The 233315-nt window shown below is 47.6% G+C and overlaps 5 protein-coding genes across 9 annotated transcripts; 3 read left to right on the top strand and 2 right to left on the bottom strand.

Annotated features, from left to right (window-relative positions):
* Nucleotides 1-41838: 41838 nt before the first annotated feature.
* PPRC1 (PPARG related coactivator 1) lies at nt 41839-52066 on the bottom strand. Its single transcript, XM_059477574.1, is given in 14 exon segments — nt 41839-42170; nt 42473-42624; nt 42760-42881; nt 43097-43160; nt 43327-43500; nt 45551-46349; nt 46516-46601; nt 46951-47011; nt 47391-47444; nt 47856-50592; nt 50960-51073; nt 51470-51625; nt 51744-52036; nt 52039-52066. Coding segments are annotated over 14 exon segments (4944 nt in total). The 3' UTR covers nt 41839-42066.
* Nucleotides 52067-59368: 7302 nt separating this feature from the next.
* Nucleotides 59369-83970, top strand: LDB1 (LIM domain binding 1). 2 transcript variants are annotated; one of them, XM_059477325.1, is made up of 11 exons: nt 59369-59508; nt 78709-78811; nt 79407-79451; nt 79662-79737; nt 79968-80070; nt 80249-80421; nt 80652-80774; nt 80945-81028; nt 81342-81465; nt 81875-82017; nt 82387-83970. In XM_059477325.1, the coding sequence occupies exons 1-11, from the start codon at nt 59484-59486 to the stop codon at nt 82615-82617; spliced, it is 1230 nt and encodes a 409-aa protein (XP_059333308.1). In that variant the 5' UTR covers nt 59369-59483; the 3' UTR covers nt 82618-83970. The 2 variants fall into 2 exon arrangements, with proteins under 2 accessions (XP_059333308.1, XP_059333307.1); XM_059477324.1 differs by having other exon boundaries at nt 81875-82023.
* A 3152-nt stretch (nt 83971-87122) lies between these two features.
* LOC132076288 (prominin-1-A-like) lies at nt 87123-97664 on the top strand. Its single transcript, XM_059477294.1, is given in 27 exon segments — nt 87123-87325; nt 87358-87388; nt 87492-87565; nt 87765-87967; nt 88986-89041; nt 89271-89476; nt 89877-89997; nt 90143-90206; nt 90620-90709; nt 90955-91145; nt 91224-91298; nt 91600-91663; nt 91934-92093; nt 92349-92501; nt 92972-93095; nt 93247-93338; nt 93561-93645; nt 93979-94122; nt 94368-94439; nt 94571-94660; nt 94772-94825; nt 95185-95265; nt 95537-95605; nt 95702-95791; nt 96060-96172; nt 97098-97115; nt 97476-97664. Coding segments are annotated over 27 exon segments (2775 nt in total). The 3' UTR covers nt 97528-97664.
* Nucleotides 97665-99813: 2149 nt separating this feature from the next.
* Nucleotides 99814-103963, bottom strand: HPS6 (HPS6 biogenesis of lysosomal organelles complex 2 subunit 3). 2 transcript variants are annotated; one of them, XM_059476930.1, is made up of 2 exons: nt 103883-103963; nt 99814-103390 (listed from the first exon to the last, which is right to left on the bottom strand). In XM_059476930.1, the coding sequence occupies exon 2, from the start codon at nt 103387-103389 to the stop codon at nt 100942-100944; it is 2448 nt and encodes an 815-aa protein (XP_059332913.1). In that variant the 5' UTR covers nt 103390; nt 103883-103963; the 3' UTR covers nt 99814-100941. The 2 variants fall into 2 exon arrangements, with proteins under 2 accessions (XP_059332913.1, XP_059332912.1); XM_059476929.1 differs by having other exon boundaries at nt 103667-103891.
* On the top strand, nt 103860-226628 carry ARMH3 (armadillo like helical domain containing 3). Of its 3 annotated transcripts, none has more exons than XM_059476931.1 (26): nt 103860-104052; nt 110850-110961; nt 111429-111485; nt 111611-111757; nt 113534-113641; nt 114473-114565; nt 115437-115511; nt 116156-116242; nt 119477-119533; nt 120510-120553; nt 122092-122152; nt 123103-123149; nt 123815-123890; nt 126500-126593; nt 131391-131492; nt 135920-135978; nt 137289-137354; nt 138439-138508; nt 139976-140036; nt 142608-142696; nt 155407-155489; nt 155986-156112; nt 158754-158829; nt 192768-192846; nt 218455-218571; nt 224265-226628. In XM_059476931.1, exons 2-26 carry the CDS (start codon nt 110860-110862, stop codon nt 224355-224357), a joined length of 2070 nt encoding a protein of 689 aa, XP_059332914.1. In that variant the 5' UTR covers nt 103860-104052; nt 110850-110859; the 3' UTR covers nt 224358-226628. The 3 variants fall into 3 exon arrangements, with proteins under 3 accessions (XP_059332914.1, XP_059332917.1, XP_059332915.1); XM_059476932.1 differs by lacking the exon at nt 103860-104052 and adding an exon at nt 106934-107052; XM_059476934.1 differs by lacking the exon at nt 218455-218571.
* The last annotated feature ends 6687 nt before the right edge of the window (nt 226629-233315 follow it).

Genomic DNA, 233315 nt, shown 5'->3' with positions numbered 1-233315 from the left:
CAACTTCAAAAAGCTGGAAATTTAGTCAAGTCACTCAAGACATTAGTGGGCTATATATTTTGTATAAATTTATGAACCATCTAAGAACATATGAGAAACCATCAAACCCATGGGGGAGAAAACCTGACCTGCTAAATGGGGGAAAAAAATTTAAAAAACAACAAAACCCAAACCCAAGTGACTAGAAGTAAAAGCACAAAGAGGAGACAAACAGTTGGATGATGGACAGGAAGACTCAGAGCAGAGAAGTTAAATCAAAACTCAGAAATGTTGCAAAAGTCAGAGAGGAGATGCAAACAGCTTTAAAGTAAGCAAAGATAAAATCAAAATCAAGGCACATATACATTGGAATTTTTAGATAAAATATGTAGGAGTATGGGAGTATATTACAAAATGTTCAATAGAATGCCAATAATTCCACAAAATCTATCAAGGTGGTGTTACTAACATTTGTAAGTTAATTGTTTTAATATTCAATGGACATGTGCTGGGTTTTTTTCTGAGTTACTCAGAGTATTTGCAGCAGTGTTTAATTCCAAAAAGTCCTGAAATATTGTGGAAGTCCCAATGGGCTCAAAAAAAAGAAAAAAAAATCACTTTGAAATGTCACAACATTAAACAAGTTAGTACCAGGGTCTCAAACTGGTAAAGGGTTTCAAAACCAATGAATAGTTCTCAGGAATTGATAGTAAAAATGGTGTCAATCAACATGGGCTTACAGAAATTCTTATTAGAGTCTTACAAAATTAAAATTTTAATTAACAATGGGTTTGATATAATATTTTTAGACTTTTGGGCTGGCATGACACATCTTGACTAAAGCCACATATTTAAAAAAAAAACAACCCAAAATTAAAAAACCACCAAAACCCTAAGGCAAACAAGGGAAAAAAAAATCAGTTAAATAAATACAAAACACTAAAAATCAATTAAGTGACAGCTCTTAAAATATTGGTGGCAGTGAGAAACTACTGGCAATGAGGTACATCAGGTACTGGTTCCTGGCCCTGTGCCATTTGCCATTTCAGTCCTAGCCAGTGACTTGGAAGAAAGCAGTCACTAAATTTGCTGGAGCTACAAAGACAGGAAGAGCAGCAATTAACAAAAGGCCCAGGTCACAGAAGCTGCTTACGAAAGCAAATGCAATTAAACACTACTTGGAAAGGGGGGTAGGGGGAATGGAGAAAGCCACAAATCACACATCTAGGAACAGGAAAAACAGCTTCTCAAAGACATACCCAGATCCAGCAGCTGGAACTGGAAGCTGATCAAACTCAGCCAGACATTAGACACTCTTTAATTTTACAAGGGTCCAACTGAAGACACAAGACACGCACCCAAAGACTGGATCATTGTTTTCCCTACTCTAGGACTCTGAAGGTGTTATTTAGGAAAGCACAGGCTGCTTGCTGAGATCTATTTCCCTTTCATTCTCTCCCAGCACTTGGATTCATCATGCTAGGAGTCTCATTAGTTTGAACCAAGAGCCACCATCACATCAGGTTTTTACTGGATTTCTTGTGCCTACATTTTCTGGTCAAGATTGGTTATATTTATCCACAGCTATGGGATTTGAAGCAGGAATTAATTCAGAAAAATCCTACACTCTATGTGTAACACGGGAATTCTGTCTCTTTCAGGACAAAAATCTATTAAACTTGAATGTTTCAGTCACAGGCATCTTAATAGAAAAGCAAGACCCAGCAACAAGGGAGGTGGAAAAAAGTCACAGGACAGTTATTAATACACACTAAGTCTCATGACATGCACATAATTATAAGTTGTGAATATTCTTTTATTCATGCAACAAAATATAAGAAACTCCCATCTACCTATGATGAGAGATCTCGTTATCTGCATGGAGACCAATTAAGGACTCCAAGTACAAGGTAAATCAACTTTGCTTTAGCTTCTTGGGGAACAAAGTAAAAGCTGAACATCTCAACCAATTTTTCAAATTTCATGCTTCCCCATTCTTGTTAATGAAACTGCACTGTTCAGGGACTTACTGCACACATTCCTGCTCCAGAGGATTATGAGGACCTTAAATATCAACCTGGTTCTTTAAGAGCAATATAGCCACATGCATACAAAAGAAAAGAACTAAGGATGTTAAGACAGGTACTGTTTAAAAGGACAGATATATCCAAGCTCTGTATGGCAATACACAGCTCTTCTGTAGCTTTCTGCACCAAAACACCTTCCGTTCTCAAGACAGAATACAGAATAATGTGCTGAAGTCCCTAAACAGGAACTTGGAGCTCAAGAGAAAAAGAATTTTGGCTTTAGAGTAATGCTTTATTCACTGTAGAAGAGCATCTCCAGTAAAGAAGCTTCATTTGAAGCAATCAAGAAGCGAACAAGGCGCATGTTCTGCCAAACAGCCACTACATCACTGTTACAGTAACTTACTGCAGCAGTAAGCTGAGACTCAAGAAAACAGCAAAAAACCACAAGAACTGTTGATAGAAGTGCTTCTGACTGACCATCAATCCTGCAGGATTTAATTAAAATTCCACTACTAGTTTGTAATTTTTATAAAAAAACTGCAGCAGACCATCCTCACTCTGCTCTCCAAACATCCCTCTAAACCAAGCTATTCCTTTTCCTCTGAGAGCTAAGTCTAAGAACATTTTCTCTGATGCAATCCTAAACTCACAGCAAGGCATTTAAAATTTAATGAGCTAAATATAACAGCTACATATCAGAACTACAGAGCTGCAATCCACTTGCCTTCACAGCAGAAAAGTGCCTTGCCAAACAAACACCCTAGAACAAGGGAGATCTCTCTGCTCTACAAGGAAGAGCAGAGAAGCAAAGCAAGTTACCAGCTTGTGTCACAGTACAAGAAATGGAAACAGGAGACTTTCCATCCAATGTTAGCACTCTAACTGGCAGGTTATCTCACTGATTACAACTGAAAATTCAACCCCAAAAAACCAGAAGTGACAAGTTATAAAGCTTGTTGCCTGAGTGCAGAGTATAGCAAAATATGGATCATCTCCTGCTTCCCTCCCACGAGGAGTATTTTTGTGTGAGCGATCTGATATCAAGAAGAGAATTACACAAAGGCATGCAAACTTCTTATTTCCAATCAAAAGTCTCAAGCAGAATTCAAGAAAAGCTAAGGACATTGCAATGGCTGTCTCAAGATCCCCTCAAGATGCACCAATTTTTCTGGCAGGCTGAGTTGCAATTTTCATATGGATTTACAGGGGTGAAAGGATCCTCAAATTTATAGATACTGCACCACTAATCTGGCTAGTTGCTCAAGTCAGGGGTTGTGGATTTCTGGTTTACATTTAACTCAAAATCAGGAGATTTATTGTACGACGATCTGGTTTCCTTCACAGTCAGTCACCACTAATGCAGGACCTAACTGGAATCTTCTCATGTAAATACTTGCATTTTATTACCTTAGAAAATAAACCAGAAAATACAGGCAGCACAAAATTACAAAGAATTACAACAGAGGAGTTTCAGTAACTACCAACTTTCTATGCATCCTTAAAAATATAAAGGTTTTCCTTAATGGTAGAAGAGGACCTAAATTTTTTTAAAAAGAACTTAACTAAAGGAAAATCCAAGCATATGAATTTTTTAAATAAAAATTGAAGTGGGATTTGCTTTTCAGTATCTCAGTTCAAAGACAGTGCTCTTATTTGTTCAACCTCCAGGTATGGAGTTCCAACAGGCAACCAGGTACAACTTTCACTGATGAGAAACTGTAAGAACTAGCTAGGAAGTTTACAGATTAGAAAAGTCAAATAGGTCAAGAATGACAATGCACACTAGCACAAATCAGCATGGACCAAAATACAGAGACCCAAACATTTATCAAACTTGAGGCTATTTTTTTTTATTTTTAACCGTATTGCATTACATATTGCAGCAAAATAAAAACCTTGAAACTTTTTCCCCATTGGAGACAATCCATTAATGCTTCACTCCCAAGCAAAGGTAAGGTGGCATTCATTAACTACCACTATTTATCCCCATGTGCCATGCTCCTAAGGCACAAACTTAAGAATAGCCTTGCAGTAGATGAAATTGATCTCCCTGGAAAATGCCTCCCACAGAAAAGATAGGATTTCCAGCAGCATCAATTCTCTGCTCCACTTTATTTCGTGGCCACAGTAATGCTCGTGTCACAGACCAGGCCAGGTGTGCTATCAGGAACAACCTGCCACAAGCAGGTACAGCAGAGGGCCGAGCCAGCCTGAAGCACAGAAGAACCCCCCTGTCCCACAGCAGCTGTCTGTGTGGAAGCACAGGACACCAGTGACCTGCAGCCCAGCCTCAAGAGATACTGGCACAGTGCAGAAGCATTAGAGGATGAGTTAACTGGCTGAGATAGGAACTATATTTTATACTCCACAACTGTCCTGTTTGAAGAGGGCTGCCTCCCTCAGCAACCCAGTCTTGCCTGACTTTGTTCCCTGTCTGCAACACATTCACCTACTGAAACCACATTAATTGAAATAATTCAAAGCTAAAAATCAGCCCAGAAATGGTAGGTACAAGCTGCTGAATCCACTTAAACAAGAACTGCCAGCAGAAAAAGCATCTACCAAACCACAGCTGTGATCTAGAAAACTCCTGCAGTGTGACTCAGTTTCAACTTCTTTACCACAAGAGGTCATTTATATCATGATTCATTACTGAATTAACTCAATATATTATTCTTTTCCTTCAGCTCTCAAGTTGTAGATATCCCTTTCACCATCTCTACAGAGATTTTTCAGATCTATTCAAGTAATCAGTAAATGGGAATGAAAACATGATTCTCTTTAGGAAACTAAACATAATCCCATCACCAATCATTGAACATCTGATGACCTTCAATGAACAGACCCATGAAAACAATTGAACATTTCTGAGTTGAGAGGTGAATATACTGAGTTTACCTGTAAGGTAAAAATTGCCAAGAGCATTTTTACTCTGTTTTTTGTGACTGTAAGTCTGTCTGGTATAATATAAACCTTCTCAATAAGCCATTACATAATTGCCTCAATGAACAGTACACCTTGACTCCATCTAGCTCACAGCATCCTGAAAAATCTTATGGTATACAAAGATACAACACTATTAAGTCAAGTGATTATTTCACCACATCGGTGAGTATCTAAATTCTGATTAAGAAGCTTAACAAAAGCAAAGAAAGCTCTAGATCATGGTAAGAAAGCTGAATAATGACTACAGTGAATATGAAGCACATGTGATGTTTTGAGAAGGCTTTCCAGAAATGCTAGAAAAGTGTCCTTAGCCTTTTCAGATGGACAGCTCATTTCTGCCTCAATAGGAAGAATGATCTAGATGAAATCAGAAGGTGATACAGGCAGCTACACAAAAATGAAAGGGTAAATGAAAGCAAGGCAGGGAGTTACAAGTTATATACCTTAAACAAAAACCCTGAAAACAAATCAACACACACAGAGGAGTATCTTAACACTGAAAGACACAGAATTCACACCAGCTACAGGGCAGGTTATAGTGACTAATTGTCATCACTGAAGTCACACTTGCAAGTATACATCAAGACCATGAGTCTACAACACAAGGTGCAAACCCAAAGGAAGCAAAACTAAGCCTAACAATCCTCTCCAGATTTATGGTTGTTTGCACAGCAGTAGTATTAAGAACACAAAGGTACAAAGTAAGCACATGACTACCCTTGCATACAGCAAGGAAGATACAGCTGTATTACTGTTGTTATTCTTGTGTCAACAGAACCAAATACTAACAGAAATATTCTTAAGCTATCCGGCAGTCACACCTCAGGTTATGCCGATGCACTGAAGAAGTTGCAAGCCCTGATGTTCCTCTGGAAACAGAAAAGCATCAGCACAGCTGCTGACAACTTTGTAACAAAATATTACAGCAGAAAAACAATTTGGTGCTGAAATTAACTGCGGGAACTGAAATTGCCAGATGTGATGGAACATTACTCAGTGTAGATGAGGACCAGTAAACCTTTTCTAAAAAAATAACTACAATCAGATGCCAGAGACCCACAGTAAATAGCTGTAAAAAAGCCTGACCTTTGGAGTTTAGTGAAATTTTCCCAAAGAGCAAGTGACTGATAAATCTCTCTCTCACTTTTGATGTCACATAATGTCTACCATCATCTCATGTCACAACTCTTGGAGTCTTGCCTCAGACACACATCACCAATTCTGTAAGCTGAGCTCAGACTGCTTGACTATCAGCATTTCTAATCACACTTTTTACTGGCAATATAAATTACTACATAAGAACATACAGAAGATTTTAAAAAATAATCATTTTTGCTTGACTTCTTTCTAGATGGTAACAATTTCCTGGCTTAGTCCAGTTACATCAGCAGGAACAAGTGGCAGGACCAGGGAGGAAAACCTTAGACAAGACTGCAGAAATCAAGATCTGTCCAATTTAGTGTTTTGCTCTCTCAGACTGCGTTTCCCTTATTCAGATTAAAGACAGATATCTGATATAAATACTGCATCAGAAGTAAAGATCATAGCCAGGAAAGATCCCTTGGAATTTGGTTGATGCAAAAGTAACATGATAGAGAACACAGATTTCATGATGGCCATCCAGGATTTCAAAATTATTCCCAAGTACCTTTCCTGGATAGCTACAGTGAATTTGGTGTTTAATGGTATATTTAACAGCTTATAGTGCACTTAACTGAGTTATATACATAGTAATTTCAGTTCCTATCATCATCTTTAAGTGTTCCTCAAACCAAGTAGTTATGTGCAGCTTTCTGACACTGATGTCTTCTCCATCTTATTTATTCCAGACCTTCTGGAATTCCTGAAATACAGCATATATTATTGGCCTTCTTTAGTCAAATGTTTAATCCACTGTACTTTGGTTGAGGCCACCCTATACCCTCATACATTTGCTTTCATTCTAGTTGAAGTTCTTGCTTCAAAGCATCATTTGTGATGTGAACTTGAGAGAAGACAGCAGTCCCATACTTTCTGCACACTAAGTTTCTCAATGTCACTGTGTTGCAGCAGAATCTCAGCATATGCTAACAGTTAAACAAATTACAGGTTTCTAGTCAAGAACATCAAACTGTTACAAAGACAGAACATCTGAAGATAAGACTTCTGCAACAGCCAGTCTTGCTGTTTACAGTTTTTATTTTACAGTTAGTATCTCAATAAAAAGGTCTTAGTAAACCTGCTAAACCTCCCTCAGATCTTTTCAGAGAATGAAGTCACTATCATCACTAGGAAGATCATAAGATCTGAAACCAATTCTTTCATGCTAAGTGAAGAAACACTGGGGGAGCACTCAGCCTTCCAAATCAGAAGTTAGTTCTTTGTTCCAAATCAGAATTCAATTTTCCAGGTAACCTATATACAAATCTTCTCAAGCTTGCCCACTCTGTTGTACTGCTAAATTCACCAGAAACTGAAGTATCTGGTACAACCTATACAAGAAGAAACAATAGAAACCCTTTCCAATTTTGAGTGCTGCTTTGCTAGAAGATTCAACTTTTAAGATCAGTATCACTGTGCCCTTATAATCAAAGCAGCTCTTCTTGTAACTTCTTAATTGTTCTTTCAGAGCAAAATCTCAGAAATGGATTTCCTAATGCACAGCTAGGAACTGCCAGCAGCACAGCCATATAAACAGCAAAGAAATTTGATGCAAACTGAGTTTCTGCAGGCTACACCCTAATTATCTGATCCTAAGGGATTAAAAGTCTACAGTAGCACTAACAACTATTCAGTTTGTTGATATCTAAGACACTTTGTAAATATCTTCCCCTAAGGTAATTTTTTTTCCCCTACAGAATTCCTCATAAGTTTCTCCCTTTTCTAAAAGAAAAAGACTATCATGCACACGTAATGAACAAAGAATGGCATAAAGAGGGAACAGTAAATTACTGATGACTGTGTGTGCAAGAAGCATTAATAACTACCTCACGTGAGGGCCCTGCTCCCCACTACCATCAATTTTATATCTTAAGTACTTTGGAAATTATTTCAAATATAGCCAATTTAAAAAAAAATTATCTTTGACACCAGAAATATTTCCAAGTTCAAGGAATATTAGACTTCTAGAACACATTGTGGTGACCATAACACACTTTTCTATAAAACCACAGCAATAGTACCAGAGGTATGAGTGAAGGAAATCAGACACTAAAACAAAATGCAGTGGGATACTAGAACAAGTGTTGCAGAACAACTTGCACCAGTTTTTCTTTTGTCAAAGTAGCCAAGCTAAAGAAAAACTGCAATTTTACTGGATTTATTACCCATGTACAAAGCTGAACAGTATCAATTAAAATCCAAGTAGAGAAACTATACCTAATCACTGTAAAATCACAGGCAAGAAGGTCAGCAGCAGTTTAACAAAAGAAATTCAAATCTCATGAAGAGAAGGTTCCTTTCATTTACAGGGGAAAAACAACAGAAGCACACTGGAAAACTAAGGCTGGAAAGGAACCTGCAAAATCCACAGCTCCACAATGAACCCTGTATTCAGTATCCTAGTCACCTCAGTATTTTAAATACTTGCTTGCCTAGTGTTCAATAAGTAATTCAATTACATACAGTAGTATTTGAACACATGGAACAGAGTAGCCAAGTCAAAAAACCAACATTTTTCAAAACAGCACATATTTTAATGCTGACTTTGTCTTTGCATTGCTAATTACTTCCATACAATTACTTGCATAACAGAAAACATGCAATACCTCATTTTGCAGTAGTGATATGATCACAAAACACATTTTTAAGGGAACTGCATTATCAAATCTGCAAAAATAGTTTAGCATAGGGTTTACTCTTTCAGACAACTGGCTCCTTATGAGACCCAGAATAACAACATGACCTGCAATGCAGGGAATCAGGAAGACTTCAGTGTGCAATTCTGGGTTTTGCTAATGCTTATTTGATGCAAGTATTTCTATAGATATTTGACTATTTCAGGTATTTAAAAATCTCTCTTCATGCATTCATAAGTCTGAAACGGTCTTTCATAACTATCTTGAACATAGTCTAAAGATTTTATATGTTCATGGATTAACCTGTAGTTAATCTTATTACACAAAGAGCCAACACTTTCAAGAATGAGTGTTAAAGCTGTAACACTAAATAAGCTCATTAAAAAAGCAACCCTGAAATTCTTTTTACTCCTGCACCCTTTTTAAAGTCACCAATAAGCACTAGTCAGACTGCAGAATGTTTTTACCAGCAAGCTTCTGAATATGCATAATGCCAATAAAGTTAATTACATTTAAGAAATAATACTCTATGTGCAATTAAGATACTGGCAACATTTTAATGCAAAAAAAATGTTTAAATATACTAACATCCTAGTCTTGGGATATCCAGTCAAGCTACGCAAAGAGTTGTGTTTGTCCCTTGCATACTCCCAAATGTGGAAGTAGGATCAGAAACTGGATCTGGAAGAAAGGGTAAACAGCACGTTAGTTAAATTCACAGAGGATACTATGTTCGGAGATGTTGCAAACATTAGTGAAGACAAATACATAAATGACCCAGAGAAAAAATAAAATTACTTTGGAAACAAAAACACCTCATGAAAAATAACTCCAAACACTCAATGTAGAAGAACCACAAGGATAGTGGAATAAAACATAAAATGAAAGGAACCTAGAAGCAGCAACAGTGGACAGTCAGCTAAATACGTGCATTGAAAGACAGTCTGGAGTTGCAGAGGCACCAAACAGAGCAGGGAAATTAAAGTTCTTTCTACAGTCTTTGAGGCAATAACAATAGCCATCTCTCTGCACAATTGCCAGGGACTGAAAAATTCCCCTTCATGCCCAGCAAGTGGAAAGCTCTTCTCAATGGCAAATCAAGTTCTGCAGGAGGTAGGGTTTAATTTTTTTTTAAGCAAAGTTAACATACGGTTAGCATAAGCCTACGCAGCAGGCTCTTCCAGTACTTCTGCTGCTTGTGGCTTTGTGCAGAACAGGAGGAAGCTAAGAAAACGAATCCACTTTTACAGGTGCAACTCAACCTTGCATTGTTCAGATTTATTCCTGTGGTCCTTGAGAAAATAAACCAAAACTGTCAGTTCAACTACTAATAAGAAAGAAGAATTAAAAAAAAAAATCCTTCACCATTTATTTTTTACCTTATATTTACTTTTCCCAAGAATGACATCCACTCATCCATCAAGGCAGATGTCAGCACAATTCAGCTTTAATAGCAAAGATAACAGGAGGAAAGCATGGACTCTGTCTTCAGAAAGACAAGAGACTCCTCACCCAGGGCAGACAAACGCAAATGTAAAAGTTACAGTAACCAGCATACATCTCCAAGGATTGTCAAGTCTTTGTTTCTAAGAAATATTTCTAGACACAAACTAAGAACAGTTTTTTCTGATTCATTCCCAAATTAACAAACTAGGCTAATTTTACAGAATTTGTTTTCCTCGGTAACAAGGGTTCCATGAGGCAATTATGTAGATGGTTCGTACTCATGGCAGTCCACAGACAAAAAAAGACAAAAAACAAAACAAAATAAAAAATCAAAATCCCAAACCAACAGGTTCAACATTTTACCAGAAGCCATCTTTCTGCCTATCATGTTGCTGAACATTAGGAGAAGCTCCAGCATGGAGACTCCTGCTCCAGTTTATGCATCCCATCACAAGCAAATAGGAGACTGAAGGTTTTCCTTCCCCTTGACAACTATGTGATTTCTGAAATAAATCATCCTGTGCACATCTTCAGCTGCTGCTCGTGGTGTGATGGCAAGAACAAAATAGCTCCTACCAGTCTGCTTCATCTTTGACAGAAACTGGTTAGCCCTGCACATTTCACTGGAGATTTAAACAACATGTTGCCAGGTATCCCTCAAGCCAAAGGCACATGAAACACAGCATGGGTATTAAATTAGTTCAAACTATAAAGACAGTACAGAACCAAGAACCACATAATCTCATTGAAGAACTCAGTGTATTTCAGGAAGATGCATGGCTTCAGATGTAACAAAAATTAATCTCTGATTTTGCACCAGAGGACACTAGCAAAGTATCTCTGCAATCTTTTGCCCCTTTTAAAAGATCGGTGCTGGCATGAGGCAAGATTCATAGAGGCAAAGTCCAATCACCTCACAGATTCAAAGTAGTCTCTGGAGCAGTAGCAACAGCAGGTTTTGCAGCCCTTTCCTTCTCTACTCCATCACTCATTCCTACTCCTACACTGCATCAGTTACACTGCTAGAAGTTCATGAGACTGCAGAAAGGATAAGTGATTTTGCACACACACCCCTCACTTCTCTCTTTTTTAAGCAGTAACTTCTGTAAGTTCACCTTGTATGAGAACGGGTGTTCAGGGTTAAGACAAAGGTTTACCTAGCCCAGAATCCCAATTCCAATAAGGGCAAAAGTGTAAGTGGCAATACAAGGAGATGACTTAACCAATGCCATCATGAAAAGCACAGCCAGCACATCACAGAAAACCTCTTTTCAGAAGGAGAAGCATAGCTGCTGCTTAGAAGTCTGTTAAAGAACAGCATGCAATTACTCCAGTTTGTCAGGTGTGTAACTGCACTGGACTCCTTGCAAATGAAATCCATGAGAGATGCATGTTACAGTAAAGATGCTAGAAAATCAAATCAAAGCAAAGAAAATCAAAGAAAGGAGAGAGAGTCAACAACATTCCATGGTGCATAGGTTTTGGCACAGTGTGCTGCAGAGAACAGGTGAGACACAGAGGAGCAGGACAGAGCCACGCTCCTGTAGGAGAGGCCAGCACAGATCACAGAGCCCTTATGGAAGGCAGTGGGACCCTGCTGAATGAGCAGAGGTGTTAGCAGGGAGTGGTGCTCACTCCAGCTCTCTCTCATGAACGCAGAGCTGGTCTGACACAGCCCTGGCACACTCCTTGGTCAGCCAGCAGGAGATGCTGGCTGATGATCTCAGATGAACTCAGCACAAGTGCTAACTGCCCTTAGCTCTACCTGCTTTTTCTCCCTAATGACTCTGGTTTGGAAGCAAGCCCTATGGCAGTTGTAAACTTTGTCTTAACACAAAATCCCTAAAAACCAGCAGTTGTGCTGAATATGCATTCTCACTGGCTGACCACATAAAAAGTCCAGTCCAAACCTATGTATCCCTCTGTAGTAGGGACTGTTTTCACTGGAAATGGAAGATACTGCACTAGACCAACAATGCTCTGAAGTCTGGTGTAATGAGGGGTTGAGGTCCAGGAGGTTCTAGAGGTTAGAAACCCACTGCCCCTGCTCTTTGGGAGAACACTGACCCCAAACAAGCTGTTTCAGCACTGGCCCATCTTCCCAGTTGGCAACACAAACCTAAGGTGTAAGGTACCCCAGCAGAGATTGTTGTCATTTTGTTAAAGCCCAAAAACACAGATTACCCAACGAGAGAATGGTAGTCTAAAGGAGAATTTAGACTACCACTATGTCAAAGGAACCAGAGCAAGGAAATACCTATGAGAATGACTATAAAGATAGATTCAGCTGGTTTCATCCCTGAAAATAATTTTTTGCTAACTAGTGATGACCCTAATGTCCCCATTGCAGCATCAGTTAACCTCCTGTTAATTTTATGAAAAACAAACATATTGGATAAAGATCTTTATCTACTCAAGACTTACTGCAACTTAAGGCACATTGACTAATAAGGCAGCATCAGGAGTAAAATGAGGCTTGCCTGACTCAAGTGCATTAAAGGAGGGTGATAAAAATTAAACAGCACTGTGTAAAAATGCATGTGTATGCAAAATGTATGACTGCAAAATATACTGTGCAAAAATTGTTAGCTATGAGAAGCAGAGTAAGAAAACACAAAATTCCACAATTCACTTATCCCAAGTCACTAGAAGACAGATTACTGCAAACTGAAGGTTACTGTACCAGGGAAGTTCATTCTGCAGCATGTTTCAATGTTTTGAAGCTATGATTACTGATCACCTGGCACTTTAATCCGTGATAAATCCACCTCTCCACTGAAAGAGCTGATCCCACTCATCCTCCCCACCCCCCAGATGCTCACTCATCTCGCATTTGCACAGTAACACGACAAGATGGTTCAGGGATCAGTTTCCTGATCCAACCCAGCATGCATTTACACAAAGTGAGGGCAGTGGCACAAAGGGGGTGGTATGATCACCCTTCTCCTGCAGCATTTTAAATCTACATGAGAGTAAAAACTGCTGTGCAACCATGAACTCTGGTTTTATACAGAAATTCACTTCTACTGCTGTGCATCCCTTGGACACGTATTCTGTTTACCTGTGGTGGAACCAAAATCTTTCCTGAATAATCTTATAAACTGGTGAGCATTAAACAATTGTATCTCCCATACTGCTCATTTAGGTTAAGAGACATACAATTGTGATTTCTCAGAAATTATGGTAGGAGTTACTGCCTGAACCTGTACCTACTCTAAATATAACACTAAGTTGCAGTTTGGCAAGATCCGAAATTTGGACTTGCAGTTTCTTCAAAAACAGGGTGAAATGCTTTATTACAGCTGCTCTAGCATGACCTCTCCTTTATTTTAAAAAGGAATAAAGTCTACTTAATGTTTCCTAGAGCACCTTCTACAAACACTGAACATCACTTTTAGGGTATATAAACGATAATCAATACATTTCAATATTTTTCACCAAAACAGTAATATTGCAAAGAATGTAATTTCATGCCTTTTCAGAAATCTGACCATCTAGAAACTTGCCTAACGTCATGCAAGACAGTTTAAAAAACAGCATAATGTTTAACTTAATTGTGGACAAAGAATAACTCATGGCTCAAAAGCCAACAGTAATTTCATTAGATATTCTTGAGGACCATTTTCTGTTAATTTCCTTTAAAAAAAGATTCAGAGAACCTATCTAAGCACATCCCTCTGCCATCCTAACATTTAACTGGAAATAGTATGTTTTTAGAATAGCTTTTTCATGGAGACTTCAACTTGACTTTTTAAGCTTAAAACAACAAAAGCAAAACCAAATGCAAACCAAAAAACAAACAAACAAACAAACAAAAAACCAAAACAAACCCACCAGAACCTGGCTGCCTTCTCCCACCAGTGCCTCCCCAAATGCTGCCCCCTCAGTTTCGCATTAGAACTTTAATAAGCAAAGGCTTCAGATGAATACACTTTTCTCTGTGATGGGAAGATCCCTGATCCCTGATCCTACCTTAGTTAGTTACCTGAAACTCTTTTTTTCCTCTGAAGTGGGAAATATTTTGATTTCCCAAAAATGCTTCAAGAGGTATTTGGAAGAGTTTAGTCTTTCCACAGCTATTAAAGCTCATTATCTCCTTTTCTAAAAGCATTCTTTGTGAAGCATCCTCATTTATGCTAAATCTGGATTTTCAACAGACCTAGTTTTGAAGAAATATTCATTTTCCTTCACTGGTTCTAAGAAGAAAAACTCTTGGGATATTCCAAGGCTATGATGTCCTGGTAGTTAATTTCCACCTCTACCTCTCCTCAAAAGGAACTAGCAGGGAGAAACCATCTGAGTTAAACAATGCCTCACCAAGGAGTTTGAAAGCCCACAGACAAGGATATTACAGGTCATTTTGAAAACAAGAGTAAGTTTATGACCTTCTGTGAGGTCATCTGAAGCAAGAGATCAATTTCCTAAGAGCAGCAGACCCAAGCTGCTTTAGACCCCAGCCCTACACGCGTGTGGACTGACAGCAGGGGTGAGGCAGTTCCTGCACTCCAGCCAAAGCACATTTCCACACTGGCTGCCACGCTGACAGAAAGCGGGAATGAGTCCTCAGGAGAGCTCACTTGTCACACACAACCACAAGGTGCTCCTGCAGGCACTGGTGTCCTTTCACTGCCTCTGAGAACAGACGGTTCCCAGCTCAGAGGCAAGGACATCCCTGACAGGGATTCCTCCACACACCCACATCCATGGCTCTCGTTCTGGCCCACTCACAGCCAAGGTCCCACAGCCTCTGTTCACACCAGCCTGTGACTTCTCATTACAGTCAAGGCTGATTAAACCTTGACTTCACAACCCAGCTTAAACACAGACCAAATAGAGCTACACCAGCAACACTACGGGGCAGCAAACCAGTGTTCAGAGCATGATTTATTTATTTATTAAAAAAAATTTTGACACCTCCAACAGAATCTCAAAACTGCACAATAAATTCAGCACTCTTAACCCTTCAAGTCTCCTAGTACAAACCAACTCAGAAATCAGCTCTGTTTGCTGCTTACCAGCACAATCATGAAGACCCCCCTAGGCAGCACCATGGCAAGATGAGATCAGAGGATTGCTTATCTCTTTCCTCCAGTTGAATAGGAAATAACTATTCTTCTTCCCTACAACAAGGGAAATCCCTCCAACTTTCAGACACTAGAAAGACAAGAAGGAACATCAATAGGGTTGGGATGCTGAAATGCCCACAAACACGATAAGCAGAAGGTGTCGATTTCTTGGGAAAAAGTGCTCTTGCATAGACTTTTTTTTTAAGTAGGTTTAGTAGTTTTAGTCCTGAGGGGAAAAAAGTTTCCAAAAATAACTGCTTACTTTCTGAAGTTTGTGAGGTGTCATCACAAGCGCATTTAGGTGCTAAAGTTCATCACCATGCCAGTAAGTATAGACCAAAGCAGCTGTGATCGACTTCTTGCCTTCCTCTCAAGCACCTCCCCTCATATACCAAGCTGTGTAAGGCATTTCCGACCCTAGGGCCAGGAGCAGTCCTTGGGCTACAAGGAGCCGAAGAAATGTAAAGCCCTGACTGCTGCTCTTATTTGGAGCACAGAATTCACTTCAAAGTACAAGCAGCAGAAAGATACAAATTCAAGATTAGTCACAGGCAAACAGATGATTTAAGAACAAGAACCAATCTGTTCTAGGAAAGGAGAGCAGCCTCCATGGCAAAGTCAACTACAGTTCTGCAGCATCTTTAACTTACCAAGTCAAATTTTAATCTATTTTAAAACTGAGTAACTTGTTGAGCAGAGTAACCTCTGAACTCTATTCAATTTTGTACTTCTAGCATGCTCAAACTGTGACCTCAGCTATGGTTCTAGCAAAAAAAGTCAGGTGGACAGTGGCCAGGATGGAGACTATTTGGGTTCTGAAACCCAGAACAGCAGTACACCAAGGGATTAGCAAACAGCTAATCCATCCCATACTTCAAATGCCTTCTAGTCATTAAAATAAATAAATCCATGTCCTCCTGAGACCTGAAAGGTGGTTTACCTGCTGGTTCAGGGCATCTGCCAATGCACTGCATGGAGAATACCTCAGTTTACGCTCAAGCCTGCACATTTAAAGTTCTTTCACAATCCTGTGAGGGAGGAATGCAATGAAATCTTCACATCTAAACCAGCTAGCAGGAGTTTGGCCTTCATAGCAAGATTCTTGGAAGGGAAAATACAGAAGCTCTACATTCACAGAGTGCAGTTCTGTAAACAGACCTACTTAACACCACTCTAACCTTTTTTCAGAAGTCAGCTTTCAAACTGAAGTTTTCCAGACTTAGTATCCACCATGATATCCATTTTTGGATAAAATATACTTTTAAATAGCAAAGTATGAGAAGAGGAAGGAAAGATAAAAATCGGTCCTATTCTAATGGATCACTAAGTATCAGCTCATACTCCTTAAACCTACAGCCACTTTGGAAAGGAAAAATAGCCCTCATTTACAAATAATTTAGAACAGTAATTTTCAAGTTGTGGAATCCTGAAAAGCATAAAATGCCACACAATTTAAACTATTGGCAGTAGCCTTGTTTTTCCACAATTGCTTCTTGCCAACTTCAGATTGAAAAACACTGTTTTAAGAGAGCTCTGGCAAAACACAGTTCTCTCAATGGTTTAGGCTTGTTCAAGAAATAAATGCAGCATCCCTGCTGAATTCAAAAGATCATATGCAAAATGGATCTCTGCATGGCCTACGCCAACTGAGCATTAAAGCCATTCATTCCCAAATGACTGTACATCACTCAAGGAAAACTGCAGAGGCAAGACCAAGGCACTAGATTTTGTGAGGAGTTTACAAAAATACTCCTGTAAGATAGAAAAACTAGGTTCTCACAGCATCTTACCATACAGTTACAGATGATTACGTTTTTCTTATTTTGTATGAATGCACGGGACTGACAAGGATGACAGAAAAGTATAAAAAACCAAGAGAAATGTGTGGGCAGTAGTTAGGCATTTAACCAGAAATACCAAATTTAGTGTTATACTTGATACAATTTTGCCATGAAGTATAAGTTAGAATAAACTAAACATTCATGGGAAATATTTCAGGGAAAAAACTACTTTTTCCCCCTCCAAGAGACTTTGACACTTCGTTTTGACAAAGACTCAGTGCACTTGTCTTACACAACACATTCTGCAATATGTTCCCTTACATGTCTTCATCCTTTTCCTAATCTTGTAATATTTTGAAAGATAGTAAGGTACAGCATGCAGATAAAGAATAACCACTAAGGTAACTGAAACTTTCAATTTCTAGTTGAATAAGAGCACAACTTTTCCAAAGGACATTTAAAACCAGCAAGGAACACTCCTCTTACTTACCAAAGAGGACAATTAGATCAAGAAATGATCACTGACAAGAAAGTGCAGTAATTTTTTTTTAAGAAAAGTTTTTTCACTGCTCATTTGGAAGTGATCACTGTGAGATGGTTTTTTTCCTCATAAGATAAAAGTAAGACCCTTGAGAGAAAAACCCAGAAGAGAGATTCTGGTATCATATAAACTTAAGTTTCACTAATGACTTTAAAATAGAAGAGAAAGCTAGGGATAAATAGCAGTGCTCCTCCTATTCTGAAGGATGTAAATGGAATCACTGCTTTTAGAAGATTGCTTTTAAGTTTGTTTAGATCAGAAAAAGAAATTACCTCCATGCTTTCCTATTCTCTTGCTTTTGCAGAATGAAATGGAAGTTAAGCATCCACTTGTGCAAAAATTTTCTTTATGCATGTTCTCAGAAACACATCTTAAAGCCATGATAAAGCATCACCTACACAGCAGCTCCCATCATTTTTGTCACAATGACAGACCTTAACCCAGGAGATGACCGAAACTTCAGACAAGGGTCTACTCTAACACTAGCTTATCTTCAACTTGTTCACACTGAGGACCAGATAACTCCCAAAGAAGGTAAGAAGTAAGCCAGGTTGCTGTTAAAACCAAAGTTGATCCATTTAATCAATTCAAATATATAAAAATATTTCTTCAGAAACCTAAGACTACAGGACACAAGGCACAGGCTGAGAGGAGTCATCTGATCACAAGACTCTCCATCTGAAGTGCACAGGCACAGAACTCCATTACTCTGACTAACCTGCGACAAAGTTTCAAAACTGACCCGTGAGTTAGCCAGCACATGGAGCACAAGCACACCACCAAAGTGCTTTGTGTACATGAATCTCCGTGGAGAATGAATCTCTGTGGAAAGTTTAACAGCTGCAGGACTATCCTGTCCTTGCAAGGCTGCAGGCTGAACTCAGGAGTTTATTACACAGGTAACACAGCAAGCTGCCTCCTGTCACACAAACACAGCAGCAAAGGGAGCCAAACAGCACATTGCTACAGACTCACTGCAGACACTACAACAAGCACAGGAGCCTCAGTGCTGAGAACCAGCCTCGAAGTACTATAAGAGCAGGGAACTACAGGCTGTGGGCTGAAGCTTTCACATCCTTTTGTTAGGGCAACCAACAAAAAAAGAAATAAAGAAATGAAGAACTGTGACTCTTGAGTACCTGTTCCTCTTCCTACTCTGGCAGTTAATCCATTTTCAAAACGACCACCACCCCTGCAGCAGCAGAGGGCAAAGGACATCAGATGGACTCACCTCTCCAGTTACACACTGAAATACCTGTACTATAGGTGTATGCAAAAAGCAATCAAACACAACCAGGAAAGTTTTCATTAGTAAACTCAGCTCAAGAGTTAAGATTGTCTGGTGGCCTCTGATGTCTTTCCACGCTGCTGGATTCAGCTTCTGAAAGCTTCCTTTGTTAATGAATACTAGGCTCTTGTCCAGTCCTCTTTTCTCCCCCTCTCCTCCCTCCCATAAAATATCATGGTCCTCAGGGCATAAGGAACATCCTTTGTCTTCTTGCAAGTCTTCCCTGTGCAGCCACTTTGCCACCCCTCCTAGAAAATGCAAGAGGAGTGCCATCCTTTCTCTTCTCTGTAAGAACAGTGGAAAAAACCAGATGGAGACATCATCTAGCAGCAATTTTACCACAGAGGAACTGGCATCCTGCAGAAATGTCACAAAACCATAACCTCTACTTCATCTTTCATGTGTCAGCAGCTTTGATGTGTAACTCAAATGTCCTACGTAGCTTTGAGAGTTCAATTTTTTGACAACTCACCATAAAGAGCATGTGATACTACACACAACACACAAGGTGAACTAAATCTGAGGAAAACAGTAAATGACTTAAAGATATCCAGAGAAATAACAGTAAGGCATTCTTCAAGAGAAAAAGAAAGAAGCTGAAGCTCTCATTTCCCAAAATGGCCATGCAGATTTATCAGAGAGAAATGAGAAACCCCAGAGGCCTGCAGAGATACAAGGAGAGGAGGTATAAAGCTGCAACTTTATTAAAGAGAAACTGGTTAGGAAAGCAAAGCCCACAGTTCATTATCAGGGAGAGAGCATGAAGAGGGAGATTGCTTCAATCTTCCTACTTCTGCAATGAACATGAAGCACACAAAAACTAACACCTACTCAGTTAAAGATGTATTTCTGCATGTGTGACAATACCAGTTGAATAGTCTCAGCTCCTCACCAACTCCTACTCTCTGCACCTCTTCTTCCTCTGCAGATGTTGTAGCCAAAAAAAAAAAAAAAAAAAGATTGTTTAGATTGTTTTCCAGTCAGGTCTAGTCAGGGAACTGATCCACCCAGCTGCTACACATAGCTGTGCTTGAACAGAGGGGACTATTTAAGCCAGTTTAGACAGCACTACTGTCAGACATAACCACAGTCTGTAGCATGGCTATAAGAAACAAGACACAAACTAGAAGACTCTGTGTCTTTGGAACAGACTATTCTACCCACTTCCCTTCCCCCACAGATGTGACCCCATCAGCGTTTCAGATGAGCTCTCCTGATCATCTCATTCCCACCTAGGATGACTCAGGGTACTGCACATCACCAGAAGATGAGCTGCTTTTGCAGACTTCTGTCAGTTTAGTAAAAATAAACACCAATGCCCCTCTTAGCCAGAGGCAGACCCTAAATTGGCTCAGCCCATCCCATCCAACCCTGCTCTCAGAAAATCCCAAAAGCTTTGTATTTCTCAGAGATTTATAAATATCCATCCCAGCAAACTTTGAGAACCAAAGCCTCATCTCCTTAAAAGTGAAAACACGTATACATAGAAGGGTGAGGAAGAGGATTGGAAAGTCTCCTGTAAAATACTGCAGTAGTGTTTGCTCTGCCCCAACCTGTAAGACAGGGCTAATTTTCTTTAACCCTATTAAATGCTTGTTTTTCCTCAAACCTTGCCTAAACTGATTTCTAAGAAGTATCCTCGTTGTGATTTTAACATAACATAAGTTCTCAGACAAAAACAAAGCAAACAAAAACAAGCAAACCCCCCCAAACCCTGTAAGGACACATGCCAGTACTTGCCTGGATGTACACTAGCCTAAGATGGCAGACTGTTGAGTCACTAAAGTACCATGCAATGAGGATTTGGACAACTGAGCACAGAAATTGGGATTCTTTTATCACCCATTATTCATTAAAGTGCAGTTACTGGACTTCCATACATAACAGCATCTGGACTATCATCAACATATGGCACAAACTGTCAAGAAATGGCTTAAAAATTTGGAACAGTCCTTCAGGTACTCTTTTAAAATGGTACTGTACCACAAAGCTGTAAATCTGTAATATCTACATCCCAACATAAATGCTAAATAGATTTTAGCTAGGTGGATTTTTACTATTTTCTACATGCATGGAATGGATTACTGTAATTAATTCTGTAAGTTCTATTAGAGTGGATGAATTCTGAATGTCATTATTTCTTAGTTAAAAAGTCCAAATGCCTATACTTGCTGCAGGACAAACATATCCCAAGAAGGAAACATCCCACCTTGCAATGATTGTTATTACCTCACACAAATTAAAATACGTTTTTGTTGAAATGTGAAAGAAACCCAAATTATTAGGCCTAGTGTGAAATTTCATGTCACAGGCATCAGAAGAATATCTCAAGATGGTATCACTCAAAGTGATTATCAATAATTTTTTGAGTATGCTTTTGATTGGTTGACATCATCCCTAAAAGAACAGAAAATATTTTTCATGTGCAAGCAGGGAAAAAAGGGCAAATCCAGAGTGATTTGTAGTGAATTCAAAGAATTTGAATTTGAAACTGTTCAAGATTCATCCACTGCAGTTCAACTTCTCCTGCTCTTCAGATACATACCAGCCTTCCATGCACATTTAAAGTAAAACTAAAAATCCCACTGTAAATTTTACTCCTTCCAATGAAAGATTTTCATTTTTAAATGATAGTTGCCTCAATCTTTTCCTGGCATAACTTTGTAATAAAAGGGTAATTCTCCTTCCCTCTACTCAAACTGCCAACAAGCAGAAACGTTGGAGCATAGAACAGATATTCTTGAACAAGCCTTCAGCTACTAAATTGTAAAATTGCTGTACAATGGATTTACATTAATAAAAGAAGCCACAATCTGCAGCTACGTTGCAAGCAGGTTGAGATAAGGCAAACAGTACCACTCATATTTGCTGAGGACAAGGCTGGGGGTGTATCTAAAACAAACACTAGGATAGAACAGCCCTACATTTAAACTTTAACTTGCTTTTTATTATTATTTTTCATCAACACCACAGCTATAATAAGCTTTCTCATTTTGGAACAAAGAAATACAATCTGACCTTTGAACTAGAACCACGTTAAACACTCGAAGACTCGAGCCTACTTCCAAAACAAGGTAACACAGCTAACTGTGGAAGCAGCAGCTAATTCATATCACACACAGGCTGGAGCTATACAGGAGCCATAATCAAGATAAGGAAAGTAATAAAGATTTCAGAATTATTCAACTGCTATACACCTTCTCTTGATTATTATTGTATTCTAACACTTCCTGATGTATCATATTTCTTCCTCAGAATCCACACTTTAGTCCTAAGTATCCAAGGTCACAGAAGACCACCAGCATACAATGAACTAAACAGAAAGAGATCAGGTACTTAAGTTGCAGTATTTAATCAGCAGCAATAACTTTAACAGCTAAGCAGCATCTCAATGAAACACTGGCAGAGCTCAAGATGATTGGAAATCTGATGAGAATGTGACAGATTTTCCCTTGAAATCCTCATTTTGCTCCCAAAACTAGGATCACTTCTGAAGGGTAGTGAACCATTCTCTCCCTGCCCCCACACCCCCACCACAGAGCATAAATCAGTCAGAGACTCTCCAAGAGTACAGCTAATATTTAACAAAGGGCCAAGCATCACCAGCTAGAAGAAATGCATGCGATCACCTCACACTACTGCAGTGATCACAGCACTGCCATGCTGTTAACTGCCTGCAGCAAAGGTGGCAGGAGGGTTCCAGAGATCTCTGGGTTATTTCATTCCTCAAACTCCCCATTCCTTAGCAGATCCAATCTCATCAACCGTTTCAAATTCAGTAAGTGCCTGAACACAAGATGATTAGAGGCTGGGAGAAGGAAAAATAAATTGAAATCACCACATGCCTTTATGTCTAGGTATCTGCTTTTGACCACTGAAAAAGACACTAGCACTCAAGACTGGTACAGAGAACACGAATGGCAGCATCAAATAGCTGTGACCTGGCAGACTGTGTCCCTACAAAGTGCCACCAGGGCACACAATCCATGCACCAGTCCCAGCTATCCCTGCCCTGTGGCTCACAGTCCCATTACAACTCACTGCTAAGAGAGCTTAGACACCCCTTCTGCACACTCCCTTCACCTCCAGGCCATGGCATGCTGCTCCCTCACCTTCAGCACTGATAACAGAACTGCCCACAGACCTGTGTGAGCTGCACCAGCCTCACCATCTCCCTCCTCACAGAAAGGGGATGAAATGCATGACAGTGAAGGAAGGTTTCAGCCAGATCAGTTCCTGAGCTATCTCCCACAAAAGGCCACACTGGGACAACCAACGATGCAACTCTATGGCAGTTCAAGTTTATCTGTATCTCTGCTGCCTTGTTGTCACTCTTATTTTCCACCAGCTTTGCATTCTCACACTCTTCCTCGTGCTAGTGCTGGTATTTGCTTGACCTTCTAGACCAGAATAAAATTATTTTACTCCCTCCAAAATATGTTTTCTGCTAGGACAGCTCCCCTGAATTGGCTCCTTGTGGGCAGGTGGTCTGTCAGTCCCTCTGTGGTTTTGCTCCCTTAAGAGCACAAGCTTAGTTTGACAAATTGTCATGAACCCACAGTCCAAAGGAACAGACAATTGCAGAAGCAAGAAACCAGAGGGGAAAGTGAATTACTTAAGCCATATTTATTGCCAAATGCACTAGTTCAAACCACAGGTATATTTTTCTGAATGCCACATGGTGTGGTATTAGAATGACTTTTCAGGGAATGATATTAACACAGAAAATCCCACACACCTCATTTATTTTCAGAACTAAATATGAATGAGTATGTCTGATTACTACAAGAAAGATTTTCACATCCTGGTGCATAAATACTGGAAAGTAGAGTGTTTATTACAGGAAAAAAATCTCAAAGACTTCTACAAACAGCCAAGGTGAAACAGAAGACTACATCATTTAACAGTCTACTTCCAAATCTCAGGGAATATTATCAAAATTCACTTAAAAAGATGACAGAGGTATATATTTAGAACAAGGGGTTATGATCACAACATAATTTCAGCTGGAGATTGTGGGCAAGTGCAATAAATCCTTTATAATTTTATAAAAATATGAAAACAAAAAAGGTAACAATTAACACATTTACATGACCCAACAATTTATGCAAGATTCATAGTAGGAACGAGGCAGGTCCTGAAACCTCATAAAACTGATCAATTTGAAGCTGAAACTATTTACGACACACTGCCATCAAGATAAAAGTCACAGAGCACTGTTACACTTTGGACTTTCTTTTTTTAAAATGGTTTTGTACTTTACCTCCAAAAAACCCCATTCAATTCTGTGCTTAAAAGGTTTCTCAGTACCCTTTGTTACACACACAGAGGGACTTTCAGAGAGAGAAATCTTTTGGAAGAAGAAAACATATCAAGTTTAGGTATGAGGAAGAGATATGCAAGAGACGAGGGGAGGAAGCAACTTCACCAGAAGCTGGCAATTTAAATGGCTTTAGGGAAATGGAACAGGGTGTGTATTAATGGGGGTGGAGGTGGGGTGTTTGTTTTAAGTTTTAGCACTTAGGGTTGCTAAGAACTTCAATCATGTAGTGTTTTCCTTGAGTCTGTAGACAGAAACTTCTCTTTCTGCCCAGGATTTTCCCGAAGAGCAGCACAATGAATAGAGACAATTCCTGCATTTCATCCCAACACAGTATCTTCAACAGCAGCTTTGAAACTTCCTTTTTGGTTCTTTTCTTCCCTCCAAATTTACTCCTCACAGCTATGTTAAACTCTGAGCAGTAGGACAGCTCCACTGGAGCCAGTGCTAGAGCAGCAGGGACTCAGAGGAAGATAAGATGCCATGCTGCAAATAGAGAGTTTAGAAAGGACCAGAACAGCTGAACCCCAGCAGCCTGAGGTAAGAGGAATTGAGAAAAAGAGATAGAAGTAAAATAAATCTGGTTCAAGCAGACATGGAATAAAATGTAGCAGAGATAGAATCAAAATAAAATCCCACAAACTGAGTTTAGAAATATCAATTATTCATTGGAAAGAAAACCCAACACTTTTATGTAGTAGGAGTTTCTCAGTAATATATTGCCCTTCAGTTGCTTCATATATAAAACAAATTAATTGCTTGAATTAATCTGAAATTAACAAGCATCTAGAGCACACTTTTGTATTACAGAAATTTAAACATCTAGATGAAGCCAGAAATATACACAGCAGTTACACATCCTGGTGTAACCAAAAATGGTGTTTCAAATCCCTGATAATGAACTGGGATGCTGAGCTAACTGACAATAAGAGGTTTAACTGTGCACACAAGGAACTAAAGTGAATCTATGACTGTTATTACAGATTACCTATGCTGAGCAGTCACTGGCAGATTATGGCCATATTTGCATATTTAAAAATAAAACGAGGATATGTGCTCAATTAGAAACAGAAGGCCAAACAAGATGAAACATACCAATGCTCCAGACAGGGATTTTTACGATTGCTCTGTAAGTTCACAGTCTACTGTTCTCAAACCTTTTTTCTTTGGAGACACTGAATTACTGGCCTAGAGCTGACATTTATGTGAATGTTGGGTCCCACTGAAAAGGTTTCAATTTCTAAGCAGGGAATGATAAGAGGACAAAATCTGTATTTTGAATGGAAAAAGTTACTCGAGATGAAAGGGACTTCCTTTTCAAAACCCCAAACATTCGATTGCAGGGAGCCTACTCAACAAGAAACGCGCAAAGAGGAGGAGGGGAGGGAAAAAAAGGAGGTGGAGGGAGAACAGAAAAGCAATCACACATCCTTTTAACCCCGCGGCCCCGCTCCGGATTCAGGCGTCAATCCGGCACCGCGATCCACAACTTTCCGCCTCCCCCGCCGCTCCTCCCGCCGGTTCCGCGGCCTCGCTCCCTCCCGCCTCGCCGGGCCGGGGGCAGGCGGGCCGGCCCCCGCTCGCCCCCGGGCAGTGACAGGCGGGCCGCTCGCCGCCGCCGGGCGCGGCCCCGCCGTAAACAAGTTTGAAGGGGCCGCGGCCGGGCCGGGCCGTGCCGAGCGGGGAGGAGCGGGCGCGGCGCTGACAGGGGCCGCACAAAAGGGCAGGGCAGGACCCCCTCCCGGCTCCCCCCCTTCGGCGCAGGGCGGGGCCCGGCCCGGCGCGGCGCCTCACGGCGGCAGACGGGGAGGGGGAGCGGGGCGGGCCCGCAGGCCGCGGCGCCGCTCGCCTCACGGCCCCCGCTCCGGCGGAGCCTCCCGCCGCCGCGGGGCCCGGCCCGGCCTCCCCGCCGCGCCGCCGTCCCTCACCTACACAGTGAATGAGCTTGTGTCGCCACGAATCGAGCTGGTGGCGGACGCCGCGCCTCTGGATGGAGCACTGCTGCCGCCCGCACGGGCTCGCCATCTTCTGGGCGGGGGCGGGGCGGGGGCGGTGGCGGCCGGCGGGGCGGGGGGGAGGGAGGGAGGAGGGCCGCGCGCGCCGCGCTCTGGCACGCCCACTCGCGCTCGGCGCTCTCCCCGCCCCGCGCATGCGCCGCCTGTCCCCCAGCGGCTCGCACGTGCGGCCGCGCGGCACCCGTGCGCTAGGGGGCGCTGTGCAACCCCGGAGCCTCTCGTGAGGGCGCGGGAACGCCCTGAGGGGTCAGCGTGCTCTGAGAGGTCATCGTGTCCTGAGGGGACGTGCCACCCGTGAGGGGTCACTGTGTCCTGAGGGGACACTGTGTCCTGAGGGGACGTGCCACCCGTGAGGGGTCACTGTGTCCTGAGGGGACACTGTGCCCTGAGGGGACGTGCCACCTGTGAGGGGTCACCGTGTCCTGTGGGGTCACCATGTCCTGAGGGGACGTGCCACCCATGAGAGGACACTGTGTCCTGAGGGGACAGCCCACTCCTGAGGGTTCACTGTGCCCAGAGCTGCAATCCTTCCTTGAGGGGCCATTTCAGATCACATCAGGAAAAGATGAAATCTCATCTGCTCCACCGTGTAGTTATAAAACCACCAGTTCTGTTGGTGGCCATGATGCAAAGGGAAGGCACATGTGCCTGCAGTGGCCGGGAGGTCCTGCAGAGACAGCTCCACGACTTGTCCACCTCCTGTGCTACAGCCTTGCACCACAAGCACAAGGCCTTCCCTCCAGGTGAGCTCAGATGTTGTACGGGCACTGGTGATGTAGTAACAATGATGACAGCAAGCAGAGAATACACTGACAGTCTAGGGAAAGCATGGCACTGCCTTGTGCCTGTGCAGGAGGACAAGAACACCAGTACCAACTTCTTTCAAGCTCAGGGGATTAGACTGAAAAGTGAAATCTCTTACAACAAACCTTGCCATAAGGCCAGAGATTAAGGTGTATGAGCCTTTATTTCCCTATCCTAACCACTAAAGCCATTACCCTCATCTTGCCTAGCCACACATGATTAGGGAGTTAAAAAGGCATGGAGCTCAAAGTTGGCTGTGCAAAGATGGCTGGTCAAATGCAGCTGCAGTATTAGGATGTCCTAGATAAAGTATTTCCTGGACAGAAAGTACTGTTTGAGCTACTGTTCAGCTGCTGTTGTAGCTGCAGTAAGCCTCCTGTCCTGTTCAAAGGAAACACCAAGAGGCACTTGGTGTAGGCAGGTAGGAGAGCAATGAACCTGTCCTACAAAACGAGATCAGGACAGCTCCGTTTGGCTAGTCCAGCAAAGGGAATGCAAACCCAAGGTGTACTTACCCTGCCAATCTACCAGGGAAGCTGCAGTGGGAAAAGATGGACAGAGCTATCTGAAGGCCAATGGCAGTATAAGCAAGGATTATTGGTTGTCTCTCAGTACTCTCCTGGAGGAAGTCAGAGGATGATTTCTTACTGCGGGAGGTGGAACTTGCCAGAGCAGACAGCAACCAGAGTAGCAAGAGGCAAAAGCCCATTTCAAGATGCAGCTTCCATGTGAGGGCAAGGTGAAGCTTGTTTTCATGAGCAGACCTGACAGGTTTAGGGAATCCCAGTCCTGGTTTGAAAGCCATTAACAGTGAAAACAAGGAAAGCATGACCTATGGAGAATTTCTATACCACAAAGAGCAGGAAAGCTCTTTGGGCACCCCTGCTCATGAATGATCCCCTTAGCTGCATCTCATTCCAATTGTTGATGATATCCTGGTCTTTGTTCCACCCTCTTTTCAGTGTGATCAGCCATTGTGGCCTACATGTCTTCACATCCAGAAGTGGGGAATCTCCATTCAACTCAAAGTCCGGGCATGTCTTTCACTAAAGCTTGAGTTCCTAAGTCTATTAGGCACTGTATTAATCACAGAAGTGTGCATTTCCTGAGAGGTAGATAACCTAAACAAAGGGATTACAACATGAATGGTCTAAACTCCAGAAGGTAACTTCTATCTGAAGTCTGCATGGCAGCTAGAACAGTGGGTGAACTCCCAGCACTAATTATTAGAGAGTTCTAGTTTTGGGTTTTTTTGCAATCCTCTGTTCTTAGACTGATGTTTAGACAGCAAACTCTTTGAGACAGCCCCACGGTTCTACCCTGTGCAGGTATTGAACCTACCATAAAGCTTCTAATACCTGACTGGGACCCATATAAAAATTAATTAATTTTCTATAATGTGTTGCCCTCCCCAGGGCTAACCACTGACTGGTAGCATGATAACTACCAATAATTTGGATTTCTTACCCACCACGAAAACAGGGAGGAAGAGGATGAGGAAAGCATGAACCAGAAGATCCAGTACATAAAGCAGGAGGTGTTTGAGGGCTAGAGAAAGGCAAGAGTCCTGTAATCTAAAAAATGGTTTAATACCCCAGGCCTCCTGTGAGGAGGGGCAAACAAAGGGCCAAGGTCCACTTTATAAAAGAGCAGCATCTTCTACAATCACAAGCTAAAACTTTTGTGTTCAGGGAAATGGAGAAAAAGGGTATAAAGAGCAGTGGGACTGGCCTCAAGAGTCTCATCAAGAGTGACAGCTAAGTAATCATGAAACTACCAAGGCAACAGGCAGATCTGACTTGATCCTAGAGTTAGGCTGGAGCAAGTTTGATAAACCAGAGCTTGCACCATGCTGCCACCAACACGGTCAGGCAGGTTTGTTAAACCAAAGCAGATCCACCATTTTCCTGGCCAGGACCATCAGCAGGCCCCAGCAGCCACTCCTGTCCTTGCTCCTATAAACGTCTCAGCAGAAGCTCTCTAGCTGGGACACAGCTTTGGCCTCCCCCCATTTCCCATGAGCCATGGGATTTGCTACATTTGAAATGTTGTTTTCCCCCTGTTTCACAGTGGCTCCCCTTTGATGTTAATTGTTTGCAGACAAAGCTTAGTGGAGAGCGTAGCTGTGCTCTGGCCTGTCCGCTGGTTACCACCGAGCTGCCCAGCCCAGTGGAGAAAATGCTTTGATGTTAATGAGCTGCAGACAATTTCACTTAACCCCGAGCAGGGCCTGGCATCTCAGAGGTAAGACTTTCAGGGCAGATCCTACAGCAGGTCTCTCCAACATCTGTTTTGCCATAAGAACAGAAAATACTCAGGAAGACATATGAGCAGAAACCTCTCTTCTCACAGTCTTGCACCACACCCAATATCATGACAGTCCCAGAGATGCCAGAGGTGGGGAAACAGTGAGAGTTAAAAATGGCCCTATAGAATCACATGACCTTTATGGGACTCAGTACAAACATGATTTACCCTCTTGTCCCATTAATTGCCCCCTTCTGTGGTCCTGCAGAAGGAATACACCAGAATGGGAGAAGGGGATAGACTAAATTGCTGTTTTGCCTGATTCTTGTGTGGCCAGTGTTCAAGGCAACGCCATTCAGAACATGGCATCTTCTCCGTCAGCACAGCAGATGTCTGAATGAAAGGGGCCAGCTGCAGGAAAGTGAGACTTGCACAAGCAGCCTTGGACTATCCTCATTCTTAAGTGAGTATTTCAGCAAAACCTTTTCTGTGCATCTGCTCCAGGCAGCAGCATGTGGCCAAGTGCATGCAAACCTACAAGTCAGTGATTGATCCCTTAGAGACAGGGTACAAAATAGTCTGTGGATGTGTGGTAGCTTTCTTGGCTTCAGTCAGCCCTTGTTGTGGGTCCCAGACCAGGAGGCTGGAATTTCTCCCTGGGGTAATACCTCACATACTGGAGAGGGCCCAGATTAGGCAGAACTCCTGCTGTGGAGAGATAGTGTGGGAAGCAAAGAACTGTGAGAAAGATATCTGTCTTGTGTAAGTGTGAAGTACCACAGTCTCAGGAAGGAAGCACTGAACCATAAGTATGAACAAAGACAAGCGAGAAAAAGGCACAAATTCAATTTTGTAACCCTCTCCCCATTATCAGCAAAGTATATTTATCATATCACACAAAACTCTGCTTCTATCCAGACTCTGCAAGCTTTTGGATGGAGTGACCTAGTCCTCTGAGAAGCCCCAGACAAGCAGAAGCAAACACAAACTACATCCCTTCAAGTGGAGCAACAAATGAGACCTCACTGAAAGTTAGGGGGAAACATGCCTTCTTCTGAGGAATGTGGGATGCTTCCAATATATCACCTTTGTTAAATGATTTATAGCAATGAGAGAGAGATACTAACTCTTCATTTTCTTGCCAGAACAGGATTATTCCCTGCAGCAAACTGGATTACACAGTTAAAATAATGCAAGCCAAGTCCAAGTGCTTGTGCCATGCCCACTGCAGGGAGGAGCTCATACAAAAGTGTGTCAGCCTACACTGAAATAAATCCTAACGAGGTAGAAAGTGACATCATGGAGGAGGCCATGACTGATCACAGGCTAAGGAGACTCAGTGTCCACCAAAAGGAACACTGCACTTTGGAAAGTCTACCCAAGTCAGTGAGAAGAGACACAAAATTAACTTTTGACAACATATTTAGCATTTGTTCAGTGCTCAAAGTCACTCCATCCAAGCAAAGTTTGTGTGCCAGGTTTTGACACGAGTACAATCATACATCCTGCAAGAGATGAGTCTGGAAGACAAGAGGGCATTAACAGCACGGAGCAACATATACAATGATCCACAAATAATAGTAAGGGAAACACTGACTTACACTGCTGGGCAGGAACCTGAGAAACACTATGGAGTGTGTGCAGGATGGATGAAGAGGGAAGCAATTTGATCCCTTTTTCAAAGGAATTTATTGTCGCATGCAATAGCAGCTTCACTGGAGATGGACAGACTATCAGTGTGAAAGCAGAGAGATTATCATTAAGTTTAGGATGGATTTCGGGGCACAAGACAATGTGTTGTCAGAAATTATAATATAAATATAAATAGAAAGCAACAGATCTGTAAGGTCGATGGGAATAATCTGGGATTTACAGCAGGGAGTTTATCCCCATTAAAGGAGCAGGAAAGCTGGACAGTTGAATAAATGGACTATAAAAGATCATCTTTGTAATAAAAGGAAGGGTGACGCACCCTGAATCAAGGTGAACACTAGGTCAGCTTGTAACTGTTTCTGGGGGATGAGGAAACATTTACCTGAAACCAGGGTAGAGCTGGAACTGGAACAGTCAAGTTGTCCACAGCATGTTTGACTTGAGACTGCAGCATGACTTGAGTCAGTTCTCATGCTCTGAATGCCTGCAGAAAAGGAGACTCAGGATGACCTTATCACTCTCTACAACTTCCAGAGAGGTGGTTGTAGTCAGGTGGGGGTTGGTCTCTTTCACCAGGCAGCAGCTGACAGAACCAGAGGACACAGTCTCAAGCTGCACCAAGGGAAATATAGATTGGATATTAGGAAAAAGTTTTTCATGGGATGAGTGATAAAGTTCTGGAATGACCTGCCCAGGGAGGTGGTGGGGTCACCATCCCTGGATGTGTTTAAAAAAAGACTGGCTGTGGCACTTGGTGCCATGGTTTAGTTGAGCTGGTAGGGCATGGGTTGGACTCGATCCTGAGGGTCTCTTCCAACCTGGTCATTCTGTGAATCTGTGAATGCTTGCTCCAGGGCCACTATGATTAGCAGACAACAGCATCTTTGTGTGTGTCAGCTCATTAAGGAGCTTGGCCAAAACTATAAATGCTGTAGAAGCAACAAAACAATTCAACCAAACGTGCAGGTAACTCCAAGGAAGGCTTGGTGCATCCTAAGAGACAGGCAAGTGGATCAAGCAGTTGCACCTTACAAGTTTTCCACACCAGCAACTCGACAGGTGCAGTGTCTCCAAAATAAAGTGTGCAAAGAGTTTGAAAATTTAAAGTTGCTCATCATAAAACCTCTCTCTCTATATATATAGACTACAAGAATGAAGGCAGCACTCAAAATGGCTTCAGATGTTCATGTTCTGCAGTCAACAGCCACACTCAAAACTCTGCTCAATGTTAAACAGGTTTGTGGTCACTGTGAAAGCATGAGGGAGGTGCTGGAGGCTCAATGACAAGTGACTAATCAAGAACTTCAAATCCCTTCAGATATGAAACCACTGATTTACTTGATGCAGTGTACTATGTTCTGCTTAAGCTGGTTCTCATAATCAAGAAGTGAAAAGTGCAAATGCTCTGCAGTTTCTGAATGGAGATCGAGGAAATTAGGGAATGGTCACCATACCCATTACCCTAGGAAGAGCAGTGTGGGTGTGGGTATAAAAAAAGCTGTCTTCCTACACAGTAAGCTAATTTTTATGAGCAATGACCATAAAATGCTTCTTGCATTACAGAAGAGGAGGGGGCTGCAGGCAGATAGAAAATATCTCCGCCCTTCTCCAAGGTGATAAAAGTTTTCTTTCAAGTTACAAATGTACATTCAGCAAACTGAAAAAACAGCTGGTGAAAGAAGACATTTTCATGGAGCAAAGTCCAGAGCTAGAAATCAGACATGAATTTTATTTTAAAAAAGGAACAACAACAAAAGAAACAAAACAAAAAACCCACCCAGGCCAATGTAAGGTTTTGTCTCATTCCAGTAGGAAAATTAATGCCAGAGAAGCAGCTCAAGATATGAAGCCATAGAAAATTATTCAGGCTAGTAGCAGAATGTTCATCCAGGAAAGGAAAAGGAAAAGGAAAAGGAAAAGGAAAAGGAAAAGGAAAAGGAAAAGGAAAAGGAAAAGGAAAAGGAAAAGGAAAAGGAAAAGGAAAAGGAAAAGGAAAAGGAAAAGGAAAAGGAAAAGGAAAAGGAAAAGGAAAAGGAAAAGGAAAAGGATGGGGAAAACAGGGAGAAAAAAGCACACCTGGGATGTTGTTTAAACTACTAGAGAACAATTTAGCATTGACATGTGCCTAAGCGATCCTGAGTATAAACTATTGACCACCTGATTAGAATAGTGGAATAAAAAGCATCTGAAGGACTTGAGAGGTTGTCAGGGGAGAAAACATAATGATAATGGGAGACATTAATTTCCCCCATGCAGACTGGGTAGACTCCATGTCAAAGAATGATGCAAAGACTGCATTTTTAGCCCTCATAAGTGGATATTTCTTAGAATGACCACTCAGAGGAACCAAGCAGAGGATGAACTCTTGATTTAGTCACGAGTAGTACATGGGAGGGAGTTTGAAATGTAATAATGAAGAGTCACCTTGTCTTTATGAACACACTCTGCTCAAATCCAGTATTATAGCCAGGGAGGAAAAAGCAACAGAAAAGTACACTGCAGTGCAATGTAATTTAAAAAGGAGATGAGTATATTCTCCTTCCAAAGGGAATAAGTGTAGAAGTCAGCAGAGTAATTAAGAAGAATTTTTAGGTAGCTAATGAATGGACAAATGCTTGCAATGATATTGAGACCCTTCATTTAAAGCTTTAAATTGGCATCACTCAAAGTAGAACAGTAGAACAAAGATGATATTTAGAAGGAGAAAAAAAAAAAAAAAAAAAAGTATGACCAAAGAAGAAATACAGAAAACCCCAAAGCCTGCCAAGTTAAATAAATAAATAAATAATGACACCCCACAACCCAACACATTTAAGCCAGCCAAATTAATTTTCAAAGAGCAGCTTTTTAAAAACATGAAGATTACTAATAAAGACATGTTTACACAGTAGGGGGAAGCCTACAGGGACTCAGGGGCCCAACAGAGAGCTTTAAGGGAAGAACAGTGCAGAAAAATTACCTTGACTACAGACTACTGTCGCCAAGCACAGTAGTGGACATCCAAACATTTTTTAGCTGTGGTTTAAAAGCAATGGATATATGTAAAATTTCTATCAAGTTTGGGTCCAGCCTTGTAATTGCCTCACTCCAACATGTGGCTTGCAGCATGTTGAGGGAGATATTGTTGAAGTAATAAGGTGGTGGCTGAGGGTCCCAGATCAGGTTTTAGTCCCTGTTAACTTACATTTCATTAATAGATAGCTCTGAAGTGAATCATCAAATGGGAAGCACCGAGGTCTGAGGAATTAGCTACTAGTCAAAGCACCAGGAGAGAGAGAATACAAAGACAAAACTGAGCCCAGCTTGTGGATCTGGGAGGGGTTATGGATTCACCAGCCTTGCTGTCGCATGGAAATGTTTAGAGATGTTGATAGAGATAGGGATTAAGAGAACACCTGTCCATAGCAGTAAGTGGTGTTGGCTGCTGTCCCCTCTTTCCCTGGTTGCTATTGGCACTCCAGAGATCCTGTCCTGCTCTGACCTATTCCTTTTATCTGGGCCATTAATAGCATTGCCTTCTCTGAAGTCTGCTTCCACCAGCATCTGGAGGAGTCTGATTTATTCATTTTCCTCCAGTGGCAGCTACAATTCATGAGCAGATACATCCTGCAGGTCTTTTTACTCACATGAGATTGTAAGTAGAACTCATTCTCGTCCACTGGTGAAAATGGACCACAGTGAGGTCTAACTGCCCCTTAGCCAGACTTCAAAGCCTATAAAAACACAAATTTAGCCTGAAGTAGTTTCTCATTCATTGTACCAGGTGTTTCCCCAAACATTATGATCATCTCTTATTCACTTAATTTTTATAACAAATTAAGTGCTTTGCCTACAGGCTAAGTGAAATCCCAAGTCTTGGAAGTTCTGATACACAGATATTGCCTAGTCTCCACATCTTCATTGCACCACACGGTCAGTGTTTTTTGTGCCCTTCATGAGTCCTTTGATAAGTGATAGACATCGTGCTCCAGGCCACCTGAATTACGCCCTCAGTCATGTCTGCTCTGGGTCACATGGCTGGAGCTCGTAAAGTCCTGCTTCCTGAGCTTATGCAGCATTGCTCTAGTGAATGAGTGGGATGCAGGAGTCACTTTACCCCCAGGTACTTGAAGGAGAGCTGCTTTACTTAGGGACAAGCTCCAACTGTCTCTTGGTAACTGAAGAAGTGTATTTTCTGCTACTTCTTTACATACTTCCTGCCTCTAAAAATATGCTATTTGAAGGTGCAGTTTCTAATACCAGTTCACCTGAGAACAGTGCTTGTATGCTATATTGATATCGTACACAATTTCACAACCTTGTAACTCACCCATCAACTAAGCCTTCCAGTCACACTCAATTTACCTTGTTTAGCATTTTCACACGGACTTGTGGGTCTCCCTTGGATTAAGCTGAGAGGTGTTAAGCCATTTGTCCAACCAGCCTTATCACCTAAGGCTCTGTCATCCCATAACCAGAATCTTTTGAGGTTAAACTGGAAACACCATGTCCTTTATCTCAGTCATCCATTCCTCATACAAGTTTTTTCTCCTTCTCAGATTTTGTCACAGCCTGTGCTACTGATTTTGTAGGCTTCTGCCCAAGTTTTGTCATTTGCTGTGGCCACATCAGGCAAGCCAGAGTGCTGGCATACTGGAAAGGTGTTGAGCCAGAGGATGGTGCATCCCAGCATGCGTTGGAATGCTTGGCACGGGCAGAGTGTGCCACCTGGAACAAAGCCGCAGAGATAAGCGGGAGGAGAAGCTGTCTGGCAGCACCTGGTCGGTAGGAGGAGAGCAGGAAGTCGTGAAGCACTGCTAGTAAATCAGGTCATTGTAAGGACATAAAAGGGAATTATGGATAAGATACATCCTGAGGAGGTGTGTGAAAGGGTGGCACAGGGTCCTTATTCTCAGGGGCTGGCTACTTATACACCAGACACAGCCTTGAGAATAAACTGTGCTGTCTTCAAGGCTACAAGATGGATAAAGAGTAGAAACTGTGCAATTATAGGAGTCTTTAATTTCACAGTGAATGCCAGGCTGTGCCAGAATAGCAGTGCTCAGATATCCTCTGACAAGACAGAAAGCAAATTTCCATATCGATTCAGTATAACATAAACCACAACATCATTTCAGACACAGCTTCACTGAGTGATAAGCCTACTCCATCAGTCAGGGAACAGACCTGTAAGGAGGAGCAGACACCAAATGTACCCCTGCAGGGAGAGAGGTGAGGGGAGAGGAGACATGAACCAGCTGCAATCAAACCCCAAAAGTGGGTTTAACTCTGTTTCAGTAAAGGTGATGAAGGGAACATGGGGAGTGAGGAGATACCTAGTGAAACAGGAACAGCACAACGGAAATAATCCCTTAGATGGGGCTGCCAGTTTCTTAGACTGAGGCACTCAATTCAAAGTAAAGGATGGTGCACTACAAATCAGAAGAAACTGCTGCTAAAGGTGAAGATCAGTCCCAGGGTTGGAGAGGAGATACACAAGAAACTGGCCAGGCTGCATCAGACACAAGCATGACCAGGCTGCAGGACAGAACCACAGATTCTGAGAATAAATTCAGGCTAGTAAATCCATTGGTAATTTCAGAAGAGCCATGTGCAAACTCCCAAAATGCAGAGGGAGCAGACGGTTGGGAGGTATTGCAAGTGCTGAGAGTAATATTTCCTCATAGGGGAAGAAGGGGATCTTGACCTTGTCAAGGGATGAGGGAAGCAGGGTGAAATTTAATGGCAGAAAGGGCAGATTAAACACTTGGGGACCAGCAGCAAGGGCATTTGCTACAAACTGATGAAATGAACACTCCGAAGGAATAAAAAGACCTTACTGCACTGAAGGATGAATATGAAGCAGCAGCATGATGCTTCTGTGGAAAAGGAATGGCACTATGCTAGAATGCATCAGACAAGTTATTTTTAGCAGAGACAGAAACATTATTGCCATTGCGCAAGGCATTGTGAGACTTCTTCCAGAATATCCTCGCAGCTCTACATCCAGGAAGGATAAATTTTCACTGCACAGAGAGAAACAATTTGGATGCTGAGACAAACAAACACCAGCTGATTAAAAATCTACTAAAAGAGTTTGGTTTCTTCTGGCCAGACAGGCTGAGAGGGGACAGATATATTTCTGAAGAACCACCAAAAGAAAATTATAAATAAAATTGTTATGAAAATATGCAAGATGTACAATAATGGCAAAAAATATTTAATAAGTTTAGATGGTGAATTAGAGAGCTTATACCCCTGCCAGGATTAATGTTCTGGACCAGCCTTCTGAGAAGGGTAATGAGGCAGAAAAGCCTGCATCATTTTAACATACACTTTGTTAGAATTCCCTCCGTTAATTTATAAGTGAAGGAACCCTGGAAATGGGTGGCTCAGCCTGGGATACAGATCCAGGTTGGCCAAGGGGTCAGCAGTACAAAGGGTATTTGGAGGAGATGTTGCTTTACCCCAGGCTTCTGGGTTTCTGCTGGGCATTGTGATGATGAAGAATATAATTTCCCTCTTAATTTGCTACTAAAGGTACTGAGGTTTTCCTTCCTTTGGGAAACTAAAGGCAAACTCTAGGTTTCATGCATTGGTGCTCCTAGCATTACAGTCCCAGAGGTCTGCTCACACATCAGGCTTAATGCTATTGCCAGATTAGGGTCAGGAGGGAATTTTCCTAGATTGACAGAAAAATTGCGGTTGCATTTTTTGTGTGTGTGTGGTTTTGATTGGGGCCTTTTTGTTTTGTTTTGTTTTGGGTTTTTACTTCCCCAAGTTCACATCTATTTTCTAGACCTTATGTAATTTTTTTTCATTAATTCTCTGCTATTGCCAAGCTGCAGACCAATGGTCCCCTAATCTTCCTGCCTGCTTCCTGTAGCACGTTACAGCTGCAGGTCTTTTTCTGAGAGGAGTCAGAAAGCACTTGTAGCACCTGGTTGGTGAGGTGAGAGGAGCAGGTGTCCAGACTAGAAGCACCAACAGGATGTTCACTGCATGTTTACTCCCAGCTGCAGACACTGGACTACAGGGTGACCCTGGAGGACTTCCCAATGTGAACACAAGCACACACAGTAACTGCAGCAGCGGCTGTGAGAGGAAACAGGGGCATTAACCCAGGCTCTCAGCTCTACAAGCACAGATTTAAAGGACACACAACCACTGGCTGACCTCCAGGGCTTATTTACAAGCAGGCAGGCAGGGATTTAGGATGAGGAATGTGTAAGAGAGCAGAGAAAGTGTGGTGAGTGAGGGAGCCCCAAATCTGAGGGTGCTACAGGCAAAAGTGGGGTGAGCACCTCTCCCAGCCCTCTGGGGCTCCTCTGAGCCCACCTGCATCGATCCCAGCACCAGACTGCCATGGCCATTCTCAGCAGGCACCCTGGAGCTGGGTACCCCTGTGAGGCTCCTGGTGAAGGGAACCCAGGTTGGGGAGGCACAGATGTGCCACAGCAGCAACCTCTGCTTTGGGTCAGGAGCTCTGAGCCCTTGGGTGCATTGAGTAAGTCTGAGTCGCAAGGACTGGTGGTCTCAGGGTCTGAAATGGGTGTCAACAGCAAGAACCATAGCCAGGTTCCTGCCTGGCACCTCTGCCCACAGGGGTCCCTGTCAACTTTCAGGATGAGTATGCTGAACTTCTAAGTGTGAATATCCTAAGTGTGAGAAAGAACACCCACCTCACAGAAATGTGAGTACTCCACACGTGGCAGCAGCCAACTCCATGGACCCGGAATAAACTTTCCTGAGGATATGGGACTGTGCTGTTGCTGAGAAAATGTTGAGCTCTGCAAAGAAATGAAGACAAGGGCTGTGCAGTCTTCAGCCCTGGGCAGAGATGTGCAAGGAGTGCTGCTGTCAGACTCTTCTGCTGCCCCACTGCCTTCTGCACGTGGGCTCCAAAACAGCTTATGCACAGAACACAAGTCCCTCATCTTGTGGGTTTTACCCACTATGAACGATCAATTTGGATGCCCTTCTAGCTGCTTTCTAGCTTGGAAATCATGTTCAGAACATACTAATGCAAGAGAGAATTAAAATGGAAAGGGAGAAAGAAGATATGATATCAGCATCAATCCCTTAGAGATTTGGTCCAGAAGAAGACTGTAGATAACAGGGCCTGGTGCAGAAAGGGACAGCTGCTGGAGATTAGAGTCTGTAGCAGGAACAGAAAGGGAAAAGCTGAGAGTGCTTTGAAGAGAAATAGAGTGAAAACCTCAGCTCCTGCTTAGTGACCTCTCATAAAACACCCTCTGTGTGGTTCCCAGCCATGGGCTGCAGCACCTCGGGGCAGAGCCACTCACACAGGCAGCAAAGGGTGCTGCTGCTTGCAGGAGGAAGGTTGGCTATCCTATGGTGAAGCAGATTTGTTTCCAACAGAGCTGGGGTTCCTACAAAACCTCATCTTTGCTCCTCACCTCTGGCTTGCCTGCCAGGGTGAAGCATATGCTCCAAGTGCTGCTCCTTGCCACTGTCCCCAGTTTTCTCCAGACAGCTTCCACCAGCACCCCTGCTTCCAGAGAGCTGCTGTGCACTGCTTTCCATGCTCCTGCCTCCTCTTTGCAACAGTGCCTTTGCCACTGGCTGGACAGCAGGAAAACACCTTTCTGCAACTCTCACACCCTCCACAACAAACGTTAAATCAATAACCAAGAACACAGGGGCAGGTTATTGCTAACGGAAACCATTAAACTGTAACACAGGGGAATAAAGCCAGCCTCTAACACTCAGAAGATTTATAGGGCACAACAGCAGGGTGTTAATTCTTTTGGCAACACAAATGCTTTTGTACCCCCTGCCTTTCGTCACCCAGAGGAGCAGTGGGAGGAGAGGGGACCATGTGCAGCCCAGCTGTAGTAACACAAGCACACAGCCTTGCTCATGCAAGAGTCAGCAGCACACATATTTGGGGTGATGCCATGCTCACAGGGCTGCCCAAATGCATGGAATACCATATGCCATGGGGTTCCCAGGGTTGCTGACAGCAGACATCCCCTATGTCCAACTCCACTTTGCCTATAACACTACCCGCTCCTGCCTGCCTCTTCAGATGCACCACAGTTTCAAGGAAAGGCTGTAAAGAAACTTTCAGATCACCTAAAGTATTTGTAGGAACAAGCCCAGCTCTAAGGCATACAAGAGTTTCCTCAGGTCTGAATCACCCAACAGCTAGAGAGTGTTTTCAAAGCTGATTTAAGAGATGGTCTCCCTGTAATGCTTGGATCCACATCTGCCACTCCTGTGGCAGCTCTGAGACCAGGGAGATGCTGGTCAGCACCACCATCAGCCCAGCACCTCTGGGCAGGAAAGGGGCTGCAGGTGTGCTGCAGCCACAGGACTTTGCATGAACTCACAGAAAGGGACACACATCCTCCCCACAAGACCCCACTGGGCCTTGGCTGTCATTCCCTCCTTCAATGTCCCTGGAAGAACTGCATTGCTGATTAACAGCCCCCATCCTGCCTCCCTCTATCCCACTCACATCCTTGCCTGCAGCTGCCTCCTTGGACCCTCCCTTGTGCAAAGTCCAGGGCCAGGAGGAGAGAACAGGGTGGGAGCTTACTCAAGGCCCACCTGCAGGCAGCCTGACTGTACCCCACATCCCTGGGTACTGCAGAGGCCTCCCTGGGCTGAGCAGTGCAGCAGCACAAGTCCCCAGTGTGCAGGCAGGAGCAGCAGCACCTCGCTCCACCTAGGAGAGCACCAGGGAAGAGGTGAGCTCCAGCCACAGTGCCAGTCCATAAGAGTGCTGCAATACACCTAGGCACAGCCACAAAGGGCTCAAAGCCTTGAACATGATCCAAGTGGCAACATCAGCATCAACTTGGCTGAACTCCCCCACCCAGGGTTTATTCCCTATTCCCCTCCCTGATCTCAAACTATTGGAGTGGGTGCTGCCTCCACCAAGTAAGGGATCTGAAGGGACTTTGACCAGCCCCTGCCTACCCTAAACACCATGAAAAACCCTGGGATGGCATGGGGGTCCATCCCCTTCCCATCACTTCCCTCCACACTTCCCAGCTCTGCACTGTCCAGCTGGGCAGCTGCAGACTTTCCTAACCCAGGGTGTGCCAAGAGAGGGCTCAAACACTGCACCCCACCCCAAGCCTGTCCCAGTCCTGAAGCCAGGGTACTCAATGCCATCTCAGCATTCCCAGTCAGGACTGCCACCTGCAAGGGATGCCCAAGCTTGTCCCAGCCCAGAAGCAGTCCAAGGCACAGCTTTTCTCTGACTGCCAGCACAAGAGCAGGGAGCAGAAAAGATGTTGGCAGCAGGCCCAAGCCTGCTCCCTTGGGGGCTCCCTGCGATCACTCCTCTCCTCCATGAGCTGCAGTGCACTGAGAGGGCCCAGACAGGCACCATCCATCCATCCCTGCCACTGGCCATCCTCTCCTGCCAAGCACCATGCCCCTGCAGACAGCTGTAAACTCTGCAGTCACACAGACACCTCTCCCTCAGGGGAAACCCAGAGATGAGATGTCTCCCCTCTCTTTCCGGCGAGCCGGAGCAATACCAAGAAGCAGGCTCGAAGGGCAGTGGGCTCGGAGCGAGCAGAGCCGTGCCCGAGCTCTGGCCAAGGGCTGAGCCGGTTCCCAGCCCGCTGCTGGCAGCGGCGGTGGAGCATCTTACACTGCCCCCCCGTGGCCATTGCGGGAGGTGCAGGTGGCCCCAAAACTGCTGGGAGCCTCGGGGTGCCAAGTCCTGCAGCCAGCAGAGCCCAAGAGACTGTCAGAGGGGTCCTCAGAGAGGCATTCACTCCGTGCCAGGCCATGGTGACAGTCACACACTCGGTGACCTCAATCCTGCCCCACTCTCCCCAAACATCCCACTCCTGTGCCCAGTCCATGACCTGCACAACAGTTGATGGGGCCATACACAGGCAAAGTCCCTGGGGTCTTGAGGGGGGCACAGCCTAAGCCCACACCTGGGAATAGCCCATGCAAAAGAGGAAACAAGGCAGTGCTGCTGTTTGGGCATCCATATTTATTATATGTCTGGGGCAAGCCTAGGGCTGCCACTTGCCGGGACTGCCCCAGTTGAAGGCCAATGACCCATCCTCCTTAAATATTGGTTATAAAACAAATTTTTTTCCTTTTTCATTTTATTAAAAATCTCATCTCTCTCTCCATTCTTTTTTTGCCTTTTGTATTTGAGTATAAAAGTGGGGGCGGGTTCTCCGCCTTGCCTGCCGCTACCTCCGCAGGCTGCGCTGTGCCTGCCGCAGCAGAGTGTCAAAGTCCAGGGAGTCAAACTTGCTCTTGACGGGAGCTGGGTCAAAATCCTCACGGTTTGAATCTGGAAGAGATGGGGAGAGGCTGTCTTGAGCTCGTGGAAACAATGGCACAGTTCTGGCCATTCCCACAGCAAATTTCTTATCTTTTTTCACCTGCCAGCCTCTAGACCCAGAGTTGGGCCGGCCTCCAACACAGTGCTGGAGAGACAGGGAGCCCCCATTCAATCCTTCAGGGCAGGACAGTTCCTGGATGCAGCTCTGCTGCCAACCCTGACTGATCCCAAGGATGGGGACTCCTATGCCTCTGGAAAGAAGAGAAGGACCCAGGGAGGGCAACCCTCAACTTGGAGGTTGTGCAACTCACCCAAGTCAGCATAGTTCCTCCTGCAGAACTGCCTGCGGCCACCAAAGCACAGGTCGAAGGGCTGCTCGTCTGGGCGCCGCAGCTTGTGCCCACTCTCAATGGCAGCAAAGGCTTCCTCAGCATACCGGTAGGTGACAAAGCCATAGTTATCCCTGACATTGGAGGAGATCAGCAGCAACAGTTATGTTTGTCCCCCCTTGGTCTGCAACATCCCCTTGAGTAATGGGAAAAGGGCCAAGAGGAGTCATCCCTGAGAAGGGACTGACCCATCTCCCCACAGCTCTTACCCCTCGGAGCGGAAATGCAGGGTACACTCCTCAATGTCCCCAAACACAGAGAAGCGGTGCCGCAGCTCTGACCGTGTCATCCTGCTGGGGATCTTGCCGATAAACACAACTCGCCGCTCCTCCTGCGGACAGGGATGGCCCATCCGTGAGCAGGACCTCTCACACAGAACACCCTCCCTGCATGGCCTCCCACCACACTGTGCCTTGCCCAGGGCCTCCCAGCAATGCTGCTGGCAAGGCTCACCCCCCTGCAGAAACACCCTCTGTTTCTGAAGTGACATGGGGGCTATGAACCCCCAAATTTCCAGTCCCAGATTCCCAGCCCTCCATCACTCACTATTGCACGTTCCTTCTGGAGGATCCTCTGCCTTTGGTAGTGGTCCTGTGCATCATAGCTGTATCTGTCAGGGCAGAAACCAGACACATGAGCTACGGAATCATGGGGGTGTCATAAGAGTGATTCCAAACACAAGGGAGATCTTGAAGGAGTGGGTCCATCCCTCCTCCACAGAAGGCTGGGAGATGGGTTGGGGAGAGTTCACATCCCTGCAGGATGGCCACGCTCACCTTCTCCACCTGCTACTCCTCCCGCGGGGCGAGGGGGAGCGGGACTGGCTGCGGGATGTGGACCTGGATGAGTAGGAGGATGTTGATGATGAGGATGAGGACCTGTCCCGGGACCTGCCACATGACCCACAGCTGGAGCGAGAGGAGGAGCTGTGGGAACATCTTGAGCGGTACCTGGGGGAAGGAGAGATACAGCTGAGCCCTCCCTTTGTCCAGCATCATAAGGCTCCAAAGCAGGAAAAGATATCCATTGTCCCCATGGTATTCAGCATCCCACTTGGACAGGACCCATCCCCAGCACGATTGCCAGGGCAGCAAGACTACAGAAATGCTGCTCCATTTGGCTCCCAATGCCACAGAGAAAAGGGAGCAGGCTCACAGGAAGCACAGCTTCCAAAGAACAAGAAATAGTCATGGGGGAACTGTGAAGCACAGGGCTGTGCCTGGGAGGGCTCAGAAAGGGCTGGGACTTCAGTGCTGAGCCCCACACGATGCACAAGACAACATTATATCCATGTTGTGCTCAACAGCCATGTGAACAGAGACTGCAAGAGCTTCTCCAGCAGGGCGAGGGAAACCTTAAGGACAGCATGACCAAAACACAGCTGGGATTAAGCTGTGCTGCCTCCAGCCAGGAGCACAGTCCCTCTCCAGACATGCTGGCCATAGGTGGTCCCTGCCATGGGCAAACCCCAGCAGGGCATGCTGCCTGACTCTGCCACATATTCCTATGCCACATTCTCCTGGAAGACAGCAAGTCAGGGTGGCACAGTACACGGGGACATTTTCCAGCAAAAGGCCAGCTGATTTGCTGGAAAGCCAAGCCAGATGTGTTGCTTCACAATCCCCAAGCTGCACAACCACAAAACACGGCACTTTTATACCTGGTCTTTCCAGCTCCAGCCTCTGCATTTACTGGCTATCAATGAAGGGGTCTTGGCTGGACAGGCCCCTCATGCCCAGGGATGTTTCCAGAACTGGCTGAACGCCAAGAGAACTACAGGAGAAACCCTTCACTACCTCCAGTGCCTCCCAGCCCAGCTGGGACAGGCTGCACATCACTCAGATGCACAAGGGCTCCAAAAGGAATCCCACAGAGTGCAAGTTGTCCCACTTTCCTACACAGCCACCTGCATAAAGAGAACAGGGAGCCCCTGAGGCAGCCAAGCCAGACAGGTTTTTCTCTGCTTGCCTCCAGCAGCTCCCTGGAGAGCTCCACTGTGGCTCCTCTCACTTCTATACCAAGGGCTGCAACAGTCCCACAGCACAACTATGAACACCTGCTGTAATACTCCAGAAAAAGCATCCAAAAGCAAAGATGCAGCCAAGGACTTGTAACATGGTTTGGATGTTTCTGAAGGAGTAAGGAAGTCTGGCTCACTGGAGGCTTTGCAGGCATATGGGCCCAGATGGAGGCTTCAGCCACAACTGGATGGGCAGGGTGCAGCTTCCCCACCCTCTGTGAGCCAAACATCTCTTCAGAAGGTCCACAAGGACAAAAGCATCAAATCCAGCCATCTAAGCAGGACCATAAAGATGTGTCTGGGCTCTTGCAAAAGACCAGCCACTGGACAACTGCCTGTTTTAGGTTGCAATGAAAGATGTAACCTGAAATACTACAGGTATTCTACCACCACCTGTTGAAACCAGGGGGAGCAGTGTTCTTTATCTCCTCCATGACCCATCCTCCATCCAGGGAAATATCTCCAGTTAATGGGCCATTGACTCGCTGCATAAAATTACATCATCCCATTGTGAGATGCTCCACCCAGGGGGAGGAGCCAAGCATTCCTACCCAAAGAAAAATCTGTTATTTGGAAACCCAGGGGACCCTTTTTCCACAGGATTCCCAGAGGAAGACCAGGCCCATCTACACCACCACTGGACCTTCAGAGGAAAACTACATCCTTCTACAGGATCACTGCTTCAACAGAACCACACCTGTCATTCCAGGAGGACAGCAGCCACCATCTAATCAGGTTGTATTCTGACTCTGTCAGTGTTTTTTTGTATTACTGCAATTTTATTTTAATTTTCCTAGTAAAGAACTGTTATTCCTATTCCCATATCTTTGCCTGAGAGCCCCTTAATTTCAAAATTATAATAATTTGGAGGGAGGGGGTTTACATTTTCCATTTCAAGAGAGGCTCCTGCCCTCCTTACCAGACACCTGTCTTTTCAAACCAAGACACTCCCCAAGAGCAAGCAACAATGCACTGCTTACCTTCGCCACCGCTTGGGAGGTGGGGAGAGCGACCGTGAGCGGGACCGGGAGGACGAGGATGAAGATGAAGATGAAGACTCGCTAGCTCCATCCGAACTGGAGCTGAAAGAACGGCTGGCACGGCTCCGGCCAGCCCTCCAGCTGTCGGCAGAGGGGCTGGGTGAGTCCTGGGGTCTCCGGTAGCAGCGCAGGGACCTCTTGGCAGCAGCATGGCTGGGCTGGGCACTGGCAGTCCGCACCTCCTGCTCCCGGCAGGGGGATGCAGCTGGAGACAGGAGCACTGAGGTGGGGGGACTGCTGCACCCAGTGCTGCCATTGCTGGGGATGGTAGTCCGATAATCCAGGGGAGCTGGGCAGGCCATCCCCAGGGGCTCCGGGCTGTGCCCCACGGTGGTGTCGGGGGCTGGAGGGGTGGGCTCAGGTGGGTCCAGCGTCCGTTTGGTTAAGGAGGAGATGGGTTTGATAGTGATGTCCCGGTGGTGTTTGACATTCCAGCGGGAGCCTCCCTCGGCAGGGGGCTGCGTGCCAGGGCCATGGCTGCTCTCGGGCTGCGGTGCACCCAGGAGGCAGTAGTCGTGGTCTCCCGAGCAGACGTGGCTGGGGGCTGTGCTGGCAGGGGCTGGCACCATGCTCTTCACCTGGATCTTGTTTGGGAGCAGTGGCTTGGCTTTCATCAGCTTGGTTGACTTCTGGGGCCCTTCCTGGGGCATGGATCCAGGTGACTTGGTCTTGGCCAGCAGTGAGACAGCAGGCAAAGGCTTCCAGAGCTGGTGAGGAGGTGTTGCTGGGGGCGTGAGGCCTGGGAGAGCACCAGAATGCTTACAACAGCAGCCCTTTGCCGCAACCCACCCAGCTGGGGCTCCCTCACATCCCAGGCCCCTCACCCCCCAAGGTGTCCCCTCAGACACATAACAGCCCTGCTACGACATAGCACACTACCCTCCCTTGTCCCAAATATTCTTTACCTGCCACATTGGCCAGCTCAGAGGCCTGCAGCCCATCTGTGGGCTTCCTGTCCTGCTGGGTTGATGCTTCCTGCTGGATCTCAGGTCTGAGAATGGGAAAAGAGCTTTGTCAAACACAGCAAGCAAAGCCCAACCCCACTCCCCAAGCCTGGGGCACCCACTCAATCTGCCCTACCGGCCAGTTCACGAGGACAGAGGATCCAAGTGAGCTGCTAGGATAAAACTTGCACAGCCTTGTCATGCCCATCACTGCTTGTCCCAGTTTTTCCCCCTAAGTGCCAGCTCTGTCCCAGGCCAGCAACAAGCTCAGCCCCTCCTGGGCCAATGGACACAGCACCACCACACTTCAAATCCTGCCAGGACTGAAAGCTGCTCTGTGCCCTTGCTCTGCTGGGCTCCATGCTGGGCACCAGCTGCCAAGGTTTTGATACTCACCCAGAGCTCCCTGTCAGCTGCCTTTCCTCAGGGGGCTGTACAGGAGTTTCCTCTTTCTTGGCTGAAAAGAGAACAGGTAGGTGAGAGGGGCAACATGTAGGGCTGAAGGACAGGGTCAACAAAGCACCCCAGGAACAGCTTGGAAGAGCACAGCTCCTGAAACCCAGCTCCCTCAAGATAGGAGCTGCACATCCTTTTTCCTTCACAGACTCTTCACCACCCCTTTGGTTGCCATGGGGACCCCCAGATATTTCCACAGGCCAAGGAGATGGAGGCAGAGACAGCTGCAGGACAAAACACCTGGGCAGGGTAACATGAGCCCACAAGCAGCAGCATCACAGCCTTCCCACTACCACCCTGACGCAGGGAGCATGGACAGCCCAGGGAGGCCAGCGTGGCACGGAGGGAGCCCTGCAGGGGATGGCATGCCAGATCCGCACCTTCAGACTTCTCAAACTGCTCCAGCAGGCTGGACAGGTCGGTGGCTTCAATCCCTGAGCCAGGGAGAAAGCACAGCAAGTCAGATCAGCTAGAATTCCCCCAGCACCACAGTGATGCACCCCAACCCCATTCTCCCCCCCATCAGCCTCCCTGGATGGTGGGACAAGCACTGGGGAGGAAAAGCAGTAACAGAGCCTGCAGCAGCTCTGCAGTCCCAGAAGGACAGCAGCAGCCAGCTCTGCAGTCCCAGAAGGAAGTAGTTTCAAGACAGCCAGCCCAGACCATCCATTGCAGGCAACATCCCAGCAGAGCACTGGGAAGAGACTGCAAGCCTGTGGGCATGGCTTTGCCACCCTCACCCCCAGAAATGCCAGGAACCGGTCCTGCTACCCAGGCTGCCGGCAGCACTGCAGCCTTGCTGGCTGCTGACACTCAGCCCAGCGTCCTGCAGCCCTCCCACTCACCAATCTCACTGATGAAGGCTTGCACAATGTCCTTGCTGCTGTCTCTGGGCTGGGCTGGGCTGAGGAGTGGCTGGTGCCTCCATGGCCGCACAGTGGGTGCCTTGGTGGGAAGGCTGCTCTCTCGACCTGCTTTCCGTGGTGGTGCCACAGCCTGGGAGGTGGATTTTTGGCCAGGCACCTCCTGCCCGGCAGCTACCTTGGGCTCCAATGGGGCTTTCTCTGCTGCCTCCTTCCCTGGCTCTACAGCCTTCTCCGTGGCTTGGGTGCCAGGGGACTCCCCAACAGGGGCAGGAGACACCTCTGCTGGGCAGCAGATGGCAGCTGGGGGGACCTTTGGGAGCTGGCTGGGAGTTGCAGCTTGGGACTCCTCTGGAGGCTGGGTGGGGACAGCCTGGGGGACTGGCACTGCAGGAGGGACCCTGCTGGGCTGGGCAGTGGCAGCTGAGGGGGCTGGCAGGGGCTGGGCTGGGGCCACAGGGGCCTTGGGGAGGGAGCTCTCTCCTGCCAGCCTTGCCTGCCTCCTGGGATCTGACACCCTGCCAGCCGCCGGCCTGGCCGGGCCACCTGCAGGCCCCATCTCACTGCTCGGGGCAGCAGGTGACTGGGCAGGGAAGGCTGGTGGCTCCGGGCAGCTGAGCATAGGGGCAGCAGGAGACTGCCCATGCAGAGGGGCTGTGCCAGGGTGGCTGCCAGCTGGGAAGGCAGCGGTGGCCTGCACTGCTGCTCCAGGGTCCCTGTACGCAAGGGAAGGCACCGGAGGCGGCACGGGGATTCCAGGCCAGTAGGATGGTGGTGCCCACCCAACCGGGGCATAGGGGCCACCTGGGCCAAATGGAGGCGGGGGTGGCAAAGGTGGCGGGGGCCAGGCCATGGATGGAGGTGGGAGGCCAGGCACCATGTGAAAAGCACTGGAGGAGCTGGCACTGGGTGGTGGGGGCAAACCATGGCAGCCCATGGGCTGCGGGCTGAAGCAGGGCCAGGAAGGCACTGGTGGGTAAAGGGCATAAGCACCGACAGAGGCTGGTGGCATCCCAGTGGGGGCCACCCCAGCAGCTGGGGGCACGTTTGGTGCGACAAAAGGCATTGGTGCTGATGGCGGTGGTGGAGCTGCGGCAGGTGCTGGGGCTGAAGTCAGAGCAGTGGGAGCTTTGCTGGCAGGAGAAGGGACAGCAGCAGGGCTGGTGGGTTTGTCCGGTCCCTTCTGAGCACTGTCCGCCTCGGTGGCAGAGAGCATGGGTGACACCAGGCAGGGGATCTCCGCCAGCTCTGTCGGAGGCTCAGGGACACTGGGCCACTTGCTGGCCACTTGCTTCTTGCCCTCCTGGCTGTCACCCGCGCTGGGCTGACGGTGCAGCATGCGGATGCGGTACTCACGCAGGCTCAGGGCCTTGGGTTTGGCTTCCTTAGACAGGCCCCCACTTGGCTCTGCTGCTGGCACCCTCTGGGCAGGCTCCAGCCCAGCACCTTGCTCTGGGAGCTGAGAGGCAGCCTCTGAGACCCCACTGCTCTGTCCGGCAGATGGCTGCGCATCTGCCTGGCCCTCAGCCTGGTCTGTCGGGCTGGGACATGCAGCTGCTGGCTGCCTCTCCACGCTTGGTGCAGTCTTCTCCAGGGACACCAGAGTCTTGTTCTTCTCCAGGGTCGCATTCACGGTTTCTGGTGCCGGCTCCTTCTGTAGCTCCTGCTTCACCTTCTTGGGCAGCAAAGCCGCTGCTGTGCTATGAGGCCTGCCCCGGGGCCGAGGTGCCCGCTCAGCATGCAGCTCCATCTGCCCCTCCTTCCGGGCTCTCTCCAGCTGCTGTGCCAGGAAGTCTGAGACCTGAACAGAGGGACACTCTGCCCGCTGCCTGCTGATGGCTAGCTGGGCATGGGGCTGTCCAGAGCCAACGGAACGGAGCCGGTGGGCTACACAGTCCCTGCCAGGCCGGTCCTGCTTGCTTTGGTCCTCTGCTGCTTTCTTTTTCCGACTCTTCCTTGATCTCTCACGGCCCCGTCCCTTCTCAGAGCATTCACGTTTTCCACCTGCTGGGGCTTCTGTGCTGTGCCAGGAGCTCTTGCTGGGACCTGAGGCTCCAGGTGCTGCTGTCTCCACTGGGGAGGTGGCCTCTGCAGTACTGCATGAAGGCTCCTTCCCAGGCAGTTTTTCCTCCTTCTCCTCTTCCAACCTATTTTCCTGGGTTGGAGCTCCTGGCAGCTCCCCACGATCTTCTGGGATTGACTCGCCGGTAGTTTCCTCTACTCGCAGGAGTTGGGGCTCCAGGTCAGGGGAGTTGGGAGTCAAGGGCTGCAGAACCACAGGGATCTCCACACTCTCTCCCTCTCCAGGCACAATTTCCAGCAAGACAGGACTGCTCAGAAGCTCCTTGGCCACAGGCTCCGTGTCAGGGTCCAGGCACACAGTGAAGGTGGGCAGGCAGTAGGGGTGCATGGACTTCACCAGCTCGCTCAGGGATACGTCACCTGTGTTGATGATGCAGGGGTCTTCATGCTCCTCCAGCGCCACCCCTGCCTCGCTCACACAGAAATTCACAGCTTCCATGCTTCTGTCTATCTCCAGGTTCAAGACAGCCTCTTCCTCTTCTTCCTCCCCATCACTGCGCTGTGGCAGGGGCTGCTCTCGGGCTCGGTGCCAGCCCACCTTCCTCTCCACTCTCGGGGTACTGCAGACTTGCTTCTTTGGCAGCACTGGGTCCTCGAGGCCATGAGTAGCACGGTCCCAGGCCACATCTGTGTCAGTCTGGGAAAGGGGACCACAGCAAACATCAGTTCCTGGGCTTTTAGCAGCACTCCCCCAGGACAGTCAACTGGGTCTGCTGCAACTCTACAGCAAAGCCCCACGGCTGACAAAAAGCTGGGACACATCTGACCTGCCCAGTAAAACACAACAGAGCTGGAAATCTGATGCTCCTATGGGAGCATCCCCAGTCCCTGGCACCCACCACGTGAGGCAGACCCTGCTCCCACTGCCACTGGTACCTTGCAAAAGCATTGTCTCAAGGAAAGGATTCCCATGCCAGGAGGGAAGGCTGGGGGCTGCAGCAGAGGCAATTATCCCAGCACCACCCCAACACTGCTGCTTCAGCTTGCCCTGCTCAGCTGCTCACCTTCCCAGCCACGGAGACACTGCTGCTGCTGAGAGGTCTGAGAGCCTTAGGCTGCTCCAGGGTAGGGCTCTCACACTCCAGCAATGGGCGGGATAAGGTGAGAAACTTCTGAAACTGGAAAGATGGACAGAAGATGAGACAGTGGCAGGTCTACGCTGCTGGAGGGGACAGGCGACCCCCAGCCCCACAATGCCCACACACTTCACCCCACAAAGCCCAAGAGCAAACAGCCTTGTTTCACCCACACTGCACACAGCTCCCACTGGGGACATGCTGCTCCCCAAAGCCTCTGGCACATCTCTGGCTCTTTATAAAGACTCAAGGGGGAGGCATGGCCCTCCAAAGCACTTCTCTCACATTGGAACTGTCATGAGAGTTCATCTCAGCGTACTGGAGGCCAGGGTCCTACTGGCCTACTTCAGGGTACCCTCATGCTAGGACCTAGCAGAGCCCTGCCAGAGCATCTTCCCATGGGCTCTGGGGTCAGGCTGCATCTGCCCCCCAACTTACCGAGGTATTCTCCCACTCACGAGGTGAGGTCAGCAGCTCTGCATCCATGATGGTGTCAAAGGGGGACAAGGTCTCATCATCTGTGCTGTCCAGGATCTCTGTGATGGCAGTCAGCAGGGACAGCTCATTCTGAGCATCCAGGCAGGCCTTGCTCTGCTGTAAGGGTAGGGACGGTCTCAGAGGGCAATGGGACACAGCCCTAAGACCTGGACACTGAGGACACTGCCATCACCCCCACCCATGCCACACCCCACATCTGTGTGTAAGCTCCCACCTCACTCAGAGAAAGATCCTCAATGATGGAGATCACAGAGGAGTCAAGATAGTTCTGCATTGTGCCCAGGATCTCTTCAGCCTCTAAGACGGTTTCTGCATCCAACGATGTTAAGTTCAGGTCATCATCCTCAAGGGAAAAGCACTGTTGAGGAGCACGGGGAGCCAGGTAAACACTTTGCACAGCTCCCCTACCAGCACTGATTTCCTCACAGTACACACAGGCTCTGAACAGCCTGTGCTGCAAACTGTGGCAGGGCACCCCCAGCACCCTGACCACGCAGGGGAAGCAGGGGGATGCAGCTGCAGGTCAGAAGGTGGCATAGGGGACCTTCCCCCTTGCTTTCAGGAGGGTCCACTGCACAAAGGCCTGTGCTGCTCTCAGCCCGAGACCCTTCCAATTACCCAGGATGTCTCCACACCGAAAATTTCTGCCTGATTCACTCTGCAGCTGCATGACTGGGAAAGATGAACGGATAAAACACCAGGCTCTACCCAACACCACACATGGTCCTGCAGGACAGGGAGGAGACAAGCCAGCTCCAGCCACCTCATGGACTGTCACGCGCTCCTCCAATTCCGGCTGTTGGTGCTTCAGATAAGCCCAAAACCATTACGAAACTCATAACAAAAGTGCAGGAATCAGCAACAGGGGTGCAGCCAGCTGCCACTGCTGGAGCCATACCCCAGTACCTCTGCTGCAGGCTACAAGAGGACATGGTCTGTGCTTGCAATCCAGGACCAAACCAGCTTTGTCACTCTTCCTCCTCCAAATTCCCAACCCCACATCCTTTCCAGTCCCCCAGCCACCTCCAGGGATGCTTGGGTAACTTCAAAAAAGTATTTGCACTGTACTCCAGGGTGTCACACAGCCATGCTGCAGGACAGCCAGGAAAAGCCAGATGCTGGGCAAGGGAAGGGGCTGCAGCCCCCACTTGAGCAGAGCCACAGGACACACAGAGCAGAGCAGCAGCACAGGCGTGCCACCGGCATGAGACAGGATGCGAATTCCTGTTTGTAGATGGGCTTATGCAGAGAGATAATGGAGGCTGGGAAGATAAGGGCACCAAGGACAGAGCCCTGGGAGAGTACACCTCCCTCCCAAAGCTAGCCAGGAGCAGGCTGTGACCCATCTTCCTGCCCTTGGAGCAGCACCAGCACTGTGAGAATACAGCCAAACCTTGGGGGATGCACATATGATGCAGTTAACCTCTGTTTCATGTAGGTACCGGAGCCTGCATGAGCCTGTGCCCATGCAGAACAAACTGTACCTTGTCCCTAGAGAGAAGCTGCTAATACTTTGAAATCCTCTTCTAGCAAGCAGTAAACAGCACCGGAGAGACAGCAGGCATTTCACAAAATAGATGTTTCTAAAATACAACAGCACCAAAGCCACGTGCCCAAACCCCTGGTCCCTGGGGCTCTTCAGAGACTTCCTCTGATAAGACTAAACAGGCACCACTGGCCACAGCACAGCCAGGAGCCCCGTGCAACCCCAGAACACAGGCACTCCAATACCAGGCTGGGAATCAAAGCCAGGACACTCACAGCAATGCCTCGAAGCTACCCATCCCAAATTCCCCCAGTCTGTGACATGACAGCCCTAAGGACCAGGAGTCTACAGTAGTTTGGGGCTCAGCAGACATGCTGCCAGCCCAGACCAGCCTGTTCCAGGGCCCTCTGCCTGGAAGTGGAGCCCACCAGTGACAGCAGGGCACCCCTCCACCCCACCATGCAGATCAGGCTATGAAGCAGTTTTAGAGCAGTTTTCCTGCTCAGCATCCCCAGTCCCCTCCCTTGCCGGTGCTGGCTGCCGGTCAGAGCACAGCGCAGAGCCTGCTGGCGGCCCTCTAGGCGCAGCCTGGCTGCAATTCCCGACCAATCCTCACGCAGATACGCAGACATCCAGGCTCACACGCCCAGCCCCGAGTGCAACCCTGAGTCAGCGGTGACCGGCAGGCAGAGGTACCCGGGCCACCGAAGGAGCCAGCAGGAGGGAGCATCAGGGACGCAGGGACCATCTGAACCCTGCCTGTAGATGGCAAAGGGATCCGAAGGACACCCCGGGCTGCACAGCCCTGCTCATCTGGCCACAGGGCGGCTCTCCCCAAAGAAAACATGTAATAAAAGGTTTCCAGCTGTGATCAGCGCTGGACATTAGGAGGGAGGGAAGTAAAACCCTCCCACTCAAATGGCCTCTTCCTGTGGCTCCTGCCCGCAGCCCGGGAGGGAGGGCGGGCAATCTCCCATGCCTTCCTCGAGTCCCTTGACTCAGCGCCTTGCAACAAGGAGTCTCACAGCCGTGAGTCACCGGCCTGGGCTGTGTTCCCCCAGGATTCCCTTTGATCCACCTGGGGACGGGCACCTCCTGCAGCCCTCATCACTCGAGCATCGCTTGTGCGTCGGGGCGGGGGTACGAACCAGCCCAGCCTGCTCCAGCGTCCCTGCCCGCGCTCCTCCCTGCCAGAGACCCCTGTCACTCCTAGCCCGGAGGGAAGGGGGGAACCCGCCGTGCCTTCTTGCACAGCTCCCCGTGCTTGCTTTAAGCAGCGCTGCAGGGAAAGAGGGTCACGGGAATGTTCAAGGACAGGCTTCGGCTCTGACCACGCTGTGCCCAAGCAACCAGCACTGCCGGGGAGAAGGGAGGATGCCCACAGCCCCAGAGCGGGTACCGGGACTGGAGCTGACTGCTTGCAATGGACACAGTCTAAGCGAGGCCACCAGCTCCTCCGGCACCCACCCGGCGCAGGGTACACTGCGCTCGCTGCTCTGCTCCCCGGAAGGGACAACGGAGGCCCCCGCAGGCCGCTGCTGACACGTGTGCCCGGCGTGCTGCGGCTACGCCCCGAGCACAGGGCGGCCATGGTCCCCGGCTGGCTGCCAAGGCTGCTCCTACAGCGCCGGAGCTGCCGGCAAGGGCGCGGGGTAAGCCCGGGAGCCGGGGGGCTCCGCCCGGCCAGCGCAGCACAGCCAGAGGATGCTCCCTGCATTCCTCCGCTGCTTTCGGAAAGCATCAGGCGGGAACACACCTCTCTTCCCCCACACGCAGCCCACTCTGCTCGCGTCGGGGAGGGGCGAGGCGGGCTTGGCGTCCTCCAGCCCGGGGTCGGGATAGGGGTGTCTCCCCCGCAGCCCCTCAGCCACGCAGGAGAACCCTGACGGAGGCAGAAGCCTAGGGCTTTCCCAAAAAAATCCCGGCAAAAGCACAACGCAGGTGCCCCCGCGTCCCCTCCCGGGGTGCTGCATCCCCGCGCTCCCCGTCAGACAGCAGGGGACCCGCACCCAGCCCGGCCCTGGCAGGCGCCCACCGGGGCCGGTGACAGCGGCAGCGCCGCGCCCCACACCTGCCCGGCGCGGGAACCTCTTGCTGGGGATAAAGCCCCGCTTCCCGTGGATCAGCTCTCGGTACGGCTGGGGGAACCCCTCCCGGCCCGGGCCACGCTGTGCAAACAGAGCTCCTGCCACCGAAACCGGCGGGTGTCCCAAACCGCGCCAGCCCCAGCTCCCCGCGGCCGCAGGTGGCAGAGAGCGGCGCCGGGATGGAGGGACCGCGGGGGAATGACACGAGCGGCATCCCCCTGTCCCCCACTACCCAAGGCCGGGGTGTCATCTCCCGCAGGGGACACCAAGCCACCCGTCTCGCCGGGTCCCGTGGCCGTGCTCCGGCCCCTCTAACGCCGTAATCTCCCCGCGCCGACGCCCCACGCCGGCGGGAGAGCTGCGGGCACCCCATTCCCCCACCCAAAGAAAGGGCGCCCCACTCCGGGACCAGCGGAGGCGGCGCCGGCCCGTGCTGCGACCCCCGCCCGCCGCCGGTGCGGCGGGCCCGCTCCGGCACACGTGGTGCAGCGGCCGCGGGAGCCGCGCCCGGCCTCCACGTGTCACGGCGCGGCCCGCCGCGCCCCGCCGCCCCTTACCTGCAGGGGGCTGCCGGCGCGGAAAGGCGGCTCGCGCAGGGCTCCGCCGCTCGCCAGGCCCCGCGGAGCGGCCGCGGCGGCAGCGCCACCGGCCCCGGCCCCGTTGGCGGCGGGCACCGCTCCGCCCCGCCGCGCCGCCATCTTGGCGCCTCTGCTCCCAGCGCGGCCACTGCCGAGAGCGCCACGTGACCGCCGCCCGCCCCGCACTACAGCTCCCGGCAACCCCCGCGCCGCCCCTCCGCGCGCGGCACGCCGGGAGCGCACCCTTTCGCCGCTGGCCGCGCGCCGAGAGGCGGGCAGCAGCCTGAGGGGGCGCCCGGCCCCGGCAGCGCGGGCGGCCATCTTGAGAGCGGGCAGACCCTCGGGCTTCGCCGCCATCGTAGCGGCGGGCGGCGGCGAGGAGGGTCGGCCCGGCCCCGCGACGCGCGGTTGGAGGGGCGGCGCGGGCGGGACTGGCGGGAAGCGCCCCCTGGGGGCGGGGCAGGCGCGCATTTTCCCGCGGCGCCGCGGGCCCGCCCCGCCGGCTCTGGCGCGCACGTGTGCGCGCCAGAGCCGCGTGTCCCCGTGCTTCCCGGAAAGCAGCGGCAGAGCTGCTGTGGGCTCGCCGTCTCCAGGCTGTGAGCAGCGTTCCCTCTGCCTGAGGTGCCTGTGCCATGGTGCTCCATTGAGCCCCACCTCGTGTGGGGCTGGTGGAGGTGAGACGCAGTGTGGTGGGCACAGGGCGGATGAAAGAAGCTATCGGGTATGAGAGGAGGGATGGGCACCGTGAGCTGCCGTGCACCCTCTTGGCATGGCAACCGGGCAGGATACCCAAGTCACTGCTTCTGCTTAGGCTTTTGCTGTTCTCCAAAGCTGGCACACAGAAGATCACCTGGAAAATGTGAGGGAGCCAAACTGGGCTCACTGGACACAGTTGCTATCCAGCCTGGCTCCCCAAGAAGGCAAGGGATGCTGGTGTGCACAGGTGCTTGGCCTGGCCCTGCTTGGTGCCCTCTGTTCAGGAAGCCCAGAGTCCCTTTGGGGACTCTTTGTCACTTCCTATGGCTCTTCTGTCTTCCAGACTGACAGTAGGATCATCTCATGAAGTTCAGGGATGTGCTTACAGCAGCACAGGCGCAGTGTGGACATGTCACTGGAGCCCTGAAGTGCACGTTTTACCTGGCGGGGAGCAATTTTCCCTTTCTCTACATCAGTCCCTGGAGCACAGGCCTGCCCCAGCCAGATTCCCTTGGGGATCCACGGGATAGAGCTGCTTTTCTCGGCCCTGTGTGCCTGGTCATTGGACTGAACTATGTCAGACACATGGAGCCTCATCCTGTTCTCCTTCCTTCCACTCCTGCCACAAGGGACTTTAAATGTGATCACTCGTCACTTCCTGCCTCGCAGGGGCTGTGACAAGTGTGGCCCTCCCTAGCCACAAACAGGCTCTCTGTCCAGGGAGCTGCTCCCCTCCACCTCCTCGTCCAAGGAACCCATAGCACTTCTCACCAACACTTGTATCTGGCAAAATGCTGTCTGAGCAGCAGGCAGGTGGCTGTGTCCTTCTCCAGGGCTATGGATCCATGTCTGAGAGCTGCAGAGCACACCTGTTGCAATGGGTGAATGTGAGCACACTGCTGGGGTGTGGGGGATTTTGCTGAATGTAACTGGCTCCTCAGGCCAGCACCTGCTTCTGGCACTGCAGAGGAGGCTGGGAAAGTGTTCCAGGTTCTCTGCAGCCCAGATGTGGTTAAGGAACAAGTCACTTTTCAAATGTCAACGTTTCTGTCCACTGGCCTGAGGAGAAGCTGTCTATAACCTGGCACCCAGAGAGCTGCTGACAGGGATGTGGAGAAAGGTTCCCCTTGGAGCCCTGCAGCTTTCCTTATCCTGGGCCACACCCTCCTTTGCTGTCATGTCCTCTCCTCTGGGCACATCCAGGGCATACACTGACCTGCCTAATCCCTCTGTCCCTGCGTGTGCCAGGACCCTGCGGCACAACAAGGCTGATCTCTGACAGAGCAAGCCTGGCCTGGTGTGCATCCTGTAAAGTGGAACCATATTCCTTGCACATAGGGTCCCTGGAGTGTCACCATAGGGAGTCCCACCTGCAGTTATCTCCCTCCCCCAGTACAATCCCCAGCAGGGATGCACTCCTGGCACAGGGCAACACCAGGCATTCCTGCCGGTTTACAAGAAAAACAAACAACAAGCCAGAAAGGAATATGCGCATTCTACATCCCTGGCTCCCCTCCCTTCCTTCTCTGTGTTGTGACCACTCCCTGGCCAGGCACAGCCAGATGCTGCTCAGCGCCATCCAGTTTCAGCCTGTGCATCACCCAGGGTGGGCAGTTTGCTCAGGGCTAATAGGCACAGCGTGAAAAGGAGAGCCCCAAAACCATGTAATGCTTAAAGGACACTCCACTCAGTAAAGAGGAATGTGTGTCCCAACCAGGCAGGAGCAGATGGCTGAAGTTGGCCCTTCAGAGAGAAGAGAAGGCTTTGGCTCCCTGGGGCAGTTTGCTCAGCCCAGGGTGCCACTCCCATCGTGGGGCTGGGGCTGCATCTTGGCAGGGCAGTAGAGGGCCAATGCTTGCCTCTGCAAAATGGGCTCTGTCCCTACAGCTGGTGTGCAGGAGCAGAACTGCGTGGGGCTGGGCCAGGATCCCTGGTGAGGTCCTCTTGGTGGGTGTCCCCCTGAGAGACCCTGTCCGTACGGCACTCTGCTCCTGCCCTGGCATCTCTCTGGTCCCCAGCCTCACCCGGGATGCTAGCACATCTCTCCAACATAGGGTGCAGCACAGACCAGAGCAGCTCCCAGACTCCTGTCCAGCAGCCTCTGCCATCCCCTGCTGCACAAGGCACAGCAATCGCAGCTCACACTCTGACTGTGCAAAGCGCTGCTGCGAACCCCCTTCTTTCCTGCCCTCCGGCCCTCTCTGCCCCCTTCCTTCCCACCCACAACCTCCACAGCGCCGTATCTTTCCCGTGCCCCGGGGCGGGGGACTGGCAAGGTCCCAAAAAGCACAATCCTTCAGCAGGCTCCTCCATGCGGAACAGCCGCGGCGTCCTCTACTCGTCCCCACGGCCTCCCAGGTGGAAACCCCAACAAGCTGCCCTGAGACACCCGGGGTGCTCATCGGCCACCCCGGGCGTGAGTCCCTGAGCACTCGTCCCTCCGCTTGAGTCCCCCTCAGGCCCTGGGAAGAGCAGCCCCGGCCGGGGGGGACGGAAGCCTCAGCCCTGCGCTGCCCTGAGAACCCTCACCCACACACGGGGCTCTGGGGAGAGCGCTACCCCCGCTCCGACGGCCGCAAACCCCAGGGGGCAGCGCCGAGAGCCTCCTCAGAGCGGAGGGGGGAGCCTTCGTCCTTCCCTTCGTGTCCTCCCTCACGGACCCCCCGGTCACACACCGGGATCCCCCCGCCCCTCACAGCGAGGGGGAAATGGAGGGGGGGGGCGCGTGCGTGCGAGCGGGACAGCCGCGGCAGCGACGAGCCGGGGGGGGCGCGCACGCACGCAACACGCACGCGCTCGCGGCGGGGGGGAAACGGGGCGCCCCGCGCACGCGCAGAGGCGCCCCCACCCGCCCGCCGCCGGCGCAGCCGCCCCCGCCCCCGCTCCCGCTCCACCGCCGCGGCCCCCGCCCCGACCGCCCCCGCCGCCGCTGCTCCTGCTGCCGCTGCCGCCGCTGCTCCGCCGATTCGCGGCGCGCCCGCCCGCCAGCCTCTGGCTGCGGCGCTACCCGTCGCCCGCCGCGCCGGAGCCCGCGGCGCGCCGCCCATGCGAGACCCCCGCGGCCCGGGCAGCGCGCAGCGACCCCCGGCCGGGCCAGGCATGTGAAGATGTCAGTGGGCTGTGCATGCCCTGGTGAGTGCGCGGCGGCGGGGCGGGGGCTGCCCCTCGGGCTGGGGTCCCCGCGGCATCGGGCTGGGTGGGGAGCTGGGGGCCACCTACGGGGTGGGGGCCCCAGTGGTGTTGGGGTCTGGCTGTGGGGCTGGGGTCCCCTAAGAATGGGCGCTGGTGTCCGGCTGTGGGGCTGGGGTCCCCACTGCATTGATGTTGCTGTCCTGCTTTGGGGCTGAGATCTCCAGCTACGGGACTGGGGTCTCTATGGCGTTGGTGTTGTGGTCTCCGTGTCATTGGTGTTGGGGTCTCCGTGGCATTAATGCTGGGATCTCTGAAGGCATTGGTGGTGGAGTCCAGCTATGGGGATGGTCTCTCTATGGTATTGGTCCCTGATACTGCATGGCATTGGTGCTGGGATCTCGCTGTGGGGCTGAGGTCTTCACAGTATCGGTGCTGGGTCTCCATGGCATTGGTGCTGGCATCTGCCACTGGTGCTGGGGTCTCTGTGGCATTGGTGCTGGGGTTTGGTTATGGGGCTGGGTTCCTGGGGCATGGCTGCTGGGAGCTGACTACAACACAGGGGCCTTTTCAGTGTAGATGCTGAGGTTTGGTCATAGTGCTGGTGCTGGGGATAAGCTATGGGTGTCAGCAAGGTGTGGACACTGGAGTCCTAGTCACTATGGTGTGGCTATTGGGTCCAGCCATGGGGGTGAGGTCCCCATGGTACGGGCTGTTGGAATCCAGCTGAAGGTCTGGAGTCCCTAGAGCGTGGACACTTGGGTCTGACTGTGGGATTGGAGCCCGATGGTCATGGGTGCTACGATGTGGTTGTGAGGCTAGGACTCTATGGCATAGGTGCTGGGGTTCCTATGGCATGGATCCTGAGATCTGTTGGACTAAGAGATCTGGGACCCAAGAGCACATGGGTGCTGGTACCAGCCTGGAAATGGGACCCCACTGGCAGAGTGCTGCAGGGGCATTGGGCAGTCATGCAGGTGGCACTGTGAAGAGTGACCCCAAAGTACCCCTGTGGCCAGAGCAATAGGTCTGTGGGGTGCCACAGCTCCCCGTGTAGGTGTGAGGCACAGTGTCCCTGCAGAGGCTTGCCAGTGCTGCTGGTGGACGTGGATGCTGTACGGCCCCCCACCATGGCCATTGTGGGGTGTCTGCTGGAGAGCTTGTTCCTAATTCTGGAGCCTGCGGGCTGGCAAGGCTGCAGGACTACATAGGAGGTGTGATGAGTTGGTGAGGTCTCAGCACCTGGGAGGGTGCTGCCGCAGGGATACTCATCTGCACGCCTGGGCTTGGGGGCAGGTTTGGGGCAGCTGGCCTGGCTGCATCGCTTGCTGCTGCGTGCCGAACGTTGCTGTGTCAGGAACAAGGCAGGGCAGGGGTCCCGGAGGGCTGCTGGAACCTTGTCCAGCGCCAGGTCCCTGTAGCGCTGGCCAGCAGACAGGGAGCCAAGTTTGGGGGACCCTGGGGAGAAGGTTCTGCCATTTCCCTGGGCATCTGGCACATGGGGTCCCTGTGCGGGAACAGCAGGGATGCTCCTCAGTTCCCGTGGCAGCATCCCTGTGGTCCCGAGAGAGCCTCCTGCTAGGCCAGGAGCCCATGCTGGGGGGCTGCTGGAGGCAGTGGGGCGCTGTGACAGCACACGGTCCCCGTGCCTCCCCCGGCGCCGCCTCTGCCCAGGGGTCTGCAGCTGGATGAGCGGGGTGGGGAAGGGGTGCCCCTGCGCGGCGGCCCCCCGCCCCTGCGCTGCCTGCGCCTCGCCGCCGTGTTTCTATGAAGCCAGGCGGCCCCTTCCCCCATCCTCCATCCTCCTCCTCCTCCTCCATCTCCCACTGGAAGCTGCCAGAGCGCTGCTTCCTCAAGCAGAAAGTCACGTGAACCTCCCTGCGAGCCAGGCCGAGCAGCCACAGCACCCGCCCCGCAGGCACCCCGCACCGGGGCACGGCACCCTCCGACACCCGCAGCCTTGGCGGGGCTCCCGCCGCGGCGGGGCAAAGGCCGTGCGACGGCCGACGGGGGGCCCTTCGTATTCCCCGGGAGCTGGCCCCACGCCACTGGGAATGTCATCGGCATGTTGGTGGATGCAAAGAGGGGGGTCCTCCCTCGGTGCGGTGATGGGGAGCCGTGGGGTCAGCCCTCACCTGGGAGTATCCCTGTGGATGGCTTCATGTGTTGTGTCCCCCCCATGCCGCCCCTGCCCGCTGCCCCAGGGCAGGGAGGACACGAGGCTGCTGTGCGGTGTTGCCGTGCAGTGTACATGTGCCCCCCGCGTCTTCCCCCGCTGGGGCTGGGTGGCACGCCGAGAGCCTGCGCCCCCCTCCCCCTTCCCCTCCCCGGACTGTTTATCGGAATATAGAAAAAACAAGCTCTGCCGCTGGCCTCCCGCCAGCCAGAAACATTTAATGAGCCGCTCTGCCCAGGCTGCTCTTCAGGGCTGCATTAACTTGGAGGAGTTTCCTGCTTGGGAGCTGCTGCCGGGGGGGGGGGTGGTTTGGCTGCCCCCCTTCCAAGTTGTGCCCTCCCAGAGGGATAATGTACTCCTTGCTATCCCTGGGGGTGCCTCCTGCCCCACTGCAGCTCCTCTTGCACCCCTCCGGAGATGTTTCCCTGCTCCTTTCTTCCCCTTTGCAAGAGCTTTGGAGCAGGGAGGCTGCTCAGCTGGGAGGCTGGTGCACTCTTGTCCCCGAGGATAGCGGGGAGCTGCTGGGGCAAGTGGAGGCCTGAGGGGGGCTTTGCCCCCCACCTCACATATGGAGAGGTGAGCAGCAAGAGCGTAATGGGCTCAGAGAGGAGGTGGCAGCGGCTGGGGCAGCAGCTGGCTGGTGCTGGTGCCGGTGGTGCTGTGCCCAGGGCTGCTTGGAGCAGGGCCGGCAGACAGGTCTTGGCATCCAGACCCCAGCGGGGCCCTGACCCCTGGGGGCACCTCTCACTCTCCCAGCATGCTCTGCACTTTCCTCCTTAATTATTTTTATTATTATCATTGTTTTTCCCCCTGTAGTGATGGTGTCAGTGCAGGGGGGGAGGAGGGAAGCGAAGCAGAGTAGAGCTGTTCTCCCTCCCTGCGGGGCTGGCTCCAGCTTCATGGCAGGGATGGCAACTTTCCCAAGGTCAGCACCTTCCCTGGGACACCTTGCAGAGAACTAGCCTGTGCACGCCTATGGCTGGAGGGAGAGCTTCCCAGGGCACATGCTTTGGGTCCCGGCATGGACACGTCCAGCCAGGGCACAGCCCGTTGCCGTATCCCTCCCTTCTGCCGAGCTGGCGCCGTGCATCCCCCACTGTCACGAGGCCGAGCTGTGCCACATGCCTTCTGCGACAGATGCGCTGGGAAAGGGATGGCAGCGAGCGGGCTGAGTGCCGCGGCGGGGGGGCAGGCAGCCCTGACCTCTGTGCGCTCTGGCTCCCAAACAGCCCCGGGGTGCCTGGCACCTTGGGGTGCCCCGGGCCTGCTGGGGAGGAGGGGAGCAGTAGGGGTCCCGAGGCCTCGTTGTGCATATTGGTGCGCTCTAGTCCAGGCTTTCTTCACGTTACCAGTGATGTTTGGATGAAACGTGTTACTTGCCCTGTCCCCCTCAGCAGCACAGTGCCTGGCACTGATACCGTGTGTGCTGCATTGCCTGCACACTTCTGGCATGCTGTAGCAAAGTTGTGATGGGTTTGTGGCTGTCTGGTGCTCAGTGAGGGGATTCCTCAGGGGTCCTGTTGTTGGTGTGAGGCACCATCACACTCCTTGGGGCCATTGTGAGCTCACCCAGGATTTGCCTGGAGAATCCTGCGTGGGTTAGTTCCACACCAATGCCAGCCGGTTCTGCACTGTGTGTTTGCACTGGGCCCCAGGTTTATTCCAGGAATGTTATTACCTGCTCGGCACAAACTGCTGTGAAAGCTGCTCCCCTGGGAGTGAGGGGATGCCCCTGGGGATTGGGGCCTCCAGGGCAGGGAGGTACCTTGTGACCAGGTGGCTGTGTGCCCCCGGCAGGGCAGGAGCCAAAGCAGCTCAAGTGTCCCCTGCCCATCCCTTTTGGGTCAGATCACTCGATTTCATGCCACCCTCTCCTCCCCTAATCTGCTCTGAGATTCTCCCGCCATATCCATGTTGCTAGAACACGCGAGGCATGAGTCTGCTCTGCATGGTGTGCCAGGAGCATGCTGGGACACTTGGGAGCATGGTGCCCATGCACAACAACTGTTGGTGTGTCCTGGTGCCCCAGCTGCACTATCAGCGAGAGCTCCCAGCTCTGTGCAGGGTGACACTGGGCCCTGGGGCTGCTGTTGTGCACAGTGTGGGTGCACCTCTGGGCCTGGGAGCAGTGGGTGTGGGGACAGCTCCCCGGCTGGTGGGTGCAGGCAGGATGGGGCTGGGTGACCGTTATCAGCTGCCCGCAGGCTGCGGCTGTGGTTTCCTGCCAGTGCTGGGGGGAGGGTGCTGGGGAGCAGGCAGGGCTGCCAGGGGGCTCCTGTGCCCCACCTGGAGCGGGGATACTGGCAGTAGTCTGCCCTTCTCCCAGGATCTCTGCTGGGCACAGTTGGGGTGGCTGCAGCAGGGGTGATGCTTTGCAGGTTTTTGGGAGGTTCACTGCTGCGTGCTCATGGGAGTGTGGGAAAGTGGGCTGTGCACCATTGTTGGATGTCTCTTTTGAGCAGGAGTGCTGGTGGAGCTCAGGAGTCTCTAAAGCTGTCAGACCAGCCTCCCAGTGCAGCCCACCCCCTTCTCTCCTGGGCAGGTCATGGATGGGAATGAACGTTAAACCCGAGGTGCAATCTCCGCTGTGGCAGGCGCTGGCCCCTGTCCAGCCCTGACCCGCCCTGCCCGCAGGGCGACTGATAACACCCTGCCCACACCCCTCTGCTGCCACTTCCTTTGGGGGGCCCTGTGGCATGTAGCTTTAGCCCCGCTTTTGCAGGGTGTCTCTCTGCCCCAGCTTTGTAGAACCCACAAGGTAGCAGAGCTTACCCTGCACCAAGGTGACGGTGCCTGTGCCCCAGGATGGACCTGTGGCTGAGAGGGTGGCACGCAGGGGGTGGGAGGGCCCCTGCTTTCTGCAGGAGAAGCAGCCTCAGGCCCTCTACTACGCACCAAGGGACAGGTGTTGTGTATGCAGCCAGGTTTCTGCAGTACAGCTCAGGTGTCTGTACATAGTGATTGCAGCTCAAGCCAAGCTGGGACATTGGTGGTGTTGGCTGGACCATTCTACACCAGCCACTTGTACCAAACTCTGCTCTGCTATGTGCATTCTCCTCCAACCAAGGTCTTGTGCAGCCTGGGGGTCTGCCCTCCAGGGCAGAGGTTGCCCCTGCATGCTCTGAATAGCTGCAGGGTGGTGGGTGCCAGCTTGTGCCTACACCAGCTCTTGCCTCTCTACTAGGAGCCCATGGCAGCTCATGGCGTTGCACGCATGCAACTCTGCTGGGCATGGGGCAGGTCCAGGCACCCCGACCTGCCTGCTTCAACTGGCCCAGGGCGGGCCCGGGGTGAGCCCGGGGCAGCTGCGGGCAGGGGCAGGCCAGAGCACGGCAGTGGGAGCTCTCTCCCTGCTGGGGATGGCAACACAGAGCTGCTGGAGGAGCTGATGTGGTGCGGCATTGCATGGAGCTGGGAATGGGGGTGCTGCATGGGTACGGGGAGTGCCAGGCTGCCAGAAGTCCTTGCAGAGGGGCATTTCCCTGCTGAGGCTGGGGAGATGTCCTTATGCTCCTCCCAGCTTGGTGCCCCTGCCAAATCCTTTGGGCAGCCACGGCATGCTGTCGTCGCTGCCAGCGCGTGCGCAGCGGGAGGCTTGGACGGTGGCAGGGTTCCCCCCCAGAACCCCAGGCTGCCCCCGGGTGGCATAGATGGGGCTCTGTGTCAATCCCTACAGGAACTGGACCTGGAGCTGTGGGAGCTGCCATCACCATCCCACCGTGGCTGTGTCCCTGCTTGGCCTAGCTGGTGGGGAGGAGGCAGCTGCTAACAGGAAGGACACGCATGTTAGCAACAAAAACACGGCAGTGAGAGGAAGCAGAAGCAATGCATTATTGATGGAGCTATTTGATGCTGCTATATTCGGAGAGCTGCTCCGGAGTGTTCAGCAGCACGGTGTAGGGGGGTGGCAGGGGGTGGGCTTAGCTGCTGGAGTTACCTGCTTCGAGTGAACCATGTACAGCCATGGCCCTGTAAGATGTCCCTTACCTTCTCCCAGGGGAGCTTCTAGTGTGGGAGGGCACAGTGACATGTGTGTACCAGGAGGGATGGCAGCCTTAGTTGGGGGGGTTTGGTGGGTGGCAGCTCCTGGCTGTGTAAATCTCTTATGGATGCCAAGGGTCCTCTGTGGCTTGGGAGACAAGACTGGAGGAAATGCAGGGGGAACAGTGGGACAGAGACCAGGATGCTCTCTGACCAGGGCTGAGTTCCTGTAGTTGCAGGGCTGGGTGTTGAGGATTCTGCTTTGGTTGTCTTTGAAGCAGCAGTGCCTGTCCCTTGTTGGTCTTCTTGAGGGACAGAGGGCAGGCACAAGATGCTGAAGCTGTGCAGCCATGCTGCAAGTCACCCCTCCCTGCTGTGGGTTCCCAGGCCAGGAAAGGGGCTGTAAAACGAGCCATTCTTGTAACATGAGAGAATCCACCTGGAGGCTCTGGAGGAGCCTTAAAACCCTGCAGCTCTGGCGGGCTGGCCTCGGGCTTCTGCAGAGGAACTGGGGCTCACTGCTGTGGGTGGCTATGCTGGGGCTGAGGTCTTGCAGGACGTGCATTGCAATGTCTCAGGGATGGTGCAGGAACACTGTGGGGCATTTCTCTGTGCTGGTGCCATGGGGAAACCCCATTCTAGCAGGATGTGCCAAAGCTTGCTTGTGGACTGCACCTTCCCCTTGGAGCCTTTGGGCAGCCCAGTGGTGCTGAGGGTGACCCATGACACCAGAACCAGGTGTGATGTGAGGGTGGACACCCCATGTGAACCTCATGCACTCTGGGGTTCTGCACCCCTCTCTAACCTTTCTCCACATCCTCTTGTTTTGGAGAGGATAGTGCATGCACTCGGTTGCTGCTTGTCCACTGCTCACATATTCAGATTGATTTCTCTGTCCCATGCAGGATGCTCAAGATGTGGCCCTGTAACTTCTCATCCTGCTCTGGCAGCTTTTTCCCAGCCCCTTGGCTTTATTTCTGTCTCTGGGTGTCTGGAAGTGGTTCTGCCTTCGAAGGGTTAATCCCAGGAGCCCCCAGGATCTGCTGCCTGCCTGGCATGACTCACCATGTAGTTTCCAGCCTCCCCCAAACCTCCTCTGGAGAGATGGATCTGTGGCTTCTCCAGCCAAAAACAGGGGCCCCTCCTGCTCCAGAACTCCCTTTTTATCTGGTCATGCATAGCTTTAGGGAGGAAAGAAGCCCCTCCTTGAGAAACAGGGAAACAAAGCATATTTCTGTTTGAAGGATGGTAGGATTTGCAGGGTTGGCTCTTGTGTTCTGGAAAGGGGGGGCTCCAGGATGCATGCTGTGCTGCAGGCTGCATCTGCATGCATGCGATGGTGCCCAGGTCTGGCTGCTCTTTGGACAAGTCTGTGAGGTTTGGAAGTGCCTGGCCAGTGCATCTCCCGGTGCAGGCTGTGCTGTTTGCAGAGCTAGCAGATTTTTATTATTATTTTTTATGTAAGCGCGTGCCCACATCCCTGCTCTAGGCCTGCTCTTGCCAGGGCCCTGGCCGGGAGTCAGTGTGAGCATGCCCTGCCTCCTGCCCTGCTCGCCTGGGATCCCTCAGGCACACTGCAGGCACACTGAGCCATGGCCACAGGGATCAGAGACACCTGGGCATCCCCTGGCTACCCCGGTCCCCACCGGGCTCTTCCCATCCGTTTCCCTGGGAGGAATCCCTGTGCTCACTCCTGCTCTCGCGCTGCTGCCAGCTCCCTGGGCTGAGACCTGTACCAGGTGTTGGGTCAGGGCTGCACTCTGGAGAGACCAGGCAGGCATGGGGCCCTTGCTAGGGGGAGAGTGGAGGCTGTGATCTGGGGGATGTAGTGCCCTAGCACAAAAACTGGGTAGCCCTGTGCTCCCCTCACATGAGTGCTTGGTGAGAAGGGGCCCCCCCCCACACCGTTGCTGCCACACACGCTTCCCAGCTGCATCCCAGCCCTTCTGCTCTCCATCCAGCGTCTATTTAATTATTAACTCGGCTATAACCATAAACAGCTGGGGCTGCTGCAGCCACGTGGACCAGTCCAGCGCTGTCGTCAGAGCTGAGCAGGGACACGTGAGCAGTCCCGGAGGGCTGCTGAGCCCCGGGATAAATTGCTCCAGGCATGTTTGCTGTGGATGCACGGGGCCTGGGGATGAATGGGGGCTGCTCTCTGATCCCCTGGCCACGGCACTGGTGCCAGGAGTCTCTAATGTGGGGACAAAATGACCCTTTTTTCACTGTTTTGCAGTATTTTGCAGTAGCAGCGTGGTGTTCAGTGCTGGTGGGTGGTTGTGCCTTGTGTGTCTTTGTGCCTGGAGTGGGAATGGGGTGCGGGTGGACTGCGTTTAATGGCAGTCTTGGCCAGGAGAGCTGTGCCATCCCGTAGCTGTCACCAACATTACAGCCAGAACTTTTTTTGGCCTAATGATGGTGGGGGTCAGCATGCTGCAGCCCCATCTCACCCAGTGCCACAAGATTGGGGCTGGCAGGAGGACACGGCAGTGAAGGGCCGGCATGCTGGGGCACTCACAGCATCCCTATGTCCAGTTATCAAGGCACTGAGAGCATGGGTACCTCCAGCTGCATGTGCCTTTCACAGAGTAGGGTGTCACAGAGGTTTTTAGGTTTACAGTGAATTGTTTTCTCTGTAAATCTGGGGTTTACAAAGAGTTTTAGTCTATTTAGCCATGTGGCTGTGGAAAATGATGCTTCCAGGGTAGCCTGCAAGCGGAAGGGGAAATCATGGTGGTGCAATGTGGAGCAGGACAAGGTTGGAGCCTACTCAGCCGATGAGTGTCGGGGACAGGAGTGAGGGATGCTGCCTGTCCCTCTGCAGTGCTGGTCCCAGACAGCCACATCCTTGGGGAGCAGGGGGCTGCCCCCACTCTTCAGGTGCCGGGCTTTGGGTGTGCACAAGCACGGAGGGGAGGAAGCCCCCAAAACCTCATGGATGAGGATTTGCACCAGCCCTTTCTGCTCTGTTCGTGTGAGGGGGGAAGCGAGTGTGCTTGGCAGGATCCAACTGGTTGTACCTGCATTACCCCAGGGCTCGGGGAGGGGATGAGGAGCGGGCCCGGCCCTGCAAGCAGGGGGATGTGGGAGGGTGTGCATGCCCCAGGCACGGGTGCACACCCGGCCGGGCTGTGCCCGGAGGCCTTTGGGAAGGCATGCGAGTGCATGCCAGCCCATCGGCCTGAACAGCAGTGCATGTGTGCAGGGTGAGCTGTACCAGCACACACGTGTGTGTGTGTGTGTGTGTGTGTGTGTGCGTGCACTGAGCCCCTGGGCTTGCCGGCTGGCAGCAAAGGTCTGTGCCAGTCTGACTTGCCAGGGCAGGAGAAGCTGCAAGGGGCAGATGTGGGGCAGAAGGGGAACGGGGAAAATGGATATTTTTAATAACGGAAATTTTCATAATGGATTTTTTTCTAAAATCTTCTAACTGGAAGAGGTTGCAGTTTTATCAAGGAAGGGGGACCCTGGGGGTATGATGGCAATTGCAAACTGGAGCATTTTATTTTTCATCCCCCCTCCCAAACAAACCGGTTGTATTTTTCTTTTCTCGTCTGAAACTGAGAGAAAGGGAAACAAGTTTCAAAAAGAAAAAAAAATCCTGAAAAAACTTCAGACACCCCGAAACCAAGCTAGGGAGATGGTCTATTTTTATTCAAACTTTCGCAGTAGGGAAAGAATCCCTGCCCCGGCTGGTGCCGGGCTCCTCAGCGGGACGCGGCTCCCTGATCCCCATCCCGGGGAGTGCCTGTACCGGCACCGGGCGGGGGCAGACAGCTCTCCGGGGACCCCCTTTCGGGCGTCACCCCTGGCCCGTGGGCCCCCGGGCGGCGCGGGGCGGGGGAGCCGGTGCGGGGGGAGCGGGCCCCGCTGCCGCCGCCGCCGCAGCCATTGTGGTCCCGGCCGCGGCGCAGACAAAGGAAGCGCCCCCGCCCCGCCCCGCGCCCCGCCCGCCCCGCCCCGCGGCGGCCCCGCGCCGCCCGCCCGCCGCCGCCGCGCCGCCGCCGGACCCCCGCCCGCCGCCGCGCCGTGAGTCACCCCGCCCCCCCCGCGCCCCCCTGCCCCCCCGCGGAAGTTTCCCGGTCCCCCCCACCCCGGTGGCGGCCCCGCTCGGGCGGCGGAGGTGAGGGCCGGGGTCCTGCCTGCGCCGCCCCCGCGTCTGCGAAGTTGTGCGCGGCCGCACCGCGCCGCCGCTCCCCACCGGGGCCCCGTACGGCCCGGGGTCCCCGCGGCAGCCCCCTGCCCGCTCTCTGTTCCCCCTGTTCCTCGGCTCTCCCTGTCCTCAGCTGCTCTCTCCTTCCTCGGTTTCCCTCTCCATCCTTACCCGGTTCTCCCGTTCCTCATCCCTCCCCAGCTGCTCAGTGCATCCTTGGCCCCTCAGCTCGTTCCCTCCTCTCTAGCTCCCATGTGTGGCCTCCCCTTCGCTGCCTGTGGTGTTCCTCCCCTCCCCTGGCTCCCCTTTCTTTCCACCACGTATTGGCTTTTGGAGCGGCACCCCCAGCCTGGTGGGGTGCTGCCAGCGGCCCCCATGCCCTGCCGTGCCCTGCTCCATTCCAGCCCGCATCTCCCTTTGTTCTTCTCCGGGTTCCTTCCCCTTCCGAAGCCCCTTGACAGCTGCCCCACGCCCTCCTGCTCCTCCTGCCTTTGCTGTCACGGGGTTCACGGGGCCAGTGCCCGGCGCTTGGGGCTGCTCACCTGCCGCACCTCACTGCTTGCTGCAACTTCATCCTTGCTCGCAGCTCAAAGGGTCCCGCCAGCCTCCCACGGGTGCAAAGGGAATAAAAGGTCCAAGAGGTGCAAACACATGAGGGCCACACATTTTTCAGAAGCTGCCTTGCTGGGTGTCCAGGCTCAGGGGGCCGTGGGCATAGGGGGCTCATTCTCCCTGGCAGACAAAGCACTGGCTTTACCTGGGCCAGCCAGAAGTGGGGACCAAGCTGAGGGTGAGCACAGCATCCTCGGGAGTGGGGAAGCCTCATCAGCTCCAGTTTAGGAGTCAGCATGCATGCCAGAACTGTGGAGGGGTGTCTTAGCTTGGCGGGTGTTTTCCTGGAGCCCCTTTGGTAGAGCCTGCTGTGGTAGGCTGCCCTGATCTCGGGTGTCTGGCCTGGTAGTCCCTGCCAGCCCGCCCGCTAGCGATGGGTGATAAGCGCTCCTGGGGCTCCCTTGGCTTGGGCAGTCCAAATCCCATCCCTGCAGCCTTAGCTGGCAGGCACCAAGGCAGGAACCTGCTGAGCAACTCCTGTCCCTAGCCAAAGCCAGTGCCGCAGCAGGAGCCAAAACCAGAGGTGTCACCTGCTCTCAGGGTGAGGTGTGAGTAAAGGGGTGCAAGGCTGTGGGGTCTGACAGGGAGTCACCTTCTGGGGGCACACAGTGTGCACCTAGCCCACACTGCAAACTGTCACCTGCTTTCTTCTCACCAGGAGAAGGAAGTGAGCCTGCTCGAGGCTGGGCCAGGCACGTGTGAGAGCAAACACCCCTTCCCAGGGGCTTCCCAGTTGTTCTCCAACGTGCTTTCGGTAGCACCTTCTCTGAGCAGTTTTGCAGCGACTCCTCCAGTGCTGGTCAGGTATCAACTCTTACTGCTTCTGTTGCAAGTATGAGTAAATATCAGTGTCCTTGTTCCTTTAGGTATTGGAGTGTTCTCATTGTGGGGGAAGTTAAGGTTTGAACTGAATATGGTCTTTCCACTCCCTGTAGAAATCCCAGGTTTGTGATCTCAGAACCCCTTAAAGAGTGAGTACTGCTGAGCAGAATGACATAAAGTTGTGTTGCCTCAAAGTGGAAAACTTGTGATCCAAGGGGGACAGGCTGGTGCTGGAAGGTTTGGTGGCACAAAGGTTTTGCTGCCTTTTGGTGACTTTTCTCCTCACCAGGAGCAGGTCGCAATCCATGTAAGATAGGAAAAGGGCAGTGAAAAGCCACGGAAGTTCATTTGAGGCAAAGGTCCCCCAGTCTGGGGACCTGGAACCTCTTTCAGCTTCTTTTCAGAGAGCAGCGATAGCTGCAGGCCCTGAGCTTGCCCAGCTCCTCAGGATGCAGGAGCAGAGGATGATATGGACCAGTCCAGCCCCAGGACTCCATTCCTGTTCCATGGCTGGTAGGGTGGCAGCAGTGCTTGGTCCAGAGTGGTCTCTATCAGTGTGCCCTCTTTCATGTGCTTACAGCTCTGCACTGGTGTGAGCTTGACATGTCCATTAACAAGACAAACCTGAAGTGCTCTGTGGTGGCAGAGCAAGACAGCGCTTCTCGTGGTCCTCTCCCTTGGAAAAACTCCCATCCTCTGGGTGATCTGGGGACTGAGTGCTGCTGCTGTTGTTTGCTCTGTGTGTGTGTTTGTGGGTTGTCACGCTTGCTGCAGTGAGGTTTTGCTGCCCCGTGGATTGCTGTTGTGTTGGGTGGAGTTGTAACCAGGGATGCCGGGGTAAGAGGGTTTCCCTGGGGCTGGGTTCCTCCTGCCTTCAGGACCACTGGGCAAGTGTGCTTGACCGTACTGTGTCCTTTTGCTTCCTGGGGTTTTGGCCCTGTCCTGCGCTGGTTGTCCAAAGGCCTGACACCAGTGGCAGCACTTGCGGCCTGTTCAGAGGTGGGAGTCCTGCAACCACTGCATTTGCCCTGTCCCCAGTGCTACCGGCAGCCTGCCTGTCCCTTGTTCAGCAACTCCCATGTTGCCTTTGAACCAAGCACTGAGAAGAGAGAAGTTCTGCCTGAGCAGGAGGGCAGAGACTTGCCCTGGCAGCTCGAAGAAGCAATGGAGGTGCTTTGTGAGCTGCACTGAGAAGGTTCCTGCCATGCTCGCACTGTCCCCTCCTCTCCATGGGCATCTGTGAGCGCTCCAGACCTTGTGGCAGGCACCGCACACCAGCGCCATGGTTTGTCCCCGGGCGCACGCTGCCCCAGCGAGGCCAGCTGGATCCCCGCCGCGGGAGTTATCCAGCTTTTTTCCCCCTTCCGGCGCGGGCGTCTGGCCGGCTGCCAGGGCTGCGGGGCTCCACCTAGGAGGCAACATGGAGCGAGGCGGCCGGCGGCGGCAGGGCCGCGTCTCCGGAGACTACGCGTCCCAGCGTGCAGCTCTCGGCGCCTGGCAGCGCAGGGAGCGAGGGGAGCGGTGCATCCCGGGATCGCGGGTCTCCATGCGCCACGTGGGGCTGACAGCCTCCTGCGCTCCGAGGCGGCGGCGCCGGGGGTCCTGCCGGCCGGGGCATCGCTGCGCGTCCCCCGCTCTCGGTGTACGCACAGACCTCGGCCTCTTGCTGTCACTTCCCTGCAGCGTGGCTCTCGGCTCCAGCTCTCCTGGGAAAATCTTGTCTCTGTGGAGGGCTGCCCTGAGCAGCAAGCTCACAATGACATGCAGAGCTGTTTAGTTTTGCTCCACCATGTGCGTGGCAGGCAGCTGTGAGCAGGGATGTTGGCTTCATGTTCTGCAGAGCCATCGGCATGGTTAGCTATAACTGAATTATTCTGTGTTGCCGCAGAGCCTGGAAAACCTTTGATGATGAAAATCCTAGTTTGTCAGGAGGCTTTTATTCTAGGTATGCTGACAGGGTTTTTTTTCCAGCCCCATGGTTCCCACACGACATTGTTTGCCAGTGCTGCACCGATGCGTGCTGCAGGTGGGATGTGAGAGTGGCAGGGCCCCTGGGTGAAGGGGTCTGGGAGACAGGGAAAGTGTCTGAAAATTTGAAAGGTGCATTTCTGAGGCTGAAACCGACAGTGTTTGATTATGGATCATCTTTGAGACAGTGAACTGAAAGGAGTAATTAGGGACAGTGGGATATTTCCCTGAGAGTTGCAGGAAATGACTGCCTCGTGGTAAGTTGATAGTAGTGGAGCTGAAACTGGGTTATCTGTGGGATTGCATCTGGGGCTTGCAGCCGTGAACGTGATTCAATTTTCTGGCTGTTTTACAATTGGCAGGGTGTGCTTTTCTCCCTTTTTCCCTCCTGGAGAATTCCCTGTCTACGTGTCTGAATCATCTGAGGAAGAAAATTGGAAAGGGGAGACTCCTCCTGTCCCTAGACATTGCAGGAGACCCTGAACCCTGGCAGAGCTGGGGCTGTGGGACTGCGCTGAGCCCTGACCTGTAAATCCACATCCCGGGCAGGTTCTCCTCACCTGATGCTTTCAGATAACACTGCTTTGCTGCCTACATCAGGATTGTCACTTTGTAATAGTTAGCTGCACGTAATTGTCCCTTCTCTGACTGTCCCCCTAAATTTGTGACCCTTTGCGCAGAGAAGAGCACCCTTGGGTTCAGATGCTTTGTGTGCTCCCGTGGGGGACTTTTGCACTAATATTGCAGGATTTGACCTGGGGCTGGGACACCATGCACGTGGTTTGGTGTGCGCAGGGAGGCAGCTTGTGGTCCAGATAAGCTCTGTGGATGGCTTGGATGTGCAGCATGGGAAAAGAGAGAGAGCAATCCCTTGCATGCAGGTGGCGATGCAGGTTTTGCCTTGGGACAGGTCAGGGCCAGGCAGTGTCCTGGCTGGGGTCAGCCTCTGGATGCCACTGAGTCCGTGGCACATGGTCTCCTCCAAAAGTGGTATCTCCTCTTCCCTGGAAAGCCCAGCCTCGTGAGAGCTTCAGCTTCACCGGTTGTGCATTTTTAAAGCAAATGGGGTTTCTGCAAATTGATATTGTCACTGATAATGTCTCAGGCCATGTCTTGGTGGGTTCCACCTGGGCTTCTGTGGGCTTAACAATAGCGTTGAGTTTGCAACTGGCCTCTCCCAGTCCCCTCTATTCCAAAGAAAAGAAGAAGAGGTGAAGGCAAGCTTGTGGGGGCAGACCATGGTCTGCTCCATGTGCCTCTGCCTGTCTGAGTCACTCTGAATACTTCGTGTTTGCCTCCCAGCCCTGCCAACTTCCCGGACAGCAGGCACTGTCACTGGGCAAAACCACGTGAATTCTTTGAGATGCTGCCTTGCACCCAGTCCCAGATACCACCCTCATGCCAGCGGTACTGGCCTGGGAAGATGTATTCCTTCCCCTATCAGGGCGCCCACACCCCATCGAGGCAGCCGTGTGAAACAATGCCGCTATTTACACTTTAAAGCCTCGTTCGGCAGCACGGAAGCAGGCACGGAGCATTCCGGGAAGCACCAGCCCGGCTGGCCTCTTCTTCCCGGGCTGCTGGGAGGAACAGGACACTCCCCGGCTGAGCTGTAACCCTGCAGCCCCTTTCAAGCCCCACTTCTTCATTTTTTTTCATAATTTATGTTTTTAGCCTCTGCCTTCCTGGTGAGCTTTGCTGCTTACACAGAGAGCACACTGGCTGCCCAGGCAGGGGTGGCTCCTGTCTGGTGGGGGGCACTGATTCCTGCCAGCAGTCACAGGTATAGGAGGAGCAAGATGATGCTGCTTTGCCTTCGTCCTCAGCAGTTCTTTGCTCTTTGATGCTGAACTGCAGTTATGGGAGTTCAGGCAGGGCTTTTCTTCCTGCTTTCCATGTCCCCTGCCCAGGCAGGTAGCTCCAAGGTGCTGGTCTTGGCTCACAGTACCCTGCTGTCTCCTGGCTGTGTTGGCTCTGTGAGGTGTCCACTGTGCTTTTGGTGCCTTGGGAAATCTGATGTTCCCCAGCTCTGTGAGCTTGGCTAGGATGTGAATCATTCCTGCTCCAGCAAACCCACCGGACAGTGCACCAGAAGGGCTGCTAGTTCACACGCAGGAGCAGCAGAGGAGAAGGCATGTGGAGGGTTGGGCAGTGCTGGGCTGTACGTGAGTCACGGGCAGAGCACCTGCCTTCTGTTCCCTGGGCGGGTGCCCACCTGGAGCTGTTGACTTGCCCACGCTTTTGTGGCAGGTCTGTGGACCTGGACTCGGCCAAGGATGCTGAGCTGTGAGATCCCTTCCCGGGGCTCCCTTCTGCACCTCCATGCTGAGAAGGAGCCATGGAGCCTCCCTCCCACCTGGCCACGAGCACTGTGCTGTTTGCCCAGACCTGCCTGGGCCGGTAGCTCACCAGCTGCAGCGTCAGCCTGATTTTTTCCCTTGCTGAATGTTTTTGTGTCGCTGGGCCAGCCCCTGTGAGCAGCCACAGGAAGCATCTCCTGTTGCCTCATGTTCCACACGGGCATTGCGTGCTCAGCCACCAGGCAGCATCCCTGTTTGCACCAAGCCTGCCTGCATCACCAAGCCTGCCCAGGTCCTGTGCTCAGAGCAGGAGCAGGCAGAAACAGCAACTTGGACCAGGTGCTTGGGACGGGCCACATCTGCGTTTCTGTGTCACTGCACCTGGCTGGACAGGGCTGGCAGGCAGCTGGGGCAGTGTGAACAAAATAGGTGGTGATGAAAGGATGTCCTGGACCAGGCAGCATGGCCTATGTGTGGGTAAAAGTTGGTGTTCCTGCTGCTGTAAAGTAATTGTGTTACTTCATGTAATGTGTGTAGTGTGTCTATAGTGAATGTAGAATTTGGACAGCTTGTATCAAATCCTAAGGCTGTTAGTGTTATTTCAAACCACTGAATCCAGTGACATATTTTATGCTGCAGTAAAAATAATACTTAGTCAGGATGCCAGTCTTGCTGAGATCACATAACAGGCTTCTCTCTGCTCCTGTAGATCTGGCACAGGTCACTCAGAGCTCCAAAAGCAGGGTGTTTCCATATTAACCTGCTGGGAAAGGCCCAGGATGGAAATGGAGGCTTGGGTAGAAGTGATGGCTTGGCTTGTCTTCTGTCCCATCTCCAGCAGCAGGGAGCTAGGGAAGAGCATGAGAAGCACATTGGATGGAGAGTGATGAGTCTCCCTGGTCTCACCACCCCAGGAGACCTTCCTGCACCCTGAAAAACAAGATAGGGACTGAGGATAGCAAAAAGCCTTGGGAATTTAGTTTTCCCATGTCTCATCAGTGAATGAAAACAAAGACTTGAAGGATGAGACCTGCTGGGTCTGATTTTTTTCTGCCCTTCAGGACATGATGACCAGAAACAAGCAGTGCATCAGCCGCTGCTGTCTCTGCCTAATGAATTGGTTTGTTTTCAACAGAAGTTTGGGAGTTTTGGGAAGTTTCCTATGTGCTGAACATGCTTCAGCATCATGTTGTATAAAAACAGAATGGAGGAAATAGAAAAGCTGTGTTTCTAGTACAGTTTGGGGTGAATTATTGTATGTTAGGCACAAATTGATGTAGATAAAGCAGAAAGCAAAAATTCCTCTGCAGCAGCAACTGACTAGCACTGAACTCCCTATTAAAAATTGTTTTATCTACGAAAACATTCAGTAAGAGCAAGGGGCCGACATTGTTAGCAGCCATATGAGAAATTGTGTCATGTCCCACTTATCCTCACTGCAGGCGGGCAGGAGTGGGAACAGTGAGCCACGGCTGAGTGGCTGGGCTGGCTCCAGCCCCACAGCACTGGTAGATCCTGGTGAGTGCTGGAGAGAGGCTGGCTTCAGCTGCTGTGGGAAACGTGGTGAAAAGGCCCCAAGAAAATCAAGAAGTAAAACACCTATTTCCCCCGTTGCAAGTTGGATTTAATGCTCGGGAGGTGACCCCTTCCATTTTTGACCAGCCCTTGCTCAGCAGTGTGTGCAATCCCTGTGACTGCTGACTTGGGGTCCCAGATGGCTGGGCAGGGGCGAAGGTGATGCCTTGGTTATTCACCTCTGTTGGCTAATGAGCTCTTTGTTGCAACAAGCTGGACATCTTGAGTCCTTGTGCTGGTGGCACTGCTTTCCTTGACTCTGGTGCTTTTTACTCCCCTGCCGTATCCATTACAGTCGAGCTGCTGCTCCGATGCTGTCCCAGCACCCTTCTGCACAGCGTGGCCGTGGAGCCCAGGGGGGCAGTGGTGGCATCTCTGGGGCGCCGGGTTGGCTTTCTGCAGTCCTGGCGGCTGGTGGGCGTTGGGAAGTGCCTGTCGCAGGGCTGTGAGCGGGCGGGAACCGATGGGGATCCCGCCTTGGCCCCGGCTGCCGCGGTAGCCCGGCCCGGCACGGCACGGCCGGCTCCGGGGCCGCGCCTGCGGCGGGACGGGGCAGACGTGTCTGTGCTCGGCAGGGCCGGCTGAGCCGGTGGAGCCGGAGCTGCCTGGCAGCTCGCCCACTGCTGCGCCCCATCCAGGTCAGCCCGTCTGCCCGCCTGCCTGCCGGCAGGGAGGGAGCCGCGTGCCTCAGCAGCGTCCTGGCGCGGCGTGCCGGGTCCTGCCGGCCCCGCGGGGCTCGGGAGTGCTGCTGGCAGCCGCTGCTGCCGGGAACTGCCCTTGTGTGCCAGTGGGCTGGGGAGTGTGGGAGCCCCTGACTGCCCCTAAGGAGTCTGGATGGGGCTGGCTCTGCCCACCATACCTAGTGTCTCCTATTGGCAGGTCTGGGCGCCCCCAGGTTGCTTTCAGGATGTGTGCTGGTTTCACACATCCTGTGCTCTGTTGCAGACCCCATCACACCCCATGCCCCTCTCTGGGCTCTTTGTCCTTTGCCCTGGTGGGCAGTGAGGCTTTGGGGTGGTTTGATCACAGCTGGGGGCTGGCGTGTGGGATCTGTCTGTCCGCCTGGATCCGGGTGGCCACTGGCCTGCCTGAGCGGCAGATGGTGGCTGCCTGGGGACCCGCCATCCATCCCTCTGGGCAATTATTCACCCGTCACCATGACGATAGAAAGGTCAGCAGAAAGATCCTGTGTGATTCCCGGGTGGGTCGGTCAGTGGGATTAGGAGCAGTGTGGGAGGGAGGGCTATGGCCCAGCCCCTCTTCAGGCTCACCAGCTGGAGTGTCCCCCTCGGGCACATCCCCAGAGCCCAGCCAGCTGAGAACTGACAAACTTTGGGTACTGGTGAGAAACCCTTGGGATGTGGTTGGGCCCCTCTGGCTGCTGATCCTGAGAGCTCAGCCTTGACCCTGTAAGTTCCATCCTGCACAGGGGAGGCCTGGAGCTGTGTGTGGGATGAAGGGAGTAGGCTGACATCTGGGGGGAAGCAGAGGAGGGATGGGGCTGTGCTGATGGAGTGCATCCTTCTGCCTCCTCCTCCTCCTCTTCCTCCTCGCAGCAGCAGTGTGTCTCTCCTCGCAGGGTGCCCCGACTGACCCATGTCCCCTCTCTCTCTCTCCAGGCTGTTCCTCTAAGTCATTCAAGCTGTACTCGCCAAAGGAGCCCCCGAACGGCAACGCCTTCCCCCCCTTCCACCCAGGCACCATGCTGGATCGAGATGTGGGGTGAGCTGGGGCCCAGGGAGGGGTCTGCAACGTTGAGGACACTGCAGTTTGCACCCCAGGGTCTGTCTCTGTGTTGTGCTTCCCAGCAGCAGACAGAGACTGCAGTGCATGGAGTTCAGTTAGCACAAGAGCAGAGGGAATTGGAGCAGGCACAGGTGTTAGTGGTTGAGAATGAGTGCTATTTGGAATGAAGGAAGCCTCCAGGTCTTGAGCTCTGTCAGGCCAAGCCCATTGCCTGACCAAGCCCCTGGAGTGACAGGGAGCCCTCCCAGCTCCTGCCAAAACAGTCCCTTCTTCAATGTCTGTCTTGCCTGGCACTAGTCAGTACTGCAGAGGAGCTGGGTATGTCCCCAAGGAGCAGTTGGCTAGGTCTCAGGGGTGGAGGAGCCAATGCTGTGGGATCAGAGCCCAGTTTTGGGCTACAGCTCGCCCCATGGGGCTATCAAATATTGGCAGCCAGAGTACAGTCTGCACTGTGGGGAGTCACTCAGCTCCAGTGAGTCTGACTGCCTGCTGTAGCCAGGGAAGTAAGAGCTGTGGTGAGCAGGGAGATCCCTGCTAGCACTGACATGCCTGCATCTCTTTCCACTGCTAGACCTACTCCTATGTACCCACCAACGTACCTGGAGCCTGGAATCGGGTAAGCATGGGGGCTGGTGTGGACCCTGCCTGGGGGGAGCTCATGCCTGTGGTGGGGGTGCCAGCATGCTGTCTGGCTGGGGCTTTTGGGAGGATTGCTCAGACTCTGCCAGCCCTGGAGGGGCTCTATGTGTTCCCCCTGTGGGCCTAGGGCCCCTCCACAGCCTGTGGCTGCCTTCCCCTCTGATGGCTTGCTGTGCTCTCTGGGCAGGAGGCACACGCCGTACGGGAACCAGACCGACTACAGGATATTTGAGCTCAACAAGCGGCTGCAGAACTGGACAGAGGTAGGCAGCTGGGAGGGTGAGGGTTGGCCAGGGCAGTATTTCAGCAGTGGGGACCCCCACCACCTTCTGCCACATGTGGCCATGGGACAGGGCTTGTCACCCCCGTCTCCAAGCACTCAGCTTGGTGCACAGTCTTCCCTGGGTTGAGCACATGGCTGCTGTGCCAGGCAGCCAGTGTCTGTCTGTCTCTCTCTCCTCCCTATAATTTAGCATCTCTCTGCTATCCCCAGGAATGTGACAATCTGTGGTGGGATGCCTTTACCACAGAGTTCTTTGAGGATGACGCCATGTTAACAATCACTTTCTGCTTGGAGGATGGACCAAAGAGATACAGTGAGTACCAGCTTGAGCCCTCCTTCCTAGGGGCATTGCCCTTCAGCAGGAGACAGTGTGTGCTATGGGGGATGTGGGTAGCATGTCAGAGCTTAGCTATTTCCAGCTAGAAGGTATGGGGGGACCCTCTTCATGTACATTCCTTACTGACCTTATTTTCCTCTTTCTCCTGCTGCAGCGATTGGCCGGACTCTGATTCCCCGTTACTTCCGCAGCATCTTTGAAGGGGGAGCCACAGAGCTGTACTACGTGCTCAAGCACCCCAAGGAATCCTTCCACAACAATTTTGTCTCGCTGGACTGTGACCAGTGCACCATGGTCACCCAGCACGGCAAGCCCATGTTCACCCAGGTACTGCCAGCACCCGCAGCTTCTGCTGCCCTCCTGCCTTGGTTTTTTGTGCCCTCTTGGTGGCTGCAGTCCCATGGGGCTGTGCATTTTGGGCTCATGGGAATGGATTCTGCGAGAGGCAGAGGCGAGCCACTGTGAGTGTGCTCCAATGTGCAGCAGGGGTTCCCAGGGGCTCTGGGCTGGGGGAAGCTGGGGCAGCCTGTGCCTGACCCTGTGCCCTGCCTGCCCAGGTGTGTGTGGAGGGGCGGCTCTACCTGGAGTTCATGTTTGATGACATGATGAGGATAAAGACGTGGCATTTCAGCATCCGCCAGCATCGAGAACTTATTCCCCGCAGCATCCTTGCCATGCATGTGAGTACAGCTCCAGGAGCTCCCCTGGGCATGGGCAACACGGGGCTGTGAGCTCCTCAGGCTGCCCTGCAGGTGGGGGATCTCAACCCAGTCCTGCATTACGGGCCAGGGCACGGGAGGGCTGTTCCCAGCCTGGAGGCAGCTGAGTCTTCTGTCCCTCTCATTCCTAGGCACAGGATCCCCAGATGCTGGACCAGTTATCCAAGAACATCACACGCTGTGGGCTCTCAAACTCCACACTCAACTACCTCCGAGTAAGTGTGCGAGAAGAGGGGGATTGCAGCTCTGCAGTTCTGCCACATCTTGTACTCTCAGCTGCCTGATGCCTTGCTGCCCTGGGGTGTGTGGGTAGGCTGCAAGGCTGGCTTTGCAAAAGGGATCTTGCAGAGGCTCTGTAGAGAGCTATGAGGCAGTGGGTCTGCCAAATCCCAAAAACCCACGGCGTGGCTTGGGTGATTGCAGCACAGACGTCTGCCTGTAGAGGTGTAGGGTTAGGGTTATGGGGTCTCCATTTGGCTGAGGCTCAGAGCATTGCAATCTAACCCAGAGTCTGTCTGCTCTCTGCAGCTCTGTGTAATCCTAGAACCAATGCAGGAGCTCATGTCACGGCACAAGACCTACAGCCTCAGTCCCCGGGACTGCCTCAAGACTTGCCTCTTCCAGAAGTGGCAGCGGATGGTCGCTCCTCCCGGTGAGTCTCACACTGTCTGCTGGGACTGCCTGTCAGTGCAGGCTTCTCCCAGCCCCAGAGCTGTTCTTGACTTTGTTTCATAAGGCTGGGGGTGGTGAACCAGGCATTTGGCTTCTTTCTATGCTGGTCTGCCTTCCCAGTGGGGCAGAGCAGGGCTGCAGGCAGCCAGTACTCCCTGCCTTGAGGCTGCCAGCTGCTTGTGGAAAGCAAAGCAGGGGTGGAATTGTTCCTGCCCCCTCACCTGTCCTCTGGTCTAGGAGGACAGCAGAGCTGTGGAGGTGAGGAGGGTGGTGATATTCCCTGGAGGGCGAATGTGTTCCTTGAAGAAGTAGGGTTTGCATAAAAGGGCCTGGGGGGCACCAGCTTCCTCTTGCTGGCACTGACCATGTATGTCTCCATCCTTCACCAGCCGAGCCAGCACGGCAGCAGCCCAGCAAGCGCCGGAAAAGGAAGATGTCAGGGGGCAGCACCATGAGCTCTGGTGGGGGAAACACCAACAACAGCAACAGCAAGAAGAAGAGCCCAGCCAGCACCTTTGCCCTGTCCAGTCAGGTACCTGTAAGCATCCCGTTTCCATTCTCTCTTCCTGCTCTGGGGTGGAGGGGAGGGTTCCCTGCCCCTGCCCCTGGGAGCTGCTAGGGGGAGGCCCCCAGGGACTGCGTATCTGAGCCACCCCAGTTCTTCCCATGTGGTGGAGAAAAGAAGGAGGGGGTGTCCCAGCTGCCTTCCCCGAGTCCCTTTGCTCTCCTGCCAGGGAGTGAGGATGTGTTTGCCCCACTCAGTGCCCAAGCTCAGGTTCTGCAGTGGAGATGAGGAAGTGGCACTACAGCTGGGGAGAGGGGGCTGCGCTGATGAGAGGGGGGTCTAGTGGCCCAGGCTCCCCCCACCTCGATTATGTTTCGGGACCGTCTCCCCTTTCAGGATGTGATGGTGGTAGGCGAGCCCACGCTGATGGGGGGGGAGTTTGGGGACGAGGACGAGCGCCTCATCACCCGGCTGGAGAACACGCAGTTTGACGCCGCCAACGGCATCGACGACGAGGACAGCTTCAACAACTCGCCGGCGCTGGGGGCCAACAGCCCCTGGAACAGCAAACCGCCCTCCAGCCAGGAGAGCAAGTCAGAGAACCCCACGTCGCAGGCGTCGCAGTAACGGCCCCCCCGCCGCCCCGTGGACTCAGTCCCAACCAATCTACCTGTACATTTGCAACGGAGAGTGACTGGGAAGCGGCGAGGTACCGGGGGCGGATCAGCGCCACGTGAACGATGGGGCGCACACCGGGCAGGCAGCCCCCAGCGTCACCCCCGCCGCCTCCCCGCACCCCACGCCCGCCTCCCCGACGGACCCCAGGGCAGGGTGGGTTTCCGGGGCCGTAGCTTCATTACTCCCCGTCCGCTCTTCTTTTCTGCTTCTTGCCCAGAGAGCTTCTCATCCCTGTCCCAACATGCCCAACCCCTCCCTGCCGAGCGAGGGGGAATTAGTGGGGAGGTGTTGGCAGCGGCTGGCGTTACCAGATGCCATGTGTTGGGGTCTGGCACAGCGCAGAGACCCTCCTCCTCCCTGGGCCCTGTGGTTGGTGTTTGCTGAGCAGCCACTTGCAGTGGGGTTGCACATCCCCTGTCCAAGGTGGGGCTGGTTGGGAGGGGCAGTGATGGAAAGCCTTCCCTGTGCCTCGGGCTCTGCCACGGAGCTTCCTCGTGCCAGGGTCAGATCCTGCAGTGCTGGGATGGTGTTGAGGATAGGGCCCTGTCGCATTTTCCCACTCTCCTGCACCTTCCCCTTCCCCTCGCTCCCCAGAGCGAGGGCGCAGCACAGCCATGGGGGGACTCTTGTATATAGGAAGTGCGTGGTGGGGGGCTGGGGGGCACAGAGGACCCGCGGCTCTGCTGGAGCAGCCGGTGCCCTTGTTCCCTGCCTGCAGCCCCTGTGTTCCCCTCCACCCTGCGTGAGTCTGCCTGGGGCCCCTTTGCAACCCCTGGCTCCTGGTACCTCCTACTTTTGTCTTTTTTTAAGAAAAAAAAAAATTAATATTATTAAATTGTAAGTTTAAAAAAGAGAAAGAAAAAAAAAATGGAAAAATACCCCCTCAGCCCCCTTGCCCATTCCCCCCTCCTGTCCTGAACCCTTTTACCCTGTCCTGACTTTTGTACAGGCTTCTTCTCTTGGAAGTCTCATTTTATATCCAGTTCGGAGAGCTTCAAACCAAGGAGAGACTTTGCAGACTTCCTTTCTAATCCCTCCAGAGGCCCGGGGGGCAGCCCCCCCCACCTCTCTTCTCAATGTAAATCTTGTGTGCTGTTGTCCCTGCTCCCCCCTCGGGTTCGTGTACCTCGTGCTTGTACATTTCCGCGCTGTAGACAGTGTGTACGATACTGTTCTTTCAATGTGTTATCACTAGAGCAGGTGCCTCCATTGATGTTAGGGGAAATGATGAGAAAAATAATAATTTTTGGGGTTTTTTTTTTTGGTTTTAAAAAAAAAAAAAAAAAAAGAGAAAAAAAATAATCCCTTCCAAGGCTTTTTCCAAGGAGAAGATGGGAGGTGCCAGGGGAGGGTGTTTGTGCTAACTAACCAGTTCACCCCAGCAGCCTTGGAGTGGGGTTTTGGGGGAAGGTGGGAGTCTGGGCTGCCTGTGGGAACACCCTGGCATGCCCCATGGTGGGGTTGCAGCAAATGCTGTTGTGGGAGGGGACTGCCCGAGTGGGGGTATAAGTGTATGTAAGAGTGTGTGTGCGAGAGGTCTGTGTGTCTGTCTGCGTGCGTAAGGGAGCCTGGGGCAGGCAGAGCAGCCCTGAAGTTTGGGGGAGTGAGGGGTGCACTCCATTCTCTCTGTCAGACACCCCCAGTTCCCTGCTGGGGATCCCACAGTCTGTGTCCCACTGCTCCATGGGGCTTGGGGCTGGCAGGTGTCACTGAGGGCCTGCCTGTGCCAGGGCTCTGGCTGCTGCAGGGGTGCTACTAGCACTCACTCCATGCTTTGCCCACTCCTGGGTGAGACTGCAGGAGGTTGCTGAGGTGGGGTGGGGGTCACCCTGTGTGTCCTTTCCTTCTGCTGTCCATGTGGTTGGGCAGGGAGACAGAGCCTTGAGTCAGCCCTGGCGTGATCTCAAGCTGAAGATCCCTGGAGAGATGCCTGTGTTGGCTCCTGGGCCCCTCCATGGGCAGGCTGGAGCTGGAGGGTTCAGCCCCTCAGACCCCCAGGCACAGGGGTCCCCACAGCCCCTTTACAGGCAGGAGTGGGAGCCCAGTGTGGCAGGGAGGGGGGCTCTGCATCACAGTTAAGGTACGATTCTCCATGCCATGCTGCACGGCTGCTGTGGAGGGTGCAGAGCCCTCACTGCCATGGGCACACTGTAATGCCTTTTTGTTTCCTTTTTTTTTTTTTTTTTTTTTTTTCCCTTCCTCCCCTCCATAGTTTGTGCCATTTATGAGTCATGTATGGTACCAATAAAATGACTTTTCGGTTTGAAGCTGTCCTGATCACTTACATCTGAGCATGGGACCAGGCTGACGTGGGCAAGGCAGAGGGGAGTTGTCCCCTCATGTCCCTGGTACCCTGGCAGGGAGTGTGGGCACAGGGCTCACTGTGTTCCCTGGATGATGCTGGCCTGCCTCTGCCTGCTGGTTCCCAGGCACGCCACAGCCATGGCTGGCTCCCTGCCATGCCATGGATAGCAGAAATCCCAGCAAGGGTAAGGTGCTGGGTTGCTGGGAAATGGCCCCAGTCCCCCAGGCAGAGCAAACAAGCAGCTCGAGGCCTGCCAGGACACCAAGGTGATGGGCACGTTCCCTGGGGAGCAGTGGGGGCCCTGTAATCCTGCCTGGGAGCAGGGCAGGAGCAGCTCAGCACCATGGAGGTGTCCTGGGGGGAGCAAAGGAGGGACAGGGGGCTATAACAACCTCCTTACAGAAGCTGGGGTGCCCTGTGCCAGCTTTATTATGGATAGGGGGGGAAACCATGCTTGTAGAACAGGGCTGATGCAGCAGAGGGTGAGAGCAGGAAGGGCCTCTATCTTCAAAGCAGGAGCAGGGGTTGGGTTGACATCTGCAGTGAGGGATGTCACCAGGCTGTGACAGGGCTGAGGCTGGGCTGCTGCAGGACACAGGGGCTGTGGTAGGAGCTCATGGCTGGGCAGGAGAGGGCAGGGTGGCCCCGGTGAGCCCATGGTGTGGCACCCAGAGCTGAGGCATCAATAAATACCCTCGTTTCTGACATGCCCAAGCTCTGGCAGGCCTCAATGGGATGCCCTGGATGGGAAGGGAGTGATGCCCTGCAGGATCAGATCCTGCCATCTGTGATGGATCCTCCATATGCCTGGCTGGATCCTGCACATGCCCCCAAGAGCTGCTGGAGGGCCCCAAGGCAACACTTGGGGCCTGAGGTCGTAGCTGGAAAGCCCAAGGGTACCTGTGAAGCTCCCAAACCTCCTTCCCCCACATCAGCTCCAGTGCTGCGGGAAACTCACTAGTTGTTGGGGTGTTTTTTCCCCTTTTTTTGTTGGGATATATCTGTGCCCTCTGCTGCTCTGCCCAGTGCCAGTGCTGTGCCAGAGGGTCCCACATGACACTGGCACGCAGCATGGGCCAGCCCAGGAAGAAAACCTGAAGCAGGGCTGCCCTCCTCCCTGGGCCACCTTCACCTAAGGTCATGGAGTGCGGTGGTGCCTGCTTGTGCCAAGGAAAGTTAAGCAGTAACTGGAGGTGGCCATGAGCAAGCCGTGGGTGCTGGAGAGGCAGGGAGCCCCCCAATGCAAAGGTCGTGCAGGTACAGCTCACTCAGAGTCCCTGCTGGTCCTGTCCAAAAGCCCGGGGACACATGCAGGGGCACAGGGCAGGGGCCAAGCACCGTGCTGGGGGCTCCACTACTTTGGGGCAGGAGGTGAGAGGTACAGGGCACAGCAGAGGGCTGCCATAGGGGCAAGGTGGGCAGCGGGTCGGGCTCTCGGCCAGGGTGCTATGGCAGGGGGGGCTGCCGGAGGGGCCAGCAGTGGCTCTGGCAGTGTGGGGTGAGTGCTGCTTCTCTTGGACAAGGAGAGAGCATCCCCAGGTAGAGGGCGGCCGGCTCTCTCATGCGGGACAGGGCAGGGGCCGGGGTCTCTGGGGCAGATGCAGGATGCCAGGATGGGCTGGGACAGGAGCAGGGCTGCCCCTCGGGTGAAGGAGGGCTGCCAGGGTGCAGCGGGGCAGGGGTGGGCAGAGGGCTTCCCCTCGGCAGAAGCGGGGGCCTGCGCGGCCGGACAGACCCCGGCGGGCCGGGGCGGAAGGGGCGGCTCTGTCCGGCCCTCCCGCACCTCCCGGAGCCACCCGCGCCGCGGGCTCGGTGCGGAGCCGTGCCCAGCTGGGGAGCTCCGCCTGCCGGGACGGGACCCCCGGGCCACCGGGATCCGCCGGGTGCGTCCGCGGCACAACCGGGAGCGACCTCCGGCCCCTCCCGCCCCTGCCTCCGGCTGCGGTTCCCGGAGCTCCGGGCGGGGTGGGAACGGAGCCGCGCGGCGTGGGAAAGCTCCGCGGGGAGCGGGGATGGAGCCCAGCGGGGGCCCAGCCTTTGGGAAAAATCCTGTCTGGAGATTCCTGGGGCTGTTCCCCGCTTGGGGGGACCGGGACGTGAGTGGAAAATGCCGGATTTGCCGCAGTGCCCCATTTCGGAAGGTTTTTAGATGCAAAACCCGCTTCTGTGGCTACAGCTTGTTTGTGTTGAAACTCTGAACGGCTCCACGCACCCCATCCCGAAAGGATGCAGATGGTGTGGGGCGGAGCGGGCGGGACGGCTGCCCTCGGGATCACCCCGGGCCACCCAGTTCCTGGGCTGGGGCAGGAGGAAACCAGCACGGGCAGGGGAGCTTAGCGGAGAGGGAGGAGAGGGACATGCCTGCGTCGGGACAGGTCGGTGGTGACCCTGAGCCCGGTACAGGGAGGCGGCCGGGTGCCAAGAGCCGTAAGGGGCAGGGTGGGGCGATCCCCGTATCACCGCCTGCCCCTGCAAACAGCTTGTCAGCAATCACCCCTGAAACTTAAATAAACCGCAGACCTGGGCGCTGGCACACTGCGGCCGGACCCTGCCGCAGCGGTGGGTGCGCAGAGGTGTCAGAGGACTGGGTGAGTGCTCTGGATCCGCTTCGCCCCCCACAGCCCCCGGTCCCTCGTGGGTACCTCCTGCCTGGCTTCCCACCCCGCTGCTGACAGGGGTGGGGATGGGTGCACCCATCCTTCCTCGGTGCTCTCCCGCAGCTCGGTCCTTCCGGGCAGGAGCGGGCAGGTGCCTGATATTTTTTCTCTCTGCATTTCCTGGTCGGAGGCAGGAGGCAGGACAGGTGAGCCCCGACGACGCCGACAGCTCCTCTCGGTGCCCGGGTGTCCACAGGAGCTGCTGCGATGGAGCTGGGGGATGTCTGGAAGCCCACGTACGGCCCTGGCCCCGAGGCGCCGGGGAGCAGCACGCCGGGGCTGGTGGCGATGGCGCACGGCTTCCTGCGGCTGGTGCAGCCCAACGCCCTGCCCACAGGTGGGTGCTGGCAGAGGGGGCTGGTACGGCTGGGGTCATCGGGAATGGGATCCAAGGATTGCCAGCCGTGTCCTGCTCATGCCCCATAACAACTGTGGGGCTGTCTTAGCTGGGCCCCGGGACACGTGTTAGAGGTAGTGCCGCCTTGCAGAGTCCTGCCCCATCCTCCCTCTAGGTATCTTAATCCTAAGCCCCCAAAAATGTGCAGAGCAAACCCCACTCTGCCTGCAGGCTCTTTGCCTGTCTTGCAGCCCTCTGTGTTTGCTGGCCACCAAAAGCAGTGGGTCCTGGTGTCAGCATGCTCTCCCTGTGCACTGCCCTGCCTGCCAGCACTTGCCCTTGCTCCTGTCGCTGTCACAGCTCTGTCCTGAAGCAGCTGCAAGTTTGCACAGGTGATACCTGGACCCTGCAGCTGCTCCATATTCATGGGGCAAGTGCTGCCCACCTGGAGGGAAATGCCACTCTGGGTACTGCCATTGTGAGTCCTCCTTCACTGACTTCAACCCCTGCTCACCATCAACATGCTGGAAAAGGTGTGGCTGGCAGCACAGGACCTGTGTCACATAGACACCAGGGTACAATCAATGTCCCCAGGTGCCAGCAAGGCTTGTAACGAGGGCATGTGGCACAGGCAGGGAGAGCCCTGGGAATGAAAGAGGCAGCATAGCAGTGGGCCTTTGCCCCTGTACTCAGTCCTGACTGGCAGTGCCCTTGGACTTCTCTGCAGGAGGGCAGCCCCAGGGCAGTGTCCCTTATGCCCACAGTGGTGAGGAACTCCCTTGTTCTGTGAACCCCTGAGAGCCTGGGAGCTGGCAGCACTTTTCCTAGGTGCAAAAATGCTGCATGATGTGATGGCTGGGGAGGGCAGCTGCAAGGGAGAAAAATGCCATACTCAGAGCTGGTCTGAGCTGCAGGTGATGCCTTGGGCTGGGAGGGGTGAGCAGGGTCTGGGACCCTCTTGGAGAGCTCCACAGGGCCCAGCACCTGCTCACAGCCCTCTGTGCTTCTTGTCTCCCAGAGCTGATTAATTTTGAGCAGTCCCAGAGTGGGTTCAGCCGAGATGACATCAATGAGGTGAGCAGGCAGCTGGGGTGGGGAGCTGGCAGCCCCAGAGCACCGTGGACTGGGGGATACTGGTGGGTGCTGCTCTGAGACTGAGCCTTGGTTGCCAAGCAGCAGCAAGGGGACGTGTTCTGCTCCCTGGGGGACCCATTTTGTCTGTTTGGGCCTGGACACGGTGCGCAGAGCTGAGGGACCTTTGGGGACACCAATGTTACGCTGCTTCTCATTCTTCCTATCCCAGCTGCTGCTCTACGAACTGGGTTTCCTGGTCTGCGCGGCCATTGGAGTCCTCCTCATCATCCTAGTGCCGCTGGTGGGATTCTGCTTCTGCTGCTGCCGCTGCTGCGGGCACTGCGGGGGCCGCATGTACCAGAAGCAGCGCCGGCGGATGCGCTGCCGGCGCCGGGCGCTCTGGGCCTCCGTGCTGCTGCTCTCCGCCTTGCTCCTGTGAGTGCGCGGCCCGGGAGGCTCCGGATGGAGCCCAGGGTGGCTGGAAATGCCGGCGCTCGGCGGCCGTGCCAGGAAGCTGCCATTGTTCACGAGTAGATCGCGGCACGGCGGGACAAAGGGGAGGAAGCGGCGGCGGTGGGGGGCTGGCCCCGGGGGGCTGCGGACTGCAAACCGTGCAGCCCTTTCCCCGCAGCTTCCCCACGGCTGCCGGGCTCTGCCCTGACCCAGTTCCCTGCGTCACTCCTCTCTGGTCCCTCGGGGCAGGGCACGGGCTGGGATGCACTGGGAGCAGGAGTCACTGGTGTGCTCCAGACCCTGCAGGCTGGGGTCTGTGTGGGTGGATTTGGAGGGTGCTGGGGGGAGCGTTGGGACTGACCTTGCCACCCTTGCCTTGTAGGGCTGGTGGTGTCTGTGCCCTCATCAGCAACAGCCGCTTCTCCCAGGCTGTGAAGAGCACCTTCCCCAATGTGAACAACACTCTGGACAACGTCCACACCTACCTGGCCTCCATCCCCCAGGCACGCACGGGCCCCCTGCCATGGCTTGGGGGCAAGGGGCCAGGCGGGAGGAGCAGCCCAAATAGCCCCGGGGGAAGGGCCGCAGAGGGGCTGGCAGCAGAGAAAGCTCCCCACCCTCACTGACACCACATCTCTGTCCCTGCAGCAAGTTGATTTTGTCATCGACAAGAGCGATGTCCCACTGAGCTATGCCAACCGCAGCCTGCAGGGTGAGGGTGTGCGACGGGAGGGGCTGGAACATCCCCAGGGCCCTGTGGGAGCTGCCCCAGGGCTGGGGGTTCTTGGGCAGTGGGAGTGTTGTGTGGGTTTACCTTTCTGCCCTGTGGGTGGTTGCTGACCCTGCAGGCCACTGGGCTTGTTCTTATGGGGATGTCTAAAGGATCTGGGTCTGCAGGCTCTTCCAAGCTCCAGCTCTGCTCCAGTTTCTGCTTTTCCCTATTCAGGCTCCTCTTTGGGAAGGGTGATGTGGGTGGTGGGAGACTGGGGATATTCCCATTGCCCCCCACCTGGAGGGTGGGTGAGGGAGGAGTGCTGGTGGTGTCAGAGTTTTCACCAGCTCTCCTGCAAGCCCCAGGACCTTGCAGGGAACCTGTTATTGACACCACCTCTCCCATCTCTGCAGACATTGGGCCCAAACTGGGCAGCATGATCACCTCCCGCATCAGGAACAGCACGGATGGGGCTCTGGGATCTCTCCAGATCCTCTTGAAAGGTACTGGCCCTATCCCTGGGAGACTGGCAAGGGACTCAGGGGGATCAAGAGAGGGGTGGGTGCATTTTTGGGTAAGAATCCCATGGAGGTGGGTCCCTTTGGCCTCCCAACCACACCCTGGGGCAAGTGCCATGACTTTGGGGGTGCCCCTATGTTGCCTTTTTTCATGAGTTCCCAAGGTTCAGCTGGATGAGAAGGAGTCCCTGCCACAGTGACAGGATGTGAGCTCCCTGCTCTCTCCCCAGGGATGGAGACACTGAATGACACCTTTGCCAAGATTGCCATCCGCTGCTCAGACCTCGAGGAGCTGCAGAGCAGCTACAGCCAGGGGCTGGTCAGCCTGAGGGACAGGCTCAATGGCACCCTGCAGAAATGTGGCCTCCCCTGCCGCCGAGTGTCCCTGGAGGGGCTCGCCTTCAGTGCCAACTTCAGCATGGTGAGGAGGGCAGGGGGTGGGTGAGGGGCCCCCTGCCCCAGCCCCCACAGCTCCCTCACCCCAGGCTCTTCCCCACAGATCCCAGGTGTGGAGCAGCAGCTGCAGGCACTGCGTGAGGTGTCTGAGTCAAACATAAAGTCTGATTTAGAGGAGGTAAGGGGTGTCTCCTTCACCCAGGCACAAAGCTGGGTGCTCTTGCAGCTGCTGAGGCTGTGCTGACAGGCTGTGGGTGGGGAAGAGCTCTGTCAGGAGTTCAGTGTGTCACACGGAGGGAAGGGCTGGCCAGAGGTCTGCTCGCTGTCCCAGCCATCCCTGCACACTGATAGGGTGGACTGGGTGCTGTGGGGAGCCTGGCTGTTGTGTGTTACTAGGATCTGGGTTCAAGGGGATGTGCTGCTCAGCCCTGGATTGCAGGCAGGGATGTGAGTTTCATGCTGTGCTTCCCTGGATGCAGGTTAACACAACGCTGGGCATGACCCCTGATAAGGTGCAAGAGCAGTCCCAAGAGGTGGTGGCAAGTAAGCAGGGCTTTGTGTGCTGACTTCTCCCTCTTCTAGGATTCCCTCCAGGGCTTTGTGTGCTGACTCCTCCCTCTTCTAGGATTCCCTCCTCTCTTCTCAAGCCATTTTTTCCTGGAGGCCTTCCCTGCAGCCCTGGCTGTCCCCAGGTCCATCATGCCAATGTCATCCTTGGCCATGACTGCCCCTTTCCTATCCTTTCTGAGTCCCCTCTGCCCTGCAGGACTTGGGCAGCAGCTCAGAATGTCAGCGTGCCCCCATTCCTTGCAGAGAGCCAGGACCAGCTGCTCCTCATCAGGCAGGAGATCAGGAACTTGCAGGGAAGGTTGCCACTCCTGGATGTGGAGCAGAAAATTGGCGCCTTTGTGAACAATGCCACATCCATGCTGGAGAAGTACAGGGAGCCGATCGTGGCCTGGGATGGGCTCAGGTGGGAGAGGGGCTGGACCCCATTGTCTGGGGGGTTTTAGGGCTCCTGCTTCTCCCATTGCTGGAGGTGGGGCTTTACTGGGTGGTGGGGTTGTGGGTGCAGGGTACTCAGAGCTGTGCCTTGCAGACACATGCCCCTTCCCTGCTGTGCTGTCTGGGACCTTTTTCCTCCCCATGAAGGCAGCCGGTGGGCTGCAGGGTGCTGCTGAGGGTCCCAGGTTCTGCTGCCTGACTCCCGCCCTTTGTCTTGCCCCAGGTTGATCCTGTGTGCCCTCCTGTGCTGCACGGTGCTGCTGGTGGTCCTCTGCAATGTTTTTGGGCTGCTGCTGGGGCCCCTGGGGCTGAAGGAAGGTGTGCTGCCCACACAGCGCAGCAGCCTCTCCAATGCTGGCGGGAACTTCTTCATGGCGTGAGGCTCAGCTGGCTGCCAAGGCCATGTGTGGGAGTGGTGGGATGGGTGGGCAGGGCTGCCCTGGGAACACACAAGTTCCTAAATCATCATTTTGCTGCAGTTTAATGGCTGCCCCATGGTGACTCCCCGTGCAGGTGGGAAATTGAGGGTCAATCATGGTGCTGGTGAGAGGCGTTTGAGGGGAGCCCGTTTGGCCCATGATGGCAGCGAGGCCTGGCAGTGTGAGCGTGGGCCCTGCAGCTCTGCGGGGCAGTGCCAGCTTCCAGAGCTGTTATGGAGTCCAAGCTCCAGGGCAGAGCCTGGTTGTGCTCTGGGGTCTGAAGGCAGAACAGAGACAAGCTTGTTGGAAGGGTGGTGTTCCCACAACTGTGGGGGTGAGGGGTGTGCAGCCCCTGGGCTCCGCAAGCTGGGGCAATGTCAGCATCAGTGCTGGGCTGCTGGTGGTGACGGCATTTCTGTCCCGGCAGAGGGGTTGGCTTCAGTTTCATCTTCTACTGGCTGCTCATGCTGCTGGTGATGATCATCTTCGTGCTGGGGGGGAACATTTACATGCTCCTCTGTGAGTCCTGGCACAACCAGCAGCTCTTCCAGGTAAGCTTGCTGTGGGGAAACTGCCTGGAGATACTGCTTCCTAATGAGGGCTGCTGGTGGGGCAGAGGCAGCACTAGCCATTTGAGATGCTCTTCCAAGGTGTCCTGTCCTGCACTATGTCTAGTTTCTCCATCTCTTTCCTTGCTCTTAGCTCCTGGACACCCCTGGCAAGATCCCTAACTTCAATCTCTCAGAGCTGCTGGGCCTGAAGGGTGACACAACAAACTTCTCAGAGATATACAGGTGGGTCCCAGCCCTGACACTGTGTCCTTGGTGGGGTAGAGCTTCTCAATGCCCTCAGATAATCTCCAGGAGCAGGGCAGCTTGCCCTGCCTTCCCAGGCTGTGGGTAGGCACTGATCACAGGGAAGGAGCAAGGTGCAGCCTACCTGCACAGGTGAGGACATGCTCCTGGGAGAAGGTGGCCTCACCTGCCCTGTTCTAAACCCCATGGCCCATCCTGCAGGCAGTGCCAGCACGACGCGTCCCTGTGGCAAACTCTGCACTTGGACCAGAGCGTGTCCCTGGACGAGCTCCTGAATATCAGCCAGGTGAGCATGGGGGTGCCGGGGTCTTGAGGGCACACTACTCACACTCACACTCTTGCACACTACTCACACTATTCACACGAACACTTGCACACTACTCACACTCTCACCCTTGCACACTGCTCACACTACTCACACTCACACTCTTGCACACTACTCTCACTACTCACACTCTTGCACAGTCATTCACACTCTTGCACAGTCATTCACACTCTTGCACATTACTCACACTCTTGCACACTACTCACACTGCTCACACTCACACTCTTGCACAAGGGCTGAGGGTACAGTGAGGGGCCAGCACATGTCCCGTCATGGCCCCCTTTGCTCTGGCAGTACGCAGGAGACATCTCCACAGCTTTTGAGAAGATGGACATCACCCTAAGCCCCATCTACCTGCTCAACCAGAGCCAGAAGGACCTGCTGCTGAGGGCCAGTCAGGCTGCACAGCCTCCCAACTTCACCCTCACCCTGGAGCAGGTGTGCTGGGTGTAGCCTGGTCTTGGGATTGGGGTGGGGGGATTGGATGTGGGTTGAGGAGCTTCTATTGCACTCTCCTTTTTGCTGCTAGGAGAGTCCTCTGCCATCTGTGCACCCTGTTAGGGTAACAAGGCACATCCTCTGCCTAGAGGGCCCTGGCTCCACTCTGTCCCACAAAGAAGGGGTTTAGCTCCCCTTGTGAACCTCATTCCTCATTCTCATGGCTCTGTCTCTGCCTTTTCCAGCTGGATCAGAATATGACTCAAGGAAGCCTCCTGGATCTGGCTGCAGAGTTGGAGCAGCTGGCAGAAAACCTGGTGAGAGACCATGAGACCCCAGGGCCATAGCCAGCCTGTCCCCAAAGCCACTGGTTACTGGGCTCCTCTGTGCCTGCCTGGGTGTTGAGGGGAGGCCCAGAGCTGGGCACTGCTGACTGCAGCACTTCCAGGGCACAGACGTGAAGAAGGACCTGGAAGATAATGCTCGTGAACTGAGGGATCTGGAAAAGGAGATGCAGGGGAACTTCTCTGGGCCACTGGTGAGCAACGCTGGGGCACGTCCTGGGGATGCTGGGCTGGGTTTCCCTAGAGCTCAGAGCCTGCTGGCAGGGTCTGGGGCTGCACCTCTGATCCCCCTTCTCTGTCCCCAGCAAAGTCTGAAGGAGAACATCCACTCAGTGCAGAGTGGGGCTGCCCAGCTGGAGGTAAGCTGCACAAGGGGAGTGCATGCCAGTCCTGGGCACCCTGCAAAGCACCCTCGAGGTCCTGCAGTGGAGGTGGTGGGGCTGACCTGCAGTCTGGGGGCTGCTGTGGCACTCTTCATGTGCTGCAGGGGCTGTTCATGGAGGCCATGAAGGTGGAGGGAGGCCATGGACCCTGCCAGGCACAGGCTCCCTCCACCTGAGGTACCTGGCACTACCAATGTGTACCTGGCACTAGCAGTGTGTCACTGCTGGGAGCACCACAGCTCTGAGAGGCTCTGCCCCAGGGAGTGCTGCTTGCAGGGCTGGTGAAGAGCAGAGACCCCTCTTAGATCACAGTGCTGAGAGCACCTTTCACTCAGGAACAGACAACAGCTGCACTGGACAAAGCCAGCAAAACCCAGGAGTTCCTGGAGAGGGAGATGCCAAACATCATCAAGAACGTGAGCTTGCCTTGCCCTGCTGTCAGGTCACACCAGACCCCCTCACCAAGACCTCCCTCTATACAGGGAAGCCAAACCTTGTCTGGCTGCTCATCCTGCCTTCCCTGAGTGTCTCTTGCATCTCTGGGTGCCCCCTTCCCTCATGGCATCCCAGGGTGGGGTGAAGCATTCAGCCCTGTTGCTGCTGGGCTGAGGTGGTCTGAGAGCCCCCTGATCCTGACATGGAGGGGGCTGGTGGTGCAACATCTCCACTCTGTGCTTGCCCCTCCAGGAGACATTGGCCTTCCTGGAGCAGCTGTTGGATTTCTTTGAGACCTACATTTCATGGGCCAAGAGCAGGGTAAGCTGAGCCTTCCTCAGTGAAGTGGAGAGAAAGGGAGAATGAGCTGCAAGGCTTGGTGGATGCTGACATATGCTGTCCCCACCATGTCCCCAGGTGACAAAAGATGTGGCACGTTGCAAGCCCATAGCTCAGTCCTTGGATGATGTGGAGATCATTGGCTGTGACTATATCATGGACTCTGTGGTGAGTGGGGCAGCGGTGTGTAGAGTGACACACACCTGCGGGGTGGCACTGAGGTCCTCTTGTCCTCCTCATGCACAGGATAAGGGATGCAGGGAAGGATCAGGGATGCACAGGAAGCAGTGCTCAGCTCCTGCCCAGCAAAGTGCTGCGGCTAAGAGGAAGGGCTAGGCTCTGAGAAGGAGTGGGTGGTCATTGGGGAGCACTGGGAGCAGAAGAGATGCTCCCAGTCACTCTCTGGACCTCATGGCTCTTCCTGCACCCTATGCAGAATGCCTTCTGGTTCAGCCTGGGCTGGTGCACCTTGTTCCTGCTGCCCAGCATCGTCCTGTCTGTCAGACTTGCCAAGTTTTACCGCCGTATGGATACTGCTGATGTGTACAGGTGAGGAGCAGCCCCGCCCCTGGGACCACACTGCGTCTGGGGTCCCCCTGCCACCTGCTCCTTCATGTCCTGTGGTAGCCTGTGGGGCTCATGCTAAAGCAATGTGGGCTGGGGAGAACCTGAGAGGTGACTTGGGGCCCTCAGCTTCTGAGGATGGGCATGTTCTGGAGCTTTTCTCTGCCTGCTCTGAACCTCCTGGTAGGGAGGGCAGACTAAGGTGCATTCCCTTTGGAGGAAGGAGCCTGGCAGGGCTGCAGCCACAGCCTGGCTCAAGTCCACCACCTGACTCACTGTGTTTTGCACCATTTTTGTGCTGGAGCTCTGGCATGGGAGCCCAGGGATGCTGTGCAGAATGCAGTGTGCTGTGTGGTTGGTGGCATTGCCACGAGGGTGCAGTGCTTGCTCACATGCCTGTGGCCACCAGTGTCCTGGGGCTGTCCCCCAGCCCTCTGGGACACTCTGCCTGGCAGCTCCACCACCAGCACAGGCACTGACCCCTGGGGATAGTGAGCAATTTCTAGCTGGATTTCTGACTCCTGAGGGCTACATCGTGGCCCTGTGGTGCAGCTGCTGTGCTGGGGGTTCCCCAGCTCCTGCCACCCCTCTGAGCTGGCTGGAGACATGGGCTCAGCTGCCCAGGAACCTCAGGGAGCTCAAGCTGAGGCACAGGGAGCTGGTGCTGCTGAGCGTGGGGCCCTGCTCTGCCTGCCTGGGGAAGGGGCACTGATGATCTGGGGGCCTGTAAGAGCCACTGCTCTCTGATCAGATCAGACAGCCAGGACGGAGGGGACCACAACACCCTGAAGCTCATTTGCTCTCCTTTTGTGACCCATGGGAGACTGTGTCCTACCATGAGCTGTTGTCCTGTCCCACAAGGCATCTTCTTGCCCCACTAACACTGTCCCCTCTTTTTTCTCCCCTCTAGGAATGAAGACTTTGAGATGTAAGCTACTTACAGGTCCCTTTGTGGGGTGGGGGGCAGCCCCTGTAGGTACAGGGGGGTCAGGGGACAGAGGGAGGGGGTGGGGACCAAGGAGTGTGCTGGTACCAGGGGATGGCTGTGAAGGTGGGACTTGTGTAGTGCATGCAATTGTGGTGTCCCCTATCATCTTCCCACACTCCCAAGACTGGAGGTGCTGCTGGTCCCACTCTCCCAAGCTGGTGGGTTTGGGAAAGGTGTCTCCGTACCCTATTTCCTGTGGGGCTAGGTGATAGGAGTGGGATGATATTTAACCATCCCAGTGCATCCTGAGCTGTCCCTTACCCCCCTCTGTGGCTGACATATGTGACCTTGGTTTTGCAGGCCACCAACATTCAACTCCTACAAAATCCCCAGGCCTTCCACAAGGCATTAGCTCCCATCACCCACAGATGGAGGAAATGGACAGACCCCCCCACTTGAAAAATGTGATTATTTATTTTTGCAGGGAACCTGCCTCTTTCCAGGGCTGTAATTTTTGGTGTCAAATAATAAATGGTGTGTTTGTGTGCACTGTGGGATGTGACTGTGCTCCTCAGGTCTAGCAGTGATGAAAGTAAGCAGGGCTAGGGGCTGGAAGGTTCCCCACAGGCTGAGGCTGTGCCTGGGACCACAGGGCTCTTTCTGGTGTTCCCAAGTGTGCTCTGCCCACATCCAGCCTATGGGTTGATACAGGATCACTGCTCAGTGTCACCAAGACTGGGTGATGTCCCCTCACTGGGCAGCCCTTTGCTCCTCTGACTGGGTGAGTGCCAGGTCCCTCCCTGGGATAAGGTGCACAAAGAGCCTCCTGTCTATGAAGTGCCACCCCAAGCTGTCCCCAGCACTTAAACCCTTCCCTCTGGCAACCCTAGCATGTATCATGTGTGGATTTCCAGTGAGTTTACAGGGTGCTTGCAGCCTACACCTTCTCTCTGCAAGATATGGTGCCATGGGTACTTTCTGTGCTCACCCCTGCACACATTGTGCTCTGCACAGATAAATCAAGGGTGATTTGGTCTGGAGCCTTGGGCTGAGTTCAGGTATTGCTTTGTGCTGCTCCTTGGTGAAAGTGCAGGGCCCATCCCGAAAGCTGTGTCAGGCACAGGGGATATACGTGAGCAGCTTGACTCATTTCCTTTGTGGCAAAGTCCAAGTTTCTCTGGAGCAGAATGAGGGCCAGGCCAGCTCTCCCTCCACTAGGTGCATCTCTTACTGCTTTTTCCACTTGCCTTCAGATCCAACTGCTAGTTTTTCCTTCGGCCTTTATCTGAGGCTGCACCAGCCTTACCTCCTGCTGTCTCCTCCCAGCAGAATCTGACTGCAGAGAGAGCCCTGGGCTTGCCTGTAAGTCAGCTCAATCTGTCCTTCAGGTTGCTTTGGCCCCTGCTTCCCCCAAGGATGCTCATGCTTCCTGGTTCTTGGTGTGAGCTATCCAGCAACCCCTTGGGAAGCACTCAGCTCAGTTTTCTGCCCTGGACCCTCAGCCTCCGGAATTCTGTTTGTCTGGGGCCCATACATGGAGGCTTCTGCCCCCAGGCCCCAGGCTGTCCCTACTGTGTCATGCTCCCACTTCCTCTTCCCTTGCTGTGCCTCGGGGATGCTGTGTCTCACACAGCACTGCTGCTGGCTTTGTGGGCATTGCTTCTTCCCTGCTCTGTTTTCTGCAGAGCCAGTGCTGGAAGGCAGGGAGCTTCAGCCTCATTTACTGCGTCACTGTGGCTACCTGCACCCAAACCCAGCCCTGGCAATGAAGATATCCCCCCAAATGACTGCACAGCCTTTGCTAAGGTGTGGGGCTTGCTCTCAGCAGCTCCCCATTCAGTGCAGCTCCAGGGCAGTGTTCCAATCTCTGGAGCCATGGCTCTAAGAGGTGCTGGGTTCCATCCATCATCCTCCTCCCAAACAGCCCTGGGAGGGGGCTGAGACCAGAGTCAGGCAAGGCCACCAGCTGCCTGGAGAGGAGGCAAGGACAGCTTGTTACAGAATGCCCACAGTGGATGCCACCAGCTCTCCTTTCAGGCCCCACTCCCTCCGCTCACGTGTGGCAGCTGCCAGAGTGAGAGGGAAACTCACGGTGCCCCATGGCCACAGCACAAGGACCCCTCCAAGGAAGGTCTCATCAATAACCAGCCAGTCTCTAGGGAACCATTGCAGCAGTTTCTCTTCCTCTTTGCCAGGCCTTTTTCCACCATGGGGACTTTCCACAGCCAAGCCTTTCTCTGGGGCAGACCCTGCCACATCTTTACAGTGGTTTCACAAACAATAATCTCTCCAACGGCAGCTCTGACACTGCAGGATTTTGCTGGGCCAGCCAGGTACTCTCTGTTGCTCGTTTTCCTAAAAAATAGAGAATTTGCAGCGCTTGAGAAAAAAATCCTCCCTTCCTCAACTCTGTTGGGCCCAGCCACAGCTGTGCATGGCCTGATGGCCCTTCCCTGTGGCACAGAGCTGCAGCCTGCCTGTGCAGACTCTGTCTCCGTGGCTTCACAGTGGTGAGCAGCTGAGTACCACAGATGGAATGAGCTGTCTGGGCAAGCTGTTTGAGCCCAGCTCTACCAGTTGTTAGCCATGCTGGGCAGCACCAGGGAGATGAGCCTGGCCACTTTTCACCAGAGGCAAAACAAGACTGCCCTCCTCCTGAGGGTGTGTACCCTCATAACATCCACCACCACCTCAGCAGTGCTTTAGGAACCTTTATTTTTAAAAGGAGTCTGTCTTCCACGCTTAAGACCACTCTCAAGAGGATTAATGCAGGTGAATCTCCCGCAGCCCAACAAGGCACCAGACAGCTCCTTTACATCAGAGCCCAGAATGCAGGGGCAAAGCCACAGTGAGGGTCTCCCTCTGGGTGGAAGGGACCAGGCACCTGAGAGAGGCTGGAACCTGGATCTTCCTGCACAAACTGCTCTCAAGTTACATCGATTTTGCAAACAGAGGCACAATATGAGCCAGACAACCCTGACAAAGCCCCTTTGTATGCAAAGGGCAAAGGTAGAGGAGATGGGAACAGAGGGCTCGGGTGTCCTGCAGCATAATCTAAGCTTCCACAAAGGAAAGGGAAAGGCAGGGCCAGCCCCAAGCTCTCATAGCCTGCTGCAAGCTTCTCAGCTCAGCAGAGAGTTTGGGTACTGTCTGAGACAGAGAGATAAGGGAATTAGGCTGCTCTTTTCAGCTAAGTAGCTGCAATCAGTCACAGCTACAGGACTGATCCCAGAGGAGCTGTGGCCAGACAATGTGTGGAGTGCTGCAACTGCCAGCGTGTGTGCTGGGATCCCCAGTGCCATGGAGCTGTGCCACACTGGCCTTTAGCATCTGACTGAGCCCAAAGCAGCAGCACTCAGTGACCCAGCTGCAGGAAACATGCCCTGTTTCTCACAGGCAGAGTTTGGAGGTACCACCCAGTTCACTGAGGGGTTCAATGGGGGGGAAAGACTGTGTACTGCCTACCACTCCACCACCAGTACCAGAGCATCAGGAAAGTAGAAGTGGAGCTAGAAAGGAGCCAAACAAACTGAAAACAAAGTGCTTTGGGCAGGGAGCAGTTCTGTAGTTTTGTAGTGCAGCCAGCATTTTCATCTGCAAATGCACCTGGCATTTGCTCCTCCACTGGCACACACACAATTGCACTTGCTAGGAATAACCAGAAAGCCTGCCCTGCCTCAGAGATCCCCCAACCTCAGCCACCAACAGGCTCTTCGAGATGCTGCAGGGATGCTTCGGAAAGGAGCAGGCTTCTGTACTGCCAACACAGGTAGGATTTCCCTTCCTTGTGCACCCAGGGCTTGGGATGACATTGTCCTTCCCCCCTTCACACACTGTCATCTTGTAGCAGTGCTGAGGGTGAGGAAGTCCTTGCCATAGATGGCTGAGGAACATCATCAGCCGCTGCTTTGGAGGGGATTTTGTGCTCTCGGGGTGGGGTGGGAGGGGGGAAGGTGCTGCTCTGCAGGGCATCAGAGTACATCTCGTCCTGGACACTGGGACGCTGCACAACCCTTTGCAGCAGTGGCTTAAGCAAGCCCACAGTCAGCTGGTTCCCCTCGCTGGAGAAGGGCACTGGCTCCTCCTGGGAATGAGGGAGGTGCTGCAGGACCGTGGTGAGGATGTCTGAGGCGGTGAGCTCAGCAGGGCACAGCGGCCACAGCCTGTCCACGTAAGGGTCCAGCTCCCGGTGCTGGGCAAACTCAGCCAGCAGTGTGATGAATATCTCCTTGTTGAGCAAGGGGCTGAGTTTGGAGAACTTCTCTGCCACCTCCACCACCCGCTGCCACCGCTTCAGATGGATGAGAAGGTGCAGAGCTTGCAGCACAGCCTTAGGCCTCTTGCTGCAGAGCAGCAGTTCCAGCTCCATCTCCTCATCTGCCTCGCCCTGTTTGTTCTTTCGGGCCAGCACTCCCAGTGCTCTCTTGTACAGTGGCACCCGGCCCTCTGGGCCCTCCTTGCTGCCGTATGACCAAGAGCTGCTAACGTACTGCTGGGTCAGCTCCACAAAGCTGGGCAGCCACTTGGGTTTGAACCTCAGGAAGGAGGCACAAATGAGCTCAAAGAACGGGACCATCCCATTCTGACCCACCTCCTCCAGCTGCGGCTGACACAGGACCTTCTTCCATACCTCTGGGGTGGCCCTGGCTACCAAGAGGCCATCTCCATTCTGCTGCAGCTGCAAGCAGCTCCTTGTGGCCTTCCAGGCAGCCTTGGGGAAGGAGGCAAAGACAGAGTTCAGATAGGCCAAGTTGTCTTTGTCCATGTCAGACTGCAGAATGCGGCTGACCTCCTGCTCCACCAGCTCCTTGCAGTAGCTTTCCACCTCACTCTCTGGGGCGCACACCACGCAAGTCTTGAGGAGCTCCAGGCTCATGTAGCTCTGCAGCTCCAGGCTCACTGTGCTCAACAGCTTGGCGTAAGAGTCTTGTAGGCTTCGGGCTGGCTTCTGCTTCTGTTGGAGGCTGTGCTGCAGGATGGCAGCAAGGACTACAGGAGCCTGGAACGTACCACCCTTCTTTAACTTCTCCACCGTCAGCTTGGAGCTGCTGAGGCTCCTCCTCTGATAATATCTGCAGGCCTCCTCAAACACCATCTCCACCAGGCATGGCTCAGGCCTGCTGTTGTCTTCAGGTTTGGAAAAGCTAAAGCTGTAGATGCCACTCTGACTGAGGAGCTGGATACTATCCTCCTCTCCCTGGCACTCCAGGAAATGCACCTCTTTCATGCTCAGGACTTCCTTTTCTACAAGCCTTCCACTGTTCTGGTCGACAAGGTACAGTACTCCAGCCAGCACACAGGCCAGGATGCTGCCAAAAGTCTTCAGCTGGACAGGACTCCTGTGGGCCAGGGGGCTGCCCTCCAGGTCAAAGATATGCCTCTGTGTCCCATCTGGCTCCACGACACTCACAGAACCCTTTGTGCTCACCAGCAGCAGACCCCCAGTGTTGGACACAGTGGAGGTGTGAATGTCCAGAGGCGCAAAACCTGAGAGAAGGCCCACAGAACCCAGCAGGAGCTTCTTGAAGTCTGACTCGCTGCTGGAGCGCAGCACCTTGCTGTGGATGAAGCCTGCAGAGGGGGCTGTGATGGTGAACTCTGCTTTCTCTGGATGCCAGATGAGGAGGAATTTGGAAGTGGTGGCGAGGCCGGCAGCAGCAGGCACTAGGAAGACATGCTGGGGAGAGGCCAGGACCTGGTACTCGGGGCTGTTGTGCAGGACTATCCTCGCAGTGCCCAGCCGCACGCCCTGCTCCCCCAGCTCCAGAGCACGGGCACAGACACAGAACCTGAAGGCACACTTGCTCACGTCCGAGTGAGCGCCCAGTGGCGGCCTCTCCTCACACCACACCAGGCTGGCTCCCTGGCTGCACACGGACACCACTCGTGCCCGGGCACCCTGGCACAGCTCCAGCGTCTGCAGCAGCTGCCAGCCCACGGCCACCACGAAGTGCCACACCTCGGTCCGGCCGTGTTCCCACACCACGGCCAACACCCACGAGTCCGGTACCACAGGGCTCTGCAGGAAGAGCAGTCCCACAGGGGCTGGCTGGGGCGGCTGCCAGCTCCTCTCCAGGTCGGCTCCAGCGATGCTGTGGCGCTGGAAGGCCACCACCCGCGGCAGGGCGGGCGGCCGGCTCTTCTGCAGAAGCAGGACATGCTGCCCGTCGGGGCTGGACTGGACGTGGCTGGGCTCTTCTCCGCGGCACAGCAACTCCCGCAGCCAGTGGCCTCGGCTGAAGTCACTCAAGTCGGAGACCTGCCGCAGCTTCATCCTGTCAGCGACAGCGTGCAGCAGGGCGAGCTGGGGCACGGAGCCACAGCCAGCACTCAGCCCCTCCCGGCGCCCCGCCACACCCTGCTCCCGGCACCCGGCTCCCTCGGCTCTCTAGGAGGCCCCCACGGGCATCTTCCCCCCGCGGTGAGCCGGTTCAGCGGCAGCGACTCCCAGAGACCGGCCGCGCCCGGAGCTCGCCGCACACCCAGCGCCGCCCGGGAGAACTCCGGGCTGCCTCGGGCACACGCCGGGTCCCCCTCCCGCCGGGACCCACCTGCCGCGGCGGCGACTGACGGCCGGGCCCGGGCCGGGCCAGCGGCAGCTCCGCTCAGCGCTGCGCAGTCACGGGGCCGCGGGTTTCCGGGCGGAGCCGCTCCGCGCCGCCGCGGGCCGGCCCGCTCCTACTTCCGCCGCCGGTGCGGAGCGGGCTGCGGGGCCGCGTCCCGAGGGCGACCCGCGGGTCCCCGCAGACGGCGGGGCCATTTCTTACCGGCGTGCGTGTGTACGTGCGTGTGTCAGTGCCCGCGGGGCGAGCCGAGCTCCGGCCGGCCCGGGGAGGAGCCTCCCCGCCCGCCCCGCCTGCGGGAGCCGCGGCCGCGCGGGGAACCGGCGGGCGCACGCGCGGCGCCTGCGCGGTGTGCGGGGAGCGGCTGCCCGCAGGTGAGTGCGGGAGCGGCGGGGGGGACGCGGGACCCCGCCCGCGGGGCCGGGCGCCGCCCGCTGCCCCTCCGGCACCGGGGGCTCCGCCGCGCCGGGGGCTCCGCGGGGCGGGTGCGCTCCCCGCCGCGAGGGGCCTCGCCGGGTACCGGCGCTCCGTTCCAGGGCCGCTCGCTGTCCACCCCGGTTAGCTGCGGGAGCGCCCGCACGCAGCCCGTGCAGCGGGAGGCGCTTCTCATGGCCCGCCGGTAACGGCGCGGTGCCCCGGTGCGTGCCCGGGTGCCGCCCCGAGGAGGCCTCGGGGCCTGCCGCAGCCCAGCCCTTCGGTGCTCGTGGGCCGCACCGACCCCGGCTGCCTGCCGGTGCTTGGGGTTCGAGATAACTCCTGGGGAAAGAACGAACGTTCGCTGATCATTCCAGTTGTGTGGTTTACCTCGCCCTTCTCCCAACACTTGTGCGGGCAAAGCAAAGGGGAACAGCAGCAGGGGCAAAGCAGTGGGAGCTTGCTGCAGGAGCAAGCTGCGGCCTCGGTCAAACCCTGTTGCGTATGTCACTGTAGCAAAGTTTGTTCATCAGCAGAGACTGTAACCCGAATGTATGGTGAGAGCCAGTTAGGGGGAGCGGGTGGGTGGAATATGCAAAGCAACGAGATGATTTGAGTCACTGCCATACGTGGTGGCTGCAGTTCACCAGCTGTTTGAGCTCTAGTAGGAAATGTGACAAAAATGTACAAGAGGAATTTCAAGGGGAGGAAAGGACAACAGTTTGGCTTTCCAGTGATAATAGGTTGATCCACAGTGTCATTTATAGCACTTTGGCTCTGTGCAAAGAGATACTGTGGGCAGGGTACATACAGTGTAAAAAAGTTAAACAGTTATTGGCTAGCATGCACAAAAGGAACAGTGAGGCTTTAATGGGCTGCTGGCCTAAGCATTCATCTGCTCCCTCCCCCAGCTAACACACCAGGCAGCCATGCAGACATCCCTTAGGAGGGGAAGGGTCAGCCTCTGCTGCTCAGAGTTGTTGAGTTGCTGTATTCTGGCTCCCTATTTTTTTTTTTTTTTTGAACTTACACCTTTTCATGTTTGCATTTTAACTCCTGAGTACTTGTGTTGCTGATGGTCTGTATCTCAAAAATGCTGCCCACTCTGCAACTCCACTTTTCTTATCTTGGCATGACTTTACTATGCAGCTTCTTAGAACATAGCAGCTACCTCAGAAGTCAGAGCTGAGGTCATGCAGCTGCACTGTGTTCAGCATGGGCCTTGGATCCACACCACCAGCTGAAGCCATGGGAAAAGGGCAGGGGAAGGTTACAGGGAGAGTGTTTTTCTTCAGAAGGAAGGCACTTGAAAAAGTCTGCAGGTGACATGAGCTTTTAGGTGGGAGTGTAAAGGCAGTGCAGAATATTTCATGATAAACTATGTGGGATGGATTCTAAAGGGCTTGAAAAGTGAAAACCCAAAGTAATTTTCTGACCTGAGAGAGCTGGTCATGGTAGCCAGGAATACAGAGAAAAAGTGTGGTGAAATGAAAAAAATTACCTTGTATGAAAATGGTGTGAACAGATGCTGGTGGAAACATGCAATGCTTGTCTGGATGGACTTGACAGGAGAAAGCATAGCTAATTGGTAGTGTGAAGTTGATGGATTGGGTGTTATTTTAACTGGACATATAGAAATTAATGCAGTTATGCATGAAGTGTTAAAATTGTAGCTCAAATGTTACTCTTTTATGTCATTGCTAAAGCAGGTGCAATGGGAGAGGTAGCATGTGGCTGTATTCGCATTAGGAAGGTAATTTTCTAATTTTTTGAGAGGTAAAAAATAGGTCATAAATAATAAAACTAGATTGTACTATGTAGAAGCACATACACTGCTCTGAGTGGGATAGAAGGAATTTCTAGTAAAATATGTATATATATACACTGTGGCTGTGCTGGGGGTTGTTGCTTTGTACTGCAGAAAAAATAGGATCTCTATGGGTTTTTTTGTCATCAGCACGCCTTCAGAATATGTTTCTCATTGTGTACTGCCTGAAGGCACCTGGAAATTCTGCAGCATGGCTCCAAAGCTGGCATGCTGTGTTACTGCTTCCCTTGTTGGTGGGTTGAGCACCTTACAGTTGTAGAGGAAAGCACAGTTTGAGCAGTTTTTATTCCAATGGCCAATATACAAATGAAGTTGTAAACAATGGATGGAATATAAAAGCAGTGTGGATGTACTTGCACAATCTGTAACTGCCAATGCAAGAGTTTGTGGGGAATAAGCTGCACAAAGGCTGATGGCAGAAATTTGGCCATGATGGTTTCTAAAGCTTTGAAAAAAGCTCTATGTGTTCTTGCTCTGTTTGTTTTCAATAGTGGGCTGCTGATGGGTGGTCCTGGGGTTTTAACAGAGGAGCTGGAACTGGGTCCATGCACTCCCTGTGCCTTGGGATTCATAAATTCTTGTGCTGGGTGCAGGTTGTCTGTTGCTTCCAGCGATGGGTGGGCTCTGGGACCTGTGTTGTAACTGCCTGTTGTTCAGGTCCAGTATTCACTCTGCACATTCATCACATGGATGAAGTGCAAGTTTTTCCTGGTACTTCACTGAGGTATGAGTGCTTGGCTTGTAGCACATTGCTTTAGAAGCTGTGAGTTAACTTTTAGACAGGGGTTTTTCCCCACCTCTTGCATGATGGAGGCAGTTTTTGAACAACTTTCCTTTAATTCTGAGTGATGTACCTGCAGAGCACCTTGAAAGCAAAGCACGATCACACTGAGTCCCAGGTGCATACACTCAGGGAGAGAGGAGGCAATTACTGCCTTTGAAATGTTTGAACAGGTGAGTCCAATCTCAGTAGCTCTGGCAAGTCAAGGGACCTTGGATTCTAGAAGCAGAAGTATCTAAGTTCTTATTCAGAGTCCTTATGAAATTGATTGAGGTTCACTGCTTTGACATTAACAAACTAATCACTTCATTTGTACAGCCTCTTCCAGGTAGTGAATAAATGGTTTGCCAAGTAAGTCTTATGTGAAAATACAATGTTGCATCATCTGTAATTCTTTTTGTCTAGCCGAGAAGTGTTGCAGTATATTTTGTAAGGGGTCCACACTGGAAAAAATACACTTACTCATGTTTGGTTGTATTTGGGGGTTGTGTATGTGCATTTATAATCTTGGAAACTTTCAGGTTTGTTAGCCAAAGCAATTGAATGCAAAGTGCTGTGCTTGATGGGCTGCATGCAAGATTACACAAGTTACAAGTTTTGTATCCTGATGTCATTATGGTGTAGATGTGCATTCGTGTTATTCTCTTGACAGTATTTTTGCTGTTAAAAGGCAGTCTATGGAATACTAATAAGTCTGTGCAGGAGCTGAGTGACAATATGAAGCATAGTGCAGCAGTTCTCAGTGTGCACAAGTCTGAGTAAATCTCAGACTCAAAATACCAGGTTCATTTTCCCTGTGGCTACTCTAACAAAAAGCTAACAGAGCTGTGTTCATTGGAATGTCATATGTTTGGTTGGAATCTCTGTTACGAGTTTTGGAGTGAAACAGAAAGGAGGTGCATGGTTGGATGTGCTCATCTCTTCCTGACTGGATCAGCTGATCCTGGGGTTGATGAGAGATAAAGCAAGAGTCTGCCTGAACTTGTGTCTTTTATCTTGCTGCCTTTGAGCTGCCAAGACTCATGCTCTGTCAAGTTTTCTTTTAGTTCCAGATGAAGCATCTTGGATTTTCTGCTGCACAGCAAAGTGTTTGTTTTTCTAAAAATCCCCATGCGTGTGCTTCTCGTGGCCCTGAGGGGCAGTTCTCCTGTGCAGTCACTGAATACAGCAGGATTCACTTAGCAGCATGTGTTAATGGGAATGACCTATTGACAGAATAAATTATCCATTTGAACGTAAAATGTGGAAAATGCACTGATGTCTTTTAAATGTGGTGTTTAAAGGAAAATTGTTAATTATCATCAGTGTTGTTGTTTTCATAAGCTGTCAAGGCATCACGATAATTTGACACCTCTGCAACTTATTTATAAATGTTTTGTGCATTTAACTGTTGTTTTCTGCAGCTGAGTAGAAGGTCTCCATTAGCAAGATGCAGTTTTCTGTTTGTCTTTATGACATCTAGAAAATGTAATTGCATAAAGTGAAAAGAAAAAACCATTTATATGACCTGATCATCATAGGTCACGAAACAAACACGGCCTAATAAAGCGTTGGCATGAGAGGCATGGTTTATGTTTCTCTCCTTGCTCCTCCATATGCTCATTTGTAGAATAGCAAATTATAAACAAGAACATTATTTAATCCTAGCCTCTAGCAGTTGTCTTTGTATGTGCTCTGTGCAGCTTTGATTGAGAGAATGTGAATCCTAAGACCCATTTTGACAGAGACTAGAATTTTCACATGATCATGTGATCCTTCTGGTGCTCACCCTTTGTATCTTGATGTATTTCAATTTTTCTGTCTTTCTGGAAATGTAGGAGAAGGGTTAAAATACAGCTCTGAAATCCAGGGACTAAGCAGAGCTTATTGATCCCCTCCCATTCACGTACACATTTGATGTGAGAACGCTGACCCAGAAGCACTGAGAGTTAGTTTATTAGTTTTGACACTGGGATTCGTTAGCTCTAATTCAATTAGAAGCACACTGATGGATGTGTTTGTGTGCTGGGGCTGACAGCTGTTTTAGGTTCAGAAACTTACAGTTCTAGTAGGAAAATTGTTTTGTGCAATCTTATCCAAGATTTGTATTCCTAGGCTAAAAGTGACATCGCTCTTGATTTGGTTTTTAATAGATTTCTCAGTGTTTCCAGTTATGCTTCTAATTAGAATAATGTCTTATTTCCCTCGACAGTTTAAAAATAATGCAAAGTCTTTAAAAGAGAAGCTATCAAGATGATTGAATAATGTTTTATTTTTTAATTGTTAGTTGGAAACCTTCTTCTATCTTACTTTGATACATAGACTTACTAGGCTATGGGAATAATTTTGGTTTTTACAGAAGGTTATGGTGTAATTGTTGCTAAGCTTTCTTCTGTCAGGGTGTCTTAGAGCTCTTTCCATTCTCACCCCAGCCCATAACCAGCCAGCTGGTTCCTTTCCAGTGGGAAGACAACACCTCTCTCCTTATGTAAATGTTAGCTTTTCAGGTGTGAGATCTGCTGCTCTCTGTCCTTTCCCATCCCGGCAAAGCTCCTTCCCTTTGCACCTGGGGCAGGGTCTTTTGCAGCAGAATTCTTTTTCCAGGCCTGAGAATGTTTTTCTGCCCCTTAGAACCAAGATTTGTGGCTAAAGGGATGGATGTTTGAATAACTGTGTCTGGAAGCCTGAGAGTCCTAGTTGAGAACAGAGTTGTAAGTCAGCTAAAAATTGTCTGCAGTGGAAAGAATGTAAGGGAGAAATGGAACTGGTATTCAGTAGTTGGTAGAACTTGGTCTTTGAGGGAAAGACAGATCTAATCCTGTGGCAGGGGGTTCAGGCAGTCTGAGATTGAGGCTACATCCAAAGCTGCCTCCACAGCTGCCAGCTCAGAGAGCTCTGGGGCCCTGACTGGAGCAGTGAACTTACCTCTCTGTCCACGGCTCGTCATGGCTGAGTGCAACTACCACAGGAGCCTGCCCGTGCTTTCCTGGAGCGTGACTTCAGTCAAGCCTCTGTGTGTGGGATGCTGTTGCCATGTGTGTAATTACCTTGGAGGTATGGGAGAAAGTCTGGGAGCTCAGGGGCATGAGGAGGGATGGCATTCTCTTTCTGCTGAGTACTTGTGACATGCTGCAGTGATGGAGGAGGTTAGAACAGTGCTAAAGCTGTGATGCTTGCCAGGAAAATCTGTGACTGCAGATAAATGTGTATTTGCAAGGTCAGAGTAGTGCTGCGCTTGGTAGCATCACACATGAGGTTGAGAATATGTGGCAAGTTGTGTGTTCTGACTCAGCCCCTCGAGTGGGTTGTCTCTCACAGAAGGCTTAGGACCACATTACTTTGTGTAATGGCTTATTCTGTAATAAGGATACTCCTTTTTTTTTTAATAGTATAATCAGTAAGACACCAATTAATGATAGTAAAACTTTGTGGTTTTAGAAAAACTTTTGCTGTCAAATGGATAATTAAATTAATTTAGTTTAAAAAAATCCCTGTAAAGCTTGTCCTCTGTCTTGCATCCTCCTCTCAAAACTGAACCGTGAACATGGGATGCTTTTGGGGTTGGGCTTCCTGTCTAGCTTAATTTGCAGAGCAGCTGGCCCAGATAAGGATGCTAAAGGTGCAGAGGGAGACTTTCCTTATGTTGGATGCCACTTCAGAGTACAAAAAGCAGAATTTGAAGTGCTTTATAGGCAGCAAATTAATCAGAAAAGAGGAGACTTTCAAATAGTTTCAGGAGCTTCATGTCACCAGATGCTTTTGAGGCTTGACCAGCATAAAAAAAGACTGGGTACCTATTTGTTATCAAGTATCACAATTCCTCCAGTGAGATTAAAAAATACATACTTTTCTAAATGTAAACTGCATTGGTCTGGATAATGAATCAGTTTCTAATAGAGAAGAATTAAAATTTATCCATAAGGAGCTTATTCTGATTCTGCCTGTGTGTGGACTTCTGCATGTCTTTGAAATGGGATGTAGAGCTAGATAGGTCCTTTGATCTGATTTCTTATCTGGTATAGTTATAAATGCTCCTACTTAGAGCTTGTGAGAGACTGTTAGTATTTCAGTGCAGTGAAAAAAAAAATCTTTGATGGTTGAGGCAGGCCAGATATGCCTTGAAGAAAAGTTCAAGTTTTCTGAGCTTTTTTGTCTGTTCTTCCCTTCAGGGTATACAGCATGGCCCAAACAGAGAAGAAAGGTGGGCTGCTCCGGAAATCTTCAGCCTCCAAGAAGCCTTTGAAAGAGAAAGTGGTGTTGATGTATGATGAAATTTTCACAGTAAGCAGCTGAGCATCTCTTTTTTCTAAAGGGTTGTGTTACATTTTCTTGGTTTAGTTTGTCCTGAGGGTTTTTTTCCAGTGGATTTCTTTCCTTAAGGTAAGGCCTGCACAGTGTAGGCACATGCTACAGGCTCTCCTGCTGTCATGCAGAACTCTGTATTCTGCTCTCTTCCAAAATGTCTCTGTGTCCTGTTGCCTACCAGAACCTACCATCTATGGGAAGTCATGGCTTTCCCAGCATTTTTCAAATAACAATTCAGAAAATAATCAGAGGCATCCCAATTGAGAGCTGCTTCTCTTGGTCCTTCTTTTTTTCTGGGAATCTCTGTAACCAGAATTCTGCACTTTGAGATCTCTTGGTCATCTGGCAGATGATGCTGACTCTGAGCTACCTATGATAAAGACTTTCTTTAAGTTCTGCCTGAATGATTTCTTTGCCCTCATGCTTGTTCCTTTTCCTTACAGACAGAGGACCCCAGTAAATGCAACCCTAGGTTTTGGGAGGAGCTATTTCTCATGAAGGTAACAGGCCTTGAACATCCTGTTGCTGTTCTGCCTACAAAGTGGCAGTCAGTCAGTGCAAGGACTTCTGTTTCTAAGGTGTTGGTGATGGTATAATGTGCCTGAACTGCTTCTTAACCTGACAGGTCAACCTGGAGTATCTAGAAGGCAAGCTGGAGGCTCTGGATGGGGAAGAATTAATGAAGATAAAAGACAACATCAACTGCTTGTTTCAGCACTGCATCCAGGCCCTGGGTGAGGAGCACCCAATCAGAGTGGTGAATGCATTACAGGTACCACGCTGGGGGACAGGGAACACTGTCTTTCTACTTCAGATGCTGGTATCAAACACCTTGTGCTTGTTTCTTGTTACTGGGAAGTGATGTCTACATGGCAGCTGTTACTTGTTGTCTGTGGAGGTTCCAAACATTCCTAGTCTCTGTTCTTGGCACAGCAATAGATGCTTTCAGAATTCATGAGGATCTGGTGATGGAGGATGAAGTGGATGGCAGTGAAGAATCAAAGGAGCTTGTTCACATTGCAGGCTGTTGGTTTGGGGTCTCAAAAGTACTTAGGCTCTGTAGTTGTGTTTTACTTTCACCTCTTCTACCTTATTTCATCTGCCTTTTCAATTTCCATTTGGGTCAAAAAAGAAATAAAGCTCTGGAGAAGTTAGTGTGAAATTTACGCAGGAAATTGCCTCAGCTGGACACTTCCTAATTGGAAGCTGTGAAGAATTATCACTCAGAACTCATAGCCATTTTTGTGCAGGTTGTTCCTTACCAAAGCTCTGCTGCTCCATATCTTGTGTGGGAGACTCCCCTCCTCAGTTTTGATATTTGATGTTAATAGTTCACAAGCTGATTCTCACAGTTTGGTGAATGTATTTGTTTTAGGAGTATGCAGAATGCATTTCAGTTTTAGGAGTGCAGGATAGGAAATTCAGGTCTGAAGAAGTCATCTGTAGGAGACTTTGGACCAGCAGTGATCTGGGAAAAAATGGTTTAAAACAGAATATTACATCTCTGTACAATCTTGCATTGTTTTATTGTTATTTTTAGAATTACTTTGAAAGGGTGCTACTAAAATAACAGTTATAGCTACATAGACAGCTTAGACCAACCCCAAATTCTTAAACTTATGTCCATACTCTTGGAATAATGTAGGGCAGGTCACAAGAATCCTGCTGTGTGCATGTAAATAGGAACCAGGTAACACATCCTGAGCTCAAACTGGGAGAGTGTTCCCTTAACCAGACTATGTTAATGTGGAAAGTGATCCTGAAGCCAAAACTTACTTAAGCAATCCTTTTTTTTGAGAATCAGCATGGTGACCAAAGGTTTGTTTAGCCCAGTATCTGTTTCTGACAGTAACCAAGAAAAGAATGTCTACCTTACCTTTTTGCTTTTGTGTGGTTCTAGAGGTCTGCTAATTCCATCAGGTCTGTTTTGTCTCCAGCTTTACATGTGAAACTAATTACCTCTCACTGGTGAATTTAAGCTGGAATCTGAAACTGCAGTGGTTGTATTCCTGATCATTCCCCTCTTCATGGGCCTGAGATGTGCTTGATGACAAAAGTCACCCCAGACATCTTTGTCTCTTCGGACAAATGAGTAATTTGCTGCCTATAAATTTTCCAGAGAGTCTGCTGATAGTGTGCTGATACCTGTGTATCTTCAAGAACTTGGAATGAAGCAGTAATTAAGCTGCCTAATAGACTTGGAACCTTTTTTGTTTTTTGTGGGAAGATTGGTTCCTCTTGTTGACAAAGACACAGTTTATTGGTCCAACTTGGTATAGCAATGTGGTAACCAAACAGAAATTTGTGCTCAAACAAAAAAAAAATACGGACAAATCTATTCTTCTCCAATTTTTACGAATTTTCAGCATCCAAGATATGTTTTTAGAAATGCCAGAGCTGGAGGAGAGGTTAGACAAAATGTATGGCCTCCAGGCTGGTGGTATTAATTTCAGTATCTGCCAGTGCTAGGAGAGGATCATGCAGTGGGTTTTGCTGTTGAGTTGGAGGTGTTGCCTTACATCTCACCTTCTGTTTTTTCCCTTTGCAGACTTTGTGTGCATTGATCCGGGGTGTCCATCAGAAGAACAAATCCACTTCTGGGTTTGACATCATCAACATGCTTGTGGGTTTTGACAAGGCAGAGCTGTGTATGAAGGTGAGGCCCTGGCAGTGCAGAGAAGTAGTTTTGCACAGCAGCTGTGTTGTTGCAAGGGCAGTGAGTGTACATGGGTGTGTCTACCAGGCAGCAGCTTTTGGGGGAAATACTTGAGCCACTTACTAAAAATAGCTGAATCTGTCAGTAGCACAGACATTTGGGGTCCCTGGATTGGTTAGTAATATAACAAAGCATGTTCTTTTTCTTTAGTTCCACACTGTGTAGTTGCTGTTAAAGCCAGGAAAGGCTGTCACAGGTTATTGAACCTAATATTGAACCTCACATCTTTTTCTTTATCTGAGAGTCATACCCTCTGTTCTCACACTCCATCAGCGCACGTACTGTTTTAAACCTACTTGATGCTCTTCACTGTAAAGATGTTGAGTTTAGGAAATGACAAAGTAACCAGTGATAAAGCTGAATTCTTGTTGTATCTTTCATCTCTCTACAAGAGTAGCAATTTTTCTTCTCTATACAAACTGTAGTATATTTGGGGAAAACATTAAGTGTAGTTTGCCTATCAGATTTTTAATCATAACTTATGTATGTATTGTGAATTGGAGCTGTGCTGCTGCATCTGGAGAAAACTCATGGAAAAGGATAATGATGTTCTACCAGTAGTCATTAAGTTGTAGTTAACACAAATAGTGTTGAGAAGCAATAGTATGAATATGGCCTGGGTAGCAGTAGTAATGGCTCAGTTATTGATTCTGGAATAACATGGCTTTAAATTGGTGCTCTGCTGCTTGAATCTTCCAGAAGGTTTTATATAAAAAACATTTCAAATAATTTAAAATACTACTTTTAAATAATGTGACTGTTGTTCTTTAGAATCTGATGGAGAGTTTGGACTCCCTCCTCTGTGCAGAAGGTTCTGAAAGCCTCAAAAGCTTGTGTCTGAAGCTACTTCTCTGCTTGGTGACAGTAAGTAATTAACAGCTGTATAATAACTTAAGGGCTTATATGGGCCACATCTGAGGGATGGAGCTGTTTCAAAACTTGAGCAGAATGCTGCAGTGTGAAGCTTAAGAAGGAGAAAGAAATGGTGAATGAGAGCCAGTGTCAGTCCAGAATGTGCATGATGGCTCCAACCATGATGCCAGTGCAGACTAGCAGACACTTTTCATCCTGTTAGATAGGTGCCAGCTAGGGCTAAAAGGGAGAGGCAGGAGGAAGTATCAGTTGGATTCACAGGTGTGGGTTTTTTAAAGGAAAAAATACTTAAGAAGTTTCAGATGAATGGAAAGGAAGGGAGAAGGGTTGAGGTAAGACAGAAGGTGTGGAAAACCAGAGTGGTGAGGATGTGAAGAATGAGGACGTTGTAATAAATTGCCACTCATCAGCTTTTGGAGATGGTCAGCTGTGAACTATTTTGACTGTGATAAGAGATAAGTGAGAGTGGTGGAGCTCTTCATTGCCCTCTTCACGATGGGAAGCTTCTCAGTGCAGCATACGTGCCCTGTTTTTCATTCTCTGCCTCCTGTGTGGAGCCTGCAGCAGCTGATGGCTGTTGTCATTCATGCAGCTGTGTAAAATACCGACGTGTGGAGGAGTGGGGGAGCTCTTAGTCCGTGGGTGGTGCTTCTTGGCAGAGAAAGGGCTGGCAGGCAGGACAGATTTCTTTTACTTCATGTCTAGCTCTATTGCTAGTCACACCTTGACTTGCTAAGTGTGAGATTCTGGATAAATGTGTCCATCTGGAAGCAGAACTCTCCGGTTCCCAATGTGTGCCAGAGGCAGCTACAGCATTGGTGGAGATTTTGGATGAGCTTTTAAAACTTGTGTTTGTACTCAGGTGACAGATAACATTAGCCAGAACACCATCCTGGAGTATGTGATGATTAACAGCATATTTGAAGCCATTTTACAGGTAAGGGTTCTTCCTTCTACTGTGGAGGCTCTTCCATAGTGAGAACTTTCAGAATGTGTTTGCCTTTCAGCATTTTCAGTGCAATGTAGTTCACTGGTACTGTTGCTGCATCCATTCATAGCTCAGTCATACATATATTTTGTAATGTTCTCTCCCCTTTAGTCTGCTGTTTTTAGTCACTACTGACTATTTAAAGTATTTTCACTTGAGACATTTCTGCACAGTTAGAATCTGAACAGATTTCTGGGCTAATTTCACACAGAATTTCTTTACTGGAGAAACTGTTTTTCAAAAGGTAGTGTGGATATATTTTTTTCTGCTCTTGGATAAATTACACTTTTTTCAGTGGAACTGAGCCTTGGAGAAACGCAGAACACTTTCACAGTTTATGATGAGATACTATACAATGCTGTTGTGAAATATATGTGCTCTTTATGCCCTGAAAGCCTGTGTGCATCCTGTCTGTGATAAATGAGCTTCTCTGTGTGCAGAACTTCCTTGAGGCACTGACACTCCCTTCACCCAAATATCTTCTTTCAGATAGGACATAATTTGCTCTTGCACATACATTTCATGGCTGTGCTCTGAGTCACTTCAAGCTTCCTGCAGGAGGCCTGACAGAACAGTGTGGTTGTTTGTTCCAGATCCTGTCCAGCCCTCTCAGTCGCAGGGAGCATGGGTATGATGCTGTTGTCCTTCTGGCCTTGCTGGTCAACTACAGAAAGTATGAGGTAGGTGTAGAAACATCACTTCTCTCTGCTTTATTGATTTAGAGTGGCCTCTGGATTATGAAGGCAGCACACAGTGCAGTTTTTAGCAGAGCACACTGTAGCATCAGGGCATCAGAGTGGAGCAGGAGAAGCTTTGCAAGGCAGCCCTGTTATGTCCCTGTGTCTGTCTCTGACGTATGTGTACAATCAAATGTGTGTGATACTCCTACAGCTCCTCTGTGCCAGCATGAAAGAAACTACCTAGGGAATTTGCATTGTCTTTGTGGAAATATTCTGAGGAAGGTCCTTTTGGAAGAGTTGCTGTTGTGCCAAACCACACGTCTGCCTCTGTGTGTGTGTGTGTGGTTATACATAATCTCCAAAGTAAAATGAGCTGTCAGTCATCCTGGGCTTCAGACTGAATTTGTGATTCAGGACCTGACTAGCTGAGTGAAAGAGCACAGATTCCCAGAAGAGATGGTGAAGCTGTGGCCAAAGAATGAACTGAAACATCACAGGTAGTAGTTCCAAGAGAAGTCTCTCTCTCTCTCTCTTTGGTGGATTCCTCTTTGAGGAACTTTATTCATCATCCTTTTTATGTTTATGGTATATTCCCATTTTTTTCTGTTATTCATCAGCTTGAAAAAAAACCATCTCAGATGTCAGAACAACACCTAATTTTGGCTTTTCTTTGTATGAGGCATAATGCTTTCATGATCAGGGGTTTTTTTCTTCATAAATAGGAATATCTTAATATACTTCATTAGGCAGCAAATAGGAAAGTTCTGGAATAACCTGCTCTTCAACAGAATTACTAGGAGGGAGCAGGCTTCAAAACCTACCTGGTTTTATAATAGATCTTGTTCTAAATTATGAATAGACCTAGAGAATATGCAAGGACAGGAACTACACTTGGTGTCAAAGTAATGCCTGTCAATTTCTCATTCCTGTCAATGATGTCAGAATAATGAATTGCAGATTCTCGTCAGCATTCTGTGCTGTGGTAGCATGGAACAGGAGCATGGAGCCTGATTTCAGTATATGGCTATGAGGGAAAACTGTTGGGAATTATCTGTAAGTGGGGTTACTTATGAGGGTGGACTGGGAAGACCAGAGGTCTCATTGCAACATTCAGACAAATGCTGGGGAGCTGTGCAGTGCCATCCCTGGGGCAGGGATCCCTGGGACTGCAGTTGATGTCCTTAGTCAGGTAGAATGCTGTGAGTGCAGGAGGCTTGCCCTTGGCTTCTGGGGAGTATTGAGCTGGGGTCAAGTGCTTTGGAGCACACTCTGAGACATCTTGGAACTGGGCATTCTGAAGGAAGTTGTGCTGATGTTTGGAAAGTGCAATCCATACAATCCAGCTGAAGCAGATGTGTAGCAAGGGGAACTTCAGCCCAAGCAGCTCCTCTGGCAAGGCTGAAAGTGACTCCCAGAAGGGTTTTATGTGACAGCTGCCCAGCACTGCCCTTGGTAGCAGTGCTACAGGCCAAGCCTCCAGTAATGCAGCCATCATCTTTGTCCTTGAGTAGCTGCTTTCATTTGCTGTTCTTTGGTCCTTAGGATCAGTATGGTGGTTGTCAGTCAATTGTAGCACACCTTCATGCCTCAGGTGCTTAGGAGTTCACTTTTGAGTTAACTGTGGTGCAGCTAAGAGGTTCTCTTTTGGTCTGAACTCCATTGGTTAAGTTGTGTTTCCAGTTGTTTAAGAAAATCTAATCAGGCTCAAAATTCATTAGCTGATTATGATTTTGTGTCTGTTTTTAGCATAAATATCAGTGTGTTTTACATTGGGTGTTCTTTTCCATTTTGGGGATGTGAATTTTGTAATCTCTGAAATTCCTTGGAGAGTATCTCTCCATGTTGTCATTATCCATGTTGATGACATCTTGGCTTGCTTATTGACTTCTGTTCTAGGGATTTACATCTCTTTACTTGGGACCTTTAAAGGGATACCCTTGATTGAAATCCTAATAGTTTTCAGAAGTTGTTCCAACTATATAATTACCCAAGCCATCAGCTATATTTTCTTTTTTTTTTTAATACTAGTCCTGATTTCAGAGAAAATACTTTTGCATTGATATTGTGAGAAGGAAAATGCTGTGAGAAAAAAAAAATTATTTGATGACTTTCCCAGTGTTTTAAGGGATGGCTGATAGGATAGCAAGTTAAAACATAAAATCAAGTAGTGACTTTTGAATACATATTCATTAATAACATCTAGGCAGAAGTTTGTTTGCATCATGTTCAACCTGCTAGAATTGCATGCTTTTGTTAGAGCTGAAATAAAATAGTTAAAATGTGGGGTTTTCCCTTTGTGTGCTTGTCTGGCAGCATATAGTGTATCCAGCAACTCTTCATGTCCAGTTTTGTGCACTTGCCTCTCCTTGGTATAGACAGCTACAGATGCTGAAAGACACAGCTTTGGAGAATCAGAAAGTTCATGTGTTTTTCCTTTTTTTTCCCAAAGATCTTGCATAACTGAAATGATTTTTTTTAAAAAAATTATTTAACAAAAAAGTAATTATTCAAGCTCCAATTCCCTGCTAAATGACCTGCCTGCAGATGAGACTTTTCTTTTGTGTCTTGATTCAAAATCAACTTTTTTTAGTTTTACACTGACATACAAAACCCATGAAAAATGTGCATTGCTAATCTGAAATGCTTCCCAAATTAGTAGCATTTGCCTTTATAGATGAAACCTGTGTTTTTTCTTCAGCTAAATTCAAGGCATTTATATTCTCTAGAGACTTCCAGCTCCTTGGGGTTGCAAACAAAGTGTTGCTCTCTAACCCAGCAGCAGATGAGTCCAGAATGTTGTCCTGCCCTCCTGGGTGCTCTTTAAGCAATCTTTGCAGGGTGCTGCAGAGGGGAGACAGCAGAGCACTAATGCTGCATCCAGCCTCACTGCTATTCCTGCTGCAAAACTGTGTGTGTGTCACAGATAACAGGCTTGCAGGATGGCTGCTCCACTTTCCAGACTGACAGAGGAGCTGGTGCAGGGACAGAAACTCCCTTCTCTTCTCAATAAAATCAGGAGACTGCCTGGCTGAGCCAATAAGGGGAACATGTCCCTGGCCTAGTGGTCTTAGCATGTGCTGTGACTCTGCTTATTTATGTGTATTCTGTTTTATGGGACAGGACAGAGATTCTGCCCAGGTGGTTGTGTAAACTTGGAAACATAATAGTGTTTCTTTTTCCCTGAAAGCTGAACTTAAAACCATTTTTCTTTCTTTTTTGCCCCACCTTGAGCAGTCAGTGAATCCCTACATTGTGAAGCTGTCCATTGTGGATGATGAGGCCACACTCAATGTGAGTACTTGGCTTGATTCCTCTGTGCTGCTGCAGATGTTCTTTCACATGAGCTGTAGGGTAATGGATGCCAGCATGGTGTATGGTAAAAATCAGGTCTCAGAACAGTGCTGCTCTAAGGAGCAGCAGTGCAGTGGGTGTTCAGCCCTGTGCTCTTGCAATAGGTTAGGCAGCTCATGATTTGGACAGTTTGATCACCAGTTACATGGTGATTAAAAAACAGATAGCAAGGAACATGCTAAAGTTGATCTATTATGCATTCATGAGCTATCTGTGCACTGTTTGCTGTCATGTGCCAAAGAGGCACAGGATGATTTATGCCAAAGGGAATCTCATTTCTGGTGCTGTGTCACTTGATTTTATCATTCCACAAGTAATTTCTTGTAAATCAGTGGAAGCTTGTAACTGAGTCAAGAGTCCTGCAGTATATTTTGGGTTGCAGCTATGAGTTTTATATCCAGGCCTGGATTAAAATTGACAGCAGACTGAGTTATGTGAGTTCTGGACTTGGAAGCTGCTCTTTAGGCAGCAGTAGAAAGCAAGCTCCATAAGGGTGAGAACTGTTAGTAGTTCTGTAATAGTGGAGGCTGTTTGCAAGAAGTCCAAGGTTATTCATGTCTATGACTCTTTGTTTTGAATTTTTGGATGTCCTTCCTCTGATACCACTTTCTTTCTAAATTTCTTGATGCTTTACTGAGACTTCTTGAGTGAGAGCTCTGTCTGGAGGTCTAAGAAGAAGAGATGCTTTCTGTATAACTTAGTAATAAGTAAATAACTTTCAATTTGGTTGTCTGGATTTTTGTGTTATAATGTTGTTGTATCATAGCACATCTTAATAGTTCAAACAGCTTCAAGGGAAATTCTGAATAGCATGCTAGGTTATCTTGGGGAGGGCAGCATTGCAATGTATGTTCAGTGTGTGATTTTCTCCCTTGAGATTTTAATGTGTAGTTTTTTTTAAATGCTTTTTTTTCAGGGAATGGGACTTGTAATTGCCCAGGCTTTATCGGAATATAACAGGTAAAACCAAATTGTGTCTTGTTTTTCAATGCATGATAGTTACTGTACATTTTCACAAACTTTATTTTCTTTTTGTCTTAAAGCACTTGTTTATCACCTGACAGCCTTGATGCACCTGGAGAGGCAGGGAATAATCTTATTTTTTGAAGTACTTTGCTTCAGTTGATGCAGTCATTGCAATTCTCAGTGCATCTGTACCAGCTGGGCTGATGTGCTTCAGGAGAGATCTTGCTGTAGGGGAAGATATCCATTGTCTGTTTCTACTGTCATAGGTTTTACCTCTGTATGAATTTTGTGTAAAATCTTAATCACAAGTGAAAAGATAATAATTTGCTGACAGCTTCTCTGATGAAAAATTGATTTAGCCAAAAAACTATCTTTAACAAACAAACAAATGTATCCAGGGCTGTCCACATGCCAGATCAGAGATGATTAGGAGATGTAAACTCTTCCAAATGGTGGAAAGCAGTAATTCCTGCTGAAGAAAAGAGCTAGAAAGTCAGCAGAAAGGGTAGCATATTCTTAGCCTCTACTTCATAAGTAGCAGCATAAAACAAGCTGTTCTAAGAGGAAAGTGCTTTAGAAAAATTTGGAAACTTACAGCAATTTCACCTAGGAAACTCAAGAATTTTTTGTGCAGGAGGATTCTCAAAATATCCAGAAAAATGTTTTAATTCCTTTGAAAGCCTGCTGTGATAGTTATGCAGCTGACTTGCAAAATCAGCAAATCATGTAGATGTATTTAACAGAGTAAATGATTACAGTAAAGCAGAAAAAAACTTCACCCACCCAATTTCCTTCATTCTGACAAAAATTGTCTCAGATCATGGCCTGTTTTGCTTAGTTCATTCCTTCCCCTTTTCCCAGGAATTTAGAGTTGGTTTCTTGGCATGTTACATGTGTGGGATCAGATTCCTGTGTGACAGACAAAATAAATGGCTGTGTGAGCTTTGCTAGTCCCTTTGAGAGCCAGATGAAGCAGTGTAGTGTAAATCTGAGGTATGCAACCTGTTTGTTGACTTCACTTGCTCTAGTTCCAGCCTCTTCTCTTGCTCCAGGAAAATGGGATCAGGACATGAACCATAAAGGTCCATGTGGACCATGCTGGCCATTTCTGTACTCAGTAGAGTGACCAACTCTGATTTTTTCTGTAGTGGATGAAGTGAAACTGTTCTGTGGTTACTGACCCTGTGTGCCCGTGTGGCTTATTACTGTTTGTCCAGTGCAGGACAAAATTTCTGAAGTCACTTGATCCCTTTCTTTCAGAGTTAGCCCAAACTGCTTGTGTTCTCTGTAACAGCACAAGCATTGTTCAAGTTTCACATCTTTCAGCAGCCTCACTTCAACTCTACACAATTTACAAATATTTTAATACACTTTGTCTCTTATTTTGTGAGTTCTTGAAAAAGGCTGTTGAATGTTCAACTTTCCTTCATCCTGTATTCTTGTCCAACAGGACTAATACATAGAGATTTAGGGGGAGTAGCCCTGGTTCCATTTCTAATCCTGAAACTTCATCCTTATTCCTTTTTGTTCAGGCAATACAAAGATAAAGAAGAGGAGCATCAGACTGGTTTCTTCTCAGCCCTAACTAACATGGTAAGCAAGGAAACAATGTTTTTCCATTCTTACAAAGGTGCATTCATGCAAGTTCAGCAGGAGAGTGTTTCTAAAAAGTTTGACTTTGGAATGTGAGTTATGGAGATAGAGATGGATTGAACAAATCAAAACTAAATACAACTGAAGGGGTTGTATTCTGAGGAATGTGTTGTTTGGCTGGGAAAGCTCTTTCGAAGGACTCTCTGATCTCTACTCTTGTGTTGATAGCTGAAATTTATTTTCTTGCATCTTTTTCACTCTAGGTGACTTTATTTTAAAAATCACCTTATTTTAAACTTTTAATCATGTTTTTAACTTCTTAATCCTTTTAAACAGCTATGCATTTTTAAAAACTACTTATTACTCTGGTGATGTGGCCTAAAACATAGTGGCACATAGTCTGGAATGTCACTAGTCTTTGAGGTTCTGTTTCTTTACTGTTTTGTTTTCAAGCATGGATGCACTTTAGCCATGGAGTAGAGCTTGGGTTCTGCAGTGGGCACTGACTGCATTTTTGAAGAGGTACCCTTCAAAAGAGTTGTGAATTTCTTCCTTGTAAAGAGTATCCACTGGTCCTCTTGTTCAGTTTAACTTTGCTTTAGTCAGAGATTTCATAGTACTGTGAGATTTAACTGACAGAAAAATTTCCTGTAGGTGAGGGTAGTTCAGTGTAGACAGCTTTTTGTCAGGAGTGACTTGGGTAAAACTGCATCCACCCTGGGGCAAGCAGGGAGGAAATAATCTCTGTTGTCCACTTAAAAATGGCAAACTAATCCAGGCTGGGATTCAAGATCCAGTCTTATTTTTTTTTGTCCTTTTTGTGATTCGACAGGTGAGGCATTAGTCAGTAACAGTACAGCAAAATAAAATGTATTTTCATCCACGTGTTGTCTGTTGTTGTCTAATAGCTTTCCCAAATTCCTGCTGTGCAATGCTCTCTCTTTCCATAGGTGGGCAGCATGTTCATAGCAGATGCTGATGAGAAGATCTCTGTCCAGTAAGTGCACAGATGTTATTTTATTTACACAGTGGAGTGGTTGCTGCTATCTGTCCTCTCACAGAGCTATTTAATGTCACAAAGCAAACTAGAGGAGCAGGTTCTCCTGTCACTAAAATGGTACCACACCCTGCAAACTGTGGATTTGTCCTTCTGTGAGAAGGGTACAGCAGGAGACATGGCTGAATTGCTTGTAATGAAGTCTATAAAAAAAACTCCATTGGTTTTTATGAGGTATTTGTGACATGTAATAGGTGTCTCAGAGGTGGCACATGAGAAACAAAAGTTTGTGCACTCTGGCCCTCCCCAAAGTTTTCTAAATTAAGGGGGCAAGTGATAAATATGAGGGATTTTAATGTCTTTAGAACCCTATGCTCTTAAAGGAGAGGACTTCAAATGGAAAACACTGAGCAACTAGGGACATCTTCAGTGGGAAGGCAACAAAGATTGTAGTTGTGCTCTAAAAATATCTACTTTTATGGGTTGCTACTACTAGTACTATTATTAGTGCTACTAATAATTGGAAGAACAACTGAACTGTAGAGGCAGAGTTTTCCATAGTTGAAAAAAAAATTCTTGTTTTTTCAGATAGGCCATGCTTCTAAAAAACTTGGCTCCTGGTATTCTGATCACTAACTGTGTCTTTGTCTGCATTCTTCCCACAGAACAAATGAAGCAATCCTTCTGGCCCTCTATGAAGCTGTTCACTTAAACAGGAATTTCATCACAGTTCTGGCACAAGTGAGTTTCAGTGGAATGTTTCCCCATTTCTTTGTAGTGAATGTCTTTGAAATCAGAGAGCCAGAAATGGAATTGGTGAAAAGAGTTTGTTTTGTTTTTTTTTTTTCCCCTTATATACTTGTCATAGGATCAGCATGAAAGAGCAGAAGCAGGCCAGGACCAGGGGAAGAATTTTTATTATATACTTTCTGCCTTGACAGTAAATGAGTAGTGTTTTGAGGTCACAGTTCATGTTGAAATGATTAATTTTTGCCACTAAATGGGAAGGGCTGTATGGACTGCCTTCTGTGCCCTATTGATAGTCCACTTATTGGGAGGAAGGAGTGAGCAAAGCAGTTGCTGTAACTCTCAGAGCATATCACAGTTTTGTTAAGTTAGGGTTGAGAGAAAGAGGCCGATTCAGCTCCCAGATTGGATGGATTGTCCTGTATGTGTGTGCATGGACTGTGTGTTGTTGTCTGTTTGGGTGTTCTTCACTTAGGGACCATCTGACATGTGACAGTTGTTGTTTCAAATACTCTTTTGTGTTCAGACTTCCTTGAAGAGCCCAGCCCCTTTGGCATGGGAACCAGTTGTTGGAGCATAGCATTTGTCCTTGGGCTGTTTATGGTGAAGAAGCAGCCTTCTGAGAGGCTGCTCTGATCACAAGTCTCTGGATGCTTTTCTAACTGTGAGAGGTTGGAGAGGTGGTTGCTGCTGGGAGGCAGATAACGAGCCTGTCTGATGCAGTGATTGTGCTGAAAGGGTAGCCTGATGGACCTTCAGGTTCAGGCTTTTAATTTTAGTTTGTAGGTACTGCTTGTAATATGGGAGAAGAACATCAACAAAGCAGTGAACACCTTTCCCCAGTTTGCTCAGGTCCTCAGAGTGCAGCCATAGATCTCAGGCTCGACACTTGGCATGATAGAGGAGACATCTGGGGACTCCTGACAGTAGTGGTGATGGAAGAGGGCTGATAAGCAGATCTACAGCCTCTGAAGAAAGCTTCTCTTTCATGGGTGGTTAATTTGCTGAAGTTCCTTGCTTGTCTTTTCCCAGGTTATTCATTCCTCCCACTTCTCAGAGATTTCTGCTCTTTCAGTTCTGTGTAATACCAACTCAGGCCTTTCTGTGGGCAAGATACTCCTGAGGGAAGAGAGGCATTTGGCAGGAAAAGAGCAGAGCAGAAAAAGATCATCTACAGATCAGCTCTTAAAAGTAAAAGGATAGACTAGTTACTCTAGTTACTTGTGAAAGAAGTTGAAGCAGCCACTGGTCAGTGGGTTGAATTGGAGAACTGATACTCTTGGGTGGATTGTCTGTAATTCTTCATTTAAGAGAGGGCAAGGTAGGTCATGTCATGTTGAAAAAAAAACTCATAAAAGCTGATGAATGCTCTTTCCTAAGCTGGTGTCCACTGCTTGGGGCTGCACGAATGGCTTCCTGCTGCTGTGTGGCACATGGGAAGAGCAGGCATTCAGTTGTGTGCGTATCTGGAGCGTTGAGAGTGTGCTCACCAGCCGTGGGTGCTTGGGTTTGCTGCTGGGTGGCACTCTTGTCTCTCAACTGCCAGTCATTGTTCTGGAGAAAGAAGGTAGGCCCCTAAAACCTGTCTGAGGAAATCTGGCTGATGTAAGACTTTCAGTGAAAAATTATATTTTAAGTGTAAGTTGGTAGCTGTAGGGATGTAAATTATTTTTGAGTTCTAGTATGTGTGTCTGTGCTTCCCATAAAATATATGCATTTATAGTTGCTCATAAAATGAGATATTCAAAGGCAGTGTGGAGGATATCCACTTGTGAAAAATCCTATGGAACTAACTAACATAAAATCAACAGTTCTGTATCTTCCTTTTATTTTGAAATTGTGATGATATATTAAGGCAGATGATACATTTATGTAAAACTTGCCCTATGAAATGGACACTTTGCTTGGCAGCCAGGCTCAAAAATAGCATGGCAGATTGCCTGCACTCCCACCAGTGTGGATGGGTCCGGAAGCCTGCAAAGAGTGGAGTCAAAGCAGTAATTAGGCAGGCAACTGTTAGCAAAGATGAAATGGGGAGAGGGACTGGCTGATGGAAGCTGAGAGGATCAATAATGATAGTATTATTTATGTTATGCACTGTTTTCCTGCAGGGCTTTACAGTGAGACAGGAAAGTAATAAATTGCTATTATCTTTGAATATGAACAGGTGGAAGGCAGGAGCAAGGAGAATTTGCTCTTAGAAATAGAAGTAAAAGGATCGTGGGGGAAGACTTCAAATGCACATCCTTGGGCTGTTTTAGGGAGAATTAGAAGCTATTAACATTGTACGCTTTTGCAAATCTTCTCCCATTCTACATTAGGGAAGGGGATTTTTTTCTGTCCGCTGGGGAGAGCCTCCACTTTCTGCTGTTCTGTTTTTGATGTATTTTTGTGTTTTGTGGAGTAGAGAAATTGATGTACAGTTTAATTGTTAGACAGCCAAGGTCAGGAACCATGGCCTGGCTCTTTGGAGAAGAGGTTGAAGTTTCTTGAGACTTCTTCAGTCATATTTATTGTGCAAGAGCATGGAACAGTACAAGTAGTGATCTGTGTTTCTAGTGCCTGGGGAAGCCGTTGACCTGTGCATTTGTGTTTTCTCTTAGAGCCATCCTGAAATGGGCCTAATGACATCACCAACGAGCCCAGTTCCAACCACACCTGTCACTCCACTTGGAACCACCCCACCTTCTTCAGATGGTAAAAATGCAATGGTATCCTGAGGAAAAAGAATTTAAAACTATTAAATAACTAGCAAACTATTTTCTGGAGACTGCAGCTAATGAGGTCTGTCTGGAGCAGATGTAACTTGGTGGTCTTTTCCTGGAGTAATATGCCTTGCTAAAAATGAGCAAGATTCTTTGACTCAAATTTATTTTTATTTTGCCTTGTGTATTGCTCAATGCAATTATGCTGATATTCCTTCTGAAAATAGTACTGCCCCAATATTTGCATGAAAGTATACCCAGCCCATTAGTTATTCTGTGTAGGCTTTTACTTATGAATATTTCTAGTGTCAGGTCCTTTGCCTGGGATTATTTCTCATTGGAACAGATTTACAGAGAATTGCTGTGGATTCCTGCTTGTCGTTAATGCACTTGTCCTCAGCTTTGAATTAATTGGGATTTGAATTCAGTCTGGGTGTGGAAGTATTCCTCCCTCTTATTGCCTTTTCTTTGATAGGCTTTGTAAAGAACTGCTTAACCTGAGATCTCTCTTCTAAATGAGATGTTATGTGTCCACATAAATATGCTTTGAAATCATCTAAAATAAACCCCTTTCATTTTAGGGTATGGATAGATATAGCCTAGTTGAAGAGAAGAAATGAAATGGCTGTTTTCATGTACTTTAATGGCATCTGAGCTGAAGAGAGTTTAATGAAGGAACAGAGTCAATTTGAGTAGAGCACAGTTTGGAAATATTTCTGGGGAAAAGCAGCCTGGGTTACTCAGTTATATCAGCTATTCAGGTCATTTGATACCCTAGTTAAGGATGATCCTCCTCATGGATGAATTCTGTCTGGTTGCCATGGATAACAAAAGCTTCAGATAAAGAGTCCCCTATGTCTCTGTGTGCATATAACATAAAATGTGGAGGGATGGGCATTTTGTGGGCTTCTGTTCAAAGTGTTCATTGCAAATGTATCCACCCCCACACCATATTACACAACTGACAGAATTTGTGCTTACCTACATCTACAGCTTGCTTGCACTTTTTTTTCTTTATTTTTTCATTTACCACAAGACAAAACAAAACCTCCATCCTGCTTTCAGCAAGGCAGTGATCTTGAGAAGTTTGAGGCTTCTTGTGGCTTGTATGGTTATTAAATTTAAGAAAAGGATCTGATCTTTATGTGCAGCAATTGCATTGGGAAAGTTGCTTTATTTTTATCTGCTGTCGCCTTGTTGATCCCTACAATGTGGGTTTTTTTTTTGTGTGGCCCTTGGCTTGGTTTAGTTTGGTGGTGCTTGAGTACTGCTGTTTTAAAGAGATGTCAGAATTTTCCTCATTTACTAAGGTCTTGCAACTCAGCTGTAAAATTTGCCTATGGCTGCCAGTTAACAAGAGGCTTTTTGGCTTTGGAATGATAAGATTGCTTTCTCTTTACTGCATGAAAATAATGTGTAGTTGAACTGTTTACAAGTTACATTAACATGTAGAAATCCATCTATCAATTTCAGGTGCTTTTCTTTGTCTGGGATAAAAAAAGGGTTCATATTTTAGTTTGATATTTCTCTGGCTGTTAACCTATAGTGTAAATTAAGACCTTGTAAAGTATCAAAATGTGTGTTAAAAAGGTCTGTATCATGAACCAGGATAAGCAGAGATGTGTTCTTCAGAGTGATTTCTTCCTTTTTTTTTTTTGAGAAATGAGGCTTTTGCTAGAAACTGTTTATCCATAATATGTAAATCAAGTGTGCCTGTCACCATAGTTATCTAAATGTCAGTTTGCTTACTGTTGTTAAATATTCATTCACTACGTTCATTGTAACAGCTCAAGAAGGATCCACTGGGGATATAAATACATTTTTCAGACTTTTCGCTAAATCTTTGAGCTATTCATAATATTGGGAGTGAGAAAGCTTCCAGACTCATTGCACAGACTTTGCCAACAGACATGGCACATTAGTAATGTGTCAGGAACCCCAGGTCTTCAAGACTGAATGGACTAAACTAAACAGTTCATGCCTGGGAATGTGCAACCTTTATAACCTAAAAGCCCCATTATGATTTTTTTATGTGATTCAAACAGTGAAGTTACACTGATCTATTTGGTCTCTTGTTTCCAAGGGCTACAGTTTGGTATTGAAGGTGATTGTGTAATCCTGAGTTCCATGAGAACCTGTGCTGTACTCTGGGCTTCTCACAGTTTAAAGAATCCTGCATTTTACTCTTGGCTTGTCTCCTTCATCCTTCTGTGCCTGCCCTTGCCCCAGTTGAAGCCTTACTTGCCTCATTACAGGGTTATGAGATACAAGCCTTGAGTTCTGAAAGGTGTTTTATATTAAAGCAGACTTTTCTCTGAACCAAAATACAGCTGTATACAGGATGAAATTCGCCTCAGAGCCCCCAACCTAGTCATCCAACAATCAGATTCCTCACTTCTTACAAGGTCCAATCTCATGATAAATACCTTTTTCTTTCCTAAAAGATGAGAAAAGCCTTGAGCACTCCTGAGGATGGGCAGAAAAGAGATGATGTAATACTTAAGATGTGTGTACTGATAGTCTGTAAATCTGTTTCCAGTGCAAAGGGTGTCTTGTCTTAGGCTGCTTTTATAGCATGAGAAGAGAGAGTCTTTGGTCAATCATAATTCAAGCCATCTATGACCTCCTGAATGTGAGAACCTGTGAGTTTCACCCTCTAGGCAGCCAGAACAGTCATGTTATTGTCATGTCAGGACAGTTGCATAGGGCTGGAAAAGATCTCCTTAACTCTTGAGCCCAGTGCCCTGTACTTGCAGGCATATCAGCATACAATCCCTTGAATTTATCAAGCTCTGACTGAATCTGTTCAATTTGTTTCCCAATAATTTCTGTTGGGGGGAGTTTTGGCATCTTGTTCCTTGGTTAGAAATATTCAACTTTGCAACCTGGATTTCTTGTCAATTCCTATCCATTTGTCATGGTGTTAAGCCTCCCCTGAAACAAAGGTTGCTCTTCTTCACGTGTTGGTTTACTCACCTGTGTGTTTTGCTCACAAGAAAGGTAATCTCTTCTTCTGGCCAACATACCAGCCTGTCTTTAAACTTGTTCAGGTTTAAGTTTATCCTCTTTGAACACAGCTTGTGCATAATTATGCACAGTGGTTGAGACAAGGCCTCACCAGAACCTTGTGCAGGGCACTACAATGTTTGTGTCTCTGTTGGAAGTGAATTTCTGGATATATGTTGTAGAACTGCACTCCTCAGCCCTTCATGTTGGTAGCTTGTCACCTTGTGATCTGATCATGGTATTTGGTTTGCAGCTGATGAGCTCTCAGCTTGCCATGGAAATAAATCCCCAAATTCCTGACCCTATGGCTTGCATTGTTTAATTTCATCTTGTGTTTATTATCTGTTCTTGTTTTTATCCCATTCTTTGTGTGCAGTCTGATACTCCTCTGTGTTTACACATCCCAACTTTCTGCCATTAGCAGGTTCATTATCAAGCAATTATATCCAGGTTTGCTTCTTATGTCCAGGTCACACAGAAAAACAAAGAATTATTCTCTAAACTGATGTCTACAGAATTCAAGCAGTAATTTTTTCTCAGACCAGTAATTTCTCCAATTGTATCTTGTTTGCCAGATCTTTGATATGAAATAGAAATGTAATTTAATTTAAATTTCTTTATGGGTTCCCACCTATTTCCTTCACTTTTAATTTTTTTATACAAAGCTGTATTAAGTACTCTACTGAAATGTTCCTAAGCTAGCTCCATCAGCTTGGGGATTTTTTTGTCTGAGCTACTTTATCTTAAATGGCATCAGACTTATCTGGCAGGATCTGCAGGTAAATGCATGATGCATGTTTCCCACTGATCTTTCTCCTCCCTTTCAATATTTCTTGTAAAGCTTTCCAAATGGAAAGGCAGAGAATGGCCCTTTAGGACAGCTCAGGCTCAGTCATCAGTAAAAATGTGGCTCAGTCACATGGTAGAGGCTTGACAGCTCATAAACTCAGTGCTTCAGATGGTGCATGGGGAATGGGGGAATGAGTGGGGAGGCACATTGTGCAATTAGCTGAGGAGATGAAATAGCTTCTTGTAAAGTCTAAGGCTGATGATGTCCACGGTCAGGGTGTCAAAAGTACAGCTGGTGTGCCAGAGAAATGCCAGTGAACTGCTGAGGGTATGGAAGGTACAGTTCTGCTTCCTGCTGGGTTGGGATGTACCTAGCACAAGCTGTGACTGCTTTTACTTCCTGGTTTTTATAGATCTTCTGTTTCTGCCTTCCTTTTCTATCTCTTTGGTACTGTAATAATTGTTACATTATGTCTTGCGTGTTGCTTCTGCAAGAGAAACTTGTTGAGAGGGAAGAATGGAATTGACGCAGATCTTTTGGAACTAGCATATCAAAATTGCTGAAACAGGGAAGGGCCTTTCCTGGGCATGTCTTTTTACAAAATGAGAATTGTGTGACTGTTATCTGTGTTGCTTGTAAGAATTAATTGGATATCAGTGCAAATATCCCAATTTCCCCAGGCTGGGGATGTTGATGAGTGCTACAACCGTGGGCTCATCTCCCTGGAAGGAGGAGCAGGGGCAGGATAGGGAAGGATATCACTTTGCAGGGTACCACAGTCTGTGCTTAGAGCAGGAGAAATGTTCTCTGAGGGAGGGTACCAGTCTTCATAACAAAATCTTTCCTGGGTGGTCATGGAGGAGGAGGAGGAGGTCAGGTGGCCCTGCAGGTAGGCTGAACCTACCCCAGACCTGGGAGTCTGTGTCTTAGTTCTCTGTATAGTTATTTCTTGTTTTTGTATAGGATAAATGTGTCTTATCTGCTTTGTTCCAGTTATAAGCTCTGCAGAGCTGCCTTTGGATGCTGATGTGCAAACGAGCAACCTGCTGATAACCTTCTTGAAGTACAGCTCAATTGTGATGCAGGACACAAAAGGTAAGTGAAGTCTGTGGATGCTGCCAACAGTGCTTCTGAAGTCAGGAGGGCACGAGAACATGCCTAATGACTCCAGAAATAGAAGTGGAGTCTCTTTATAAAAAAATTGACGATTTCACCTTTTGAAAAAAATTAAGTGATTTCTTATTGTTAGATAAGACTTATGAAAGTAGGAGAGATGTCAGGTATGGAAAGAATGTAATAATAAAAGATAATACCTAATAACCAAGCCTGTCTATGTGCCAAAGGTGTGAGTATATCAGATACAACTATCTGTCAGAGAGGGCAAGTCTGACACCAGAGCTGTATTTTTAAGAACACTTAGAAACTGACACAGAGGGCAAAGCTCAGCATTAGAAGGAAATACTTCCTTTGTCCTTTGGTTAAACAAGTAGCTCTGTTATTATAAATAGGGCAGCAGCAACTTAGACTGTGCTGGCAGTAATTTGCTTGAGAAGGTATCTGTGTTGTGCTTTTTGTTTCTCCTGTAGTTCTGTGGGGGTTAATTTCAGCTTGCTGGAGCTGAAGTATTGCTTAATCTCCTGCTCAGGGTACCCAAGGGTGCTGTTTTGCCCAGTGGTTATAAGGGCAGGACCACAGTGTGAACATAACAAGTGATCTTTGCACCGTATTTCAGGCTGTTACTGACTTTTGCTGTTAAGTTAGATATAACAATAGAAATATGAAGATATCTGCAGAGCTATGATACATCAATTACTGAGTTTCATGAATGCATAGCATTGAGTAAGAGAGCAGGCAGTTTCCTTTTATCTACTAGCTTGCAGTGAAGTTGTATTTTGCTGTCTGGCACTTGTTCAGTAAGCAAGCTAGGTGAAGAAAAAGTAATAATTTAAATTAGGATCAAAAGGAACTTCATGCACCCCTATCTGGTTTTGGCTGGGACAGAGTTAATTTTCTTCTTAGTGTCTGGTACAGTGCTGTGGTTTTGGATTCAGGATGAGAATGATATTGATAGCACACTGATATGTTGGCCCTGGCTAAGTAGTACTAACCCTATGTCAAGGACTTTTCAGTGCTCTGTCAGTGGGGAGGTACAAAAAAGCAGGGAGGGAGCAGGGCCAGGGTAGGTGACCTGAACTGGCCAGAGGGATATTCCACACCACAGAAAGTCATGCCCAGTATATAAACTGCAGGAGTTACCCAGAAAGAGATTATTGTTGTTTGGGGATGGGCAATGAGCAATTGTGTAATGAACTGTATTGTGCAGCACTTGTTTCTCTTTGGTTCTGTTACCCTCTCTCACTCTGCTGATGATTATTATGATTATCACGATTATGATGATGAGGTTTCAGTTATTAAATTGTTCTTATCTCAACCCACATGATTTACTTTTTATTTCCAATCCTTCTCCCCACTGTGGGGAGAGGAGAAGCATTGTGAGTGATTGAGCAGCTGCCTGGTACTTAGTTGCTGTCTGGGGTTAAACCATAACTCCTTGGAACCCAGGCAGAATCAGGTTTACCTGTATCTTTTCTCAGAGGTTTTGCTGACAGGTTGGGTGAAGATACTGTGATAATGGAGCACCACTTTCAGCCTATCCATTCCAGTGTTTAACTGTCCTTGCTGTGAGAAAGCCTTGTGTGCTTCCTAAATTCTTTGCTGTGATTTAAATTAATTACTAGTTATCTTCTCCAAGATAGATATGGAGAATGGATTATTTCTTTTTTCTATGTGTCATCCCTTACGTATTTGAAGTCTGCTTTCATGTTTCCTCTTGCTTTTGTCTTTTGAACTAAACCACATCAGTCTTGGCTCAGTCATTTTAATAGATTACACACGTGAGAAGGACTTAGCAGCTCTCTAATTTGCTCATTCTCATTTGCTTTTCTCAGGGTCTGTCTTGCTGATCCAGGACTCTGATGGAAGAATTTTATATTTTTCAATTTAACTTCTGCCCTTATTAGTCACTGTAATATGGAAAGTCTGTACAGGGCCTTGGAAGCTGCTACACAGGATTAGTTTCAGATAGAATAAAATCTGATAGAAGGGATTCCTTACTAAACAAGCCAGTGAGAGATGAGTTTATTGTGTTATGAGACAGGAGTTGATGTTTCCTTCTTTACTTTGGTTCTAGCTTGTATAAGGTCTGAAATTTGTGTAGCTGATAGACCTCCTTCCCACCACAGTAATTCATGGCAGTGAACTCCACTGATTGATCATTTAAAAAGTGTGCCTTCCAAACCAATACTTATTAATTCTAGTGGGTATGTTCCTGTCCTTCTATTTTGATTATAGATACAGCACTGCCTTATTTTTTTTTCTTGTATAAGATCAAGCAAGGAGCAGACTGCCCAGGGAAGTACTCAAGTCACAATCCCTGAAGGTATTTAAAAGACATGTAGATGTGGCAGTTAGGGACGTGGTTTACTGGGAGATTGGCAGTGCTGGATTAAAGATGGGACTCCATGATCTTAAAGATCTGTTCTAACCTAAATGATTCTGTGCTTCTATGTGACACCAGTGTAGCAAGAAGAATGAATAATTCTCATTTGCTCCTTGTGTCTTGAGACAGGTGGGAGCACTTACAGGGGAAACTGGTTTCTTTCACATCCAGGACTAGACAGTTGTTTTGGTCCTATCCCAGAGAGCATAATTTAATAGATTGTGTTTGCTAGAGCCTTCTCTTGTTACCCTCCCTTGTGTCAGTCAGTGGCAGCTGCCTTGGGAGAAACAAAACCTCTGTGTCCTTTTCTCTCATCTGCAAAACAGGTTTTGTGCTGCTATGCCTCCCTGTAGAAAGTGGTTTGCTTTGTTGCTTTAATAAAGGGTTCTGTGAAAGTGTGAACTGTGTGCAAGTAACTGCTTGCATAGCTGCCCCACAGCTCCTGAAAATGGTCTGATGTTCACAATACACTGACAGAGGGCAGAGTCCATGGTGTGGAACAGGAGCCTTTACAGCATCATCCCCAGAGAGAGAAGTGGTAGCAGCACCTACAGAAATATACAGGGAAGCCTTACAATATAAAAATAACAAGACTCCTGTGTATCAGTTTTATTCTAGGTCATTTCTCCTCCTTGCTGAAGTACAAAACTTCACACTTAAACGTTTTAGCTGAGGTAAGGAGATGGGAGAGGCTTTTAACTCTTCCATTCCAAAATTCCTCTTCATCCTACTTAGTGCTGCAAGATGAAATCAGCATGCTTCAGGGCACATCTTGTTAGTAAATATCAGTCCCTGAGCAGCATAGAAAAGAAAACAAAACAGGTGTCAAACTAGACAGAACAGCTAGCTAAGCCCATTCTATCTGTTTTTATAATTACCAGATACACACCAGCTAGCAAAGTGTTTGTCAAAGTCAACTGCAAAGAAGGAATTTGGCTGATGCTGTCTTCTGCTTTATATGAAAGTGTGTTTGACTGTTTCAGATATCCCTCTCCTTTGAGTTTGACTCTAAGGCAGAAGTCTGGGATGGCATGTTTGTACTCCTGTGCTTTAGAGCAGCTTTTGGAAATCTTGGGAATGTACAATGTGAAGCCTTCTCAGAATTTAGTTTTGAGTGTTTTGTTTATGGTTGGTTTATTTTTGTGGGTTTTGGAGGTGTGTGGTCCAAGCACATTATTATTTAGAATGAAGATTTTTAAATGTGCTTGACTGGACAGTACCTTCTACAACATGATCTTCCCTGACCATGCTTTGAGCAAGGATTGAACCAGAAATTTCTTCTATCCTGTGTTACTCCATGACTATATGTATCTTGGGTTTTTTTATATTCAGGGTTAAAGTTGAGAGGGGTTTTAGATAATCCAAATAAAAATTTCATTCTTCTGCCTTAGTCCCTCTGTTTTGCTCCAGCTGTCATTCAAGGCAAAAGCTGTTTGAAGTTGTGAGATGAATAAGAAGTTGTGGAACATGATCAGGGTGAAACTCTTGGCTTAAAATGCTAAGTCTTTGCAGAGTCCCTTCTTTCATGGTTTTGCAAAGAGCAAAGTAGGTCATGCCTTGCAATGTTGGGGTTAAAGCTTGGAACTTAGAGCATAATGTCAGCAGTTGTTTTGCTACACAGTGCTATGCCTCTGTGCAAGCTTTGCTGCTTGTTTCATAACCTACAGCAAAGGTGGTGTTCTGCTTTCCACCTTGTCTAAGAGAGAGAACAGTGTGTCTCTGCTGTGACAGGAGGACAGTATTTAGAATATCTGTGGAAGTAAAACTGAATGTGACAGAATTGTGGACTGTTACAATGCTGTTGGAAGTTCAAATCTGAATCTTTGCTGTTGGTGCTGGCTGGTGACAAGTGGGTGGGATTTAGTGGCCAGGCTGGAGAGTGAGTACTATGAGCTGTTATGGAGGAAGTAGGACTATGAAGAATCTCCAAGCTGGGCTTTTATTTTGCTGCAACAGCTGTCTTGCTCTTCAGCCTTGCTAGTCTTATGTGGCTCATGGAGGATTTGTTTTCTCTCCTTTGCAGATGAGCACCGGCTGCACAGTGGCAAGCTGTGCCTCATCATCCTCACGTGCATAGCAGAGGTAGGTTGCTGCTGTGAAGCTGCTCAGCTGATGGTGTGTTACAGGGCTCTATGCCCCTGCCTCCTGTGGGCAGGAGCTGAGTGGTGAGGTCCTCAGACACTTACTTAATGCAGGACTGTTAAAGTTGACTTGAAACTTGAAAATGGGATTATCTTATTGGAGTTGACCAAATTCTGGGGATGAGTAGAGAAAAGAGTGAACCCAAAGCATTTTCTCTCTTAGCTTTTGAGTGACCCTGTGGTGTGGCTTTTAGATGAGTAATGTGCTAATGGCTTTCAGCTCTGAGCTGTTCATGGTAACCATAGGCTGTGCCATATCCCTTCTGCCAAAGAAGGATACAAGCTGAAAGTAAGTAATGTTTTTTGTAGGTCCCTACAAGCAAGACAAGTAGCAAATGTGGTAGTAGGGTGAGAAAGCAGCATCACAGAGTTCTGTCAGCAGTCCTGGCTGAATGGGGCCCTGTCTTATGGGGACCATGTTCTAATGGCTGACTGATGTCCTGAATGGTGGTTGTGTTTGTGTGGCATTTACATTTTGCTTGCTTGCAAGTAAAGACCTTTCGTCCTTAAAGAATAAAAAGCAGTGAGGTTGATAGCCCTTGTAAGGATTCTGTAATAATGTTTCTTCAGGGTGCAGCCTGAAAACAAATCATCTACATTTAAAATTTTTCCAATTAAATGGTTTTGGCACTTGTTCTTCAGGTGGCTGCATAGATAATGTAAGATAAGAAATTCTGTTCCTGCATAACAAGGGCATTCTTTGGTTCTGATATTAAAGAGAGGGTATATTTATTAGCTATTCTGGCTGTGCATTATCTGGAGAAGTCTCTTTAATTTGGAGGTGGTCTTGCAATGAGATTTGCTTGAGGGATGGACCAGCTCATAAACCTATCTGCTAGTGCTGTAGTAGCTTCTGGAATCAAAATGCCAGAAGAAACCTTTATCCACACAGTCACAGAACTGGTGCTGGAGACCCACCTCTTATATTATATACCTGGAGCACTTGTTAAACTTGTCACACCATGGTGTGTACAGTCCAGAGTTTAAATGAGCAAATGGGGAGAAAGTTAGACTGAACTACTGCTTGTTTTGTTAGCAATTTATTTTTCTAATGTGGAATTGGGATCAGGAGGGGTTTACTTTTGTGTGACTGGAAACATGGGTGGGACAAGAAGAAATGGACAGATAGCTTTATAGCTTGGTGGTTGGTTGTATCTTGGGAGTTTGACACTGAAACACATGTGATTTGAAAGCCAGCTGTAGGGTGTTGGGCTTTTCATATCTCCTCCCTATTTTTGCCCTTTTCAATAGGATCAATATGCTAATGCTTTTCTTCATGATGACAACATGAATTTTCGTGTAAACCTACACAGAATGGTGAGTCTCTTCGTCCAGATTGTTTTCTCTTTAGAATCCAAACACAGAGGATTTGAGTATGTATGAAAAGTATATGTTGAGAATTGTGTCACAGTCATCTAACCTACATTGCTAAGGCATGTGGAAATACTGTCAGAAATGCAGTAGCTGCAGAATGATTTGGAAGTTGCTCTCAGAATGTCTCCATTCTTCAAAGAACAAAGAGCTCTTTGCCCTGTCAGTGAATTCAGAGGCCTGTCTAGCTGGCGAGGAGCTTTGTATTACGAAGTCTCTGAGGAAATCAGTGCTAGAGAGAACGTTCTGCCTTAATCTCCAGCAAGCATTAGCCCTCATGTGATACATAATAGCCAGCTGGAGTTACACTGAGTGCTCTTATTTGGCTTATTCTGGGTGGAGTAATTCACCTTCAGGGAGGAAGGTGTTTTTTCCAGAACTTTTTCCTGTGGTGGAAGTGTCCTTACCTGGCTCATGAAGCTCTGCACTTACAAGTAAGTTGAATAGTTGTCCTAACTTGATCCATTCTGTCTTTGTGGTACTGGCACAAAGTTCCACCTCATCTGACAGTGAAGCAGCAATTGGAAGTCACTCACTGTTCAAGAAAGAAACAAACATTTTAGTTTATGGAGACCATACTGCAAGAATTGCTAGTCATTAGCCCTTAACAACAGATTTGCTATCCAGTTTGCCTTTCTGGTCTGTTTCAATGAATGCCAAAGCCATTGACTACTGTACACACTGTTAAGAATGCCAGTCAGACTTCTGGGTCAGAAAAAAATCAGTATGTTAACCAAGAGGGAGGAATTTCTGTGTGATTTGTTTTTGTATTGGGGTCCCTCTCCTCAGTAGAACAGTTGTCTCCCAGATACACAGCTAGAGAAAGAAATCCCCAGTATCAGCATGCTGGAAAGCAGGCACAATTTTGTTCCAGCCATGGTCTTCAGGATTAGTACGTATAAGATGGCAGTTGGATATAAAAACAAAAGGAAGCCTGTGCTGATCGTACTATTTGCTTGAAAAATACAGTTATACACAGACTGTCACTTGAGGCTTGTGCTGACTTCTTTTCACCTTGGTGTGTTTGCAGCCGATGAGGCACAGGAAGAAAGCAGCAGACAAGAACCTGCCCTGCCGCCCGCTGGTGTGTGCAGTGCTCGGTGAGTGTTGGCAGAGCTCCTGGGTGCTCGTGGCTCCTGAAGCATCTCTTGTTGGGCAACAGAAATATGAGATTTGAGGATTAAATGGAGCAGTGGATGGACTTAAAAGAAGGACAGTTACATACTAAAGATGTTTTCAGCAATCCATGCCCATCTTTGTACATGGCTACCTTGCAGACAAATCCAAGATTGCAGCTCTGTAGCAATAAATCCTACCATACATTTACAGAAAATTTTACAGACGCTGCTTGGTCCATTTGAGCTGAGTTTTTAGTAAGAGGGAGGGCAGTTGATTAATAAGTTCAGTGTTTAGGTGAGTGTGGTAGCAACGACAAGTACTTTATAGATGATATGGTGATGGCAGACCTATGGTTCACAAAAACATATTTGTGAACGTGTTTGCTGGGCATTGAGCCTTTTCTGAGCCAAAAAACAACAGGAATGTTAGTAGCTAGGATTGGTTTTGCCTGTGGATATGGAGGCGTAGTTGAAAGCTTTTCATGCAGCACATGATTAAGTTGTGACTCCCGTTACTGTGGAGGCCAAAAGCACATGTGAGTTCAGAAATGGATGGAGCCTGCATCCCTGAATGGCTGTTCAGCCTCATGGTACAGAAGCAGTCTTAATCTTCAGCATTTTGAAACATGATTGTTGAAGCCAAGACACAACAGCTGAATGAAGAATCTTTGTAGAGCTCTCAGATCCCACAGACTCCTCACCTGCACTGTTCCTAGTCACTTTTGAGTCACACTGCTGGGCTCTTACTGCCCTAGGAGGTTACAGCTCACAATTGTGGCTTGGTATGAATATTTTGTGCTGAAGTTGGGTTGAACACACCCCCATACATATTCAGTTGTCATTGATTAGCTTCTCTCAATTGTATTTCTATACTCTTTGCCTCTTATATTCATACTGGAGGCCCTTAAATGTTAGACACATTCTACTTTTTTCTTTTTTCCCTGAATTAGTCTTAAGCACAAGCTTAGCCTGTGTTGAGGTCAAACTAGCTTTACTTGCTTCAGAATTTATTTTAGGAAAAATAGGTGTTATTTACAATGTCTCTTTAAGTAGCATCTAGGTTGTGCATTGTTTCTGAATAAATTTCTAAAATGTGCTTCTTAATGGAATTTTCCATTAGTGACAGGGCTTGAAATATGAGAGCAATTCTAAACATCAGAAGTCATGGTGTAGTCTTTATTTGACTAATAGTGGGGGAAACCATATGGGGAAGCAGTGCCTCAAAGCAAATTACAGTATGTACCCTTAGTTTCCAGTAGGTTCTTTTCTAGTTCTAGCAAATGTCTACTGTTCTTTAGAACAAACAAACAAAAAAGTGAAATCCCTTTCATCTAAGAAGGACTATTGTCTGGTAGAGATAGGTAGGTGGGGCAGTTTGACCTCCTTGTAGTCTACTAAAAGCTAGCAGTAGCCAGCTCAATACTTACTTTATAATTTTTTTTCTGTCAGATTTGATGGTGGAATTCATTGTAACACACATGATGAAAGAATTTCCTATGGATCTCTATGTGTAAGTGTCTGTGGGGTAACTCACCATGATTTCATTTGAAGTTTGAATTTAGGTAAAATCCTGCCCATAGAGCAATCTTCTGGCTGAAATAACACTTTGTGGCTGGTGGGGAGTGGGATGGCTTTTCATGAACTCTTCTAGTAACTTTTTCTACTTCAAAAATCCTCTGTGTGCCAGAAAATTGAAAGCAATTCAATTTCAGACTGTTTCCCTAATCTACTTGATCTAACACAAAGAGCTTTTCAGTCTAAAAGAAGTTTCGTAACACGGAGTCATTGCAGCAATCCCCACTTCCCAGAAGATGAATCTTGGTCTAGAAACAGAAAAGACAGTTTTGAAAAAGCAAGGATGACTGGCACGAGGCCTGGAAGGCAGTGTGGAGAGGGAGGGAGGGAGGTTTAAGGCTGAGATGGCCTGCTAGGCAGCAAGGGTAAAACTCAGCAATGGATAATAGGAGACCAGAGGACAGAGCTGCTCCTGAGCACTCCCTGTGTCCCACAGGGGCCTCTCCAATGCTTTCTACTGCTTTAGCCTGGAGGGCAGAAGTAGGATTTAGACAGTTTGTTGGCTTTGCTCTGACTGTTTGTACAGTGCTGAATTTCCCCAAGATGTGAACTATATTCTGGAGCAAAGATAAAGACAGGATGTTTTCCCTTAAGGTAACTTTTCAGCATATTCTGGTTTTGCCCAAATAACCTTGCAATTACAGTGCCTTTTCAAGGGTTTTGCAGTTCAACTGAGTTTGTGAGAATTTCTTTTTTTTATGACAATTGCAGAACTAATTATAGATGGATGTAATCCTCTGAAGTTTCATAAGAAAGGTGTGAAATGCTTGGACTCAAAAGTAGCATCACATCTAGAAATCCCATAACATTAGAAATAATGAACAGTAGCAACCATCAGTGGACATTTGTATCCATTTGTTTTGGCATGTTTGTGCAGTCCTTTCACTCTGCTCCTGTCTGAAACCATCCCATAGTAGACACAGTTATTGCAGACAAAGCAGGTCTGTTCTGAATGCACAAGTAGTGTCATACTTCTCTGCAGTGCATTTAAGAGGTGACGATATGAAGCTGCACAAGGCTGGGCATATTAATACTTAAAAGAGAAATCCAGGTTCCTTAGACTAAGAGTACTTTTTGTCCATTATTTGTATTATGAATCCTCAGCACGAAACTTTTAAAAACCAGAGACACCCCACCAGGACAGATAACTTCATAACTTGACTTACAGCCAAGCAGATACAGAGGTGAAAAGGTGCTGGGCATTGTCCAGTACCAGTTACATCAGAAACAGGAGATTTCTCCCATAGGGGTTGCTGTTCCTGATCTGAAGACAGCTGTCTATCCTAGCTGGTTTGCTTTCTTTTCTTGGTTGAATTAATGAGATTCCAATTTGAAATGCAGCATGTCATGCTCAGTGATTATAAATAGTTTTACCTTTATTCAAAGTTAATTTCAGTTCTTGCCTTATTGTATTTTTGGGATTATCTATGGGTCTGAAAAGAATGATGCATACCTTCTGCATCATATTTTTTTACTACAACCTTGTTTTAAAGCCTTGTCTTGAACTTTTCACCTCATTTTGAATAAATTCCATGCAAATTTTTAGAATTTAATTTCTCCATGTTTATCTGATGTGCAGTGTCTTTCATCAGTGTCTTTTCAGGAAGATGTGGGTTTTAATGAGATAATGTGTTTTTGAGAAATAGGGATTTGGGGGGAAAGAGATGTTTCTGTTTTGTAGTCTTCCTTCTATTTTTTCTCTATGTCAATAGCTAAAAATAGCTTGGCCTGACCAATTCAAATATGTATATATTTTTGTCTTGTCCATAATGATAGTGTTGGAGAATTTACTCGCTGTACTGTATTTTTAGTTTGGATGTTATTTGTGAAGAATATTTGTGCACTTAGTAGTCTGTATGAACATTAGATGCTATAGAGACCTACAGGATTTGGAGACTTGACAAGTGCACTTCTTGTATGTGGGGGGATTCCAGAGCTTGCATGTGTGTTGCATGAACATTCCAAAGCTCATACTTAAATTAAGGAGACTGGAAAATTTGATAGAAATATATTTCTTTTATTTTTTAATGTAATTAAACCATACACCTCAGTCAAACTAAAAATTCTGTAGTTTTTCTGACACCCTAATTTCCTTTAGCCTCGTCACTGGGGCCAGAGAAACACAGAAACTTCATTGTGTCCAAATTTTACAGCAGCTTGCAGTATCTCACTGCAAGTTAAGTAACTCATTCTGTAGAGTTTATGAGGCCCCTAGGTTAGGGTAGCAAAAGGTGAAAAGTATTTATTGAACAGCAAACATGCATTTGTGGTTAGTCCTATCCTGTTGAGTGTAAACTGGCATACAGGCCCCTTTTTTCATTTGGTCAGATTCTTTCTTTTGTGAGTGTTGATTCCCCTTAGGAGGCATAAGTCACAGCTCCCATCCTCCTCTGGTAGTCTTTGAATTTGTCTATTGCCCTGCTGCTGATTTCAGTGGTATTTCCAGGCTTGCTGTAGAATTGTGGCGAGATACAATGTCATTAATCCTTTGCCCTCTCTTTTCCAGACGGTGCATTCAGATTGTGCACAAGCTGCTGTGCTACCAGAAGAAATGCAGAGTGAGGCTTCATTACACTTGGAGGGAGCTCTGGTCAGGTACTTGGCCTCTGCAGAGACAGTCAAATGGGAAAAACCCACAGTGATGGTTGTTCTGTGGCCATGACTGCTTGTTCCCTTGCTGCTGGGTTGAAAAACAAGCAGCAGTTCTGTTAAAGCATCTTTATGTTGCTTCTTAGTTGCTGCATGCAAATTGCCTCTTTGGAAAGCCAGTTCATTATCATAATGGTAGCTAATTTACTTCCTTGTCTTCCATGCTCACTACGGTATCCAAATGTCTTTGTTTTTCTGTTCCATTACCTGGGTCTCTCTTTACCTATTGGAGAAAATGGAGTAATGTTTTATGGAGTAGTATTTCTCTCTCAGATATTTGTGAGTAGAAAGGAGGTAGGCTCTTGGGTAAAGGGAGATGGACCTTGCTTTTCCTTTTACTGCAAGAGATGCTCGCGCATAGAATAGTTATGCAGCTCCTAAAGAGAACAGCCTTGAAATGTCAATGTGAGGGAAGAGAGGCTTTTAACTCTGACCTTTGAGTTGATGGTAGATAGTCTGGTTCATGCCACTTGCATTCCAAGATGGATAAATAAGTATTGTGGAGTCTGACATAATCTAGTCGACAGCTTTGTAGGACTCTTATGTGAGGCAGTCATTGTGTGGGAGGTCTGGGGAGGGGAGTAGCAGAATGGATGATGAGACCTAACAGGCATCTTTGGTGGATATGGTTTGTGCTTCAGTTCTTATGTAGCCAGTGAAGTAGCTCAGCCAGGGAAGTACAGTTAATCCCCTTGCTGTTGTGGCTTAAACAAGAGCTTTATGAAAATTCAAGGGAACATGGCCCTAATTGTGTATTCCTGGAGCTGTGCTTGAGACCTAGGATCAGCGACTTGCCTGGTGTAATGCAACTCTCATCAGAAATTTGAGAGGATGGCTTTTGAAAGAGGCAGTGATCAGTGGTTTGTGAGGCTCTTCTCAATTGACACTGACTACTTCCCTTCTGTAGCTTTGCCCAGCTGAGATGTAGGTACTGAGAAATGAACCAACAACCTGAGTAATTTTCAGTTACTGAATTTTCACCTTATGTGACATGTGGCCCATTCAGACTTTCTAAATTATTCCTGCAGAAGGTGAAGTGGGTGCCACTAATTAAGGGATTAGCAGTTCCTTTTCAGTTGTTTTCCTCAGAACAGAGCCCCTAGAGGCATGGCTGTAGTGTAGTGCCAGTTCAGGAGATGAGTGTGTAGAATGTGGATGTCTGTTGTGAATGGAAATTGCATCTGGCAATGTGTGTGATATCTTCTCAGCAGTTACAGTGAACCAGAGCCATTTCCATTTGGCCAGGATGGAATTTTCTGCTTTTCTACATACTGGCAGAGTGGAAGTTTGAAATATAGCACCTTTTGCTTGAAAGTATCGTTCCACAGTTCAGGGAGCACTCGTTGGCATCTTTAAATCCTTAACTTTCCCTATTTTAGGGAAGGAGAAAAAATTAACATACTCACTACACATTGAGATTCAGCATCTTGGGATATTCTTGTTAGCTGTCTCTAATTACCTGGTGTTTATATAGACCTTTGGAAACATAAAGTACCTCAGAAGTATTAAGTACTGCACATGCTTTGAAAGCAAAGCAGTAATCTAAAAACACTTGGAGTGGTCAGGTTTCTGTGAAGGAGCTGAAACATTGACACACCCGATGTAGCTGAAGAGCTCCATGCTTATGATAGATTTTTGTGTATTTTAGGTGATCCTCTTCTGAGAGTAAACTACTGTAGAATGTTTCAAAATTATTATTTTTTTAATAGGATGTTGAGGTGAACAGAGATTCTTCTGTAGCTGCATAAGTGGTTTATACAGGCTGGAAGACCCTGGGTGAAATGGTGCATACACCTGTAAAAGGGCAGGGCTGCTCCAGGTGTGCTTCTAGAATGCTACATAAGTTGCAGAATAAATGCTAATTGCCAGCCCTGTCTTGAGATCTGTTTCATACTTAACTCTGACCCTGTCAAGGGGTCTCTTTGATTACCCAGAATGCCGCTGCCTTTGATGTGAAAGAATGCCTCTTTCTGTGGTCTTGAATCTATGTGACAGACAATTCCAAACCAGAGCACAAGACTTCTGAAATAATTTCTGTCCTTCATATGACCATCAGGCTTTTGTTTTGGATCAAAGAGTTAGTTATCACTGCTGGATGAACAGCCAAAAGGGAGCAGCTATTCACTGTAAGGTCTGAGATACCTGGTTGCCCCATCAGGTGTGCTTCACAGAAGGTCTTCAAGCCCACACTTGTCTTCTGGAATGACAAAGTCTGTGATGACTTTAGCAATGCCCCTGTGGTGTAGTGTGGATAATAGCAGTGGAGGCCCCCCAGCAGAGCTGAGTGGAACAAAGAAGCTGGAGGGAATTTGTGTAAGGAAGTATTGAAAGAAAGGGAGAGAGTTATACCTGGCACATAAAAGGAGGAGAGTTTTTTCAGGCAGAAAATTGAGTGGGAGAAGAAGACAAAGAGAATACTGGGGGCAGGGAGTCGGTATCGGGTGCGGAGGAACTGAGATAAAGGCTGGAGGTGGAAGCAGTAGCAGTGTATGGAGCCTTCTGTTCACTTGCCAAATCTAATGTTAGCTAATCTCTAATTAAGGAAAGCCACTTGGGTGTCATCTGATGGATTGATGCTCTTCCTTTGTGGATGCTTTGTCTTCAGTATGGAAGGCCAGCAGCACTTGGAGGGTTGCTGCATTTAGTGTTTGATTTTAATTTGCAGTGATGGCAGGGAAAAGCAGTGGAGCCAGGTGCTTTGGCATCTCTCAGGACACGTATCATGCTGTTTATGCAGTCTGTAATACTTTATGCTTTTTTGGATATGCCATTGTTTGGCACATTGTTTCCATATGATCTTATTTCTGTTGAACTTTCTTCTGCAACATCTGAGCTTAAAGAAGAACAATATTGTTACAGTGTTTGGATGTGATCCAGCCTGAGCTTCTCTATTAGAATAATTTTTTCACATTAAGGGACCAGAGGAATAGTACTCAAAGCAGTATAAATCTTTGGCTGTGCCCACCAGATGACCAAGAATGTTTAGGTGACAGAGAAAGATGCAGGGATTTGAGAGCTGGAAACAGGATTGACAGAAAGAAAAATCTGTGGGTGGCAAGAGTAGTGTGTAGAAGCTTGTTCTAGCTAAAAGCAGTGTGAAAATAAATATCAGATCACTAGTGGAGCTAAATTCTGGAACATCTTAAAAAGAGGGCTGGATAGTGAGATCTGATTAACCTATGAATGATTGGCAAAGGCAGTTACTAGGTACACCAGACATTCAGATCGAGAAATGTCTCTTGGTCTTGGTTCTTTTTTAGTAGCCCTTTTCAGCAGTCTGTTCATTTCTGTTCCACCACTGATTAGTGTGAAGCTCTTCCCTTTGAGTGCTAAAGCAAATCTTCAGGTTTTTCACCACTGACCACGTACTGTTGCTCGTACTAGCCTGGAAATTTGGCCAAGGTCAGAAGCTCTAAGTGGATATGACTCTGTTGACCTGTTTGCTTGCAGACATTTTGGCCAACTGGAAATCTCCTGGACTGTTATGCCAGGTACCTTATTCTTTTAAAACACTGATTAATTGAATGTCACATGTAAGGTACTTTCTAGAGCCAATTAGGAAACTTGGGAACAGCCAGTTCACTGCTCTCAGAAACAGCCTGTTATGCCCAATGTTCTTGGGCTGGTTTGTACAGCACTTGAGTGATGGACCGTGCTATATGTGTTGTTGTTGTTGTCAAGCATGTATGAGCTATGCCAGAAGAGTTTTCATGAGTCATTTAAGCTTTTTATATAAAAAGAACTAATTTCTTCAACTCCTCCCCCTTCAAAATTAGCAATGCTTGAGCAATTCATGCTGAGCTTAGGGGGTGCAGGTAACTTCTTTGCAGTTGCTATGGTTTGCTTTAAGCAAAAGCTATGTTTAAAGAAACAGAAAAGCAGTACTAATAAAGACTTCTAATAGCAAGAGTAGAGCCTAAAAAATCTGAATTATAATAATGATGAAATAGCTATTTATTGGGGTAGTTGAATGCAAAGTAGGATTAACAGTGGGTATTACCATTAGTAAGATGAGTTGAAGATCAGTTTTCAAATTGTTTTAACATAAGGCTGTAGTTCCTTATCTTGTAGCTTAGTTAATTTGGTAGATGCAGAATGCACTGTTAAAATAAGGATACTTCAAATATGTAGCACCATTAAGAAGTTAATTTTTCTCCTTTTCATTTTAGGGTTATCAAAGCAGACTTCTACAATGCTGCTAGACAAAATGCACGTTTTTTCTTTTTGTACACTCTTCAGATCTTTTTGTCAGGTTCTGTATTTATAATAAGAATAGTACTGCATTCAAAAATTCTTGGGTGTATAATAAAAACATGAAAGGTTCCTGTGTGGAAGATTTTAAAGAAACAATTTTTTGTGGAGGAGAATGTTCCCCCCCCCGAATTTCAGTGTATATAATACTGCCCTTATGCAGTGCATATTTAAGATGGTATTGTGTAATCACTTTGTTTTAATATTTTTGTGACTGAAATGTTGATTACTGAGAGTGTGTTAGCTATGTAATTTCTGGTTCTACAACTGTGGATCAGGTCTGCTTCAACCCTCTGATTTATGTTGCTGAACAGACTGGAAGTCAGGTGATGTTGTGTCTTCCCTTCATCTCTAATCCAGCTGTCACTGTCACTTTCTGCAGCAGCTATCTGGCAAGGGAAGCTTATCATCTTGCAGCTCTTGTGGAGGCAGGATTCACACACTGGTGTACCACACAGTCGAGTTCACTGGCAAAGTTCCTGGTCACTGGATGCCATGAGAGTTTGGAAGAACATAGAGCTGCTTGGCCAGTTAGCAAATGGCTCAGTTTCTCACACAAACTAAAAGCTGTAACTTTGTGTGCCATGGAATACATTCTGGGAGTTTGCAGCCCTTAGGGGGTTCTATTTGCTTTATTATAGGAGTGTTGGTGTTTGTGATATGTGGTACTGTGTCGGCCCAAGCTGGGTTCAGGAATGCAATTGTTAATCCTGTTATCTATTTCATAGTATGATATATCTATCATACTGAAGGAATTCAGGAAAGGATTGAAATTGAAAGATGGTTTTATAAAATAATTTTTGTTTATAGTTGTGGTGAGTTGTGGGTTGATAGTTATTAATTTATTTAATTTGTACTCGTGGCAGAACTCCACGTTACCCCAAAGAAAACCCCGGTCCCATCTTACACAGCTCACTTACTGGCAGCAAGATGGGAAGGTCAGAAGGAGGACTGCAAATGTCTGCTTGTAGTATTCTTCTGTCATTCTCAGCTGGTGGGACAATGTCCTGCTCACCTTTCCACATTACCTCCTCAACCAAAGCTAGAATATTTTCATGGGAACACTCCAGCCTTTAGTGAAATGCCGTGGTGTTAAACTCTTAAAGAAGATAGTGTAAGAAATGCAGAAACTCAATGGCTTCTTGTAAAGGAGGATGTTCTAAATTCCCTGCATGGGTCATTTTAAGGAAGCATCTGCTTTTACTTAATTCTAGTTTACTTTTACTTTATGTTAACTTATTTTAATATTGATGGTAAAGGGTTTGACCCTGATAGCTAGTGAACAGAAAAAGTAGAATATCAGATTTGGGGCTGTTACTGATCACCTGGTGAGATGAGGGTGGGAATTTCTCAACATAGCCTTGCTCAGATAAGCACAAATGGAATTTAGTCATTTGCATGGGTAAAAGTCTGGCAACGTTTTGGTCATCCTGCCTCAGCTTGGCAGATCTCATCCAGATATGTTGCTCTGTTGTGTTTTTAATAAAGCTAGCAAATGCTGGAGAACTTGATTGTGCATCATTAACAGTTTGCAGATCATAGTGACCTAGTGGAGATAGTGTGATAATTTCTCCTGGGAAATGGTCCCGTTGATGATAGAAGTGTTACAGTCAGCTGGTCAAAGCTGTTTCTTTATCTGCAAGGAGGGATTGCAGCACTCAGAATGCAGCACTCAGAATTTATCCCATGCCCCTTTTTGTGTTCAAGCAGCATCACTCCTGGCTTCCTTACCTTGCAGTCTTTCCATGTTCTCACACAATATTTCCTTTCTTTCTCCAGATTCTCCACCTTTTCTGTTTTAAAACCTGAGGCAAAAATGTGCAATGTTAACTCCCAAGACTACTGTTTAACAGTGTGAACCTACACTGTCAGACAAAACAGAACTGAGCTCAATACTACCCTTTCTTCTAAAGAGGGATGAAGCTTATGGGTGTGTTTGTTTGTTTTTTTTAACAAATGAATTATTTATTTGTAAGAAAAAAGCATATTGTTCATCTGAGCTTTAGCTGAAGTTGGAAAATTTGTGTTATTTCATATTGCTTGCTGGATTGCCATCTAGCAGCGTTGCTCTGGCATCAGCAATCAGCATTTCCATTAAGCTTGCAATTTCACACTGTTGGCTCCATTTAGGTGGGAACAGTGAGTACCAGGGATGGGGGCTATATAAAGAGAGTAAAGGCTTGGAAGTGAAGGAGTCTGCTCAACTAATCCTGGGAGCGATGGCTCGTGCCAGCGTGTGCTCCAGCCCTCTGGCAAGCTGTTGATTCTCATTAAGGAAACAGCCTGCTTTCATGGATGGGCCCTTGAGAGCCAGTCATGGGCAAAAGAGAGGGCAGCTGTAGAGTGCTGGTGATGGGGAGCCTGCCAGTTGCCAGCTGCTTTTTGCCTTTTGTAGCTGTGGTGGCTGAGGAGCAACTCGGCAGTGCCTGTGGCAGCGAAGAGGGAGGGTAGAGGAGTGCCCAGGCAGGTGATGGCTACAGTAGCTGGATGCTCCCTCCTGATCAGAGCACAGGGAAGGAGCTGGAGCATGTTGACTCATGATGTTGACAGAGCTTTTATTGCTTCCCCTGGTCCCAAGAGGGGACTGCAGTGTTGGTGCAAGAGTCTTGTGTTCTAATGCTGTGGGTGATTGACAGGAAGCTGCAAGTGCTGTCCCTGAGTAATTGCTTCACTTGTCCAAGAGTGCTGGGGTAGTTTGTGCCTCAGGGAGTTCTGGTGTGTTAGTTTGTAATAGCAATGTAACTATTTCTCTGACAGGATTCCTATTCCTACAACTCTATCTGGAAAATACCTGTGTAGGTTCTTTCCTGTCAAACCCAATCTGTAGATTCTCATCTCCTGCTGAGTTTGTTTTGATCACTGTTCTTCTGAGTGCCTGCCAAAGCTGAATGTGGCCAGATCTGCACCCTCTTAACACTTAGGTCATCTCAGAATGTCATATTTGAGCCTTTTGCTTCCCTAAATCCGAATTGCATTTCAGGTGTAGCATTTTCTAGAAGTGATTACTCTGTTCTGGGGTCTCTTCTCATAGCTGCACAGTGGGCTGTACGGTTATCCTAGCTTAGCCCTTGTGACTTCTAGTCTGTAACAAGAGAGTGGACTGGTCTGTGGTTATGGTGTTGGCATGTTGTGAGAATCTGCTTTTTTCACATTCTGTGCTGTAATTTCCTTTGTGTAAGGGAATCATGCTGAATTTTGGAATCTGAAAGAACATATTAGAAAGCATTGTTTGGCCTATTGTTTTTCAACAAGTGTTGATGTTGACCATGTAGAGACAGCACACTAAGCTTAGGTGGAGCTTTGACCTGGCCAGGTACAGCCAGGGCTCGTGGTGTTGCTGTTTATACTTCCAGTGCTGTTGCAGGCAGAATGCTCCTGTTTTCTCTTGTATGCTGGAAGAACTGAAGCACAGAAAGACCAGTGCTGCTTCATGGAGAATCTAATCCACTCTGTTCTTAGTTGCACTTGGCCTTAACCGGATCTGGCTACAGTGAGTAGTGTGGACCTTGCCTTGCCAGTATCTGCATATGAGCAGGATGGCTGTAGGAGGTGCAGGGTGGTTACTGTGCTGCTGAAGCACTTGTGGGCAGATGACTTCTCTGCAGCATGCAAGTGTTTTCTGGATGTCACGATCAGCTGCCTTCCAGTGGTGGATGGGTGGGGACCCTTCTAAGGGGATTGTGATCCTTCTAAGGGGATTCTAGTTTGAGACACTGGAAGGAGGACACTGAATACACTGTTGGTTCAATGGTAACTTCTAGAGGGAATGGGAAAGTCACTGTTCTTCCCCGTGTGCCCTGAAAGTTGAAGGGTAGAAAATTGGAGAATTTTAGTAGAGCACTGGATCTTTTTAATGGATGTTATACTGCAGCTGAGGAGCCCTCACATCTCTTTCTGCCTTGCTCCTTTCTTGAGGGCCATTATATGCACCATTAGAAGATCCTTGACCTGTAAGTGCAGCAGATGCAGTGACAGAGGCCTCTGTACTGTGCTCAACCCATCCAACCTCTCATTGATGAGTGTTTCAGGGCTTTTCTCTTCTGCTCCATTGTGCAATAACACATCACAGCCTTCTGATGCTCCTGGCAGAGTCTGTGCTACATTCTGACTTGCCCAGGGGATAATACTACTCTTTTTCCCCCCTTTTCTCTTGGCCTACCTCCATGGTCCCATTGCATTACACATGATCCACACAGAGAACACTGAGACAGTAAATAAAAAAAACCCCAACTTTGTGTGAATCCAAATTCACCTGGGGCTGAATATACGTCTGTTTGAAACAAGACTTACAGGGAGAGAAGGTAAGTCTGCTGTGTGAATAGGAATAGGGGAAGGAGGGAGTGAAGGGCAACTGTAGCAGGAATTACCTCCTTCCTGGTAGAAGAAAATGAGAGATGGTGGCTGCCCACAGTCTTCTCACAGAGGACTGGCGTGAGGGAGGGCAGCAAATAACTGAGCAGGCGTGTACTGCTGCTCCTTAGCAGACAGAGTGGCTACAGAAGCTGATAAGGGAAAGTGTCTTTAAAAGCAGCTGTGCAGCAAAAGAGCTAAGAGGTTCTTTCACTTAAATGCAGTCATTTCAATTTAAAAAGTAGGGAGGATATCTGTGATGTCACTTTTCATCCTTTGGCTAGAATTATCCTTTGGAGAGAAAATTGTTCAAGAATCAACGTGCTATATACCAGTTTTCACATGAAGCCTGTCACATGGCTCTGTGTCCACTCAGCATGCTTGTCCACTTGGTTTGAGGCTCTAAACACAGGTGTCCGAAGCTGTGTTCCCTTCTTGTTAAGAAGCATAGCCAGTGTACTCAGCTCAGGTCACTTACAGGAATATACTGGTGGCTGCTTTTTTAGTTACAGTCTTCTCCCTTTATTGCTAAAGAAATCTTAATGGCACTGTTGTATTGTGAAATTATGGATGTTCCAAGACACAGTGGGTGTTTTAGGTCCTGCTAATAAATACCAAGAACAGATATCTTTAGGGAGGAAAAAAGGGCTCTAGAGGGTACTGCAAAAATTGTTTTCCAGTTAATGCTGAAATAGATCTCATATCCAAACCATCCATTGCTGTTAAACCCTGGTGCATAATTTGGGATAAGGTGGCTGAGCCCAAGCAAGGAACACATTTGCGTCTGCCTGTGCAGCTGGGAGACTGAATTGCTCCTCTGCTGGGAAAAAAAAAGAAAGATAATTTCCTGGCTAGAAAGGGCAGTCTGCAGGTGGGGTGTGAGAGGCGAGCAGTTGATTGCAGCAGGGAAAATGTGACACATCTGGTTTGGCTTCAGATTGTTTAGGAATGGTAGCATCAGTGCTCTGTTGGAGCTCAAGGGCAGAGGGGTGTTCAGTCAGTTGGACTTTCCTCTAAAGGTTTATTTTGTGTGTGTAATTGTTGCTGAAGGGCACTAGGCATGTGAAGCCAGATCTAAAAGTTGCTAGCTCTGAAAACTTCAGGGCATAGCTGTCCTAATTTTCAGCACAGGGTCTGCCTTTACAAACAAACTACAGAGACATGGCAAAGGGATTTAAAGGTTCCACAGTGTTTGTGGTCCTTAGAGACACTTGAGTAGAGGCTGCTGCAGAATGTGCTGGTGTGGAAAAAGACTGGCTGCTCTTTTAGTGTTGATGTAGTGTATATCCCAGTTAGGAACACTGCAACTTTTTAGGAATGTGTGGTTTCCTAGCAGTTGATTAAATTTTTCAGTGCAGGGCACACAGTGGCTGTAAACCTCTGATAGGGTAGTTCTTGTGACTGGGCTCTGAGCCCACACGCAGTTTCTTCTTCATGTGAAGCATGTCCCTCTCCTTCCTAGTTCTTAGGGAAGGAACAGCACAGAAAGTTTTGAGTGGGCTATGATTCAGTGCAATTCAGGTATAAATACTGATTTCAAGCAGAGCTAATCTCTTGTCTTCTTTGTAACTGAAACAGGAAAATTAAACATAGATTCATCACAATGGCTGAAACAAATGTAGAGCTAGAACAGAGAAAGTTCTCCTTCAAGTGTTGTCACCAATATAGAGCAGTACAAGTGCTTCAGGGTGGTTTATGAGAAGTACTGCAGTGGGCAGTTGTAGGGTGCTTGTCCTTGTCGTTTGGTGGGTGCTTGTGCTCTGGACAAATACACTTGTTCTTTTAAAAATACTTTCTCCTCATCATGGGCAGCTTTCATGTTCACTGATTTTGGATGGTTGGTGGTGGCTTCTTGTCACACTATGCCATGACCTGCTGACAAAGGCCATTCAGCAGGGCTCTTGTGGCAGAGTAAGAGGCAAAGAAATGAACATGGGGCTTCTCACAACTTGTCATAGGAAATCCAGAGCTCTGCTACTTTGCTTCCACAAAGCCAAGCTGCTGGTAATTGAACAGCAGCACCTGGTCACGGGCTGTGGCCCTGTGGACATTGTGGGTGGGAAGGAGGTAAAACCAAGCTTGTGACCATGAGATGGAGAAATGGCCAATGAGCTGCTGTGACAGAGATGCAGGGCAGCTGTCTGCAGTCCAAGGCACTGACTGACTGCAGGAGACTTTTTTTGCCGTGGAGTTTTGGTTACCTTGGCAACCTGTTTTTAGCTGGATCTTTGCTCCGGTGGAGAGCCCATCTGTACCTGCTACTTTGTTTTGAAACGTTTGTTTTGCAGGAAAAGAACTGACAGGAGTATTTTCAGAGCTGTGTTACTGTGGCATCCAGGCTCGGCTTTTGGTCCCAGGAGTTTGTGTGATGATGGGGTGATGATGGTACAGAGAGTTATGTGGCTGGATTGAAAAGGTGTTAATGTATTTGCTTCATGAGGTGAGCTGCTGACATGGAAGGGAGAAATGCTATTGCTGATGGTTAATCCTGGAATAGCTCTGAAAGATGCATCACTTGCATGTCTGGAGTTTGCAGAGAATTTTGTTCATTCCTGGTTTTCAGTTCAGCATCAGGCACCTGCTGGAAGATTAGATGGAAGTAGCTTCTGCCTGTGATGAGTAAATACCCACCTTGGGCTGTAGACTTCCCTTTGGGTGTGCATGTATAAACTTGTGATACTCAGGGTGAACTTGTAGTACTGTAAAGTAGAGCTTGCAGGACTGCATTTGGAATCTGACAGTTTTGTTTAATTCAAGATCAGACTGGTGTGCTTGCTTGGTTTTGCTGTAGGTTTTTTGATTTTACCTTTTGTGAATACTTTGCAATCTTGAAGGGGATGAGTATGGAAATTCTGCCCATATCTCATTCCTGTTCCTTGTGCTCTATCTCTTCCTCTTTCATAGCCTGTACCTTGGGCTGAATGGTCTTTTCTGCATTCACTGTGGAGTTCCCCCAAACCACAGTTTATTTTCTCACCAGTTACTGGATGGTGTGTGACACCTGTGTAATGGTGGAGAAAAATGGATTAACGGGTTCTACTTGTGCCTGTAAGAAATAGGAGTAATGCTTGGTATTGTTCTGTTGGATGAAGTTACTAATTAGTAGATAATTAGGAACCTTTTAAAAAAGATGTGTACAGTGTTCCAGCATTGACTTTTCAGGACATCTTAATTCAGATGTTTTAAGTCTTGAAATGTGTTGACTTCAGAGAAGAGAGTACTTTAAGAACCTCTTCTAGTCAGGCATCAGCTTTCACTCCTGAACAGCTATAATGCAGAAGAAACTAGTTATCTGAAAATTTCAACAACTAGGAAAAAAAATAGATAAGAAACTTTACATTTTATTCAAGTGCATGGAATGCAGTTGTTTATTGTAAAGTCTGTTTGATTAAAGCATTTTTAGCCAACCTTTTTGTTAATTGCCACTGTTACTAACTGATACTGGGTGGTTACAGCAGGAGCTTTTGTTGTTTTATTATTTAAGACAAGTGTGAACCAGATCTGTAATCTTTACGGCACAGCCCCAGATAACTGACACAATAAAGTACTACATCCTCCTTTTTGCCAGTACAGCAGCACTGACACAGAGCTACAGAAAAGCTGTGCTGTGGGGGTTTTCTTACCTTTTTTATTTTTTATAACTGCGGGTATCAACAAGAGTGACAGTTTGGGGCTGCCTGTGCATACATCATGTTGGTGATATGTGAAGCAGAAATGAGACAGTTGGGTTTTCCAACCCCAAAGCTCGCTCCAGGATCTAGCTGATTGAAAAATCTTGAACTGAGTTAGCAAGGGATGTACCTTGAGCCTGAGTAGATTTGATTGGTAAGTCAGTGAAGGAGAATAAATGTGGGAAGGTAAAATAACTGTCACCTACCTGTTTGGCAAGGTATTTTAGCAAAAAAAAGCACCGCCAAATCCTGCATATAAATTGATACATTTCTGAGGTGAGTAGTTTAATTTACACTAGATAATGTAAATGCGTCTGTATATAAGTTGTTGAGAATGGCTTTGCTTTTAATAGTATTTTAAAAATACTTATTATTTTCTCCTAGCTTTGATCAACTTGTTGAAGTTCCTCATGTCTAATGAGACTGTGTTGCTGGCCAAGCACAACATCTTCACCCTTGCTCTTATGGTAAGCATCTTCACCCTTGCACAAATCCTCTTAATTTTAACAACTTAATTGTGAACTAATATTAGGAAGGAATTGTAATGCTGAAATGATTCCAGAAAGGATTTCTGGCCTGTTAAGGAGTTATGAGAATAAGGCCATGAAGCAGAGGAATATTGTGGTTGGTTTCACTAGGTGTTTGGAAAGGGCACTGCTTGGACTCACTATAGGGTGAAATAAAGAAGTCTGTGTGAGGAAAGGCCTAGTTTAATTTTCCACATTTGTTAATTTTTTTTTTTTTTTTTGTTCTGTGGTCTTTTGTATTCAAAATAGAAACATGCCTTTCTGGCCCTAGATAAAACAGTATTTAAGCTTCTTGTCTGTCTCTTTGGTACTGTAAAGAAAATCTGCTGCTACTGCAAGCGATTCCTTTGAAAGTTTTGACATAATGTGTATTGCTTCTGTTGCAGAATAGATTTGGGGTAAGTGTTCCTCTTGCAACTTCTTTTCACTTGTATAGGTTGTGAACCTGTTCAACATGTTCATCACTTATGGAGACACATTTCTGCCCACTCCCAGCAGCTATGATGAGCTCTATTATGAAATCATTCGCATGCACCAGAATTTTGACAACCTTTATTCTATGGGTGAGTACCTCCTGACTCGTCAGGGCTGCTGCTGCCTGGAAGTGAGGGTGGTGGAAGAGGGATGTTTGTGTCAAGTGTTTGCTGTCTACCTGCTACTGATGTCTTCTGTGCTGAGTGAACATCTTTTGTGCACTAGGGCATGTTAGTAAATTAAGAATTGAAGGATAAGCTCATTAAAAGGATAAGGTTTTTTTAATGTCACAAAAAATACGAACAGGCTCCTTGCCCCTACCTCTGTCACCTAATGTTGGAAATATAAATTTATTGTCACAATGGAGTATGTGGTATTTCATGCATTTTGTGTAGTTTTCTTCTGTTACATTTGACAATTTCAAGTCAAAAAGCAGGTACATGCTGCAGAACTACCCAGCATAGAGAAACACTGAATGCAAGTAAGAATTTGGAAAAGAATTTGAGAAACTTACAGCAGGAGGCTTGCTGTGCTAGACAAATCACATCCACTTCACTCATTGCCAAAGCAACCAAGAAAACAGCCCTCACAAACCTGCTTGCAGTGACAAGTGAATTGCTGGACTGAAGAATGTGCCCCCTGGCAAAACAGGGAGAAGCTGCCAACCTTCAAGAGAGAGGGAAGGGAGCCAAGTGTCACCCAGCAGGGAAGAGGAACAAAGAAAAGCAAGGAATGCATGGAGGCATAATCAGTCAGTGTTAGACACTGGCACCTGCAGCCCAGGGTAGCTGCAGCAGCACTGGTGTGCTGCATACTTGAAGCTGTGAAAAAAGAATATAGCTGTGTTCTTTGTTTGCTTCATTCCAAAAGGACCTTTCATTCCTTCACCCTCGGCTCCCTTCTCAGCCTGATCACCCAAGGAACAACAGGAATTTGTATAAATGTTTAAGGAGAGCTAAAGGGCAGACAGTTGGGCCACAGCCCTCTTCTGACATGGGGGAGAGACATCCTCACCTAAATGAAAGTAGCTGAGTACACCCTGTAACTGCAAGCAGAAACAAACTGCCCTTTTGTATAAATTTCCCACAGTTTTCAACTGTTACATAAGGGATTGCTTGGCCATTTTTGTACCTTCTGAGTGCATAAGATTTTTTGCTTACCCATTTTCTACTCCCTGAGTAGAGTTGCAGCTAGTGAGGTGAGGTGCGGTGCTCTTACTAGGTTATATTTTTTTCAAACCCATCCCCTGTAGAAGCAGAAGGTAAGTGGAATAGAAGAATAAAGCACTCGAATACTTCCTCAGTTGGGTTGCAAAAGGCACAACTGAGCTGTTGAAACAATTTATCACATGAATGTTTGCCATCCTCCTATGTAAACTCTGTTGAATTACTCTTGCAGGCGCCTGAATTGAATATATTGCTTCAGATATTCTAGCACAGTACCTACTGTGGGACAAAACAATGTTACTCAGAGATGACAGCTTTTTTCTGCAGATGGCATGTAATGGTAGAATAGAAGGTGAGAAGGTAGCACTGTCTCAAGCTAATGAAAGCTACCAGGTGTCCTGATAGCTTCCCTTTGCTTGTCAGCCCATCTCTGAGACTACAGTGACCCTTCTGTCCCCTAGACCTGGGGTATTAGCAGAGATGAGAAAGCAACTCAATCCTTTAGTTCTTCTGTTAATGTGGTTGAAACTTGCCATGTTGGGAGTGGAGGTGGAATCTAATTGATTTGGTTTTTTTCTTTTGTTCTGAAACTGAACTTTATCCAGATCTGCAGGACTGAAAGGTTCTGTCCTTCAATTATAAGCATAAGTATGCAACCACTGTGTTTAACCATTCACTTGTAGAATCCATGCTTCTGGATGATCCTAAATTTGGGTGGTGAACTGTTCCTTCACTTCTAAATTGAGGGTGAACAATTTTTGTGGAGTCTAACCTCCAGAAAACCCTGTATCTACAAATTCATAGAAAATTCCCTTTGTTCAGGCAAGATGGAAATTAATCAAAACATCTGCTACAGGATCTGTTATTGTTTTGATGCTTACCAAGAGTTGTGCAAGTAACTGCCACCATAAAAACACTACATATTTTGACCTAAATAAGTATTTTTGGTACTCTGGCAGAAAAGAATTGGATTCCCTAGAAGTTCTTCCTGTTGCAGAATGTTTTCAGATCTGCTCTTAAGTCTGTCAGAGACCATCTGTGCAGGACAACACCACCCTTCTTCCTACAGGCAGTGCTTTTTCTTTACCCTGGTGTGTAATTTCTCTCTGCAGCTCTAGATAAATGGGCATGTGAAGAATTCTTCATTGCTGGAGAGGGTTTTAAATGCACTATGTAGTCCAGTTCAGATGGAACCTTGCATTAGCAGGAGCTGAAGGAGAACAGCTGTGTGTGGAATAAGAGCTGTTCTAGGTTTGGGATGCTGCTCTGATTCTGGAGAAAATAAACTCTCTGTGTGACAGTGAAAGCAGTTTGGAGCGCCCAGGTTCTCCCATCCCCTGTGGCTTAAGTCATTATTCTGTTTTGCTCACCCCTCCCATGTTCCTTATGTTTCTTAGATGGGCTTTGAAGGGAATTTCTACCCTGGATCACAGATTCTCAAAGATGACCTTTGTTTTGATGTGGTTCCTGGACTGCCATCTTGCCAAAGCAGATTTTTTTTCCTGTTTTGAATTATGAAATTGCCAGTTCTGTGCCAGCACTGTTAACTGTTTTCTCCTTTCAGTTCTAAGGCTGTCTACCAATGCTGGTCAATGGAAAGAGCCTGCAAGCAAGGTGACCCATGCATTAGTCAATATTAGGTAAGGAGTAGAAGTTAATTACTCTTTTAAAGTTTCTCATTTCTTGTGTGTGACTACATTTTTATCGTGACAGTTACACATTTGTTTTAATGAATGTTGTTTTGAATCTGTTCTACTTGTTGGGCTAAGTTGTTGCTCAGACAGGGCTCGCAGGCATAAAGGAATGATCACCAGGGTTTGATTGTCCCCTAATAATTCTCTCAGCTCTTCTGTAGACTGAGTGCTTTCAAAGCATAGCACAAACTGTAATGAATTAATCCTCATATCATTCTTGGGAGAAGTTATGCAGTAGAGAATAATGCTGTGCTGGCAGAGCAGTTGTGAACCTAATGGATTTCTGTTGAGTGATTCCATAGCAATTCCACAAAGCTATGAAGGGGACTGTAAGCCTGCTGTAATAAGCAGATTTGAGGCCTCTTAACATTGAAAGATTTTTGTGTGTTTAAAACTGATTATTTAAGGATGTTTTAATGTTCTCTTAAACCTCCACTTCCTGTTCAAGGGCAGAAGGGGAGAAATTATGCTTTACTTGTAAGGCTAAGGTGTGTAAATCTAGGTATGTATTCTTTCATAATGGCAATAATTTATTTTTATGGCAGCTACTAGTGACCAAGCTGGGTACTGGGCAAGAAGATCATGGATATGATTGATTGGAAAATGGAGGAATGTTGAGAGGGAAAATTTACTTCTTAGCTCTGGCTTATAAAGAAACCATGTAAGATAAAAGTACTTCTACTGAAAAAAAATCTCTATATCACTTCCCTAGTCACTCCAGACACTTGGTGTCTGTGCAACACCAAGTAGCTCAGTAATCTTGCATTGCTAGTACTCATTGTTTTCCTCATTACAAAAGACATGGTGTAGGACAAACTCCCTGAGGGCATTTTTCAAGTCAATATACATCTACATGTCTGTAAACCACCTTAAAGGTTCCCTCAAAAAGTCTGTAAGCATCATAAATGATTCTAGACTTATTTTGCTGCTATCCTTATTTTTGCGGTTTTTTAAACAGATGTAAGTGAACGTGTGTGGGTAGATAGTGCACTTGGAGTGAAGCAGCAGAACAGGTGGCTGTTGACTAATGTCACTAAATGTGACAAAGTGCCTGCTCTGGGAATGCTCAGTGTAACCAGCGAGAGAAGTCTACGCTTGGAAGGGAGAAAAACCAAGTGATCACAGAGAGTTTGTGCTCACCTCTGGTTTGTGGAACCAAGGCTTTGCATGGGCTTATTTCCTGTTGGCTTTGCAACTGCTTTTGTGAAGATAAGCATGCAGTTGAGACAAGATGCAACCAAAAACCCAGCAAAACCCTCACTTTGTGTGTCCTGTTATGGTATGAACATGATACACCTTCAAGAATAACCTGTATCAGATGTGTTCATGTCTGCACTCACTGGAGCCTCTTTCTCTTCTGGACTTAGGGTAGCTTTCCTCTGCTCCTCCCAACTGCTCATCTATGTTGAAATTTCATGAATGACTGCTTTTCATTCAGTGAAATCAGTAAAGGTCTACATTACAGATGATTCAAGGCCTTGACAGGGATTAGAATTCTGAGAAGTTAGTCTGATTTATCCCATTTCCTCACTCTCAAAAAAGAGAAGGAGGAGAGTTTTGTCTTCTGTTTTGTCTTCTTCTGGTGGTAGAAATACTATGTCTGAAGGGTTCTTTAGCTGAATAGATTTCAGAGCAGCCAGAGAAGTCCAAAGGTAGTGTGCTTTTGTGAAGGTGTTTGACAGTGTGATGTGACAGGGACTAGAACCTGGCTTAGCTCCCCATTATCTGGGTTTCCTGTTTGTTTCTGCCCCTTTGGTTTTCCCTTAGAGTGGTCTTAGTGTGCTGTCTTATTTGGATGCTTTTGCCATGAAGGAAATGAATTTAGAGAAATCCACACTGGATTTTTTCCTCCCCTTGCTTCATCATTCTGTAAAGTTTTTATGAGCAGTGATTACCTGCTTTTTGCTGTAACTCTGAAGTGCAAAGTCATGCTTTGGTTTATATCTTGGTCTCATTACACAAGCTATTTAAAAATAAATAAACATTGCAATTTCCTTATCCTAGGGCTTTTAGTGGGTTTTAGAAATATAAAAGCATCTGCCTGTGCATGCATACAGTGGGCTTTAACAAGTGTCTTAAATCCTAGTGTACAATTTTATGTGCATTTCTGCTGGGAGAGGAGTTATTTACAGTGTTTCAAGGCTGCAATGCATTTGTGTTACAGGAGTAACTATTGAGGAGGCACTGAAACAGTCCTGCTTGTACCCCACAGTGCTGGACTGATGAGCTCTGCTGATTAATTGCTTAAATAGACAGGATGAGTAATGCCTAGAGAATCTTAGACACGTTCTTCTTTAAACTCAGCCGCAGAGAGATCCCGCTTTGTGTGTCCTATTATGGTATGAACAGCACCTTTTAGTTGGACTAAAAATTCTCCAGTAGGGTCTGAGTTTTGTTGTTGCTGATTATTTGAATTTTGTTGTCCTTACTCCAGTCAAAAAAGCAGTTGTGAATATTCTTTTTGAGTGTTAAGAGACAGGGAGACTATTTCTGCCTTCTTTCCTTTCTACAGATAATTCATAATTTCTGTCCAACCCAAAGAAAATGAAAAATTGAAGAAGAAAGAATAATAATGTCCTTATCTGTCTGAAAATCTTACATACCAAACTGGAATGAGTGATTCTGATTGCCGTCCTATCTCATAATAGTCATTATAATTTCTGTCTGTGGATTTGTCTCTGTGGTTTTCATAAATAATTGAGATATGATAGACTGCAAGATATAGCCTCAGCACTGATGAGGTTGAAATAGGAAGGTGCAGCAGTTGGTGGTTTAAAAACTCACCTTCTCACCTATGAGGAAATAAACACATTTTGAGACTAGTTTTTTTTTTAAAACTAATGAGCCTCTTCAAGATAACATTGTGCAGATTTGCATTTAATGAGAATTTTATTAATGTGGGGTTCAAAGGGGCATTTTCTGATTGACTATTCAGTGAGCAAGGTGGCAGCTGAATCCTTGTATTCTTTTAATAGACTTTATCCTGATCAGGATTTTTCCAAGGTGAATAAATAGATTAACTCAATGATTAATAGGCTGAATTTCTCCCTTGTCTGAAATTCAGCCCTGTCATAATTTTATTTTTCTCACTGAACCACTTTTAATAAGCAGAGAGTAAGTTTGTAGCATGGAACTGGGTGATAGGAAAATTTTTTTTTTTAGGTGTTTTCTGTGCTGTTGTAGCATAAGCTGCAATCCTCGCTTGGGTGCTCTCATTCACTCTTCCATCTTGCAGCTACTTTTGTTCCACTTGAGCCACCCTGTGTGATGCTTTTTCCTTGAATGGAAGGTGCTGCTTCTCCCAGGGCTCCTTTGGGGTTGTAAAGAAGAGACTGGGGATTTAGGAGGAGCACTCAGAGCGTTGCATGGATGTGTATAAAATGATTATGCTTGGTGCCAGTCTACGTAGGAGCACTCTGAAGGAACATTGGCAATTTTAGCTAGGCCAAATTGGACTGTGCTTGTTTGTTGTAAGACACTTGTCATCCTGGCCTTGAAGCTATAGCTCCTGATAAATTACCAGCACTCACAGAACTGCATTTATTGAAAGCCTTGACAGAGGAGAAGGCTCCATTCAGATATTTGTTAGAAAGTGGGCCACTGCAAGCAGTCCAGCTAATACCTTCAGGATTGTTCCACCAGACTGCAAGGAATTTAGCGTTTGTTTAAGGAGAGAGGAGGCCAAAATGCTGCTGACCTAGTCATGTTGCAATGGCTTTTATGCAGGATATGTGAAAGTGGACCTGCTGATAGAGAAATGCATCTGTATTCGTGGTGTAGGTGGTGACCTACAGATTACAGTCAGCTGAGACTGTGTGCAAAATATGTGTTTATATCTGTACACACACACTTGCTTCCTTGCCTCTCTGTACAGACTAATAGACATACAAACACATTTCTTGCCCATATGAATCAGAGTGAAAATGGGAGAACAAACTTAAAGCCTGTTCATAAAAAGAAATGGTCAAGAAAATCTAAGTGCATGTATGTTGAAATACAGATATCTGTATGAACATTGCAGGTATATGCACCTATATAAATGTGAATATCCGTATATGGATGTCTGTGTATATATAAATGCATATATAATACTTATACAGACATATACACATATATACACTTAAATTATATATATTTATTTACATATAGAACATATGCACAGACATGTTTCCTTTGGCAATGGGCTTATTGAAGCCATAATCTCTGAGTTGAAAATACCAGGGTTCTACCAAGCTAGAACCTTGTTTCTGGCCTCTCTCAGATGAACCACAAGGGTTGGCTATAGATGCTCAGGTGTTGTTTCTTCCAGCAGTGTGGTTGCACTGGATGTATCCCCTGGGACTGTGGGACCATGTGGAGCTGCTCAGAGCAGCAGAGGGTGCTCAGGCATGCAGGTTACAGCCCACAGTGATCTGGAGTTCATTCCCTGCAATTCTTAAAACCACCTGTGAGGACTACACTGATGGAATAACAACTCCATTGAATTGTTCACTGAGGTGTGTTTAATCGTAATGACCTCTGACATGCTGTCACTGCTAATCAGCCTGACTGAGCTCAGATCACCGGATAGTACAAGGCAGTCAACAATTATTTTTGTAATAAGAAAAGAGCAACAAGGCCTAAAGAGAAACTCAGCAATGTATTTTCTCAGTACTTTTAAATTGTAACACAAGCTTGACAAGATTATGGATCAAATTCTTACTAAAATGATATAAGAAAACTTCTGAAGTGTGTGTATCCAAGCTATTTGAAGAATTAGTTCATTGCAGTTTTCAGGTGGTAGTGTGGTAGCTGGGAAAAATTCTGATCTGAAAATCTGAAAGCAGATTTTAGATGAGGATTCTGGCTTTGTTCTGGTTCTTTTTTAGTGATCTGTGGTCACTCCTAACAGAAGTAGCAAAGGTAGCAGTCCCTTCTTGTCATTTCATGTGTTTCTTGTTGCTTGCTTTTCTGGCTGCAGAGGGGCACAGCAAAACAGTTCCTGAAATGCCACAGTAGTTATAACAGAGTTATAGTGGTTACTCAGAATTCACCTGCTACCACTGCTTGTTTTTCACTCCACCTTGCAGTATTGTGGTAGGGAAAGTTCCTTTGCTAGGAGCAGCAGATCTTGGTGTGAACAGGTTCTGGCACCTGAGCAGAGGAAGCAGGCAGATTGAAAGGGAAAGACCTTATGACTAACAACATAATAGCAGAAGAATCAAAAAAGAAGGAAATTCCTATCTTCAGTTGCCATGTTTCATCTTTTCACAGCAGTCTAACACATGTTTCAGTTATTTTTGTAAGTATTTAAGTAAGTATTACACAACTTTCATCTAGTTGTGTAACTTCAGTGCTTCGTTTCTTGTACATGATCCGATTTCTTCTCAAGACAGGAGTGTTAGTAGTTTTCAGTTGTTGCTCTTTATTTACTAACTGATTCATCTTGGTGTGTTTCTTTTATAGAGCCATAGCCAATTTCATTCTGCTATAATTTTCTTTCATTCTTTCTCATTAAGCAGTGGCTTAATTAAATGTTGTCTCTGCCACTGGCCCAAATCCAGAGAGCAAATCTGTTGAGTGGCATTGTATGTGCCATTTCCACAGACACAGCAGCGTGGTACATCCCAGCTCACCTTCCTGCTTTCTGCCAGTTACTTCCATTTCAGTCATGAAGGGACTCTGACAATGTCCAGCCTGTTTTCTCTTTAATGAACTTCTGTTTTCAGTAGGTTTTCAAAAGGATTGATTTCTTTGTTGTTTGCTTCTTTCTGTGGTGACTTTCTTTCTGGAGCTGATGCTGATTTTAAGCAAAGATGTTTGTGTGGCAAAGAATGCCTCTGTCTGAGATACTATAGCCATGGCTTGCTTTTTCAGTGCATTTGGATGCCATTCTGCAGAGATCACTAAAATTTCATCCTCAAAGTAAACAAGGCTCTTTGGATTGGAGTGGTTGGAATCTTGAAGTGATTTATTTCTAGGACAGTAGCCTTGCTTAAGTGGCTTTTGTAGCTTTTCCCCAAGGTCTGCAATTGTGTCAGCAGCTTTCATCTCCTTTCCTCGTGTCTCAAAGGTGACAGGCTGGCCTTCAGGAGGGGCCTGGGAGCAGGACCCACTTCTGTACTTCAGCAGCTCTGTAGGGTTTGCTGGGGAGGTGAGCCCTGTGTACAAGGAGGATTGTTTGCTGGGTGGAGAGGAAACTGCTCTGCAGAGCAGGCACTGCTTGGCAGCTTCTTCTGAATTTCAGCTGGTCTCCTAGTTCATGTGGTCCTTGTAATATGAACATCTCAATGCAGTTTGCCCACTTGTGAACTTTTGTCCTCCTGGACATTTTATTGGAAACATTTCTTCCTTGAAATGTGAAAGATTTGCAAAGTTAGGCAGGATCTGTAGGCTACTTAGCAGTTTGGTGAGAAGTGTTGCCTCCATTGCAAATGTATTAGGACCCAGATTTCATTTGTTCTGTGTCAAATGCAACTGCTGTGAATAGGGAATTGCTGTCTGCAGATCTCTGCTGGACTCATGGGTGCAGATTGTAGGTTTACAAGGTGGAGTTAGTTAAGCTGCTAGCAATTTTTTTTTTTTTTTTGAAAGCTGTGTATGCAGCCTTGGAAGTGTGATGTTGGCACATCATTTCAGTTGTTGTGCCGATGAATTTGGGGAGTGAAGCTTTGGGAAGACAGTAGAGAAGTCAGAGGCTTCTCACTGCAATTGACGATTGAGGTCTCTTGTTTGATTTATGGGAGTGACTGTGCACAGCCTGGTCTGAAGAAGTGGGGCACCAGGCAAGAAATTGTTTTTTGTTTTGCTTGCCAAATACCTTTCTCTGTAGAAACATCAAAGTAGTGGAGAGTATATGTCAGTATGGGGAGTACTTCCAGTTTATTTCAGAAGTGGATATAGTATTTATTGGTCAGAAGGTTTTTTTCTATGCCATTTGCAGATCTTTTGGTCGTGAATCCCAGTGCTGGATTACAGGCAAATTATGTCTGAGCTCAGTAATGCATTAAAGCAGGTGCTGCAAATCTAGGATGCAGACTTGTAAACATCTTGTGTTTTTTGTTGAAGCTCAAAATCCTGAGAGCTCTGCTGTTTCTCTCTCTGAATTGTTGTATTGTTTCCTTCTGCTTATGAGAACAATCTTCATTACTTCTCTGGTACTGTGGCTGGCATGAGTTCAGTTCCTAATTGATAGAATTCAACCTTACAGTCAATGTCTTTGTTGGTTGCTCTGTTGCAGCCAGGAAGCAACCAGATTCTTTTGGCCCCAAGAACTGGCTCTACTGGAACATGATTGAAGCACAGTTTGAAACAGCTGTTTATAGCTTGTCGAAACTTCATCCATGCTGGTTTTATTCTTTGAGTAAATATAAGGGACTCTGATCTCTGCTGGTCTCAAATCTGGCTTTCAAGATTTGCTTCAGTGGAGAAGGAACATTAAGCAACTTTCTTCATAACCCAAACAATGTAAAAATCATTGTGAGCTTAAATAACACCTTTTTCCCTTGAAAAGTGATGTAGTATAATGCTGTTTTGCTCTTTCTGTTTAAAAGAAATCTGTTGCTCACAGCAGCAGCCAGAATTATTATTCCCTCTGAAAGTCTGGGCTGTGGGATGTGTACTTAAAGAAAAGCTTTTCAAAAGCCAGTAACATGTATTTCTTATTATCTTATACTAGTGGGGGGCCTAAAATTTGGATTTGCTCTAGGAATGTAAATGCCCTGTTCTCCTAATCTTCCTTTAGTACTAAACTGACAAAGTACCCACTCATTAAGTACATCTGCTCATTAAGGTAATGAAGTACCTACCTTATCTTGAACTGATACCCAGGATAATACATTGTTAGCATGACTGCAGAACTGCAGTCTGTGCTTTTTGTTGTTTTTTTTTCCTGGTGCACTCTAGATTGCACTAGAATCTGGAGCTCAGTTCCCAGGGGACTGTGAGAGGAAGACATCTTATTTCTAAGACTTTGTTCTTTTAAATAAATACTCGTTCCAGCTTCAAAGTGTTGGGGTTTTTTTAGGAGCTCCAGCCATGAAGGTAGAAAAGGTTGTCTTACCCTACCAATAGGTTGTCTTACCCTGTTTGTCAAGCAAAACAAAATCCAATTTCTTGCCTGGTGCCACACTTCTTCAGATGAGGCAGAGCGCAATCACTCACATAAATCAAGGCTGCAGAGGGGCTGACTTTGCAACTCCCAGGAAAGTAAGATGCTGCTTGGAGGGGAGGGGAAAAATAGAACTTGAGTGAGTGTGATTTCCACACACCACCCTCTACCTTCCAAAATGTGAAGTCTATGTGCTCTGATACCTCTGAGTACACATTGAAACTAAGATACATCAGAGTTTCTGGTGGCCTGAATGAAATTGACTGCTTGTGAATCCTAGAATGCAACCTTTTATTCCCACCCTATGTAGTCTTTAATTTTTTTTCTAACCCTTGCAGCTATAAGAAAATTCTGACTGCAAGGAAATGGTGCCATAATACTCAAGCAGTAGCAGTTTCTCCCTTAGCCCTGAGGTCAAACTTCTATTGCCTGTTTCAAGGGATGCTGACTGAAGGTTCAGCAGTCAGAAATGCCCATGTGCTTGGCTGCTTCTCAGCAATCAAAGCCAACCAGTTTAAGGTAACAGTGATCTCATGAAGAATTCATCTCTGTTGGGTACCTGATTCTGATATCTCATCCTGTTAAGGGTTTAGTTCAAGGATGTTCCACTGGCAGAAGTGCCCCAAGTGTGCTTCCTCAGCCTGTGCTCTGCTCACTTGGAGAAGGTAAAAACTGACAGAGTTCCTGCCTTCTCTTCTGTAGGAGCAGCCTGTATCATTCAGCTGCATGTAGAGGAGGAGACCAGAGAGCTGACTCAGGATAAGACTCTGTAGGCAGGACAAAAAAGGACAAAACAATGTATTTTAATATGGCTCTGCTCTCAAGCCTTCATTGGGTGCACACATGTGACTGGTTGTGTCAGCCTGCAGAGGGTGGAGGCACAAAATGCTCAGTGTTACGGACAACAGGACAGTCCCTCTAGGCAGCATTGACCTGCTAAACTAGTTTTAAGCTGAAATGTTATCAAGTGTTCTTTATGGTTATGTCCAGAGTCATCAGTGGTCACAGATGTGATGCTTTGCAGGGTCTAAACTTACATGTTCTTGCTTGTGCTGGTGTAGTGCAGGGTGGCTTTTGCAAACTGTTCTTGCTGTTAAAATCAACATCATCATTGCCTCAAGCTTCGCCTTAAGCACTGGGCTTGAAACAATAGTACTATGAGCCCAAAAAGTGGGAACTTGGGTGTTACTGGGTCCAGAGTGTGAAGGAGGAGATCACTGACTCATTGGAGGCATCTCACTGCCATGAAGTCCTGTTTGATAGGATATGAAAGCATGATCTCAAAAGCATCTTAGTTTCAGGGTGACCAGAAGTGGAATGACCTTAAAAGCTCCCTGGCAATCCTTTTGCCTGACTTTGCTAGAAAACTTTGACAGCCTAAAGCTTTTTCATGTTGCTGCTTTAGTGATTAATTAGGTCATCACTTTGTGTGTTAATTACAGTGGCATTTTTCTTCTCATTAGTGAGATTATGGAAAGTTTTTGAGTCTGTGTGGGATGGGAAGTAATGCAACCTTTGTGGCCAAGGGAAGGATAATTTCAAACTTTAGAACATTGAATTTCAGTGATGGCTTTGGGTACTGTAAAAAAAATGCTGCAATCTGTTATACAAAATGTGGCTGGTAAGTGCTTTGAGGGCAGGATAAATGCCTTTTCTTCTAAACAAACGTGATGTTGTACACACTTTGCCTGAGGAATTTTAAACTGGATCCTTCTTCTGGAAGATTGTGTAGTTGTGTATTGTGTTAATTAATGTAAAGCTCTTGCTGCTGGCAGAGAAGTGTGAATATGATAAACTTCCTATAATGTCCTTCATGGTCTGTCTGAAAAGACTTTACAGAGAGGTCATTAAACAAAGCAGTGTAATGAACGAAGGCCAATTGTTTTTATCTACCATTTTTTCTAATTATTTATTGTCCTCCTTGTAATTTTGCAACACTGTTTGCTTTGAAGTCTGGGCTTTACATTAATTTTTTATGATGTTTGAGATGAGCTTGTCTGGGGCAGACATTTCCTTGTAAACTTAGAAAGCAATAGATCTGCCACACATTGTTCTTGATTTCTTGGTTTGAAAGCTGTGGTTGCTTTGAGGTTAAGCCCACGTGTGATCTATTGAGCCTTGCTGAGGGAGCAGACTGTGCAATTCTTGCTGGGTAGCACCTATTTTTCTTCCTTGTTTGGTGACTTTTACTCTTAGCATGATCTAGTGTCAGAAATGAAGAGTCCCAAAACAAGATTGTCCAGGATCTGAGGTTTGCTTGGGGAATAAAGTCAGATTGCAATAAAGGAGGCTCTTCTCAGAATGAGTGATCCCATACTGGACCAGATGGCTCAGTGCAACCTCCATCCTTGGGACTTGTTCACACCTTGCCTGAACATAGCTGTGAGTGAACTGGCCCAGTGCTGGGTACAAAGTTGGGCCATGGAACGTGCCAAGGTCCTTTTTAACCTAACCCATTTGATTTTAGAGAGCAGTCTCTTCACTGCATGGTCAAATGGTAAAAGCAGCAAGAAAGCTTGTTTTCATGGACTGTCTTGTGCTGTGTGTTAACTCTGGACCTGTCTGCTAGATGTGCAGAGAGGGCACTTACTTACGTCAGTAGATGCTTGGCATCTGTTTTCTTTCCCTGAAAGGTCTTTAAAGAGTAAAAACTAGAGAACTTGCAGTATGTGTTGTTGCAGATGCCCAGTATTGCCTGCTGTCTGTGATCTTACCATTAAATTGGATCCTGCCAATGAGATCCAACTACACAACTCGGTCATTTGTGAGGAGAAACTGTTCTGTGTGATTAATGCTGTGCTTGATGACAGGCATGGAAAGCAGAGCTTTGACTAATGCCCATAATGGCTCATCCCCTGTGTGTGTGCCTTTAAAGGAAGAGGCTGTGCTTATATGGGATTGAGGGCATTTAAGAGGCAGCTAATGACAAGTGAAAATGATAGCTAGGGTGGATTAATTGTTAAATGAATTGTGCCTACTGTTGCTGTCATTTTAATGTGGTGTTGGTCTAAGGATGATGTTATATAGCAGGAAGGCATCAGGGAGCAATTCCATGCACTTGGGTTCAGGTCAGAGGAGTTTAAAGGCTTAGCCATCAGGAGTTTTTCCTCTACTTTTTACATCTTTTTGCAGTGTGGAGTTTTCTTCTTCCCCTCTGGGAGTACAAAAATCTTTGTTTTGATTAATTTTGGTTTAATAAGTTTTTTTCCTGTGCTTTTTTTGACAGTGGAGTAAAGCAGTGTTTTCTCATGATCAGTTGAATAAAAGCTTTGCATTAACTGTTTCTGGAATGAGGTGATACTAACTAAAGGGATTAGGGATTTTTTCTTATTTTTTAAATTGTACTCTATCTCCAGGACTACATATTTAACTTTGATTTGTCATGGGGCTGCTTTATATTCATGCCTTCAGTCTGAGTGGAGCATAAGGGAAATTAAGCTGGAAGAGAACTGAAAGCAGCCAGCCATAGGTCTCATCCTGTCATTACTGTGAAGAAATTTGTCCTTTGAATTGATTTGGAGTGACAGTAGGGCAGGAAGGCATTGGCAGAAGTTGTATGTCTCTTGCAAGCTTTTGTTCACACATGGCCAGTAGCCTCATTTGAGTGAAATTTTTTTGTGTGTTTTCTAGATGAAATGTTATCACATATTTTTCAGTGAAGTTTAGTGGTCACTGAGAAGACTTAACTGTACTGAGGGGTTCTTAGGGCCCTTTTCCCTCCTAATACTTTATTTTTAAAGTATTTGCTGTGTTTGGAGATGAATCAGTTTGGGCCAAGGGCACTTAGAGGATGTGAGCTTTGATTGCTTTCAGCCTGCTAATCTTCATGATCACTCAGGCCGAAGAAAAATAATGCCATCTACACAGGAAGATGGACTTTCTGTTAAGTATTTTCCTTTCCTAGGAAGAGAGGAGGCCTTCAAATTAATCTTATATAAAGATAAACTTGTATGGGGACAGGAATCATGATTTCTTTCTGAAGAACTCTTGGCTCATGCTTTGCCCAATCCAGCAAAGAGAAAACTAGTGGATACTGCTAATGTAGTGGAAAACAAAAGTGATGTAGAACAGCTTCTGAATCTGAAGGGTTGTTTGTAATGGGAACAAATGGATGGGGGGGAGTATAATGAATAAATAAAAGTTGGAAATGAAAGATTTTCTAAAATTAAAAGCACTGAAAGGCTGGGGCACTCCTGTAATCAGTTAGAATGATGCAATCTGAGCAAGGAAGTATTATTTTGAAGCTGAGAATACGAGAGACTGGAGAGAGCCAGAGCCCTATATTTGCACCAGGAGTAACCCAGGTGAAAGATGTCTGCAGAGGTTCTCAGTGAGCAAGAGAGGTGGGGGATTTTTGTGGGTTTGACTTTTTTTAGTTCCCCCTCTCCCATCACTAATGTTACCAGCTCCAGGGCATTGGAGATGGATCAGATCATGTTGGTCCATGGCTTAAGATGTGATTCACAGAGTGTGATAGATACCATTGCAGGGTTTTCTACAGTATAAGCCTCTAAAAACTCTTACCTGCTCTTACACTGTATGTAGGTTACTTGCTTCCTGCATCAGTGATTGAGAACCTGTTACTGTTAACGGGGGAGCCCCTTCCAAAAGTCTGGTGCCACTCCCTCCTGTCAGTCAGGGATCACTTTCCCTCTGAAGGAAGACAGTAAATGTCTTCAGTAAAATTCAGGGGCTGGCTAACAAACTGCAGTTTAGAATACATTACAGATGATGAATGTGATCTCCTTAAAGGGAAATCTGTTCGTTTGACTTAGTGCTCTTACGATTAATTGCTTGCCAGATTAAATTGCTCCATAAAATGCTTGCTACTTTATTCCATCTCTTCATGATGAGATTAGCTGGGCTATGCTGGTTCTTTGTATGTTAATTACAGTGGTATTTTCTTCTTCAATTTAATTATTAAATTGTTTAGCACAGCATACTTTCTCCTCGCCTCAGGGAAGTTGTCTGTATTTTTCTTTTGACCACCATTCTGTAATCACACTGCCCTCTTTCCTCTGGGTTCCTTTACAGAAGTATCACACTCTATAGAGGATACATCCTGAGATTTTTCTGTTTTCTTTGGTGTTCTGCTGAAACCCAGAAATGGTTCCAATCTTGCACAGGTTCATTATGTGACAGTCTAGGACAAAGAATGAAGAAAGTCTGAACTGAAGCCGTGGAGACAAATTTCCAGGGTTGCTACACAAACAGGAATTTTGTGCTTTCTGCTTTTGTTGAGAAGTGTAAAGCTCACTGAGTGGCTGGGATGTTTGCTTTTTGTCTCAGCTGGAAAATCAATAAGTTCAGTATTCTGTGCTGTTGATGTTTCAGAGCAAATTTGGAGGGAAGAACCATATGTGCTTTCCTTGTTCTTCGAGGACTTCTCTGCACTCAGTGACCATAACCAAGACACATTTTTTCCTGAAAACCTGGAAAGTGGAAGTTGAACAGCACTAGAATTGTGGTGACAGCCTACAGTTACTGAGGAAGGCCAGCAGTAAAAAATTTAGGAAAATTTAAGAAAAAATGAATTTAAGTTTTCATTACCAAACTTGTCCCAGCCTTTAGGATATTAGTTCATTAACTTAGGATATTAGTTCCTTCCTCAGTCAGGGACCTGACTGCATGTGCAGCTATCCCCCACATGCAAACACAAAATAACCCCCTATTCTTTTGCAGTGCCAAGACTGGGATTTGCACATAACTGAATGTTCCCACAGTAGCATTACAGAGGCTCTGTTGGAAAATTCTTGGTTTTCTTTATTTTTAATTTTTTAATGTTTATTTTACTATATCGCTCCAGATAAAATATGTAAAATGCATCAATTATACTGTTGTGGTGTTTAAAATCATTCAGATCTCTTGGTCTATAATGGAGCTTCTCTCTTACCCAGCTGTAAAAACTTTTTAAAAAAAATTTCTTCTCAGTTTAACCCCTCTCCTTCAGAAAATAGTGTGTTATGTTCTATTAGAATTTATTCCCAAAGGTAAGGCCAATTTTGGTATTTATTAGCCTAGTCTTTCATTTCCCATCTATACAGAGCTTAGAAAATTCAAAAGGGTATAGGAGGACTAGGAAAGTTTCAGAAAGGGGCATCAAGAATGACTGAAGGCATGGAACCAGATGTGTTATGAAGAACATTTATATACCTGACAAGTCTTCAGACTGGAAGAGATGGCAGAGAATATTATACAAGAGTTAGTAAAAATTACCAAATGTCAGAGAGAAGGTGAAGGGGAGTTGTAAGAAGAGAGTGTATCAGAAGATCAGATAAGCTTGAACCAAAGATATACTGCTTAGTTAAGCTGTGAAATGTCTAAAAAGTTATATGAATTTAAAGCAATGATTATACAAATTAATGGAACAGAATTTAATCATGGGTTGCTGGATCATACAGATGTCACCTCTGCTTCACATATTATCTTGAAGTGTATTTGGCTGGAAGTAAGGGTTCTTTCTGGCGCAGTATCATTTTGGTTTTGTCTGCTTTTATACTGTTATCTGAGCTCCAAATTGTAGACAGTTTTGAAGTAGGGACACAAAGGTCTTTGCTACCTCAGTATGGCAATTTTAAATGTTTACATAAATTTTATCTGTCAGCATTTTCTCAGGAATAAGTTGCTCCAAAGTCTTTAGCCAAGGGTAAATCCACATGTCAGCATCTCCCTTCCACTGCTCTCAGGACGGAGGCATTGCAGTTTATTTTCAGTCACACATCTGGTTATGTGCATGGTGTGTTCAGTCTGTCTCTGATTGCAGGTTAGGCAGGCTGAACTCCCATGTTAGGGGTCTGTAAGGGTTCATTGTTAGGTGAAGGAATCTCCTGCCTGCACTTTGACCCACACTCTTGTTGTGTGTAGAAGAGGAGACTTCCAAGCCTCTGTGGTTTGTTGCTCTTTCTTGTGTGTGCAGAGGAAATTCTGTGGTAATTTAAAATGGGGATGTCTAAGGAAGAACATGAGCTGATCTCCTGTTTGGCAGCCTTTTGGTCTTTTGTGGGAGTGGCAGACAAGGGAATGATGATTTTCTGGAGCACTGATGAAGACAAGAGTAGAATGAATAACCATGGAAGATTTTTCTTCCCTCATGATTTTACTTCAGGATTTCAGTCATCCTCACTGTTCCTTTTTTCTCCAGAAAGAGCTCATGGAGAGCTGTCAGGATCATGTACTTAGAAACCTCATGAAAGTAAAACCCGTGCCAGCTGAGCAAGACATGATTTTAATTAAGACTAACAGGACTTTTTGTCTTTTTTTCTTCCTTGCTAGCCCCAACCCAAATATAAAAGTCTTTTAATTTCAGTGGCCTCTTGTTTGTCAGCTAAAAAAAACTGAGTTGATGGAGCCTTTTGAGACTTTTTTGATTTAAAATTTAAAAGTTAAAGGCCCTGTGTTTCTTTAATTTGCTTAAGGGGACAGATCCTTTTACTGCATCTGTAGAGCAAGGAATTGAGCAGGAATATAATCAGGTTTTTTCTGTTGCAGGTTACTGTTCTAAAGGAAGTTTGTGTTGGATAATTTATCATTCATTCCTTTTTCCTTCTGGCTACTGTAGATCTCAATGCACTGCTCTATAAATAGATGTATAAAAGGTTCTTTTGCTGACATCTCTGAAGACAACTTGCGATTTCACTTAATCCAAAGGAAAAAAAAAAACAAAAAAAACTAGAGTGACTTCTCAGTGCACAAGTTAGAGGAGTTAGGAAAAAAAGGGATCAGAATAATCTGATCTCTGCTCTAAGTGCCTCAAATAATGATGTGTTCTTTGTGATGAGCATTTATCTGTGAAAACCGGCCAAGGTGAATTAAAGGAGCATTACCTGAAAGCAGGTGTAGCCACATATCCTCATGTTGTCCCCAGACTGGCTGTGTATGGAGCTGGGGAGGATTTTTCCCTTGCTGAGGATCTGAGACCTTGTGGCTCCAGCTGGTTCTCCTGCCCAGAGCTGGTCTCACAGGCCAGTTCTCCAGCCCTGCCTGTGCTCCCTACCACCAGAGCAACAGTGGGGGCTGAGAAGGGTCTCCTTTGGAGCACAGTGCTGACCTGACTGAGTGCCAGGCTGAATTTGCTTCCCATCCATTTCTCCCCAGTCCATGGTACCTCTTGCAGGCAAAGCCATCTGTGTTACAGCGTTTTTATCTGTGCTTGGGGAAGCAAATGAAACAGAGCTATTGTGATGCTTGTGGACTGATGTTGTGCAGCAGTTCAAGTTGCCTACTGCAGGCAAACCTAGTCCTTCTGTTTAGGCTATAAATGATGCAGGTACAGTTCTCCTGGAAAGGCTGGGTGCTGAGGGTGTCTCTAATTCCTGCCTTTCTAAACAAACCTTTCCTTCTGTGTTACCAGTTATTCAGTTGAAAGAGTTTGCTTGATGTGGAACATTGCTGCTGTGGAACCCTACTAAGGCCCCATCTGCTAAGAGCTTGTATTGATTTGTGTCTTAGTTTATAAAAGCCTTCAATTCACCTTGTGTAAATGCCATAAATAATGCAGATGTACTAGATGAAATGTGCTGTGGGAACATTCCAGAAATCATTTTGGTCTGGGTTGAATAGAGCTAATCTAATCATGGTTAGGAGTTTCTCAATAGCTGTGAAGCAAGAAGTGTATTGTCTTATTCTAGCTTAATGTATTAGTCAATACACAGGGGCAGGAATATAGGTATTTGAAAGTGGTAATCAACTTTAATGGAAACAAGAGTTTTTAATGTTAAAATATTACAAAACTTCAGCTGAAACTATTTGTAGATTATATATGTACACACACAGTGGGAGTATAGTCAAGTCCAGTCCTGTGCCTGTGATTTATTTGCATAATCCTAACATTTGTATGCCTCTTTGTCACCAGGACTGCAGTGCTTCAGAGGCTATATGTATATATACTAAATAAATCATTTTGCCCACTCATAGCAAACAGCCACTTTGTGCCAGCAACATTGCCGAATGCATTTTAGTACATAGGGGACATTGATGAATATTTTGTCCTTCTGAAATTCCATGGGCTTTAGGGCACCAAAATATATTTCAGGTTGGACTAGGTCCAGATGTGTATGAGAACTCCTTGGCAGTCTTGTAGAAAGCATATGGGAGTTTTAAAGGTGACCTCTTTTTAGAAATTTAATTGGATTTTTCTTCTATTCAATTGTGTAAAGAAAGCAAAAAGGTAAAGGGATGTGATATTTCTTAGATTGTTCAGTTAAGAATATCTATCATATCAAGGCTGATTTTTCTTCAGAGTCATCTGTTGGCATGGCCTCTTGAGTTCTCTGCATTGGAGAGATCAGCTGATGTGCAGTGCTTCCTGTAGAGGAAAGAGAATGTGTGCTCATAAATTGCTTCTAATAAATGTTTCCCTGGCATTTACTACAATTGTAAGATGAAGAATGTGTCTAGGTGCTATTAGCATTGTTAATTGAGAGGAAACATGGGTGCATCCCATTGTCAGAGCTGCGACTTTTCTTCCTGTCACTTTTCTGCACTTGATGTGATCAAATAGGACATTGCAGACTACAGTGATGGGACAAGTCCAGAACTCACTAATTCTGCCTCAGATTGTTTATCAGTAAGCACTTGGTCTTGGCTAAAGCAGACACACCATAGAAACAATTGTCCATTGGCAAAGAATTTTTAGGAATTTGGAGTCATGTCAGCATTCATTGCTGAAGGAACTCCAGGTGCATAGAGGGACTTGGAGAGCTCTTGAATGTCAGTGCAGGACAAGACTAAAAAACTCCTTGAGATTGTTGCTGGTGCGACTTGGCTTGATGTTGGTGCCCCAGGTATTTATTTGCTGACAATTGTAGCTCATCTGGTCAATTGGAAAGCTCATGACAGCAGAGAGAGGTAATATTTAAGAGCCTTTGTGTGTCAGTTTTATAGCAGGGATTCCTGAGGCTCTAGGGACACATGGAACTCCTAATATTTCTTTTGGAGCTGGTAGTGGGCATCGGTGACGATGCTGGAGATGCCAAGAGTGAATGATGTGACAAAGCACTTGTGGAGCATCTCTAGAAGACAAGGAGCGTGCCTTTCTTAGGTGATAAGCATGAAAAGACTGCTACATAAATTTTTCAGTGATCATAAGGGACATAAGAATTTCTTATGAATGTTGCAAGTTACTGGAAAACTGACAGAAAGTTAAATCATGAAGTAGATGAAGCGTGTGATCTGAATTGCTTTTTAACCTATCAGGCAGTTCTTGAAATGCAGTTCTTGAAAAAATAAGTGCCAGCTTGCAAAAAGGGACTGTATGTTGAAAAAGTGTTTCAAGAAGCATTGACCAACAGCTTTACTGTAGGTCTTTTATGAAACATTCAGCTAAAGAGGTTTATTTGACCCTAGAAATATTAACAGGAGACAGAAAGTGATTTTATGATTGTATATATTTTGCAGTTTTTTCTGGTGTCTGTTTCAAAAAAGGATTTTGAGTAATTGGCGAAAGGACAGAGAAGCCCCAGTTATGAGAAACTAGTGAAAATGCTTTCAAGATTTCAGTATCATAATCTCTTTAAAGCAAAACCTGTGGTATGCTCTTTAAAGTGTCCGAGCGTCTTTGACGAGATAAAATACCAAAACAGAAAAGGAATGTAAGGCTAGACACTGAAACCAAATTGCAGCTGCAGGTTACATAACCATTTCTTAATAAGTAATTAATCACTGCAGTAAATGACTGAAAGGTTTTCTCCTCCTGTTCCTGTCTGAATAGAATACCTTGGTGAAAGGTGCTCTAGCTAGCTTGTGACATGAGAGTAATGCTGTAATGGTAATGTTGAAAAATGTGGTGTACAGAAGTTCAGATAAACGGATCTACTGACTTGTAGTGTCATGAATCAGGTAGATTGGATCAAAGGTGTCATTTTGCATTTAAAACTTAACAAATTCACTCTGGATTCTTGTGCTTTTGGCTTTTATCTTTGCAATGAGAGATTTCTCCTCCAGTACATCAGTCATAGGCATACTGAAATTTATCCAGGGAGCAATTAAACAGAAGGGCAACCCTGAGAATTATTTTGAGGCATTTTTTCTCTTGAGACCACAAGACAGAGGTAAGATTCAAGGAGATGTCAGTAGGCCACAAGCTTTTCATTTTTCTGCAGTTTGCAGTCACCATGATGGCTGTTCTGAGAGAGTAGAGCCCAGGATAAAGTACTTGTGCTGCAAGGGAGTCTGGAGAAATTGTTCACTAGCTTAACCTCCAAGTGAAATTATTACATCTGTAATTTGAATTTTCAGGAGTACATGTTTCAGTTTTTTTAGGGGAAAAGGGATTTTTCCCATTGTGTTTCAGAATGGAAAGAGCTATGTACTCAGTTGTAATAGCAAAAGAAGGCTAGAGTGCTTCAGAGAGGCCTTAAAAAATAAGGTTTTACTGGATTAATTTTGCTCAGTTTTCCAAGTTAAGTCTTGGAATAATGGACAGGAGCAGTAAATCATGCTCGGAATTGTCCTCAAACCCAAGGAAGGGTTAAATATGCTGATTATTTCAGCAAAGTCTCTCTTTTTTTTAAAGTGCATACATCTAGAGTAGGCTTAAGTGTTGGTGTTGTTGAGCACTGTGATCTTGAGGATGCCAAGACAGCTTTTGGCACAAGAGGACCTTGTTTATCAGCTTCAGGGTCTGAAAACTGGCACCTAGAAGAGGCCCCCTGTATCCATGTATCCAGGTACTCTGCAATTAGAACACGGCTGGCAGTCCCATAGCATCTCTTTGTGTGTAAAAGTAGGGTGGAAACTGAATGTTAATGATGCCCACCACCAGGAGAAAGGAAACTGCTGAGCTGGCCACAGTGAATTGTGACTGGAAGAGAGCTCGACCTTCAGCAGCTGTCTGACTGCAGTTTTCCTGGAATGGTTAAAAATACTTAAAAGTGATGATGTGACTGATGATATGTTAAAAACCATTAAAGGAAGCAGGAAAAGCAGTCAATACTTGGTGCAGATCTATTGCTGGGTCATGAAGAGCTGCTCTGAGGGAGGGTGTAAAAAAGCCCAGGACAATCTGTTTTGGAGTTTTTTGTAGCTGCCCCAGCACATAACTGCAGATAATCTGCAAAAGCTGCAAGTCTGTCTTCACTCTTTTCGTGCCACCCCCTAATTCTGTCTGCTGTATAATGGCAGAGGTGTTTTGGGGCACCAAATCAAGCTCTCAGGTTTGCCATTGCTATTCAAAAGGTTAAACACTCTGTTTACTCCTGCTCTCCTGTGCCACTGGCATTGAGGCAAGAGGTTCTTTGTTTCTCTGCTGGCACTCCCTGTTCATCACTATGCAGAATGAAACTTAGAAGTTGCCTGAATATTAATTTTTCAGGCTTTCTGAGAACTGTGGAAAGTAAAGGTCGGGGGAAATATATTGGCTTCTATTAAGGCAGAGTGATGAACACACTGAGCAGGGAACAGTCATGCCAGCCTGTAATACACCCCAAACTTGGGCCTGCTACCAGCACCTCTGGCCTGCTGCCAGGAGCCTGGCAGCACCTTGTGCAGAGCAGTTGCACATCTCCTCTGAGTGCAGGGATGTTGTGTCTGAAGGCTTAGAGATCCACAGAGTCCTGCTCTTTGGCAAGGAGTCCTGCTAGAAAGGGAGGCAAAACATTAGTCCTTGGTAGTTCTGTTTTGTGTCTATGTGCAGTGTGCAAGGAAATACTCTGTGCTGGAGCCAGGGGGTTTATTTTAGAGATTGCTTGGAAAGACTTGGATGTAACCATTTTTTGGTGTACAGCTGAAATAAAAACACTTTTCAATATTTGCCAATTCTTATTTTGTAATATCACCTCACTTTTTTGCATAGCTGGATGCTTTCAACATGCAGGTTTGTCATTTTTACCCCAAACCTTATGTTTCAAAATTGAACTGAAATCTTGAATTTTGTCCAAAGTTTTGAATCATCTCAATTTACGGACAAATATGGAAGGAAAAGAAAAAACCTTTTAAATTTTGTTCACCTTTCTTATTTAGTTATTATGCAGCTTATCTGAATCCAAATACAGTTTTGCCCTTTAGATAGCATTCATGGTTTTATTTGTTTGGGTTTATATCTTTTTTTGCTTTCCATATCTAATTTTTGTTCCAGGAAGAGGTTTATACAGTTCTAGCTTTCTTGAATAATGAGCATGCTGCCAAGCCTTGGCTCTTGCAAACTGCTAAGTGCTGTGGCTTATTAGCATCAAATGCCACAGCCCATCTCACTTTGCTCCATTGCTCAGTGAGTGCATGCTGGCTGTTGTATTGGGTTTGTGGCAAGGGTTTGGTGGTGGGGCTGCAGGGGTGGCTTCTCTGAGAAGCTGCCAGAAGCTTCCCCTGTGTCCCATGGAGCCAGTGGCTGCCAGCTCCAGGGTGGATCCACTCCTGGCCAAGGCTGAGCCCATCAGTGGTGGTGGTGGTGCTTCTGGGATAATTTAATTATGAAGGCCAAAAGTGACCCCATGGGAAGCCCTCTCTGGAGCAGACTGAGGAATGACCTGTGGTGCCATGGAGAGAGGAGCCCACACTGGAGCAGGCTTGTCCCTGCAGAAGGGGCCCATGCTGGAGCTGCCTGTTCCTGAAGGATTGCACTCTGTGAGGGGACCCACATGGGTGCAGTTTGTGAAGAACTGCAGCCCGTGGGAAGGACTACATTGCAGAAGTTCCTGGAGAACTGTCTCCCATTGGATGGACAGACCCACACTGGAGCAGGGGAAGTGTGTGAGGAGTCTCATTACCCATCTCTGATTTCATTGGCAATGAATTAAACTAACTTCTCCAAACTGAGTCTGTTTTGCCAGTTGGTAACTGGTGAGTAATCTCTCCCTGTCCTTATATCAATCCATAACCTTGTCATTATATATTCTCTCACCTTTCAGCTGAGAAGGGAAAAGACAGTGTCTTTGGTGGGCATCTGACATCTAGCCAGGGCTAACCCACCCTGGCTGTTAAAGCAGCAATTAATTGCTTTGATACTGAATGGGTTCTGTAATCATCTGATCTGTAATTTAAAAGAATAATCAAAGTTCTCTAATGACTCTCATGATTTAATTCCTTCATGAGTCTTGCAACAGATGAGAAAATTTTGCCATGCAAGCTAACTTAGAGTAGCTGGAGAGCTGCTGGCAAAGAATGCTTTTTAAATCCAGTCAGGAAAAAGATGTCTTAAGCAAGAGCAGTGTGGGTGAAGGGAAAACAGGGTTTGGTCGGTGAACAGTGAGCAAGTCTGATTGCTTTCTGTTGCTCTAACACATTTTTTGCTGCAAATTGGACTAGAGTTTTTGGAGCAAGATTTTTACAGGATTTTACCTGGCAGTAAATGCTGTATCAGTCAGCCTAGAGCAGTGCTGGATCTGGGTTAAGTTGTCAGAAATTTCTAAGTGTGTGTCTATCAATAGTAAGTAGTTATGCATATGCTCAGAAGGAATGCTAGCCAAGGGAAAGAAGGCGTGCAAAATTTTTTTTCTCTCTAAGTGTGGTGGAATCTGCAGTGTCACAAAAGCATGCAGTAATCATTGACAGTTTAAAACTTTGTAATAGTGACCTGTATATGTGCTGAATGCCTTTTTTTAAAGATATGCCTGTTCCTCCATGTTTTCTAAAATGCTTAAATTGGGCAGCTTTTCCTTCATGGCATATGCCAGCACTCCTATCCCCAACGTTTCTAGTGCTGGGCTGATTTTGCTAATGGTGGTTCACAAGCAACACCAGGGAAAAGATTCTGGCCCCTGGCCTGCCGACAGAAGAGTGGTTAGGTGGGACAGGAGTAGGAATCAGCCTGCTGCAGTGGTTGGACCACCAGAGAAGTGCTGCCTTCAGTCTTTGAATGGAAGAGCTAAAAGGAACTGAGGAAAATCAAATAGCTGACAAGTAGTTAACACTGCGTTTTTGACAATGTGAAATGACAGGTCAAGATTTCAACAGCCTTTTAATGCTTAGATTTAGTTGTTCACTAGAGCAATTCTGAATCAAATAGAGCTCAGAAAAATTAATACAACCAAGTGGGGTGACTTCCTTTTTGGTATTAATTATTTTTCAAAAAACTGTAACAGATGTTGCTTTTTTCATTAAGTTTGGTGGGGTTTTTTTTTTCTTGCATTTTCACTTGATTATGGATAACATTTATTTGTGTGGTTGCTGAATTGGGAAGTTGTGTGGTCTTCTCCAAATGCTGAGTGTCTACAAACCTTTTCAGCACCAACTGAATACACGGATGCTTTGTGTTTCAAATATCAAAAAGAAAGGGGATAAAACACAGACTGTGTTGCTCAACTCAGAGGTTCACTCAAAGCCTGGAATATTGCATTAGAAATGTTGGTATAAGAATTGTGCAGCTTAAGCTTCAAAAAGAAACTGGCTTGAGCTATGCAAAGTTACTGCCCTGGTTACAATTAATATTCCTCCCTCGTGTGTAGTTGTGTATTAGCAATTATAAGGAAAAGGCAGAGGCAAGCCTTTAGCTCTCCTTTCATAGAGAAAAGTCCAGGGCTCCTTCCTTAGATTTTTCAGATCCTCGGCCACCTGTATTATGTCACATGTAACTCGTTAAAAATCATGTGGCCTTTTTTTGCATTATGTTTTTGAAAGAGCCTTGAAAAACACTTAAATTCTAAAGCAGGAGAGATATATCAGTAGCAGAACACTGTAGGAGTTGGGCTTTTTGTTTGATTTGATGGATGGGAAAACATCAGCAGTTAACTTGGAAATGTTTGGTGTGCTGCTGTTTCTAAGACTGGAGTACCATACTTCACTTTTGAAATAGAAAATGCACTTCACTGGCCTTGCTTTTGCTAACACCCGTACAAAGAACAGAGCAGGAAAAAAGCTTATGTCTAAATTACAAACCCAAAGTTTTGAGAGAGAGGTGAGCATGTATAGACATGTCAGGGATGATAGTGGGTGGTTTGAAAAGAAACTGAATTTCTCTACTTCTGTGACATGGGAAAATGTTCCCAAAGATTTGGACTTCAACAGCCAATTCAGCTGAACGGGTTTTGTCAACATCTGCCTGAAATCCACTGCAGGATAGGGATGGGTGAAGTAAAAGCAAAACCCAGAAAACCCCAGCTCTGTTGAAGTGATTCTGGAAGCCCTTGGTGAGGCAGATTAATAAAAAAAGTTGCCCCTTGTCCTCTGGGCTGTGATGAGTTGATCCCAGTCCTCCTGTGGTCCGGAACTGGGAGTGTGTGGGCACTGGCGAGTTTATCTGTGGCATTTTGCTCTGCAGGAACAGTGGATTTACAACATGCTTGTTGCCAGTAACTCAGTCGGTGACTTGATCAATGTCAATAAATCACTTGCTTCTGATCATCAGCTGTTAGTGAGAGTAGAGATCTCAGTAGTGTAGATACTTGTGAGATGTGTGGATAATGGGATGGAGGGGGCTCGGCTTTCAGGGAGATGGGTCAGGTTAAGGCAGTTAAATGGGGAAGAAGATGGGTATACATGAAATACAACAAAGGAGATAAGATGGACTCTCCACTGGTCCATAAACCAGGTAGCCTGTCTCAGGAAAACAGAATCTTAATCAACTACAGGTCCTCCAGTCCTTCAGACATTAAATAAATATCCTGAAAAGAATACCATTCATTCAGCTGTAATGCTGTTGGACTCTAGCTTTCCTTGCCATTGAAAACCAACTTCACCTTGTCCCAGGTGATGTGTGGTGACATCTTTGTTGAGGATGTGGTATTCACTTGGGGTGTGTCTGGGAGTGTCAACAGAATCCATGCTTCAGTCTTGGTCCTGGATTTTGGAAGTATCTGAATTCCACTAGACATTTTTCAACAAATGTGACTCTCATTTGCACCTGTCTGACAAGAAAAACATTGGGAGGTTTGCAACATCTTGTATTTTCAGAGGATTGGACTGTAAATAATGGGTTTTGCTTGGCATGGCAGTTGGTGGTGTCTCAGAGGCTGATATTGTGAACCCTGATTTACGTGGCTGTGCAGGTACAGCCATAGCTGACACTTGGTGTAATTAAGTTAATTAAATACCGTTGTGGGACTCATTTTAATTTCCTTTGCAAAGTAGGTTTGACTGTCGCTGATTCTTGCTTAGACAGTGTTCCTTCCCTTCCTCTCTCTGTAATTTAATATCCAGCTACTTCACGACTCAATTGCATTGTTCTAACCCTTCACTCACTCAATACAGACAAATGCTGATCCTTCAGGCCCTTCCTTTCCCTCTGGGACTTGTGTTGCAGGCACAGGTTTTACTCTGAGTCAGTAAAATAAGGTTGTGCTCCATGACCTACAGAGAGAGAGGTTTGTCTTGCTGCCACAGCCTGCAAACAGGGTGTTCAGGACCTCATGCAATACCTGCTGGCTCACACCTGACAAAATGAGTTAATAAGAGTCGTTTCCAGTGTGCTCTAGATAATGCAGGGTTGATGGCAAGTTTTCACTAAGTTAATTAAACTAGCAGCCTACTCAGAGCCTTTCTCAGAGAGCTTTAAAAGGTCCCACTGGGATGACTTATAAACTTTCTAAGTCTCACTCTTAGCTTGATATGTTTGGAAGCTGGTGTGTGCATCTGTACAGTATTTTGTGCTAGATGCAGTATCCAATAATCCAGGCTTTCCTCAACAAAGTTAAACATCCTGTGATTAAATACTGAGGAAGATACTAAACGTAATTAAAAAACTTCAGGTTAAGATTCTGTTTGAGGTTTTGCCATGTGTCTTGTGTCTCAGGAGGCTTGGATGGCATCCTGTAACCTGAATTATGAAGCAATGGGTAGATGCTGACCCACTTATAGCACTTGCAGAGAATAAATATTTGCCATAATGCTATACTTCAGGTCCTAACCAGAGAAAGTGGCCATGCAAACATGTATGGTGAACTACTGTCAAATGTGCTTTTTTACCCTCTTTTTTTTCTTTGTTTAGTTTTTATTTTTCCCTTGCCTTCTGGATGAATTATTTATTCATACTTTGCTGTTTGTTTTAGAGAGCAGGTTGCCTTGTACGTGAGAATTAAAAGGTACTTTTTAAAAGCATATATTAAGGAAGTTTCAAAGAAGGACTTCTCATTTTCAAAGTCGTCTGAATCTTCAAAATTGGTAACACAGATGTGGAAGAAGCACAGATATTGTGCCTAAAATCCAGTATGCTGACATAAATCATGGCTGGCTCTCACACCCGGGACATGCTAGAGTGAGCTGCAGGTTTTAGTGCTGGTGGCCTGAACACAGAGTTCCTCTATTCCATCACACAGCTCCAGCTCTGTTTGTAGTCAGAGGTGAGCAGCTATAGTTACCTGCTGCTCTCTGGAATTGAGGTGTAGTGAAGGGTTGGCTTTTTAATGTCTTTACTTTGGTACATGTAAACTCTTGCCACACTCTCACCACTACTAGCCAGCTGTTTTGTAGCAGTGTAATGTTCCATAAAATATGTCATTTGATCTCTCATAAATTACATGTTTGAGATGAGAAATGCATTTGTTATCAAGTGATAGCTTTGTTGTAGAACAGTCAATTACAGATTGGGAGATGAGCAGGAACACAGCTCAGTCTGGTGCCCTGAGCTTCAATAGATATTTTCACTCTCTGTGCCTGGGTAATATTTTTTATTTTGTCATTCATACCACTTAAACTATCAGTGTCACTGGTTACATATACCTAAGAATTCTGATGCTTACTTATTGAGAAAAGGGAACAGAAATGATTCTTAGATTAGTTTCCAGTGATGCACTGGCTGCGTGAAAATAGGTGAGTAGATAAATTCCCTAAATTGTAGTCTCAAGTGAGGTTGTGCAGCTGTTCCAAAAGGTGAGTTAACTGCTCACCCATGAGGATCTCCTTAGTTAAGGAGACAAATAGAAGTTAAGTGAGGTATTTGATTTGCTTGACTTAAATTTATAGCCATGAACTGTAAAAAGAGAAAATCAGCATATCCTGCAGCTGTGGTGATAGAGTGTTAGTATCCAGCAAACACTGAAGTGCCAAGATGCACTGTGTAGCTGCCGGGTGGTTCAGAAAGCACAACTTCTGCTTCTGCCCCTGCAGAAGGGAGCTTGGTGAAACCATGCTGAGAAATGGAGAAGCTCAGTTGCTGTGTGTGCACTCTTTTGTCCCCTCCTTATTACATAAATAGAGCATGTATCTCCCTCTGCCATGGAAGCTGTCACTGGGATCAATAGTTTTCAGGATGGCAGAATTGAACAGGTGTAGCAGTTGCTTCTCCTCTGAAATGCTGCAGTGCTGACTCGGATATTTTCAGTGTGCTCTAAAGCAAATGCTTTTGACTAAAATATCCTTTTGTCTTGGGTTCTTCCCTGCAGTTTATTATTGTGTCTGAAAGGTGCCTCCCACTGTGAGTTGTGGACTTTCAGCTTAATGTCAGTACTCATTAAATTGTAGGAGCAAAAGAAATTTAACAGACTGGAGTTAAACCACAGTAGAAGGAAGAATTTGGTGCACAGTTCCAGGGAGTTTGCTTGCTTTTAATTGCTGCAGACAGCTTAGGTATGGTAGGTATGTGTACTTCACAGCAATGCTTCATGGATGTGTGTTGAAATAATCTAAACCCTCTCACCTCCTGCCAGGTGGGGTTGTACATATGAAGCAACTCAATCTCATTGTTGCAGGCATGGAACAGATGGGGTTTTATTGTCTGGAGTTCTGGGAGTGCCTATGAGGGCAATGTCAGCAAGATCCTTGCCCCAAACAGCACTTGCTGCAGGAAGAAGACACAGCTTGCTGCAGCAAGATTGGCTTGGAAGCTTTGCATAAATCTCCAGCAGACATGGTTTTGATGGCATGTATGGGAGAAAAGGAGAGAGGGTTTGTGTTCATTTTGGTCTCTGTGTTGTGTGTAATTTACTTGCTGCCTTGTGCTTGAGCAGTTTCCAACATACCACATAGTAGAACACTGAGTCTTACCACCTTGGGTAAAACACTTTGTGGAAGTGATTGCTCTTATTTCCATTTCATAAAGGAGAAACTAAGATGTATGAGAGGGAGAGGGAACTGCTGTGGCAAATCACAGAGAAACTGTTTACTTACTGATTCCTGTTCCTGAACAACAACTACTTCATCTCAGGCCTCCTTTTTAAAGTAAAGCAGCTTTGTGGAGTATGATGACAGACAACTATGCCCTTTCCTGCTTGCCTATTCCTAGCCTTCATAATGCATGTGGCTTAGTGTGTGCTGGAGTATTTGTCCATCTCAGATCGTGCCAGTTCTCATTGCAGAGGGCGAGTGAACTGGCTGCCTTTGCCGTGCATTCAGTTTTACTCAGTGAGGACTGAGATGCATTCCCTGCTGCCCAGTGTGCTGTGCTGGCTTGAGCAGATGAGAAGATGAATGTCTGCAGTGAGTATAAGGTCACCCTTGATTTCCTGGGAAGGGGTAAATACCAGCCAAGAGCTGCTGCTTTTCTGTTCCACTCTAGCACAATGTAGGAAGAAGTGAACTTGTGGTGTTGCTTTTATTGTGCAAGAAATGTTTGGGAATCCATAAGGATACTTTGTCAGGCACTGCCTGCTGGACCTGTGAGGTAGGTGCAAAGGCCAGGTTCATGCAGCAAATGATGGCTCAGCATTCCCATCTCTATAATAAGCTTTGCAGCCTTTCTGTTCTTCCCTTAGCCTACTTTCAGCACCTCCACAGTGCTTTACTTTGTTGCTCAGGATAAGAGGACAGTGTTGTCTTATGGGACACTGGCAATGTAGCTGCTGTCAGGCAAGAGTGGGTATTAGACAGCTCATCTGCAATAACTTGATGGGGAGAGTCTGGAGGTCAGAGAAAACGTGCTGAAGAAATGCTGCCTGCCTGAGCAAAGTGATTTTGCTTTCCCTGCACATTGGACCCAGCCCAGCTCATTGGGAGGTTAAGGAGGGTGAGGGGCCTTCCTTACCATGGAGGATCATTTGGGCTGGAGGATCCTGTTAATTGTGGGCCCAGTGCCTTCGTGTTGCTGGCGTGTTTCACTTCTCACACCTGATGTTACAACTAGTGGTGAATTAAACTCAGAAATTAATTAAACCTTTTCTTTCCATGCATGCCATATTACTTTTCATAGGAGCCCTTTCCAGTCAGCAGAATTTGTGTCTTCAAAAGTTCTTTTACTCTGGGCCTCTCTGCAGGGCAGCACTGGTTGTTTCTCTATATCAAGGAGTAACTCTAGGCAGTTTTTAAAGACTATAAACCTAAGTTTATAAATGTTATTGTCTGTGGAGCTACTGCAGCCACTGCAGAAGCAAGTCCTGTTGCAGTAAACACAGTTAGGGTGGGGGAATGCAGCTTACCTGGGGGATTCCTTCTCTCACTATAGCTCTAGGCGAGAGCCACAGTGTCATGTCCCTATTTGGGGAACAAAAAATCAGTAGGCCCACATGGAAATTCTTCTGCTTCTCACCTTCCAGCATATGTGGTTTTGAGGGAGAAAGGGCAAATAACAGTCACTTCAGGACTGGCCAATTTCTGCAGCCTCAAGAATAACCAAAGTAGAAACTTTCCAGCAGTTGGAGCTTTCCAGTTTGCAGAGGACAGACTGCCCTGGGATGAGTTGCTGTTTCTCTGATCCTCCCTGTTCTGCAGTTTTTCACCTCTGTGTATCTTGATCCTATCTGCCCTTCTATCTCCTTTTTCCTATCTCTCTATAATTCCTTCAGTATACTTTCTGTGTTTTTCTGTCCATGGTTTATCTCAAACTGAATTGCTTTGTGAGGCTCAGTAAGGAGCAGCACTGTTACATATTCTGTTGCCAATGAGCTTTTCTATGTTTTCCCTGTTCTCTTGCATTTGAGACCTTTGGCCCCTGGGACAGAGGCTTTCCACCACTCTGGATTGGTACAATACCTGTTACAGTGGGACCTGCTTTTACTGTCTAATAACATGATTAATACAGCTAGTACAAATAAATTATTCATCTGCACTTTGAGTCTTCTAAATCAGAGTGATTTTTCCTGCAATCATTCTCTTTCTCATGTAGAATTAAATGAATGCAGTAAATATGCAATAAATGCAAAAACACATAAATTCAAGTGTCCTAGGTTGTTTATCCTGAGAAATATGCAGGTTCATTCAATATGTCTCTACATGTTTCTGGCATCATGGTGTGTAGGTAGCTTGAAGAGCTGCATGAAGAAGTGATGTGAGATGTGTGTTTTTTGGAGACCACTGGTATGCCTTGTGTATTTACTGGGAGATAACATCTCTCCCCAGGAGATTGAGGAATATAGAATGTGGAGATGGCTTGCAATCTGCCTTAGAGCACTAAGCATTAATCTCAAGACAAGACACTGAGAGTCGTTTTTTTAATTCCTGAGCCTTCTGCTTATTCAGCATCTTTCCTTTACCCAGTGACAGTCTCCTGTTGTCAGTTCACTGCTGAACTGTGGATCTGTCAGAGGAGGCAGTGTGGCTGAAGTGACATCTCTCAGTCCCTGGAGAATTGTGTCCCACAGGTGCTGTGAAATTTGTGTGACACATGACAGCCAGCCCCACTGAGGGACTTGGCAGTGTGCACACATGTGAGTGCCCATCCTGTGGAAGGCTGTGTGGGAACTGCAGCATTTTGTCTTTCAGTTGACACTTCACCATTTCCTTGCTTTACAAATGTGTTGAAGATGTTCACGTTTCATGAATACCAAACACAAGGGTTTTCTTTTTTTGCCTCCCATGATCAATATGAAGATCTCAGTGGAACACATAATCACAAATCTTTTCTAAGTGCTTTAACCGCTCCCTTCCCCCTCCTCAAAGCTGCTGGCTGGTGTGGCAGTAATTGAGGCAATCACAGTGTAAAAATAAATCATTGCCAAGGACCAGCTGTTATGTGCTGGTGTGGGAACTAATGGTGGCAGAACCACTGGTTCTTTTGTCTATAACACTGTGTTTCAAAGTTCTGGTCTTCCATTTTCTCCAGGATCAAATTGAAGAGGCATCTCTGCAAAGTGAATTCCAGCTGTTAATCAGTGAAGATCCCAGGAGGCCAGTTGCCAAAAGCATGCCGCAGGGACAAGATGTATTTTGAGAGGTGGAAGAATAGCAGAGGTGTATGACAATAGCTGATGCAGAAAGGTGTTTTTTGGCCTGGATAGCAATGGAATTTCTCATAGCAGATGAGAAGGAGCTGCCTCATGTGCGAAGCCTGGCCTTGGTGGGTGTGTTGGGCAGTAAGAACCTGGCTACACAGAGTCAGGAATGAATCCAAGCTCTTCATGCTTCTCTGCCCCAGGCTGCCTGTGGATTCAGGAAGGTAGCTCTGCAGATGGTCAGACTGGGGAGGAATTCTGCATAATTAAAACAAATTAAATAGTTGAACTTCATCTAATCACTGAGGAGTTGCCCATTCACCTTTTGGGAAATGAGGAAGGAGACTCAGATTCTTTTCCTTCCTTGATGTCTGTTGATTCTCACTGCAGTGGCAGCTGGTTGCTGGTTTTGCTTTCACTGTTGAAGCCCAGCTGTGATTGCAGGTGCTGCTCCACTAGCTCAGATCCAAGGGGAGACTTGTGAGCAGGCAGCCCATGCTGAAGTGCTTCACAGCAGTGGGTACAAATGAATGCTAAATCTGTTCCCTGGTAAATGTTGGAACCATGGGAGTGCACTGAACCCCTCTGAGCTGCCAAACCTTCTGTCAAGCCAGAAGTTAAGTTGTTGTAAGTCTGTGTTCCATTTTCTTTCAATAACTTGCAATGTGTCCTGTAGGGGTATAAATATGACTCCAGCCAGGCATGAAGCTGGCAGTTGAAAGCCAGAGTGCTGGAGAGGCTGGGTAATGGACAGTGTGATTGTGACTGTGGTCACACTGAAATGGGAAGAGTGGCCATGTCTCCACCTGGGTGTTTGTCCTTCTCCAGAGGGAAGGGGGTTGCAGAAAGCCTGGTAGAGGCACTGCTGAATTTGTTTTCTGGATGTGTCAAGGTTGGTGAGAAGGCAGAAGTCCCCCTGTGGCAGGTGTGTATGGATGCTGTCGGAGCAGCTGCAGGGGTGACAGGCCTTGTGTGCTGGCTGGCCCCTGGTGTGTGATGAAGTGTGGCTGGGAGTGTGGCAGTGAGGGTATCACAGCCAGGAGGGTGAGCGAGATCATTCTGTCCTGCTGCTCTGAGACCCCACCTGGGTGCAGTGTCCAGCTCTAGTGTCCTCAGCACAGGGAGGACATGGACACTGGATGGAGCCATGAGAGTGTTCAGAGGGATGAACCCTTCCATGACGACTTGCTGAGAGGACTGGAGAAGAGAAGGCTGTGGGTAGACTATTGCAGCCTTTCAGTACTTAAAGGGGACTTACAAGAGAGCTAATGAAAAACTTTTTAGCAGAGCTTGTTGCAACAGGATGAGGGATAATGGCTTTATCTGGGAGAGTTGATACAGATTATATATGAGAAATAAGTTTTAAACAATGAGAGTGGTGAGGCATTGGAACTGGGTGGATGACCCATCCCTGGAGACATTCAGGGTCAGGTTGGATGGAGCTCTGAGCAACCTGATCTTGTTGAAGATATGTCTGCTCATTTCAGGGAAGTTGTGCTAGATGAGCTTTACAGGTCCCCCTGAAACTGAAACAATTCTTTGAGTCTATGAATTGCAGATTCTGTTTGGGTTGGAGGTTTTTTGGGGTTGTGGTTCCCCCTACTCCCTCTCTCCACACCTTCCACACTCTTTAACTGTGTATTTAAAGTAAGGATGCTTGTAGGTAGGTTTTTATCCACCTGTTCTGACTGGCACCATTGAATATCAAGTATTCCTAGACTGGGGCACAAGCTCTTAAGCTGTGATGAGGTCTGGAGAAAGCAGCTGAAAGTCCTTCTGCAGGTGGAGGAATGGGGAGGAGGGAACCCATTAGAGTACAACAGGGAGGACTGGACTGAATTTTCATGCTGATGAATATGGGAGTGGAAGCCCTGACTCTGCTGCAGTGTAATCTGGCTGAGCAAGTGTTCTCCAGGCACGGTCAGAACTCATCTGTGCTGAACACTGACATGGCCTATTCCCACGGTGAATGTTTACCTCAGCAGTGGGGCCCATGAGTAATATCCCAACTGGAGCAGTTGCAAACTTTGTTCCAGGGTGTCTTTTCTGTCCTGCCATTTATCTTTGCAGCAGCACCTGACAAGAAGAAGGAAGGCCAAGGAAATGCTCCAGCTGCAGTTCGGTGGGGTTTTTTTTCCCCCCAGTTGTTATTTTACTTTCAATTTCAGATTTCTCACATCTGCTTCTAGATCCACCTAGAAGGTAAAGGGAGTGGTGCAGATTTGTGCAGCTAGTGAGAGAAATGAGGCAGAAGAACAGGAGTTACGAGTATTTGCTGCTGTGTTTGGGACAGTGACATAAGTTCTCTCTAATGATCTAAATTGGGGTGAGGACTGAAGTCGTTATGGTAAGAATTCAAAATGTAGTGCTTGTAGTGATGGATGACTGCAAGTCAGCCAGCTATAACATTTTAAATGAAGTGAAAATCCAAAGCAATAAACTATCAGCTTCATCATATCAGGCAACAAAGTTTCACAAAATGCCAGGCCATGCTGAGGGCTGCAGTTCCCTGAGCAGGATGGGGCAGTGATGGCTGGGTTTGCTGTGGCTCTGCTGGAACACAGAGCAGTTTGCAGCCTGTTCCCAGCAATTCCCCCTGCCAGAGCAGCAAGCTCAGGCCAGTATCTGCTGGGACAAAGGCACCCATGTGTGGGACAGTGCCTGTGCTTGCACCTTCCAGTGAGCTTTTGTCAGGATCTGCATTGCCATCAGCACAGCAAACACTACCTTGTGGTGAGGGAAGAATTTCATGCAGGACTGGCTCCATGTGCACCTACACTGGCAGGGAATTTCTGCTGCATCTCTAAGCTGTTCCTGAGACCTCTGAAAATTTCCCTCCTTTGTTTCAGAGCCATCATCAATCACTTCAACCCGAAGATAGAGTCTTATGCTGCAGTGAATCACATATCACAGCTCTCCGAGGACCAGGTAAGCCAGGCATGCCATGGCCTTTTCTCATGTTGACCTCTGCAATGTGGGTGTTCAGGAATACCTTGAGCTCCCTGGGACTGGTGATGTGGCAGCAGTAGGAGGTGCAAGTGGGACTCTCCTTTCCTCGTTCAGATGAGGGTGAGAGAAAGAAAAGCAAGAATTGCTTTGGCCAATTTTACCACCACATAGAGAGATTTTGGTCCTGCAGATGTAGAAGGATGGGTACAAACAAGCAAAATATTCAGCATTGTCAGCAAGTGTATTTGGACACTGTGAGGATGCTGGCATTTAGAATGGGACAGGAAGTTTTTGGCAGCAAACTTGGTTATCAGAGAACTGTTGAATGTAGTTTGATGGGGTTTTTATGGTGGTATTGGGGACCTAGAGCTCTGACAACAACTGGTAAACATTTTCTAGGGTAATTGAATTCAGGTGAGTTAGATTTTAAAAAGCAGGGGTTTTTAATAAAGAGGGTGATTGTGTTAGGTTTCCCTTCCTTAATTTGCCCTGGTTTACTATCTTCGTGTTCTGCTGGTATTGCATAAATTTGTAAACGTGGCTTTTTGAAAATAGGCTACTGTGAGTGGTCTCAGGAATGGAAGAGATGGCCTATTTCCCAAAATAAAATATCAGAATTATACATTAATCACTCTTAGAGAGATAAATGACTCTGCAGAAGCATGTGGTGGACAAAATGCAGAGCTGCCAATGAGAGCTTGGGGAATTCTCCCAGATACAGCTACATCAACAACTCTGGACCTTCTGGGGAAGAAATTGTTTATGCAGTCCAGGACAGACTTCATTTAAGTCACCTTGGGTTGCCCCTAACACTGGATGGGATCCCATCCTTGTGTGTGCTAGAAGGTCCTGGCTGTATCCTGCTCTGCAATCATTTCTCTTTCTGTCCATGATATTTTTACTATTTCTTTATTATACCTTTCCATGTTTCCCACCAACCTTTTCATTTAGTAACCTACTTGATCTGTAATATGTAACACCCCAGAGTTAGGATGAATGCTGTACTGATGCAGTGTGGGGGGAAAAAGGTGGCCCCTACTGGTTTCTATTCTCTTCTTGGTATAGTTGGATAGAAGAACATTGGTTTTAATTCACTCAGTTTTCCTTACTGTTCTGCGTTTGAGAGTCACTGTATCCATAGCTATGCTTTGTGGTGGTTTATGTTATCAATCCTCATTCATTGATGATACACTGATTACATCAACCCAGGCCTCTAAAAAAGAAAAGCCTTTGATAGCCCAATTTAAAACAGGAGGCTTGGATAGAGGGGAATTTTGCATAGTCTTTGAGTTAGTCTGAGAAAGGAAATGAGCTTTTCACTGTCAGCTCTGTGTAGTATTCATCCACCAGCAGTTCAGGGAGGTCAGGTTAAATCCTTTCTTCCTTGTGTGTTATTCTTTAAATAAAATCCCTAGCAGCAGGCAGATAATGAAATCAGTGCTGATGCATGAAGCATTTTGAGGAAGATGATTAGGAAGTTGAAAGGCAGACAGATTTCTCTTTTTTCTCTCTTCATGCTTTCTCTCAACATAGGGAGAATATAAAACAAAATAAAGCAGTAATAGCCCCAGATGAACTGCAGAGAAATAAGGGAGATGTCACTGTGGTGAGGGAGTGTGTGGTCCCTGGGTGTTTATTCACCTGCAATTTACTGCACCAGGAGGAGAGGGATGGAGACTTCTTGCCTCCACTTGCAGCTGTGCCAGTGAGCTCAGGTCTGTGTGTTTGGACTGTGGTCTCCCCTCTGTCAGTGGCTGTAAGTGCATGAGCCATACTGGTAGTTGGCCCAGATCAAGCCCAGGCTCTGGCTTTTGTGGGCTAACAGAATTTGCTGTTTTCATTGTGTGAGCTGTTCAGCATGTGTGTGGGAAGGGGAGGGATCAAGCTTGCCTTCTGGCTGCTGCAGTCTCTTTCCTTTTTTGTTTTTCCTTCCAGCTGTACCTTTGTTTTAAATTGTGTGTTCACTTAATTACCAATTTCTCTGTTCTCCTTAAATATTTTCTACACAGAATCCACCATCCTTTATAGCCCTGTCTTTTGAAGTGTACCACATTGAAATATTTAATGCTGACATTTAGATTGTGTGTCCACACACAGATAGTACATTTGAGACTGGTCATTTTCTCCTTTGAGTTATTCTGGTAGTTTCAGAAGACTTATGTTTCTTTAGTGGAAACATTTGTTTTTAGAATTTTAAGGGTAAAACTTTCCTTTTAATTAAGATTTCCTTCTCAGACACCAGTCTTTTTCTGCATTCTTGTATGGCTGCTTACACTCCTCTGTGGTAATCTCCTGCTGATCAGGCAGGTATGTCTGACACAGCTTTGTGTGAAGGGGGATTTCCAGCTGCTCTGCTTTGTTTCAAATTCACCTGAAGCTAAGTTCTGACACCATGTTCATGTGTTAGATTATTTATTTATTTTTATGTTTTAATGTCCTTAAATGTAGCTAAGTAATCAGCTGAAAGAGATTTTGCTCTTTTTCTTTTCCTAATCCTATTGAAGCCTTTATTACCTTGTTAATTACCAATGTCCATTTATTACTATTCTAAGTCTGTCATTTCAGGGCTTTCTTCTTTTTTATTTACAAGCATTAATTTTAACAATATTACATGCTGGGAGGATTTGTAGGCCCTTGAAAATGATGGATGTGGGATTGTTTTAAGGGTAGGCTATTAATGCCACTGTAAGTTCTCAGCCCTAGAGATTTCCAGGAACCATAGTCTGAATATGCAGGTTTCTGGTCTAGGCAGGTATATTTGTAAGACTTCATGGAACTGCTTTGCTGACTGTTGTGGGGTTTATCCAATGTTCTTATCAGAAATAGTGGGAAAAGACCTTTTCCATCCCATATTCTCCAGCAACGAGTGGGAGATTCCCAGGGGCAAGCAAACAATGATCCACTTCAGCCTATAAACACAATGGGATCCTTAGTGCCCTCTGCAAAGCATTTCCTTGCCGAGGCAAACTCAGGATCCTTCCCAGTCATTAGCTGGTTTGACCTTGCTGTAGTTCCTCACCATGAAGCAGGGAATGTCTTAGCTAGTTATTGGCATCTTTCCTCATTTGCTAATTTGTTAAACCCGACTACAGTGTTAATTTGTTGTTTTGTGGTGTTCTCTCAACACATTTGGTTCCTCCCTGCACATCCTTTAAGGGACTGAAATATGCTGCACAGTCAAAAGATGGGGTTGGCCATTAACTGCCAATGTAATTTTAGCTCTCCCATGCAAGTGATTATTCCCATGTCTTCAAAGAGGTTTTGGTACATTCTTGAGTCAAAGGGCAAAATAGCCTTTTATGAAATGAATTCATAGGCTTATCTGTACTTTCCAGATGATTGGGCTGCCTTGTACTTAATATGTTGGAGGCAGTAGAATTTCTCAGTGCCATATCTGATCTGAGAAGCTCCCAAAATATTTTCTGGCATAAGCAGTTGTAGAAAACAGGGTCAAGGCAGTGAGGAAACAGCAACACAAGAGTTTCTCTGGAAGAGCAGACAAACAGAAAGGATGAACACACAGCATGAATGGTCTAGGTGGGGTCTCACATCAGCCCTTTTCTGGATGTGAAAGAGCAGCTGTTTGTAAGAAGGCAGCTCTGCCTGATAGCAGTGTAGCAGAGCTTTGAAGAAAGGCCAAAGTGAGAGGAACCCATTAGTTTGGGTTGAATCTTCTCTGAGTAGGAATGTGTTGTGGTGCCTTGCATGCCAATCAAGTCTTGTGCCAATTAGAAGACTGCTCACTGAGGTCTTGTTTTCTCTTTGGCATTTTTTCTCTCCATGATTTCCTCTTTAAGGGTCTTAAAATTGAGATGTCAGACACACAGGACTGATAATATTTGTTAGTCAGGAACATTTCTGTGGGTTTTTTTTTAGGAGAAGCCCCTCTTTTTTCCCAGCCACAGTGGGGATGTTATGTCATCTCAAAAATGGAAGTAAAGTTCAGTGTGAGAGACTGCTGTGAACACCTGTTTTATGTCTGGTAATTGCAGATGGAAAATGCTGGGAGCCAGCAAAGATTGTGATGGAAAAACAGGACAACTCTATCACTTGTGAAATTGTGACAAATGAGTGTAACACTTGGCTTGTTTCACACTGTAGTACCTTTGTAACTCAGGCAGAATCTTAGAATTGTTTCAGGTTGGAAAAGACCTTTACGATCATGTAGTCCAAGCACTAACCCAGCACTTCCAGTAGCTGCAATCCAGTTTGGTCAGGCCACTGAGGTCATACCTCAATTGCTGAATGCTCCTCCTTGCCATCCAGATGGCCTCTGTTACCTGGTGAGGCTCTGAGGGACTAACCTGCAGTGCTGCTCGAGGAGGTTCCACAAGGGGTTTGTGAAAACAGAAGGACACAAAAGGGTGTAGTTGGTTTTAGGTGCCCTAAAGTGTTTTAATTCCGAGCCATCAATGTCAGGGTTTATTCAAGTTGTTCTGGTTTCCATAACTAGTAGCAAAACCACTGGCAGACAACAAATGCTTTGTCTTTTTTTAGCAGTGCTGGCAGTGGTGTTAAAAGCCTCTTGTCAATGTCTGCGTTTGATATTTTTGAAATGCAGAGTACTGTCAGTGCTAGGTGCTACCACAGTAAATCCCCCTAATCTCTTACATTAATATAAAGTGTTGTGAGGGCTTGAGAAATACTTTATAATGGTGTTGGCATAATGGTGCTTCACTTCTGGAATGCACTGAGCTTTGGGGCAGAAGGTCTCAAGCCTGCTGGGGGTGTGTTGCACACAGTAATGGGAATATGAAACTCCAGCTAAGGAGGGATCACCAAGGCAAGACCTTAATTTAAAGTCATCATGTCTTTGCAAATGAAGCAGGGATGTTGGCTTTCATGGTCTCATTACAGACACCTACTCATGACTAATGGCTTGAAACAGATTTTATCGTTTAAATAGAAAGATCAGAGCTGCACCAGGTGAAATTGGAAAGAATCTATATAAAAAGTCTTTTGGAATTGGCAAATTGCTGGTTTGCTTAGCTGATGGGAGTTTTCTCTGGTTTAGCTATTGTCCTCTTTTTTGTTGTTGTTGCTTTTGTTGTTTTTTGTTTTATCAGAGAAATGTCCCTACTATTTACTAACACCTCAGTCTGCTTTATGCAGTGTGCCAGACTGAATGGGTCTGAACAGGCTCCAAGGTCTGATCAGCTTTGCAGCAAGGAGATTTGGAGCTGGAGGTGAGCTTTGGAGCAGTGACTTTGTGCTGTGTAGTGCCTTTTATTAACATGCAGAATGCAGTAATCTGTGCGTCACTGGAGGAGGGGGGACAAGTGTGCTAGGCCATTAGAGAGACAAAAGAAGGACTTGGATTTTTAAAAACAGCTGCTACTGGAGAGATGCTGCCCTGTTCCAGTAAGAAATGGGAGACACTCTTCCATTCCCTTCGTTCAGGCTCACCACAAAGCTGCCCCAGCATCCTGCCTCTTTCTGTTGGTGGGACTTTAGCTGCTCTGGCCTCAGAGGCAGTGTGACCCCAAAAAACCTGGGTGGCTCCTGGAGCAGAGGAATCTTTCCACCCGTTGTGCACTGCAGATGCTGAGGCATGTCTTGCTTCCACCACTTCTGTGAGCTGCCCTCTTGGGCAGATAAGGGACTGCCTTGAGGTACAAACTAGTAACAAAATAAATCCATTAAACTTCAAAGCAAGGCTTGCCTTCAATTCTTAGGGCAGTTTTCACATCCTGGCCTGGCTTTGCCACTACAGAAGGGACTGATAAGGGCCCCAAGACTGCAGTGGTGCAGGTGACCACTGAGTGCTGGGGACGTGGCTTGCAAGATCTGCCTTGGGGAGGTGCTACTCTCTGCTGGCTGCCACTGAATGCAGCTTATCTTGGTGGAGCTGGAAAGGTTTCTGTGCTGGGGCTACAGAAGCTGCACTCAGTGCTGTGAGTTCTGAGCCCAGCCTGATTCACAGCTGGGACTGTGCTGAGCATGATCCATAGGTTCAGCTTTGTAATGATCTTCCAGTCTGCATTGTGGAGACAGGCTGATGTTGCTCTAGTCCCAGTGCTTGTCCTCTTTACCAGTGAGTTTGTTTCACATAACACTTCTCAGATTTGCTTATATGTGCTTCTTTTGCACATACTTGCTTTTTATTGCTTCTAAACCTAGAAAAGGGGCTGTGGGTTGCTAGAGGAAAGGGCTGCAGGGTGGGGTCTGAGCTTTGTGCTGTCACTGTGCTGCTTTGAGCAAACCTTGAGCCCTGTGTCCTCCTGAGTGAGGGCAGCCAGGCAGCATTTGAAGTGCTGTGGGATCTGCCAGGGAAGGCTGCTGAGGAAGTGCAGAGCAGTGTTAGGGATTCCTGTCACTGTTAAGTGCCTGTATAGGGCAGGGAAAGCTCCACAGAGGATTGCAACAGAATGATCAAAACAGTCTGCATTTATAAAGATTAAATTACAACTCTGCACATCTGTGATTAAAGCAGAAGCTGTCAACGTCTGGCTTGTGTGAATGCACAATTCAATTTGCATTTTGTAAAACTTCAGATTGAGAAGGTTCTTTAATCCCTTGTGAAACAGGAACAATAGATGTTGGCTTTTGCCAGAATACCTATAGATACCATGCAAACTTCTTTGGCTGTCCTCTGTAAAGCTGGATTTATAGCACTGTGATTTGTTACTCTAGTCCTGAGCTCCACCTTAAGCTTCCTTACACTCAGTGTCCCTGTATTTGGGAGTCCTGAAAGCAGACAGAGCACAGCCTGCTGTGCCAGCTACAGACAGCAGTGTGGCTGTCATCAGCCACTCCTGGAGTCACATTTTCCTCTCACAGAAGGGGACTGACTGCAGTGACTGCCAGCCCTGCTCGTTCTGGAGCTTCTTTGGGGCAAAACTCCTGCCTTTTGACACTGCTGCTCTTCCTTCTCTCTGGTAGGATCCTGCTGTTACAGATGATGTTTTTTCTGCTTTCCTTTTCTGGATCCTAGCTAGAGCTGCAGCTGTTTCCCAAAAGTGACAAATTGGGTTATGGCTGTGATTTCAGAGTGGGAAACAAATGGAGCTTTGTGGTCTCCACCCCTCCCAGAGCAGGAGAGTAAGTGCTGCTGAGCCAAAAGGTGCCACATCTGAACAGAGCTCCACTCAGCTGTAAGATTGGTTTTTTTGGCTCTCTGACACTTGACATTTGGATGTTAAGACAGTACATAGAAATTTATTGTCCCCAGTAGGGTCCTCAAAGACAAACCTTTTAGGAGTGGAGAGAATGGCACCCCTGATGTGTGTCACTCTTCCTGTCTTCATGGGAGATCTGGGACAGGCACTGGGATTGCTCAGGGAACCAAGATGTGCCACTCAAAAGGCAGCAAGCTGGGAGAATGAATGTCTGGAGAGATGGGAGCTGGGGAAGGTGGTTCATGAGCCAAGTGCCAGGGGCTGTAAATCAATTCCACTGCCTTAGTCAGAGGCCCCAGGATTCCCCCATGGCTCAGTTAAGGCACAGAGAAGCTCCTGGGGAGCTGAGCAATGCTGGCAGCACATGCTGTTTGAGCAGCAGCATCTGCCTCGTAGCTGGCAGGGGTGTAGGCCTGCAGGAGGATTAATTCATAGCCCTGTGTTTGCTTTCACCTGAGCTCCTGTTTGGAGGAGTTCCTCTTTCACATTTTCTGATCTGTAGATTTATGTTCTCCACCAAATAATGCTTCACAGCAAGAATTTTGAAGAGGAGAAATGTATTCTGGTCTCCCAGACAAGAAACTGGTAAATTGTTGTGGAGCATTGTCTGACAGTACATACTGTTTTAGAATAAGCTGATGTGACCCAGCAAGCATCGCTGGTATCAGTGTTAACTGGTGTGTCACAGTTGTATCAATGTTAGTTTAAACTAGCAAGCTTTCCTCTTCCATGAAAACAGGTCTTAGTTAGGATGACCTCTGGCAGTAAGATGGATCAGTATGGAAAATCTCCTGTTACAATCTCAACAATCGGAGAAGGCAGTAATGTGCAGACTGTCACCTAATAACATTGTTTCCAGTGACTCCTGCCATATGCCTTAGTCCAAAGCTGGAAACTTTGCCACTGAGTGTCACTGTGTGCAGAATCCCACTAATGAACTGTCCTGCTGAAGGCTTATTTGTGCACAAACCCTATCGAGGTTTCCCAAGTGTATTTTCCTCAGCAGCTGTAATTTGGCAGACTGCATTTGTTTGTGAGTTGGATGTAAAAACACACAGAGAATGCTGTTGAAATCATACTCTGTGGCTTCCTGACTCCACTGAAAATGCTGGGTTTGAGTCCTATGTGAAAACTGTAGAAGTTCTTATGAGTGCTTCTGCTATTTGTGATGGCATGAACGAGCTTCTGTCTCTGAGACAGTGGCAGCTGCTTGCAGGGACAGACAAGGCATCATTAAAGCAATGAGATTTAGTGTCAGGGAGCTGATATGAGGTGGCCAGCTAACTCTTCTTGGGGTGCTTTGGCTTTAGGAAGGTCTGCAATACCTTTCTTCAGAGCAAACTGAGCTGCACTGGCGCCCCATGAGCATGTTTAAAACAATGGAAAGCTGGAAGGTAACAGTGCTGTGGGAATACTGTGGGAATCTGGGCACTGCTCTCAACTCCCCTCTGGTTATATTTCTTCAGCTTGTTGTAAACCAAATTACCGCTCTTCCTGCAAGTAAGGCACCACTCTTTTCACTTTGGTGGTGCATTGTGCTTTGCAGCCTTCTCCTGGTTCAGTGGCAAATAATGCTCCAAACCCAGGATGAATCAATCCATATGTGAATCTGAAAGTCCCACAGAACCCTGAGATATCTCTCATTCTGCCAGCAGTACTCTTTCCAAGTGTTTAAAGGGAGAGTGTGCTTAGCTGGCTGATTAATGACTGAGTCTCCTTTTCCAGTCTCTTCTGCACTAGAAACAGATATACCCCTCCCCAAGCCTAGGTACCAGCCTCTGCTCAGCTCTGTTTTGGTGGTGGTTTGCTGGAGTCAGGCATCTGTTCAGCTTACAGGAAACATTGGCTATCTCTGTCACCACCAAGTTTATCTGTCATTTTATAAACAGCTTACAGCACAGAATGTGGTTCTAGATGGAGCTTTATGTGACTGTATCTGCAGGTGGTTTTGTCCCTTTCATTTCTTAAGAAAGGTAGCTGTGAACTGCAGTGTAGAGTTCTTAAAGCTGTTTTGTTTGCTATTTTTGTTGAACATTTTGAAACACTAGAACAAGAACAATCTTTCCACTGATGAAAACAGAAATGTGGATTTGTGAGGGAGCTGAGGTAGGCATGCTGGAACTCAGACTTTGGTTGTCTGCTTATATTTTTTGCATCCAGGCTGCTTTGCTGGGAATTTTCTACCCTGTCATTTATGCTCCTGAAAACTAGTGACTAGTGACTTGATGGAAGTATCTCACTACAGAGCATTAGTTCTCACCTCAGCTGTAAAGATGTGCTTTTCTATTTTAAGGGATGGACCTATTTAATTACAGTACCACCTACAAGTCACTTTATAGGCATAGAAAGAAAACTTAGGTCTGTTGCTGGGCTAAACTCCCCTTCTCAGAAGAATAAAAAGAAATCTGCTGTAATACTTCATCTCAGCCTCTTTGCAGATACCTGAGCGTGACACACTTTTTGCAGGGCAGAATATTAACATGATCTAAACCTTAATTTATCTGGTTGGTGACAGATTTCCACATCATGCAGATTTTGCTGAGCTTTCCACCCTCAGTAGTGCCCAGAGGGATAATATTCCTGGACTGCTTGAGTCCTAAAGTGCTTCTGTTGCTATTTAGTGTGTTGATGCATCAGAACTGGGAGTAAGTGGTACTGGGGCTGGGCAGTTAATGTCATACCAAATGTTTTAGCATAGAGAAATTGGTCACTGACCACTCCTGTCCTAATTGCTCAGGAAGTTAGTTGTTAACATGTGATCTTGTTAGCTTTAGGCATAGCCTGGTCCCTCATTGTCACCCAGAAACCCTTCAGCTGAGTGAGGTATGATTTGAAGATGCAGGTAACTGTTCTGTTGTGAGATGAGGATTGAAGCTGCCGTGTTTTTCATACATGAGATCATAACTGAGCATGACTTCAGCTTAGGTATGTCATGGAGACCTTTTTCTGTGACGAGTTTGAAAAGGTCAGGTTAAGATGCTTGAAGAAAAATGACCAGTTGGCTTGACCCTGATCTTTATTTTAGGAAAGAATGATGCAAAAATCTGTGAAGTTAAATCTGGGGAATAAGTGGTTTTTATTTTTATGGAATAATCTGTAGAAACCTGGGGAATGGAGGGTGAAAATCTCTGCCTACGCTCTCCGAGCCCCTTACTTTCCAGTTCTTAACAGTGTTGTTATTGAAAAGGTTAATCCAGACTCTGGGCTGTCAACCCTCTGCAGTCACCTCACACAGCTGTACCTGGGTGTTTACAGACTGCTGCACATTCTTCTGCCCTGCCACTTGTGACTGAGTCAGGAACAGATGCTGGAGAAATAGAAATGTTTAAGAGAGCTGTCCTGTGTCCCTTTCTCTTGGAAAAGGCGTTGGGATCGTTCTGACGCTCGGTGTCCCTCCCTGGGAGAGGCTCTGATGAGCCTGCTGGGATAAGGGCAAGTGGCATTTCAGGCTTCTTATGTTCTCTGTAGCTCCTACTGTATGTTCCCTTCTCTGTGGGTACTGTTGTTCTGGCACAGTATTTGAGTGGAGTTTTTTCCCTGCCCTTGTTTTTTCTGTGGGAGGCTGAGTGCTGTCACACTGCTGACAGTGCAGGCAATTTGAGGATTCCTTTGCATGTGCCTTTCTGGCATTTTATGATTCGGTCTCTTTCAACATGTGATAACAGAATATAAAGTAGGTCACTTTATTTCTTTTTTGCTTTTCTTGGTTCTGCAGTTCTTGTGATGTTGGAATTCTTTCTGGTATCAGTTTTGGAGACTTGTGACTGGGAGAGTTCAGTTGGTTCCTAAAGCCTTGGTAGTCATCTTAGGATTGGGCCTTAACAGGACACTAGGGATTTTTTTTTTTTGTGGCTTTTATGTGCCTTGGGTACTTGGGTAGCCTGTTAATTAGTGCCTTTCACATATTTTAGAGAGTTGAGAAGGAAAAATGATGGGACCTTTCCTAATGCACAGCCATCACTTGCTGCTGTGCTGCATCTGGTGGCTGCTGCCAGCCCTGCCCTGCTGTCCTCTCTGAGTTGATTGTAGATGGCAGTTGTTGTCTAGAAGCAGTAAACAAAGTGAACAGCTCTACTTATTGCAGTTTGTGAAAATACACCAAATAAAAGCTTTAGGCACAGTCGCAAGCTGGGCCTTAAAAAGGCATATGGAAGAAATTCAGTCTTTGCTGAGTCAGGCCAATTCAGGTTCCAAGAAACCCCAGACCTTTAAAGTATCTGAATTTTTCAACCTGTAGACTTGCTTCTGTGTTTTATTTATAGAGTCTAAGATGTAGAAGTGTTAGGGTTAAATTATAGCACTATTTCACTGAAGCTCCCTTTAGCAAATGATACTTAGAACTGTAAGATCAGAGTCTCTACAGGGTAATTAAAAATGTGACCCCCTTTAACTTCTGCCACTGGCTTTCTTAGCAAGATAAGTGTGGTACCAATTTATTCTGTGTTAGCTGAAGGTGTGAGGGTGAGAATGGATCCCTCTGCTTTATCCTTAAAGGTGTGTTACTATGTGATCAAATGCAGGCAAACATTTTGTAGATCTTCTTTGAAATGTGAGACTGAGTTGAAGACACAGCGAGACCTGGTCCAAAGCTTTCACCCAGCCCTTCTAGTGGTGTTGAATTCCAGAGGGGACTGCTCAGCTGTTGTGTCTGGTTATTCAGGAAAAGCCAAGTAGAACTTGAACTTGTGTATTAGTATAAGGTGCAGTTTCTTAAGAAGTTTCCTAAGCAAGCATGAAATCCTCTTTACATATAGTCAAAAATTTGGATGTGAGAATAATATCAAGAGGGCAATGCAGCAGCATTTTGGGAAGAGCAGGGTTTGATTCCCATTTAAACAAAAATAGTTTTGCAGATAAAACTACCAGCTGATGCAATATAAGTTAAAGGTTTTAAAATCTGGAGAAAAAGCTGCTGAGTTATTAATCCCTGAACTGAAGCCCTCAAGTCCTTTTAGTGAGTGACTTCAGCTTGTCATCTAATCCCTTTGACTCATAGAAAACAGACCCAGAGTTGTTCTCTGTGGTGTAGGAAGAGGAAATTAAACCAGTGAACTAAATAAATAAATTGATTAATTGGCAACAATAAGGAGTTGTGTATGCACTGTATCTAATTGCTTTCTTTATATTGTCTTCTTCAAACTTCTGGGAAGACATGGGTTTATGGGTTTCTTATGCAAAAATATGCTAAAAAGCCCCACCTCACCAAGGCTTTGAACCTTCAGCTTCAAAGATCATTTGTGGGTAATTTTAGGTTGTTTTGGACAGTCTCTAATGGGGACATTGCTCAGCCAAGTTGAATTTATGCAGTGGAAATTCAGGCTTAAATTGAATACACCTCAGGATCACAGAGTGAATCAAATCTCATTTCCTTGCTTACAGGTGATGTGGGCTGTGTGGACTTTGTTTCTCCTTCTCTTCTTCCTTCTCAGTAATTTTTATTCTACCAGATCAGAGCTACCTTTTCCTCATAAGAAATATTGAGGAAGTGGCTTCCCTGGGCCTTATTCAAAAACCCATCAGAGCTAATAGTTTTCAAAATGTTTGATGTCCAAGAGGCACTTGGGAGCATTAAATCCTCACACAGGGATTTTTAGGCTGTAGAACAGTGGTGTCCTCCAAGCACTGCAGAAATTGCAGTGGAGATGATATTTCCATCTCAGATCCTGCAGGTACTGATCCATGGAATATGGCAAAAGAGAAATATATAGAGGAAGCAGAAGCATTGGTGGTCAGCTTCATATCCCCAGGACAGTGGTATTGTCTTTACCTAAGTCTTCAGCATATCCCACCTCTGTAGCCAGCAGGTTCTGTTTAGAGCTGTGACAGCAAAGGGTGCATGCTCTTGATTCAGAGGGCAGACATTGTGGATAAGTGGTTCTCCAGCTTGCTGCTCAACTTGCTGATCAGCTCAATTTGAGGAGTCAACAGCTAAAGGTGCTTTGGAAAGGAAGCATAGGTTGTATTCTTTTGTTCTCCTCATCCTTTGGAGAGAGCAGGTGACAGCACAAGTCACCTTTTCCTTGATTGTCAGTGGTGGGTGTACAGCCAACACTGTCATCTTATCTGGCCTGTCAGCAATAAACCTCACCTTTGTGTCATGTCCTTCCTGCCCATCCAGCATCTGAATGTCTGTGCAGATAAAAGCTCGCTGTCATAGAGGTAAGATGCCTCTTTTCAGTCTTTCTCAGCTCCACATTCTGAAGAGATTTGTCTCCTACAGTGTTGGGGCTTGTTGCTGGGAGCATGTGAATGGTGAGAGTGCTGGTGCTGAAGGGGTGGTGGGTCTGATATTTTAAGGACATAAGTGGAAGAAATGTTTATGGGATAAACACTGTGTTCCAAGGCATACAAGGCTTTTTTGTTCTCCAAGTATGTTTTGATTGCAAGATGCCATTTAACCATGCCAGGACTCACTCCTTCCTCAGAGGCATAGCTATTATCTTAGGCTCTGGTAATATGAGGATGAAGGACTAGAAACAAATTAGTGTCAGCAACCTTTGGTGCCTCTGTGTTTATTCCTGAGATTGCACATGGATGTCTTTCTCTGAGAAGGACAGTAATAAGCAACAGACTGATTTCTCAGAAACATCTGAGCTGTTTTCTGTGTGTGGTCCATGCCCAAGGCTCTGCTCCCACTCAGCTTCACCTTGCTGGCTGTCTGCTGGCCAGCTTTCCAGCACATCCATTTCAGTCAAAAAGTGTCTCAGCCTACAGCGTTCATCATCTCATCAGGCCTGCCCTTGCTAGTGATTATCTTGGATAGTAGCCCCTGCATTTCCATTTGTCCCAATAGCTGTTTAAATGTTCCTTTTAAATTAACTTAGCAGTCAAGTTGAAGCAGTTCTGGTTTTGCAGGCAGAAAACGTTTTCTGTGTTGGCTGTGGATGCTTCCAAGCATTAAGGGTCTCATTCTGTTTCAGTTCTGGTCATTGCCCAGATGGAGTTTCAGAAGAATGACACATTCCAACAGCACAAAAGGGAATCATTCAACAAATTAAAATGTTAACAAGCTTCACTCCTTCAGCATGTCAGAAATTATTTGATTTCCTAATTTTTGCTCTCACCACAGACTTTGTCCACTCCTTTTCCTCTGCTGTGCAATGCAGATTAGTCTGAGATCCCAAAGTGTGCCTGGGGGTTGTGAGGAGTCACTTAGTTGGGATAGATTTGATTTGATCCCCTTGTCTTGGTAGGAATTCCATAACTGCTGTAATTCTTATAAACCTGACTTGCATAGCTGCATGCTCTATATTTTAATAATTTCTACTCCTTCTTTACCGTCTCAGTCCCTCCTGATGTCAGTCCTGCCTCGTCCCCAGCATCCTTGGTACTTGTGTTTAGAACAGAGAGAGTTCTGACTTGCACAGTAGAATGTCTTATTTCTGCAGTGAACGCCCTTGAAGGAAGAACTCCAGACTCTGGACTGCAGGCTAGGTGAGCTGCACTTAGCTTGGCTTAAACCCCTTTTGGGACTGCTGCCTTAGAGCAGACATTTTGCAAATGAAGGTTTCTTTTCACTACAGGATTTTCTGTAGGATAAGAATCATCCAGCAGCTTATAGCTGTCTGTTCCAACTCCAGATTTGTAAAAGCCTTAAGAGCTAGAACTTTTATGTGGGTTGAGTCACACAAATTTCCAAGCACTGCCCACCTTTCCTTATTAGCTTGCTAACTTACATACTGCTACTACAGTCTTTCTAGCTATTTGTAGCTAACCGGTTGAGTACAGATCTTCTATTTCTTTTGGGCTCTATCTTTAGAAGGCATTTTTGCAGACTGAATTTGTAAGTCTCTCAGAATCATTAAACTGTAGTTTTAAGTCTTTTAGATATTGTTATGCAGGAAAGGACTCCTGGAGTCATTGTGATAGGCCTGGGAATGTTGGCTCAAGACTCAACGGTAGTCATAAAGACAAATAGAGAATTAGAAATTATTAGAGAGAGAACAAAAATAGAGGAGAAAAACTGTTGTTTTCACTGTGTAAGTCTTTGAAAACCCATGTTTTAAATCTTGTGTATTGATTCCAATGCCCTTAGTTCATCCAACATACCAAAGAACTGCAAAATAGTGCAAATAATCAAACAGTTGTTTGCTCAATGGGTTTCTTAACTATCCAGAGTTCTTGCTTGTATTCAAAAATTTTTATTTTCCCTGAGAACAGACTTCACTTCATTTTCCACATGTAGTCAGTTAGGCAGGTGAGCTTAGTGTTTCTTCTTTCTTGGCTTCACTGCATCTCCTCAGGCCACTGAATGACTGCTTTTTATCACTTCCACTAATTGCTGAAATGTAAGTAGGAACTAGGGAACTAATCTTCCTAATGTCTGCCCCTGCAAATGTGCACCTTCCTTTTCCAGTCCTAGCTGGTTTTCTCTAGCATGTCCTATATTGATTTGACTTACTTTAAATACAAGCATCCACTTGGTTTGTGGCCAGCTTTTTGGCATGTCGGTATTTAGTTTTGCTGCTTCCTTTAATTAAATTTATTCATGCTGTGCAAACCAAGTTTAAAAAGATTTCTGATCATTAAAAAAAGAAAAAAACCTAATCTAGCATCCACTTTTTCTCAGCAAGCATCAGACCTAGGACTGTACATTCATAAAGGCCATTGGCTTGCTAGTTGCTGTAAAAGATCAAAAAGAAAATCAAAATGCATGCCAAGTTCCCTAGCTTTTTGGAGTGTCTGTGTTCTGCTTTCACTTGTCTTGATCTTCAAGCCAATGTCTTGGTGAGTTTTGATTTGGTTTTATCTCTACGTTAGTCTGCAATCATTATATCCCAAAGAAGTCCATGGTGGCTGTGTGAGGGGCACAAGCTCTCTTGGATCCTCTGCTGATTTCTGTGAACCTGACCAGGTGTCGTTGTTCCAGAAGCCTCATGTGACTGCAGGTGTTTGATTAGACCGTACCCAGCATAAGGCTCCCCATTGTTTTTTCCTTGGGCACAATTAGGTTTTGGTTTCTTTGAGCTGGAGCAGTGCACTTACTTCTGTCTGGGTTTGATTGAACAGAAAGGGCTTTGTTGCATATCCTGCCTTAATCTATTCTCTAGACAGCCTTATTCCTGAGCTAGCTGTCGTCTGGGCAAATTTGAATTTCTTTGCTGGAAATGAGTCTCCTCTGGTGTACATCAGGTATCCTGTTGTCATTTCACTAAGGCAATCTCAGCTGAAAGCTGTGTATTTGAGTTCAAGCATTTGCCAGGATGCTTTCTGCCTACTGGTCCTACAAGGATTTTATTTCAAACTTTTTCTTAAAATCTTCAGCTACCATTTTTAAGGTTCTTCTATCTGTCTTTGATTTCTGTAATATCTTTGTACATCTTGGCTTCTCAGTTCAGCTGGAGCAGCAGTTCCCAACTTAAAACTCTTTTGTCTTGTTTTGGGCACCAAGGTTACTGGTCTTGCTTTGGTCAGTTAAATGTGCTGAAGAGCTGCTGCTGACCGTTTTTTCCTCGGTGTTCAGGAGGACAAGGTCTTCTGTAAATAGAGAATTGCACCAAAGGTTGCACACAAATCACAGCATTCATTTGCTGAATGCTGGTTAGCCACTTAGGCTGAACGGGTAACATGAATGATAACAGTGAGCATAAGGATGCTCTTGTCCTCTAGTGTGATGGTTTGGTGACAGCAGTTGATTTACTGCTCTGTGAGAATGCAGCTGGTAGATAAAAAGCTTCTCTTGGAATAGCCCATCACTTTTCAGCACTTAAGTTAATTGTAAGCACAAAGGGGAAATAAAAAAATTAACGGTCCAGTCCATTGCTATCTGCAGTGCATTTCGAGCCTTGGCAGAATTGCAAGTGCTCTTACATACCTAGCAGTGAGAAATGTTTTCATAAATGCCACCAGCTGGAGATAAGGGTTCACAACTCCAAAATGGGCTGTAACTCCAAAATAGCAAATCTATCTATCTCAGGTTTTTATGCTCCTGCCATCATCCTGGCCTTTCTTTACGCTGCCTGCCTTTCTCAACAAAATTTCTAAAAACAGGCAAGCTTAGTGGGCCTCATTCGGTTTCATATCTCCCCTTCCAGATCTAAATGTCTGCTCTGGAGACTGCTTATTTTATTAACTGATAATTTTAAAGATAATTTGTTTCAGGATCTTTGACTTCTTTTTCTCTGCCTGGGTTTTGAAAGTGCCAGCGTTACTCAGTATATGGAGGTTTGTTCCCTTGGCAGAAGCCCACTGAACCTGTTTTCCTTCCTTGAATAGCACAGAGTTGCCTCCTTTTTTTCCCCGGAGAGCCTGCCCCTACAGTCTGGGAAAGAGCACCCAGTGTCCCACAAAGAATACCAGGTTCTTTGTGCCAAGTGGGATATGCAGATTAGTATAAACCCACTGACCATCTTTGAAACTGGAAAAGGTGGACTGGATTTGAGAAAAGGCAGTGTGATGCTTTTTCACATGCGATTTTGCTCCATGTGCTCCGAACCTGAATGGGTTGAGCAAGGTGCATTTAACATGTATAGACATGACTTCTTGAAATTACTCTGCAGCAGAAGCATTCCTGGCATGGGTTTTCTGGTAAGGTGGGCATGCTTTCAGCTACCTGGCAGCCAGAGCTCAGAAGGTGTTTATTGTAGCACAGCCCTGCCTAGTCCTGGTGATGGCTGCAGGAATGTCCAGGGTTATCACCACATCAATCTGTTCTGCTTGTCTATACCTCTTACAAATGAAGTGCCCTGCCAGCTGTGCACATAGAGACCATGTGTGTGTATCTCCTTGTTCCTTGCCTTTGTCCTTGGCTGCAGCCTTACTGCTTCTTAAAGTACCTGTTGGGTGTTGGGAATGCCTGTCCTGTGGGAGCTTGGAATGGGCACTGTTTTATTTACAGTTGCTTCTTGGTGGAGCTGGGTAACAGTTTTGGCTTTGAGACGTTTCTGAAAGCTGAGTGATTTCCAGATTGGTTGGATCAGTGTGTTTTTTTACCACCATTAAATAAAGTTGAACACCTAAGGCTTCTAATGGATTGTGGGTTTAAAACATTTCTGAAGCAGATAACTCTTGTCCTAAAATAGGATGCCATTTCTGCTAGCAGAGTTCAGAGAACAACAGTAATTTTCTGAGTGAGCTTATAAATTATTTATCTTTAGAAGAGGCACCTGTGGGCAGAAGAAAAAGACTGTAACCAAACCCTCACGCTCCATGGATAGAAAGTGTTGCCTTTGTAGGCTTGTTCCTTTAAAGATCACAGATCCCTGTGAGATCATTGAACAAACATCTGAGCTACTATATATCATCTGAGCCTGACAGACTGGCTCTATGCTGAGGTGAGAAAAAGGGGTGTGAAATGTCCCTCCTTGATGTGCTAACTAAAATAATAATAATGATAATCTTTTAAGTACCATCAAAACCTTTTCCTTGTGTAGGGAAGTGATGAGGCCTGGATTTTGATACCACTCAAGTACAGATGTATAAAAGCAGCCTCAGGAAGGATTGGGGACACAGCAAGTTAGACTGTATTTGGCTGAGCACAGAGCAGTTCACTGCAAACAGCAGGACTGTGAGAAGTGACTGGCAGAGACAGTTCACTTCCAAACTCCAGGAAGCAATGTCCTGGCTAATGCTCAGTCAGCTGAACAGAGGGAGACGGACACTTGTTAGTCTGTGCTTGCCAGAGTAAACCTGGTGGGAGCTGTGTGCAGGGGTCTCTGCACCAACCCAGCAGTGGAGAGCAGGGTGAGGCTCCTCCTCTCCCTATTTCCACTCATCTTTGCTGTGTGCTGCTCTACTTTGTCCATGTGTCCAGCTCCAGACACTGAACAAGACAACCATGAGTTCCATCAGCTTTGGGCTCTCCACAGCAGGGCTGGAGCATGTCCTCATGTCTCTTTGTTACCCTGGAGCTCATGGGGAGCTGCACCCACCTCTGCAGGCTGTGCTTCTCCCCAGTGACCTCTTACAGTTATTGCCCTGCAATGCTTCCACTTAATCTTTTGGTCTGGCTGAACTTTTTACTATTGGAAAAATATCCTTCTTCCAGTAAATTTTCCTGTTCTCAGGGCAGAAAAGGTGATGCCTTCTACTCTGGGAATGAATGACAGGTGTGTGAGCTGGTGGGGGCTGACTTGCAGGCTCATGCTCTCAGCCCACAGCATGAGAGGGCCATGGCTCCTTCACTGCATGTAGTACAAGCTGCAGCTGCTGGATGCAGATCTGGGACACCAGAGCTGGATTGGCAGTGTGCTGTGAGTCTTACACATAAATGGCATGGTTACCCTTGAATCTGCAGCCCCCATCTTTGCCTTTCCCATCTGACCCACTCCACATCCTCTGGATCCACAGATGTGTGCTGTACATGCAGCATGTCCTGGGAATCTGAGTTGTGAAACTATCATAGCACCATCCTCCTCCTCCTTTTCCTCTTAGCATTCATGAACATGGAAATAACAGTCATGGCTTGATCAGTGTGGGGGTGAAGAGTGGTGCTAGAGCATCAGCACTGCATTTAGCTCCAGGATAGCTGCAAAGGTAGGGCGGTGTTGGGTCAGACAAGAGCTCTGAGCTGCTGCTAGTCCTGGATGGATGCTTTTCTGGAAGCCAGTGGCAGTGGCAGCTGCTTCCATCATGTGCCTGTAGCATTGCCAGCCTCAGTGGAGCCTCTCTCTGAAATTGGCTCCTGCAGACAGAGAAAGAGGAAAGGGAGAAGGAGATGAGTGCAGCTGGGGTTTGGGCAGAGTCTGTTGGGAAATGTGGCAGCTGTGTGTGTGTTTTTATTTAACTTCTAATTATTTAGTTATGTTCTTTCTCTGTGGTGCTTCTGGGGATTAATTTCAACAAAGACTTCAGCCTGCATCAGCAACTTTAAAGTTGTTCTGTGAGAAGTGTGGTAGCACTTGGAAAAAAATTGTTTTCTCTATTAATTAGAAGTTACTACTGTAAAATTTATGTCAATTATCCAGCACTTTATTATGGAGAGGCAATAGCCTCTTTGTAGTCCAGGTGTCAGCAGCCTTTTCATTACAATGAGAAATGTTGCAATTCAGTTGAATTCATGAAGAGAAACACTCAGGGACTTTAACTTGTTGTAGAGATTAAGGAGGGAGAAAAAGGGGAAGATTTGTACTAAACCTGGAATAAACAAGCCCATTTGATGACTGCAATGTAAAATGCACATTTCTACTGGAACAGGAAAACCCTAGAGTCTCTTCCTACAGCCTCCACCCTCTGAGCTGAGGGGACAGACTGCTGAGTTTGCTTGTGGTGCTTTGTGCTTTGACTGGGTTTGGGGGGTGGGACTGCCTGAATTCCCTCTGGATGAGGTACACAGGCAGTGCCTCCACACCTCTGCAGGGTGCACAGAAGGCATGTTTGGCTGCCCTCAGTCCTGCCCTGTTGTGCAGCAGTGCTGATGAGAGGTTGGCATTACATGCCCCACAGGCTGGCTGCTCCATCCTCTGGCATGGAACAGATGGGACAGAGCCTCTGGCTTTTCTGTCCTGTGGGGCCTTGCTAGTCTGACCTGAGACACTCCCCCATCCCTGAGCAGCTGGGAGTTGGTAAAGGGACAAGTGCATTTTAACCTGGGCATTGTTGGGGCTGTTTTACCTTTTGCTTGGTGTGAGATCATTCAATCTGTGTCATGGTTGTTAATAACTGTCTTATGGGCATGGAGAGGTTTTAGTGAGGTACTGGTGATGCTGACTGATTGCATTCTTGTGCTTTCCTGTGCTAATTAAAAAGACAATGTAGAGACCTTGGTTTGTTCTTGTTTCTGTTTTTCCTTTTATTTTTGTCATTGCCTGTGCATGCTCCCTGGAACCTACCCACCACCAGGTCCTTTGCTGGGTGCTGTGAATTGCTGGTGCTCTCTGATTTTATGTTCCAATAAGGCAGAGACTGCAGATGCAGATGACGAAGGATTCTGCAGGTTAAAAAGTTACTAAGCAATGAAGCAAATGATGTCTGCTAGATAGATGGGCCCTAGAGCTGCATGTTGCCCATTAGGTTTTACTGCTGGTGCAGCTCCCTCTGTGGCAATGCTGCTAACAGCAGCAGTGCTCTCCGGGGCACAGTGTGGGTAGGAGAGTGCTGTAATCCCTGTGTTTCTCCAGGACAGGATCTTCCAGGAGGACTGGTCTCTCCTGGGGGAGTGCAGTGTGTTGGCTCTTGCTGAGGATCAGTCAGAGGGAGCAGCTCTGGTGCAGTAAGGAAAAAGTCAGTGGTAGTGACTAGTACAGCAAAATGATGCTGTGTTTTGAATGCTGAAAATTTCAGGGCAGGGGCAACTGCTTCTGGGGGAAATGGTTTCAGAGCTTGTGTGAGAGGAAGCCACTGACCCAACTGACCAAGACTGTCCATCCAGTTTGCAAGGCAGTGGTAGAAGGAGCTGGTGGATGGAGCAAAGTAAGGAGCCACAAGCTGGGAAATAATCTTGTTCCTCTGGGTGCAGTGACCTGGCATGGCATGGGTGGGATGCTGCACAGAGCTGAGCCCCACATCAGTCCCTCGTTGGAAGCCAGCCCTCCTGCCATGTTCCTGAGGGGTTGCCTCTACTCACAAGCTGTGGGTGTGACTGGGGAAGGAGAGTTTTATGGGGCATGGGCAGTTGTGGCTGCAGGAGGAAGCTGAAATCTGAATGCCAGAGAAAGCACTTGCTGTTCAGAGCAGCTCCTGAAAAATTGGTTTGGGGACACACATGCAGGGACCTGAATCTCCAGCATTTCCCTGGAACTTCTGGAAAGCAGTCAGAGAGTGAGTGGTGATAGGGGGTTAATTTGATGGCAAATTATCTTTAAATTACAGCGGTACAGCTCCATTGAGTTCTGGTTTGTTGCAGTGGAAAAAATTAGCAAATATAGCCTCTGGGGCTGATACAGGTAACTGCAGGAAGGGAATTCAGCAGCCTTCCCTCCTCTTGTATTGACCCTGTCTGAGTTGCTTGCTTCCATCATACTGCTTTTTAAAGACTCTGATTCCCCTAAGGTAACCTACAAAAAGACTTTTAGATTGTAACTCCATTACGGTTTGTTTGTTGGTGTTTTTGGGGTTTTTTTTCCACTGTAAAGATCCAGTAAACTATTTTTAAAAAAAGAAAAAAGCTTCCCCTGCATGTTTATCCTTGCAGTCTTAGGGGTGTCACATCAAACTCCTTGAAGATCATCTACAGTCCAATTTCATCTGTCCTTGCCTGACACTGAAACTGGTATTTTCCAGCTTCTCATGAGATGGTAAAAATCTGAATGAGTATTTAAAATCTGTTTGGAGGAACAGCTAAAAAGCCTTTCCCTTCTCATACTTGACCATCTTGGAATTCATGTTTTCTAGACATGAGACTTCCAAGAAGAATTGGTTGAACAAGACTTTGAAGGAGAAATGCTTTAATCTCAAAATTAAATTGCTCTAGTTCCTTTGGAACTGACAGAAAGTGCAGATAAAGATCTTGTGTGTTTAAGGAAAAAGGCTGTTCTTCCTGCAGTAGTTTTCCTGAGCAAAAGTCAAAGCAATGTGTAAGAAGGGCAAAGGATGCTAACATACAGTCTTCTATTACACCAAGGATGTGAGGCTTTTTGTCATCTGCGTAGGAAGTTGATGACTTTTAAACCTTCCTGTTAGGTATTCTTAATACTTTCTGCTGCTCTTTGACCTGTCCTCTGTCTAGCAGCTGCATCTTAAAGAGCAGATGAAGTCATCTCAAGGATGGCAGGTCCTAATCTCAGTAATAGCTTCTATCCATTACAAGGTATGAGGTTGAAATGATCTGTGAGTGGGTTTATCTCAGATCCCACGTAGCATTTTTTCTCAGTAGCAGCAAGAAAGGGAAATTATCACACAGTGGGGAGAAGCTGTTTATTTTTAACTTACCCTTTATTTTTAAGTTCTATTTCATAATTAAAGGAGATAAGGAGTGGAAGCCAATGAAATACATAGTGAAGGGATAAGCTGATCTCACGCTCACTGCAGAGATTAAAATAAGTAACAGAGTAGAGACTTTGGGGGCCTCTTTTTTTCCCTGTCCTCATCCTGAAGTATCAAACTGAGTTCTTAGCTTAGTTCCATGCCTTTCAAAGGTGATGCAAGCAGACAGATTTAAAGGATTCTGGTTACAGAGCTCACTACTGCTCTCAGAGTTTACTTTTCTTCATCATGGTTTGAGGATGCCTCTCTTGACTATCTGAAGAGATCTCTACTCAGAGCTAGCAAGGAGGAATTCTGATTATTCCTAAAGAAACATGTGCATCCATTGAGCAATCACAACTGTGTGGCACAGGGCACACCTGTGTGTATGGGAATACAGGGAGACTGAAGGGAGGGTTCCTGGGGAGTCAGGTAACCCTGAATGAAATGCCTTTGCTCTTGAATTACTGCTGGAGAATCCTGTTCAACTCCTCACCTTTCAAACCAGGCTTTTTCTCTGCAGCTTATTAATCTTGATCAATTTGGCTTCCTCTGATTGACAGGAGCAAGCTGCCAGATCCTTTATTGCTCAGAAGAAGGTGCATTATGCTATTACACTGTGTCCCTAGTGGATAGTTATTCCTGTGCCCAGGTGGCTTTCTTTCATCATTGCTCGTGGCTCTGCAATACTTCTTGTAGCTTCTGCACACAGGAGCAAGAAGGGCAGGCTGAATTTGGAGATGGATGTCATTGCAGGGAGTTCTTTCTGCCAGTGGAGCTGACAAAAAAAACAGCATTAGGAAATGAGTGCTGGAGAGGAGGCTGTGAGCCTTTGCAACACTGGCAAGCTGTTCTTAAATAACATTGCAGAATCAGAATCAATGCAGTTGGAAAAGGGCTCTGAGACCTTCATCCAGATCCTTATTCCTCTCCCTAGCTTGTGTCTGCAATGCTGCAGGACAGCTGAGCTGCAGAGACTGCTGTGTGACCATCTCACCTGGGAACCACTTCCGGAACCCCCTTTTTGCCCCCAATTCTCATTTGGATGATTCCCTGTAGCTTCTGCCATCTCAGGCACTAGCATGAGTATGTCTGTGCACCACTGCCACGTGCAGAGTTTGGGAGAAGCAAGCTTTTGAATGAACCCTAAGCAACTTTAGATTTCTTAGAATAAAAAATGTAAGGACAAGATATCTGTAAAGGGCAGGAGCTGCCAGCTGCCTAAAGGAGCAGTTGACAGTAGTGCTTACACTGTTGGGAGTACAAGAGGAGAAGTCCAAGGGCTCCTTGTTGTTCTGGTCACTGCTGTCTTCAATCCTCTGCAATGCTCTTCTTAGGATCTGTTCTGAGTTGTGATGCCTTGGAGCAGGGTCCTCTTCTTTTGCACCTTTTACCACCTGTCTTCGTGGCTGAAGCTTGTCATGAGCTTGCATTACTGCAGTGCAAACCTCAGATGTTCATATTCTGTTTAGCTCTCAGAGCAAATGGCAACAGCCTAAGAGTGAAGTTCCTGCGTTTAGGAGAATCATTTCAGGCATATGATTGCCCAGGAGTGTTAACCTCTATGGTTCCTTGTAGGAAGATTGTTGTCACCAACCATCTCCTAAGTGCTTTGAGGAATATGTTAGTCCATGCAATGCTTGAAAGCTAAACATCATTGTGGGAGTCCCTCTTGGTGTTCCCTAGTTAGGAAAATGGATGGTTCAATAGAACAGAGATTTGTAACTGTGAGTTTGCAAGTATAGCCCAATTCTGGGAGCAGAGTAAGGCAGTAATAAAAGCTGGAACTGCTTTGATTGTAAAAACTGAAGACAGTAAAGTATCTCCTGGGCAGGAAGACCTGGATTCATGTCTTTGTAAAAGCAGGGTCCATACCAAGGCTGGTCTTCTCTTAGTGCTGCTTGTCAGAAGCTTGTTCCTATCGGGAGGGACATGCAGTGCTCTGTATGAAGCTGACCTGAGCAGCTGTAGAAGCTGGTGGTTTAGCAGGCTGTGAGTGATGATTCATGAGCCAGGAGGGAAGTGTGGTGACAAAACTAACCTTGGGACTGTGGGACTGGGCAAATCTGTGTTTGTTTTGTGCTTCTGTGTTGCATCTGGGTGTACATGTGGTAATTAGCTGCTTGGTTTATTAATATGTCTAATTCTGATGACAGAAAGCTGCTGCTGTCATGGATATAGGTTTTATCATTAGAAGTAAGAAGGAAATACTTCACAGAAAGAGTGGTCAGAAACTGGAATCATTTACCCAGTGAGGTGGTAGAGGCATCATCCCTTGAAGAATTTAAAAAAAGACTGGATGTGGCACTTGCTGCCATGATCTAGCTGAACAGTTAGAACATCGGCTGGACTAGATGATCTTATAGGTCTCTTCCAGTCTTGAAAATTCTGTGATTCTGTGATTCTCATGAATGGAGAAATTCTGTAAATTTCAGGACTGTTCCTTGGCATTAGGAAGCCTTTAGTGCCCAGCTCCATGTTGTTAATCATGAGCCAAATACTGGCCGTTTAAAGCCATCTCTGTTGTGAAAACAGGTGCCAGAGCTGTGATCTATCTCAGCCCTGCTCCTCCTGTGCTGAGGAGTGTGTGGATGCTGATTCCTGTGCTGTGTCTGGCTGTTGCTGGCAGGTTTTGGAGGTGGTGAGGTCCAACTACGACACGCTGACGCTGAAGCTGCAGGACGGGCTGGACCAGTACGAGCGGTACTCGGAGCAGCATAAGGAGGCTGCCTTCTTCAAAGAGCTGGTAAGCTGCCCTGCCTCTGAGCAATCAACAGCCCCCTTCAGAACCTTTGTTATGGCCTGGGCAGCAGCATTTGGGGTGTAGCTGAGCAGTCCTGTTACTCCATTGGACTGCCCCCAAAGACAGGGCATAAATTTGTATGGGGAGAAGCTGACTGAGCTGGCTGCTCCCACTTGGCATTAATCATGCAGAGCAACTTGGCTTTTTTGCTGTTGTTAAGGGGACCATGAAGTTTGGGACTAGTAAAACACCTTCCTGCTCATTGCCTTCCTCCTTCACTCACAAAAAAAGGGTTTCCAAGCATAGAAAGTAAAGGCATTCCCTAGAAATGTCTCCCTCTGCAAGAAGAGAAGACTGATGGTAGGAAGACCCACAAAAATTATAGAGCAAAGACAAAAATGAGTCTAAATAATTCAGGTTGGTAGCTATAATTCTTCAGCAAGCCAGCTTGCTTACCCTTCTCCAGAGAGCACTGATGGAACTTTTCTTGTCCACATGAGCAATTTCCATGTCCACTGCCACATGAGCATGGAGGCAGTGTTTTTGTAGTGACTGGTGTGTGAGGAAAGCCTCACTCTTGAATCATTACAGCTTCACCAAAAGGGAGGGATCTCTAACTTTGGCAGCCTTCTCCACCAGTCTGAGAATTGATTCTTTCTCCCATCTCTGTCCCTGCTGAATGATGAGTAATTGATGCCTGCCTACTCTATCACGAGTCTCCATGAGTGGGGCATGTTGTTGTGCATCCTTCTGTCAGCTCTGCTCCAGAACAGGCACCTGAAATGGTTTTGTTTCCTTTTACAGCATGCTTTTAACTTTCTTGGGGTCATTCCAGCCCCGACATTAGGTAGTATATGGGCAAAAGCATTTGCAATTGCTTCCATGCTATTTTTCTGAGTTCTTTTGTGCCTGTTTTTGTCTCTCTGGCCTGCTGTTTGACACAGCTTTCCTGGAATACAGCAAAGAAATTTGGCCATAGCCTTCCTGTGACACAGGCTTTTTCTATTACTGAACTCTAGAAATAAGACACATTCCTGTTTCTGTTGTCATCTCTTCTGTCCCAAGGGCTCCCACCCTCAGCCAGCATCTCCTTCCCCTTGGCCACATGACTGCCCTGCTTCCTGCATGTCCCACTTTCCACTTGGCCTGGCAGAAGCTCAGGCCAATCATGCCAATTGATTAAAATTACATTCTCAGTCCTATGATCATCACAGCCACGAAACATTTCAGCTAAAATTATTTTCTTCCTAGACCAATTTCCTATTTTTTTCAAAATCCCAATTTTGTATCATTTAAGAATCTGTTTATCATAACCAGCCCGTCAACTCCCTGGTGAAAATTGCCCATCCAGGTACCCCTGGGACCCTCTCCTCAAGAGCATATAAAAGCCTGAATAATTACTGTATAAATGTGCTGATTTGACCCAGTTGTGAATCAGTTTAATCCACATCTCTAGATGCCCTGAGAATTGGGACCCTATTAAATGTTCTTTACTCACAGCTACAGAAAATCCCCTGCATTCCATTAAGCCGTTGCCTCGGCGCAGCGGGGAATGAACCTGATACGTTGTGATTTGTCTCCAGCAAATCCACTTGGCCTCCCGGCCTCCTCGCTCTGCTTTTCTCTAGGTGCACAGTAACTGATGGCTCTATTAATTGTTCAAACAACTCATCAAAAAGGGCCTAATCTGCCCTGTCCTTCCCATAGTTCCTTCAAACCAGGTACTTGCTTTCTTTTTGTGAAGCTTTTGAGTCTTTACTTCAGTTTCTGTTGCTGGTCTGATGCTGGATAATACCCCCCTACCCAGTGCTTTGGGTTTAACCTCGGAGGTTTGCAGGATTTCATGGAGGGGGCAGAGGGAAGTTGCTGCAAATCTCTTTGTGAGCTGTACCAAAAGTTCAGGGCTGGTGGTGAACTACAAGTTTCTGAACTCACATTGTTCCCATCAGGTCTTCCTGGACAGGATCTGTTTGCAAGTAATTCTTTCCAGATTCTGCCAGGTTTTCTTATCACTGTCTGCAAATGTTTGCATCAAAGCAAACCCTTCTTGGGTGGGGAATGACATAGAGGAGACATTTTCCTTTTCAGCTGCCTTTTTATCTCTCTTTGCTCCCATTAAGTAGGTGAGCAGAAGCTTCCCCAAGCCATTCTGGGGGCTCCTTTATGCTTAGAAATCTTGTTCTCACTCCTTTGACCTGCTTTGCTAATTCACTGCTTCACTTCTCCTGCTTTGCCTCGGTGCTGCTCTTTCCTGCTAATCCCAAAGAAGAATCTGCTTTCTTCTCCCATTCCCTTTACAAAGAGGTTTTCAAAGGCTGCAATACTGCGGCCACATTGTGGTGGAAGGTGATGTGCAGATTGTTTTATCAGCTGGGTTTTTCAGCATGTTGTGCTGCCTTTGAGGGGCTGAAGGAATGAAGTTAAGAAGTTTTCTTACACTTTTTATTTCTTTTCCTTTGAAGCCTCAGGGATGTCATTTGAGGTCTGTGCTGCTTTGATAGAAAGAATGGTTTGGATGTGAGCTTTTGGACCCTCACATTGCAGCTGGAGGAATGTGTGGAAAGAGATTTCAGCATCTTTCCAAAGCATTCACTGTCTCTGCAGTTAGATAGGTTTCATCAGTCTCAACATAGTCTGATTAAGGATTGATTTCGACTGGAGAAATTATCTTAATTTGACTTTTAATTAAGTGTAGTAGTCAGTGTAAATGTTCTTCCCATTGTACAAATAATTTAAGGACTGCTTGTTGATTAGGAATAGGTTTAGTTGATGAGACTTGCTGTGAAATAGGAGTGTCGGTACAACCTTGCACACTTCCAGCTCTGATGACACAAAACTAAAATTTAATCATGTTTCCCCCCCATGGTTAATGCCCTTGTTTAATCCATTCTTTCGTTTACTCATTCTTCCACAGGTGATGTCAGTATTTTGTGCATTTTCCATTTTTTCAACATTTGTGGACTGATAGTAAGAAAACAATTTTAGAGTTCTTCTGTCCCTAATTCTCCAGGATGCTCCATACAGAAGCAAGAGAGGACATGTGCTCTGCTTGTACTTCCTAGCAGAATTAATGTTAAAGCTCTGACCTTAATTTCTGGAGTTCTGGGGCCTTTGTGTAAGTCTGGAGGGATCTGGTACATTTCAGGCTTGGGCTGCCCACTGCACCGAGAGGTAGGAGGAGTCCTGGGGTGTATCCTTATGGAGCGGCTTAGGTACACTATAGGAAGCTTCTGAAATGCATCCTTGTTACAGACTGACACCTCCTTGTGTAACTGTCTGGTCTTCCAACTCCAAAAGGGAGATGAGCTCTGGCTCCCTGTGCTGAGCCCTGGTGCTGGAGATAACTTGATTTAACTTTAATTTGAGCTATTCTTACCTTTTAAGCGGGTTGGCTCAGGCTGCCTGATGCCTCACAGCAGAAGAAATGCTGGGCAGAGATTTGTATAAACGTCACTCCTGTGTGTTACCATGCCCACTCTTCTTCCCAGTTTGTGTTAAGGGAGATCTATGTTCATCTAGACTGCTCTTGACCAAAGTTTGTGTCTAAAGCTTCTCTTGTAACCTGAAGCTGTCTTTAAATGAAACTGGCTCCACAGTAGCTTCAGGTGAGCTCCTCCACTGCTTCACAACCCATAGGTTTTAAAAGTATTTCCTCTTTTCCTGTGTAAATCTTCTTTGTCTAAATTAGGCTGTGTATTTCTTGCCCCATCCCTGGGGAGCCAGATAAATATTACTCACTGTTCTCTTTCTGACCTCATTTTACATAATGACGAGTGTGTTTGCTCTATTCCTCCTTCTCTTTGCAAACTAATCAGGCTAATTAATTTCTTGTGCTCTACCCCATAGCTGCAATTTCTGCTAAGCCCTGTGTTCTCATTGTGCCACTCCAGCCTCACTTTCTGGGCTTACAGAGACTCTTTCTTGGAGACCTTGATGTGTATACAAGCTGGGAATCTGCTGCTGCTGGTGCCTGAGTCCTGGCAGCAGCTCCTGAGGCCAGGAGCTCATTACTGCTTGTACTGTGTGTTGCTGGGACCCACAGAAATGCTTTTAGTCAGAATAAGGATACTGCTTATAGCATCTGCCCCTTTTCTTCAGGCACTGATATTCCCCAGAGCAGAGAACTCCCCACAGCTCATTGTTGTGTTCTTTCCTTCTTGTAAGAACTGACTGGATCATTGGAGCACTTGGCAGGACTGGGACCAAATCCTGTTAGTGGGACTCCTGTCGCCTGGCAGCAGGACAGACCTGTGCCAGCCAGTGCTCTGGAGATCCCTTGCAGTGGTGTTTAACACAGGGTACAACCGTGCTTATCTTGCAAGACGTGGTCCCAAACTATTTGAGGATGGAGTAAGTCAAAAAACACCTAAAGTAGAGAGTTGAAGGGGTGCTCCAAGGGAACAAAGATGCTTGGGGTCTCTGCCAAGCATCCTGATGAAGGAGAGTTTGTGGTTTCTGCAGATAACATAAAACTCAAGTACTTTGTCTCTTAGGGTAGACGTCTTTGCTGGCGTGCTCGGGTTGTTAGGGTTTATGCAATGGGGCTCACTGGGGTTCATTTCACAGCTTTCCCTGTTAACCTTCCCAGTTTTGCTTTCCTTCCCTTTCTTACACATTCTGCCTTTTGGGTAGCTTTCTGCCCTTTCAGTGTGTTTTTCTCACTGGGTAGCAGTGGGACCCTCAGCAGTGTGCATATATATGTGCTCTTCCAGCCCCTGGTATTGGATTCCTCATTATGCATATATAGAATTCTTCCTCCAGTGCTTTTAGAAAGTACAAAACACTAACCAGGTCAGCAACAACCTTATTATCACAGGCTCCGAGTCTCTGGGAACTGTAATCCTGTTGTTTGGATGAGCTTGTGTCAGTTTTGCTTTCTGTCACTGCTGCACAGTCGCTGACACAGATGATGTTTGACTTTGTTTTCTCGTTGCCAAGTGCAGCTGAGACTGAGCCCAGTCTGGGGCCTGTGTATTTGGCCAAGGAGTCTGCTGGCACGAGGGGGGAAGGGAAGCTGCTGTCAACAGGGCTGCCCAGCTCTTCTTTGTGCTCTGTGGGTGACCAGAAGTCTGGGTGTCATTGAGGGATAAAGGTGTCTCTTCTTCAGAGACAGCCAGTGAGCCAGCTGCATGTGTACAGCACTCAGAATACACACAGCTGGCTCTGAACCCAGGGGTTTTTGCCAGCCTGGGTGATAATTTGTGTTTACAGCACAGTGGCATGGCCTCTGTCCTCCCCTTCAGTCTGTATCTTTGGCTCTGGGGTTCTGGAGCAGGACAGAGGCCATGGCACTGCATTGATCTGGGAAATGCTCACTGGGCATTGATAAAATATGATCTTTAAGCTGCAGCCTGGGAATGCTCACTTCCTCCATCTCTTTGCCCCAGAACAGGAACCACATCATAGCTCATGCATCCACACAGAGCATCTTCTCCCATCCCTGTCTCATTGGGAGTTTACTCTCCTTGCTGGGATGTCACTATAGACATTCCTATTTTTCCAAGAAACAGCTGAACCTCAGCATTTCCTTGCTAGGCTGGAGTCTCAGTGAGAGCTTGCTGCAGCAATTGCTGTGCAGCTGGAAGTGCAAAACAGCTTCATGCTGGGCATTGGAGGTCAGCAGTGTCAAAACCGCTGGGCTCATGAGGAGCCAGGACGAGTCCCGTGGCTAAAACATCTCGTTTTGTTTCTCTCAGGTTCGCTCCATCAGCATCAACGTGAGGAAGAACCTTGCTTTCAACACGCTGAGCCAGGAGCTGCTGCTGAAGGAATTCTCGACGATCTCGTGAGGCGGGGACGCTGCGGCAGCGCGGGCGGAGCCGGGCGGCCCCGGTGGGCAGGGACACTCCGCTCTGCGGCCGGTCCCCTGTGCCTGCGGAAGGGACTGAGTTTCTTTTAGGGGAACGCCTTGCTGCTGTGTGTCTGATCCCAAAGGAATGTGTTTAAACAGAACTTGGGCTGAGGAGAGCTGATTGGCATGTTGAGGAGGAAGCAACTTTTTATGGTGCCACGGGAGTGGGCAGCCATTCCTGAGACATAGCAATGGGAGATTCCCTCCACAGCCTCAGGGAAAATGCACTGGAAACCTTTGTAGCAGAGCTGGGGAGAGCTCACAACTGAAATAATAAAACCAGCCCAGCTGTGTGAAACTGTTCTGGGTAGAGATTGCTCACCTGCTCGATGGGGAAAGCTCTTTGGTCCCAGGTGAGGGCTGTTCTTGTCCATCAGCCTGGGTCAACGTGTCCTCCTGTCATATAAGTCAAATCCATTGCCATCCCATTGGGAATGGCTTTGGATTATAAAACAGTTTCCCCAAGGAGCAGGCCTTGCTCAATGCTGTCTCCTGATGTCAAAAGGTGTCACTTCAACCAAGCCATTGGAAAAGGGGAAACTTTGCTTCCAAGGCTGTTGGCTTGCAGGGTCCATTGTGAGCCAGGATCCAAGAATATGGGTCATCAAACAGAGCACTTTGCTACTGGAGACCAGCTCTGCTTGGGGTCACTGTTGCTTCCGGTAGCTCCAGCTCATCTGCTGTTTCTAAGGTAGAGGGACATTTTTAGACATTTGGTTTTCATGGGGCAGAGGATGACTCCTTCTCCCCACTCACCTTGTTGCCCATCAGAGACCGCTTTGTGACAATCCTCCTCTTCCTCACGGGAACATCTGCCTTGCACATGTTTGCAGGTGCCTGGTGACCTTCATAAATGAAGAAGTGTCCAGTTTTTCCTTTGTGTGTAGCACACAGTTAAAATGCATCTGGAGAAGTAGTGACTTCACTTTCCTGCCCTCCTGTCTTCACCAAGCGACGTTCAGCCGTGTCTGCTGAGGGCTTCCCAAGGAGCAGCTCTGGGATGATGCTCTGGGGCACAGGCACCTCTCTGCTCCCAGAGCCAGTGCTGCAGAGGTGCCCACATCTGGCAGAGCCTGTTTAGAGTGCTGTGTCAGGCTCCCAGCTCAGGAATACACAACATGAACACCTGTTCCACACCTGTTCCCTGCTCATGCATTTTCAGCTCCCAGCACTGATGTTATGATATTAGGATCTGGCCTGACTTGGTGGACTGAAGTAGAGAAGTTATTTACATCCCAGATCCACAGTTTTTTTTCCTCCCCCTAGAAAACAGATGTTTTTTTTTTTAAAGTGCCTAGTCCTGCTGTTAGCCTTGTAGGTTAGTGTGAGTAATGTGGATGTCATGCTCATTTACTACCATTTTTAGGCAAGGCTTTTTTCATGCTATTGTGCGTTAATTGTGTTAATGTTCCATCTTACCTGCTATGAGCATGGGAAACTGAGAGCTGTGTCCTTGGCCACCCACTGGGCACAACACTGATGACATCCCTATGTTTTCCTTGGGAGCACTGGCTTCTCTCAGCAGATGATACTATTCCTCAGCGGGGAATTGTCTGGCTTTTAACAGCTAAGCCAGACATTTATTTGCTCTCTGCCATGCAAGTGTATGGGAATGTGTATGTGTCAGAGGGACAGTGCTTAGGGGAGAGCAAGCAGGCTCCATAAAATCACTGCTTGAGAACAGGCCAGGGCATGTAGAGGAGGCAGCTTCTCCAGCAGAAAATGAGGAGCAGTTGTTTGCAGTACGTGGTGCTTGTCTGGGGGGATAGAGGGCGATCTCACCCTCTGAGGGGTGGGATCTCACCTTCTCAAGGGGACTTGAGGCGCAGCCCCAGCATTGTGACTGGTGGAGCATTGAGTCATCCAGCTGTCCTCATGCCTCCTGTTCTCTGAGCCCATTTAGGCTGAGCCTAGACACATACATGAGAGAGTTTGGGATGAGTCTGCTTCTGACTTGGCAGCCTCTGGACTTTTCAGCTTCTTGCTCTGGGCTCAGCTATCCTGTCTCCCTGAGGGTGCTCCCTTGCTGGGGTGATCATAGAAGCCCAGGCATGTGTAGGATCAGTTCCTGAGCCCAGCCCTCACCCAGGTCTGAGCTGGGGAAGACTGTGATACATGTCCTCTTGTCACACTGTCACTGAACCAAGCACTGTAAATGGATGTACATACAAACCTAGAGCTCAATAAATAGCAGAGCCCCGTCTGTCCAGAGTGTGCAGTGTTTGTCCTTCACTGGAGGGAGAGTGGGGTGCCTGGGGAGTGGCCCTGTCACCATTTGGTGGCACACTGGCTGCAGCAGGGCTATCACTGCCCTTGGGCTCTTCCAGCCTGAGCAGAGGGAGGCTGTGGTGCTGCACAGTGATGCTCTGTCCTTGGTTCAGTGTGCAGGTACCACCCAGGACTCAGCATCCCTGTTCCTCCTGCGTGTCCCTGGGCTGGCACTAAGGAAACCATGAGCAAGGCTGAGCCCGTGAGTGAGGGATGCAGGGACCTGCCTGTGTGTGATGCTCTCTGTTGCTGGTGTCAGCAAACTCCTGCTCACAGATTCTGCTGCACATTTGTCTGCTTTGTTAAACACCCTACTACAATTTGTGTTTTGAGGCCAGCTTGAACTGAGCAGAAAGTCATTTAAATCTTAATGTTCAGCTTCAGGATGTGTGTGACAGCCTCTAACTTCCCTGTATCTGATCTGAGCAGGTGAGTGTATTTTGTTATATCTAATTCATAACTCTGTCTGTTATTGGAAGAGCTGTTTCTGAGGCTTGGGGAGTGTGGGGAGAAGTCAGATTGCTACCTTTAAATTATGCAGCAGCTGCAGAGAGACAAATACTTTACAAAATAATGACCTGGAAGAGAATTGAATTTGAGCTAAACTTTGGAGGGAGTTACTAAGAGTTGTTTTGTAAGTGCCACTGATTTTTGATCTCTTTTTCCTGAGCTCTTACAGGTCCCACTTTTCATGCAGACTTGAGAGAGAGGCAGCTCCTCAGGAGCTGAGTCTTCCCTGCATGGGCCAGCAGCTCCCAATGGTATTTGTGTGTTCTTTGGAGCTGCCAGGAGCAGGTAGTAGCAAACCCCTGGTCCTTTGCTGGTCAGAGCCCTGGTTCTCCCATGTACAACACAGTGTGGTTGTGCCCAGGGGGACACTGATTAAACAGAGGGCTGATCCCAAATGTGTATGATAGGCAGCATCCTCAAGGGAGCATTGCTGGATGCTGTTGTCTTTCTAAAGCTTCTTTGGGCCACCCTGGCAGGTGCTTGGGGCTGCAGACCTCAGCTCTGACCCAGTGTGGCTGTCAGCCCTCAGGGCTGGCACTGGCTGCAAAGAGAGATGTTCAGGATGGGGCTTCCCCAGCTGTGCCCTCCAGCTGCCCACACATCACCCAGGACCAGCAGCTTGTGCCCAGAGGAGCTCCTGCTCCCTGGGGCAGAATGGGGCTCCCCTGGAGCCCCTGACATCTCAGCCCATCCCAGAGGACCAGAACAAGCACAGGGTCCAGTGCTGCCCTCTCCCAGCTTGGCAGCTGCCAGAGCACAAGCTGGACCATGCTCTGAAGCTTCTGCTCTCTGTGCTGTCCCTCCAGGGCTAATTGAATCATGTGGCTGGAAATTGAATCCAATTGAATAGATTAAATGAGCCGGGCTTGCCTCTCACTGCAGCAAGCTCAGAGCCTTGCCAAGCTGCTGCCAGAGGCTGGGAGCTCCCAGGAGTCCCATGGGGGCAGGAAGGGGCTGGGGAGGCTGCTGGGATGGACACCCACTGTGCTGAGCTGCTTGTCCAGCTCTGCTGTGACAGATGGACCCTCGGCCACTGCTCAGTGATGTGCAGCTGGCTGTGTCCCAGGGCCCACAGGTCACTCTGCTACAGGCACACAGAGGTTGGCTTGGCTCCTTTCCCTTCTGAAGCAATTAATGACTAATTAGCTGGAGCTCCCCTGCTCCAGGGTTAAACCAGGGCCCTCCCAACAATGTGCAGGGGCTGGGATGCTGTGATGACCTGTGGCTGCTCAGGAGTTCCAATCCTGTTGTTCTCCCAGCCTACAAGGGAGGCTCCAGCAGCATTCCAGCCCCATGCTCTGCTTTCAGCCCCTTGCTGCAACCATTGGCAGGCCAGTGGGATGGGATAGGATGGATTGGGATGGGCAGCTGAGAGCAGAGTGCTGAGGCCCGAGTCACAGTGGAGATATCCTTTCCCTGCCCTGGCAGTGCAGGAGGACACGTGTCCGCAGTGGGGACTCGCTCGTGACAGAGATGCACATCTGTTCTCCTAGCAGACCTGAGCTGCTCAAAGAGTCCCTGGTGTGGCATCCAGCGTGGCATAAATGAAGGTTGGAAATAGTATCTAGTTCCTCTTTAATTAAAACCTGAGCCCACAGGCACTGAGCACACAAACACGAGACGCTTTGTAATGCTGAGAGGGCTTTTGGGACACAGGGTATGTCCTGAGCCCAGGAATGCTCCAGTCTCCACTTCCCAGACTAAGCCCTTTCTTCACACAGATTTTGTATCTGTTGTGCAGAAGTGGCTAAGAAACATTCTGGGGGGACACAGAGCCCCCCTGCAGCCCACCCAGCAGTGAGGCCATGCTGGGGAATCCCTCCTTGCTGAGGGATAAGCAGAGGCAGGTGCCTGGCTTTCGAGGATACAGAGTGTGATGCAAAGTCCTTTCTCCCTCCTGCACACCCAGATTTCTCACACCTGCTAGTTTGCATTTGACAGAGGAATTTCCCTTCCTCCTGCAGCATTCCTGCTTGCAGGGCTCTCCCAGAAGCTTGCAGCATCATCTGTTCCTCCTCCAGCTTTGCAAGATTTTTCAGCAGCTGAAATTCCCCCCAGGTCTGAATCTCACCATGGATCCCACCTGCCCATGTGTCCCTGCAGGGTGGGTTAGTGGAGATGGGAGCAGCCCTCCCCTGTGTGTGTCCTGGCTGGTGTCCTTTTGGGGCATCACCTCCCAGGGACCTGCTGGTCTGCTGTAGCTGTTCCAAGATTCCCATCTCTCTGCAGAGACCGAGGGGCCCATCCTGGTCTTGTGTCACCCAGATCCATTTCCTCTGCAGATGTAGTAAATGTCGTGTTTTATTCCTGAGTGGGGCCATTTGCCCTGCCTGGAGCCCTCCCCAGACCCCTGCATGGCCATGAACATCCATCCCTGTGCCAGCCCCTGGTGCAGAGCTGCTCATCTCCATCTGCTGGCATGTTTGCAAGGGGTGAAGCTGGTTTAAGGAGCTCCTCTTGCTTGCCCTCTGCCTCTGGAGCCAGTCCCTGGGGGCTGCCTGGGAGCCCTCTCTGCTGGGGAAGCAGAGCTGTCCCTTGTCACCAAGTGTAAATCTGAGCCCAGAGACACCAGGTGACCACAGCCAAAATAGGATTAATGGCATCTGCTGGGAGCTCATCCCGAGGACTGCTATTGATGATCATGGCTTTAAAATACTGTTAACAGTGGGTAAAGCACCATGATTTTGAGCACTCCACAATTACATCTCTGTTTGAAATTTCCTAAAGATAGGATCAGACTCCTGAGTGCTGCTCTCTGCTTTTTCGATAGAACTAATAAGAATGGAGATTTGCAATTAGAGAGCGTGCAGGATGGTAGGGCAGATCAATGCCTTGTAGTTACCTAATGAAATGTTAAATTATGTCTCTCCCTCTCCCTGTCCCCTAATCACAGCCACCCCAGGCTGCTTGCAGAGAGCAGAGGGCCTGGGGGAGATCTCCCTGCATTCCTCCACCCCTGAGGTGCAGACCCAAGCACTCCTGGCTCCTTTCTAGCGTCGTCTTCTGTGGTTTGGGACTGTCTGGGTTCTGTGTGAAGCCCAGGGTTTTCAGCAGGGGAGTATAGGGACTTGTGGCCCCAGAGCTGGGGTGTCCCAGCAGGGAGCAGGAGGCAAAGATGAGCCAAAGGGATCAGTCCAGTATTGCAGGGTAAGTATCTTGGAGGAGGAGCAGGGATGGTTGTGAGTGGGCTCAGCTCGGTCCAGCCTGGGTGTGGATGAGGCTGCTGGCAGCCTAGTTCAGTTCTGTCTCCAGCCAGACTCTTAATCTGGTGAATTTCCAAACTTGTTCTCTTCCCCAGTTATGACAAGGCTGCAGTGGCCCCATGATGAGCTGGGGACGAACAAGGCTCCTGGACAGCGTGACCCTGCTCATTCTGTCCAGCCCTTCTCACCCTTAGGGTCATTCCTGGCTGCAGCTTCACTGCCTGGGGGGGCAGCAGGAATCCTTTGCAGATGTCCCTTATCAAAGCTGTGCTGTCTGACAGGGTGGCAGAGAGGCCACTCAGGGACCATGCCTGGGTGATTTCCATCATGAGGAGGGTGTCTGAGTGGTGCCAGGGACACCCTGCCTCACACAGCCTGGGGACACCTCATGGGGCAGCACCATTGGACCCCCAGCCTGTCTCCCTCTGTCTCCTACTCATCCCACCCCTCTGCTGGCTGTGCCAAGCCCTGGGGCTGGTTTACATGGCCCTGTTTTCCTCATGGCTCTCTGCTGCTGTTGCAGAAGTGAGTTTGGGGACCTGAGTGCATCCACCAGACCCCTGCCCGCCCCAGCAGGCTCAGTCCATCTCCCTGCTGCCTGCCCTCCACACTTCCCTGGCCCTGGGCTTTGGAGCATGGGTTTTGTGGTTAGCTGTGCCTGTGGAGCCTGTGCCATGTGCTGGCCATCTAGAGCATGGCCCTTCCTCCCAGTTACCCTGTGTGACTGGGGTCTGGGCTCTCAGGAGCTGACAGAGCTCTTTCTCTCCTCTGGAAATAGTTAATCCAGTGACACCTCCGCAGTGCAGACCACCAGCCCTGCCTGCAGCTGGCTCCTGCCCATCCTGAGCCTGCTGATTGCTTTTGTGGTGGATGTGGCCAGCAGCAGCCAGGCTGCACAAGGCACGCTTTGATTAAAGCCTCAGACACTGCTCAGGTGATTTTCCTCAGCCTGGCCCGCTGTTTTTGCATCTGCAGCACGTCCCGCTGAGATTGGGACGTGTTGCAAGGGATGCTCAGCATTCTGGGGTGACTTTGCTGCTGTTTGTGTCCCTGTCCAGACACACTCACTGAGGCATCTCAGCAGCCATGCACCCACAGCAGGGCACCTGTCTGGGTGTGGGCAGGAGGGCAGGGACCAGAGCCATTCCTGCTGCTCCTCCCTGGCAGCCTGCAGACCCCCAGTGCCCAGAGGAACATTTAGGGGAGGATGTTGTATTTTTCCCAAGCAGAGAAAGGCTCAGAGGCTGTGAATCCTGGCAGAATGCCCAGCCCTCATGTCTGCTAGGGAAAGGAGCTGTAACCAGCGATCAAGTGAGTTGTGTCCCCCTTTTTCTACACTGTGGGGGGTGGGATATGTTAGCCTGGGCCTGGGTCTGCCCCATCCTCCCCTGTGGTACCCACCAAGCTGCCCAGCTTCCCCCCCTCTGCCCAGCCTGGCAAAGCATCTCCTGCTTGCCTGCTAGAACAGGAGCACTTAGCTAGGATAAAAATAGCCATGTTTGCCTCCCAGTGGACCAGGGATGGCAGAAGGTGAAAACTTCCCTGTGCAGCTCTGCTGGGCTTGCCACATGCATGGCAGGATGGACCCCAAGGAAGATGCAGTTGGTGGGTGAGGCTGGGCATGGATCACACAGAGCTCCCAACCCACTTCCCTGGCACACTGCTGGTCCCCAAGGCAGCCAAGGAAATGTGGGCACGCACGTGGTGGAGAGGCTGGAGCGGGGAGGCTGAGGAGGCCAGGGAGCAGCAGGACGGACAAGGCCAGGAGTGCAGGGGCTCTGTGGGCTGGCCAGCTCCAGCTTTGCTTGTCAGGCTGAGCAGAGGGGGCACTGCCGGAGCTGTCCCGGGAGTTTCCCTCCGGGCAGTCAGTGCAGGCAGGCTCCGTGCATTGGCCGGGCCACAGGGAGGGCTGGGGGAATGTGTTTAGTTCTCTGAGCATTTCTCCACTGCGTTTTCCTTGCTAAATGGCTCTTATTTTTAGATCCAGGCAGTTGCTAAGCATCACTGCCTCGCTAAGGCGGCTTCTTTCATGGCTTGACACCAAAGCACGCTGACAACATGCTGCCTCGTGAGCACGGCCCTCCCTCCTCTGCTCTGGATTCCCTCCTGCCCTGCGGCTCCCGTGTGCCGGGCTGGCATCTGGCGGGATGCTTTGCCTCCTCCCGCAGCCTCTGCTCTCCTCTGCCTCTCTGCATGGGTGAGACAATGAAGGGAGGAGCGCTGGGAAGCGCTGGGAGCTGGACGGGCCCTGAGATGTGCCCGGGACCCCTGTCAGTACAAAGCCAGGGACTTTGTCCATGGACGGGACTCCAGCACAGTCGGCTTCCCCCGGGGATGGCTGCGTGCACAGATGGCAACAAATAACCAGGGGCAGCGGCGGGACATCGAGTTCCCAGCGCCAGATGTACCGGTGGGCTGTGAGTTCCTCTCTTGGCAGCACCTGTGGTGCCTGTGGTGGCCTCCCCGAGTGTGCAGCTGCTTCACCCTTTCCTTGGGGCTGCAGGAGATGGGGTAAAATCCTGCTAAAGACTCCAGCCCTGCATGGAAAGCCATGCTCGGGATGGGGACGGCAGTGGGATCCACTTCTGTGCTTGGCTGCAGGCAGAGGGACCTGGCTGTCCCTCCCCACCCCTCTCCTGCATCTCCTGACCCTGCCCATCCCCTCATCCAGCCTCTCCCCACGGGCGGAGGTGCAACAGCCCCGCGGGACCGGCCAGGGCCGGGGTTTCCCTTCCTGGGGCTCGCACGGCGCAGCCCGGGATGGGCACTGATACTCAGGGCTCGGGGCACCATCGCCCGCCCGCAGGGGGCTGGGGGGCTCTGCGCCCCTCCTGCCCCGCGCCTTCTCCATCTCTGTCCCATTCTCCGTCCCTGCGCGGTGCCTGATGCCCGAGCTCTCCCGAGCCGCCGGACAC

This window comes from Ammospiza nelsoni, chromosome 8 (assembly GCF_027579445.1).
Source record: "Ammospiza nelsoni isolate bAmmNel1 chromosome 8, bAmmNel1.pri, whole genome shotgun sequence".
Taxonomy (NCBI): Eukaryota; Metazoa; Chordata; class Aves; order Passeriformes; family Passerellidae; genus Ammospiza; species Ammospiza nelsoni.
The sequence above is the reverse complement of the archived record's forward strand: the minus strand, read 5'-3'. Positions and strand labels throughout refer to the sequence as shown.

Coding starts and splice junctions, on each gene's coding strand:
- LDB1 (XM_059477324.1), top strand. CDS start 59,484: ATGTCAGTGGGCTGTGCATGCCCTG. Junction 59,509..78,708: donor AGTGGGCTGTGCATGCCCTG/GTGAGTGCGCGG, acceptor CTCTCTCTCCAG/GCTGTTCCTCTAAGTCATTC. Junction 80,422..80,651: donor GCAAGCCCATGTTCACCCAG/GTACTGCCAGCA, acceptor CTGCCTGCCCAG/GTGTGTGTGGAGGGGCGGCT.
- HPS6 (XM_059476930.1), bottom strand. CDS start 103,389: ATGAAGCTGCGGCAGGTCTCCGACTTGAGTGACTTCAGCCGAGGCCAC.
- ARMH3 (XM_059476931.1), top strand. CDS start 110,860: ATGGCCCAAACAGAGAAGAAAGGTGGGCTGCTCCGGAAATCTTCAGCC. Junction 115,512..116,155: donor TATTTGAAGCCATTTTACAG/GTAAGGGTTCTT, acceptor TGTTTGTTCCAG/ATCCTGTCCAGCCCTCTCAG. Junction 192,847..218,454: donor CACAGCTCTCCGAGGACCAG/GTAAGCCAGGCA, acceptor TGTTGCTGGCAG/GTTTTGGAGGTGGTGAGGTC.